General features: G+C 40.8%; 9 protein-coding genes across 11 annotated transcripts in view; 4 read left to right on the plus strand and 5 right to left on the minus strand.

The window, feature by feature from the left end:
* Positions 1-3,043, minus strand: part of LOC306964371 (uncharacterized protein) — a gene marked incomplete at its 3' end in the record, with an annotated part of 3,374 nt that extends 331 nt beyond the window's left edge. The window contains exons 1-3 of the mRNA XM_079558362.1: positions 2,978-3,043; positions 2,443-2,502; positions 4-1,549 (exon numbers count right to left, since the gene is read on the minus strand). Coding sequence (XP_079414488.1) covers positions 4-1,549; positions 2,443-2,497 — 1,601 coding nt within the window. The 5' untranslated portion in view covers positions 2,498-2,502; positions 2,978-3,043. The remainder of the gene's footprint in view (positions 1-3; positions 1,550-2,442; positions 2,503-2,977) is intronic.
* Positions 3,044-3,653: 610 nt separating this feature from the next.
* On the minus strand, positions 3,654-10,431 carry prim1 (DNA primase subunit 1). Its single transcript, XM_079558870.1, has 13 exons — positions 10,227-10,431; positions 9,225-9,382; positions 7,965-8,071; positions 7,814-7,887; positions 7,438-7,574; positions 7,243-7,301; positions 7,047-7,168; positions 5,876-5,955; positions 5,675-5,807; positions 5,524-5,593; positions 4,100-4,203; positions 3,881-3,979; positions 3,654-3,794 (listed from the first exon to the last, which is right to left on the minus strand). The coding sequence occupies exons 1-13, from the start codon at positions 10,333-10,335 to the stop codon at positions 3,775-3,777; spliced, it is 1,272 nt and encodes a 423-aa protein (XP_079414996.1). The 5' UTR covers positions 10,336-10,431; the 3' UTR covers positions 3,654-3,774.
* Positions 10,432-14,533: 4,102 nt separating this feature from the next.
* Positions 14,534-30,847, plus strand: LOC306964736 (rho-related GTP-binding protein Rho6-like). Its single transcript, XM_079558855.1, has 5 exons — positions 14,534-14,729; positions 15,164-15,251; positions 24,699-24,808; positions 27,356-27,490; positions 29,338-30,847. Exons 1-5 carry the CDS (start codon positions 14,610-14,612, stop codon positions 29,581-29,583), a joined length of 699 nt encoding a protein of 232 aa, XP_079414981.1. The 5' UTR covers positions 14,534-14,609; the 3' UTR covers positions 29,584-30,847.
* A 10,837-nt stretch (positions 30,848-41,684) lies between these two features.
* On the plus strand, positions 41,685-55,866 carry ddx23 (DEAD (Asp-Glu-Ala-Asp) box polypeptide 23). The gene is made up of 17 exons (XM_079558805.1): positions 41,685-41,828; positions 42,762-42,928; positions 43,180-43,296; positions 44,262-44,352; positions 44,441-44,506; positions 44,611-44,749; positions 44,820-44,953; positions 46,362-46,474; positions 46,560-46,703; positions 47,868-48,093; positions 49,431-49,576; positions 49,661-49,838; positions 52,005-52,247; positions 52,322-52,473; positions 52,549-52,657; positions 52,736-52,910; positions 55,496-55,866. The coding sequence occupies exons 2-17, from the start codon at positions 42,762-42,764 to the stop codon at positions 55,717-55,719; spliced, it is 2,424 nt and encodes an 807-aa protein (XP_079414931.1). The 5' UTR covers positions 41,685-41,828; the 3' UTR covers positions 55,720-55,866.
* Positions 55,867-59,380: 3,514 nt separating this feature from the next.
* Positions 59,381-97,192, minus strand: cacnb3a (calcium channel, voltage-dependent, beta 3a). Of its 2 annotated transcripts, XM_079558820.1 has the most exons (15): positions 97,034-97,192; positions 93,834-93,926; positions 68,662-68,781; positions 68,450-68,572; positions 68,263-68,378; positions 67,253-67,332; positions 67,142-67,161; positions 66,947-67,024; positions 66,778-66,836; positions 66,611-66,711; positions 66,362-66,513; positions 65,498-65,593; positions 65,248-65,418; positions 62,893-62,938; positions 60,681-60,820 (listed from the first exon to the last, which is right to left on the minus strand). In XM_079558820.1, exons 1-14 carry the CDS (start codon positions 97,106-97,108, stop codon positions 62,909-62,911), a joined length of 1,314 nt encoding a protein of 437 aa, XP_079414946.1. In that variant the 5' UTR covers positions 97,109-97,192; the 3' UTR covers positions 60,681-60,820; positions 62,893-62,908. The 2 variants fall into 2 exon arrangements, with proteins under 2 accessions (XP_079414945.1, XP_079414946.1); XM_079558819.1 differs by lacking the exon at positions 62,893-62,938 and having other exon boundaries at positions 59,381-60,820.
* Positions 97,193-104,018: 6,826 nt separating this feature from the next.
* On the plus strand, positions 104,019-182,393 carry LOC306964692 (adenylate cyclase type 6-like). The gene is made up of 24 exons (XM_079558794.1): positions 104,019-104,259; positions 110,965-111,187; positions 112,890-113,814; positions 153,003-153,152; positions 156,467-156,588; positions 160,275-160,386; positions 160,452-160,579; positions 162,755-162,913; positions 162,982-163,123; positions 164,585-164,713; positions 164,798-164,826; positions 165,038-165,185; positions 167,109-167,206; positions 167,277-167,364; positions 167,450-167,566; positions 169,278-169,436; positions 170,626-170,801; positions 173,422-173,448; positions 173,542-173,571; positions 173,648-173,780; positions 175,396-175,659; positions 178,341-178,545; positions 178,634-178,758; positions 182,202-182,393. Exons 2-24 carry the CDS (start codon positions 111,168-111,170, stop codon positions 182,328-182,330), a joined length of 3,615 nt encoding a protein of 1,204 aa, XP_079414920.1. The 5' UTR covers positions 104,019-104,259; positions 110,965-111,167; the 3' UTR covers positions 182,331-182,393.
* Positions 182,394-187,027: 4,634 nt separating this feature from the next.
* Positions 187,028-190,213, minus strand: spmip11 (sperm microtubule inner protein 11). Its single transcript, XM_079558726.1, has 4 exons — positions 190,069-190,213; positions 189,265-189,429; positions 189,064-189,187; positions 187,028-187,194 (listed from the first exon to the last, which is right to left on the minus strand). The coding sequence occupies exons 1-4, from the start codon at positions 190,151-190,153 to the stop codon at positions 187,146-187,148; spliced, it is 423 nt and encodes a 140-aa protein (XP_079414852.1). The 5' UTR covers positions 190,154-190,213; the 3' UTR covers positions 187,028-187,145.
* Positions 190,214-191,696: 1,483 nt separating this feature from the next.
* Positions 191,697-198,747, plus strand: g6pd (glucose-6-phosphate dehydrogenase). Of its 2 annotated transcripts, none has more exons than XM_079558823.1 (13): positions 191,697-191,741; positions 192,730-192,851; positions 193,969-194,006; positions 194,107-194,215; positions 194,325-194,542; positions 194,691-194,849; positions 195,603-195,728; positions 196,879-196,972; positions 197,101-197,287; positions 197,523-197,758; positions 197,856-197,932; positions 198,331-198,423; positions 198,514-198,747. In XM_079558823.1, the coding sequence occupies exons 1-13, from the start codon at positions 191,720-191,722 to the stop codon at positions 198,602-198,604; spliced, it is 1,572 nt and encodes a 523-aa protein (XP_079414949.1). In that variant the 5' UTR covers positions 191,697-191,719; the 3' UTR covers positions 198,605-198,747. The 2 variants fall into 2 exon arrangements, with proteins under 2 accessions (XP_079414949.1, XP_079414950.1); XM_079558824.1 differs by lacking the exon at positions 191,697-191,741 and adding an exon at positions 191,804-191,939.
* A 5,081-nt stretch (positions 198,748-203,828) lies between these two features.
* LOC306964956 (glycerol-3-phosphate dehydrogenase [NAD(+)], cytoplasmic) lies at positions 203,829-213,022 on the minus strand. Its single transcript, XM_079559132.1, has 8 exons — positions 212,880-213,022; positions 211,628-211,805; positions 210,025-210,165; positions 209,244-209,382; positions 207,625-207,737; positions 206,723-206,959; positions 205,141-205,247; positions 203,829-204,442 (listed from the first exon to the last, which is right to left on the minus strand). The coding sequence occupies exons 1-8, from the start codon at positions 212,921-212,923 to the stop codon at positions 204,346-204,348; spliced, it is 1,056 nt and encodes a 351-aa protein (XP_079415258.1). The 5' UTR covers positions 212,924-213,022; the 3' UTR covers positions 203,829-204,345.
* Positions 213,023-213,557: the final 535 nt, after the last annotated feature.

Below are 213,557 nucleotides of genomic sequence, written 5' to 3' on the forward strand. Positions count from 1 at the left end.
GGCTCCACCTTGACAGGAGCTTTAGCCGCTGCAGGAGTGGGCTTGGGGGCAGCTGCAGGGGTGGGTTTGGGAGAGGGGGCAGGCTCAGGGGTTGTGGCTACCTCAGGCTGAACCGCAACGGGTTTAGCAACTGCTTCAGCAAAAGTCAGTTTACGAGGAGCAGGCTCAGGCTCAGCCTCAGAGACAATTGGCTTGACAGCTGAAGCACCCTTGTCAGCAGGTTTGGGCTCAACCGGTGATTTCACCACTTTCACAGGGAGTGGCTTAGGCTCCACATCAGCTTTTGGTTCTTCCTTCACTGGGACAGGTTTGACCACAGCAGGCTGTTCAGGCACTTCGGCAGGTTTCTCAGCTGGAGCAGAAACTGCAGGAGCCGGAGCAGCGACTGGCGCAGGGGCAGCAGGGGGTGTGGGTGTAGCCGGGGCATGTTCCACAGCAGCCGGGGCAGGCTTCACAGGAGCCGGGGCATGTTCCACAGCAGCAGGGGCAGGCTTCACAGGAGCCAGGGCATGTTCCACAGCAGCAGGGGCATGTTCCACAGCAGCAGGGGCAGGCTTCACAGGAGCCGGGGCATGTTCCACAGCAGCCGGAGCAGGTTTCACAGGAGCCGGGGCATGTTCCACAGGAGCCGGGGCAGGCTTCACAGCAACAGCAGCCGGGGCAACCACAGGAGCCACAAGGATAGGTTTGTCAGCAGGAGGTGCAGCCAGAGATGGGGCGGCAGGAGTCACCAGGACAGGTGCAGCTTTGGGGGATGATGCCTGAACAGCGTCAACTCTCTTAGTGGGCTGTTTAACGGGTATGGGCTCAGACTCTGTAGCTTTAGCAGCCTCGAATCCAACAATTGGTGCCATTTTAACCTTTTCGATTGGGACAGATTTTGGCTGAACATCTGGCAGAGGCTTTGCAGGTTCCCCACTAGACTTGGGTGGAGATGTAGCACATTTTGAATGATCTACAGCAGGAGGCAGTACAGGAGCTTGAAGAGGCTTGTGTGGGGGAATAAGTGGAGGCATTTCATCATCAATAGCTTTTGCTGGAGACTTCAATTCAACTGACTTGGGAGGACTGGTTGCCAGTGTATCAGCAAATGAGATGGGAGCTGCAACTGCTGGCTTTGACGTCACCTTGAAGGCAGGTGGGGGAAGAACACTTTTCACTGCAGTTGGAGAGACTTTCTCAAATGGCTCAGGTTTAGCCTCGACAGGACCTTTAGTGGATGGAGATTTGCTCATAGGAGAGGGCATAAACTCCTTTTTAGCCATGACTTGTTTACCAGCCTTCACAACTTTTGGACCTGAGCTCTGTGCCGCAGAGGGACTGCCAGGAGATGTTGCAAGAGGAGACAGAGCGGGAGAGTGTGGAGTGGAAGTGAAAGATTTAGGAGAAGTGGGGGAGGCAGAAGAGGTGGACATAGAGGAGCGCTTCCTTCTGCCCGGGACAGCCTTTGGGGCAGAGGCACCCTGGGTACTCTTAGCATCTTTGCCCTTTGGTTTAGCGGCACCAGCAGCTGCTTGCTGTGGCTGAGGGGCAGCTGGCGCAGGAGTGGCTGAATAGAAAAATATACTTTAACGTTGCAACGGGGCCGGTCTGATTCATGCGGGTTAGAGGCTCCCATACCATGGCCATCTTCAGGGTTAAGTCACACCAGCCATCACCATTTCACAGCAGTTCACACAAGTAAAATGCATGAAGTGACAAGATATTTTTATTAATGAAAATAAATATTGTGGGCTGATAATGCAAGGACTGATTACACAGACTCAAGCACTCGCATTTAAGTTTCAAATCCATTTGAAGATCATTTTAAACATTGTAAAACATAAGTCCACACATAAAGTGTATAGCGCTCAGAGCATTCATTGGTCACAAAGTCTCAAAACACTTTTGTATTGTATCAATAGTTTTTCCTTGATATGTAGAATCAGTGAGACATGCAGATGTGTAGCTGCATGGCTGAAAAGTCTTGAGAAACTTGTTTTAGGAGTATGCACATGGATACATCCAGTTATATCTGTTAAGGGCCATTGTCACTGAAATTAGAATGTGATCCCCAGACACGTAAATATCCATGCTAACAAACCATGACATGTCATTGGTTAATAAAAAAGCATAACTTCATTTTAATTCAGCTTAAACAGTGTTTCAAACCCAATACACAAACCATGCTTTGCTGGCAAATACTGCTGTCACAGCAGTTCACACAGGGGCCCATTTAAAGTGCTGAATCGTGGTTCTAGATTGCCCTTTATGGCCAAACCAACCAAGACAAGTCCCGGGGACCAAAACACACCTGTCAAATCACATCAACAACCTGACAACACAAGTGTGCAAATACCAATGACAAACTCTTACTACAGTGAACCAGTATCGGCTACAGACACAGAACCCACTCTGTCAACTCAAACCAATACACATGCTTACAAACTTGCACATACGTACCAGTCTCTGCTTGAGGCTGCTCCACTGGGACAGTTTCTGTGGCTTCGCCAGGCATGGTTGCTGCTGACAAATAGAAAACACATTGATCTATTACTTTTATCCCATGGTGTAATTTCAAAGAAGCCTGCGTGGGTCATGTTGGCTAAATGTGTTATTGTACTGAAGGCTAGCATTAGCATGAAGCATTATCGTGATCACATAGCAGGGCAGGACAGGATTTAAGTTCCCCTTTAGCCCTTTCACAATACAGAGGATGGCGATCTACCACAAACTTGCAATTCGTGAAACCTGTTAGTGTTTTGGGATCACAACACACTGCGTTTAGGGCTAGTCGCGTGTCCCCCCATTTTGAACCGGCTACCTGACTCAACGGCCCAACTTTAACAGACACTTTCTTAACAACAAAGCTTCAAAATCTACAAAATAACCGATGCATCAAGATGCCAACCCTTAACGGAAAAGCACCGAACCTGTCTCATATGAAACGGGGGCTAAATTTGGCCAGATGAAGCTGGATTTTAACAGAGATACTCACCGTCTTGGGTCGTTATATCCAAGATGGCTGTAAGAGAGAACTTCTGACCCCGGCTTCGCGTCCATATCCGGTTTGAAGAGTTGTGTTTTACTTCCGGGGAATTTAAAGGGAAACCGGCCTTTATTTTGTAGTACAATGTTAATTTTACGCACACTGAAATTACTGTCAAAATTTAATCATAAACATGTTTTCATTGAGTTAATTTGTTTTTAATGTGGGCCATGTAGCCTGTTTGAAGTCTACAAGTATTGAAATACTGAAGACTTGTTTGTTGATATCTGTGTACTTAATATTCAGAATGCACTTCTGGTTTAATCCTGGTGAAGTCAAGCCCATACACTTACAGAATACATTTTTCCTCAAAAGAGAAACTATACCTTATGAAAGAAAAGAAAACAATTATAAATCCTTCATTTGAAGGGACTAGTTACTTTAGAATATATCGCGTAATGGGTGTACTGTACTGTATACATTTATCCCACACATGGAAACAGTCTTCTTCAGGGACACAAACTCAACCCTTTAAATGAAAATCCAAACAATTTGCATGTTCACATTTCATGGTAATTATTAGATAAGTGTAATAAATCAGTAAGTTTCCTATATCCCTTATGTTTTGTCTTGTCTCTCTATAAACGACAGAATCCCATTAATATCAAAACATTTATTTTAAACAGTTCATGACAATATTTAATGTTGACGGACAGGTAATTATAAACATGTGTAAATATAGAAAACCAGTTTAGTAAAATACAAATGTTTTTGGTGAGCACATTGGTGCTTCTCTCTGACAACTTTTAGAAGTCTTTCTGAAGATCTAAAAAGAGAAACAAGAGATGAAAGACGAACATTAATTGCAATTTGTGAGTTTTGAGAGACAAGGCCTTTCTTTTACCAACTCACCACTCTTTTTAAGAAGTTCTCCTTTCCACGAGCGGGCAACGCCATCTAAAAACTGGTCGAAATACTTTACATACTTTCCAAGGCTTGTTCTTTTGTAGTCTGTAAAAAAGAAGAAAAAAAGTCAAACTACAGCATAAAAACATGGGACACTTTATCAAAATAGGTTGTGGTTGATTAATTAGCAGCCCTAACCCTCACTCATCTTTCCCACTAAAGTACCTCTGATCTTTCGTCTCTCCGCTGTATCTTTTTCATTTTCCTTGTCGTCGGCTTTCTCATCCTCCTCTCCAGGTTTGGGTTGATCCAGCTCTTCACAGATCAGGCTACACAAAAATACATCCAAGTCAAGCTTTTGCATATCCAGCCGGGATCAGCTACCGTGAGTGCTGCACAAGACATTTTCTCGCAAAACCAATAAGATCTTGAACTGAATGATTTATAGATATTTCCTATAATGAAACCATGATCTAAAGCAGGGGTGTCAAACATACGGCAGATGATTTAATCTGGCCCCTGTCCTGTAGAGCATAAATTCCAGAGTATGTAAAAAAAAGTCCATTCCTGTGTGGAGTTATGATTTTTTAAAGAGGGGGTATTATGCTTTTTTCAATCACATAGCACCAGTTTATAGCACACTACAATGATGACCAAACCTTCTGTTGGTCTGTAACTGCAGTAAATTAAAATAACTGCCTTGTATAAAATGTCTCTCTCAAAATGGCTGTAGCGAATGTCTTGAAATAGGCCTCTGTCTCTTTAAGATCCTCTGACCCTTTCCGACACGCCCCCTCCACACGCTGTCTGTGGCATCAGTGGGGAGGGGGTTCTGCTGAGGAGCAGTGGTTGGCTACTCGGCTGGTGACGAAAGCTCGGAGGCGTCTCCAGGAGGTGGGGGCGTTCCTTGGAGGACTCAGGCAAACCTATCCCTAAAATGGCCGCCATCAGAGTTTTTACAGATTACTCAAAAATACGTGAATGTGCCAAGGCAACACTTCAGGCATGTTTTTAATGAGGGAATGACATAATAACATGATGTAAAGCTTGAAAAAGTCGATTCTGCATAATATCCCCCCTTTAAAGAAAAAACAGAATGCTCATTCTAGCCACCAGAGGGCAGCTTAAATTTAAAAATAGGAAAGAGTTCCACACGTGTCCAGCAGAGGCCACTGACATAATAAGAGCTCAGGATATGAACAACACATTATATAGCCACTTGGTAAATGGACAGTCTGCCTCAGGACAGCAGTGGCTTCAATAACAGCTTACCACCACCGAGTGTGGAGTGAATGAATAATGACTACTATGTAGTACTTTGAGAAACTGGTGACACAGGCTTGTAAAGTGCAATACAAGTGTAAGCCGTTGTCATTAATGAAGCTACAGTTAAGTTGGGGCTTTAACCAAATCACAGCTTATTATTATTCATTTATTGTCAAAATTTTCTCTATCATATGCGGCCCGCGACCCGCCGTGAGAGCTTAGTTTCGGCCCACGACTCAAAATGAGTTTGACACCCCTGATCTAAGGAGATGGAGCACAGGCCACCGCTGGAATGATATACAGTATATTTAAAATCAAAATGTTCTGGTCTCATGTTTCTCATGATGTGTAAGTCAGCAGAAAGCAAAAATAGTTTCTCTTACCTTATCGTAGGCACGGCAAATGGATCAAATTTTTCCAGTTCCCTCAAGTCAATGGGAACAGAAATGCGCCCTGAAAAAGGTGAAAAGTTACAAAGTGTGTCATCAGTCACTAGTTTTATATACAGTAATGTCGTATATGTTTTTTACCAACCTGTTTTCGGGTGAACACTGAACGGACTCTTTAGTAAATGGTTGACTCCTTTACTGACGTTCACATCAAGACGTGGATAGCAATACTGCAGCATTATTTCTTTCTCAAAGTAATGGCCCTTCTTGGCAGTAGCCTAAATAAGAGTTTTTATACAAATTTAGTGCTTTATGATGAGTAACACAAGAATGACCTTCTGTTTACCTGTTTCCTCGTGGCATGGTCTCTGATCAGTTTCCAGCGACTTTCAGGTTTCTTCTCATTTTGAAAGTCCTGCTGTAGGTCTTTTCTGACATGTATGAACCAAGTTAAGGGACATATTAAAGACTTTGATACATATTGTACATCATTGAGTGAGCTAAACTAGTATGGGACATGACAGTGACATTCCATCTTTGATCACGGAAGAAAATATCGACATCTGCGCTGTAGAGTTGAAGTGCTCCTAAGGTGTTATTACGCCTCAATAATAATAAATAATGCATTGGTTTTATATAGCGCTTTTCTGGACACTCAAAGACGCTTTACATTGCACTATTCGTTCACCCGATACTCGGTGGTGGTAAGCTACTATTGTAGCCACAGATGCCCTGGGGTAGACTGATGGAAGCAAGGTAACCAGTCTGCGCCATCGTCATCATGCACCACTCACTCACTCACACACACGACATTCGCTAGGCTTCCTGGTGTTTCCCAAATGGTCTCCCATCCAAGTCCTGCCAGGCCCTTCCCTGCTTAGCTTCCAAGGTCTGATGGGATTGGGCAGAGCAAAGGCGGTCTGGCCTTACAATATAGTACGCCTTTTTATTCGCTGAGAAAATCGACATGTTTAATTTTGTGTTACTAGACTTGGATTGTGTAACTTCACATATCTGTATTTAAATAGGGAAAACATGGAACAACTTGGTAGCTACTAACTTCACCTCAGTTTGGAGCTTTACCTACGCTGGGAGAGGCTAAATGCTAACAACAGTTGCGTGACTGAGCTAACGCACAAAGGCCAGACAGCTACGCATCAACTTGTATAAGCTAAGGTAAGAACATATCTCTGTATGTAAAAACGGTGGCCTATTCCTTTAAAGGGGCTAGATGCAAGTTAGTCATTTTATGCTCACTACTGCCACCTCAGGTCTTATGCATAACTGCAGCTTCTATATTAAGCTCGTGCATGATGGCGCTTCGGACCCGAATTGACACAATTTTGAGTGACAGTGCAGGATTTTAGAGGCAGTTGTGGTGGATAAGTCTGGGCTCATTCTACACATTAGGACATGGCTGGAACATGCAGGGGGATGAAAATACTTAGTTTTGACATTTTTAAACCCTGTATAGTCCCTTTAAGACTGCCTGTATTATCAGTTTCATATTATATTATGTGAAAGGATATCTTCAGGCACAAGAGCCAGAACTTTGTCCAACGTTTCCTTGTGCCCCAGAATGTCCTGCTCCTGAAGCGCATACCTGGTAAAGTACCTCTCCACCAGTATAAGAGACTCCCTGGTGAGGAATGGACAAGTTTAATTATGAAATCAACCCAGAGGAAAAAACTGTGAACTTGTGCAGAGACCAACCTAATGAAAGGATGAATTGGATCTGATAGAGTCACCTTTTTCACAGTTTCTTCACCACCCTGTACATACACAATGTTGGAAAATCAAATTTAAATGCAGTTCCTCAAGTATTATATTTGCGAGGTATAAAGCCTCAACACGGTATAATGCAACGGGACAAAACTGGATTTCCCCTCTTTGGGTAAGTTGGACTACCTTGACCAGGCTCAGGTACTCGGCCACAGCAGAACGAGCCGCCACTGACAGCTTCCGAGCAGCTTCGTCACAAACCCAGCAATGAATCCCTCTCCGTCCAGAGTAAACCCACAGCAGGTGCTGGAAACCAAAGTCCTCTGGAAATATCACAACATTTATTTTTTACTATACTATGCATTTATTTGTTTTTTTGTTAAAATTGCATGTTTATCTATTCAATTAGTTAATGAAAGAGGTACACAGACTCTGAAGCCAGACAAAGTACTATAAAAAGAAGAAGTGTTAAAAAGAAAGTAAAAGTAAAAGCAGGTTTTGGTCAATTAGCAGAAAGATCATTACTTGCTGCACTGATTAAAAAATGTAATATTTTTCACACCTCGAAGAGCTCGATCCAAGATACGGATGGCAATGGTCATTAAGGTCCAGCACTTTGAGCAAATGTCCGCAGCACTGAAATGAAATAAAGGCATGAGATACATTTTACACTGTGAATCAATGGAGTGAAAACTGTCCTTATGTTTAATTACCTGCAGCAGCTTCGTACATCGTCATAGTCCGTCATATCAATGTCAAACACCAGCTCCTTCTCCAGAGCCTGGAAACTCCCCAACTTCACTGTGTTGTGCTGATTTGGCTGTAGATTACAACACATTTATATACCCTATACCAGGGGTAGGCAACGTCAGGCCCGGGGGCCAAATTCGGCCCTCCAGTGCAGAACCTCTGGCCCTCAAGGTGATTTTGAGAAATACTATTATGCAAATAAGGGATCAATACCAGTTAGAGTACTCTAATATGTGACAAATAGTGTCTTTTTATATTGTATTTTTTACATCCCACTTGGTCATATATAATGTAAAACAGTGATTCTCAACTGGTGGGTCGGGAAGTTTTCAATATTTTCCATCTGAAGCTACACGGAAACACACTGGAGTCTGTTAAAATTAATAATATTGGGTTGTTTTCAGGGCTGGACTGGCCATCGGGAGAACCGGGAGTTTTCCCGGTGGGCCGACATACTTTTAGGCCAGTTGGGCCAGTCAGATCGAGAGATAAGCCCCGTAATACTTTGCACCGGCCCACAATTAGCACCAAAAGCTATAGATGCAATTACACAATTCCGTCACTAGAGGGACGGGACGCATTATATACCCTTCTGGTGGGGCTTTCTTGAGTTATGGTTCCCAGATAATCTCGCATAATGAGCAATGGGTCTCTGGAACATAACACTCATGCTTGAATTCAGCAGAAACAACATGCAGCGGTTGTCCTCGATTCGTAGTTCATACTGTTTTAGTTCAAGGGCTCATTGTTTTTCTCATCACGTCAACTATTGCTTTGAATATGATTTTTTTTTTTTTGAGGGCCAGTCTTGACCCACAAGTCCCGGGCCGATTTTTTCTGCCAGTCCAGCCCTGGTTGTTTTGATCTTTATTTCGGTCTTAAAAGCAAATCTACGGCTTCTTCAATAAAACATGTGTGTTAAATACAATATTTTATGCAATATATGACAAATTACAGTTTTATTTGTATCGTAGCTTGTCATTAAGGTAATGGCGGGTCTCGGAGCCGGACCACGTTAGAACCACTGATGGAAAACATTGGCATTTGCAGAAAATGGTTCTTAACTTTAGGCAACAATGGTGAGGTTCGGCCCTTGGTGTTTTGGCGATGATGAAAATCGACCCTCCGTGATGCAAACTTGCCCACCCCTGCCCTATACTTATACTCCATATGATGTCACATGTTATTGAATGAAAATGGCATAACTTTGCAGAAATAATTACCCTGTGACTGTACACGGCCCCAATGTCGATCTTATACGGGTTCATCTTTTGCATCTCCTTCTCCAGCTCGCTCTGATTCGTGAAGGACTGGTAGCGAACGTAGATGTCGTCTTTGAGAGTAAAAGAGAACTCTCGATTCTGGAAATAATTCTTTTGCACTGGGGACAAGGAGGAGGCACATATTTATTTTTACATTTATCACAATTAAGACAGATTAAGGTGTGAAAATGTACAGATAGAGACAGTATTTGTAAATAAAGAGTTTATTCTTTTATGCCAGTATAATGAATTTGTGTTACTGTATTTAATACGACTGTCAGATACGGTTATCAAATGGACTGATACATTATAAGTCAGCTTTGAATCAATCAGTCAATCTTGCATCCCTACTCTTGAAATGGAGGTACTTGGGTTTTTATAGCTCTGGACAATAAAAACACCACTATCAACAGATTCCCTCTGTTGATGTCGGCTCTCAATTTGCCTCCCCTTTAAAATCATAATTTGCTATCAACTGAAGCACTCCACAGGGGGTTTACAGAAATTTGGATAAAGGAGGGGACAAGGTTAATAAATAAATAAATAAATACAAAAATATAGAAATAAATAAATAAATACAAAAATATAGAAATAAATATAGAAATAAATAAATAGAGAAATAAATAGAGAAATAAATAAATAGATACAAAAATAAATAGAGAAATAGAGAAATAAATAAATAAAATGCATAAATAAAAAAATATATATATAAATAAATAAATACAGAAATAAATGCACTTATTCTCATAATTGCATGCATTTCTTCTGCAAATGTTATCTTTTTTACATTTATTTATTCATTTCTGTATATATTTATTGTTTTGGCAGCCACGGTCCTCCATTACAAGGAGCCTGAAACCTAATGATGCCAAATATACTTTGTCACATCTGGCCAACCAATTTTAGCGACATATACAGACACCTGAACTATTTACACGCAGCATAGACTTTCAGGATACTCACCGCCTCCATAGTTTAGCCAGCGATAATACTGGGCGAAGGGGAACAGGCGCCGATAGTACAGCGGTAACAGGTCCGGAAGAGAAGCGGGGTCATAATCTAAGTTCGACATTGCTTTAGTGTGAGCGAAATGGCGACTATATCAAACGATGTAGAACAATAATAAAGTGTGACAGTCTGAAAGCTGGTGTGTTTTGCTACAACGCGGGAAAAGACACAAGGAAATATGAGAACCAATGAAAAGCCAGGTCAAGGCGTTACGTCACGAAACCCGGAAGTAGAAAAAAAAAAAACAGATCGGCTTTTTATAGTTATTTTATTTATTTTTAGATGTCCAATGTATACTTTCGTCTGTCAGTAGTTTATGTCTCTATATTTTTCGGCAATTTTCTAAATGTATTTTCCCGAACAACAGCCAAGCTAAAGCGAATAGTTACGATATGAGAGAATTCTGGGAAATATTGTTGGCTGACAGAGACTAGACTCCTAAAAAAAAAAAAAAAAAACTAAAAAGGCGAATTTATCTAAGTAACTGCATAATGTTATATTATACTCAAATGCCACTTTTTAGGAAGGCCAAGCGTTGAAGTCTGGCTATTTTCTAATCCGCCGCTAGAGGGCAGTAGTACACCTAAAGCAAGACATCAAGCCAAAACCCCCAAATTCCATAAGTGCATACAAAAATATATAAAATATGCCATGGGTATATTGCAATATACAATAGTACGGCTATTCTTAAAGGAGCTATAGCTGATATTTTTTCTAGTTATGGAATAAAATTTGTTTGGTCTTCCTTGAGTATATTGTAAAGACATTTGTGGGGAAAACACTGCAGATCTAATTATAAAGCATTTGCATCAATTTCATGAACTTGCAGGCTAGTTTTATAGCATTTGTGTGTAAGTGACCCTGAAAAGTGACCCTGCAAGTTGTGAAATGTGCCTACAAACATGTCCCTGTTAAGAACTGGGATGCTATGAATACGGAATACGGAAAATTGGGGATGAGTTTGTACCTCAGACAACAATTTAGTGGTTTCCTCTTTCATTCTTTAGAAGACAAACATCGCACATCAGTTACCAGAAGCAGGTGCGTAGGAGATGAGGGTAAATCCCAGCGTGCATGAGTAAAAATAATAATAGTTCCCGCACATTGCCGACCTTGCAAAAATATTTTATTAGGATTTGGTCAACGTTTCGGTCCTGAGACTTTCAGGCAAATTGCTCTTTCATTCTTTGAAATGAAAAAAAAAAAAAATCAGGTATAAGGCCTTTAAACGCCTGAAGGTTGCTAACATTAGTGGGAACTTTTCCATAGTCTAATAAGCATTCCCTGTGTCAAAAAGGATGAATTTAATCTAAAGTTTTTGTGCCTTAGTCAAGTTTTACATTCGTGTCTCTTTCTTCTGTTTGCACCACAGACCACATCGTGCTCCACCAACGTCCAGCTCATTGACACCACATAGGCCTGTGTGATCCTTGTTACATGTGTGTTTGATGAAGCCATCTGTCATTCAGCTTTGACAGCTCAGTGCAGATTGTGTTAAAATATGGTGATGGTTCATGCATCCAAACAGCATTATTTATAGAGCAGGCGATGGCTAATGCTGAATCAATCCTTCTATTAACAGGACGCCCTTCTGCACACCACACAAACACACACACACACACACACACACACACACACACACACACACACACACACACACACACACACACACACACACACACACACACACACACACACACACACACACACACACACACACACACACACACACACACTTAATATCCCATATTGCCAGATTGATTTGTAGATTGCTTGCCAGTTTCAGAAAAAAAACTAATTATTATTGGGGGTTTGAAAGCAATAACTGATCTTTCAGGTTTACAGCACTATTTTCTGTAAATAATGAAGAACATTTTTCATCTTGGGATGCTTTTTTGGAATTACCAAAAAATTGTGAAATGAATAAGTCAAATCATTGGCTATCATGGCAGCCTTAAAGTTAGAGCAGCCTAATTCAGTCTTTCTCAAGTCTTTGCTGCAAATTTTCCAGAAGTATCGCCTCATAAAATATTTGACCATTCCAGTATACCACCAAGCAGGGCTGGACTGGCAGAAAAAAATCGGCCCGGGACTTGTGGGTCAAGACCGGCCCTCAAAAAAAAAAAAAAAAGTCATTTTCAAAGCAATAGTTGACGTGATGAGAAAAACAATGAACCCTTGAACTAAAACAGTATGAACTACGAATCGAGGACAATCGCTGCATGTTGTTGCTGCTGAATTCAAGCATGAGTGTTATGTTCCAGAGACCCATTGCTCATTATGTGGGCCGGTGCAAAGTATTACGGGGCTTATCTCTCGATCTGACTGGCCCGAAAGTACGTCGGCCCACCGGGAAAATTCCCGGTTCTCCCGATGGCCAGTCCAGCCCTGCCACCAAGTGAATATCAAGATCAAATCAGGACGAAACTGAATCGGATTTGGACAAAATTATGTCTAAACTGGGTGTAAACCATGTCTAAACCATGAAACCTTGCTGAATGCATAGAATATATAATGTTATATCGGGCCCGGAGGTGCAAAAGGGTGCATTGCAACATTATCTTAAAACGTTTGCAGCCTCAGCTTTAGATGCCTCACATTGTACTTTAATGTGATGATAATGATTTAACCCTCAGTCAGTTTGTGGTGGAGCCGGCGCTGCTGCTGCTTTTCAAACTGATTTGTGCATCAGTAATATTTGTAGAGGAGCTGAGCAGCTCCTTCAGTGGCACAGCGCCCTCAGTGCAAGAGGTCGCAGGTCCTTCATCCGCGCTGCTGTCAGGCTGTACGGCCCTGCAAAACCCTGTGCAGTAACCTCTGTAGAGACACTTTATTCATCTCTATGTCTGTAAACTTTGCACTTCCAACGTTAACATTTAGATATTTTACATTCTGCTCTAATTGTTATTGTTTATATTATTTGTGAGGTTTTATTCATTGTATTATAACAGGGGTAGTGCTTAGTGGAGGGCGGATTTTCTCAATCATCAAAACACCAAGGGTCAGACCTCCAAACTGTTGCCTAAAGTAACTATACAACACAATCTTGTCAAATGTCAGTGTCGTCCATCATATATGACCTAACAGGGTGTTCGGTCCGGAAACCCTTAAGGAATGAACAGTATTCATCTCATTTTTACACTACTTAAACATGTATTTGATATCTGATTTGTGTAACCACTGGTCTGTTGCCTGCGCATATGACAGATCACGGTCACATTTTGCCATATGGCCAAAACAAATAAATGAAATGTTCCCTTCACAAGACTGTCCCACGGTTTAATCTAAATTGCACAACTTTTCTTCTCTTCAATTAAAGGTGATCAAGGGTCCTCCTTATTTTGAACAGATTTTGTTTCCTGCTGCACCACGTGTAAGTGAGTATTGTAAGCTGCCTAGAAATCAAAGTTATGAAACAGCAAGAGGAAAAAGTAGTTTCCCTGGCCTGGAAAGATGAGGAAATCTGGGAAGTTTTTAGGTGTGATTCTTGTCCTATTTTTATCCATGACTGATTTGTGCTCTCCCCTCTCTCTCTATCTCTCCCCTCTCCCTCCTCTCCCAATCTCTCTCTCTCCCTCTATTTCTCTCTCTCCCTCTATGCCCTCTTCCCTCCCTCTCACTCTGTCTCTCCCTCTCTCCCCCTTTCTCTCCCTCTTTCCCCCCCCTCTCTCCCCCTCTCTCTGTCCCCCTCTCTCTCCTCTCCCCCCTCTCTCTCTCTCTCCCTCTCCCTCTCTCTCTCCCCCCTCTCCCTCTCTCTCTCTCTCTCTCTCCCCCTCTCTCTCCCTCTCCCTGTCTCTCTCTCCCCTTCTCTCTGTCCCTCTCTCTTATCTCCCTCTCTCTCTCCCCCTCTCTCTCTCTCTCCCTCTCTCTCTCTCTCTCCCTCTCTCTCTGCCCCTCTCTCTGACTCTCTCTCCATCTCTCTCTCTGTCTCTCCCCCCTCTCTCTCCTCCCCCCCTCTCCCCCACCTTTCTCTCCCTCTCCCTGTCTCTCTCCCCTTCTCTCTGTCCCTCTCTCTCTCCCTCTCTCTCTCCCATTCTCTCTATCCCTCTCTATCCCTCTCTCTCTCTCTCTTCCCCCCCTCTCTCTCTCTTATCCCCCCCCCCCCCCCTCTGCTGCTCTCCCATTGGCTGCTCGACAATATAAAGTTCCGCAGTGCCCGTTCCTCTCTCAGACCTCTCTCCTCATCCAGCGCAGCTCCGCCTCTCTCTCTCTCTCTCTCTCTCTCTCTCTCTCTCTCCGCCGCCTGACCGCGCGAGCACTGCACCATTTACCAACTTTACCTCCAGCTTTTTTTTTGAGCAGCCGCTTCTTTTAAACATTTCGAGCAGCAACAAAAAGATGAAGGAGCGCAGACTCACCCAGCCCTTCGTGGCCAGATGTAAACTGGTTTTGGTCGGGGAAGTCCAATGCGGTAAAACTGCGATGTTACAAGTGCTGGCCAAGGACTATTACCCCGAGGTGCGTAGCCTTTATCGGCCAAAGCGTCAGTTTTTCACGTTGCTGTTATTATTATATATGTTATCATTCTTATTTTATTTCATGTTGTTCACGATTACTGACAATATGTACGTACCTGCTCCTGTTAAATGCATGGTCTCCTTTTATTTTTTTATTTTATTTTTTTATTTATTTTTTTATTTTATTTTTTTATTTATTATTTATTTATTTATAATTATGCATTATTATTATTATTATTATTATTATTATTATTATTATTATTATTATTATTATTATTATTATTATTATTATTATTATTATTAGGCCCAATTTATTGTATATGTTTTTGGTTTTTTTTTTCAATTACAGATAAAAGTAAATGAGTAAATACCTGGTAATGAATGAAATAGACCCGGTGCTTTTTGCTGATCTCTCGTGTCCCTGCTCCTTCGCAGACCTACGTCCCCACGGTGTTCGAGAACTACACTCGCTGTTTAGACCTGGAGGAGCAACGAGTGGAGCTCAGTCTGTGGGACACGTCAGGTGAGCATTGTGCACCCCCTCATCACTACGCCATGTAAAGAAACAAGAAGGGTCAGTTGTTTTTATGCTCAAACGCGTCTGGCAGAGGTGGCCAAAGTACTTGCTCATTCAACTTTTTACTTAAGTGAAAGTACTGAGGTATTTGCTATAGGAAATATGCAGTGAAATCTGTGCCACCGGGAATTGATAGGCCACTGAAATGCCTGATTTGAATTGAATTTGTGAAAAAATACTGACATTTGAAATTGAAATAATTCCAGTTTTCATTAATTTTGGCAAAATGTAAAAAGCGTCTGAAATACTGATCGATTGAACCTGAGAATTGAATTCATTTCGATTCAGCTCAGGATTTCAGTTTTTATCACTAATTCATTTCAGAGTCCGGTATTTCAGTAAAAGTAGAATGTACAAATCTGTTTAAGTACAGTAAGTGTTGGGGACTAATAACTTCCCTGCTTCAAAAACACAAAAAGTCTATGTACGGCAACTCGATGGGGACAAACAAACCATAACTGTTGTGATTCAATGGCCTAGTAAGACAGTACATTCCATAGAGTGCACATTTTAAGGCTTAAAGGAACAGGCCACCGTTTTTACATACTGAGATATGTTCTTACCTTAGCTTTGACGAGTTCTTTAGGACCTGTCTGGTCTTCACCCGTGCCTTCAGTCACGTAAACACAGCGCAGACGGCGTTAGCATTTAGCCTCTCCCTCTCTCCTCTATAGCTCCAAAACAGGTCAAGATAGAAGCTACCAAGCTCTTCCACGTTTTCCCTATTTAAATATGGTTACGTGAAGTGTTCCACTACAAAGTATAATTACACAAAATTAAACAATGTGGATTTTCTAAGCGGATAAAAGGGGGGACTATATTGTAAGGCGTAATTATACCAGGAGTAGTTTGGCATCCGCACAGTAAAGTGAAGATTACTGAGCGGATTTCGAACTACTCCTGGTATTATTACGCCTTACAATATAGTTCCCCCTTTTATCCGCTTAGAAAATCCACATTGTTTAATTTTGTGTAATTATACTTTGTAGTGTAACACTTCACGTAACCATATTTAAATAGGGAAAACGTGGAAGAGCTTGGTAGCTTCTATCTTGACCTGTTTTGGAGCTATAGAGGAGAGAGGGAGAGGCTAAATGCTAACGCCGTCTGCACTGTGTTTACGTGACTGAAGGCACGGGGGAAGATCAGACAGGTCCTAAAGAACTCGTCAAAGCTAAGGTAAGAACATATATCAGTGTGGAAAAACAGTGGCCTATTCCTTTAATAAAGAAATCACATGGACAAATTTGCCTCTTTTTCCCTTTTGGAAAATGTATAAAAATCTCCAAGTTCGAAACTTTCATATGTACAGTATCTTTCAAATGTGAAGTGAAAATAACAAGTTCTAAACCAAAACACTTCTCAAGTAAAGTACACATCCCCAAATACTCTACTTGAGTGCAGTACTTTAGTGTGACTACCTCAGACGTCTGGACATCATTATCGGAAATAGAGTTGAGTATAGGCCTGATGCAGCTAATGGAAAATATGTAGCACCGCTTTCTCTTTCAGTTTCCCTTATACTTGTTAGGTGGCTGGCACGCCTTCATGCTGGCAAGTCCAAATTAGCAACAACATGCCACTAAAAAGGCAATTTCAGCACTGAAATGGAGCGCATCATTTAGTACAAGAGCTTTTCATTGCACCAATTCACCAAAGAAAATGACTTTCGATTCTGAAGATTTGATTCATACCTAGACAAATTTACAGATTCAAAAGTGAAGTTGAGTCGCTTACAAACCATTTAACAGGGTGGGATATGGGAAACAACCACTTCAGGTATGTTTTTTTAAGTGGAAACAACATTTGGCTCAGTTTAGCACACATGATGAGTTTGTGTTTAAAACGTGACTTGGACCCCCTGGGGGAACCCGCCCTCCCTCTCCACACCTCAGTCAGCCCCTGTTCCTGAACCCCCACACCGGCTCCCCATTGTTTGACTCGCCGGTGCTTCTGCTGTTTACACAGACGACATAATCTGTCAATCTCGTTATTATGATTCAATTAAACGGGCTCCGGGCGTGAAACTTGACGAGATTTGTTGGCAGCAGATAAGCACTACAACCGTGTCACAACCGAGAGCAAACGGCTGAGACCAAATGTTAGGGTTATTAGTCGCATAGATGTGCTACGAATATTGTAACACTCCTACTGCTACTCCGGGTGGAAGGACTTACAGTAGCAGGTTAAAGCCGGGTCTGCTGAGAACTTCTGGTCTGGTTCACGGGCTTCATAAGACTCAGTAGAGACAATGAAGACATTATATTACCTATGATGTATATGTGTGTCTAATCATACTGCAGTTGTTGTTGTTTTTTATAGTTCTAAATATATGATTTTGAACACATTCATATGCAGGGGCGGACTGGCCATGTGTCCATTCTGGAAGATCACAGAAGGGCCACTGGCTCTTGGGCCACCAGTCTAAATTTTCTCCTTAACCTCTTCAACCCCCGCCTTAGTGTTAATTTTGACAACATATTTTAATTTAGTTTTAGTCTTAGTCTTTTGACTAAAATGTAATGTAATTTTGGTCAAGATTTAGTCGAAAAAATCTTTTCAATTTTAGTCTAGTTTTAGTCGACTAAAATTGCATGTCAATTTATTCGACCACATTTGAGACTAATTTAGTCGACTTTGCATTTATAATATTCATTAAAATCATATTTAATCTTGTTCCTCTGCTTCATGGAGCTGCTCCACATGAACAAAGCTCAGAGCTGATCCTTTGGCAGTGGATTTACATGATATGAGGCTCTTTCAGACGGTCAATAGAAGTTTGGATGATTTTAGTCTCTCGTTTTCATTTTTATTTAGTCTTATTTTAGTCGACTAAAATATCTGGACATTTTAGTCATAGTTTTAGTCTCATGAGAAACTTTTAATTTAGTTTTAGTCCAATTTTAGTCGACAAAAATATTACTTTGACTAAAATTAAGACTAAATATTTTAGTCGACGAAATTAACACTGCCCCGCCTTAACCGAGCTTTACCCAAATCTAAGAGCTTAAAAGCAAAGCATCAAAATAGCAACAAGTGAGCCAGAAAAGCAACAAAAATGTGACAAAAAAGTAACTAAGACATGACAACAAAGCAACAAAATAAGCAATGAAAAACTGACGAAAACACAACGAAAAGCCACAAAAAAAGTAATGAAAAAACAACAAAAACATGCTGCAACAATGAACAAAAGGGTGCAATCACTTTTGTAGGTCTTAGCTTTCAAATGAGGCATTTTGCTGTTGCTTTCCAGTGGATACGCTTTTTAGATTTGGGTAAAACCGAACTGGAGGAAATGCACTCAGCTAAGACGGGAGGTAAGAGGTTCACATATGTCTTTTATGGAAGTGCTGCATTTACGCTAATTTGGGCCAGGCTGGTCAGAGTCCAGGGCCCTTTTTCAGTCCCAGTCCGCCCCTGTTCATATGGCCGGGTAACGTTTAACAATACCAGTGGGGTATCGGAAAAAATAGTTAAGGTACTACTGGTATCGAAACAAGGAAAGAATCAAAAGCTATAGAAAAACAATGTGCATTTAGGTCCAAGTTTTGATGCTGTTGGTCCAGGGACAGCAGTAAAGCAAGTGACTTGGTTGCTTCAGCTCAAATAAAAGATTTTTTCCCCCAATCCTTTCCCATTGTCTTCCATTTTCCCCATTCTTTCCCTATTTGCCCCATTTTTCCCCCTTATTTTTTGCCCTAATTTCTCTCAATTTCCGGCCATTTCTTCCCAAATTATTCCCTTTTTTTCCACACATTCCTTGACATTGGAGATGAACCTGATCTTCCACACATTATTGTTCTGTTATCTGGTTCTAGTTGACAATATGTTTGTATAGGTATCGGAAAGAGTATCGTTCTGGTATCGCTATCGCAAACCAAGTATCATTAAAGTCCTGACATCGAGAAAAACGCACCTGTAGCCAGCCCTACACATTCACCTCACGGTTTGATAGACCTAATTGTTATTATTGGGAAACAAACAACCATCTCTTAATCATTTCATCGCATTGGTCTCTCAAACCCTCTCTGCATTTTCACAACACTACATTCTTGAGCTGATATCAAATAAATATTTAGCTAATCTCTTGTGACACATTGGCGCTATCAGTGGATTATGTAAACCCCTGCTGCCTGTTGTAGATTGTAATGGCAGAGTTAGAGGAAGTAGCCCGGTGCCAGTTGGCCTGTGGAGGGGTTCCTCACAGAGGGAAGGGGTTGCCTGGTCCATGCAGGGGGCAGAGGAAGGCTCTCTCGCCTCTGACCAGAAGGCACGAGCGAGAGGAGTATAAAGATATGCATGACCTCCACACCGCCTTATGGTGCCTGAAGCGTTTCATAACTTTATGGTTTTCGTTGCAGTGCTTAGAGAGCACATGCATCTGTGTCGGTTCTGAAGGAGACAGTTTCACAAACATAATGTAAAGGCCCTTTAAAGAGACTATACAGAGTTTAAAGAAGTGGTATTATGCTTTTTTCAATCACATAGCACCAGTCTATATCACACTACAATGATGACCAAACCTTCTGTTGGTCTGTAAATGCAGTAAATTAGAATAGCTGCCTTGTATAAAATTGCTCTGATTGGTTACTCGGCTGGTGATGAAAGCTCGGAGGCGTCTCCAGGAGGTGGGGGCGTTCCTAGGAGGACTCAGGCAAACCTATCCCTAAAATGGCTGCCATCAGAGTTTTTTGACTGTAAAAATAATGGACGTCTCCTGCTCACTCCTCCCCGTTTACCACAATGACCACGGCCGTGGGGGAATTCATGGCGGATTTACAGACTCCTCCTCCCCAGCTCTGACGAAGCATGTTCCTAAAAAGGACATACGGGCGGGATCTTCACCGTAGACTCCGCACCTGTGTGACGTGTAGCTCGCGCTGCTCCAATGCTAACAGTCCAAGCTTCATTAAGTACGAGATTTCAAGAATTCTGGTTTCATATATTGTGATTAACCCAGCGTTATCTCAGGAGGAAGATCTAGCCAAGTCTAGTGTTGAAAAAATGTAAACCAGGCGATAAAGTTGTTTTTAAGGTGTCTAAACTCCAATGCTTTTCAATGGGAGCCTAGTGGCGATATGGAGCAATGGCGGCCCCCAGGGTCGTGGTCATAAAGCAGAGCAGCCAGCGGCCATTGGTTTTTACAGATCACTCAAAAATACGTGAATGTGCCAAGGCAACACTTCAGGTTGTTTTTAATGAGGGAATGACATGATAACATGAAAAAGTCGATTTTGCATAATACCCCCCCTTTAAAAAAACCCCATCAAATTAAAGTACTTCAAATATCGGCCTATGTATCAGCTATCGGCCATATCGGTATCGGAACCCAAAAATCCATATCGGTCGGGCCCTAATGTGCGGTTCTACTTTTCCTTATTTAAAACATTCTTTCCTTTGATTTCTTTTTTCAAAATATAACAATAGTTTCCTCAGTGTGTGTAATGATATGACATTAAGTTTTCAAAAAGCAGTCAATCATCTAATAATAATAATAGTCATTAATAAAGACTTTTGCGATTTAGAAGCTTAACAAAGCGCTGCTGTGGCCCAATTGTCATTCCACCTCATACTCGCTGAATCATTTGTAGCCACAGTTATTCTCTGAGTCTGACAACGGCCTCTGTTTAGCCACCGCTGACCCACTCACTCTATCTATTCATACAAAGGCGATGGGTAAAGTGTCTTGCTCTCGGACACACTGACAAAATGAACTGGTTGGGGATGAGCTTAAATCTTCAGGCCACTGTCGCAGCTCCGGTGATGTTTGACCTCATCCAATTTGTCTGGATGACATCGGTGCAGTGGGTCAAACTGTAAACACCCACGGAGAGGAACACAGTACACACACACACACAGACAGTAAACACTGACCAATACTGTGTCCCTGGCTTCACCCACCATGTCTGCTCAAAACCTGCTACCTCACAGCAGCTGGTTCTGTGTGTATAACCTCCACAGAGCGAAAGAATTCATTGGAAGACTCTCTTTCCGTTCGGCTACATCTTCAGGCTAAAAGGGCTCCCGCCACTTAAAAATACATTTCTTTTCAAAGTCTTTCCACTGACTGAGCACCCGTGTGTCCGGCGGGGGGCAGCTCTTGTGTGGGAGGCTGTGGGTGCTGAAGTTATGTGCTCTCTGCCTCCTCTTTCTCGAGCCTTACATCACCCGGGCGCTTCTGCTCCTTCTCCAAAAGCGGTATTGACAGATTCCCGTTGTGTAAGTCGGCCTATTTTTTCAGAATAGCAGGAGCGCACTGAGAAAGAGAATAGAACAGCACTTCTTGATGTTTTTTTTTGTAAAGTGCGACTTGGCGAAGCTTTGAGATTTGGAGAAATGTGTGACGTTATGGGTTTATTTTACATTTGTGAGAAAATGTATTTATTATCCAAGTTACAGGAATTATGCATTTCATTACAGTGTGCACTGCAGAAGCACAATGGGATACACTGAACCAAAGTTAAGGGTGAAAACCACTTAACTCCCACCTGAACCAAGCACATTTTCTCCAGTTCTCCATTACCCATATAAAAGACGAATCAGTGTTAATTTTGACAACATATTTTATTTTAGTCTTAGTCTTTTGACTAAAATGTAACTTAATTTTAGTCGAGATTTAGTCCAAAAAAACTTTTCAATTTTACTCTAGTTTTAGTCGACTAAAATTGCATGTCAATTTAAGACTAATTTAGTCGACTTTACATTTATAATATTCATAATAATCATATTTAATCTTGTTCCTCTGCTTCATGGAGCTGCTCCACATGAACAAAGCTCAGAGCTGATCCTTTGGCAGAGAATTTACATGATCTGAGGCTCTTTCAGACGCTCAATAGAAGTTCGGATGATTTTAGTCTCTCCTTTTCATTTTTATTTAGTCTTATTTTAGTCGACTAAAATATCTGGACATTTTAGTCATAGTTTTAGTCTCATGAGAAACTTTTAATTTAGTTTTAGTCCAATTTTAGTCGGAAAAAATATCACTTTGACTAAAATTAAGACTAAATATTTTAGTCGACGAAATTAACACTGAGACGAATGACGAAAACGAGGTTGAAAACGCAACAAAAAGAGCCACAAAAACAGGCCAGAAAAGCAAAAATAACACAATGGAAAAGCGACTAAAAGTACGACTAAAGAGGGATGCAAAAGCAAAAGAATTGCTACAAAGAAGTGTCAAAAACAAGGACAAAAACAACGAAAAAGCACAGTGACAGTAAACGACAAAAAAAAAACGGAAGAAACTGCCACAAAAAACTATGAAAACATGACAAAAATGCTTCAAAGATGTGACACAAACGCAGTAACAATGCAACAAAAAAAGTTATGACCGGTTTTATAGGTCTTAGCTTTCAAATGAGATGTTTCACTCACTGGCTTATAGGCTGTAAACTCCTTTCAAGCTTCTCAACAGGAGAAAATTCTCTCTGTTAAAGGCCCTATACCTGATTTTTTCATTTCAAACAATGAAAGAGGGAGCCACTAAATTGAAATGTCGGTGGGGGTACAAACTCATCCCTAATATTCCTTACACATCTGTAGCATCCCAATCCTTCACAGGGGCAGGTTTACAGGCACATTTCACAACTGGCAGGGTCACTTTTCAGGGTCACTTTCACAAGAATGCCAGAAAACGATCCTGCAAGTTCATGAAATTGATACAATGCTTTATAATTAGATCTACAGTTTTTAGATCTAGTGTTTTTCCCCACTCATTCCATAATGAGAAGGGGCTAGATGCAAGTTTGCCATTTTATACTCACTACTGCCATGTCAGGTCATACGTGTAACTGCAGCTTCTATATTAAGCTCGTGCATGACGGCACTTTGGACCCGAATTAACAACTTTTTGAGTTACAGTCCATGATTTTAGAGGCAGTTGTGGTGAACAGGTCTGGGCTCATTCTACACATTAGGACATGGCTGGAACATGTACACTGCAAAAAGTATTTAACTAGATCAGTATAAACATCTCAATTTGAGCATAATAATTCAAATTTTAGTTGTTTTGACTAGTTAAGAAGTTGTTGGGCATTTGTCCTAGATTATTTCACTTGTTCTGAGATGTTTCTGACTTGTTTCGATACATTTCGTCCTTATTTCAGGTAATTTTCTTTGCCAGTGGGGTAAGAAAATTGTTCTTATCTCATTGGCAATTTTACTTTCTTATTTCAAGCGAGATTTACCCTAGAACTGGTCTGAAATGTCCTCAAACAAGCAAAGTAAACTTGGTCCGATCAGGAAAAGTGTCTAAATGAGTGAAAACCGCTCAAAACAAGATACATTTCCTCAATTCAAGTAATTTAAGCCAATGCTTGATATTTACTTTTTGCTGTGTAGGGGGAGGAAAATACAGAATTTTAACATTTTTAAACTATGTATAGTCCCTTTAAGGCGGATGGTAATTCAAACTTCCTATATATATTCTACTAAGGACTGGCATTTCAAGTTTTCCTTTAAGTTAAGTTTAAACGCCTGAACAAAGCATTATATAACACCAAAAATGCAGACTTTTGGGACTCAGACACCTGGCAAGCTTTGTCCATTATGACATATATGACCCTCCTGCATTAATATACATTTATAAAGCAAAGGTGGAGGTCATAATTTATTCCCAGGAGGCAATAGCAGGAAGTACATTCTTATTGTTGGGGTGTGGGGATGATTATCTGGCAGGAGGAAAACAATAAGAAGCGGACATCCTTATTCTCCTTTTAGCTCTTCCTCTGAGAGCAATATCGAGCATTGGGAGGAAAAAGCACTTCCTTGATGTCACACAACAATTAAACAGATAGGCTGCCACTAATACAGTTTGATAAAGTGTGTCAGCTTAACTTCACGGGAATGCAGTCCGGAAAGTTTAGTTAATTCTTGCATAACGGGGGAACTTTAAACCCTGGTAACTCAGCGTGCGTGTTCGTGAGAGGGCGTCAGGCGCTGTTTGCTCTCTTATCACTTTGGCATGGATCTATTTGGGAAGCCAAGTGTTACATCAGACCAGACTTACTTTTAGCTTTTTTTGTTGTTGTTGGTTTTTTAACACCCCTCGTTCGCACAACACGGCCACTTTTTAAGAGCTGCGTGAGAAGTCTGAAGGGGTTACTCACTCCATCCGTCCGCGCTCGCGAAAGTTCTTTTGTGTAACAGAAAATAAACTTTATTTCTCATTTTCGAGTCGAGGGTCTGTTTAAATGGAGTCAGTGTTGTCCTATTTCTCGACTTCTTTTCAATGAAGTGATTTGAGTCATCTTCTGTACTCAGTAGAGGGGAAAAGGGGTCATCTTCTGAGTACAGACGATGACTCAAAGACCTTCATTGAACACGGACAACTCCGGTACGACTGGGAGCTCACACAGACATCTTTTTCTTGACTGTGCTTTTGTGTTTCTGCAGGTTCTCCGTACTACGACAACGTTCGGCCTCTGTGCTACAGTGATTCAGACGCGGTGCTCCTGTGTTTTGACATCAGCCGGCCGGACATAGTAGACAGTGCACTCAAGAAGGTATTTTATTCATTAATCCACATGAATAATGTCCGTTTGCTCAAAGGCCTTATATGGAATGGTTCTTATGTTCTCTTTATGTATCTTCAATGAAGGTTCTTGAGTCATCTTCTATAGTTGAAGTGTAGAATGTTTCGCCTCTCATCCAAAAGGCTTCGTCAGCAACAGTAAAGTTTCAGCTCAGCCCGCAGACTATGTATATATAGACCACTGGGAGGAGATTATCTTGTCCCTTCTCTCTATTAACAGCTATTCTCACCTGTAGGTAAACATCTTTGCAGTTCTGAGTCCTAATGGCTGGATCTGAACGGCCCTACTCTCAGCTAATAGGTCATAATGGAGCGCAGGGGCCAATGCAACTCTATGGGAGAATTTTTTTTTGTAAGAAATCTCCAGAATGAAAATCAACAATGAATTTTCCTCTCCAGTATTTGACAGTGATTGGATTCACAAACCTGACATATTATTTGTATGTCTGAAAGTGAACTTTGAGACGGTGGAGTTTGACGCAGTTTTTGTTTCATGTGGATTCTCCCAGTAATGACTGAGATATTAAAGGGGGGGTATTATGCAAAATCATCTTTTTCAAGCTTTACATCATGTTATTATGTCATTCCCTCATTAAAAACATGCCTGAAGTGTTGCCTTGGCACATTCACGTATTTTTGAGTCATCTGTAAAAACTCTGATGGCGGCCATTTTAGGGATAGGTTTGCCTGAGTCCTCCTAGGAACGCCCCCACCTCCTGGAGACGCCTCAAAAGCTTTCGTCACCAGCCGAGTAACCAACCACTGCTCCTCAGCAGAACCCCCTCCCCACTGATGCCACAGACAGCGTGTGGAGGGGGCGTGTCGGAAAGGCTCAGAGGTTCTTAAAGAGACAGAGGCCTATTTCAAGACATTCACTACAGCCATTTTGAGAGAGACATTTTATACAAGGCAGTTATTCTAATTTACTGCATTTACAGACCAACAGAAGGTTTGGTCATCATTGTAGTGTGATATAGACTGGTGCTATGTGATTGAAAAAAGCATAATACCCCCTCTTTAAACAAAAACTAAGGTAGAAAAATCTGCAGTTCACCAGTTACCACAGTTACTACTAGTTGCCCTCCAGCTCAGTTTTACATTATAGGGTCTGTTGTGATGTCATGTGAACGCAAACCTATTACCTGCTTATTGATCTGGTCTGCGGGCTGAGCTGAAACTTTAGTTCCCTGACAAAGCCTTTTGGATGAGAGGGGGAACGTTCTACACTTCAACTACAGAAGATGACTCAAGAACCTTCACTGAAGATGGACCACTCCTGTACGACTGAGAGCCCACACAGACATTCTCTTTATGTATTGAATTGTATTTGTGATGTGACAGTACATTAACGCATTTAGTACATGTAAGGATCACAAACCACATGAAAAGTTTCCATATCCACAGGAATCACAATCACACTGAGACACAAAGTACTCTCCAGTGTTGTACGGGACACAACACTATCAAAATAGAGAACGGAGTTTCATATTTATAGTGCTTTTCGCAGACACGAGTCACCCAAAGTGCAATTGGACAATTGTTCACTCCGTTCTCGGTGGTGGTAACACTCACCCAAGCCACTTGTTAATCCCACATGGTGTCCCATCCTACGACCAACCAGGCCCATCCCAGCTCACGAGATCAGGCACTGTCAACGCAGTGTGGCCAAAATAGAAGTCAAAACAGCACCTACATCAGGGGGCGGCAAGTTTGCATTGTCGAGGGCTGATTTTCATCTTTGCCAAAACACCCAAGGGCCGAACCTCAACATTGTAGCCAAAAGTAAAAAACTATTCTCTACAAATACCATTGTTTTACATCAGTGGTTCCCAAGTGTCACCATTACCCTCGGATGATGAGCCGAGGACCCAAATAAAACTGCAATTTGTCATATATCGTATAAAATATTGTATTTTCAACACAAGCTTTTGTTGAACAAGCAGTAGATAACCTATTAAGACTGAAATTATGTTCAAAACTACCCAGTAACATTCATTTTAGCACACAGTTAGTGTTTCCATGCAGTTTCAGATGGAAATTATTGAATAAATGTTCCTTATAGACTCGCAACCCACTGAAAATGGTTCTGTGACCCACTTTTGGGTCCCGACCCACCAGTTGAGAATCACTGTTTAACATTATATATGACCAAGCGGGATGTTCTGACAGGTCAATTGTAAAATACTGACTATTTCTCTCATTTTTAGACTACTTTAACAGGTATTTGATCTCTTATTTGCACAATAATTTTTCACATAATCATCTTGGGGGCCAGAGGGCCGAATTTGGCCCCCGGGCCTGAGGTTGCCTACCCTTGACCTACATTGTATTAAAATATACTAAATGTATGTAGTAGTAGGTAGTTGAAGCTAATATAGGTTGTAAATACACTGTAGGTCACACAAACAGCATAAGAACCGGGTGCCGATAGTTAGAAGATGTGCAAACTGAACTGGAAATAACAGCTTTTATATATAAAGTTGGATCGGACTGACATTTTGTTTTGTTTTTATTATAGTGGAAAGCTGAGATCCACGACTTTTGCCCCAACACACGCATCCTCCTGATCGGCTGCAAGACTGACCTACGGACAGATGTTTGCACCCGCATCGAACTGTCCAACCAGAAACAAGCTCCCATCTCCTATGAACAGGTGACCACCAGCACCACCAGCACCACCACACCGTCAGTTACAAACCACGTGATAGTCCTTTTTTAACCCTGGTTCAGTACCTGGTGCAGACTCAATTTGGACATTGTTTGGTCTCAACTTAGATCTAGTTCGGTAGTCCTTCGATTTGGACTTGGTTTGTGTTGTTTCAAGTCCTGGTTTAGACATGGTTCAGACTTGGATTAGATGAGAAAATAGAAGCAACTCACACCAGAAGTAGTCTCAGAGGTGCAGATGTTGAGGAAAATCTTCAGAAATAAAAAAAACAGCGTCGCACACTGAAGCAGCCGATGTCCAATTTATAATCAAGGATGATAACGTTTCGGCATCGCCTTCATCAGATCATTCTTTTTTTCATCTTTGAACCACAGTATGTGCTCAAACATGGTTCCTCCTTAATTGATTCCACTTGATAACGAACTTCATGAACCTTGGATTTGTCCAGGCTCCATCCTGGTTGTTTCATAGTTCTCTCACATAGAGATGGGCAATATATTGTCTACGAGACAGTATTGAAATTGCTGTTTGGAAGATATGCAAATTTACAATATTGAGTTTATCTCCAATGTCAAGCCATGTGGGAGAAAAAAAGACTAATGGGGGGAAATTGAGAAAAAGAAAAGAGTTAAAGGGATATTTCAGGATTTTTGACATAGTTATTCAGACTGTTGTTGATTTCTAGAGATTTTTTTAATTGTAATTCATGCATTTCTTATATTTGAAGAGTTATGTGGCGCTAGGCTAGTGCATGTCTATGGTATCAGCTAGCCTGCATTAAAAACAGTGTGACCCGCTCCACAGAGCACCTGAGGCAAATCACTTATAACGCCAGACTAACCATATAAATGTCTGTGTCGATAGAATAATTTTTGGAATATAACTGACCTTGCATCACATGAATGATCGCATTTTGAGGGACTATTTTCTAGCGGATCACTCCGCCGCTGCGTAGCTTATACAACCACAAAGCTGATGCTTTATATAAGGTATTTTAACCCCTTAACTCCCACCTGAACCGAGCACATTTTCTTCAGTTTGGCTTTACCCCAGTCCAAAAGCTTCTGGAAAAAAGCTGTGAAAATAGCAACAAAACTGAGACGAAAACAATGATGGAAATGTGACAAAAAAGTGAGGAAAAAATGGACAAAAAAATTACAAAAATGTGATAAAAAATGACGAAAATGTGACAAAAAATAAAATAAAAAAATGAAAAAAATGTGATTAAAATTTGACCAAAAAAAAGAGAAAAAAAGAAGAAAAAATACTAAAATGTGAGAAAAATGACCAAAAAAAGTTACAAAAGTGAGTTGAATACCCAACAAAAAATGATGGAAAAAAATCTAATAACGTGAGGAAAAAGATCCTCTCGGTTCAGGCGGAAGTTAAGAGGTTAAATGCAAAATGGTTCAAATTACTCTATGGACACAGACATTTATATGATTAGTCTGGCGTTATAAGTGATTTGCCTCAGGTGCACTGTGGAGCGGGTCAGACTGTTTTTAATGCAGGCTAGCTGATACCATAGACATGCACTAGCCTTGCACTAGCCTAGCGCCACTTAACTCTTCAAATATAAGAACTGCATGAATTACAAAAGAAAAAAATATCTCCAGAAATCAACTACACTCTGGATAACTAGGAAATGAGGCCCTATGTCAAAGATCCTGCAATATCCCTTTAAAGTCTTTTTTTTCCCCTGCCCAGACTAAACACGGAGAACATTGAACATTGTCAGAGCAGGGACCTGAGTAATGGATCGTAGACTTGTTTAAAGACTAGTATATAAGTACAATATTTCTTTTCTAACATGACTCGTTTGTGCTTCCCAGGGCACCTCTTTGGCCAAGCAGCTGGGAGCGGAGACCTACCTGGAGTGCTCCGCCTTCACGTCGGAGAAAAGCATCCACAGTGTTTTTCGCACCGCGGCCCTGGCCTGCATGAACAAACTGCAGCCCGCCACCAAGCCCAGCCCGGTGCGCCGCCTCTCCAAAAGACTGCTGCACCTGCCCAACAAGAACGAGCTCCTCTCCTCGTCTTTCAGCAAGGAGCGCTCCAAAAGCTGCTCCATCATGTGAGCCACGGGAACTGTACGGGACTTTTGGGAAGGCAATCACACTGCTGCAATCGAATTCTGTACTAAGATGCATATTTATTGTACAGACGCAAAGAGAGAGTGTATAATCTTGAACATAGCCCTGAAAAATATTGCCCAGAAGCTCTTCAAATTCTGTAATCATTGCTGTGCCTAAATAACCGACCTTACGCTATCCCTATAGGGGTGGTTTTAAGCAGTGCATTTGACACTCGCCAAGCTAAATAGCATTTCATTTTCTTGTGTCTTTCTATCTGCATAATAATGTCAATGAAATGCCAAACCAGACGATGATAAAGGGGCAGATAAACATGGCTTTAGGGTATGTTAAAAAAAGAAAAAAGATTGTTTTGTAAGAAGCTGGGGAAGGGGGATGGAGCGAGGAGTGATTTGGCAGCCTCAGCGTCGGTTTGCAGGCGGTGGGAGGAGGATGAACAAAGCGCATCCGACGGAGCGGCACAGTGAGTCAGCAGAGTCACATGAGCGGAGTCTGTGTCAACCGCGACCAGACAAAAGGAAAACATGGAGATATTCATATCTGCGCCGGACTTTAATGTAGTGAACTAAAGACACGCGGTTTAAGCGTATGTTATAATGATTTAAATATGGCTGCCTCGTAGACTTTACTACACATGTTATGAGCTTACACTGAAGATGTGAAGGGGATTGTCTGGAGAGTAGTATTCAGTTTTATGCCTCAGTTGGTTACTTTAGCGCTACTCCCCCTTACATATCGACATGTCTTCAGTCGAGCACATAGACATGTTATTTTCTAGTCCTTGCTGATGTTTGTCCTTCGCTGAGTCTTTACAGCTCGGCGAATAGAGGGTTGAGGATTTGAAGGTCTGAGTTCTTTGGATGCACAGAACACTGGAATTTGACGTGTTGCTAAGCAACGGCGGAGCCGGGGCAGCTCCAGTCTGACGATGCTCTGGAAGGGACTGACACTGGCCCCACTAAAGGCGAGGGCAGGACAGTGTCTTTGGAGTTTCAGTATTTGAACCACAGCCAAGAGGGGGCTGTTTGATGCAAAGTTGCATCTAAAACGATCATACCATTATAATGTGTCACATTGTTCAGACTTTTCTTCTGGCTCTTTCCTCAGTTTTCTCCTTGTATTTAAGTGAATTTACTGTACAGACTGTGTCTCTCCTTTTTGTATTAACTGCACCAGAAGAATGTTCCTGTAGTTTGTACAGTTGATTACGTTCAGTATTGTCAATGTCATGCTCTTTAAGTTGATCCTATTTAAATAAATATGTTAAGTTAAACTTCCTGTGTTCATTCGTCTGTTTTACTATAACCTACTTTAGTCACTTCCTCATGTGCGCTGGACTGTTTAGAAACCAGATGATACGAGAAATCATTGCATTCAAGGTTAACATTCTTGGCTGTTCTTTAATATCTGTTTTGTCTGGTTGAGATAATGTTAATGCTTATTTGTAGGTCAGACGTGCCTCAGTTCCTCCAGAGGCAATGGCAGAGGTCCTGAATGTGTCTGAGCCTTGGACCCATAATTATGAGCTGACAGTGGCCGTATGTGTCTGTGTATGATGCGTCAGTGAAGCATGAAAAAGCCTGAGGTCCCAACAATTCATCTTACTGCATATTTAGAAATGTAAACCAAATACACTTGTGACCTAGATATCACAATCACGCCATACTCAAGTCTCAACAATAATTCTCTTTATCATATGAACTGCAATTTCTTTAGTCTAATATTTTATTTGGTTCTTTACATTAAGACAATAGGTTTGGTGGATGTTAACTCTACCTTGGGTTTAATTTATCTGTCAAAATGGTAAAAGCGGAGAACGAAGAATGACAAATCTTGGTTCCATTTCATTGCAGCCAGTCTTTATCTTTTGAAACGGTCCAGATGGGGATGGCCTGTATTTAGCACAACAAAAGCTTTTGATTCCAGTATAGTATAAGCGTTGATGGAAGCAGCATCTCACTTGTTGGATCAGGACATTTGAGCCGGGAAAACACGGCCCACATGTGCTGCACTAAACTATAGGACTAAACTAAATCTAACCCAGGACTAAACCACTTTTCCCTCACAGCAAGAGGGTCCCATGACCAGTTTTTGCATCATACAGAGCCTTTTCCCATCGTTCCTGACATGACGGCGCTAAAGGATGGATCAAGTGCATTGGACATTTCCATATGTGACAATAAAGTACACCAATATTTCACCTTCGAAAGCTATTCAAAACTTCTTTTTCTCATTATTTTTGTGTATTGTTTGTTAAAATCTGAGGCTGTTGCTTCTGACCAATGCTAACTTAAAGGAACAGGCCACCGTCTTTCCATACTGAGATATGTTCTTACCTGAGCTTAAACGAGTTGATACGTACCTGTCTGGTCTTTTTGCGTGCCCTCAGTCATGCAAAACAACCTAAGATGTTGTTAGTATTTGGCCTCTCCCAATGTATTCCTATAGCTCCAAACGGGGGTGAAGCTACCACGCTCTTCCACGGGCACACAGACATCAACTTGTCTAAGCTCAGGTAAGAACATATCTCAGTATGGAAAAATCGTGGCCTGTTCCTTTAAAGGCAATATACTTGATTTTTATTCTGGTAGTGGAGTGAAATCTGTTTTGTCCTCCTTTGTTATATTGTAAACCTAGACATTTGTGGGAAAAAACGTGTGCATCTTATTATAAAGCAAACCAGCCAGTTTTCTTTTCAAGCATTTCTGAGACAGTGACCCTGAAAAGTGACCCTGCAAGTTGTGAAACGTGCCTATGAACTCGTCCCTGTGACGAATGAGATGCGAAGTATGTTGGGCTTTATATGTCATTGTACAGTGGGCCAACCTGACCGCGTGTTTTTGGAGGTCGGGGAAACCGCAGTACTGCCTCTAGTGGTCCTCTGAAACGGTGCACCGTCTCCTGGGTTTGTCCCTGTTTCAGAACGTGGCACAGCTCCCTCCCCATCTTCTCTTTGTTTGTCCATATTTGTCCGCCTCCTGTGAAGCCTCCACTGTGCTGCAGGTGTGGCGGGCCTTTGGTGCCACCTCAGTGTTTCAAAAGAACACATTTGTAGGTCTCAAATGTCTTTTGCTCATAGCCAGGGGCGGACTGGGACTGAAAAACAGCCCTGGACTCTGACCAGCCTGGCCCAAATTAGCGTAGCCTAATTGTGCACTTCCACAAATACATATTTTAACCTTTTACCTCCCGCCTTAACATTAACGAGTGCATTTTCCCCAGTTCGGCTTTTCATTATTATTATTTTTTATTGGTATCATCGAAAGAACGGGAAAGGTGGTCGTAGAAACAGAAGCAAAATCATGAATATAAATAATAAATAATAATGGTCCCAAAATTTAACCTTGTGGCACACCATACTCCACGGAATTCCTTTTAGATTCATGTTTTTTTATACTGGGCTTTACCCAAATCTAAAAGCTTTTCGACTGGAGAGCAACAATGTAACGCCTCATTTGAAAGCTAAGACCTACAAAAGTGATGGAAACTTTTCGTCATGTCGTCAGATTTTTGTCACATTTTTGTTATTTTTTGTCTGTGTTTTTGTCCGTGTTTTTGTTGACTTTTCATCCTCTTTTTCTCGCTATTTTGATGCTTTTCTTTTTAGCTTTTAGATTTGGGTAAAGCTCGGTTGAGGCCGGACTGGTGGCCCTTCTGTGCTCTTCCAGAATGGACATATTGCCAGTCCGCCCCTGCTCATAGCTGTTTGTTTACTTGTCTCTGCAGAACCTCACAAATCACAGCAACAATGTACAAAAGCATCCAGTAAAAAACAATGTGGAGCAGAAACTATACAAATGCAGTTCACAGAAAAAAACGCCAAGAAAGAGGGAAGCCTACTGTATGTTTGGAACGTTAAGAATGAGTTTGGACCACGTTCATTGTTAGTGATAGACGGCACTGCACATTTTGCTTCGTTACATAACCAGCCTTCATATCTGCTCTGGAATGCATCAGCTTTGTCTTTCACTGAGCTGAATCTTATCAGGTTCATACTTCCCTCTCTCTGCCCAGAAAACATGATAGGAAGTGATTTTATGTCTCCGCAGAGAAGGCATTTATCCCTGAGCTATGAAGTATTATAAAGTTCATTGTGCTTTGGTCTTCAATGTCTTTCTCATAAAACTGTGTTACGACTGTACAGTGATTGGTTTTTAATACATTTTTTGATTAACATGAGAAAATATGTTTACGACAATCACCTTCACTTATATCTGTGATTCTGGATTTCTCCCTTTTTTGTACAGGATCGTTTTAGAACAGACTCTCATCAATCCTTATTAAATAGATAAAAAAATCTGTGCGTGTGTGCCATCTGAATGCCCCATGGGGAGGAGCGAGACCCGGCGCACATCGGCTCATTTGCCACATGAGCAGATCATCCGTCAGTCGTGGCACATTGAGAGGCACATAACAACACATAGGACGGACCTATCAGACCTCTCCCTTCACTGCGGGGGGAGGCGGAGGGGGAGGAGGAGGGCCGAGCTACAGGGGTGTGTGGACCTATGCTGCCTGGATACTGATGAGAGGACTGATCTGGCTGTGTAAAGTATGAGCTCCGACACAACCCCCCCCCCCTCCGACAGCCGTACTGTGCCTTCAGGCTGTAGACCCAAAGCAGGGCTGTTAGTCTGAGGCGCAGCTGTGGAGAAGTTGTGTCAGTGTGTCAGGAGAGCGCCGGCCGCGATGTCTAAATGATGGTATTACTCTGATGTTTTTGTGGTTCGACCGCAAACCATGAAATACTTTACATTACAAGTGTTCATGTTAAAAGCTGTAAAATCAAATCAAAAACTTTAATTAAAATACATACATATATCTAAAAAACTGTACATTACAAAAGAGCAGGATGCAGTGGCTCCCGCTGGTGCAGACTGTTGTTGTGTCCCTGGGCAAGGCACTTCACCCACATTGTCTGTGTGTGAGTGGTTGGTGGTGGTCGGAAGGGCCCAAAAAGTGTAAAAAAATGGGTTACTAATGTAGCCTGTACGACGGCAAAGCAAACATGTTGGCCTTCAGGCGCAAAGCAAAGCCAATCGGGCAGAAAGCGCAAAAGTAACACTGCGCAAATGAATGATAAGTAGCCTATCTTTGCCCAATTTGTAGTGGCTTCTCGTGGTTATATGGCGTATACCTGCGTAGCACGTAGACGACACCACATCTGTGTCTGGGGGGGCACAAGCATCTTGGGGGACGGGCACGGCCCCCTATGGCCCGCCCATAGTGACAGGTATGACCTCACTCCTGTAGTTAATATTTGGAACAAATACAGCACACACAAGCCAAGTAAACCATATCAAAACAAAACATGACCCTCCTTTAAAGCAGTGGTTCTCAAGTGTTATGGCTTCTGGACCCACCATTACCCAAGGATGACAAGCTGCGACCCAAATAAAAATGTAATTTGATACATATCATCGGAAATATTGTATTTTCCACATAATAACATCAATTCGAACAGACTCCGGTCGTGTTGCAATGCAGATTTAGATGGAAAACATTGAAAAAACTGTTCTCTGGAAATGGTTCCATGACCCACTTTTGAGAATCACTGCTTTAATGTATGTCCTTTGAATCCAGAGGCAGGTGGTCCAGAAGGGATTGGCAAGTTCTGAAAAAATGTTGTAAAAAACATTTATGAGGCGCTGAGGCACTCCACAAAATCATAAAACTCATAGGTCTCTCTGTTCTTAGTGAAATACCCTGTCCACGTGTCCACTGCAGCAGCACTCATTGCCATGCAAAGGTTTACTGTCAGAAATTATTTATGAAAATGTTAATATAAAAACCGTATTACACCAAAAATATGTCAATTTTTCATTTTCCTTCCTGGGTCTTGAGGAAAATGTCACATTAATATTAAACATGACTGTATTTGCATGCAGCCAAATCTGCAGCACCAAACCAGAGGATTATTTGGTTAAACATAAACATTTGCAACATATGCAAATCTCGCTTTGAAGCCATATTTATACAATGGTAGAAAGATTATGTGCGACAGCGTGTTATGATCGGTTCTCCACACATGGCTTTGTACATGGGAATCGTGTTATGAATGTGAGTCAGTCTGTGTTGTCCATAATAAACAGTTCATCACAAATGTAACGGTTCATCGTGTTCTACCGCACATGATCTCTCCTGGTGCACGGCTCCAAGCAAGAGGTACAGCACACAAACATGTTTATTCCTAGTCCTGTGAAGCTAGTTTCAAATATGTATCATACAACTTTCAACCAAGATATAACAATGTTTCCTTGTCAAAATCATACCACAACTTTAATAATCCAGTTCACTAGAGCTATCTCTTCTCATTCTGAAGTGCTCCAATTTGTACTTTCTGGATTTGTAGAAGGAACAATGAACCATCCTCCATGTTTTTAAAGCCCCCAGTCCATCAGTAGACCCGTTATGAGCAGTTCTGCGTTCACATGTGTTCATCAGGACCGCAAGGGGCTTGTTTGAATGACGTTAGCAGAGAGCGAAAGCGTGTTTTCAGTTTATTACACGCCATTCTCACTACAGCCTGCAGAGGGCACTCCAGGCCTTCCTTCCTTCATTCCTTCCTTCCTTCCTTCTTTCGCTCCTTGCTTCCTTCGTTCATTCGTTCCGTCCTTCATTCATTTGTTCCTTCTTTCCTTCGTTTGTTCCTTCCTTCCTTCATTCGTTCCTTCCTTCCTTCGTTTCTTCCTTCCTTTGTTCATTCGTTCCTTCCTTCCTTCTTTTGTTCCTTCCTTCCTTCGTTTCTTCCTTCCTTCGTTCATTCGTTCCTTCCTTCCTTCTTTTGTTCCTTCCTTCCTTCTTTTGTTCCATCCATCCATCCTTTGTTTCTTCCTTCCTTCGTTCCTTCCTTCCTTCCTTCCTTCCTTCCTTCGTTTCTTCCTTCCTTCCTTCCTTCAATCGTTTCTTCCCTCCTTCGTTAAAGTTGATCCTAATCCGTGATTGACTGTTTCCACAAACTCAGAAATCAGACTTTTATGGAAAAACATTCCTTTTTAATGTGAAGAAATTGCATCAAAATGAATGTTGGTTTAACCTTGCTGTCAGGGAAGACGCTAAACTTTATGACATTTTTGTATCATGTGGATATAAGCCAAATACAGGCCAGAGATTTTAACCATTAACCAAAACAAAGCTTTTGCATTGGGAATCCGACAATACATTCTTACCTGCCTCACCACCGAAAATTTTAAGTAAAGGCCCATTTGGATGCCATAACATCGCCGTACGAACCGGATACTCCTCAGAATTTTAAGTCGAGCCCTCATTCCTCCACAGAGTTGGTTAACCTTGGACAGATCTGCCTCCCTCTTTGTGCCAGCCCTGCCCCGTTTGGCACTCGGGGCGCAGGAGGCACTGCTGTGGAGGCTGTAATCATACACAACACGCCTGGCACTGGGCTCTGGGGGAGGGGTGGGGCATTTCTAAAAGTGTAAAAGTGAAAAAAATCTAATAAAATCATTGCATCAATCCAGTTACGCTTGGGGTGTTGTGTGGAAATGGCAGTAATGCATTATAAAAAGATAATCAAGGAATCTTAAAGGGGGGGTGTTATGCGAAATCGACTTTTTCAAGCTTTACATCATGTTATTATGTCATTCCCTCATTAAAAAGTGTTGCCTTGGCACATTCACGTATTTTTGAGTAATCTGTAAAAACTCTGATGGCGGCCATTTTAGGGATAGGTTTGCCTGAGTCCTCCTAGGAACGCCCCCACCTCCTGGAGACGCCTCCGAGCTTTCGTCACCAGCCGAGTAACCAACCACTGCTCCTCAGCAGAACCCCCTCCCCACTGATGCCACAGACAGCGTGTGGAGGGGGCGTGTCGGAAAGAGTCAGAGGTTCTTAAAGAGACAGAGGCCTATTTCAAGACATTCACTACAGCCATTTTGAGAGAGCAATTTTATACAAGGCAGTTATTCTAATTTACTGCATTTACAGACCAACAGAAGGTTTGGTCATCATTGTAGTGTGATATAGACTGGTGCTATAGACGGCGTCTCGTAATAGAAGGGGGCGTGGCTTCACCGAGGGGGAAAATAGAATCTAAAGAGAAACACAATTTTTCACTCTTTTTAGACATTTTCTGGTGGAATATGAACTTATTTATCACAAATAACTAAAGTCAAGTGTAAATCGGCCCCATATGGATATTTTCTCACAGCAGATTGTTCAGTAGAAGTGAAAAAACTGCAGTTGTAGCTAGCGCTAGCTAACCGTTAGCATTAGCCCGATGCTAACATGTAGCATCATGTTAGCAATTTTCATTATTTATGTATTTATGGGCTGTTGAACCACTTCGCTCCTCTCCATGTCTTTGTATCTTTATTTAGTAGAAAACTATATTCATAATTCAGCATTTGTTAAAGTAGTTTTTGAATAATTAGAGAAAGTTTAGATTTTTTCAAAATTGTTTTCCCCCCTTAACTGTTTTCAAACATGACCATATATGGGCGATTCCACAGATGCCGTCTGTATCTATGTGATTGAAAAAAGCCTAATACCCCCTCTTTAATGTAAAATAATGCATTTTATTGTTACAGAAAAGCCAACTAAGCTTTGATTCATTTGTAACAACAAAGGCAATACTGAATAAATGAATATTACATAACGAAACATCTATTGTGTTAAATGTGGAAAACAATCATTGCAGTTTTTCTTTTTTTTTTTACTATCATACAGTCAGTATCTCCTTTATATCACAACAAACATAGTACAGTGATATTGAATTGATAAATAAATCTGTGCGATTTTGATCTGGTTACATCCACAATGGAAATCTGTGTGTGACATTCTGTTCTTCGTGATAACTGCGCAACGTTAGACAAAGATAGAGGAAGAAGTTTCCAGATAATAAAGAATACTTTATCAAGAGATACTTTTAACTTATTTATTCTTTCTGTCGATTACGTCATCTGACAAAGTGTGAATAAACGGTGAGGAGAGCCACAAGCCGCCTCAGACTCCAAAGAAATTTCTCCAACAAATACTGTAAATCCTCCTCTCACGCTTCCTTGTTTGGAAGCCAAGGGGTCACGTCTAATAAACTATCCACGTGACCTCATCTATTTGCGTCTGTGTCAGTTTTTCCTGGTTAAAATGAATCCTCATGTGAATTACCAAGTTATCAAAACTGGCCAGGGTCCACTCACCATTTGGTAAGTTACAGAGTTACACAACGCCGCAGTGAGCAGCTTCTGGCTAAAACAAACAGATCCACTGACCTCGTTCTGTTAAGTATTTACAGAAACCCCCCACTGCATTTTCACTTTTACTCATAGATGGAAAAGCTCGTGACTCTGGATGTTTCATAGGGGAATATTACAGAACTATCATTATGTCAATGTTTTCTTTCAATTTCAATTCTCCCACATAACAAAACATACAATTACACAGCATGTCCACAGATTTGAAAAGGATTAAATAATTTGCTATGAACTGAATTGTCCATGGATGAAGATATAAATTCTACAATAAAATACATATTTACTTTCACTTCTTCTAAGGACAATAGAGTTTCAACAAACCTATTCAACTTAATATAGGCGTTTTTTCCCCCCATTGATTCTTTTCTTTGTTTCAAAATACAATTTCTGTCAAAAAAGTAAAGTAGACCAACAGATAGTGTAATTGAATCTTTCTTCTCTTTTTTTCAAATACCAAAATTGTAAGGCAGTGGACGCCTCATGTTTGAGATATATGTTTTCTAGACCCACCTTCTGTTTCTCTCCTCTTTGTATTTTTCATGCCATCCACTTTGATCTCGCTGAAATGGTTTCACCTTCAGAAGGGCTCCATAAATCTCTCTTGATCTCCCTGTGGATAAAAACACAAGAGCAGAATAAGAAACAGCACTGGGCTGGTCTCGAGTCAAAAAACACTATCTTACGTTCTGAGAGGGGATGCACATACTTTCTCTTTCATAAGTGATCACACTAGACGTACTAAGGCAGTCTTTTGTCAATAACATGTAAGGTGTAACTGAAAAGTGTCTTGCCAAGAGACACAAAGGCAGTACTATTTGGTGATATTCCAACTGACAACCCACTATTTGGTTGTGGAGTGTTATAAAGTATAAATAGTAATATATCAATGGCATGTGTGTATTTACCAATATAAAAAAGTAAAGTGAATTTAACCTCTTAACCCCCACCTGAACCGAGCACATTTTCTCCAGATTGGCTTTACCCAAATCTGAAAGCTTCTTGGAAAAATAGCCACAAAAACAAGAAGAAAACGAGGACACAAAAGAGTAAAACCCTCCCACAAAAGAGCAAGTGACACAAGAGCAACAAAAATGTCATAAAAACGCAAAAAAAAGAGTTACAAAAAAGCCACACAAAAGCAAGAAAAGAGGAGCATAAAAGTGACAAAATGAGATGACAAAGACCTTGAAAAAAGTGACAACAATAACATCACAAGAAAAAGATCCATTTAGATCAGTTTTGTAGGTCTTAGCGTTCAAATGAGGCGCTACACTGGCCTAATAGGCTGTAAGCTCTACAAGAAACTTTTAGATTTGGGCAATGCCACACTGGAGAAATTGCGCTTGGTTAAAGGAATAGGCCACCGTTTTTACATACTAAGATATGTTCTTAGCTCACTTTAGTCGAGTTAATATATCCCCGTCTGGTCTTTGTCCGCGCGCTCTGTCACGCAAACGGAGCACATACGCAGCCTCTCCCACATGTCACATAGCTCCGAAAAAGCTCACGATAGAAGCTACCAAGCTCTTCCACGTGTTCCCTATTTAAATAAAGTTACGTGAAGTGTTTTCATGCGAAGTATATTTACCCAGAAATGTAGCATGTCGATTTTATAAGCAGATAAAAAGGGGGACTATATTGTGAGGCGTAATGATACGAGGAGCACAGCGTCCGCGTAGTAACTCCTAAAGACTTCCCCCGCTCACTTCCGTCAATAACCTTTAGGAGTTACTGCGCGGACGTTTTACTTCTCGTATCATTACGCCTCACAATATAGTCCCCCTTTTTATCTGCTCATAAAATCGACATGCTACATTTCTGGGTAAATATACTTCGCATGAAAACACTTCACGTAACTTTATTTAAATAGGGAACACGTGGAAGAGCTTGGTAGCTTCTATCGTGAGCTTTTTCGGAGCTATGTGACATGTGGGAGAGGCTGCGTATGTGCTCCGTTTGCGTGACAGAGCGCACGGACAAAGACCAGACGGGGATATATTAACACGTCTAAAGTGAGGTAAGAACATATCTTAGTATGTAAAAACGGTGGCCTATTCCTTTAAGGCGGATGCGCCTGAACATACAGGCGCTCGCCATATAATTAGAATATCATGGAAAAAGTTAATTTATTTCTGTTATTCAACTTAAAATGTGAAACTAATATATGATATACACTCATTACATGCAAAGTTACATTATGTCAAGCTTTTGTTTGTTATCATTTTTGATGATTATATACACATATACAAATTCCGTATATATTTTATGAGATTTAATTAGGGGTTTTTACAAGCTGAGCCATAATCACCAAAATTATAACTAAAAAATGAGTTCGGGAAATTCCACTGTTACCATGGAGATCCGCCATCTTTGCAGCTCCTAGCATACATTTCGCTAAAACAGTATAAAAAGTGGAGAAAAAAGCTGTGGAACAACTCCGTTTGCTGCTTATATATCTAACACATTGTGGTGTTCAAGTGTTAATGTGAACAATAACTCCAGTATTTTAACTTTTAAAATCTCCATTGGTTTACAATTGCTGCTAATCCCATAATGCTTAGTGATATGGCATCACATTCATCTCACTTTGCATATAAAGAGTCGATCATATATATTAGTTTCACATTTTTTAGTTGAATAACATGACGAACACCTGAACATTGGCTGCACAAAAACGTACTTTTTACCATCTGCTCGTGACTGACCTCTAGTGTTTAATATTGTTCAAAGCAGCGCGGAGATTTTCTTTTTATACAGGCACAGGCGCCACAGGAGCCAAACAGCGAGGTCCTAAAAAATATCGCAAAGCATGCTGGGAAATTTAGTTTGTAAGAAGACCTCAGTTTATGCATGTCCGGCACTACGTACTACACTTCCCACAAGCCCCTGCGCGCCGCGGACAGTATGCGATCTTCATGAATCGTAAACACATCGCATGAAGAAAGTGATTGAACTGAGACAATAAAGAAAGGATTGAGTTTTCTAACTTTAACAGACCTCGCATACATTTGCAGTTTGAAAAATGTAAGTTGCATTTGTTGGTTTGTCTTGAATCATTGCAGGTTTTAAATAGGGAAGCTAGCCGCGTTGCTAACATGTAAGCTAACATCACATTGCATTCATTTTGTCCGCTGTTACATTGTAATATTTGCGTTGTTGTTTGACTGTCAAAAGCCTTATCAGTATGTCAAGTCCGTTATAAGTAATATTTGATAACACTTAGTTTAATATGACGTAAAGAAGATCAATAATTAACCAATACAGGTATTATTTGTGTTGAGCTCGTGCATATTTGTGTATTAAACTTCTATGGAGTTTAACAGACGTGATAAACTATGGCATTATTGTTCACTCTTGGTGTGAAGAATGTGCCCCTCTTTTCTTATTTACATTTTGCACCAGTGTTAATTTCGTCGACTAAAATATTTAGTCTTAATTTTAGTCAAAGTGATATTTTTTCCTACTAAAATTGGACTAAAACTAAATTAAAAGTTTCTCATGAGACTAAAACTATGACTAAAATGTCCAGATATTTTAGTCGACTAAAATAAGACAAAAAAAAATGAAAAGGAGAGACTAAAATCATCCAAACTTCTATTGACCGTCTGAAAGAGCCTCATGTCATTTAAATTCACTGCCAAAGGATCAGCTCTGAGCTTTGTTCATGTGGAGCAGCTCCATGAAGCAGAGGAACAAGATTAAATATGATTATAATGAATATTATAAATGTAAAGTCGACTAAATTAGTCTTAATTTTAGTTGACTAAATTGACATGCAATTTTAGTCGACTAAAACTAGACTAAAATTGAAAAGTTTTTTTTGACTAAATCTCGACTAAAATTAAATTACATTTTAGTCAAAAGACTAAAACTAAAACAAACATATGTTGTCAAAATTAACACTGTTTTGCAAGATAACGGTAAACTGATGCTTATGTATTTTTCTTTTCTTTGTAGATGGCAGCAGATTCAAATGACAGAAAAGAGGCCGAGTCCTCCACGTCCAAAGATCGTGAGAGGAAACCACGCAGTCGGTCCAGAGATCGGGACCGAGATAGAAAAATGTCACCGACACGAAAGAGGCATCGGTCACGTGAGCGCAACCGGTCCAAATCTGCAGAGAGGTCTGTTTTACAATGTCACTCTCCTTGATGTCTCAGCTGTTCTGTCTGTTCCGTCTGACCCTGTCCTCTGCATCCTCTTTCTTTTATCTTTCTTTATTTCACTACATCCATTAATCTCCTTTGGTCTTCCTCCCACCTGTTCGGCATCCTTCTTCCACTCCTCTTCTGTTAGGGACCGCTCCAAACCATCCTGTACATTTTTGTTTCCCAGTTTTGTAACGTGATCTGATCTGTAACATTTGCGTTTCCAGAGATCGGCGCATGAAAGACAAAGACCGGGACAAGGATCGTGACCGCGACAAGGACCGAGACAGAGCTCGCAATGACAGAGAAAGAGACAGACGAGACAAAAATCGCAAAAAGTCCAGGTATGATGTGATTTATGTTTGGTACTGGTTTCAGATTCGGCTGTAGAATGGGATGATGCTCCTTTCTCAAAAGTTCGTACTGTTGTATTATTCACCACTGCTCCAAATTCTCAAGTTAGTGTGATAAGAACCAGTGGATGTTTTAACAGCTGATATTTTAAATGTTCAATACACAATGTATGATTCAGCGGTTTGAAATATACTGATGCTGCAGTATATTAACCTCTTAACTCCCGCCTGAACCGACAGCATTTTCTCCAGTTCAGCTTTACCCAAATCCTGTAGGCTTGTGTAACGCCTCATATGAAAGCTAAGACCTACAAAACTAAATTGATCTCACGTCATCAGATTTTTTTTCATCACTTTTTTTGTTGGGCAGTCATCTCATTTTTGTCAAATTTTCGTGACTTTCTTGTCACTTTTTCCTCAAATTATTCGCATTTTTTTGTCAAATTCTTATCACTTTTTCGTCAAATTTTTCTCACTTTTTTGTCAAATTTTTGTCCTTTTTTATCATTTTTTTGTACATTTTTTGTCACTTTATCGTCAATTTTTTCTCACTTTTTTCACATTTTCATCCTTGTTTTCGTCGCAGTTTTGTTGCTATTTTCACATCTTTTTTCCAGAAGCTTTTGGATTGGGGTAAAGCTGGTGAAAATGTGCTCGGTTCAGGTGGGAGTTAAGGGGTTAATTATGCATTAGTAGTGGCCAGCTTGTTCTACAGCTCCCCTATTTACTCTTTCAGTGTTTTTTTGGCCCTATCTTTCTCTATGGTGCCTTTAAATAACATAGAGAAACCATAAAGTGCATTTTTTTTTTTTTTTACAAATTATTGGCTGTTTCAAACAACAACAATTCTCACAAAAATCCACTTTAGTGTCAAGATCCACTATATTTAATCTGCACAGTAGTGATGCTTAAAATGATGGAGACTTGTTTTTGTACAACTTTGTTTCTATTTGCAGGAGTCTGTCCCCGAGATCAAAAGACCTCAAACTCAAGAAGGAAAAAGAGATAAAAAATGAGGAAGAAGAAGAGGATGCTAAAAAGAAGAAGGTTGATTGATTCAAGGATATTAGGCTCAGTAACTGCATAAATAATACTTCTCTTGGACACATTGTGAATCTGTTGTTTGTATATTCAGGTTCAACCGCTTTCTTTGGAAGAGCTTCTGGCAAAGAAAAAGGCAGAAGAAGAAGCAGAAGCAAAGGTAAATTAAAAAGTCCCATTTACTATTTAAGGTTGCACTTTTTTAATGTACTTATATCACTGTATCTTCAATGTTTCTACTATTGATGATTTCTGCTTGTACAGCCCAAGTTCTTGTCAAAAGCTGAACGCGAGGCCGAGGCAATAAAGCGTCGAGAGCAACAGACGGAAGAGAGAAAAAAGATGATCGATGATGAAAGAAAGAAGAGGAGGGTGTTTCAGGACATGGGGCGGAAAATGCTCGGTGTGTGTGGCCTGTTTTTCATCAGCTCTGTTTGATAATGTGTTTTTACTAACCACAATGTGTTCAACAGAGGATCCTCAGGAAAGAGAGCGGCGTGAGCGAAGGGAACGCATGGAGAGGGAGAACAACGGGAATGAGGAGGATGACGGACGACAGAAGCTCAGAGAGGAAAAGGATAAGGGCAAAGAACTGGTTGCCATTAAGGTATTGATATTGATAATGTGCTTAGATCACACGTAATAGTACGACAGTGTGGGATGAGATATTTGTGCAAAATTTAGGTAGTCATACAGATCATATTGAAAACTAGTTCCTGGTCTGCAGGAGAGTAGGGAAAGGTGTCTTTCTAAGGGGTATAACAACAGTCCGCAACATTGGTTGTACGTTTGAACCACTAAACTGGGTTACTAGGGGGGCATTTCTACAAACTGAGCTACTTCTGGATCGATATTTATGTGCTTTTAACCTTTTAACTCCCACTTGAATTGAGGCTTTAGGTTTGGCTTTACCCAAATCTTAAAGCTTCTTGAAACAAAGTGTCAAAATAGCAACGAAAACGAGGATGAAAATACAACAGAAAAAGCCACCAAAAAAAGCAACAACAGATAGGGCTGTGCAATTAATCAAAATTCGATTACGATTTCGATTATTACACTAGACGATCACAAAAATAGCATAATCAAGAACAAACGATTATTAAGGATGCCCTCCCGCTCGTCCATCCAAAGCGCAAAAAGTCCGTCATGCGCGGTTTGTGTGAGGCGTCTGATCAGCTGAAACACCAGCGCAGCCTGACAGAACTGAGAATAACATCGTACTAATGTTTTTTATACCTAACTCTTGAGATAACGCCACTGTTAAGAGCTCACCTTGTGCTGAAAGGAGAACAGCTGTTTAGAAGCCTCGATGCCTTTGCTCAGGCACTGGTTTTGTTTAGTAGAAAAGTCTAAAACTCTTCTTCAGGAGCAGATCAACGGAGCTCAAAGCAAACTCTTATTACTTCATGCCACTAAGATGATTCTTTCTATTCCCTTCGCATTTCACGAGCTAAAGGCTCAAGCTTTGGTTTGACATAAAAACATTAGCGCTGTGTGATGATGTCATCAAGCAGCGCAGCTCTGTTGGACAGGTGTGAGGGCTGGCCAGCAGGGGGCAGGTATCCCTCTAGGATTAGTTTAGAAACGTGAGCATATAAAAAAAAATGCTTTTATTGTCCAAAGAAAATGTAGTCCATAGTTGTTTTTTAAAATAATAATAAAAATGAATAAATAAAATAAAGTTTTTTTTTTTTTAAGGCAACAAATAATCGTTTGAATAATCGTGATTATTATTTTTTCTATTATCGAGCGGCCCTAACAACAGAGAAACAAAAAAACGTGCCGGAAAAGCAACAATAGCACAATAAAAAAGCAAAAACACAACTAAAGAGTGACAAAAACATCGCAAAATACAACAAGAAAGCAAAGAAAAAACGGGGTGAAGAAAGCAACGAAAAACTACATAATCAAGACAAAAACAAGGAACAAAAAAGTTACAATTTTTGATTTGGGTGAAGCTGAACTGGAGAAAATGAGCTGAGTAAGAAGCTGCATTTCTTACTCATTATTTACAGGAGCGTTATCTCGGTGGAATGAAAAAACGCCGGAGAACGCGCCACTTAAACGACAGAAAGTTTGTCTTTGAATGGGACGCTTCAGAGGACACATCCGTGGATTACAACCCAATGTGAGGGAACTGTTCAAATACAAGGACACTCCAGGTAATGCTGCTTAAGTTGATGTATTTCTGATACAAATATAATTTCCCACAGTTATAAAGAGAAGCATCAGGTGCAGTTGTACGGACGCGGCTTCATCGCTGGCATTGACTTGAAGCAACAGAAAAGAGATCAGTCCCGTTTCTATGGCGATCTGATGGAAAACAGGCGCACGATCGAGGAGAAGGAGCAAGAAGAGTAAGCTTGATCACTGATTTACTTATTTACATATTGTCAGGTCAGCACACACTACACGTAAACGATTTTATATAGAATGGGGGGTCCACACTACACAACTGGATTCAGTGCGATTTTCGAACGTCTGGGGGTTCACACTTACGACTGAGAATCGTAAGAGCGAACACACTACACGATTCTGACAAACAGCTGATGTTTTATAAGACAGCGCGTCTGTCCTCTCTACGGCTTCGAAAACTGACCCCAAATCCGCAAAGACAGGCCTGTGTTTGTGAGCGTGGGAAAACGTGTGTGTCCCGATTGGTCAACGGTGTCAACAATGTCACAACACCGCAGCGCTAGGCTAATGCTACTACGAAGCCTTCAACTTGGCTATAGTTCTGTCAAATGGAGATAAAAGTTGGCGACAGGAAGAAGCGGGACGTATTTCAGTGGATTTAATAAGAAAAGGAGAAGGGCGTCAACCTCAGGATGGAGGAGAAAGCGGAGGAGACGGAGGAGAAAGCGGGGAGAGGCTAGCCGCCGTTGGGGGCGAGGTGAAGCTAAACAGTTCGTCTCCAAACTCAGTAAGTGCCGCTAAACTCTGTTCGTGGTTGAAATGTACCTGGAAAAGGTGGTTGTCGTGAACTTTTGGTGATATAAAGTTGTGCTGTTTCGTGTGTGGGGCTGTGGCCATGAAATGAGTTGTTTGTGCCGCTGGTTTAACAGAGAAGTGGATAAAAAGGAGGCACGGCGGTGTTTTTTTGTCTTTATATCACTCTGTCATTCACATTTGGGACGGTAAAATCACCCACGTTTCTCTTGTGCGTCCAAAATCGGGCTTAAAAATCAAACATTTTTGATTTCCTACGACTGACGTCTAGTTGCGTCTTTCTGTCCCCCACACTACACGATTCCCCCACTACACGACCCGACTCCGTGTGACCGCCTTCGACTGGACGCAACTCGATTAGACTCGGCACGACTGAGAATTAGAGCGAAATCGGGCATAAAAGTCGTGTAGTGTTTGCTGAACTTAACTCAATGTGTGAACAGTGTTGGCGAAATCCACTATTTTGTTTGAAGTAGCTAACAACAACTACAGAGTATCAATCGCCACGACAACGGGAAAAGTAGTAGCTGCGGAACAAGTGCTCAACGCTAAACTTGTGTCCGTTTTTGCAGGACAAGGTTGAAGAAAATGCGCAAGAAGGAAGCCAAGCAGCGCTGGGACGACAGACACTGGTCACAGAAGAAGCTGGACGAGATGACGGACAGAGACTGGCGTATCTTCAGAGAGGACTACAGCATCACGACCAAAGGAGGCAAGATCCCCAACCCCATCCGCACCTGGAAGGAGTACGCCCTGCCCGCGCACATACTGGAGGTCATCGACAAATGCGGATATAAGGTTAGGACTCGAGAAATTCATGAGTGATTTATTAGTTTATGAAGAGTTAATTCACCTTTCAGTATTTTTGTGCTGCGTCTTCCTTTACTGTGGGTTCAAAAGTTCAAATCCACTTCGCGACTGTTTTTTGCACTATTCTTATTAAGGGTGTGGCAATATGGCAATTTTTTGTGTGTGGATATATTGCGATATTTTGCTGGACGATACGATACTATTTATTCTGATTTCGATACTTTTGATGACGTCATGCATAGAGGCCAACCATGATCAAGAATTCAGTCAGAATTCAGGCAGCCCCACAATTCTACCACTTTGACCAAACACTGTCACACAAATACAGTATATTACTTTTAAAATAGTTTATGTGTGTAAAGATGAATTTGGAGTTTATTTATTCCTTTTGAAACAGGACTGTGGTTTCTACTTTATTCAAATGTAAATGAAGTAGGGCTGTGCAATTAATCGAAATTCGATTACAATTTCGATTACAACAGTAAACGATTACAAAATTAGCATAATCGCAAAAAAACGATTATAATTGTTTTATTTATTTATTTATTTTCTTTATTTTTTTTTTATTTTTTATTTTTTTCTCTTTCCTTTTCTTTTCTTTTCTTTTTTTTGCTAAGCAGACTTGCGTTATTTCATGGCGCTCTGATTATTTTCCCTTCGCTTTTCCCGTGCCACGGCTCATGCTTTTGTCTGACATAAAAACAAACGGCGCTGTGTGATGATGTCATCAGGCCGCACTGCTCAGTTTACTTGTGCAGGTGTGAGGGCTGGCCAGCAGGGGGCAGGTGTGAAACAGGGACCTCTCTTTAATCAAGGCGTACTTGAAATCGTTTGTACTTTTATGACTGTCCAGAAAACTTAAAATATCATCATAGTGTTTTGATTAATAAATAAATAAAATAAAGATAGACTTTTTTTTAAAGGCAACAAATAATCGTTTGAATAATCGTGATTTCAATTATGACAAAAAGAATCGTGATTATTATTATTTCAATAATCGAGCAGCCCTAAAATGAAGTGATGTCACTAACAGATCAATAGACCCAGTGAGTAAGTCAGGGTTATTCATATATTTCAGAAAAAGGGTACAAAGCACATGGAAACAAATATATATGATGAATATGTAGTTAAAATAAAGGTTAGAAATGGCATGTTTCAAAAAATCGGGATGTTTTGTAGATTATTTTTGCACAATATATCGATAATCGTGAGCCGTGTATCATATCGAACCGTGAGGTACCCAGAGGTTCCCACCCTAATTCATATTCACATGACTGTGTACATTTACTACAATGAAACTAATACACTGTTGCTCTGAAACCCAGGATCCAACTCCTATCCAGAGGCAGGCCATTCCCATCGGACTCCAGAACAGAGACATCATCGGTGTGGCTGAGACTGGCAGCGGTAAAACGGCTGCTTTCCTCATCCCACTGCTCGTTTGGATCACAACTCTCCCCAAAATCGACAGGTTAAAAATCCCAGCATTTTGATTAATGTGTTCTTTCTTATTCATCACACTTTACGTCATTATCCTTTCTATGTGTTTCTGTAGGATTGAGGACTCTGATCAAGGTCCTTATGCCGTTATTCTGGCCCCCACTCGTGAGTTGGCTCAGCAGATCGAAGAGGAGACCATCAAGTTCGGGAAACCTCTGGGAATCCGCACCGTGGCAGTTATCGGTGGTATCTCCAGGGAGGACCAGGGCTTCCGCCTCAGGATGGGCTGTGAGGTGAGACTTCGTAGTAGATCTGTGGCGGGTGTGGTGGGTCAGATAAGTTGTTTATAGTTTTGTTTAATATAATAGGCTGAATTTGTGGTCGGAGATACGTAAGAAGGTAAACCACCGTGCCACTATGTCAGAATGAAGATGTCTGGATTTTCATTTTGGATATTTCTGATGAAAATCACCATCTAAGAGAGGGACGTCAGTTTTAGGGCTCTCAAAATGTCGCACCACTGCAAAGGTCCTAGGCTCAGTCAGGTGTGGCCTTTTCCTGTTCTCCCCATGTCAGCATAGGTTTCCCCATGTCAACATAGGTTTCCCCTACCACTTAAACATATACAATAGCGCCCCCCTCTGGCTTGTAGACACCCTGAAAGAGAACCTGAATTTTGTAAGACTTTTTTATTTTTTATTTGCCTTTTACCTTTTTACTTGCACAATTGGTTTATCATCTTGATACACTTGACCATGAATCTATAGCTTAAAGGAACAGGCCACCGTTTTTACATGCTGAGATATGTTCTTACCTTAGCTTTGACGAGTTCTTTAGGACCTGTCTGATCTTCACCCGTGTCTTCAATCACGTAAACACAGCGCAGACGGCGTTAGCATTTAGCCTCTCCCTCTCTCCACTATAGCTCCAAAACAGGTCAAGATAGAAGCCACCAAGCTCTTCCACGTTTTCCCTATTTAAATATGGTTACGTGAAGTGTTCCACTACAAAGTATAATTACACAAAATTAAACAATGTGGATTTTCTAAGCGGATAAAAGGGGGAACTATATTGTAAGGCGTAATAATACCAGGAGTAATTTGGCATCCGCACAGTAAAGTGAAGATTACTGCACAGATTTCGAACTACTCCTGCTATTATACAATATAGTTCCCCCTTTTATCCACTTAGAAAATCCACATTGTTTAATTTTGTGTAATTATACTTTGTAGTGAAACACTTCACGTAACCATATTTAAATAGGGAAAACGTGGAAGAGCTTGGTAGCTTCTATCTTGACCTGTTTTGGAGCTATAGAGGAGAGAGGGAGAGGCTAAATGCTAACGCCGTCTGCGCTGTGTTTACGTGACTGAAGGCACGGGGGAAGATCAGACAGGTCCTAAAGAACTCGTCAAAGCTCAGGTAAGAACATATCTCAGTATGTAAAAACGGTGGCCTATTCCTTTAACCGAGATTAGAGTAGTCATCTGGTGTAATGTAGCCTTTCTTCTATGGTGTCAGGGAAGGGAGTTACCAGCACTGGAGAACTGAACTAATGCTTAGAGCAAGTAAAAGCTAGTTAATTATACATTTATGAACTACTGGAATGATTGTTTTCCTCCGGGGAGGAGGTTGAAGCAGCTGGACCTGATATCTTCCCCACGTAGTCAACATTCCCCGGTCAAGGCCAAGTCACGGAGCTAAACCAGATACGGACTGAGGCGGCGCAATTACATTTATAAACACATTACTTTCAAGGACTATGCAAATAAGTGCACCCCCCCTAACCACGCCCCAATCCTTCTGCGTCTGTGTTCATGACCTTGTCTCAGCTCCCCCTGCCCTCCAGTCGACTACCCAAGAAAAAATTCCAACACATGACCTCGTGCACTGTGTATTACCCATGTCTTGATGTTTTTATGTACCGTCTGTACCGCCTTAACTTTACCCTGATACTTGTTTCACATATCTTCTTTTATAAGGCCTTGTGTGCGAAATGCGCTGTTTAAAAAACTTGCTTTGCCTTGTCAGCACTTTGTCCTGTACTTCCTGGATCATTGCGTCATCATTAAAGCACGAAACTGTCCTCCGCATTTTTAAAACCTATGATCCAACATTATATCGGTTCTGAGCCGTTCTGTGCTCAGTGTGTCCATCAGGCCGTGCTGAAGCTGGAAACAGTGCTGTAATATCAAAACTGAAAGTAGTTTAATGGGTTATTCCTACAGCTGCCAGCAGGAGGAGCCCCAGTCAAAGTCTTCTCAAGCTCTAGGCCTGTATTTCATTACCATTTAAAAGGATTAGGCGTAAAAAATATGTTTAAAGTCTATTTTTAAGCCTCATATGCCTCCTGTCCGTTTGTCCCAGGACGTATATCCCTATAGACACAATTATGTTTATCTTAGACCAAATACAACTCAACCGCCTGAATATTTTCTCCGTTTCCCTCCTGTCTCCAGATTGTGATCGCCACGCCGGGTCGTCTCATCGACGTGTTGGAGAATCGTTACCTCGTCCTGAGCCGGTGCACGTATGTGGTCCTGGATGAGGCCGACAGGATGATTGACATGGGCTTCGAACCCGACGTCCAGAAAATCCTGGAGTACATCCCGGTGACCAATCAGAAACCAGACACCGACGAAGCAGAGGACCCCGAAAAGATGATGCTGAACTTCGAGTCGGGGAAACACAAGTACAGACAGGTAAGAGTTTCCCGTTTGGCTGGGCAGTCGTCGTTATAGTTGAACTGATTGTGGATCGCATTTGTGTCTCGCAGACGGTCATGTTCACCGCCACCATGCCTCCCGCTGTGGAGAGGCTGGCGAGGAGCTACCTGCGGCGCCCTGCAGTGGTTTACATCGGGTCTGCAGGAAAACCCCACGAAAGGGTGGAACAAAAGGTCTTGCTCATGGGAGAGGGAGAGAAAAGGTAATGAATAAAGCTAAACAAAAATCATCTCAGCATCTGGAAGCTCTTTTAAACTGTGCTTCATTTACGTTACAGAAAGAAGTTGTTGGAAGTTTTGTCGCGTGGTTTCGAGCCTCCAATCATCATTTTCGTCAACCAAAAGAAAGGTTGCGATGTGCTGGCGAAGTCTCTGGAGAAGATGGGGGTAAGACATTTTCTTCAACGTTGTGTTTATTTCTAAAGGAGAAGTTTGTAATGACCCATTTCGTATTTCCTAACCTAGTACAACGCGTGTACGTTGCACGGCGGCAAAGGCCAGGAGCAGAGAGAGTTTGCTCTGTCCAATCTCAAAGCCGGAGCCAAAGACATCCTGGTGGCCACTGACGTCGCCGGTCGAGGTATCGATATCCATGACGTGTCGATGGTCCTCAACTACGACATGGCCAAGAATATCGAAGGTAAGTGTCATTGTTTCACATTCACGACAACAAATATTTACCGTAATATTAATAATACATTTAATTTACAGAGTATTTTTTATATAAATATCTGAAAGTGCAACAAATTACAAAAAATATTACTATTTAAAATGGGATTTAAAAAGTCTTAAGCCCCTTCCTTAAAGACTCCAGGGCTTGTGGAGGGTGTCCCACAATGTAGGAGCAGCTGCTTGAAACCTTCTCTCTCACATTGTCCACCGATTTACACTTAAAGGAATAGGCCACCGTTTTTACATACTAAGATATGTTCTTAGCTCACTTTAGTCGAGTTAATATATCCCCGTCTGGTCTTTGTCCGCGCGCTCTGTCACGCAAACGGAGCACATACGCAGCCTCTCCCACATGTCACATAGCTCCGAAAAAGCTCACGATAGAAGCTACCAAGCTCTTCCACGTGTTCCCTATTTAAATAAAGTTACGTGAAGTGTTTTCATGCGAAGTATATTTACCCAGAAATGTAGCATGTCGATTTTATAAGCAGATAAAAAGGGGGACTATATTGTGAGGCGTAATGATACGAGGAGCACAGCGTCCGCGTAGTAACTCCTAAAGACTTCCCCCGCTCACTTCCGTCAATAACCTTTAGGAGTTACTGCGCGGACGTTTTACTCCTCGTATCATTACGCCTCACAATATAGTCCCCCTTTTTATCTGCTCATAAAATCGACATGCTACATTTCTGGGTAAATATACTTCGCATGAAAACACTTCACGTAACTTTATTTAAATAGGGAACACGTGGAAGAGCTTGGTAGCTTCTATCGTGAGCTTTTTCGGAGCTATGTGACATGTGGGAGAGGCTGCGTATGTGCTCCGTTTGCGTGACAGAGCGCACGGACAAAGACCAGACGGGGATATATTAACACGTCTAAAGTGAGGTAAGAACATATCTTAGTATGTAAAAACGGTGGCCTATTCCTTTAAATTAGTAACTAGTAATTTGAGTCACTCAAAATGACATCCACATTTACAATGGGAAAATCATTAGCAACAACAAAGAAGAAGTTTGCTACTTGCCTATTTCTGCTATTGGGGTTAGACACCAAAATGACTTGTCTAGGATCAATAATAAAGGATTAATGGGCATTAATAAGGATCTCGCCACCCTCTTAGACGCCATCTTGAAAATTAGACCTTTCCAGTGGTCAGAGTTTGGTGGACTTTTAGTATGTTAAAGGAATAGGCCACCGTTTTTACATACTGAGATATGTTCTTACCTTAGCTTTGACGGGTTCTTTAGGACCTGTCTGATCTTCACCCGTGCCTTCAGTCACGTAAACACAGCGCAGACGGCGTTAGCATTTAGCCTCTCCCCCTCTCCTCTATAGCTCCAAAACAGGTCAAGATAGAAGCTACCAAGCTCTTCCACGTTTTCCCTATTTAAATATGGTTACGTGAAGTGTTCCACTACAAAGTATAATTACACAAAATTAAACAATGTGGATTTTCTAAGCGGATAAAAGGGGGAACTATATTGTAAATCCGCGCAGTAATCTTCACTTTACCAGGTGGTAATGTTGCAAATTCACAGGTACAAAGAAAATCAAATAAAAGATACTAATAATAAATGGTCCAACATCGTGATGACTGGTTGCCAGATCTTGAAATAAGCTGCATATCGTATCCAATTTTCTCCAGATGTAGCACATTTCCCAAATCTTTTAGCCACATTTCAACGTCAGGCCCCAAGATGATTTTGAGAAATATTATTTTGCAGATAAGAGAGCAAATACCTGTTAAAGTTGTCTCAAAATGTGAGAAATAGTGTCAGTATTATAAAAATGTCCTGTCAGAACATCCCGCTTGGTCATATATAATGTTGAACAGTGATTCTCTACTGGTGGGTCGAGACCCAAAAGTGGGTCACAAAACCATTTTGAGTGGGTCTCGAGTCTATAAGGAACTTTTCTTCAATATTTTCCATCTGAATCTGCATGGAAACACTAACTGTGTCTGTTATAATGAATGTTATTGGGTTGGTTTGATCATTATTTCAGTGTTAAAGGGTTACAGGTACTGCTTGTTCAACAAAGACGTGTGTGGAAAATACATTATTTTATACGATATACAGTTTTATTTGGGTCCTCGGCTTGTCATCCGAGGGTAATGGTGGGTCCCAAAGCCCTGCCACTTGGGAACCACTGATGTAAAACACTGGTGTTTGCAGAAAATCGTTCTTTACTTTAGGCTACAACGTTAAGGTCCGGCCCTTGGGTGTTTAGGCAATGATGCAAATCGGCCTCCGCGACACAAGCTTGCCTACCCCTGTTCCCCCTGTACACATTCATATCACTTGTACCTCATATTTATTTCCAAATCAGCCACACCAAACAAAACTAAATGGAGTACATGGAACTGTTCGACCAATAACCTTATTGAGGAAGTCAAAACTACTTCACCAAAACGGCTGTAATTTATGGCAGTGAACAAAAAGATGTGATAATGTTCCCCGATAGACATTTGACACATGTATCAGAAACATTTGGATAAATCTAATGTCTGACCATTGTTCCAAATCTAACATTTCTGTGCGACCTCTGCAGATTACATCCATCGTATCGGTCGTACTGGTCGTGCCGGTAAGAGCGGTGTTGCCATGACGTTCCTCACCAAAGAAGACGCCGCTGTTTTCTACGACCTCAAACAGGCCATTCTGGAGAGTCCCGTGTCCACCTGCCCCCCGGAGCTCACCAACCACCCGGACGCCCAACACAAGCCCGGCACCATCCTCACCAAGAAGAGGCGAGAAGAGACGATATTCGCCTGATTCCCTTTGTCATTCTTTTTATTTCATTTTTACAGTGTGGAAAGGTCACTTATGTTGCCAGCGGCGTCTGCTGTTGTGACAAACAGGACTTGATATCAACAAACTAAATGCAACTTGAAATCAGTGTTGGCTTAAAATAAAAAGTAGAGGAACTAGACACTGATTACGTTTCAGTCTAGCACAAAGAATTACTTGATCAGTGGCTTATTCGATAATAACAAACCAATGGAGATGTTAAAGAGCTCAAATACAGGAGTTACTGTCCACATAAAAGCATTTGGACAAAGTGGTCGCTGAATCAGTTGTTCCACAGCTCTGAACCTCATTTTGGCTCATGTAAACTGAAATTAACTTTGCCCACAACAAACATGGCGGCTTCAGTCTAACTTTTAATGGCAAAGTTATCTCAATATCTCTCTGTTTAAATCTACGGTAAGATATCTGTTTAGTATTGATATTTCACTGGTTTCAAGTCCCTGTGGTTTTGTTGCCACAGCTGTTAGTTTGCAAAACAGGCTCACGTCAAGTCCCGCTGTTTGTCATTCGAAGACTTGTTTGACTTGTAACAGGGAAACCTTTTCACAACAGCAGTGGTTTAATGTGTAGCCTCATTTTAAAATATACAATATGTACTTGTAAATGCAAGAGACTTACCTTTTGTAAATTTTCTGTGTCCGTGAAGTCGCCCTGAAATCGTGATGATTTTTTTTAGTTTGAGACCAATATAGAATCAAACATCTTTGTAATATTGGTGAATGCAGTAAAAAAGAAAAAAAAGCTTTGATTTGTCAGAGTTCATTTGTTTCCATTCTCACGGTATCGAGTAACTCTGAAAGAGGTATTTTGCTGGTGAATAACAAACACAAAAGACCCAAACAATTAAAAGTACATAAAATGTTATTTATTTTGTCATATTTTACTGAGCAGTGTAAATCTATTCTCAAATAGAAAGCATTCTATACAGCATCAGGCAGAAAACGTCTCACTTTTTACACATTTCTCTTTTGCTAAACAGAGGGAAGAGGCGTGTCGTCACGCAGCACGCTGTGGTCCGGTGGATACAGGTCATATTTAGTGCAGTTATTGCATTACAAAGCAACCATCCAAAACAAAGTAGTGCAATAGTTTTCTTTTTTCTAACTCACACAAAGGAAGTCCAGATGGTCTAAGGCGTTAAAGTCTTTTAATGTTCAGCTTTGTATTGCATAAAGAATAATACATGAAATTAAATCAGAACCTTTGTAAAAATTGTGCTTCATAAATTGAAAAACCTCAACTGTTTTTACCAGTTGGTGAATTGGTCCACGTCGAAAAACATAATCTACTAAAATATCGTGAAAGAGCGTTTTGGCTAAACTACGACATGCAGGGCTTCAGTCATTTTAATCTATTACCAAATGAAAAAAGTGCAGAGCTCTGGGACCATTTTCTGTGTGATTTTGAAAGTGCATCACTGCATGTTTCTGTTTGTCCACCTGTTCTTACGTGTTGAGGTTTATAGGTAAATTAATGCAATAATAATAAGAATTGGGGGTGATTTGCTGCAAGTGAATAGCCCCAAAGACAAGACTATTTCACTACAAGACAACAAGGAATCAGGATCAATGCAATACTAAAATACTTAAAAGAAACAACCAAGTTTCATGCAACACTTGCATAGAGTTAATCTTTTTATCTTTTTTTAAATCATGCTTTTTTTTTTTTCAAAATATATTCAACACTAAATAGAGATACCTTTGTGACATGGAAGCAGTAAACCAGTAAATCCTAAAGTTTTCAACCTCGTAGTTCCAAAAGCAGACTGCCTTCACTGTTCATAAACCAATGGAGTGAGGACCGGTTTGACACAGGTGCTACTGGAGGCCTGTTTAAGACCACCACAAGGGGGCGCAGCACGTGTTTACTTTCTTTCTTTCTTTTTTTTTTTTTTTTTACATGAAATGCCCAGTTATGACATGAAAGGGACACCTGAGGATCTGCCTTAGTAAAACTAAACCAATACTCTATAAATAATTACATATGAGGGTGGCAGTAGTGCAATGGTCTCTAAGCAGTGGTGGAAGAAGTACTCGAAAGTAAAAGTACACGAGCAAAGCATTGAACAATCCACTTTCAAATGTAAAAAGTATGGCACACAAATCTGAAACACTGTGGCACTCAGTTCATTATTCTGGTGTTTTTGATTAGATGTGAGCTCTCAGTCGTACAGGACTTTCTTAAGTCGTCATCTGTACTGGGTTGTTTTGATGTTGAGGATGATGCTCATTATACCAGGGGTTCCCAAACTTTTCGGGCCACGACCCCCAATGTCACTCGGCCAACAACTTGAGACCACTTACATTTTATTTAAAAAAAAAATTGTTTCCATCTATTGTCACCCATTTTGGCGGGGAAACTACTACTTTACCCCTCTTTTGTGTAAATTGTATTATCCTGTAAATACCCCATATTATGGCCCCCAAAAATCCTTTAGGTTTTTAGGATAGCAGAGCTGTTAAGTCTCCCGTTTTGTCCCAGACACCGTATTTTATCCCTTGGCTTGGTTGGGGCGGTGGCAGCAGGTGTCGAAAAATGTCCTTTATTTTCAAATCCAAAACTTGACAGCTGTGACCGGTATGTCTTGAAATAATCACTTTGGGAACCACTGTTCTACATACAATAGGAGCTACATAAGTTGTGAGTATATTTTTAGAATAAAGATGAGTGATACCACCTTCAACAAGGTAAAACTACTAGACAGGTATATGTGCACCCTGCTGCTAAAAGGTCACTAGTAGCCGACAAAGCCTTGTTAAGTTAGAGGCAAAATGCCCATGACACTAAAACTATATACTTATTACTTCATTTAATTTTCATTTAATTTAAAGGAATAGGCCACCGTTTTTACATACTAAGATATGTTCTTAGCTCACTTTAGTCGAGTTAATATATCCCCGTCTGGTCTTTGTCCGCGCGCTCTGTCACGCAAACGGAGCACATACGCAGCCTCTCCCACATGTCACATAGCTCCGAAAAAGCTCACGATAGAAGCTACCAAGCTCTTCCACGTGTTCCCTATTTAAATAAAGTTACGTGAAGTGTTTTCATGCGAAGTATATTTACCCAGAAATGTAGCATGTCGATTTTATAAGCAGATAAAAAGGGGGACTATATTGTGAGGCGTAATGATACGAGGAGCACAGCGTCCGCGTAGTAACTCCTAAAGACTTCCCCCGCTCACTTCCGTCAATAACCTTTAGGAGTTACTGCGCGGACGTTTTACTCCTCGTATCATTACGCCTCACAATATAGTCCCCCTTTTTATCTGCTCATAAAATCGACATGCTACATTTCTGGGTAAATATACTTCGCATGAAAACACTTCACGTAACTTTATTTAAATAGGGAACACGTGGAAGAGCTTGGTAGCTTCTATCGTGAGCTTTTTCGGAGCTATGTGACATGTGGGAGAGGCTGCGTATGTGCTCCGTTTGCGTGACAGAGCGCACGGACAAAGACCAGACGGGGATATATTAACACGTCTAAAGTGAGGTAAGAACATATCTTAGTATGTAAAAACGGTGGCCTATTCCTTTAATTTAAGAAATGTGTCTATTGTCTTCTGATTAGAACTATTTTTAAATCCACTTGATGCATCTACAGAAAGGTAAACACAAGTTAAAAGTATTCATTGTAAACTGAAGTAAAGCCATAAGCTCTAAAAAATTGTACTAAAATACTTATACTTCGTTACTTTCCACCACTGTGTCTAAGCATTTGTTTGGGAATCAGACGGTTCAAGCCGTCCTGGTTGTGACAGGTAGGGCATCCCGTGTAGAAAGTCTGCCAAATCGCCCGGGTGATTGCTATAGCAACCCTGGACAAAAACAGAGCCAAATGACATAAAGAATAATCACAAAGAAAGATAGATATTTGAAGTATGGTTCAGTTCAGTGTGAAACCGTGATGCTACAGTCAGTAACATGCTACAGTCGGATCGCAGGGCAGTCAGTCGTGGTTGGAGGTGCAAAGGCATGCAAGCTTACATTCTCTGAAGCCTCAAAGACGAGCCGCGTGTGCTTGATATACAGTAGGCTATGTGACGTCAATGGTAATAAATGTAAACAAGCGGTTTGTTCGAGAGAGACACTCCCGTCTTACGTGTGGGAGTACATTCTTGTGTGCCCATTTCAGGTTCAGAGGTGTTCGATTGTGCAACAGCAAAGACAGAGGTGACGCTGTACCGCAGCTTCACCACAGCCAGAGGGCGCTCCATGAACTGTGCGCATTCACCGTGTCCGAGGAATGACCATAGAAAGTATCAAACAGATGAAGTAGCAATGGAACAGACCAAGTTACCCATTCAATATGTACATTTGTAATGCATTCCTATTTCCCGTAAGTGGATTTAACAGTTAACATTCCTACAAATATCTGTAAGATCATTCAGTTCCTGCTCTGGCATTAATGTGCAAATTGTTCTAAAATAATCATATTTGTTCATGCATTAGTAAAGTTAAAAGTCTTAGGAGTTAAGGCCAGTATCTGAGACATCCTACAACAGAGAAACTTAGGCAAAGCAGCTAAAGTTACTATGACCCTTTCCAAAGCAGAGGTGTAGCCCTGTTGAATTCATCACATTCTGAATGACTCGCACAGGCCACTACATTCCTGCAATTTAGAAACACTGGGAGGTTTGGACATTTGGGGCAGAAGACGGGAAGTCAAAGTCGGTGGCCGCTGGCTAACTTCGTCGGGAGGGCTTACAGAGGTGTCAGTAGTTGTCTCGGGGCCAGGCGCGGCTGCGTGGGCGGGGGTTTCTCTGGCCGTCCCGCTGGAGCAGCCGGTCCTGGGCCTCGTGTCCGTTGGCGTTGTGGTCGCCCGCTGTGTGGCCGCGGTGAGGGGGGTAGTCCCTGTAAGTGCGAGCGTGGCAGGGCGAGCCGTACTCCTCCTCCTCCTCCTGCCCCCCGTGGCCCCTCTCGCTGCGGGACAGCGAGTCGCTGGCCTCGTCCGACGGCATCAGACTGTCCTGCTCCAGCGGGGAGTGGGCCTCCTCCGCGCCCTCCTCATCTCCCTCCAGCTCCTCCGCCTCACAGGGCTGCGGCGGGACACTGCTCTGGTTCTGCAGGTGAAGGCGAGGGACGTGGTTATTTAGGAGAAACCTAATGTCACAAAGACACAACGGCTGCATCTGTTCATTATGTATCAGTCGGTGTACATAACACAGATGGACGTCTTTCCGTCGGAAAAAAACACTGAACAGACACAGAACTCACATAGAACAAACGAGAGATTTAGGGTTTGGGAAATTCAACTGCAGCAGAAAAGGGAAATAAACTTCGTAAAGGTTCATTGTGTCTACTTGAGTTATAGTATCACTTTTTAGGTTCGTTTTGTCAGACACTAAGGTTAGAGATGTTAAAGATCTTTTACCTTTACATGTTTCAGCGCCATCTGCAGGCCGTCATCAGAAGTATCACCGGCGTGCGGTGACGTGTCACTTATCAGCTGTTCTTACTTCCGAGGCGTGACCAGTCTGACGGTTCCAACAGGTCCGACAGACTGGTCACGCCCCCTGCCACCAGGAGGCGGGGCCAGTCTGACGGTCCCAACAGGTCCGACAGACTGGTCACGCCCCCTGACGGTCCCAACAGGTCCGACAGACTGGTCACGCCCCCTGACGGTTCCAACAGGTCCGACAGACTGGTCACGCCCCCTGACGGTCCCAACAGGTCTGACAGACTGGCCACGCCCCCCTGACGGTCCCAACAGGTCCGACAGACTGGTCACGCCCCCCTGACGGTCCCAACAGGTCCGACAGACTGGTCACGCCCCCCTGACGGTCCCAACAGGTCCGACAGACTGGCCACGCCCCCTGACGGTCCCAACAGGTCCGACAGACTGGTCACGCCCCCTGACGGTTCCAACAGGTCCGACAGACTGGTCACGCCCCTGACGGTCCCAACAGGTCCGACAGACTGGTCCCGCCCCCTGACGGTCCCAACAGGTCCGACAGACTGGTCACGCCCCCTGACGGTCCCAACAGGTCCGACAGACTGGTCACGCCCCCTGCCGCCCGGTGGATTCAGGGCGACAGGGGGCGTGGTCATTGGAGGAGGGTGTCCCAGGTGTGGTACAGGAGAAACGCTCCTTCTTCGTCCCGGTTGATGGTGTCGTTCCTCCGTTTCCTGATTTCTATGGCTTCTTTTTATCCAGCGTTTGAATTTATTGGTTTCCGATCCAATGACCCGAGCCTCGTCCCAGTCCATGATGTGGTTGTTTCTTTTGCAGTTGGTCCGAAATAGCCGATTTTAAATTCTCCTGTTCTGCCTTTTCTTTTTTTGTCCGTGGGAGTCGTCCCCTTGTTTCTTTTTTCGCATTCTGTTTGGTGTTCCTTTTTTCTTATGTGGAAAGGTCGTCCTGTTTCTCCTATGTATGATTTGTTGCATGATTTGCATGGCATTTCGTAAATGTTTCGTAAAAATTCTGATGACGGCCTGCAGATGGCGGCTGAAACATGTAAAGGTAAAAGATCTTTAACATCTCTAACCTTAGTGTCTGACAAAACGAACCTAAAAAGTGCAGATACTAGAAAAGGGAAATGCAAGGATACAGATGAAAACGTGTATTGCAAACTAACCTGAAGCACATTATCAAACTATTCCAAACAAGGTACAATGATAAGTAGACGACGACTGCAGCTCTGTCGGTGAAATATACTTCAATGTCCTTGTGCACTAGATCTGTGTATCCCCACTAAAAAAAATCCATTATGTTCGTCACTTTGCATAACTCCGGCCAGGCACACGCGTCTTACAAGATTCACTGTTTTATAAAGCTGCTGAAGCTCGACCGTCATTCTCGTTCAAGGCACTTTCATATAAACTGAGTTTAATATTGATGTAGCATGCTGTGAAAAGGTGCATCACCAACAAAAACAAACCAGAGCAGTTTGTTCTTTTTTGCTGCACTGTGCAAAAAAGTAAATCAATACATTTCTATTTGGAAATGTGAAACAGAAGCTTTGTGAAGCGCTTGTAAAATGCAATAAAAGAAACAAAAACATGTCACTTTGGGGAAAACAATGCAAAATGCTGTTTTTGACCAATGCTGTAAACAAATGTGTTTGGGTGGGAGGTTGGTATAGTATAAAGGAAGAGTGTAAAACATACATAGATAAACCCTACTACTCACCCCAAACTTTACGCGATCATTCAATTAATTCCTGTGTTTCAGAAAACTGCAAAAATGTCAGTCATGGATGAGTGAGGACAGACAAACAACTGGACACAAATCAAAACACAAGGTGAGAATGGAGAGAGCTGGCAAAGACACTGACAATGTACAGCATTTCAAACAATATTCTTCCTATAAATGTAGTAAATGTTTATTGCAGTGTGGCTGAGCTGAAGTCTTCATGTCATGTTTATGCTCTGTGTCCACTAATTACATTTGGACAAAACATTTCACAAATTTCAGACCAGTAGTGCTTGTGAAATTGAACCAAATTAATATTGCATAATATAATGGGATATTATTTTGTAGATCAGTTTTCTGTTTGCACTTAAGCTTTCCTTTTAATACATAAAATTAAACCATTGCTGAGCGTTCTCCATCATTCATGGGCTTTTCATTAAAGTGAAGACGGGACGAGACAATATGTTATTATCTTATTACAGCTGTCACAATAATTACTATATCGACGAATCGTTCAATAAATGACAAATAAACAATACGTCACGGCGGCACGGTAGCACAGCGGTTAGTGCTTGTGCTTCACAGCTAGAAGGTCCTGGGTTTGATTCCCAGGCGGGGCCGTTCTATGTGGAGTTTGCATGTTCTCCTCGTGTCGGCGTAGGCTTCTTTAACCTTAACTTTATTGTGGGGTTTAAGATAAGGTACTTTACTGTCATTTTTGTTTCTATGGCATTCGAAGGTCTTCAATAATATCGTTTAAATCGCAATATTTTCCTGGCTAAATATATTGAACTTCAAGTTCTGTTCTCATGTCAGGTCTACTATATGTCTAACGGTCAGGGTTTGGCCCAGCAGATCACTGGACTTTGGCATAACATGTAGATTATGTTTAGTTTATGAAGCGTCTGTGGACTGACCTGTAGATTATGTTTAGTTTATGAAGTGTCTGTGGACTGACCTGTAGATTATGCTTAGTTTATGAATCGTCTGTGGACTGACCTGTAGATTATGCTTAGTTTATGAATCGTCTGTGGACTGACCTGTAGATTATGTTTAGTTTATGAAGCGTCTGTGGACTGACCTGTAGATTATGTTTAGTTTATGTAGTGTCTGTGGACTGACCTGTAGATTATGTTTAGTTTATGAAGCGTCTGTGGACTGACCTGTAGGTTATGTTTAGTTTATGAAGCGTCTGTGGACTGACCTGTAGGTTATGTTTAGTTTATGAAGCGTCTGTGGACTGACTTGTAGATTATGCTTAGTTTATGAATCGTCTGTGGACTGACCTGTAGGTTATGTTTAGTTTATGAAGCGTCTGTGGACTGACTTGTAGATTATGCTTAGTTTATGAATCGTCTGTGGACTGACCTGTAGGTTATGTTTAGTTTATGAAGCGTCTGTGGACTGACCTGTAGATTATGTTTAGTTTATGAAGCGTCTGTGGACTGACCTGTAGGTTATGTTTAGTTTATGAAGCGTCTGTGGACTGACCTGTAGGTTATGTTTAGTTTATGAAGCGTCTGTGGACTGACCTGTTTGTTATGTTTAGTTTATGAAGCGTCTGTGGACTGACCTGTAGATTATGTTTAGTTTATGTAGTGTCTGTGGACTGACCTGTAGATTATGTTTAGTTTATGAAGTGTCTGTGGACTGACCTGTAGATTATGTTTAGTTTATGAAGCGTCTGTGGACTGACCTGTAGATTATGTTTAGATTATGAAGCGTCTGTGGACTGACCTGTAGATTATGTTTAGTTTATGAAGCGTATGTGGACTGACCTGTAGATTATGTTTAGTTTATGAAGTGTCTGTGGACTGACCTGTAGATTATGTTTAGTTTATGTAGTGTCTGTGGACTGACCTGTAGATTATGTTTAGTTTATGAAGTGTCTGTGGACTGACCTGTAGATTATGTTTAGTTTATGAAGCGTCTGTGGACTGACCTGTAGATTATGTTTAGATTATGAAGCGTCTGTGGACTGACCTGTAGATTATGTTTAGTTTATGAAGCGTATGTGGACTGACCTGTAGATTATGTTTAGTTTATGAATCGTCTGTGGACTGACCTGTAGATTATGTTTAGATTATGAAGCGTCTGTGGACTGACCTGTATATTATGTTTAGTTTATGAAGCGTCTGTGGACTGACCTGTAGATTATGTTTAGTTTATGAATCGTCTGTGGACTGACCTGTAGATTATGTTTAGTTTATGAAGCGTCTGTGGACTGACCTGCTTGTTATGTTTAGATTATGAAGCGTCTGTGGACTGACCTGTATATTATGTTTAGTTTATGAAGCGTCTGTGGACTGACCTGTAGATTATGTTTAGTTTATGAATCGTCTGTGGACTGACCTGAAGGCTGGAGAGGACGGAGGGCGGGGTCATCAGGGTCTGCTCTAAAAGGGGGTTCAGGGGGGTGGAGCCGGGGAGGTGAGTGGCGCGCCAGTACACCTCCAAATACTCAGCCAAATGCTCACAGGCGTCCTCCAGCTGGTTCTCATCCAGAATGACATCAAACATATCCTGCTCGAGCAAAGGAAAGTCAAACCATTGAACGTTCTCTCCATGTGTCGACGCTGAAGCGCTGAAGTGCCGCACTCACCGGGGGGCACTGAGTGAGTTTGTCTGCAGCCATCATCTGCACATTCAGGTGCTTGCTCTGAGACTTCCCCCTGGATTTGACCAGCCTCTGAAGCACCTGCAACAAAAGTCGTGTCAGTCATTGAGAAAACATCAATTACAGATTAAAGGAATAGGCCACCGTTTTTACATACTGAGATATGTTCTTACCTTAGCTTTGACGAGTTCTTTAGGACCTGTCTGATCTTCACCCGTGCCTTCAATCACATAAACACAGCGCAGACGGCGTTAGCATTTAGCCTCTCCCTCTCTCCACTATAGCTCCAAAACTGGTCAAGATAGAAGCTACCAAGCTCTTCCACGTTTTCCCTATTTAAATATGGTTAAAATATAATTACACAAAATTAAACAATGTGGATTTTCTAAGCGGATAAAAGGGGGGACTATATTGTAAGGCGTAATAATACCAGGAGTAATTTGGCATCCACACAGTAAAGTGAAGATTACTGCGCGGATTTCGAACTACTCCTGGTATTATTACGCCTTACAATATAGTTCCCCCTTTTATCCGCTTAGAAAATCCACATTGTTTAATTTTGTGTAATTATACTTTGTAGTGGAACACTTCACGTAACCATATTTAAATAGGGAAAACGTGAAAGAGCTTGGTAGCTTCTGTCTTGACCTGTTTTGGAGCTATAGAGGAGAGAGGGAGAGGCTAAATGCTAACGCCGTCTGCGCTGTGTTTACGTGACTGAAGGCACGGGTGAAGATCAGACAGGTCCTAAAGAACTCGTCAAAGCTAAGGTAAGAACATATCTCAGTATGTAAAAACGGTGGCCTATTCCTTTAAATATATTTTAAATTTTTAGTTTTTTTGTGGCACCTTTGGAGACGAAACCTTAACATAGACGATAATAGGAGCTAAGGAGGTTTTAGCGAGTTGTGCCGGGTGGTTGATCGTATCCGCGTCCAGAACAACTAGCTGCAATGTTTTGGCAAGTTCAAATATCCTCTCGATCTCACTCTGCACTTCAGCTGCACCGAGAGGAAGAGCAAATGCGTTAGTGCGTCTCTCCATATCTTTCTGCATGCAATCTAATGACCCCTCACACAAGCAACAAAAAATATCTACCCAGACTGGAGCGAGTGTTGGACCTTTCCATTATCGGTCTTTTGTTTAAGACAGATCTTTTGGCTAAAGACAAGTCTGCAGTCACCCGGGTGATCGAGATCCTACAGACAACACACAGAAATGTAACTTTGCAATATGCATGATTTAGAACTCACTTAAGTGCTTACCTGCCCTCAAATCTATGTTTTAGGAAGTCAAATAGGGCTTTCTGCATCATGTCAGTCACCTACGTTATAAATAACAAAATGAATGTCAGCACGGTTACACCTTGTGCCATGGTTGCCAACATCATAGCCACTACACAACGTGATGATGATGAATTGAGGAGAGTCTGACCTCGTAGCCCTTCAGCGATGGTCCCACGAGAACCACGGGCCTCATGGAAGGCACCACATCGTACGGCGGGACGTGCTCCTGCCCAAAATAGAGAGACGAAGGAGACAAACAGGACAAGGGTAAGGACAAACTGCAGTTCTGCTTCAGTAAGCAAAACCATGTTGCATCTCAATCCGTTTTTTTGGACAGACCTACCTGTTTTTGCTTCAGTTTGGCTTGTGAAAACAATACAGAATAATTTACCACAGATATGTAATGGCACAATGGTAAAAGTGGTACTTAATAGGAGAGACGTGCGATACTTACAGTCACCTGCAGATGGCGGTGTGGTCCTCCAATTACCAGTCACCATGTCCCCTAAACTAGAAGAGTTGCCCCCCGACTTTCTGCAAAACAAGACACAAGAATGTCATTGCCCTGGCTGTACAAACCGTCTCTCTAGATCTGTGTCCAAACTAGGGCCCGTGGATCCAAGCAACTTTTAAAGGCCCTCAGGATCAGACAAAATTGACACAGTCTGATGGTGACAATTTATTTTTCAATGATTAGGAAAAAGTTTGAACACTTCTGCTTTAACTGTAAATATAAAGAATAAGGACTAAGTTAAAAGGTCTTCACTGGGACTACTGTAAATGCAGAGCTTGAGCTGCAAAGTCTAAAACAGAGGATGAGCTCAGGGAAAAAGATGATTAACCCCTTAACTCCCACCTGAACCGAGCACATTTTCTCCAGTTTGGCTTTACCCCAGTCCAAAAGCTTCTGGACAAAAGGTGTGAAAATAGCGACAAAACTGAGACGAAAACAATAATGAAAATGTCACAAAAATGTCACAAGAAAATGACAAAAATGTGACCAAAAAATGACAAAAATGTGACAAAAATGTGATAAAATTTTGACTAGAAAATTACAAAAAATTGACGAAAAATGACAAAAATGTGATAAAAAATTGACAAAAAATGGACCAAAAAATGACCAAAAAAATTACAAAAATGAGATAAAAAATTGATAAAAAATGGATCGAAAAATGACCCAAAAAAAGTGACAAAAAGGTTACAAAAATGAGTTGAATCCCCTACAAAAAAATGATGGAAAAATCTCTCGGTTCAGGCGGGAGTTAAGAGGTTAAACTAGATCTCAAGCAGACAGAAGAACTGAGCAAAGACTAAAATCAGACTAAACCATGTCTACTGAACCAAGTAAAAAAAAACACAACCATTGCAGAGGGATTACTCCAGTACTTAGTCAGTGCTATAACGATGATTCTTAAATTCTACTTACGAAAGGTCATTACAGTCGTTTTTATTTCCTGGCCTCACCTCTGTTTCTGCTCCTGTTTCAGCCTCATGGCCTCGAGTCGTAAAGGGCTCGGGATGAAGGCGATGTCCGCTCCCTCCTTCACCAAACGCCCGATCCACCAGTCATTATTGTACTTCTGTGGAGTTCAGCACGGCACAGTTGAATAAATCTGTCTGGTTTAGACTAAGCACAGCCTTCATCACTCACCTCTTTAATGTGCAGAAAGTCTTTGGCATCGAAATTAACTGCGGCTCCTTGGACGGGACAGTCCTCATCCAGAGCTCCACAGTAACTCACATTGGTCTTCACTGCAAACGCTACAGGTTTCGACTGAGGTAGACAGAAGAGAAAAGAGAAATAACTAGCATCTAAAAACACATAACAGGTTATTATGTCGGTGCATTTCAAAGAAAAGAAACCTTAGCTCTGTCGAGCTGCAGCTGTGCCTGGCGCTCGGCTTCGCGCCGATACGCCTCGCGGTCCTCCTCTGCTGACAGGTCTGAGTCTGAGGGTCTACTGGTGTACGAATCAGCCGAGCCCTGCACACAAACACGTACACAGTAGGATAATGTAAGAAGCAACAATAACTGCTGTAACTCGGTGTTTACAAAATACAGTGAAATACAGTGATTTAACAACTAAAGCTAAAGTTCTAAACAGGTGGACCTTTTTAATTAATCATTTGTCTTTGCCCAAAATCATTATTGATAAATTCACTGCCTGACCAACAAAACTTCACACACTAATATTTCATTGGACTACTTTTAGTTTTGATTACAACACATATTCTCCGTGACCTTGTTTAAATAAGCTTCTGCAATGTAAAAAGTTAAGTTAGTTTATTGACGATGGGAGAATGTGACCACCTTCCCCAGCACATCCCAAAGATTCTCCATCCATCCATCCATCCATTTTCTTCCGCTTTATCCGGGGCCGGGTCGCGGGGGCAGCAGTCTCAGCAGAGATGCCCAAACTTCCCGATCCACACACACCTCCTCCAGCTGTTCTGACCCCGAGGCCACACCAGGCCAGCTCGGAGACATAGTCCCACCAGCGTGTCCTGGGTCTTCCACGAGGCCTTGTCCCACTAGGACATGCCTGGAACACCTCCTGGGGGAGGCGACCAGGAGGCATCCGGAACAGATGCCCGAGCCACCTCAGCTGCTCCTTTCGACGTGAAGGAGCAGCGACTCTACTCCGAGCTCCTCCCGGGTAACTGAGCTCCTCACCCGTCCAAAGATTCTCAATGGGGTTAAAAACTCGACTCTGGGGCGTCCAATCCATCTCATGCTCCAGAAGCACTTTTTCACAATGTGAGCCCGATGAATCCTGACATTGCCATCTTGAAATCTGTCCGTGCCATCAGGGAAGAAGAAATCCATAGATGGAATAATAACCTGGTTATTCAGGATGTTCAGCTGATCTCATTCTTCGGGCTCATTGTGTTGATCAGAACAGTGAGGTAAATCCGACTTTCTGTCTTTGGTCTCTCTGATCTCTGTCTGTAATCGAATGTATTTTAACAGTGTGTTTTCCGAGAAGGCTTACACTGACAGAAACATAGAAGGCCACATTGTTTTTGTCGTCATTGAATTTTGCTTTCAGCGATGTTACTAAGCAAGAACGAATCAATTTTCAACTGTTATTCATTAGAAAGTTATTCAAAAGTGATCTATGCTCAAATTCCGGAGCGTCAATTATCATAAGGTTTCTTTCTCGCATCAGTCCTCACAGCAAATGTGACACCATGACAAGTGTGTTATTAAATGCCTCTCTTTTCATAGGAACGTTCACATATGGCTCAAAACAATGCGCTCCTCTCCCACAGCAGCCTCTTCTGCAACACCAAATATAGCACAAAGGAGAAACCGCTTCCTCTTCTCCTCGGCCTGGCCCCAATCCATTCCATCAACCCCCACAGTGCAGCGCGTATACATCCTTTCCCTGTTTATTCTCCAAGGACAGATCCTCATTAGTAAAATATATGCTGGCCGTCATCTTTCACTGTAAAGAGGGACACGTTCAGGGGCTGCCGTTGGCTCCGAGCGCGGCAGATAAAGCAAACAACACCTTTACAATCGGCAGATAGGGATGTCGCAATTAGAAAGTAGGTTGCACTCACGTGGCATTGTGATGCATTCTAAAGAGGCTGTGGTTTACAGTGATGAGGCAGTGGGAGACAGAATGAGCCTTTAGCTGGTTAATATCTTTGTAATTACTGGGCCTATTTACAAGAAACAAATACTGGCACAAACTTCAATGTTTTCTCAGTCAGTGTGTTTGCACTAAAATGTGGAGGCATTATGAAGCCACACTGTTATGATCATTGGACGTAATAATACCAGGAGTAGTTCGAAATCTGCGCAGTAATCTTCACTTTACTGCGCAGATGCCAAATTGCCCCTGGCCCCTGGTATTATTACGCCTTACAATATAGTTCCCCCTTTTATCCGCTTAGAAAATCTACATTGTTTAATTTTGTGTATTATACTTTGTAGTGGAACACTTCACGTAACCATATTTAAATAGGGAAAACGTGGAAGAGCTTGGTAGCTTCTATCTTGACCTGTTTTGGAGCTATAGAGGAGAGAGGGAGAGGCTAAATGCTAACGCCGTCTGCGCTGTGTTTACGTGACTGAAGGCACGGGTGAAGATCAGACAGGTCCTAAAGAACTCGTCAAAGCTAAGGTAAGAACATATCTCAGTATGTAAAAACGGTGGCCTATTCCTTTAAGATAAGATAAGATAAGATAAGATGAGATAGCCTTTATTGATCTCACAATGGAGAAATTTACAAAAAATAAACAAAAACGATTGTCGACGATGGTGCAGATTGACAGCCTCACTTCCATCAGTTTACCCCAGGGCAGCTATGGCTACAATAGGAGCTTACCACCACCAAGTATGGAATGAATGAATAATGCAATGTAAAGCGTCTTAGAGTATCCAGAAAAGCACTATATAAAATCAGTTCATTATCATCATTGGGTTCAGCAACACGATGAGCCCAAAGAATGAGATCAGCCGACGACCTGAACATCCTGAATGGCCAGGTTTTTCCACCAAAGGGTTTCTTCTTCCCTGATGGCGCGGGCATATTCCAAGATGACAGTGCCAGGATTCATCGAGCGCTCATTGTGAAAGAGTGGTTCACACATAGATTGGCCACAGAGTCCAGATCTTAACTCCATTGAGAATCCTTGGGATGTGCTGGAGAACGCTTGGCGCAGTGGTCGCACCCTCCCATCAACAATACAAGATCTTATTGAAAAAATTAATACAACTCTGGATATTTTGACATTGCTTCATATTCTTTATCCACTCCAGAGCAGCTGTGGCGACATATAGCTTCCTGCATCACATGGGGAGTGAGTGAGTCATACGTGAAATACCACTTTGATGCATTGTTAACAAGATAAATAATCATTTCACTTGTCAGCTCCAAAGCTATCAATAGACGAAGCCTCAGTCAGTCAGCGAGCTAGTTTTTTCCCCTTTACGATGCTCTCTCCCGGGGACAAAAACTGTACTACAAGGTTAGGCCGAGGAGCGTTACGGGAGGATTTATGTTTTTGCAGGTAAAGCAAAAATCCTCATAAACCAAAACAGCAGATTGTACATTTTTTCACATGCTGAGCCTTTTCTCCACCAGAGTGCACTCAGTGAGCTCCGGTCATCGATCTTCCCGGCATAAACACAGGAGCTCTTGAGGACCAATTAGAAGCAGCTTAACGAGAATAGCTCCCCAACATCTTTTCATACCTTATGCATGAAACAAGGCCCACATCTCGCAGTATAGTGTGTATTTTTAGGCCTATGCTTGAGCAGAATAAAGCTGGAGGAAACCATACCATGCAGGGGCGGACTGGGACTGAAAAACAGCCCTGGACTCTGACCAGCCTGGCCCAAATTAGCGTAAATGTGACACTTACCACCCGCCTTAACGGAGCGCATTTTCTCCAGTTCGGCTTTACCCAAATCGAAAAGCTTCTCGGCTGGAGAGCAACAATGTAACGCCTCATTTGAAAGCTGAGACCTGCAAGAGTGATTGCAACTTTTTGTCAAGTCGCCGCATTTTTTGTCATAGTTCTGTTGTTTCTTCATTACTTTTTGTGGCTTTTTGTTGTGTTTTTGTCACTTTTTTGGTCACATTTTTTTGTTATGGTTCTGTGACATTTTTGTGGCCTTTTCGTTGCTTTGTTGTTGTGTTTTTGTTGACTTTTCATCACATTTTTTGTCACTTTTTTTGATGCTTTTCCGGCACATTTTTGTTTTGTTTTCATCCTCTTTTTTGTCGCTATTTTTTTCTTTTTAGCTTTTAGATTTGGGTAAAGCTCTGTTAAAGAGGGGGTATTATGCTTTTTTCAGTCACATAGCACCAGTCTATATCACACTACAATGATGAGCAAACCTTCTGGTCTGTAAATGCAGTAAATTAGAATAACTGCCTTGTATAAAATTACTCTCTCAAAATGGCTGTAGTGAATGTCTTGAAATAGGCCTCTGTCTCTTTAAGAACCTCTGAGCCTTTCTGACACGCCCCCTCCACACGCTGTCTGTGGCATCAGTGGGGAGGGGGTTCTGCTGAGGAGCAGTGGTTGGTTACTCGGCTGGTGACGAAAGCTCGGAGGCGTCTCCAGGAGGTGGGGGCGTTCCTAGGAGGACTCAGGCAAACCTATCCCTAAAATGGCCGCCATCAGAGTCTTTACAGATTACTCAAAAATACGTGAATGTGCCAAGGCAACACTTCAGCCATGTTTTTAATGAGGGAATGACATAATAACATGATGTAAAGCTTGAAAAAGTCTATTTTGCATAATACCCCCCCTTTAAGGCGGGACTGGTGGCCCTTCTGTGCTCTTCCAGAATGGACATATGGCCAGTCCGCCCCTGATACCATGACTGTAGAAGACTGCCCTGATGAAGGCGTTGTATACAGTGTGCCTCGGATCTCTTGCTCTCCAGCCTTCCACAGTCAGGGTATCGTCTCAGCAAGCTTTTTCTGCCGGCCTACTCCTCCAGAGCACTTGTATTTTTTCTACAGTTTTCTTACTCAACAGCCAATTGATGCATTTTTCAGTAGATTCTTCTTTACGTTGGCCGCAACAACAACTACACTACAACAACTACACTACAACAACAACTACTACTTTTTATCCCTCTATGCTGCTACAACAACAAAAAGCTTTTTTTTGTGGCAACCTGCAGTGTTTATGAACCCCCTTCCAGATGTTGATAGTAAGGAGCCAAGAGGAGAAGCTGGAGGATTCGCCTAATCCTTAAAAGTTTTTACAATTGATAAGGCACTGTCCCTGACACATGGCACACATTTTCCCACAAACACAGCAGAGTGAATCAACAGTGAAATGAAACTGCGTAAAGACATTAGGGATGCAGCGATCCGATGCTGGTATCAGATATCGGAGCCGATACCAGGAAAAAAAAGATATTGGGTATTGGCTACAATTATCCGAAACTGAACCGACACCAGTTTTGTCCATAGACATAATATTAATCGACTCCATCTCTTCACTCCTCCCCGTTTGCCATAATAACTACATTTGAGGGGGAAACAATGGCCGCTGGCTTTTTGACGACAACACTAGGGGCCGACATTGGTCCACCCTTGCTGTAGTACCTCCATATCGCCGCTAGTCTCCCATTGAAAGGCATTGGACTTTAGACACGTGAACAACAACTTCAGAGCCTGGTCCCTAGTTTTCTTAAACTTCCTACACCTAGATATTCCTCCTGTGATTACGCTGGGTTACAATTAAGGAGTCCAGGCCGTTTTTTGTAAGAATTCTTTTTTTAAATCTCGTTTTAATGAGGGCCGGACTATTAGCATTGGAGCAGGGCAAACTGCACGTCCCGAAAGAGCCAAGTCTACAGTGAAGATCCCGCCCTTATGCCCTTTTTAGGCACAGGCTTCATCAGAACTGGGGAGGGGGAGCCTGTAAACCTGCCATGATTTCCCCCTCGAGCGTAGTCACTGTGGCAAACGGGGAGGAGTGAGCAGGAGACGTCTATTCTTTTTAACGGTCTATGGGGGGAAATCATGGCGGATTTACAGACTCCTCCTACCCTGCTGTGACGGAGCATGTTCCCACAAAGGGCATAAGGGCGGGATCTTCTCCATAGACTCGGCCCTCGCGTTCGGCTATAGCCTCGCCCGTGCCATTAGCTCTAACGCTAACGGCCTGGCAATCAAAGTCCGGCCCTCATTAGTATACAGGATTTCTAAAATGTTCCTTTCGAAAACCAGCCTGGTTTCTTTAATCTTAACTAACCCAGCGTTATCACAGGAGCAATATCTAGCAAAGATATTAGCTTAAAACGTGCAATGCTAACTAATGGAAAACTAGCTTGTTTTGCCGCCCACATATGGAGGAACTGCAATAATGTCGGACAATGGTGGCCGAGAAACCAGCGGCCATTGGTTTTGTCTCTCACCGAATATGGCATGCTGTGTGTCATTTTGAAAGGAAGAACCCGGAGAATTCAATTATCCTCCGCAAACACATTTTGGATCGCAGCACAAAATGCAAACTCTAACTACAACTAATCAAGACTGTAAAGAAGTAAATAAAATCAGTGTGAGTTGTTCATATTAATGTGACCTAAAGAGCCATCATATATTTAATGTAGAAAAGTCCGGTTATTCTTGATTAATGTTTTTCCATTACAGTTTATTCATAGATAGTCTACGATTGATAATATCTTGTTTGCAAGGGAAAATGAGACTTTATTGATCTCACACTGGAGAAAAGAGGACACATTTTTTCATTCACAGTAACTACTTTTAAAGGGGGGGTATTATGCAAAATCGACTTTTTCAAGCTTTACATCATGTTATTATGTCATTCCCTCATTAAAAACATGCCTGAAGTGTTGCCTTGGCACATTCACAGCAGCCATTTTAGGGATAGGTTTGCCTGAGTCCTCCTAGGAACGCCCCCACCTCCTGGAGACGCCTCCGAGCTTTCGTCACCAGCCGAGTAACCAACCACTGCTCCTCAGCAGAACCCCCTCCCCACTGATGCCACAGACAGCGTGTGGAGGGGGCGTGTCGGAAAGGGTCAGAGGTTCTTAAAGAGACAGGGGCCTATTTCAAGACATTCACTACAGCCATTTTGAGAGAGCAATTTTATACAAGGCAGTTATTCTAATTTACTGCATTTACAGACCAACAGAAGGTTTGGTCATCATTGTAGTGTGATATAGACTGGTGCTATGTGACTGAAAAAAGCATAACACCCCCTCTTTAAGAAAGTCTCTTGGTATCGGTTAATATCAGATATCGGCAAATACTCAATCCCCCAGTGTCGGTATCGCAAAAAAAAAAAAAGAGAGAGCAAGGTGTTAGGAGCTGTGTGCAAAACATAAATTGTATTCAAGACACTCTGAGACGTAGAGATATAAGTTCAGTTGGTGACAAAAAATGCTGAGTACTTCCTAGACCAGCCATTCCCAAAGTCCGGGACATCGCGGACCCCTTATTGATCAGAAAATCTCTCGGGGCCCCCAAATCCTAATAGTTTACTCCATTCAAAGGAATTTTTTATAATTTTATAACTAAAATGACATAAAAAGTCATCATCAGTAATGACAGTAGGCTAAATACTGGTTTTAAATGGTGCATTTGTCTAGATAAATGCATTTTTCCTATCAAAATGAACTTTTTTCATTGCACTTGTTTTGCCCCCCCCCTTGTAGTGCCTCTGACACCCCCAAGATGGCCCCTGACCCCACTTTGGGAACCACTGTCCTAGACCATGATGCTCTTTTTGCTGTGTAGTGTAGCCATCAAGATAAAATCACCGTTAAACGTATTTCCCGTGAGTCTCTTGCACTCTAAACATGGGATTACTGCCTCGTGGGTCAGCGGGGACGAGAGCGATAGAGAGATTCATATGGCTGTAAGCGTGCCGTGTGCTTTACTCCAGGGGAGATGAGATTGTAACATAATAAAATGCTGTGCAGGAGCAGAGAGACCTAAATATGGAGATGTCACAGGTGCAGGAGCGCTATATGGGACACACCGCTAGTTGAAACCCAGGGCTGAACACCAGGCTGATTAGGAGGACAGCTCTATAAAAGCAGAAAGTTCTTGCTGCAACTGGCTGGGCAGAATAGAAAAGCATGTAGTGGAAAAAATGTACTGGCAGGCAAGTGGGGGAACCATTATTGTCACATTTCTCCAGATTAAAATAAAAAATAAAGGGCAATTCTTCATTAGCTGCACTGAAACTAGACCTGAATGACTTGGGGGAAATTTGCAAGAGGGTTTAATGTTTATATTGTTTATCAACAGAAACATCCCCTGCTTGATAAAGAGAGGATTTACATCTAATGCTGGGGAAACATTTTGTCACATGGATGTTTGAATATCGAAAGCTTGACTTTGCGTTTTTATGGTGTTGGGGCAAAAAGCCGCAAAACCACTCCTCTGTTAACAATCCTTCAGTCCACCGCTGCAGGTCGAGTCGGGACTGTGTCTTTATAGTTTGGTTTCACAGGACATTGTTCCGCGTAGTGCTGTGGTGGTGAACTGAGATGGAGCTTTTCACAGTGTCTTCACTTCTCACTGTATATTAGTCACACGTCGCAGACACGTGATCACTGAAGGATCCACAGGTCGGCTGGGGCATCAATACATTTTATTCGATGCTGGTACTTAAACGGGCTAGATGCAAGTAGGCCATTTTATACTCACTACTGCCACCTCAGGTCAGAGGTATAACTGCAGTCTCTATATTAAGCTTGTGCATGACGGCACTTCGGACCCGAAGTAACAACTTTTTGAGTGCAGGATTTTAGAGGCAGTTGCGGTGAATAGGTCTGAGCTCATTCTACACCTTAGGACGGGGATCGGTCCATAATGTATAGTCCCTTTAAACGATACAGGGTTTACGATACAGATACTTGCACAAACTTTTCTTCGATATGTATACTAAAATATTTGTCATCAAGATACCATATAATCAAGACCATAAACAGAACAATGTTGATTTATTCCATAAAAAGATTATTTCTATAAAATGTCTCATTTTCTCATTCTCTCAAAACTTGGTCTTTAAAAGATATAATATCTTGTTTTGTACCTGCTTTTGATTTATTTATTTAATTTAATTATTTTTCAATGCCAGAAGTACCTTAAAGGAACAGGCCACCCTTTTTCAATACTGAGATGTTCTTACCTGAGCTTAGACGAGTTCATATGTACCTGTGTGGTCTTGTGTGCCCTCAGTCACGCAAAAAGACCAAAGATGTTGTTAGCATTTGGCCCCGCACTGTATATTCCTATAGCTCCAAACGGGGGTGAAGTTGGAAGCTACCACACTCTTCCCATGGACAGGTACGTATCAACTCGTCTAAGCTCAGGTAAGAACATCTCAGTGGCCTGTTCCTTTAAAAAACTTTTTTGATGCACACATTTTTCTCCACTTTGGCTTTAGGCCAGTGTAATGGCTCATCTGAAAACTAAGACCTACAAAACTGATAGTTTTCCTCACGTTGTTGCCGTCACTTTTTCCCGTTCTTTTTCATCAAATTTTTGCCACTGTTTTGTATATTTTTGTGGCTTTTTTGTCACTTTTTCATTGCTTTTTGGTGCTCTTTTGTGAAGTTTTCATAGTTTTTAATATAACAGTGGCCTGTTTCTTTAATAGAAAGAGAATTAAGCAGAATTTAGGTTTAGGAAAGTTGAGAATCATTTCAAAAACGTTATTAATTTGTAACTATGTATTAATAGTTTATTGAATGAAAAATTTAAAGATATAATGTTTATTTCAGCATTTTGACGGTTTTGTAATGTTCCCATTGAACGTTTTTTCATTCATCGGGAATGTTCCGCCCCTTTGCAACCCTAAGTGTGAATCAGGAACATAAACTGAAATGCAATTGCAATGCTTAGATATTTCCCCAATAGTAATGAGAGCTCTAAATAATCGATGCAGGAACTGGCTCCTCCCCCATCCGAGCGAGGAACATCATCTAAAAACCATCAATACCAGCGTCCATCTCGGCCATGTCTTATTTTTCAGCGCTAATGTGCCGCTGTCTGGGGGGCTACATTTAATTATGTTCTTCCAGCTCTGCGTGTGTGATTACTCCGGCGCTGATGGCCCCGCTCTCCACAGGGAGGGGCCGGCCGCCGCTAACTGTGTCATCCAGCGCGCCCCGGCCCCCAGAGGCGCCGCCAGCAGCGCAGGGACAGCACATTTTACAGTCGTTTTTTACGGCATGTGTTACGCCGGATTTGCATTTCAGATTCAATCGCCGGGGTTTGTCCGGGGAAAGATGTTGATGAATGTGAGGCTCTTCCAGCTGTTCCATGAGGCCAAATGCGACGGGGGGTGATTGATCAAAGCATAAGTTGACAATGATTATTACATGATGCAGCAGTAGGATGCAGTTTTTTTGGATCCTATTTTTTATCATCAAACACATTGCTCAAAGTTATAAGATTTTAAAGTACAATGCTTTTACAGTAAACTCGAGCCGACAGTGGCGCAGTCAGTCCAACCATGAGCTTTATATTGTATACTATACATCTGGTACATAGACCAGAGGTTCTTAACCTCTTACCACCCGCCTAAACCGAATGCATGCTGCCCTCTTTGGCTATAGGTCTGTGTAACACCCTCATTTGTTGTTGCTGTGTTGTGTCACCTTTCTTGTCACATTTTTGGTTGAGTTTTTCTCACATTTATTATACATTTTTGGTCACTTGTTGGTTGAATTTTTGTCACATCTTTGTTGAATTTTTGTCACTTTTTGGTTGATTTTTTGTCACTTTTTTTTTCAATTTTTTGTCACATTTTGGTTTAGTTTTCTCACATTTTTTTTTTTACATTTTTGGTCACTTGTTGTTTAAGTTTTCGTCAAATATTTGTTCAGATTTTGTCATTTTTTTTAATTGCGTTTACATCCTTGTTTTCTTCTCCTTTTTTGTGGCTGCTTTAGTGCTTTTTCCCAGAAGCTTTTTGATTAGGGTAAAGCAAAACTGGAGAAAATGGGATCCGTTCAGGTGGGAGTTAAGAGGTTAAAGGAGCAGGCCACCGTTTTTTCATACTGAGACATGTTACCTGAGCTTAGACGAGTTGATACGTACCTGTCTGGTCCAAAGATGTTGTTAGCATTTGGCCTCTCCCAACATATTCCAATAGCTCCAAACGCGGGTGAAGCTAGAAGCGACCAAGCTCTTCCACGGGCACAAGACCAGACAGGTACGCATCAACTCGTCTAAGCTCAGGTAAGAACATATCACAGTATGGAAGAACAGAGGCCTGTTCCTTTAACTTTTCACACCAAGTACCACCTCATAAAATATTTGACCGTTCATCAAAATGTTACAAAATGTGACAAAATAATTACAAAAATGAAACAAAAAATTACAAAAATGGACGAAAAAATGACAAAAAATTGACAAAAAATGTGACCAATATGTGATAAAAAATTGACGAAAAAATTACAAAAATGTGACAAAAAAATGACAAAAATGTGACAAAAAAATGACAAAAATATGACAAAAATGTGATAAAAAATTGCAAAAAATGCTTACATCAGTTTCCCATCGCTTTTTTGTTGCTTTTTCATCGCTCTTTAGTCATGTTTTTGTTGCCTATTTATTGCATCATTGTCGGTTTTCCGCCATATTTTTTCATCCTCTTTTTCGTTGCTATTTAGACGCTTTTTTCAAGAAGCTTTTAGATTTAGGTAAAGCCAACCTGGAGAAAATGTGCTTGGTTCAGGTGAGGGTTAAGAGGTTAATCTGATAATAAAAAGTTCACCTGTCGACACCCTCAAAAACGGGTCACAGCCTCTAATATTACGGTTTTGCACCTGCTGCGTTGTTTTAATAAGCTTTAATAATCATTCTTACCTGACAAACTGCAGTAAACCCCAGATCCACACTTGTTCCACACAAGCAGTATATTGTTTTACTTTAAATCAAATTAGCTATAATCAAATGTGCATGACCAAGCTCCCAGCGTATAGGCTATATGCACAGTTTCCCCACGTGACGTCTTCCTGGACAGTCAGTCAGACGCTGGACTTCCTGTCAGCGATCGTTTACATTCACAATTAGCAGGTCCCCACACAAATATAGAGAAGCTCAGGATCTGGTTAAGGACAACGAGTTACTGATGGAGTCACAGCAACGTGTTACAAACATCATGTTCACTGTGAATCCAGCACCCAAAGGAAACGCCAGCTGTCGTAAGGGGCGGAGCTTTTATCTTAGAGCTAAAGGCTAGCGTTAAAAAATGATAAAATAACAAGTAAATATTATTTAAACTACTAACAGGACGATTCTTTTTTGCGCAGGCTCGTTCAAAACTTTGCGCTAGTTTTATTTTTTATTTTGTGTTAGCCGCGTTAGCCTCAAGACAAAAACATCCACCGTTATGAACACGGAGGTTTCCTGAACCAGTCACATCTTGGGCCAGATCTTGTGGCGGTGCACGGGGCGGCGCAGGCTCTTGGCGAATTATTTTCCGAGTGGCGGAGCTATATGTGCCATTCGCCTCCACCACCTTTATTTACCCCATCGTGAGCTAAACCATGGCGCGGATCTGCCCGCGCTTGCCGTGAACGCGAAGCAAAACAAAAGCACATGTTCACCCCACACAACCACACAACCACTCTCCTGGACGCGGAGTCGATCTGGTTGGAGGAAAATCTGTGTCTCCACCCACTTAAATGCGCTAAGTCTGGAGTGGCAAGATCACAAAGTGCTCCTACTGCGCGCAAAATGTCACGCTAGCGTCTCCGTTTTGATGCACAAGATCGGGCCCCTTAACTTTTACTCGCTGTCCTTTACCAAATCTTAAGCTATCACTTCATTTCTGTGGGACCTGCTCATTTTTAATGGGAAGAGATAACGGACAGGAAGGACAGCGTCTGGCTGACTGTCCAGGCGGAAATCACGTGGGGTCACTGTACATAGAGCCCATTCTCCGTGTAATTCCATCTCCAATTACACACACTGCATTATATAGCATTCCCTATTTCATTGGATAAAAGCCGTAATTAATATGAATTTAATCAAAATAGGAATCTCTACTTTGGTCAATCTCAATAATTGTCATACGAAGAGTGCCTCGTTTTGGAGTTTGGGACAATGAAAGATTTTTATGAACCAGCTACATGTATTTTCATTCATAAATAAATAATCATCCGGCCCTTTAAAATAATATTACATTTTTTATCATGAAAACACACAAACAAGCAATGATCTTAGTCACTTCATGTGAGCCGTTTAAGATCTGTGTGATGCGCACAAGGAGAGAGCGCTGTATTATTTATTGAACGGGAAAAAAAATGCAAACAGCAGCAAACTGAAAATCTAGCAGCTGAATGTCCAGTTTTCAGAAAGTGCTCGACTAACTCTGCGCTCGTAATTCAGTGTCAGCAAGTTATGCACAACTCCGCTCAATTTTCATCTCAACATCCAAACTGAGGGCAGGTGTGCGCTGAGTTGATCAGTCACAAGCAGGAAGTAGAACAATAAGGGGCACATGATTATGATTTTCCAGGTTCAATTAATTGTGCCCGTTATGTCATCCATGAGCCTTAAAGGGACTATACGGAGTTTAAAAATGTTTAAAGTGAGTATTATCCTCCCCCACATGTTCCAGCCATGTCCTGTTCACCACAACTGCCTCTAAAATCCTGCACTGTCACTCAAAAAGTTGTTACTTCGGGTCCGAATTGCCGTCATGCACGAGCTTAATATAATACCTGCAATTACACGTATGACCTGAGGTGGCAGTATTGAGTATAATGGCCATCTAGCCCCTTTAACATTAGAAAAAAGACTGAAATATAAACTGCTAAACTCATACAAGAATCATGTTTATGAGCATATTTGTGTGAAAGGTCTAAAGCAGGGGTTCCCACACTTTTCAGGCCGGGACCCCCAAATGTACCATGCAAACAATCTGGGACCCCACTGTAAAAACAAATTCATAAAATGGATAATATTAAAATTTAAAAAAATCATTTTGTGATATATTTGCATTGTTTACTGTTATTTGATTTTGTTCACAGATATATTCAGTATTCAATAAAGAATTATATTAAAGGGACTACATCTGATTTGGAACCCTTTTAGTCAAAACGTGATGAAATGGGTGTTTTTACGGAGTAAACACCTTTTAGTCACATATTGACTCTTTGGGTTTACCAAACACAACATCAGCAAATCATAATACGGCGCAAACTACACATTATAGGGCTGCAACTAATGATAATGTTGTAATGGATTAATCTATCTATATCTATATAATGTGATTTTGCATTTTCTTCTTTCGTAAGGCGCATTGAGTTGCCTTGTGTACGAAATGCGCAATGTAAATAAAGCTGCCTTGCCTATTGCCTATAGTGTTGATGGAATAAGCTTAAAGCGGGGGTGTCCAAACTTTTTTCATGGGGGGCCTTTTATCGAAGCGTACACGGGGTGAAGGGCCATAGATTGGTGGTTAGTGCTACGAAACCTTCGACTACTACTTCATGCCAGCTCTGTCACACAATAAAATGCTAGTTCTTAGGTTAGAATTGTGTAGAATTGTTACATTTCAAATGTATACCGATTCAGCAAGAAGGCAGAGGGCCACCAAAAATTGGTCTGAGGGCCGCATTTGGCCCCCGGGCCGCACTTTGGACACCCCTGGCTTAAAGTAAATTTGAGGCTCTCAGCGCTTATTCTGCTTGTGATTGGACGAGACACAAACAGATATTCATGACACTTACAATGTACAAAACACTACAGACCCTAAGTTTAAAAACAAAGTAGGTTTTCCTCAAAAATACTACATTTTCATGTCATTTCTGCTCTTTTTGAGTCTGTGTAAACCAAAAAATGAAAGATATAATTGTTGAATATTTTAATAATCGATTAGCTGATTAGTTGGTTCAGCCCGACTTCACGTACCAGGCTGATTTTTTCACTTTTACAAAATACTTTTATGCGGCAAAAATAATTTTACCCAACAAAAAAACAAAAAAATGTCAGGAATAGCTCCTTTAACCCCTTAACTCCCACCTGAACCGAGCACATTTTCTCCAGCTTGGCTTTACCCCAATCCAAAAGCTTCTGGAAAAAAGTGAGAAAACTTTGACAAAAAAAAAAGACAAAAATGTGACAAAAATGTGACAAAAAAAGACCAAAAAATGACCAAAAAATGACCAAAAAAAAGATTTAAAAAATGACAAAATGTGACAAAAAAAGACAAAAAATGGACAAAAAATGGACAAAAAAATGACAAAAATGTGACAATTTTTTTTTTTTTTTAAATGACAAAAAAAAGATTTTAAAAATGACAAATTGTGACAAAAAAGAAAAAAAAATGACAAAAAAAGACAAAAAATGACGAAAATGTGACAAAAAAAGACAAAAAAATGGACAAAAAAATGACAAAAAATGTGACCAAAAAAAAGATTAAAAAAATGACAAAAAAGTGAGTTGAAAAAAATGAGTTGAATACCCCCCCTAAAAAAAAGGTTGGAAAAAAAATCTGATGACAGGAGGAAAAAGATCCATTTAGATGAGCTTTGCAGATCTTAGCTTGAGGTGTTACACTGGCCTACAGGATTTGGGTAAAGCTGAACTGGAGAAAATGCCCTCGGTTCAGGCGGGAGCTAACAGGTTAAATATCAACACTATTCCTCTTTTATATCTTGAAATCATCTTGGGACCCCGAGCTCAGTGTCTGTGACCCCCTTGGGGATCCAACCCCAATGAAGTCTGGATACTTAGATCTCCGCAGAGGGCAACACCAAAACAACTGCAGCCACAAGCTTCTCTCAAACTGCGCTTTTGCCATAATTTCCATCAATCACTACGCCCTATAGTCAAAACACAGAGAGCGAGCGCTGTGAGACCGAGATCTGAAAACGGGATCTTGTAAACGCAAAGGAGAGAGTGTGACATAGAGAGAACATGCGTGTGTGTTGAATCCACTTACTCAGTGAATTGGATGCTGCCGTCTCGCCCCGTGCGCTACATGCTGGATGCAAGACCTGCTTCGTCGTGTCCCATCCCTCACCGGAGGAGCAGCAGACGCCCCTCGCTGCCGCTACTACCCCTGCCCCTACTCATCCCGTCCCGCTACGCGACAATACCCAGCGATAACAAGCCCGAATCGATGCCGCTGATAAAAAAAAGAAGTCCACCGTATAAAGAAGCCGCCTCATCACATCACGTACTCGGATGTAGCAATACCGCCTTAAAAAAACAAACGTCCCCTATCTCTCTTTCTCTCCCTCTTTTCCTCTTTCTCTGCTTCCTCAAAAAGCACGCCCTATACAGCCGAAACATACATCTCTAGACTTATAGCAGCGTAGTGCTTATTGTATCCTGCTGCAGAAATGAGTCATACTCCACTGCTCCTCGATAGACACCCCACCCTATCACACCAGCTATCAACTCTGTGGGCTCCGAAATGGGGGGGGTGGGGGGGGGGGAGAGACACTTGTCACAATAGAGCTGCATGCGGAGGGTGAAAATGAAGTAGGGCGATTGCGATTAGATGTGGGATTTTTGCTCTCAGTGCACACTTAAAACATTCAGGTTTGAGAGAAAACTGAAGATTGTACCGAGGTCTAAACTATACAGCACCCCTCGGAGACTGGGTGCTCTGTTGTTTTGCAAAGACTATTGTATCGCCTAAAGCAGTGGGTCTCAAACTGTGGGACGAGCACCACTTGTAGGACTTGGGCTTCTTTAGCTCGTACTCAGGGTAAACCGCAATTTACTCATTTCAGTTTTCATCACATTTAAGTAGTGATGGGTTTCGTTGCGTTTTATTCGATACACTTGGCTTACGATACAGATACCTGAACGATACCGATACTAAAAATATGTGTCTTCATGTCATGTTTATTCCAAAGACTCCAATCATTTCTAAACACAAACTGTAGATAGACTTTTGCGCAGACGGGGGACACTGTGGGGCATCTTCTGCTTCATACCTGGCGCAGTATGTAGCTGGACAGACTCCCGTGGGGATGTTATGCACCCTGCAGACCGTACCAGACTGGAATATTTCCTCTACTGCAGGTGTGTGTGGGGGGTGTTGGAGGCGCATGTGCTGGGGTTTTGATCACGTTGACGAAGAACCTGATTTGTGGGCTAATTTGCATCCGTTGTCCCACAGTCGCACTCTCAAGCACACTCTCTCTCTAGCAGTCAATGGAACAAAGACTAAGGACATGCTGGTCAGTGCCAGGAGAGAGTCGAGCACCCCCTGCCCTCCCCCGCCTGAAGTCGGTGGTCAGGCAGTAAGCAGAGTCACCACCTTCAAACTGCTTGGTGTCCAGATATCATCTGACCTCTCCTGGGATGCTCATGTGCGGTACATGCTTTCTAAAACATGCCCCAGGACATACTATCTGAGTGTGGCCAGGAAAGCTGGACTTCCCTCGGATGTCCTCAAAATGATCTATCTGACTTTCATCAGACCTGTTCTAGAGTGTGCCAGTCTTGTGTGGGGCGGCCTCTCTAAGAACCTGTCAGGGGAACTAGAGCAGGTGCAGAAAAGGTGCTGCAGGATTATTGGTATACCACCATCCTCCATCCAATCTCTGAGTGAGAGGCGGGACATGGCCACACTGCAGACCCTCCAGAGTCTCCTGAATACAGTTCCTCTCCTCTGGCTCTGCACACCTTCATAACTCAGGCCCCCACCATTGGAGACCAGCTCAGGCACCGAAGACCATATGCAGCCAAGAAGAGCAACACAAAAAAACATGAAATGTCTTTTATTCCTCCAGCATTAACGTTGTTTTACGAATCTGTTTTATAGATGTTTTTATTCCTTTTTTTTGTATATTGCTGTTTTTATTCTATTGTAATTGACACAATTCAGGTTAAACATTTTGTTCTTTCCTGCAATGTCAAATTTAATAATAAATAATTTAATAATAAACCTAAACTCTCATTCATCCAGGCCTATTGTACATGTTTTTAGTGGTAGGGGAAACCGGAGTACCTGGAGGAAACCTACACAGAAGGAGAACAAGCAAACTCCCCACAGAAAAGGCACTGGCCAGGTGGGAATCGAACCCAGCCATTCGGGAGCTGGACAGTGTTTAACAGTGAGAGATATAGTTTGTCCTGCGAGCACTTAATAAGATGCTGTTATTATTGTAAAGAAGAGGAAGAAGTAAGCGTCCTTGTAGCACGCACTATTCATAATACACCGCACCTCAGCCAACCCCTTTTTTCTCTAAGCGACGCCCTCAGGCAGACAAGATTTATACCTGGATGTAATTTAGTCCCGATGTAGGCTCATTCTAGACCATTTTTAGACTTGCTTTATCCCTGATTTGATCTTGAATTATTAAAGGGGCTAGATGCAAGTTGGCCATTTTATGCTCACTACTGCCACCTCAGGTCATACATTTAGCCGCACCTTCTATATTAAAGGGGGGGTATTATGCAAAATCTACTTTTTCAAGCTTTACATCATGTTATTATGTCATTCCCTCATTAAAAACATGCCTGAAGTGTTGCCTTGGCACATTCACGTATTTTTGAGTCATCTGTAAAAACTCTGATGGCGGCCATTTTAGGGATAGGTTTGCCTGAGTCCTCCTAGGAACGCCCCCACCTCCTGGAGACGCCTCCGAGCTTTCGTCACCAGCCGAGTAACCAACCACTGCTCCTCAGCAGAACCCCACTGATGCCACAGACAGCGTGTGGAGGGGGCGTGTCTGAAAGGGATAGAGGTTCTTAAAGAGACAGAGGCCTATTTCAAGACATTCACTACAGCCATTTTGAGAGAGCAATTTTATACAAGGCAGTTATTCTAATTTACTGCATTTACAGACCAACAGAAGGTTTGGTCATCATTGTAGTGTGTAATAGACTGGTGCTATGTGACTGAAAAAAGCATAATACCCCCTCTTTAAGTTATGGTATGAAAGATTTGAGAACCACCAAAATAACAGCAGAATTCAAATTGCAATTTCGATTTGATTCAGATTAACTGAGCAACCCTAAGATGCAGCATCTAATTGGTTAATGATTATCTGAGCTACAGTGTATATTTCAGATAAGGACAAAAAGTATAAACTGCTATATTTATTTGTCAAACTGATTTGAAAGGGTTGTTTGAATTAAGGATGTTTCTTCTCTCTACATCAACACAACCATCGACCGACTATCTCCAAACAATATAGTTTAAAGGGACTATACAGAGTTTACAAATGTTAAAACTAAGTATTTTCCTTCCCCTACATGTTCCAGCCATGTCCTAATGTGTAGAATGAGCTCACACATACAGTATTTACCACAACTGCCACTAAAATCCTGCACTGTCACTCAAAAAGCTGTTAATGCACGAGCTTAATATAGAAGCTACAGTTACACGTATGACCTGAGGTGGCAGTAGTGAGCATAAAATGGCTAACTTGCATCTAGTCCCTTTAAGGTGGAGTAAAAGCCCTATTTTCTGTAGCTCAGCATTCATACTCTCCGTTTTAAAATGTGAAATAAAGTCCATGTAAATAAAAAGACAGTAATGCACGAGATGCTGTGGGCTGGTCAGGATTTCTAATTGTCATGGAGCGCCCTCTGCAGGGAGTAATGAGAATGACATGAGAAAAACTGTGAATACACGCTTTCAGTTTCACACAACGGCATTCTAGCATAACACTTTGACCACAAAACGGGTTCAGCGGTGGATAATGGGCTTCAAAAACATGGAGGACAGTTTTGTGTTCCCTCTATGACGTAGCAAAAAGACAAGTGAACAGGATCAGAACTGCTTGAAGTCGAGTTTGCATGATACGCCTTCTGACAGGGTAAAAACAAGAATGAGCTACGACTATGGTACAAAGCGCTGGAATAAAACAGCTGTATTTCCTGGTTCTAGTCAAGACCCGCTCGATGTTACAATGTACAACACAAACGCTAAACAAACCTGAATTAACCCAAGATTAAACCACCTCCAAGACCAGGACTAAAATGCTTTTCAACATGATGGACCTCAGTATTTCTCAACTTCATTGTAAGGCCCTGAACGGCGCACCGCCTTAGGGCCTCCATAATGAATATTTAAGGAGGTGAAATATTGTTGTGAAATGTGTGGACTGTCGTTGGGCCTGAGATCGGGATAACTAATGCGTTCTCTCTGCGGAAGGTGTGGGCTCAGCTCTTTCCTTTCGCCCGGTGACGCCTCCCGTTTCAGCCTCCAGCTACGATCCCGGTGCACACACAGAGAAACCGAGCGGCTTTTGAGAATCTACCTAGAAATAATACATGATAGAACAAAAACGCTGCCTTTGCAACACATGCTAAACCAGTGGAGTAGCAGCATTGTTTCATTGTAATCGCAATGGTGTAGTTTCCCAATCTATAAAGTCATTACTCCGCATGCAACACGCCACGCGATATCTAAGTCATTATTAACTCGGCAATCTGTCTCATTTCAGCGTAATTTCACTGGACAACGACTCCGACTCTTAGTAACGGTAAAATCAATGCGGTGGATCTATAAAGCTGCTTCCACAACACCCAAAGCGCTTTACATTGCATTAGTGGCTCACCCCTCACCTATATCTGTAGCTACAGCTGCCCTGAGGCTAAGCAATGGAAAACGGTCTGACAATCTGTGCCAACGGATTGTCGGAGACCACCGCACACTGCAAAAAGTGAATATCAAGCATTGTCTTAAATGACTTGAATTGAGGAAATGTATCTTGTTTTGAGCGGTTTTCAGTCATTTAGACACTTTTCCTGATTGGACCAAGTTTACTTTGCTTGTTTGAGGACATTTCACACCAGTAAATCTCGCTTGAAATAAGAAAGTAAAATTGCCAATGAGATAAGACCAATTTTCTTACCCCATTGGCAAAGAAAATGACCTGAAATAAGAACGAAATGTATTGAAACGAGTCAGAAACATCTCAGGGCAAGTGAAATAATCTAGGACAAATGCCCAACAACTTCTTAACTAGTCAAAACAACTAAAATTTGGATTATTATGCTCAAATTGAGATGTTTATCTGATCTAGTTATTTACTTTTTGCAGTGCACAATCACACAAACAAACAGGACACCTTCAATGTATTGGATCAAACCGTCCAGCTTGGAGTTTGTGGGTGAACATGAATCACTGAACTTCTGAGGCTCAACAGTGACATCACATTTTAGTCTCACTGAGAATCTCTTTTTGATTTTGATAGGGGAAACCGGGCACCCAGAGGAAACCTAAGCATTCACAGGAAGAACAAACAGAAAGGCCCCACCAGGTCTGGCAAGTTTTTTTTGTTGCTTTATCTGTCATTATATACGAACTGTACAGCACAACGAAATTTGTCCTCTGCATTTAACCCATCCCTCTACACCACTGGGAGACCTGTGGGGAGCAGTGGGCAGTGCTGGGCCCGGGGACCCATCTCCCTAATGTGGAGCCAGGCTGGTGGTCAGAAACACCTTGCTGGAGGACTCACCTATTGCGCATGTTTTTTGCGGTAGGGGAAACCGGAGTACCCGGAGGAAACCTACGCTGGCACGGGGAGAACATGCAAACTCCACACAGAAAGGCCCCAGACCTTGTAACTGTGAAGCAAGAGCGCTAACCTGCTCCATTTGAGTCCAGTTTTGATGCCTGTTGGGTCCGGGGTCAGCATTAAAGGAAGTTACTCATAGCAGTGTTAATTTCGTCGACTAAAATATTTAGTCTCAATTTTAGTCAAAGTGATATTTTTGACGACTAAAATTGGACTAAAACTAAATTAAAAGTTTCTCATGAGACTAAAACTATGACTCAAATGTCCAGATATTTGAGTCGACTAAAATAAGACTAAATAAAAATGAAAAGAGACTAAAATCATCCAAACTTCTATTGACCGTCTGAAAGAGCCTCAGATCATGTAAATTCACTGCCAAATGAACAGGTTTGTGTTATATTCAAGTGGAGCAGCTCCATGAAGTCGAGGACCTTGATTTAATATGATTATAATGAATATTATCAATGCAAAGTCGACTAAATTAGTCTTAAATTTAGTCGACTAAATTGACATGCAATTTTAGTCGACTAAAACTAGACTAAAATTGAAACTTTTTTTTTGACTAAATCTCGACTAAAATTAAATTACATTTTAGTCAAAAGACTAAGACTAAAATAAAATATGTTGTCAAAATTAACACTGACTTATAGGGCTGGGCAATTCATGGAAATTTAATCTAAATCTCTGTTTTGGTCAACCTCAATAATCGTCATGGCACTTTATAATCGTCAGGTTTATGGCCATGTCTCTGGTTTTGGTGTTTGGATGAGACAATTGAAGGTTTCTGTGTTTAATGAAAATGGAGGAAAGCACTTTGTTTTTGTTTGAGCTGAGCTTTGTACAGCTCAAATAAATGATACACATGGGGCAACAGTGCAGTGTTAATTTCGTCGACTAAAATATTTAGTCTTAATTTTAGTCAAAGTGTTATTTTTGATGATTAAAATTGGACTAAAACTAAATTAAAAGTTTTTCATGAGACTAAAACTATGACTAAAATGTCCAGATATTTTAGTCGACTAAAATGAGACTAAATAAAAATGAAAAGGAGAGACTAAAATCATCCAAACTTCTATTGACCGTCTGAAAGAGCCTCAGATCATGTTAATTCTCTGCCAAAGGATCAGCTCTGAGCTTTGTTCATGTGGAGCAGCTCCATGAAGTCGAGGACCTTGATTTAATATGATTATAATGAATATTATCAATGCAAAGTCGACTAATTTAGTCTTAAATTTAGTCGACTAAATTGACATGCAATTTTAGTCGACTAAAACTAGACTAAAATTGAAATGTTTTTTTTTTACTAAATCTCGACTAAAATTAAATTACATTTTAGTCAAAAGACTAAAACTAAAATAAAATATGTTGTCAAAATTAACACTGGAGCTGAGCTTTGTACAGCTCAAATAAATGATACACATGGGGCAACAGTGGCGCAGGTGGTAGAGCGAGTCGTCTCATGACTGGAAGGTCTGGGGTTGGAAATCCCAACTCCGGCATGTGCACACTGCCGTTGTGTCCTTGGGCAACACGCTTCACCCCCCCTTGCCTCCAGTGTCTGCGTGCATAGTTGTATGAAAGAGAGTGAACGGGTGACTGGTTCCTTTCCTGTAAAGCACTTTGGGCCAAATGAAGTTAGAAAAGTGCTATATAAGTTGAGTAGGGCTGAAACAACTAATCAATTACTAAAATAGTTGTCAACTATTTCAGTAATCGATTAATCGTTTTCTAGTAAACACAGACTAAAATAGAGCAAAAAAGACATGAAAATTATGTATTTTGGATGAAAACCTACTTTGTTTTTAAAGTGAGGGTCTGCAGTGTTTTGTACATTGTAAATTTCATAAATATCTGTCTTTGTCTCATCCAGTCAGAAAGTCCAGCTTTTCTGGACACTCAAAGACGCTTTACATTGCATTATTCATTCACTCACCCGGTGGTGGTAAGCTACTATTGTACCCACAGCTGCCCTGGGGTAGACTGACGGAAGCGAGGCAACCAGTCTGCGCCATCGGCCCCTCCGACCACCACCACTCACTCACTCACAACATTCGCTAGGCTTCCTGGTGTTACTAAACGGTCTCCCATCCAAGTACCGACCAGGCCCTTCCCTGCTTAGTTTCCAAGGTCTGACGGGATTGGGCATCGCAAAGGCGGTGTGACCACAACCACATTTACTTTAAGTTTACTCCATCAACATGTCCTCAAGCCGTGCCACTTTAGCTCTATGTGACAAAATAAAATAAAAAATACAATTTCCATGCACCTTTCACAGCCAAGCGATTAATCGATTAATCGTAAAAAATAATCGGTAGATTAATCGACTACCAAAATAATCGTTAGCTGCAGCCCTAAAGTTGAGTCCATTTACCATTTTACCATTTACATCGTTCGTATCGTTCAGGTGTTGGTACTGAAAACCAAGTATCGTTAAAATACCGGTAGAGGGAAAATGCCCAATCCAGTGTGATTGTGTGATTATTAGCTCAATTTGAAGCGCAGATTAAATGATCTGGGCACGTTGACGACTCCAGAGGCTTCTCCCATTCAGTCGAACACAAAGGGGGGCGACTGGTTTGCTGCGCTGATTATGCGGCTAGACTTTAAATCAAGCAATAGTTAAGAATAGAAACTCTAAAAAAGAAAGCGATGGTCTGATTGCACAAGCCTGACCCAGAAATGCTCATTTATAAACTATGCTGTTGATGATAACGCTGTAGCAGAAACCCTGATCCAGGCGCGGCGCTGCCCTCTGCTGGGCTGCAGAGGAGCCGCAGCACCGAGGACGGCTCTCAGTGAAATCCTCAAGTTCAAATTTCAAACTGTATCAGACAAAACTCGACGTATGTCCATGAAGAAGCAGAAATTCCAAATAAAATCAAGTCAAGCGACGATGGACGACAAGCTACCATTCTCAGTATCGCATTTGGAATTTAGTTTAGTTTAGTTTAGTTCACTTAAACATGAGCATTAACATTTCAGAGAAGAGTTAAGTTTCAGAACATGTTTGCAGATAAACCACAGTGTTTTATACATGACAGGCCCCCATAGAGACAAGATAGTTTGATGAATGGCATTATCTTGAATTACTAATGACAGCTTTGTGCTAATTTTTTGCGATCTCGATTTAAGGCGAGACGCTGCAGGTGAATATGGAAAAAATGTATATTTACAGATATCAATTTGAAACTTTTGCTGTAGATCACTGGCATGAATGTAAGAAAAAAATACATGGCAAGTTTTCTGTCATTTTATCTTTTCATACAAGAACAAGGTGTTTTATGCAACGAAATCTGAATAATGGATAGAGCTACATTCAAATGTATGGTTTCATTTTATTGATAAATGAGTTACCAAGACGTTTTCACAGGGGATTTTGGATTTCTTAATAAGCTGTTTTTTAGTGGAAAATTTTGTAAAAATGTAATTTTCGCCTTATTTTTTGACATTCAAAACTCAATAAATGGGGTTAGGGATTAAATAATAACAAATCCCTATGAAAAAATCTTCCAAATATTGTTCAGTCCAAGGCTGGAAAATTTGAAGTCTTTAGGTCCGACTGACGTGGACATAGTGTCGCCACAATGACAGAAAAATGTGTTTTGAGAAAAAGGCCCTTGAAATTGCGTTCTCCCATATAAGTCTATGGGGGAACATTGAATCAGCGCAATATTTAAACATGTTATTGTGAAGATTAGGTATATTTTCTGTTTCTGGGTGAAAGCTTATATGTTCAGAGACCAATTTGGCCTAAAACCTGAAAAAATTTAGTTTTGCCTGTAGTGTCTCCCCTTAAGAGTCATTCATTGTGTTGCCGTGTGTATTCCAAGGCGACAATTATTCCCATTCGCACAAGAGACACCTCGGGGATCTAGACCTCAATGTCTTCCATGTAAAGACTAATAATAAACCGACTAAATCGAGCCTAAACCAGGTCCAAAAGAAGGATCTCAAAACTCCAAGTACACAGATTGAGCCAGGAACTGAGCTTACACTAGTCTCAACCAACAACAAATGCATCAACAGGAAAAAGCCTCAGCATTTTTGACTGAGTGCGGATTATTACCTGTCTCTTGATGAAGCTGGAGGTTGTGTCGGACGACGTGCTGCCATCCGAGCGTTTGAAGCGGCTTTTCCTTTTAGGCAGCTTCCTGGGCAGCTGTGGAGAGAAGAAGCAAAACATGTAAGACAACAGAATCTCAAAGTTTTCGGGTCTTTTAATGTGTAAAGCCCGCTAACCCTGAAGTATAGATCTACAAACATGATCTTGAATACATTTTTGTATCCATGGATTAGTTCATTAGTTAATATGTCGGTCTCCTCTCAAATATGAATGTTACTGTGCCTGTTTTATGTTGATTCTGACACATAAATCTCTCATCTAATTGCATAATAAATGTCAGAGTAATCGCAGATACATTTACAGAATCAAACTATGATGGATTTCCAGGTAGCGCCGTCACTTCTTTTCCATTCAACTGCCCCCCTTTGTCATTACAGGCTAGCGCATTTTCTCCAGTACCGCTTTACCCAAATCTAGAAGCTTCCGGACCGGAGTTTGCAGCCTATAGGCCAGAGTAACGCCTCATTTGAAAGCTAAGACCTACAAAACTGATCGTGATTTCCTCATTGTTTTGGCCACTTTTTCCGTCTGATGTTTTGTCGCTTTTTCTTGGCTTTCCTGTTGAGTTTTTGTTGCTTTTTCATCACTCTCCATCTAAAGAACACAGCCAGAGTCCGCCCCATTCTCTCTCGGGCCAACGCAGAGACGCTCATGCATGCTTTTATCACCAGTCGTATCGACTACATGCCCTGCTTTCTGGTCTTCCCAAAAAGAGGATCTCAGGTCTACAACTTTTACAAAATTCGGCAGCTCGTGTCCTGACGAAGGCCAGGAGGCGGGACCACATTACACCGGTTTTAGAATCGCTGCATTGGCTCCCCGTGTGTTTCAGGATCGATTTTAAAGTTCTTTTAATGGTTTTTAAATGTCTTAATGGTCTTGGTCCTTCTTATCTTTCAGAAGTGCTTTTACCTTACGAACCTTCACGGCCCCTTCGCTCCTCCTCAGGGGTCTCCTAGTTATTCCTAAAGTCAACAAAAACACTCATGGCGAGGCGTCTTTCCAATATTACGGCCCTCACCTCTGGAACCACCTGAGGAGGAGCTCAGGGCTGAGGAGGAGCTCAGACCTGAGGAGGAGCTCAGACCTGAGGAGGAGCTCAGACCTGAGGAGGAGCTCAGGGCTGAGGAGGAGCTCAGGGCTGAGGAGGAGCTCAGGGCTGAGGAGGAGCTCAGACCTGAGGAGGAGCTCAGGGCTGAGGAGGAGCTTAGACATGAGGAGGAGCTCAGACATGACGAGGAGCTCAGACATGAGGAGGAGCTCAGACCTGAGGAGGAGCTCAGACCCTGAGGAGGAGCTCAGACCTAAGGAGGAGCTCAGACATGAGTAGGAGCTCAGACATGAGGAGGAGCTCAGGGCTGAGGACGAGCTCAGACCTGAGGACGAGCTCAGACCTGAGGAGGAGCTCAGACCTGAGGAGGAGCTCAGACCTGAGGAGGAGCTCAGGGCTGAGGAGGAGCTCAGGGCTGAGGAGGAGCTCAGACCTGAGAAGGAGCTCAGACCTGAGGAGGAGCTCAGACCTGAGGAGGAGCTCAGACCTGAGGAGGAGGAGGAGCTCAGACCTGAGGAGGAGCTCAGGGCTGAGGAGGAGCTCAGACCTGAGGACGAGCTCAGACCTGAGGACGAGCTCAGACCTGAGGAGGAGCTCAGGGCCAGAGAACGTTCATGTTTTTAAGAGCAGCTCAAGACCCACCTTTTAAACTCAGCTTTTAACTGACTAATCTATTTATTTAATCCTAATATATAAAATGTATATATGGGAGGTTGTGCAGGCGCATTGTTTTAAATGTTGTAATCTGTAAAGCACTTTGTGATACCTTTCGGTATGAAAAGCGCTTTATAAATAAAGTTTGATTGATTGATTGACTCTTCAGTTGTGTTTTAGTTGCTTTTTTTGTCTTACTGGTGCTTTTCTGGCATGTTTTTGTTGTTGCTCTTTTGCCGTGTTTTTGTCTCGTTTTGGAAGTGTTTTTGTTGTGTTCTTGTCTTTTTTAATTGCTCTTTTTGTCTTATTTTTGGCAGGTTTTTTTTGCTTTTCTCGTTGCTTTTCTCGTTGTGTTTTTGTCACTTTTTCCATCTAATTTTTGTCACTTTTTTACGGCTTTTTCGCTGCATTTTCATTACGTCTTTATCGCTTTTTTATCGTGTTATTGTTGCTTTTCCGGCACCTTTTTTGCTTTCAGATTTGGGTAAAGCCTCGGTATAAATCTGATCCAGAACCATTTTAGCCTCGTGTTTAATTTTAGACCAGCTTCACTCCTGCGTGGGCGACGGTGGTTCAAGTCCTGGCTCCCGCTGGTGCACACAGTCACTGTGTCCTTGGGCAAGACACTTCACCCACCTCGCCTGTGTACGACTGCGGCGAGTGAGCCGTCGTGGGGGGGGGGGACCGATGGCGCAGATTAGCCGCTTCCCGTCTGTCAACCCCAGGGCAACTGTGGCCACATTACTAGCCTGAAGAGAGTGAGTAATGATGTGGTGTATTGAGGGGGATTGTCCAGCTTATACAAGTACAAGCCACTAATATTTGTAGTATCACACATCTGCTTAATAAACACAGCCAGGGTAAGTGATCACAGGGCTATGATGAGCAGAAAATGTCCTGACAAGCACTTTTAATTATAGGCACAGTAAAACGCTGTGGCTACAGGTGGGCCTAGTCTGCATCCGCTAGTACAGTAGCTTAAAAAAAAAAAAGAGTCAACACTGTGTCATCACTCAAAGCTCCTGCTGCTTGTCCATGCAGTACAGCCGCAGCATGAGATGTATTGAAATAAATAATTAAAAAAAAAAACAGAACCGCTCATAAAACGCCGACATTTGACAGTAGAGCGCCCGGGCTTTGTGATTATGTGGATAACGCAGCCACTCATTCACACACATACACAAAAAAACGGTGACTCTAGCGTCTCATCCTCGCATCCACCTGCTGAGGCCGAGCCATAAATCTGCAGTTTTCGGTGGATGGCAGGCGGAGGTTTCAAAAAGTGAAGCCCAAAACGCGACGAAACGCCTCGATTCCCCCCCACAACAAGTAGCGATCGACACGAGGGGGGCCCCAATCACCGCGGGTTCCCTTTTGTCTTTGCGCGTTTTGGAGATTTAGAAATAAGGGGGGAGAAAGTATATAAGCCGGGACTTACCTGGAAATAATGCGAGCCGGTCTCCACAGCCGACAGAGGGTCTACGGGCGACTTGGACATGTTGACTTGCACCATGTATCGGGAGCGCACGGAGGCATCGGGAACGAGGAGGAACACACGGGAGATGCCTCATACATTTAGCTATATGCAGTAATCCTGAGGACGAGAACAGACTGGGGGGGGAAAAATGAATGTAAAAAGGCTGCTGCTCCCGGGTGAAGAGCGTCGAGAGTCCGCGCGTCGGGGAAGATGTAAAGGGAGCGGGGGGAAAAACACGGGAGCTGCTGCTGATGAGAGGAGACGGTATAGGAGACTGGAGCGTCATCGACTCCAGCGTAGGCCCGTACTAACTAAGCATACGGCGGGGGTGTGATCAGAGCTGCAGGCAGGGACAGGACTGTGCTTTGGATTCGGCTTGTGATGATGATGATGATGATGATGATGATGATGACCGTGTTTTTGGCGCTGTTTCCACACATGAGGTGAACATGATTGGTTTCTTATTTAGTGTTTTCTTATTTAAGAAACAAGCAAAACCACGGATGGATGATACAAGTTGTACACTGCAAAAAGTGGATTCTAAGCAAGTAAAAAATGCCTTACTTCTAGTGTTAATTTTGATAACATATTTTATTTCAGTTTTAGTCTTTTGACTAAAATGTAACTTAATTTTAGTCGAGATTTAGTCAAAAAAAACTTTTCAATTTTAGTCTAGTTTTAGTCGACTTTGCCATCCATCCATTTTCTTCCGCTTTATCCGGGGCCGGGTCGCGGGGGCAGCAGTCTCAGCAGAGATGCCCAAACTTCCCGGTCCACACACACCTCCTCCAGCTGTTCTGACCCCGAGGCCACACCAGGCCAGCTCGGAGACATAGTCCCACCACCGTGTCCTGGGTCTTCCACGAGGCCTTGTCCCACTAGGACATGCCTGGAACACCTCCCGCGGGAGGCGACCAGGAGGCATCCGGAACAGATGCCCGAGCCACCTCAGCTGCTCCTTTCGACGTGAAGGAGCAGCGACTCTACTCCGAGCTCCTCCCGGGTAACTGAGCTCCTCACCCGATCTCGAAGGGTGCGCCCAGCCACCCTGCGAAGGAAACTCATTTCGGCCGCTTGTATTTGCGATCTTGTCCTTTCGGTCATGACCCAAATCTCATGACCATAGGTGAGGGTGGGAACGTAGATCGATCGGTAAATCGAGAGCTTTGCCCCGACTCAGCTCCCTCTTCACCACGACAGACCGATACAGCGACCGCATCACTGCTGACGCCGCACCGATCCGTCTGTCGATCTCACACTCCATCCGTCCCTCACTCGTGAACAAGACCCCGAGATACTTGAACTAATCCACTTGAGGTTTTAGTCGACTTTGCATTGATAATATTCATCATAATCATATTTAATCTTGTTCCTCTGCTTCATGGAGCTGCTCCAACATGAACAAAGCTCAGAGCTGATTCTTTGGCAGTGATTGTAAATGATCTGAGGCTCTTTCAGACGGTCAATAGAAGTTTGGATGATTTTAGTCTCTCCTTTTCATTTTTTGATTGATTGAATGTTTTATTTCGAGCTACACAAAACAGACACAAAAGCGAGAAAAAACAATAATAATAATTACAAAAAAATCAAACAAACAGCATTCTAGCTCGAAAAGGAGTGGGAAGAAGACAAGCTTATTAACTCCCACCCCCTATTCACTTCAATAATTATGTGGTTGCAATAATAACATATGGTTACATATTTACAGCAAATGCAACAATGCATTAAGTGTATAATTTTATTTTATTTTTTATTTATTTTTTCCTTATGCCTTATTTATTACCATGTTAGTATCACTGTTATTCATTATAATCATCATCATCACCATCACAACCCATGTAGCATTACTTGTGTCAATGTGCATGAATAATACATAACACACTCTGCATTTGTTCATGAAAGGTATTATATTGACTGATTGGTGCTCATGATAACATATTTTCATTTTTATTTAGTCTTATTTTAGTCGACTAAAATATCTGGACATTTTAGTCATAGTTTTAGTCTCATGAGAAACTTTTGATTTAGTTTTAGTCCAATTTTAGTCGACAAAAATAACACTTTGACTATAATTAAGACTAAATATTTTAGTCGACGAAATTAACACTGATTAAAATCTAGCCATTTCTTGTTCAGATATATTTGCTAAAAACATGCTAGTTTTTCTTGTAACAAGAAAGAAAAACTTTTTGAATCTTCTTCAGCTTTAGACAAAGAATATTTTTTCTTATTTTAGGACAAAACTAAGATCACAACAGCTCTTAATTTAAGAACTGATTCTCACAGGTAGATAATACATTCTTTAAAGTGGGCGGCACAGCGGTTACACTGCAAAAAGTATTTAACTAGATCAGTATAAACATCTCAATTTGAGCACAATAATCCAAATTTTAGCTGTTTTGACTAGTTAAGAAGTTCTTGGGCATTTGTCCTAGATTATTTCACTTGTTCTGAGATGTTTCAGACTCGTTTCGATACATTTCGTCCTTATTTCAGGTCATTTTCTTTGCCAATGGGGAAAGAAAATTGGTCTTATCTCATTGGCAATTTTACTTTCTTATTTCAAGCAAGATTTACCCTAGAACTGGTCTGAAATGTCCTCAAACAAGCAAAGTAAACTTGGTCCGATCAGGAAAAGTGTCTAAATGAGTGAAAACCGCTCAAAACAAGATACATTTCCTCAATTCAAGTCATTTAAGCCAACGCTTGATATTCACTTTTTGTAATGTAGATCCTCTGCTTCACAGCCCAAAGGTCCTGGGTTCGATTCCCACCAGGACGGGGCCTTTCTGTGTGGAGCATGTTCTCCCTGTGTCTGCGTACGTTTCCCCTACCACTAAAAACATGTACAATAGGTGAATCCTCCAGCAGGTGATTCTGAGCATCATGGAGGTGGGTCCCCGGGCGTGGGCAGTGTTTTCCTTAAATATTTATATATTTATTAAGAACATTTTGCTCAAAAATGTGTGTAATTTAGAACATTTTACTTAAATCAAGCAACATTTAAGTAAAATACCCACAATATAAATAAGAATGTTTTCCTTAAATTATTCCATTCTGAGGACATTTTTCTTAATTCTAGCTATTTAATTGCTTAAATTTAGTGTTTCTTTCTTGTTTTATGATGAGAAAAATATTCTAGAAATACAAAAAAAATGCTTACCCCATTGGCAGAAAAAGTATTTTTTAAAGATTTTTTTTCCTTGTTTTTAGTAGGGTACTTTTTGCAGTGTAGCATTGTCTTGTTTGGTCTGGATGGCAAACAATGAAGTGTCCCACTGTTCTGGCGACAAGAGAATGTTTCAACTTTTTGATCACCTTTTTTTGGTCTTAGTTTCCTTTTAGTTGAAGGCTTCTGCAGATTCGTTTTCATCGTGGTGACAGCACAGCAACAGGAGCCAGATCAGTGCAGGGGCGGACTGGCCACGTGTCCATTCTGGAAGAGCACAGAAGGGCCACCAGTCCCGCCTCAACCGAGCTTTACCCAAATCTAAAAGCTAAAAAGAAAAGCATCAAAATAGCGAGAAAAAGAGGATGAAAAGTCAACAAAAACATGAGAAAAAAACGGGGGGAAAAAACTACAAAAAACGTGAGAAAAACACAACAAAAAATGATTAAAAAAACGACAAAAATATGACAAAAATGTGGCGACATGACGAAAAGTTTCCATCACTTTTGTAGGTCTTAGCTTTCAAATGAGGCGTTACATTGTTGCTCTCCAGTCGAGAAGCTTTTAGATTTGGGTAAAGCCCAGTATAAAAAAACATGAATCTAAAAGGAATTCTGTGGAGTATGGTGTACCACAAGGTTCAATTTTGGGCCCATTATTATTTATTATTTATATTAGTGATTTTGCTTCTGTTTCTACGACCACCTTTCCCGTTCTTTTTGCTGATGATACCGGTCAAAAAAATAATAATAAAAAGCCAAACTGGGGAAAATGCACTCGTTAATGTTAAGGCGGGTGGTAAAAGGTTAAAATATGTATTTGTGGAAGTGCACAATTACGCTTATTTGGGCCAGGGGAAAGAGTGGTTCAGGGAGCACACCGCCTTTGCTTAGCTTCCAAGATCCCGTCAGGTCTTGGAAGCTAAGCAGGGAAGGGCCTGGCTGGTACTTGGATGGGATAAGCCATTATTATCGTTTCCACTCATGGATCGGCCACAGAGTCCAAATCTTAACCCCATTGAGAATCTTTGGGATGTGCTGGAGAAGGCTTTGCACAGTGGTCACTCTCTCCCATCATCAATAAGGATCTTGGTGAAATGTTGATGCAACACTCGATCTTTTGACATGACAGAAGCTTGTTGAAACAACGCCACAGCGATTGTGCTGTAACCAAAGCTAAATGTGGTTCAATTAGAGAGAGAACTTCTTCTGGTCAGGCAGTACTTGAGTGGAATTTGAAACAAACAAATCGCTTTAGAATTGCTGTATCGGGCAAGCATAAAATGATTGAAAAATACTGATGTTTAAAGAGGGGGTATTATGCTTTTTTCAATCACATAGCACCAGTCTATATCACACTACAATGATGACGAAACCTTCTGTTTGTCTGTAAATGCTGTAAATTAGAATAACTGCCTTGTATAAAATGTCTCTCTCAAAATGGCTGTAGTGAATGTCTTGAAATAGGCCTCTGTCTCTTTAAGAACCTCTGAGCCTTTCCGACACGCCCCCTCCACACGCTGTCTGTGGCATCAGTGGGGAGGGGGTTCTGCTGAGGAGCAGTGGTTGGTTACTCGGCTGGTGACGATAGCTCGGAGGCGTCTCCAGGAGGTGGGGGCGTTCCTAGGAGGACTCAGGCAAACCTATCCCTAAAATGGCCGCCATCAGAGTTTTTACAGATTACTCAAAAATACGTGAATGTGCCAAGGCAACACTTCAGGCATGTTTTTAATGAGGGAATGACATAATAACATGATGGAAAGCTTGAAAAAGTCGATTTTGCATAATACCCCCTCTTTAAGAAGAATCAAGCCCAAAAATCAGAAAGTTAGATTGACTGACTTTTTCTGTCACATGAAGCTTTATCACTTACAGATTTCACGGTGGAAAGACCAACTAAATACTAAACTATCTGAAGTAAATAATTTACTTCATGTAGGTTAAGTAATACTATAGAATTAAATCACTCAGCTAGTACAGCTAGTTCAAGAACTTACTGACGTGTACATGTGCTTGAGCACAGATTGCACAACGCCATACTACAACGTCTTCAGTCATTTTGCAAGACCAGCCGGCCATTATTTAAATGAAATGTCCATTTGGAGAATCAAGCATTTCCAAAAAGCTGACATGCTCTGGCTTTCTGTATTGTTGTTTTTATATATGAAGAGGCTGTAAAATCACACAGAAGACCATCGGTGAGAATCAATAATTTGCCAAAATGAATACAATTTTATGAAAGTAAAGTCTAACCTTTTTCCCTAATGTGTTCTTTGCTAATCCATCCCTCATTTAAAATATTCACTTGACACTTTTTCCATCTAATTTTTGTCACTTTTTTACGGCTTTTTTGCTGCATTTTCATCAAGTCTTGATCGCTTTTTTGTTGTGTTATTGTTGTTGTTTTTTTGGCACCTTTTTGTCGCTTTTTTTTGACACTCTTTTGCTTTTAGATTTGGGTAAAGCCTCGGTATAAATCTGATCTTGAACCATTTTAGACTTGGGTTTAATTTTAGACGAGCTTCACTCCTGTGTGGGCGACGGTGGTTAAAGTCCTGGCTCCCGCTGGTGCACACAGTCACTGTGTCCTTGGGCAAGACACTTCCCTTCACCCAGGGGCGGACTGGGACTGAAAAACAGCCCTGGACTCTGACCAGCCTGGCCCAAATTAACGTAACTGTGCACTTCCACAAATACATATTTTAATCTTTTACCGCCCGCCTTAACATTAACGAGTGCATTTTCCCCAGTTCGGCTTTTTATTATTCTTTTTTTGATCAGTATCACCAGCAAAAAGAACGGGAAAGGTGGTCGTAGAAACAGAAGCAAAATCATTAATATAAATTAATAGAACATTTTATGAAAGTAAAGTCTAACCTTTTTCCCTAATGTGTTCTTTGCTAATCCATCCCTCATTTAAACACTTAGACACTTTTGAAAACAAAATTTGAGCCCAAAAACCGGTTTGGGGGCCAGAGTTTCCACAAGATGGCAGTGTATCTGTCTATTTGTCAAATATGGAAATATTTTATCAAAATCCATAATAACATTTAAAACAGATATTGTATTATTAACACAGAATGTACATTTGTAATTTCTTTAAATTACTCACATACTTACTTACTTGCGCAACAACGTCCTACGCATTTATCCACAGTTGTTTCAGATCAACATACAGGCCCTATAGTTTCATTAAGTCAGCTCAGTCATTGTGCATTTAAAAAAAAGAAGAAGAAAAAAAAGTCATAATTGAAGTTGTTAGAGGCTACAATTGTCGTTCTTAGTATCTGTGCTCTGCTGTATTTGATGACAAGCGCCCTTCACTGTAGCTTCGTGTCTGGTCCACGAGGGGGAGTGCCGAGTTTACAAAAGCTCATAAGAAAGTGGTGCGTAAAGCTGGAAGCATCGCCAAAGCAAGAAGCATCAAGAGGCACAATGTTTCCTTCAAAATAAGACCAGGCAAGACCCTACACGAGACCCTCACGGCTGGGGCAGACAAAATGCATAATGCTGTGACTCTGACGCCAACTGTTCTGACCGTGTCTAATAAGGACAAGCAAAATGAAGAAAACTTTTATAGCTACCATTGATCATCGTTATCATATTTTGTTATGTTTCTCTTGGCGCATGTTGAGGCCGTTCATTTGGAATATTTTGAGGTGTGCACCGATAAATACCCTGCTATGTAACACAGGCCTATTGGTGTGTCATTAAACTCAATCAAACCGAATTAAACACGCCGCGCTTTTATTTTGAAAGGACAAAAGAAACGTGGTTGTGGTCTGATCTTTCCGTTTTGACTGTGGTGCTTGGAGCAGAGAGGGTCAGGGGGAGGAGAGGCTTGGGAGTGGAGCGAGAAGACGACAGGAGGAGACCCACGGGGTGACCACTGAGCGCAGATCATCCCCCGGACAGCTTCCACGCTCCTCCGCCCCGGACACCCCGAGACGCGCGCATTAAAGCCTCTGTCCGCCGCGCTGCCGTCGGGCCAATCGGGAAAAAAAACAACATGAACACGGGTGAGTCCCAGCCTCTCTGACTCAAGTGCTGCTGCACACTGCAGGCCGACGCTGATCATGTTGTATGTGCCTGTCACGCTGAGCTTACGCTGTTGCACGGAGCTGTACGCGCCGCTGCCGCTCTCCCGTTAGCGCGCGCGGCGGCGGCGGCTCCAGTCGGTGTGACAGAGGGAGCGGGCAACAGCTTCTGCCAGGCCTCCTGTAACTCACGCCGGTGCCGCTGCTCCTGTAGAGGAGGATACGGCCAGGACGTGTTTTCCACAACATCAGTGTTTCCAAAGGATGCGCTCAGTGCGTAAATGTCGCTTTCTCAGCTGACAGTGTGAACGGACTGCACGATTTCGAGGCACGAGCGCTCAACTGCAATCCACATCAGCCTCAAACCTCCTCCGTGACATAACTTTGGGCTCTACGTCTTTTCCCACAACACACTGTAGCCCAGTTTTACGCGCACTGCGTCTATGCACATGAGCCGTTTCATCCCATGCTCGGACTCTCCTCCAGGAATGTGAAGCCCCTTATATATATATATATATCATTTGTGTTTATTTTGCCCAGTCACATGTTTGCCAGTTCTCCCATCCTCTCTTTGGTGCAGAATGCAGGATGGGAATAAACGCGCAGTGAAACGCTGACAGCGGTTTACTGCGCGCGTTGACTCCGGCCACACTGGACGCAGAACGGCTTCATGGTCCCAGCTATGGTTGTCACATAGGCCACGGTGTTATGTAACAGGGAGCCTACGCTGTTTGAATGCGGGCCCTTCTCACGGCCTGCGCGCGGCATTTTTCTTTTTCTTTTTTCTTTTTTTTTTACACCAGAGCGCAAACAGCACATGATGCGAAAGGCGCGCACATCCATCGCGTGCGTGTGATTACATTTGCCCCGTTATTTCCACATGTGCGCGCGTAGGATGACAACAGCCGCGCGGACAAGGGGGGGGGGACGCTGCGTCTTCACCTACAGCGCCGTGTTGACTGTGTGTGAGTTGAGAGTGTAGCTGCGGCGTTGGTCCGATTGAAAATGCCCCCCCCCCCCCCAGGAATAGTCAGTCACCACCTTCTCCGTTACCCATTTAGCTGCACCGCACTCCTCCCCTCTCGTGCGGGGGGAAACCAGAGCGAGCACCATCCCAGCCAGCGCTTGGGTGTACAAGCTGCTCGACCTTGTGCGGGGGGGGAGTGAGGGACGCAGCCGGGGAGGAGGCGGTGGGGACGGGGTGAGGAGAGAGGAGAGGAGAGGGAGGCGGGGTCTGGTTCTCCTTGTCGAGGGGAGAAGAGAGGGATTTTCGGATGCGTGCTGGAGAGAGGACGGGCGAGATCCAGCGAGGAAAGGCTATTTTTTGCCCGCGCCAGCCCAGCGTGCCTCTCTCCGGTGGAACTGCCGGTCGAGGAGGCGGCTGCCCGAGCTTGCTTGCGTTGCCTCTGGTGTCTGCAAAAGGCTCAGTGAAATCAGATTGTTGCACTTAGTCACGCGTTTAGGGACATTTCGGCAGCGCGCACGGGCCAAAACCAACAGACTCCGTCCAATATTACATCATGACGCGCTGTAAGGAGATTATAGAGGATATAAATAGCATGTTTGAAAATGCCACAGACCCACAGCTGTAGCTATAAAAATATCCTTGGACACTGATCATTAGGTGGATGTGTGGGATAAAACCCGCATGGCCATTACGCCCTGGAACAGCACTGCCTTAAGCATACCAGCAATACTTTACATCGAGCAGCGCACGGGCCAGGAAATGTGACAATACACAGGCTTACGGATTCCCTTGTGTCTGAGGAACTGCTGCAAACTTCCTTCCACCAAAACATGTTGCTTTTTTGTTGACAACTTGTTGACTTTTTTACAAATAAAGCCCATTGTTGACCTGTAATTGTCACCAAAACCTGCACAAGTGTTCTGAGCTCACAATGGGCACATTCACTTGTTACATCCAGCTCAGGGTGAGCAGAATAGACAGGAAATGTGCAAACAATGAAATAGTAAGTAGAGGTGTCTTATATACAATGACTACTTAAGGGGGGCAAAAAGTAGAAACAGTAAAAAATAAATAAACAGACTATAATTTATAAAAAATAAGATAAGATAAGATAAACTTTTATTGATCTCACAAAGGAGAAATTCACTTGTTACAGTCGGCGTTACTGTCAGTATTAGAAAATCATTTTAGAAAGTATTTGTTATGAAGTATATTAGGACAGTGAACATACAAAGCAGGAGGAGAAATGTTTGTGGGAAAAATATGTAGTGTTAAATCTGCAATGTTTCAGAGGGCGTCTCAGAAAAAGTATTCTGACTTGACATTTCTCAAATACAAGGAATAATCTAGATCAGTGCTCAAGATTGAGTTTTAAAAACACAACTTGGACACGCTTGTTATTGTGCCTTCAAAAGTGGCACACTGCAAATGTGTTTATTTTACAATACCAGCCATTGGCCTGTATATGCTGATATCTCCTGAACCGAAAGTTGGAACTCAGGGGAACTGAGAAACATTGTGGTAAAAATCACAAGATGGTAGATATCTGAGGCTATTTTAGATATTTTATGTTACAAACTTTTGCTTATAATTTCGGAAACACTAGAGACTAGCCGTTTTTGTTTTTTTTTGGAATCTGCGGATTTTTGTCTTTCAAACAAGCTCCCTCTGAAGTACATACTTGAATGTCCTGAATGAATCAGCCTCATAAAGCACCCACAGTTCAACACTGCTGTCAATAATTAGGTTATGGTCAATATTCCGGTTTCTAAAACATTTGGAATAACCTGTTTACATGCGTGAGCGAGTTACTCCTGTATCCCGATCCAAACCGTGACGCACAGAGAACATCATGACACAAATCTGCCCTCGATGCTTTTTACTGTCAATATTCATGTCTTTCACCTTTTTCTTTAGCTTATTGGCCGGTGCAAACCACTTGTGTCTCAGGATGCTAATTTCACCCATATATAATGATATGTTTAGTTATTTTTTGTGTGTTTTTTTATTTTATTGAACAGATATGTAATTGCAGTAAGAATAAAAGTATAACCATACAGACATGCTTCTTGTACACTGCAAAAAGTAAATATCAAGCATTGGCTTAAATGACTTGAATTGAGGAAATGCATCCTGTTTTTGTCTGTTTTCACTCATTTAGACACTTTTCCTGATCGGACCTAGTTTACTTTGCTTGTTTGAGGACATTTCAGACCAGTTCTAGGGTAAATCTCGCTTGAAATAAGAAAGTAAAGTTGCCAATGAGATAAGACAAATTTCCTTACAACATTGGAAAGAAAGTTACCTGAAATAAGGACGAAATGTATTGAAACGAGTCAGAAACATCTCAGAACAAGTGAAATAATCTAGGACAAATGCCCAACAACTTCTTACCTAGTCATAACAACTAAAATTTGGATTATTATGCTCAAATTGAGATTTTTATACTGATCTAGTTCATTACTTTTTGCAGTGTATACAAATACTTCCTGTACTCAAAAGACCAAAATTCCTTGAGGATAAAACATGCGCAGACACAAATGTATGTTCCTTTCGATGGGGATATTCCGATGCCACATGTAAACGTAGTCAATGACACATGTTGCATTTTGGAAGCATCATACACAAGATTATAAGCTATTAATTTGGAAAAAACTAAAATATTGGCCAAAAATATCGGCGGTGCTTATCGGCATTGGCCAAACAAAATCCCCCAAAACTGGCATCGTCCTTAGAAAAACCCACATTGGTCGACCTCCACTTCTGTCCAAGATTTTATCTTAAGATCTCAGCAAGTTTCTCCACCATTAGGGCGACAGTGGCTCCATAGCACGGGTCGTAAACCTGCAGCTTTGGCATTGTACCTGTCCAAATAAGTTTGAATGGTGCACTTTTTAAAGTGTTTTAGCCAAAGCACTGAATGTATTTTCTTTCTTGTGTTAAATTATCTTGATAACGGTCCAGGTTGTACTGCACCAGTGAAATAAAAAGTATCTTCAAAGGCTAAGTCGCGCTCGGCCATTTTCATCTTTTAAAAGTAGCTCACAGTGGGAAAAAAGCCTGAGTTAGAGTCTTTGTGTCCACCTTTCCCATGAATGAAAGGGTGTGTAACTTAGCTAATCACTACGCTAAAAACCTACGGCCAACCTAACCCAACATTAAAATAGTAAAGTAAATAAGTGCAAAAGATTAAAGCCTAATATCCTCAAGGGCACAGGGAACAAACTAAATATAGTCCAATCATTTTGTTACCTGGTTTCAGATTCTCTCATAAATCTGTACTTTGATATTATACTTTTTGAGACAAAAGAGCAGAAGTGACTGAAGTTCCTCAGCCTTTGCCCACACTGCTCCAGGGCTCCAGTTCCAGAGCTGTCATGGTGTATGTATAACGGAGCTATCTTCATAATTGTCCTGACAGTCTCCTGTTGTTTGTGGCATTTATCTGTATTTATTGCCGATCTCCCATCATTGATTGTGGTATTTAACAAAGCCTGGGAGCAGTCACTCTGTTATCTTACTGTCAAATGTCTGAGCCAGTAGAGATTTCTTTAGCAAAAGGGTTCAATGAAAACAGCAGCGAATTTGATACAAAAAGTGCAAGAAAGAGTAAATATCTCTGTGTCTTTCCAACAAATTAAACCTGCTTAATTCTTCTACAAGCAAATGTTCTGAAATGAATATGATTTTGTGAACTCTAAAGCCCAGATTAATGGAAAGAGAAGCATCAGGCATCGGTTCTAAATATTGTGCCAAATGTCAATCCAATGTGTGCAAAATGCCACGCAGTAGAAAATTCCCGACGTAAAGCTGTGTTGCCTTTTAGTATATTGCCAAAGGAATTTAATCACACGACACGACAAGCCAAATCTGCTCTGTGGGCTTTAGCCTCATGTGAAATACAAATGTTTCTTTGATGAATCAGCATTAGAATTGGAACCAGTAAAAACAATATTTGATTTACCTATGGATAAGATTATAAAAATGACTTGAAGCTGAATGTATTAATGGAAAACCCCTTGAGATGCAGCATCTCGTTTTCAAGGGCGACCATGACTTAAAAAAGCTTGAAATATTGGGATTTGAGCTGATTGGTAGCAGGTTTGGACTGTTGCCGAAGGAACAGGCATGTTTTTTCTTACCTTTGACATTGTGTGTGTTTTTACTTTATTTCAAAAGCGGAGGTAAATTTGTGCTTGTTATGCAATCTTATTTCAAGACAGTTCAAACCTACTCAAAATCAGCAAGAATTCTCTTAATTCAAGCACTTTTTAAGCAGTTAATCTAAGGTATGACGCCATTTTTTTCCAGTGCACTTAATATCTGGAGACACAAATAGGTAACATTTGTGAAAGATACAAGTAACTCTTTCCCCGACACAAGTCACCCAAGGCGCTTCACAAGGGACCCTTTCCATTCCCTTAATTCTCGGTAGTGGTAGACTATGTATAGCTAGCCTGGCATCCAGACTAATCTCCGATGTTTATTAATTAATAAACAGGAGACTAGTCTGGCGACCCTGTCGTAGAAAAGCTACTGCTTGAGGTGGGACTAATGTGGGATAACCGAAGCGCAGCAGCCAATGAGAACATAGCGGATGTGACGACAGAAACAGCGACTAGAAAGTTGTATCATTCGGACATTAACAATGGCGCTCCTGCCACACGGAGTTCAGTAAATGACTTCTATCGTTTATGTCAGAGAAACGTAAGAATACAAGCAAACCGGAGCATTACGTGAAGTGGCTGCTTGTGTTGAAAAACTACAGAACAAAGGCGCAACAACGTGACGCCCGTTCAGGGAGCTGCTCTGATTGGTCGGTAGGCTCCATATCGCTGCGTCACTTCCTTTGAAAGCGCGCAATGGAGTGTTGCCAGACCCTCTTCTGTAAAGAAGCGGAGTCTGGTTGGCGAGACTAATGTATAGCCACAGCTGCCCTGGGGAAGACCAGGTCCATACATTCATAGCTTCCAAGGTCAGACGATATCAGGCATTCTCAAGGTGGTATGGCTGTATGAAAAAATATTCTACATCATCATGCATTTACTTAGTGAGCTACTTTACTTAAAGCTGCATTATGCAACTTTTTATGTTAAAATAGCATAGTATAGTAAGTATGTATTTGTGTGTATTTGTGTTTATTTGTGTGTATTTGACCTTTCAGTGACCCAGCGACTTATATTTCGCCTTTATTTTCCATCACAGTGACCTCTATGATGCTCCAGGATCAATTGTTGTTAGAGTTTCTGGTAGGTTTTCACTGCTGACGGACCCTCAAACCAGAAAACCTACAAAACAAGTGATCCTGAAGAGTTGTAGAAAGTTAAGGCACCATAAAAAACACCCAAAAGGTCAATTACACACAAATGTCAAGTTTTGCTCAAAAAATGTCAAAGAGCTAAACACGCTTTGATGGTACGTGAAAATATGTGACTTCAGAGGATATTTCAACGCAAATAAAGAAAATAACTTGTTCTTTACTGTATATTTACCTAATTGTTTGCTGTCTGTGTTCAACATGTTCAGATGAAAAATAAAACTCATTTGGTCAATATGGTTTTCTATAATGCAGTGTGAATGAAGGCTTTCACTGTCACGTTTTTATTTTTTTTCTGTTAATGCTTTCAGGAGTCATGACAAACATGCTAAAATCTTCCCCCATAATTATCCCATAAAACCGACTTAGTGACATTTTTTTCTTTCCTTCGTGTCGTTCCCAGTCGCTGCATCAGTCCCAGAGTCCGGCCCGGCAGGAGACGTGGCGGGTTCCTTTCACCCTGACGTCTGAGCGCTCCGGTCTGAACATCTGTGGCCCGCTCCACGCTGCTGTCCCGCGGCGTGACCTCAAAACCCTCCTCTGTCTGCAAAACCCGCACCCACTGGGATAAATGAGTGACCCGAGTGGAACCAACAGGTCTGGGACATGTACCAGAACCGAAACAGGTAAAGTTAAAGGGATAGTGTCACGTCATGATGTAGTTTGGACCTTTTGGACCTTGTGGCGTAGTAGATTGAATCCACAAGTGTCCATAAAACCATAAATTGAAACTGCATTTATCTTGGCATCATGGTTTTTTCGCACGCATCGAAAAATGGTAGCTTGTATCTTGTTTTTATCATGGGTGAGTCCCCCTGCTGCCAACGGAGGGCGCTATAAACATCATACGAGATCCTTAAAAGAGCAGGGCTTCATATTGTCTATATTATGCTTATACACTGGTATTGGACTCTTCACTTCATAAAACATTTAGAGCTTGATGTTTATTAGATTTTTTAGAGCTTTTTACTCAAGGTCGACCAATGTGGGTTTTCCTTAGCTTTGATTAGTCGCCGTTAGCACTAGCATGTTAGCTGCGGCATTTTGCACGGCGATCAAAAATCCGAAGGGCAAAAACTAGCTCAGTGTTTGTGCTGGTTCTCTGCTTCAAAATGACATGCAGCACGTCCATATTGACTGAGGTTTAGTGAAACTTGTAGCTAACTCATTTTCATCGTGATGTTTCTCTGTGCCCTGAGGCAGACTCGTTTTAAAGTCCTGACTTCGCTCCCTTCCAATGCAAATAACAGTCACTTTCAGTCCTGGAGATATCGATATCTGTGTTAGATCGGCCGATAGCCAACATTGTCAAATCCCCAAATATCAGTCGACCTCTACTTTTTAACCTTTTTACAAAGTTTTTCTCTCATCAAAAACAGACCTAATTATGTTTCAAGCCACTAGCTCGTCCTCAAGTAATCTGTGGCTCTTCACTAGTGGCAACAGTTCCCAAAAAGCTCCTCCTGAGGTCCTAGAGAGGTAGAAATATTCCCCATGTTAGGAATTTGTCTCATACTCGTGTAAAAGAAAACTCACGTGCAGGAAGTAAACAAACGGGAACCCGGGCCGATGGGGGACGCTGCGGAGGAGCTGATCCGAGCGTAACTTTGACACAGATTTAGCCACTTTTCAAACCTCCAGTGACTATTTGTAGAAACAGGGAAAGCAACAAATGTTGTGTTAATAAAGTCACCATCGCGTCTTCAAAGCACGTCCAGCTGCTCCGTGTGCAGGTCAGTCCCACGCCTCAAAATCAGCGCGAGCGTCTCGTCTTCTCTCGGGTCAGTCTCATGATCGATCACAAACACAAACGCTCCGTCTAAACTCGCCTTTTACACAAGATAACAACAAATAATCCGGTCCGCGGTAAAAGCGAAACAGAAACCTGCAGTGACATTGATGTCAATGCTCCGCTAACAGCAACGACTTCCTGTTGTCCCGACAAAATAAAAGGCCGTTTGGAGAGGGTTTGAAATGTTAATTAATAAATGAACCTAATATTTTAGGTGCAAATGGACACAAATCTCGTTTTTCTTCATTTTCCTGGTCGCCCGTTTTGCTCAAATAGAAATAAAGGCCTGTCTCTAATTGTGGCCTGGTTCCAATAAAGGCCTGGTCCTAGATGCCCTTGAGTAAATAAAGGCCCCGGCCTATATTAGAGCATTGATGGTATGTTTTTTTTCTCTCTTTATTGCAACAGCTACACAGCAAAGGAGAGCCAGAGGAGCTCTGTGCGAGGGGCTTACGGTAGCTCACAGGGAGTTTGATTAAGGGTCTGAATGAACTTTGTACACGGTGAATTAACAGCACCTTTCTGATCCCACGCAGAATGTCCTGGTTCAGTGGATTCCTAGTCGCCAGAGTTGATGACCGGAAAACAGCGTGGGGGGAGCGCAATGGCAAGAAGTCCAAACGGAAGGGCGGCTCGTCTCTCTGCAACCCGCGTTACATGAGCTGTCTGCGGGACCCCGATGCCATGGAGTCCCCCCCCTCGTCGGCCCCCCTCCACCAGCACCACCACCACCGGGGAGTGGGGGCGGGCGCCATGGGAGGGAGCAGCTTCGGCGTCCGCTGCGGCTGGCAAGAGGACCACTACGGCAAGCGGTCGGCGGAAGGCGTGGGGCTGAAGTCGGTGGACTTGGGGTTCGAGGACGGCGAGCTGAAGGGGCGCAAAGGCGGCTGCAACGGAGACACGGGAGACGAGGGCGCGAACGGCGGGGGCATCGTCACGGCCGCCGACTGCTGGCTGCGAGTGGTCCGCGTGTTTCAATCCAAAAAGTTCCAATCCCGGAAGCTGGAGCGGCTTTACCAGCGCTACTTCTTCAGACTGAACCAGAGCTCCTTGACGATGCTCATGGGGGTCTTGGTGATCGTTTGCGGCATCATGCTAACCTTCCACTGTGTCCACGCCCCGCCCCACGTGGCCTACTCCTCCGCGCTGTCCGTGGCCATGGCGCTCTTTCTGGCGCTGATGATTGTGTGCAACCGTAACGGATTTCACCAGGACTACATGTGGATGGTCAGTTACCTGGTCATCGGCGTCTTGCTGCTGGTGCAGGTGTTCGGCGTCCTCATGGTGGCGCCGCGGAGTGCGTCCGAGGGCATCTGGTGGTCTGTGTTTTTTATCTACATCATCTACACGCTGCTGCCTGTGCGGATGAGAGCGGCCGTGCTGAGCGGAGCCCTGCTGTCCGTCATTCATGTGGTCAGCACCTGGCACATCAACCAGGAAGACAAATTCCTCTGGAAACAGGTACGCATATCTCTCTGCGATGGCTTTGGTGCTGAGCGAAAGCCAGGAACACAATAAAGCAGTGGTTCTCAAACTTTTCACACTAAATACCACCTCAAGATTAGAAGGTCTAAAAAGGCTCTTAACACAGGGGTAGGGCCGATTTTCATCATTGCCAAAACACCAAGGGCCAAACCTCACCATTGTAGCTTAAAGTTAAAGGAATAGGCCACCGTTTTTACATAGTGAGATATGTTCTTACCTTAGCTTTGACGAGTTCTTTAGGACCTGTCTGATCTTCACTTTACTGCGCAGTAATCTTCACTGTACTGTGCGGATGCCAAATTACTCCTGGTATTATTACGCCTTACAATATAGTTCCCCTTTTATCTGCTTAGAAAATCCACATTGTTTAATTTTGTGTACTTATACTTTGTAGTGGAACACTTCACGTAACCATATTTAAATAGGGAAAACGTGGAAGAGCTTGGTAGCTTCTATCTTGACCTGTTTTGGAGCTATAGAGGAGAGAGGGAGAGGCTAAATGCTAACGCCGTCTGCGCTGTGTTTACGTGACTGAAGGCACGGGGGAAGATCAGACAGGTCCTAAAGAACTCGTCAAAGCTAAGGTAAGAACATATCTCAGTATGTAAAAACGGTGGCCTATTCCTTTAAGAACCATTTTCTGCAAATACCAATGTTTTGCATCAGTCGTTCTAAAGTGGTCCGGCTCCGAGACCCGCCATTACCTTAATGACAAGCTGTGACCCAAAAAACTGTAATTTGTCATATATCGTATAAAATATTGTATTTTCTACTTATGTTTTTAATGAACAAGCCGTAGATTTGCTTTTAAGACTGAAATTATGATCAAAACCCAATAATATTAATTTTAACAGACTCCAATGTGTTTCCGTGTAGTTTCAGATGGAAAATATTGAAACAAAAGTTCCCTGCAGGCTCGCGACCCACGTTTGAGTCCCGGCCCACCAGTTGAGAATCACTGTTTTACATTATATATGACCAAGTGGGATGTTCTGCAAGGACATTTAAAAAATACACTATAAGAAGACACTATTTCTCGCATTTTTAGAGTGCTTTAACAGGTACTTGATCCCTTATTTACATAATCATATTTCTCAAAATCATATTGGGGGCCAGAAGTTCTGTGCTGGAGGGCCGGATTTGGCCCCCGGGCCTGACGTTGCCTACCCCTGTCTTAAAGGGACTATACAGAGTTTAAAAATGTTAAAATTAAGTGTTTTCCTCCCCCTACATGTTCCAGCCATGCCCTAATGTGTAGAATGAGCCCAGACCTGTTCGCCCCAGCTGCCTCTAAAATCCTGCACTGTCACTCAAAAACTTAATAGAATGTGCAGTTACGCGGAAGACCTGAGGTGGCAGTAGTGAGTATAAAAATGACCAACTTGCATCTAGTCTCTTTAAACACACTCAAGTAGAAGGAAGCGTAGAAATGTCTAAACTGGAAGTAAACCATGACTAAAACAGAAAAAAAATAAACCCTAATGAGACCATAAATGAATTAATTTCTTACTAAAATGATCAAAAGTGTAAAATAGCAGATGACCCTGAGCACCACTGGAAGAAGCCCAAGAACCACCACAGTCTGAAAACCACTGCACTGCGAAAAGTAATCGAGAAATAAGCAACGTTTTCTAGAATTAAGTTTGTTTCCTTGATTTGACCAGCTCCAGAAGATGCCAGTTGGTCATATTTATATACTCGCTACTGCCACCTCAGGTCTTACGCGCAACTGCAAGTTCTATATTAAGCTCGTGCATGACGGCGCTTCAGACCTGAATGAACAGCTTTTTGAGTGACAGTGCCGGATTTTAGAGGCAGTTGTGGTTGCTGGATCATGTAGGGGGAGGAAAATACATAGTTTTAACATTTTTTATCTTCTTAAACTCCCTTTAAATGCAGAAAAAAAAGAAAAAAAAACGTATTGACTTTTTGCATTACTTAAATTACTTGACATTTGTGCCTGTTTCCAAGTCTGCGTGCGATCATGTTTAGACTTTTTCGTGTGTCTCTTTTTGGAAATCTTTTTGAAGTCCTGAAGTAGTGTGTTCCACGGCTAAAGGCCCGATACCTGATTTTTATTTATTTATTGCAAACAATGAACGTAGAAACGTATTTGTTGCATCCCAATTCTTCACAGGGACCAGTTTATCGGCACATTTCACCACTTTCAGGGTCACTTTTCAGGGTCACTTTCACAGACGCACAGTGTTTTTCCCAAGAATGTCTGAGTTTTTTTCATTCTATTATTTAAACAATTGAACTAGTAATTTTAAGCTTGGATCTCTCATTTCTAAAATATACATGAGAACAGCATGTGTAGTACAAGAACTGTGTGAGAAGTGAAGATTGCTCTGCAGTTTTCACAGGAATTTCTCGGAAAAGATACAAGTTTGCCTTTTTGCAGCAGTGTTGTTCCCTTAAAACCTTGGATGAGTTTCTTTTGTCCCAGCTCATTTGGCAGAGACTGAAGCTCGATTTGCTGCTGACCAGACTCCGCTTATAAACGCTGTGGTCACTTTCTGGTGTCACTGTACTGTGTATTTACTGCAGTACAGAGTGTTGTTTGTGTCAAGGACCAGTGGGACTGCGGAAGGTCAGTGTCTGAGTGGGACGTCCCGAGTGTGGCTGTGGGGACGCTGGGAAAAAGCCCTGGTTTAAACATTAAAGCAGGAACAGTGAACACTAATGCAGTTGGGGTTTGTTCATTACAGTCGCATTCTTATAAATAAACTGATAAATAAATGGGTAACATTTCATGGTCGGCAGATATATCGGGCTAATATTTGGGTATTTTGCAATATCGGCCGATCTAATGCCGATAAAAGGCCGATATCTCTGGAACTGAACGTGAGAGACTTCTCAACTAAAGGCTTAAAATGAGTCCTACGAGTTGTGGGAGATGTTTTTTGTTTTGGAATCTTCTGATTCTTTTACACGAGCTCCCTCTAAAGTACCTACTAAACATGAAAAATCAGCCCTATGCCTTCAATGAAGCGCCCCCTGCTGTCACAGTTCAATACTGACACATTTTTATAGTTCAGAGTAGGGGTCCCCAACTGGTGGACCCGGGTCCAGATCCGGACCTCCAGAGGCTTGAGTCTGGACCCCAAGGCCTTTCCATCCTCTCTATATACTTAAAGCAGTACTAAGTAGCTCATGCCCCTAGAGGCCATAAGCGCCACTGCAGGTGTCATAGCGTGTTGCGTTTTTTTTAACTCATTAATTGTCCCTGAGAGAAAATACTACGCTGACAGAAAAGAGAATTTGAGAGAGGGATATTGTTCATCCAATTACACAATGGAGATATTTTTTTCACTCAAAGTTGGCTGTAAATACTGTTTAAGTGGTGCTAGCCCGCAGTTAGCTTTGCCCGTTAGCCTGTTAGCTTCTTTGTGATTCCATTAGTGTGTATTGGTGGCTCCTACCCGGAGGCAGCGAAGTTACAATTGTGGTTTTCTGGCCGGAGACACCAGGGGGAGATGAAAGACCCCCCAATCATCCCACTAACACTTGTATTAGCCCAGAGGTACTACGGAAATGATTTATTAAGGTAAACAAGTTACTTAGTACTTAATATTTCAGGCTGAATTAGCTATTATTTTAACAATATTAATAACATTGAAATAAAATGGCAAAAGGATCATTGATCAGCTCTGCTATTTAAACAGACAAACTGTGCTCATGTTATACATTTTTAAGAGCAATTACTGCATATGTTCGGACCCTGGACATATATGGAAAGCTACGAAAGTAAAGTTTGCAATGTCACAAAAGGTCGACCGATGAGGTTTGTTCCAAGCCCAATGCCAATTTGGGTTTTTTTTAGTAACTGATGCCGAACTAAATCTGCTCGAGGTCCGCAAACTAAACAAAATCCTTGTTATAATGTTTGTTGGTCACAAAATGCTGCTAAAACAAAAAACTAAATAAATTGTCTTCGTTGGAGCCTATCATGTAAAAAGACTCCTGTAGTTCAGACCAGTGGTTCTTGTAAGGACAAGTTTTCCATTCAACCAACACAGAAAAATTATCTCCCATGTGAACCACTCTCTAAAATTAACTCGTGACCCTCAGATTTAGAATTGGTTTAGATTAGGGCTGCACAACAAATTAACCTTATCGCAATATTAGGCGCCTTGGCTTAAAACCACATTTTTTCCCATAATTTTTTGTTGGGTAGTCAACTCATTTTTGTTACTTTTTTTTTAATTTTTTGTCACATTTTTGTCACATTTTTTGTAATTTTTTCGTATTTTTTTTCGTAATTTTTTCGTAATTTTTTCGTCATTTTTTCGTCATTTTTTCGTCATATTTTTGTCACATTTGTCATTTTTTGGTCAATTTTTTGGTCATTTTTTGGTCATTTTTTGGTCATTTTTTGGTCATTTTTTTGTCATTTTTTGGTCACATTTGTCAATTTTTTGTAATGTTTTGGTCAATTTTTTGGTCAATTTTTTATCACATTATTGTCACATTTTGTCACTTTTTCGTCAATTTTTTGTCGTTTTTTTGTCACATTTTATCCCATGTCATTTTTTTCTCACATTTGTTATTTTTTTTTGTCATTTTCTGTCTCATTTTCTGTCACATTTTTGTCGTTTTTTCGTCAATTTTTACTCAATTTTTTGTCATTTTTTTGTCACATTTTGTCAATTTTTTGTCATTTTTTTGTCACATTTTTATCACATTCTTGTCACATTTCGTCACTTTTTTGTCAATGTTTTCTCACTTTTTTGTCACATTTCCATCATTGTTTTCGTCTCAGTTTTGTTACTATTTTCACACCTTTTTTCCAGAAGCTTTTGGACTGGGGTAAAGCCAAACTGGAGAAAATGTGCTCGGTTCAGGTGGGAGTTAAGAGGTTAAACATGTGTCGAAGTTCAGTTTTAGTCATGGTTTTCCTATTTTTTTGTTCAATTTCATCCATGTTTGATCCTTGTTTTGACAGAATTTGATTAAAAACATAACATCAAAAACACAATTTACAAATCTAATCTCAAATGAAACAGAGAATAATGAGTGTTGCGCTGCCTGTTCTCCTCAACGGGACACTTTGTACAGGGGGGGGGGGGTGACAGCAGCGGGGAGGCGTGTGCTGTTTCCCGGTGTGTTTTATAACTTGAGTTCTCCTTCGGGACACATGTGGAAATGGGAAGAGCATTAGTCGAAAACAATTGGGGGATATCAGTCTGTGTGTTCTGTGGGTGCAGCTGCAGATTTGAGGCGTCTCGTGTTCAGCGCTAATTATTTCAGGCGATGGTGTAGTTAGGCTGAGGAAATAGGGCTGAACGGCTGGGGAAAAGATATTAGTACCGGTTTTTGTAACACGTATTGTAATTAAGATTTGCCTGGAGCTGCTGCATTTGACAAAAAATGACATGTATAGCTACAGAAGGCATCTCTGGAATCACCCATGTATGATAGGGATGGGCGATACCACATTTTTTGGAATCGATACGATACCGATACTTTTGGGGTCACTTTTGTCGATACTGATACTGGTCATTTCATATGGGTGAATGTATTTCAATCAATATACATTTCTAAAACTGGTTATTTTATATGATTAACTGGTCAATTAAAATTATATTACTTTAACCGGTTAATTAAACAATACTAATGTGAAATTAAATACATAAACAGAATTTTAAATTGATACTTAAATGACAAACAGAACCTAAACCAGAATGATATGCCTGGCTCAGTTCAATCCTTTGCTGTTGTGACTGTTTTGGCTCAGAACAAAGAAATAAATCATCCTTTTGTGTTGATAATTGCTGCCCCGCCTTCTTTTTTCATTATGCAAATTAGCATCGATACTTTTTGCCCAATATCGATACTTAAAAAGTAGCCGTTTGCCATCGATATATCGATACTTTGGCATCGATCCGCCCATCCCTAATGTATGAAGCAGTCATAGGGGGAAAACAAAGAAAAGAAAAATCTAAACTTTTTCATAATCACTCCAAACGCTGAATTATGAATGTAGTTTTCTACTAAATAAAGATAAAAAGACATGGAGAGGAGAGAAGTAGTTCAACAGGCCATAAATACATAAATAACGAAGAATGCTAACATGAAGCTTCATTATAGCATCGTGCTACATGCTAACGCTAGCTATGACTGCGGTTTTTTCGCTTCTACCGAACAACCTGCTGTGAAAATACAATCATATGGACCCGATTTAGACATGACTTTGAATTAATATTCCACCAAAATACAACAAAACAAGCGGCAAAAAATGTGACAAAAAAGCAACAAAAATGCGACGAAAAAGTGACAACAATGTGAGGAAAAGTATTAGCTTTCAAGGCGGTACACTGGCCTATAGGCTGTAAGCTCCAGTCGAGAAGTTTTTAGATTTGGGTAAAGCCGAACTGAAGAAAATGGTGGGAGGTTAAGAGGTTAACTAAAAACAATATAACAAGTGGAGAAAAAGCTACCTGTTAAGTCACACTGTGGTATCCAAGGCTTGTTGCACGGCATGGCTATGCTAGTTCCTCTGATCTGAAGTTGTGAGCGCCAGTACTTCCTGTCTGTATTCTTTTCCTGGAATAATAATCATATTGTCTAAAGATTATGTTGTGGGCAGTGAGTTCCCGGTAGATGATCATTTACTGTGTGTTCAGATCTTGATGCAGGATGTAACAAGTTCAGATCGGAGACACCTGTGATCATAAAGGATTGATAGTTTGTCTTGAAGCTAAAGGCTAACATGCTATACAAAAATTGAATAAAAGGCACTATTTCAAATTGTATAATGCATGAAATTAATGTTAGCCTTTAGCTTCAAGACAACCTCACTGATCCTTATAAACATAAAAGTCTCCTCTACGGAAAAATTTACACCATAAGTGATCGTCCACCACAGAATCTTTAGGAAATATGATGATTCGAATGGGTCTAAGCTAATCTTAATGGAAAGTAGTACGAACAGGAAGTACTAGCACCCACAACTTCAGCTCAGAGGAACTAGCGTAGCCACATTGTGCGCAGTGGTGGAGTTTACATGTTCTCCCCATGTCGGTTTCCTCCGGTTTCTTCGACCACTTAAAACATGTACAAGGTGTGTATGTTAGAGTGAGTGGTGGTCGGAGGCCCTGACGCTTTCCGCCAGGGCAACCCAAGCCAGATGTTGTGACAAACGTAGGTTGAGTATGGAGTGAAATTGTCCCATTTAAAGCACTGTGTGACCAAGTCTTAAAGGAATAGGCCACCGTTTTTACATACTGAGATATGTTCTTACCTTAGCTTTGACGAGTTCTTTAGGACTTGTCTGGTCTTCACCCGTGCCTTCAGTCACGTAAACACAGCGCAGACGGCGTTAGCATTTAGCCTCTCCCTCTCTCCTCTATAGCTCCAAAACAGGTCAAGATAGAAGCTACCAAGCTCTTCCACGTTTTCCCTATTTAAATATGGTTACGTAAAGTGTTCCACTACAAAGTATAATTACACAAAATTAAACAATGTGGATTTTCTAAGCGGATAAAAGGGGGAACTATATTGTAAGGCGTAATAATACCAGGAGTAGTTTGGCATCCGCACAGTAAAGTAAAGATTACTGTGTGGATTTCAAACTACTCCTGGTATTATAACGCCTTCCCCCTTTTATCCGCTTAGAAAATCCACATTGTTTAATTTTGTGTAATTATTCTTTGTAGTGGAACACTTCACGTAACCATATTTAAATAGGGAAAACGTGGAAGAGCTTGGTAGCTTCTATCTTGACCTGTTTTGGAGCTATAGTGGAGAGAGGGAGAGGCTAAATGCTAACGCCGTCTGCGCTGTGTTTACGTGACTGAAGGCACGGGGGAAGATCAGACAGGTCCTAAAGAACTCGTCAAAGCTAAGGTAAGAACATATCTCAGTATGTAAAAACGGTGGCCTGTTCCTTTAAAGGCGCTATACAAACAGTCCTTTCAAAATCTCCATTAGTTTATTATTGCTACAAATCCCATGATGCTTAGCGATATGACATCACAATCCTGACCTCTATGAAAGCTGTGGGAACAAATTATTATCTTGTCGAGTAAACTTCATTCTGGCAACATACAGTGGGAGGAAAAAGTGAGTACACTGTTTGGAATTTCTTAGATTTCTCCCTAAATTTTTCATAAAGTGTGGTCTGATCTTTATTTAAATAATTAGAATGAGTAAACAGTGTCTGCTTAAACTAATACCACCCAAACATTTACATTTTATCAGTTTGACTGGCCATCCAGACGTTTCCTGTAGTTGCAGATTACGTGCGGCCACTCCTTGGAAGTGAAGCAACAGCGCTGAACTGTCTCCCTTTATAGACAATTTTTCTAACTGTGGATTAATCGAGACTTTAAGAGATGGTTCTCTAACCTTTTCCAGCTTTATACAAATCAACAATTCTTAATCGTGGGTCCTCAGAGAGCTCTTTTTAAGCGAGGCATGGTGCACATTAAACAATGCTTCTCAACAATTCTTAACCCCTTAACTCCCACCTGAACTGAGCACATTTTCTCCAGTTTGGCTTTACCCCAATCCAAAAGCTTCTGGAAAAAAGCTGTGAAAATAGCAACAAAACTTAGACAGAAACAATGATGAAAATGTGACAAAAAAGTGAGAAAAAATTGACAAAAAAGTGATGAAAAATGGATGAAAAAGTGGCAAAAATGTCGCAAAAATGTCACAAGAACTTGACAAAAATTGACGAAAAAATGACAAAAAAAATGACAAAAAATGACAAAAAAAATTACAAAAATGTGACCAAAAAATGACAGAAATGTGACAAAATGTGACAAATAAATAACAAAAAAATTGATAAAAATTTACAAAAATGTGATTAAAAAAAAATGACAAAAAAGTTACAAAAATGAGTTGAATAGCCAACAAAAAAATGATGGAAAAAGATCCTCTCGGTTCAGGCAGGAGGCAGGAGCCACACCTCAGTGATTGGACTTCAGGTTAGCTCACACCTGACTCTAAATGTTTGCATAAATTTGTCTAATTAGCTCTTGGAGCATCCTTCCTCAGGGGTTGTACTCACTTATTCCACGCTGTCCTGTGAATGTTTACATGTTTTGCCCAAAAAGATATGATCAAATGTAAATGTTTGGATCAGACCACATTTTATGAGAAATTTAGGCAGAAATGTAAGAAATTCCACACGTCGTACTCACTTTTTCTTCCCACTGTATAGATCTACATTGTAAACACGACATTTGTGAAAGAAAAACAGACCCCGTGCAGTCGAGGCTCTGGCCCTGGTGCTGGAAGTAAAAATCACAATTCAAAATAGCCATAGACCTTTCAAAAAAAATAAAATAAATTCACCCAACACTTTCTAAACCGAGAAGCCAAAACAAAGCACTGGGGCTGAGTGGCGTAAACACAGTCACCATTGTGCCCCCCCCCCCCGAATGTGTTTGATCTCATAGGCCCCCACACTGTTTACCATCCTCACATGAATGAGCGTCATGGGATCGCTGCAGTCGGGCTGTGCTGTTTATTCCTGAGGTCATTTGTGTTCCGTGAAACATACCTACAGTGTCATCAATCACGGCTCGTGCTCCTCAACGGCATTTCCTCTTTCACCAATAACTTATTAACTTTGCTGGGGTTTCCTGGAAGGATCTGAATGCATCATTAGGGCTGGATGTTTGTACTGTTGTCGAAGCTGAAGGTGATCCGCCTGGACAGCCACTCGAAGTCTCTGCTGTGATTTTTAAAGAAAGAAGCTGTGTGTCTTGGATAAAGGATGATGTTAACTACTGTCAAATGGGGCTGTGCAATAATCACATTACAATCGAACTGTGATCAAAGCTTTGGTCAGTCACAATCATTGGCTCTTAAATTGGCAGGTCTGCAGCTGATGATGAGGCCGTAACAGCTCACTGTTTTGGAGTCTGGACATTAAAAGTTATTTTGTGTTATATGGTGCTAGAATGGATGACGGTATCACACTGAGGTTTACAGGAGCATCTTTTTCATCTAACTATATTAGTAAAAGCCATATTTATGTCTTCTTTGATAATAAAAAATAGACTGGATTCGGAAATTGAGATATGTATATGAGAAATAAGGGCTAAACTGGCAATTTTAATCTGCTACACTGCCCAGTTAAGCCATTCATCTTGTGTAGATAAGTACTAGGAATCAATCATTTGGGGGAAATACAGGATATAGTTTTAAAATTAGGATTCAGCTTCCTGTACATGTTTAAAAAATGTCCAGACGCATCAACAGAGGAAACTGAAATACCGGCTGGTAGAATCTCATAAATTTGACGACATAGGTCTTTACAATAGGGTTATAAATAATAATTGGTGTGTTTCGATTCTAATGTGATTGCTCTTGCCTCTTGTAATGGAATATTGAAAGAAAGAATCAAAGAGTACGTCTTCCAGCGCATTTCTGAACAGAGCCGATCAGATGCGTGTTTCCGGGACAGCGTATCTTTGGTTTGCGCTTGAATCAGTTTTGAAGTGATAACAGTTTGCTCCAGTGACCTGTTTGTTGTGGACGTGCTTCACATTGAGGTCATACACTTTCTGTTGCATCACAGCCTTATCTCGGTCTGCGTCAGTGCAACAGGCTCACCCCCTTTCACCGCGTTCTCAGTATATAAAACACTCACGCATGCACAAGTCTAACAGGCAACATTGTGTATAAGGAAACAAATCCAGCTTCGAAGTTTTGTTGCAATGACCTGGTGGAAACAAACTACAAAGACCATGATCCTTTGCTCCAGAACGGTAATAGATACAGACGGCATCTCTGGATTGGCCCATGTATGGTCATGTGTGAAAACAGTTAAGGGGGGAAACAATTTGGAGAAAAATCTAAACTTTATTTAATCAAAAACTACTTTAACAAATGCTGAATTATGAATATAGTTTTCTACTAAATAAAGATACAAAGACATGGAGAGGAGCAAAGTGGTTCAACAGCCCATAAATACATAAACAACGGAGAATGCTAACTTGATGCTTCATGTTACCATCGGGCTAATGCTAACAGTTAGCTAGCGCTAGCTACAACTGCTGTTTTTTCCACTTCTACTGAACAATCTGCTGTGAGAAAATATCCATATGGGCCCGATTTAGGCTTGACTTTATTTACCGTAAATTCTCTAATACTGGCCTGTATCCCATTAGCGGGCGGGTCTCTGACAGAGGCCGGGTCTCCGACAGAGGCCGGGTCTCCGACAGAGGCCGGGTCTCCGACAGAGGCCGGGTCTCCGACAGAGGCCGGGTCTCCGACAGAGGCCGGGTCTCCGACAGAGGCCGGGTTCGCAGCTGTCGGAGGCAAATTAAAGCCGGTCTCTAAAACAGGCCGGGGCTTTTATTAGAAACTATAGCTGTAGAAATATTCCCCATGTTAGGAATTTGTCTCATACTCGTGTAAGTGAAAACTCACGTGCAGGAAGTAAACAAACAGGAACCCGGGCCGATGGAGACGCTGCGGAGGAGCTGATCCGAGCGTAACTTTGACACAGATTTAGCCACTTTTCAAACCTCCTGTGATGATATTTGGAAACAGGGCAACAAATGTTGTGTGACCCTCCAGGGTTTTAATAAAGTCACCATCGCGTTTTCAAAGCACGTCCAGCTGCTCCGTGTGCAGGTCAGTCCCACGCCTCAAAATAACTCCTCCCATCAGCGCGAGCGTCTCGTCTTCTCTCGGGTCAGTCTCATGATCGATCACAAACACAAACGCTCCGTCTAAACTCGCCTTTTACACAAGATAACAACAAATAATCCGGTCCGTGGTAAAAACGAAACAGAAACCTGCAGTGACATTGATGTCAAAGCTCCGCTAACAGCAACGAAACACTTCCTGTTGTCCCGACAAACTAAAAGGCGTCAATGTTCCAGCCGCTGGGAGAGGGTTTGAAATGTTAATTAATAAATGAACCTAATATTTTAGGTTCAAATGGACACAAATCTCGTTTTTCTTCGTTTTCCTGGTCGTGCGTTTTGCTCAAATAGAAATAAAGGCCTGTCTCTAATTGTGGCCTGGTTCCAATAAAGGCCTGGTCCTAGATGCCCTTGAGTAAATAAAGGCCCCGGCCTATATTACAGCATTTACGGTATGTTTGATAAATACGTTCATTTTCCACCAGAAAATGGCTAAAAAGAGGGAAAATTGTGTTTCTCTAAAGATTCTGTTTCCCCCTCGGCGAAGCCGCGGCCCCTTCTATGACGAGATGCCGTCTGTATCTATAGCCACATAATCATACACAAAAACTACGATCTTTGCGCTACAAAAACTAAATATCAAGCAGGGTTTAAATGACTTGAATTGAGAATATTAATCATATTTTGAGCGGTTTTCACTCATTTAGACTTTTTTAGTGATCAGACCAAGATGACTTTGCTAGTTTTAAGACATTTCTCACTGGTCCTGAGCATAGGCGCCGATCCCGTGGGTGCTGCGGGGCTCGAGGACCCTCTCAAATATTTGGGCATCCTGGCAAATTTGCCCTATTTACACAGATATACCCTGTAAATTTTGTACCACACTCCATCAAATTACTTAATGAGAACAACTAATTTTTTGTGCCTGTGCTAGGCCGGGCCACAGTGGGTGTCTGTCTTTTTGTAATGTGTCTATTTTCTTGTATTTATGTTTCCAGCTGACTCTCCTCCAAGTCCAATTCTCCCTCGGGAGACTAACAATAAATTAATCTGAATCTGAAATCACAAGCCGTCACATCCTGTTCTATAAATATGTGGTCTGGGAAGGTCCATTACATTAATGTGTTGCTCTGCTTGTTCAGGTCCATAGGTAAAGTGCCTGGTTTGAGAGGTCGATTCTGACCCCGTCTTTATTTATTTTTGACTGACCACCCACTGGGAAAAACATAAATCAGCGCCTATGGTTTTGAGGTAATCTCCCTTGAAACAAGAAAGTAAAACTGCCAAAACGAGTCAGATTATTTTTCTTGTTTCAAACGGCCAACAAATCAAAACTACTTAAATTCAAATTATTATGCTCAATTTGAGGCATTATAAGTAACCTAGATATACGTTTTTTTGAGTGTGTTCCTTAATATTGCGATAAGGATATTATTGTTATAGTTTATTTCAACACCGTACGTTCCAGTAAATCCAAACAATATTATTTTTTCCATCAAACTGAGTCAAAATAAGACTTACAAAATACAAAAGCAAGAATACAATGAAATCAAAATTAACTAAATTATTCAAATCATCTTTTACTTTACCTTAAGGGGTTCATTCATCGAGCAAAACAAGTAGCACGTGCAAAAATGGATCAGCAGCGGATTCATTTACATGTCAGATGTGTGGCCCTAGCAGTGAAATACAGGCAACATCATATTGTAAATTACAGTCTGTTGACACAACATGCTCACAGAAAGCTTTATGCTATTTTCCAGCTTGCTTTCACTATTTAGCACCTGTCTTGACTAACGTTTTTAGTTACTATGAATATGCTTTAGGGGGCGTGAGCAAAAAATGTGTTTTTCTTAGTTTGATGAAAGACCTCAAACGATTTTGTGATATTGTGGCTTCTTGGATATGAATAGTGCGTCACCAAATATTGCAATAACAATGATTTCTTTACATATTGCAGCTCAAACGTCTTGGTAAGCTGTGCAGAGATAATACCGTTGTGAGCAATTAGGATATTGTAATACTACTGCTAATGAATTACATTTAGAATTACATACACAATGCTATATATACAATTGTTTTTCACAGCACGAGCCAAGGCCAGATCAGGACAGCGTGTGTTGTCCTCTCCCCTTGTCCAGTCTCAGTGTTTGGTGTTCATTAGATAAGATAAGGAGGCAAGCTAAGAACGCCCAGGCGCTCAGAGAGTTTAAGTCCACTTGTGCGTGTGGCTTGTAATCAAATATACCTTCTTTCATAAAATGTCGTATAAGCGTATCAGCATTAGGACAGCATTGTAAGTTCAGCAAAATAAAAGAAAACGTTTTGTTTACTTGTTTAGAAAGTATATTTACTGTTTATAGCGGCCCAGTGGAAAGATGAGCGTACAGGTGGTTTTCCTTCCCTTTTTATCTTTTATTTTTCGTACCTTCCATTTCCACCGTAAAAGCTAAAATTGTACAAACAGCAGCAATTAGATTACAGGTTTTTACAATACAAACAATATTCAACAATAATACAAAACAAACCTTTTTTCCCCTTCCAACTAGGCGCTATGAACCGCGGTAGGCTTCACACCCGCCATGATACATTTAAAAACAGGAAATGACGATACCGGATGAAAGCCTCCAAAATAAAGCTCTGGGTCCATAACACTGTTTATTTTTTATGTTTGTTGTTGGACTGCCTTTAGTTGTACTTACAGCACACTTCTGCCGTGGCATTGTTTCAACGAGCTTCTGCAATGTCAAGAGATCCAGCGCGTCATTCATTTTTCACTGAGACCCTTGTTCAAAGGGAATGCCTATCCCTTTGAACAAGGGCAGGCATAAATAAGCATTGCTTCAGCCTATTCCTTTTTTGATTGAATATTTTGCTATTGTTCCTGTTTGGAAATTGTATTGATTTAAATGCATCAATCAACCCAAATAAACCATTCAGATCTTGTATTGATGATGGGAGAGTGTGACCACTGCACAAAGCCTTTTCCAGCACATCCCAAGGATTCTCAAAGGGGTTAAAGGAATAGGCCACCGTTTTTATTCCTTTAAGATCTGGACGCGGCTGATCCATGTGTGAAAATGATGTCTCATGCTCCCTGAACCGCTCTTTCACAATGTGAGTCAGATGAATCCTAGCATCGTCATCTTGGAATATGCCCCTTGCCATCAGGGAAGAGGAAACTCATTGATGGAATAACCTGGTCATTCAGGTCGTCAGCTGATCGCATTCTTTGGGCACATGTTGCTGAACCTAGACCTGACCAACTGCAGCAACTCCAGATCAGAACAGTTAAAGGGGGCGACTTTTTGTGGTCTTGCATGTACATTACAAAAATATTTTCATTTATGCTGTAATGCAATGAATGCTCCAACATCCAGGTGCAAAGGAGTCTGATTAAACAATACAGCTGGACATGTCTTGTTTGACAAATTTCCCTACGGGGACTATGACGTACCCTTGACCTTCACCTTAATGCTTTGATATTCATCCAAATCTCTTCTCAAGGGCCCAACTTTATTAACTGGCTTTCCCCTGAAGTGTCGGCCATCTATAGTGAAATGTCCAGCAATTTTTCAGTCAATAGGTTGATTTGATTTGATACAATAGATTCAGTCTTATCAATATCAGCTTGTCTGTGGTTGATAAAACATGCAAACAATGTTGTTAAAATGTAGCAAAAAAAAGCTTGACAACTTTCAAAATGTCACCTGTTTCATGCCCTATTCCTGATGTTTTTTCTGTGTACAAGCAGTGAATACATTTTAAATTATTCTGGGCCAAACTCATTCCTAAAAAAAAAAACATTTCTGACATTCAAATTCTTCCCAGGGATGAGCGTGTTTCACAATTTTCAGGGAGCAATACTGTCATGGTGATGTCAACAACAACAAGTTACTAGCTTTTTCCACTGTCAATAACAAGGATTTATACTTAGATGAATAGCGCATGATTGTGTTTTAGGAATATACTGGAATACAAATGCATTCCAGCCAAATAAATTAGGTATTGTTCCTTTAATAAAGCTTCTTTATAGACTCAACATGAATAGAAGTATCCAGTTACTGTTCCCTCTGGCTAAAGCTCAGGGCGCACTGACACTGGTGTGGAAGCTTCAGGTCAATGATCATTTGCCACAGAATTAGACACCGAGCGCGAGAAAACGAGAGGAAAAAAGCAATCGGATATTCTGTCCACACGGCTCCGCTGCCCTCTTGATAAATAATTTGTATGTTTAGCGCCGCAGCAGCATTTGAACAAGGGCGCCTGTCACTGAAGCGCACAGGGCGGACGGGCCTGTCACTGACGGAGATCCCCTGGTCACACAAAAGACGGCGCGCTTCAAAATAGGACTGAAGATTAAGTCTAAAAGGAATCAGTTTGATTGCAAGGGAGCCAGGTTTTCCACTGGGACAAAAATGGGGATTTGTGTGAGGAGCCAAATAGTGATGGTTTTTGTGTTTGACGCACACATTGCCAAAAGTCATTATGTTTTAGGTAGGATATTAAACAACAGTGCCGCTTTGGGTGTTTCACTGGTGAACAAAATGGGAGATCTGGGACACAAGTTGTATAAAACTGGGACAAATCAATGGTTTTGTATAACAAGTGCTTTCTTTGCCATTGTAAGTTTAAGTTTAATGGTTTTGTATAGCCCAATATCACAACAGAAGTCGCCTCACAGCTGCACCAAACATTAAGGCAATAAAACAGAGCAATAAATATGACAATTTAAAGTTCAGGTGAATCCAGGCAAATATAATGTCCAATAGGAGGTAGCGACGAGCGGCGTGGGCGTCCCCCATCCTTAGACTCTCCAGCACGGCAAGGAAAAACTCAAAAACACGGCAGGAGAAAAGAGAAACCTTGGGGAGAACCACAGAAGGAGAGATCCACTCCCATGGACGGACAGGCTATAGAGACCCAGGGCCGAAGGATCCCTCAGCAGACGGGCCAAGATTGCAGACCGTCCATTTTTGGTCAAATTTTTATCAAATTTGTGTCATTTTTTGTCACATTTTTGTCATTTTTTTCATCAATTTTTTATCACATTTTTGTCATTTATTTGTCATTTTTTGTCAATTTTTTAATCAATTTTTTGTCATTTTTTTGTCACATTTTTGTCATTTTTTGTCATTTTTTTGTCACATTTTTGTCATTTGTTCGTCAGTTTTTTGTCCATTTCTTATGACATTTTTGCCACTGTTTCATCAATTTTTCGTCACTTTTTCGTCACATTTCCATCATTGTTTTCGTCTCAGTTTTGTTGCTATTTTCACTGCTTTTTTTCCAGATGCTTTTGGACTGGGATAAAGCGAAACTGGAGAAAATGTGCTCGGTTCAGGTGGGAGTTAAGGGGTTAAAGGCTCAGTACCTGTTTTTTTTTTTTTACACTGTTGCTGTTTATGTTCTGAGATGTAAAATAATAGTATCTCTTTGCTACATTCTGCAATTTTATCATATTTTTTCCCCGTTCAGCCCAATCATACCTGTGCATTATACGCTTCCATTGCTGGAGTTTGCACCAATGGGAGCGCGGGAAAAGGGGGAGGGTGGGTGTGTGCGAGGGCTAAGCATCACTTCTGAGAAAAGATGAGCCGAATAAACAGCATGGCTAAGTGTCTCCCTTAGCGCTCGTGCTCGCCAGGTCCAGCGGCGGCAGCGGCAGCAGCGGTTGCCATGGAAACAACTACGACTCCAAACAGACAGACCTAGTTCCAGCCTCTCTCCCCCTTTCGCGTGTACCTATACCCACTTGAAGTAAAGGCTGCAAACGAACATTCCTCTGAATCATTTTGTGATTTGATATTAGAAATTTCAATTCGTTGTTTTTTTTGGTTTGTAAAAGTTTGGAATTCAACAATGAGAAGTCGGTGAAACAGACAAGCAAATGTTACGTCGTCGTCCAACATCAGGTGCATGTTTTGGCGTGCCCAAGCCTTGACAATAATCATTAGTTTTTATCACTTTGAATAATTTATTATTGCTTATTCTCCTGTTTTCATAAATGCTGAAAAAGACAAGCAAATGTAATATCATTGTCCAACATCAGGTGGATCATTTTTTAGTATTTGTTTTATTGCTTTAACCTCTTAACTCCCGCCTGAACCGAGAGCATTTTCTCCAGTTCAGCTTTACCCAAATCCTGTAGGCCAGTGTAACGCCTCATTTGAAAGCTGAGATCTACAAAACTCATCTAAATGGATCTTTTTTCTCACATCATCAGATTTTTTTTCCATCTTTTTGGGGGGGGGGTATTCAACTCATTTTTGTAACTTTTTTGTCATTTTTGTCCATTTTTTTGTCAATTTCTTTGTCAATTTTTTTTGTCTTTTTTTTGTCTTTTTTTTTGTCTTTTTTTTGTCTTTGTTTCTCATTTTTTGTCACATTTTTTCGTCACTTTTTTCGTCACTTTTTTGTCAAAGTTTTCTCACTTTTTTGTCACATCTTCATCATTGTTTTCGTCTCAGTTCTGTCGCTATTTTCACACCTTTTTTCCAGAAGCTTTTGGACTGGGGTAAAGCCAAACTGGAGAAAATAATGAATAAATAATAATTATATTTGACACAGTTGGTCATTTTCTCAATGTAGTATTTGTAAGAGATTTGGATTTAGTCAAGCTGAACACATAAGAGCCTACAGTTTGATCATCTATCCTAGACCGTTTCCATAAATGGTAAAAGATTTATTTTGTATGTGTTTGCATCAATTATCGCAAACACTTATTTACACACAAAAAAATGACATTGCAAGTTTATACATGATTTCTTGAACAACTGACTTTGTGGAATTTAACATTTGCATATTCTGAATAACTATTTAATATTTTCCATAATATTGATTTTAGCCTGGGCTTGTTTATGCCATATAGTCTAGCACCATATCATTTGCAATTAGGTCGTATTATATTTAAAACTTTGAGAAGTCTCCAAACATGTTCTAAAATGCATGTGATTATTGTGTTCGTTTAACCCCTTAACTCCCACCTGAACCGAGCACATTTTCTCCAGTTTGGCTTTACCCCAGTCCAATAGTTTCTGGAAAAAAGCTGTGAAAATAGCAACAAAACAAGACGAAAACAATGATGGAAATGTGACAAAAAAGTGAGAAAAACTTGACAAAAAATGACGAAAAATTGATGAAAAAGTGACAAAAATTTCACAAAAAATTCACAAGAAATTGACAAAAAAATGACAAAAATGTGACAAAAAAATTACAAAAATGTGATAAAAATTTGAACAAAAAAATGACAAAAAATTGACATAAAAAATTGACATAAAAAATTACCAAAATTTGACAAAAAATGACAAAAAAATGTGACAAAAAAATTACAAAAATGTGATAAAAATTTGACCAAAAAATTACAAAAAAATGGACAAAAAATTACAAAAAAATGACCAAAAAAAGACAAAAAATGAGACAAAAATGTGACAAAAATGTGATAAAAAATTGACATAAAAAATTACCAAAATTTCACAAAAAATTACAAAAAATTAACCAACAAATGACAAAAAAATGTGACAAAATGTGACAAACAAATTACAAAATGTGATAAAAACTTGACCAAAAAATTACAAAAAAATTGACGGAAAAATTACAAAAAAGTGACAAATATGAGTTGAATACCCAACAAAAAAATGATGGAAAAAATTTTTGATGACGTGAGGAAAAAGATCCTCTCGGTTCAGGCGGGAGTTAAGAGGTTGAGTGTTCATGCTCCTGAATCTTGATTTTCAAACGTCAATCGCAAATCTAATCGCATCACTTGTCACAAAAATCGCAGGGCACTGTGTTTTTCCAATGTCATTTAGCTCCTAATCGACCACGCATAACCCACCTCTTTGCAAATGACAGAAAAAGTAGACATATTTCTTCTCAGCTCTGTCAGGTCTTGATATAAAACCCACTTCTGCTGCCTCTGAATCTGGTTGTCAGTGGAACATTTTCCTTTTCACACCGGCGCTGCAGAAGTCACACCTCGGCCGTTGCCAACAGCGACATGTTTGGTGTGGTTTTCAGTGTGCGGACCCCCAGCGCGGGTCAGCCCGCATTTAAAGCATCCCGACTGAGGATATTCAACAGGTTTAAGCCCATAGCAGGACTGCGTGAATATTCGCAAACAAACCAAAATCATTATTGGAATAGTCACAATCATAGAAATAAAAAGGAGAAGTGGCGTTCGATCCTAACTGTTAGCAAGGGGGACTTTTCAGAGTCCGTTAGCCTGCTCCATGTATTTCTCCTATAGCTGTTAGCATTAGCCATCAATCATCGCAAATTATGAATGATCCAGATGTTTTCAGCTGTTGTCAACCCATCGACCACATTTAGGTGAGCGCAAAGCCTCGTTAGAAATCATTAATGTATGAACAGACCTTTGAAGAATTTAATTTAGATGCCAATTAGCGTCTGAGCTAAATGCTAACTCAAATTCAGTCAAGTTTTTGCTTTCTGTGGGGTCGGACACACATCCAGTGGCCACTAAACTTGATGTTAATGACAAAGTAACCACAGAAATTATACAAATGCCATGAAAAGGACAAAATATACCTCCCCATACGTTAGTGTTACGCCTGTCTTGCCTATTCTTTTGTATGGGGAAAGAATGTCAATTTATTTTGGATCTGGGATGTGCGCAGAACAGGCTGAGAGCTAAAGCATTTCTGTCATTTCTATGGTCGCAAATCGTAAAAGTTCTTTAGGTGCTTCCAATTTGAACAACAAAATTGGTTTAATTCTATTTAACACTTAGCTATTTCTTTTCTTTTAAATGTTGAAGTTCCTGGAAGTGTCAAAAACTGAGTCTTAAAGGGGCTCAATGCAAGTTGGCCATTTCATACTCACTACTGCCACCTCAGGTCATACGTGTAACTGCAGCTTCTATATTAAGCTCGTGCATGGCGGCACTTCAGACCCGACGTAACAACTTTTTGAGCGACTGCAGGATTTTAGAGGCAGTTGTGGTGAACAGGTCTGGGCTCATTCTACACATTAGGACATTGCTGAAACATGTAGGGGGAGGAAAATGCATCATTTTCACATTTTTAAACTCTGTATAGTCCCTTTAATTTAAAAAAAATGATGCAAATCTAAATCTTAATCTCATGATACTATACAAAACAGTCTGCCTTCCCATAGTGACTGCTTTACTTTGCTGCAGATGTCCTATCACTGCAAAGTAAAGAAGTGCTAGTCAAAAATCATTATTCAGCTAGTCATTTCTAGCACACCATTAAAGGGGCTCTGCCTGTTTTTGTTTTTTTGCTACATTTGAACAAGAGATCATTTTGTGGCATCTACAGCATCTTATGAACTATTTCTATGAACTTTTTCTCTAATTTAGTGACCTTAAACCAGCAAATAGCACCGATGCTAATAATGACAAATAGCCTGATAAATATTGTAAACATCACTGAGCCCTTGTTTCTATTGAAAAATGTAAAGCGTATTTACATGATCGGGATGTTGAGAATGCGGTGGGAATGTTATAGATGAGTTGAATGTTATAGATGAGTTGAATGTTATAGATGACCATAATTAATCATTTGAAAATGCACATTTGGATTCAGGGCAACGTAAAGCAACGTATGGCCTGGTTTGCCCGATCAACTTAGAACCTTCCTTAGCGGCTAATCCTCCCGCTGTTGGTGCTCCTGGCATGAACCGAGGCTCAGATCTCGGAGAAGGGTCACTTGGCCGAGGGGACGGTTGCCATGCCTCAGAGAGAGGGTGATCGAGGGTGCAGCGTGGACAGGCGGGGCAGTACTTGTGCTCCTGCTCTGCTCAGATAAGGCCACTCAGAGCCACTGTGTGTGGGGCGACGCGGGGCTGAGTACACAAGCAGCAGATGCCCGACTCTGCGCATATTGACACAGTCCCCCACAAAGAGTGAAGGACAGTGAGCAGCGGTTTCAGCTACAGTGCATATGTGGAGCACGCTGGTTTTTGCTGGAGGGTTCAATGTTTAAAGGTAGAAATTTAATTGGCCCTGCACCCACCAACCCTATTTTTTGTATCCATATTCAGAGGTGGGCATTGTTTTTCTTTTTGTTAGTTGTGTGACAAAAAACACCCGTTACCATATTGGATCATGTTTCAAAGGCAAATAACGTCAAACTGAACCTGAATAAATACACAAAGCTGCGCCTTTATCCTGCCTTTACGGACACAGAGGAAACAGGAATTACTATAACAAATTTAGCTTCATCTTAAAGCATAAAATAGCTTACGAAGTATTTTGCTGAAAGTGATAACGGATGGTTAGAAACGGCTAGACTTACAGGTCTAGCAATGCGGCTAAAAGATGGCCTTTCAGTGTGTATGGAACAGTGTTCATTTCGTCAACTAAAATATTTAGTCTTAATTTTAGTCAAAGTGATATTTTTGACGCCTAAAATTGGACTAAAACTAAATTAAAAGTTGTTCATGAGACTAAAACTATGACTAAAAGATATTTTAGTCGACTAAAATAAGACTAAATAAAAATGAAAAGGAGAGACTAAAATCATCCAAACTTCTATTGACAGTCTGAAAGCGCCTCATATCATGTAAATTCTCTGCCAAAGGATCAGCTCTGAGCTTTGTTCGTGTGGGAGAAGCTCCATGAAGCAGAGGAACAAGATTAAATATGATTATAATGAATATTACAAATGCATAGTCGACTAAATTAGTCTTATGCAAAATGGTATTTTTCAAGCTTTACATCATGTTATTATGTCATTCCCTCATTAAAAACATGCCTGAAGTGTTGCCTTGGCACATTCACGTATTTTTGAGTAATCTGTAAAAACTCTGACGGCGGCCATTTTAGGGATAGGTTTGCCTGAGTCCTCCTAGGAACGCCCCCACCTCCTGGAGACGCCTCCGAGCTTTCGTCACCAGCCGAGTAACCAACCACAGAACCCCCTCCCCACTGATGCCACAGACAGCGTGTGGAGGGGGCGTGTCTGAAAGGGTCAGAGGTTCTTAAAGAGACAGAGGCCTATTTCAAGACATTCACTACAGCCATTTTGAGAGAGCAACTTTATACAAGGCAGTTATTCTAATTTACTGCATTTACAGACCAACAGAAGGTTTGGTCATCATTGTAGTGAGCTATAGACTGGTGCTATGTGATTGAAAAAAGCATAATACCCCCTCTTTAAATTTACTTGCAATTTTAGTCGACTAAAACTAGACTAAAATTGAGACGATTTATTTGACTAAATCTCGACTAAAATTAAATTCCATTTTAGTCAAAAGACTAAGACCAAAACTAAATAAAAATATGTTGTCAAAATTAACATTGGTATGGAAGTGCTGCTGGCCAAAAGGGAATTTGGTTTAAATATGTATTTTAAAATTTTAGAGATAGATATTGATCAGTTTCTTGGCGCCGACTGTCCTGCGTTACCATGGAGATCAGCTACTATACGTCACTTTCAATAACCAGATGGTACTGATGTACTTGTATTGTCACTTTTGAAGTAACTATACTTCTTGGAATACTTCTTGGCTAACAAATGTGAGCATTTGTAGGAACAGGCTCAGATCGCATGCCATGACGTTTGTTAAGTGTGACGTCACGACTTCCGCTTCCGGGTCCGAGCAGACCTGCAAATGTGTGAGAGAAAAAAACATAAAAAACTCTTAAAAACATTTAAAATATATATATATTTCATTATAATACAGGAAATTTATGGGATAAAACTAATAAGGGAAGACGGCAAGGAAGTCTTCCTTTATTAGACGGCCCCACTTCGTCTAATACAGGAAGTGGGGTATTGGGGTATCGCTTGGTTTTCTTCAATGATGAGAATATCTGATTAAAGTCTTATTAAAGGCGTATATTACATTTAATTTATTGGATGAAATTGTACGTGGTGTGGCTTTAAGAGATTTCATTTTAGGATCCTAACATTTACCCAAGCACAAGGACTTTTAAGATTGGAGCCGGTATTTTTTAATTAAACTCACTAATTCATCGGGATTCACTTGCACTTTACTCCCCGGTGCTTATCAGTAAAAATCTCTTTGCACTGAACTGAAGCGAGTCGCTCATAAAAAGCTGATGTGAAATTAATAATGGGGTTATTGTTCGGCCTGCGGTTTGTGCGGCTCGATTGTTACAGCCTGTGATGAACGCAGATAAAAGTAATGGAGGCTGTAGCTCCAGAGGTGACACAGAGCGTTCTGACCCGCCGACCCAGGAGAGAGCCTCTGATCCGGGGGAGAGGAGAAGGGGAGGGGGGTGGTTTGGTTGAGACGACGGACTCATTGGTTATCCCTATTTTAAATGCTTCTATACTTGTCAAAAAACGGCAACAATGTAAACTATCAGTTTTGTAGGTCTTAGCTTTCAAAAAGAGACGTTGCTCTGGCCTATAGGCTGTAAATTCCAGTCGAGAGCTGGAACTGGAGAAAATGTGCTCGGTTAAGGCGGAGGGTTTTGTGCATGTTTTTCCTTACATTATTATAAATAAAATAAAATAATGTTTCACAGAACAGGATCCCGTGTTGTTCGTTAAGTGAGTTCGGGGGTCGCGGCCTGAAAAGTTTGCTCTAGACCAGTGGTTCCCAAAGTGGGGTTCGAGACATTGAAGTGGGGGTCGCAAGATGATTTCAAGACATTTTCTTTTTTCAATTTATGACATTGAATTTGTGTTATTTGTTATACGAATTTTGATTGAAAACAGAATATTTTCATGAAATTAACCCACATATAAAAATATATCATCCAAACTCACTCAAACGAATTCTACAGTTTTGCACTTTATTATAAAATCATTTTATTATTTTAAATGCTAATTACGTTTTACAATGGGATAGTGAGCCTGAAAAGTTTGCACTCTAGACCAGTGGTTCCCAAAGTGGGGGTCGACCCCTCGGGGGGTCGCAAGACCTTCGGTGGGGCCGGTCCCCAGAGTGTAAAATAGCATATCATTTGTTGTAAAAGAGCATATCATTTGTTAAATCTATTCAAATATTCCAACAGTTTAAATACATATGAACTAGGGCTGGGCGATATATATTGATATATTTTGCATATATCGATATAGTTCACATTTCCGCTGTAATAATTGCTTCAGGCAAAACTGAGCACTTTATTTTATATCTCTGTATATATATTCTATTTATTTGATAGGGACAATGCATATTGATGAACAGTTGCACATGAGCACTGTAAATATGCCAGATTATAGCGGGGATGCTAGTTTCCATGTGTAGTCCCGAGGCAGGCAGCAATATATAAATGCTGCCCTCAGAAAAAGATATACCTATATTACTTTATAGGCTATTATTATTTAAGATGTTCTTTTATTTAAATGTGCACCTTACGGAGCTTTGTTATACAGTGTTTATGTTTACATTTTATAGTGAGTTTTTAATAAAACTACTCGTATTTGGCTTTGACTTTGACTTATCCCTAAATATATCGGGATGTGACTTTTGGTCCATATCGTCCAGCCCTAATATGAACTTGATTTTAAAATGTTTTTTTCTGCCTTAAAGAGGCAATAACTTTATACAATGGGGGTCCCAAGTTGTTTAGGTGTAAATGTTGGGGGTCCCAGCCAAAAACATATGGGAACGTGTTCTAGACAACCATATGTTTAAGTTGTGCAGAAATGTAAAAATCTGTTTCTACACAGAAATGACAAGAATGTGATTTGAGTCACACTGTGCTCTTAAAATGACTGTTATCTGGTTGATTGTTAACAGTTTGGCCTATTTGATGTTTATTCAACAAATATTTCTGAGTTTACATTATATTTTCCAAGTCTACGTCGTATTTGGGTTGCGACTTGCCATCCCAGGCTGACTGTGGACGCTGCACCAGTTGAGAACCCCTGCTCCGGACCATCATCTGTGTGTTTTTGTTGTGCAGAAATGCATAAATCTGCTTCTGCACAGACATGGCATCAGTGTAAAATGACCGGAAATGTGATTTGAGCAACATTGTGCTCGCAGCTGATCGTTCTGAGAGGGATGTGAGAGGGATGTGAGAGGGAGGATGAGGGAAAGCAGAAGGATCAGTAAAATGATAGAGGCAGAACTGGTCTGTGTAAACTGTTTAATAGCATTAGTCCCCATGTGAGCTGTCAAATCGAGATCGATATCCACAAGATTTATAGAACTTAAAGGCACATTTTAATCAAATCTAAATCACTTGTACGGTGGCTGAGTGCACTCGCCAATGTCGGGCCTTTCTGTGTTGAGTTTACGCTTTCTCCTCTCGTCTTGTTTCCTCTGGGTGCAGCAGTTTCTCCCATTAAATATGTTATTGTTCCTGCAAAAAAATCTACAAGGAGTAGATCATAGTCATCAGTTGTCAGATAAATAATAACATTTTACCCCAAATCAGCCCTGGCTTTTCATCAAGAACCCTGGTGAGCTGTAAAACACTGCCCAAAAACGTCAGAGCAGTCAAGGACAGACGTTAGTTACTGTAATTTGATGTGGTGCAGAGTTGTAGCTGATTCACCAGTTGCTAAAAAAGAAAAAAAAGTTGAGTCACCGTGACAAATCAGTGGCAAAAAGTGAGAATTAGAGCAATTAGAGCAGAGTCCTGGAATCCACGTCATCATGAGAGAACAATAATGGGGGAAAACCAATTGTTTCACTGCGCACATCTGCCAACGTGTCCCATTACAGTTTGCAGTTTGACAACACGCTCCTCATCCCGGAGGCTCGGCGTTTCACTTCGTTACTGCTCCTATCGTTCTCTTTTGAAGCTACTGTCGAGAGTTGACTTCACATTTCGAACAGCGCAGTGTTGACTTGTTGGTGCAAAGGAACATTGGGCATTTTACACATATCTACCTACTGTGCCTCATATTTAAGGGGCAAACATCGTTTTCCGCATAGTGAACGGACTTCGCCATCCACCACGTGACAAAGGAAGCGCCGATCCGTGGCAAAAAGAGGCAAAAGTGGGCGGAGTAAGGTGAAGACCGATATCTGAATGAATTTATATGATATTGGAGCTCGGTAAAAGACACCCAGCCCTTAGATACTAGATGGCATTGGGAAAAAATTGTTTCGTTCACTAGCAAGGACCACGCCACAACAAAGTGCAATCAAGATTTTTTTCACAAGGTTATAGTGTAGAGGTGGGTGGGGGCTCCGTCTCGGATGAACCCAGCTATTCGGGACCCCCCTCTAAGCAGGAGAATCATTGCTGAAATGGAACAGACATGAAGGGAGGGAGGAAGGGGTCAACAGTTTCAAACAAACTGAGATGACGAGGCTTGGCTTGGCATATAATGGCTCGTGAGTAGTTAGAGGCGTGGTTAAAGAGGGGGTATTATGCTTTTTTCAATCACATAGCACCAGTCTATATCACACTACAATGATGACCAAACCTTCTGTTGGTCTGTAAATGCAGTAAATTAGAATAACTGCCTTGTATAAAATTGCTCTCTCAAAATGGCTGTAGCAAATGTCTTAAAATAGGCCTCTTGCTGCGTCCGAAACGAGCAGATTGGTAAGAGCTCTTACGCCAAACCGGATGTGCGTCAGCGTCCGCCATGGCAAGTTGCTTCCGAATTGGTAAGTCAGTTAGGAAGTACTTAGGAAAAGGAGCCTCGATGCTAGCTATCATAGCCACTTTAGCATAGGGACCTCTGGTGCTAACTAACCGGTGATTAGGAGCTATGTGCCATCCCATAAGCCACTGAGCCAAGTCAGTGCTTGATTGGCAGAAGCTGCACAAACGGCTGAAAGGCCTGGAGTCTCCCCATTGGCTGGATTCCCCCATACACACTAATGCAAAAATTTCAAACTCCCGTATAAAAAAACTGGAAAACTGCAGAAGGCCAATTTTTTCTCAAAACCCACAAGTTGCATAAGCTGAACATGCACAAAGTGCAGAAATTGCATAAAATGCAGAAAAAAGTGCAGAAAAGCATGGATTTGCGGCAGCCCCATTATAAGTCAATGGGAAAAATCTCCGACATTTTGGCCGATTGCGGAAAAACCGTAAGTTGCAGAAGTCCCAAAAGTAATAGCACCCTTCTCCTCAACATGCGGAACGTTTTGATGTATAACTTGCATAAATTGCACAAAGCATGAAGGTGCTGAAAGCTCTAGAAAATCGGGAAAAAGATGGAAGAGGAATAATAATAAAGAACATGAAAACCAATAATTGACTGCGGAAGAATTCCGCAGTCAATCAATTAAGATTCTGCACAAGCCAAACTTTATAAAAGTGACAAAATCCATGTTGTCGTCCCCACAGCTCAGTCACATGTCAGTGTTAAAGAGGAAACTCAGGAAACAGATTAAATGCTTTTGTTTTCATTTAGTAGAAACTTAAGCCACATGGATCATTTGCATAATGTAGCTTTATGAAACAGCTGTTGAAATAAAATAAGACTAAAGGGAAATGTTTGGATCATTTGGATTCATTTTTCTCCTTAAACGTCTTTGTTTGGACACTATGTTGTTGTTGGACACTATACACTAGGGGGCGACATGCACTTTTGTTTGGCCTGCTCCACCAATAACTTTAAAGAAGAAGAAAAACAGCTGTTGGTGATGTCACTTCCCTTTCCCCTGTTTAAGGACGGACGGATTGTTCAAATGCTGCTGAAGCTCTAGTTCACTAACTGCATAGATCTAACAGTCGACCCATGAAAGGTTAAGGAGCTAGTTGCTAGTGTTAGAGCTTAGAGGCTACAATTTGATGGTTTCAGACGCAGCCTCTGTCTCTTTAAGAACCTCTGACCCTTTCCGACACGCCCCCTCCACACCAGGGGCGGACCGGGACTAAAAAATGGCCTTGGACTCTGACCAGCCCGGCCCAAATTAGTGTAAACACACGTGTCCACAAAGACATATTTTGACATAAATTTATAATAGGCCTAATTTTTGCTGTGTCACCAATGAACAACAGAGCTGTTAAACAAATAGAATAGAGATTTTTTTTTTTTTTTTGCTTCGCTTGGCAATTGCAAGGCCAGGTAGCAACATCCCCTTACAGGCTGATGGACCTCAAGCCAGCAGCCCTTCTGTGCTCCTCCAGAATGGACCTATGGCCAGTCCGCCCCTGCTCCACACGCTGTCTGTGGCATCAGTGGGGAGGGGGTTCTGCTGAGGAGCAGTGGTCGGTTACTCGGCTGGTGACGAAAGCTCGGAGGCGTCTCCAGGAGGTGGGGGCGTTCCTAGGAGGACTCCGGCAAACCTATCCCTAAAATGGCCGCCATCAGAGTTTTTACAGATTACTCCAAAATACGTGAATGTGCCAAGGCAACACTTCAGGCATGTTTTTAATGAGGGAATGACATAATAACATGATGTAAGGCTTGAAAAAGTCGATTCTACATAATACCCCCCTTTAAGCAAGAGTTGTTGGTGTGCAAAGTGTGATTGGTTGAGGCGTAGCTCCCGAACCTAGTCAATAAATATTGACTCCATGTATTGGGAAAGAAATGCCATCAAAAACAGGTAAAAGCGGTCTCTCGTGAAAGTACCAGTATGTTCTGCCATTATCCCAAGTCATGAATGTGAAACGTCATACATATATCAACAATCAACTTAACCCTGACCCTGCCCTAGCTGTACAGTAGGGACTATACTAAGTACTTTGATCCCCCTACATGTTCCAGCCATGTCCTAATGTGCCTGATCCGGCCTGTTTTATGGTAAAATAACTTATATAGCGCTTTTTTACCTTCATTTGGCCCAAAGTGCTTTACAGTAAGGAACCAGTCACCCACTCACATTCATACTCATATGTATGCAGGCACTGGAGGCAATGTGGGTGAAGTGTCTTGCCCAAGAACATTTGCATTTGTATTTGTGTATATTTACATACTAGCATTTCTGCTCACAGTGATTGTAACGCTGAAACTTCACATTGCGAAAGAAACCGGTTTGTTGGTTCTCGTTCGCCCACTTTTGTCAAACCTCATCCTCGTAATCACCCAATGTTTCGCGATGGCAGGAAATTTTCCGAGTTCATTGGCCATTGATCCGTCCCCCGGTTCGGTTTAAGCCGTGTCGGGAGGATTTGGAAGGCAGGGTACACGGGCCTGTGTGTTCGTGTTGTTTGCGTGTCCTGCCTGGGTCACGGCGCCGCTTACATAATGCCATTTTGATATCGAGGGATTAGGCCAAGGTCCCCTCCGCAGACTGCACGGCTGCAGCCACCGCGTCCTGCGCTTTCAGGAGAATAATAAACAAGATCCGATTCAGATCACTGCGGGATGTTGATATCAGTGAGGCCGGTGTAATCTGAGGTGAAACAAGTACACAGGATACGCATCCGAGGAAGCTTAAGGTTGGATAAAAGGTGTCGTTTTGCAATTAATCGCACTCTCATTAATAGTCTATAAACTAGCAATCCGCAAATACTGCAATTATGTGTATTTGTCCTTTCATCAGGCCTGGACTAAGAGAGAATCATGAGTAAAGCGGGTGTAAAAAGAGTTTAAGATAGGTCTAAACCAGAAAAAACACACAACTTAACCCTTCTTGACATGAGAGCTTACAACCTACAGGCCAATGTAGCGCCTCAGTTGAAAGCTAAGGCCTGCAAAACTCACCTAAGCCTCTTCCTTGTTCTTGTTGTCGAGTTTTAGTTGGTTTTGTTTGGCCATATTTTGTTTTTAGTGTAATGTAACTGTGATGAAGCCACGAAAACGGGACGAAACTGCAACAAAAACACGACGAAACCTCTGATTGTTATAGTCAATTATAGTCGAGACGTCATCGCCTGAAAACAGGAACACCACAGTAATTTGTTCTAGAAATCTACTGTTTTGTCATCCAGAGTTTCTAGACACTCGATCATACATGCGCCTCTATATGTTGACAAAAGACAAAATAACACACCTTTTTTGTGTGTACGTGTGTAGGTGAGTATACATGTAGGTATGTATACCGGTACGTACATATTACATTTTTAATTCTATTTTTGAAGACGTATATATGCGCATTTATATTAGGGCCGGGACTTTTTTCAATTAATTACGATTAATTAATTACATAAGGTTTAGTGCGATTAAAAATATTAAACGAAATTAATCGCACTTAACTTTTGACACCTGCAGACGTTGCTTAGGCACAAACAACACGTAAAGCCTTGTTTATTCACACGGTTAAGTGCGACATAAACCTATTAAAAAGATAATTCTCCAAAAAGTGTTGCTGTTCACACAGGCCTCACATCTGCACTTCAGATGAGTTCAAATGCAGGAAAATACAGAGAAGCATCTCAAATATAGTACCTCTTATATCTAATTAGTTTCTGCCCGGATCGACTACAAAATCCTGCTACTCACCCATAAATGCATTACTGGTCATGCTCCACAATACCTGCAAGAACTCATATCACGGAAACCCTGCAACCGCACCCTCAGGTCATCCAGTAGCCTCCACCTCCATGTTCCTTCAACCAAACGCCGACCCATGCGGGACAGAGCCTTCTGTTCTGCTGCACCAAGGCTTTGGAACAGCCTCCCCTTGTAGTTGAGGGAAACAAAAAACCTGGATTTTTTTAAAGCTAAATTGAAAACTTTCCTTTTTAAAGGAATAGGCCACCGTTTTTACATACTGAGATATGTTCTTACCTGAGCTTTGATGAGTTCTTTAGGACCTGTCTGATCTTCCCCCGTGCCTTCAGTCACGTAAACACAGCGCAGACGGCGTTAGCATTTAGCCTCTCCCTCTCTCCTCTATAGCTCCAAAACAGGTCAAGATAGAAGCTACCAAGCTCTTCCACGTTTTCCCTATTTAAATATGGTTACGTGAAGTGTTCCACTACAAAGTATAATTACACAAAATTAAACAATGTGGATTTTCTAAGCGGATAAAAGGGGGAACTATATTGTAAGGAGTAATAATACCAGGAGTAGTTCGGAATCCGCACAGTAATCTTCATTTTACTGCGCGGATGCCAAATTACTCCTGGTATTACGTACATACTACGTAACCATATTTAAATAGGGAAAACGCGGAAGAGCTTGGTAGCTTCTATCTTGACCTGTTTTGGAGCTATAGTGGAGAGAGGGAGAGGCTAAATGCTAACGCCGTCTGCGCTGTGTTTACGTGACTGAAGGCACGGGGGAAGATCAGACAGGTACTAAAGAACTCGTCAAAGCTAAGGTAAGAACATATCTCAGTATGTAAAAACGGTGGCCTATTCCTTTAAGAAAGCTTATAATTGTTGATGTTTTTTAATGTGTGTGTTGTCTTGTAGCACTCTGGGATTCTCTGAATGAAAAGTGCGTTACAAATAAAATGTATTATTATTATTATTATTATTATTATTATTATTATTATTATTATTATTATTATTATTATTATTATTATTATTATTATTATTATTATTATCTAACACTGTCCTTGTTCTAAGTCTTAGTGTAATCCCCGTTTCGACCTGGTTAAGTCCTTGTCTCACCCTCGTTTAGTTCTAGTTTAGTCGTGATTTAGACCCAATTCAGTTCTTTCATTTGTAAATATTTTCTGAGATGAGACACAGATAAAGTCCCGGAGAGACGGGGAGTGGGATTTAAGGTTTGACTGTGGAGCTTTTGCTTGAACAGGGAGAGTGTAATGTAAACGTCAGGACGGGACTGGAGCCGTCTGCCTCATGTCACTGTCCCTCTTCTCTCTGTCTCTCTCTCTCTCTCTCTCTCTCATCCTCTTCATAATATTTTTTGTCTTGAGCAGCTTCCAACCACTCATTTCCTTCCTACGCTCAACATCTGTCAGTCCACACACTTATGTATCTATTGTTGTCTATTATGCAGCCTTTTCTATTTTGGGCACCACTTGTCTGCCTTAAATACTTGTTGTTATTGTCTGTGGAAGTTCTGCATGCTTGTATTTGTTAAGAAGTACTTCATCTCTATCACAATGGAATCAAAGGCATCCTGATGTACACATGAAGCTGCTCTGATACGTGCAGTTCATATTCCAGTCTTAAAATTCTGTTTTTTATAAAAGATGGATTTACATGGTTCACTTTTGTATTAAACCTCTGTTCACCAATATTCTGTTTTCAATCAGATATAGTGTCAGTATTTTTCATTTCTGTGTCTTGAAATCATCCCGGGACCCACAGGAACCGAATACATTTTCTCCAGTTTGGCTTTACCTCAATCTGAAAGCTTATTGACTGGAGATCAACAGAGTAATGCCTCAGTTGAAAGCTAAGACCTAGAAAAGTGATAGTAAGTTTTTAGTTTATCACATTTTTGAAGCTCGTTCTTGAGTCATCTTCTGTACTCTCTACTTGAAGACTCGAACGTTTCGCCTCTCATCCAGAAGGCTTCAAGGTTCAGCTCAGCCCAGATAAAGACCACAAGGAGGAAGTTGTGTTGTAGCTTCTCTGCTGCATGTCCTGCTTCAAGGGCCTTCTGCTTCAAGAATCTAGGGATCCATCCGTTCTGTCTGCATCTCGGTGGTTTCTCCCGTCTGCTTATTTCCTGGTGGTCTTCTCCGGTCTGCGCACCAAAAGAAGGAGCTGAACCTTGGTTCGCTGACAAAGCCTTTTGGATGAGAGGCGAAACGTTCGAGACTTGAACTACAGAGAACAGAAGGTGACTCAAGAGCCTTCATTGAAGATGGACAACTCCTGTACGACTGAGAGCCTACACAGACTTTTTCAGTTATGTCACTTTTTTGTCATGTTTTCGTTTCTTTTTTGTTGTGTTTTGTTGCGTTTTCATCCTCGTTTTCGTCACTGTTTTTATGCTGTTTTTTTTAAGCTTTTAGATTTGTGTAAAGCCAAAAATTAGAAAGTGTGCTTGGTTCAGGTGGGGGTTAAGATGTTACCGCCTTTGCTCTGCCCGATCCCGTCAGACCTTGGAAGCTAAGCAGGGAAACCGTTTGGGAAAACACCAGGAAGCCTGGTAATTGTTGTGAGTGAGTGAGTGAGTGAGTGAGTGAGTGAGTGGTTGGTGGTGGTCGGAGGGGCTGATGGCGCAGACTGGTAGCCTCACTTCCGTCAGTCTACCCCAGGGCAGCAGTGGCTACAATAGTAGCTTACTACCACCGAGTATGTAATGCAATGTAAAGAGTCTTCCAGAAAAGCGCTATATAAAACCAATGCATTGTTATTACCAAATGCCTTGCGACCCCTGGAGTAGGGCTGAACGATATGGACAAATTTTCATATATTGATATTCATGCCAGATATCCCGATATCGATACGATATAACTATGGGTTAAGTGAAAACTAAGCATTTTTCAGAAAAATATAATTATAATACAAAAGGGTGCATTTTTATTGATGAAAATCCTTATCGTTTATATATTGCTTTTTCGATTGTAATATTTCGAATGTTCATATCTCGATATCGATACGATATATCTTTCAGCCCTACCCTGAAGGGTCCCTTCCCCTACTTTGAGACTCACTGAGCTATTCCACATCGGATCGCAGGTGGGATTGAGAAACCTTACAGTAGTTCAGCCTCTGTATGGCTCTAATGTCATGTGTATATTTTCAGACAGCAGTGACACTTATGGACAGCACTTCAGCTAAACCTAAGACTCGCAAATGCTGAATTAACAGGAGTTTCGTCTCCATGTTGCATTGCATTGTGGGATTGTTTAAACTCGTTATTCCTGTTTCAGTGTCATATGCAAACTGCTGCCTGTGCGGGGTTTTAGGGACAGGTTTTTTGCTCATTGGACTCATTGACCCACAGTGCACTTACTGTTCTGACCACAAGAGGGCAGTGGAAATCAATGCAGTTTCTGTGAAAGACAGTAAAGACACTACTGTCGCTGTAAAGCTGTAATATGTCATTATCTCATTCCTTCAAACTGCATTTAAGTATTTTCTACTCTGTCAAGCTTTATGATTTTGTTGCCTGACTATTTAATGGCTTGTACTTAAAAGCCTTGATGCACAATGTTGTAGAAATTGGAACAGTTTCTCGGGGAAATTTTGTATATAGTTTTCAAATCAAGAATTTTTTTCAAACATATCCATGGAAAGTAAATTTTGACAGAAAACTGAAACCGAATACAAGAGTTGCATGCATTTTAGAACAGATTTTGTAAGTTTTATATAAAGAAACTGGATATTTTTGATGTTTACAGAAACTAAAAGCAACTGTGCAGTTTGTTATTTTGATACGCTCTTTGATTGTCCTTTATTCTTACTGAGGTTTAGTCTTTCCTTTCCGGCGTTGTCTCTGGAGATAAGAGCTTCACTTGTCTGTAAACACAAGCAGCTGCTTCGTGGAAGTCGTCGATGGCAGGCCGTAAAATATTCCCGTGATGAGAGTCAGGACTTTCAGGACACCAAAGGTCATCACTGACAGCAGCGCACGCACTAAACAAAGCTCTCTGAAAGGTTACTTAAAGATAATTTCTTGTCTTTGGAAGGGAACATGCCGAAACCTACTGATGCCAAGTTAACCATAGGGATTATAGAAGTAAAAATATAATAATGAACTTATATGTAAAGCACTTTTTATATCATGGGACAAAAAGTGAATGCCCAGGGTTTTACTAGAGTTCAGGATCAAATCTTACTAATTAAACGGTATGGTCAAAAATCAGTTATATTGGTTAAAGGCAACAAGGAAACAAAAAGCCATATATTATACATTCTTCATTGGTTTAGCAAAACTAACTGATGACTGAACAAGCTGGTCAGGAGAGCCAGCTTTGTCCTGGGCTTCCCCCTGGACTCTGTGGAGAAGGTTCGGGACAGGAGGGTGTTAGCCAAGCTCACCTCCGTCATGGAAAACACCTCCCACCCACTGCATGGGACTGTAGAGGAGCTGAGCAGCTCTTTCAGTGGCTGATTGAGACAGCCTCAAGGAGCACTACCGCAGGGCCTTCATCCCCACTGCTGTCAGACTGCACAACAAGACTGCAAAGTAACATGTGCAATAACCCCTTTGCAGAACACACGCAATAATCCCTGTATTTACATCACCACTTGCACTATGATGTAAACCTGCACTGCTAATACTGTCTGTTTACTTAATTATTTACTGTTTATACTTTTGTCCCCACAAAGTCCTTGGTAGTCATTGTACATATGATACCACTATTTTACTATTTAATTGTTTTTTGTTTATTTCTCTCACATCTGCCTTGCACACCCTGAGTGTTTCTAAGAGCTGCATAGCTTCATTGTGAGATCAATAAAGGCTATCTTATCTTATCTTATCTTATCTTAACTTATCTTTTAGCCTAGATCACGATTTATATTGATCACACTTCACAGACACTTATGGGGTTCGTTACTAAGCGTTTGTTCATGTGCAAAATAGGGCTGTGCAATTAATCGAAATTCGATTACGATTTCGATTACAACAGTAAACGATTACAAAATTAGCATAATTGCAAAAAATCGATTATATATATATTTTTTTTTTCTATTTTTTTTTTTGCAAAGCAGACTTGCGTTATTTCACGGCACTGGGATTATTTTCCCTTCGCTTTTCACGTGCCACGGCTCATGCTTTTGTCTGACATAAAAACAAACAGCGCTGTGTGATGATGTCATCAGGCCGCGCTGCTCAGTTTACTTGCGCAGGTGTGAGGGCTGGCCAGCAGGGGGCAGGTGTGAAACAGGGACCTCTCTTTAATCAAGGCGTACTTGAAATCATTTGTACTTTTATGACTGTCCAGAAAACATAAAATATCATCGTAGTGTTTTGATTAATAAATAAATAAAATGAAGATAGCCTTTTTTTAAATGCAACACATAATCGTTTGAATAATCGTGATTTCAATTATGACAAAAATAATCGTGATTATTATTTTTTCAATAATCGAGCAGCCCTAGTGCAAAATGTGTAACACGTGTTTAAAGTGGATAAGCAGCAGAGTCATTCTCACTCTTATTCTTATATTCACATATAAGGTCTGGGCTCTAAAACCCACAAAACAGCGATATTCTACTTTCTAGCTCGCACACGCTATTGACCACCTGACATGATTAATGCATGATACATGTATTTTAATTTTGCCCAAAGAATGTATCCTTTTATGGAGTGAAATGTAAATGTGAATGCCACAGAGATGCCTTTTCTGTTTGTGCACCACATTATTTAGTAAGATATTAAGTGGAAACTAAATTAATTTTGTTTATGTTAATGTGTGATTGTAACTCAAATATCCTGAATGTCTAAGTAAAGTAGTTCACTGAGGCAAAAAGGTCGACACCCCTGACATACAAATTGCACCTCGGACAGTTAGATGAACACATGTCGCAACTGTTCTGATGAACTTCCCTTTAAAGGAAGCTTGTTCTGTTACATCGGTTCAGGACAATGCGAACCCGACTGGGAACAGTGTCTGGAAATAGATTTATTGTTGTTGCTAATTGTGCGAAAAGCCACTATGTTCATCATGTGACCTCTGAACCTTCCAACCCCTGGTACCTTTTAATTCCCCTCAGGCTACTCCCTATGTTCGAACATCTTCTGAATATGAGGTGGAAGATTCTGTGCTTTATGCATCACCGTATCACGTATTTCTGATGCTTTTAACATGATAAAGATGGGATTTGCTGGTGCACAATATTCAGCTTTACTAACGAGTCCAGTAACTGCTTAATCTCTTAACCCTCACCATAACCAACCACATTTTCTCCAGTTCAGCTTTACCCAAATCCAAAAGCTTCTCGACTGGAGAGTTTGCAGCCTATAGGCCAGTGTAACGCCTCATTTGAAAGCTAAGACCAAACGTATCTAAATTTTTTCCTTGCGTTGTCGTCACATTTTTTAACGTGTTTTTGCCGCTTTTTCGTCACTTTATTCTCACTTTTTTGTCACTGTTTGCTGACTTTTTGTTGCTTTTCTGTCACTTATTTGTTGCTTTTTTGTTGCATTTTCATCCTCATTTACGGTTAAGAGTGATTTCCTCATATTTCCGCACTATAGCTCAGATAGGGAAGAATGGTGATTATGATTTTATGCTTTTACTTTGGGCTACTGTTGAGAGATTCAGCCCCTGGGGGAGAAAATTGACCACAATGCAAAGCTCCCCCCCCATGTGATAATACCTGGCAACACACACGCAAAATCTTGTACTTCTATCATAGTGAGGACACTCATAGACATATTGTATTACCCAGACCCTAACCCCTAACCCTAGCCTTAGTCCTAATCCTAATCTAAACCCAATTCTAACCCTAATTCTCAAACCACATCTTGACCATCAAACAGTCCTTCAAAAAAGTGTCCTCGCTTTACAAAAAGGTCATCACTCTGTTGGTTAAAAACTCAAACTTGTCCTCACAATGTTGTATGTACAAGAAAACACACACGCGCACACACAGACATGCACAATATTGTACTTCTATCTTAGTTAGGACACACATAGACATATTGTATTACCCAGACCCTAACCCCTAACCCTAGACTTAGTCCTAACCCTAATCTAAACCCAATTCTAACCCTAAAACCACATCTTGATCCTCAAACAGTCCTTCAAAAAAGTGAGGACCATCCAAAATGTCCTCGCTTTACAAAAATGTCATCACTGTTGGTTAAAAACTCAAACTGGTCCTCACAATGTTGTATGTACAAGAACACACACACACACACACACACACACACACACACACACACACACACACACACACACACACACACACACACACACACACACAGACACGCACAATCTTGTACTTCTATCTTAGTGAGGACACTCATAGACATAATGTATGAATGTATTACCCAGACCCTAAGGGGGTCCCTAATCCTAACCATAATCCTAGCCCTAACCCTAATCTAAACCAAATTCTTTTTTTTCTCCAATATTTTATTTTTTTATTTTTCAAATTAAACAGACAAACAAACAGATGCAGTTATTGCCAGTTGTTTATAGTCATATTTAGTACAGCAGTAGGAGGAAAGGTCGCTATTTCAGGAACACAATTGGTTTACTGTATTTTAGTTTTTTCAAAATGACTTACAAATGGGTTCCAAGAACGGAGAAGCGTGTCCATTTGACTAGTGCGGAGTTTTTCCATTTGTATTATGGATAACATGTCAGTGACCCATACCTGAAAGGAAGGCGGAATGGATCTATACCCAATTCTAACCCTAACCCTAAAACCACATCTTGATCCTCAAACAGTCCTTCAAATAAGTGAGGACCACCCAAAATGTCCTCGCTTTACAAAAATGTCCACACACACACACACACACACACACACACACACACACACACACACACACACACACACACACACACACACACACACACACACACACACACACACACACACACACACACACACACACACACACACACAAAAGACTGTCAAACGCCTCCTACAACATGTTTTAATAATGGTGTGTGGATGTACAGTATACGACGAGTGTGTCCTGCTGCACGTACAAGGGGGGATGCCTCAACTCTCCTGAGAGAAGTGGATGGAAGAAATGTGCAACAATGACGTTCAGTTCATGACACTAACAAAACGGAAAAGAGCATATGTTTGTGGTTATTAGTCTCTTGGCAGGAAAGCACAGAGAATTGAAATAACGCTGATTGTGTTCAAAGCGTATGGAGTCATTTTGTATATCTGTTTTCATTCTGCGTCCCTCTAATAGATGTCTCTGCTCGTCTTCTCTCGTCTTGTAGGTGAGCGCCAATGTCCTGATCTTCCTTTGCACGAACATCATTGGGATCTGCACACATTACCCCGCCGAGGTGTCCCAGCGGCAGGCCTTCCAGGAGACCAGGGGCTACATCCAGGCCCGGCTACATCTGCAGCGCGAGAACCAGCAGCAGGTAAATGGAAAGAACTCGCTAAACAGATACAAGACTAAAGACAGATTGTTAGGGCAAGCAGTAGGTCGCGTTCTATAGGGTGACCACCTTTTCTCGCTTTTGGTTGCACTGCGTAGCCATTTTACCCCCGGCTCACATTAAATCCGTTTAAGGTCCGGTACGGCATCCGCGAACTTAGAAAGTCATTCAAACCAATGTTGCTCCGCGAAGTCCGGGTCCGGCTACCGAGGCCATCCGGCGTCAACGGAAAGAATCCACAAGAAGTCTATTTTTGCCGGACGCCGGAGCCCCAGCAGATCAAGCTGACGGAAAAACACGAGCCACACAGGAAGTCAGGTCTAGTTTGATCTAAGATCCGGTGTATTTCAAAATAAAATCAGTCTGCTCGCTACTTATTTGGTCTCGTTTACCACCTGTACACGAGCGTAACGTCATAAATGTAAACATCTCTCCATTACCAGTGACACGGGGGCAGTAGTGTGTTAAAGCATCCACTACACTGGGGAGAGTCGTTGTACTGGCAAATGTGGCTTTTGTTTACAAAAACTACGTATACACGGGGCTAATCATCACGTGAACTCGCTTAAAGAGGGCAACCCGCGCGCACTTCTGTTCTCGCAAGTGCCGTTTCTGTGCCTGATGCATCGTCTGGCGCCGGAGCCGGCGGAGCCACAGTGTCAGCCGGACTCACTGTGAGTGGTAGTTTGGGGCAAACACGGACTGGATCAGGACCGAACCCGGACCGAACCCGGACCGAACCCGGACCGAACCCAGACCGAACCCGGACCGAACCCGGACCGAACCCGGACCGAACCCGGACCGTAGTTAATGTGAGCCTGGGGTGAGATCTCTGTTACCCCGTCCCACCTATTTAGATCATGTCCCCCTTTTTCAATGAAGATAGATCTACACAGAGATTGATGAATTATCCACCAGTCATTGAAGGAATTGTGCCAAAATCAAGGACTTAAATGTCACTGAAAAGCATTACAGTTGTTTCGAGTAGGCACTACATCGACATTTCTTGATCTTTTATTTCATGGATTCATAAAGAAATACAAAAAGTAAGGTCCAAAGCACAACTCAACTGTATGCTTTGATGAAATCTTCAGTATTCACTTTACTTTTACGTTTTACACAATTATTTTGCCCAAATTGTTGAATATTCAACATTTTCTCCATTCTTCATCTTAATCTAATGTTTCCACTTTTGTAGAAATGTCACATTTTCATTGCTTTTTTGTTGTTAAATGGGTCACAGATTTTTTCCCTGCGTTTCTGACTTTCAGATATTGTATTTGGGCATTAAAATTGACTCGTCACTAAATACTAAATATTAATCATCCTCATCTCCGTCACTAACCCCGTGTGGCTCGTGTTAATGTCTGTGGGGACGTTTACTGTCGCTGCTCTGTTGCTCATGAGCTCAGGACAAATCACCCTGTGGGACAAAACACTTAATTTGATTAAAATGCAGTCTTCGGTGTGGGAATTTTGAAGCCGACTTTTAAATGTCAATATGCAGTTTGAGCAATGACGATAAAGGTACATATAGACAGACGGAACAACTATATATATATATATACTATATATATTTTATAGTTTTAATATCTTTTCTGAAGGAATGGATGAGCTTCAGATGTGACCAAAGATAAGATACAATCCACGCCGCATTAATAGTCATGAAATGATTTCTGCCTAAATGAAGGCCTTAAATGAAGGAATAAAAAAAGCCTTGAATTGAGTTCCATCACACACAGTCAGGAAGTCACATCATCTGAATTTGGAGCAACATTACCACCTCTACTACAGCATAAACGGTTTCCATACTGAGATATGTTCTTACCTGAGCTTAGACGAGTTGATACGTACCTGTCTGGTCTTTGTGACCTTGGAAGAGCGTGGTCGCTTTTAGCTTCACCCTGTTTGGAGCTATAGGAATATACTGGGATTGGCCAAATGCTAACAACATCTTTGGTCGTTGTGCATGACTGAGGGCACGCACAAAGACCAGACAGGTACGCATCAACTCGTCTAAGCTCATGTAAGAACATATCTCAGTAGGGAACAACGGTGGCCTGTTCCTTTAAGACAACGCAGCAGCTGTAATGAATTGCCTTTCCTGAGCCCAGGCATTCGGGTCATAGGAATTCGGATAGGATAGGTCTTTATTGTCAAAATTAATCACAACGAAATTCATTTTGTGAGCACTCCCTTGCATAACAGCATGAAAAACATAAAGCATCAATAAAAAAAATCTGTGTAAACATCATAAAAGTCATTTCAAGTGCTGACCACTGATTAACTCACTGGCCTCATGGCATGAATTATACGCTTTAATAAACTTATGAAAACACGGATGCAATAAAGAACGCACCGGATTACAAACACGTTTTAAAGGGGATTTTATCATGATTTGATTGCTGGACAGACACTCCAAACCACACATATTGAGATGATATCCAGGAGAGGCAGGAGGGAGGAAAGCGGCCAGGTTTGTGTTAAGTGTCAGAGAAATGAAGACGAGTAAAACTATTTTTAAGAGTCCAAATAAAAGCTCGATTCGTCTGGTTAGCTGTGTACATATACGTTTGTCAAATACATAAATAATGGTTTCTGGTAATAGTATTGGGACCCACCATCCCCCTTTGATGTCAAGCTGTGACCCAAATAAGAATTTAATCGGTTATATTTAGCAAAATACAGTATTGTCCCAAAGATTATTGTTGTTTTAAGCATTGCATAAACCTGTAAAGCTGAAATCGTGATCAAAACAACGCGGCATTAGTCATTTTAACAGACTCACAAGTGTTTTTGTACATTTTCTGCAGATAAATACTTTGAGAAAGGCCAGTGACCGTGTGTAAATGGTTATACGACCCGCCTTTGTTCCCTGAGAAAGCTGAGAACTACGGGTCTAAAATACATTTCACTGCAGTTTTGGCTGAAATAAATTTAAAAAAAATTGCTCAGAAATTGCCCGTTCTATCCAATTTACTTTAAACACAGAGATTTCTCCTCATTCCTCTGTTTGATTAGGATGTTTGCAAGTCTTGAAGGAACTATGGGCAGATCTTTTGCCTTTGTGGCTTTGAAAATGTGGCATTAAAAAGGAAAGAAGAAAAAATGTCACAAAAATGCACCAGGCTACTTGTGAAATTTCCCTCTTTCAAAACTCTGCATTTTTGCGCCGCCGAGAGAAAAGGAGCGAGCTGAGTCAGGACTCTTGACATATCGGGGCGGGGGACGGTGATATTATGAATGACACGATCTGCATTTGCTGCTTTTTTTTTTTCCCCCGGCGTGTTTTCCAGGAACGGCTGCTGCTCTCCGTGTTGCCTAGGCACGTCGCCATGGAGATGAAGGCTGACATCAATGCCAAGAAGGAAGACATGATGTTCCACAAGATCTACATCCAGAAGCACGACAACGTCAGGTCAGGCGCGAAACCGGTACCAGTAAATAAAAAAGGGCAATAACAGCGACTCAAGATTATTTACAATGTTATGTTTTTTTGATGAGTCGACTTGTAGAGTTCATGTGACATGTTTGGCCCAAGATTTTGCAAAACAACATCAAACAAACACATAGTTTTCCCTGGTTTGGCATTTTTATCATGTTTATTTTTGCTTCATTATTGGAAATGGGCACCGAATGTGACCTAAGAGGAGAATTACATCCTGCAGCTGTCACTAGGCAACCATATACTGTACCATATACATGGGCAAGTCATATTTTATGCTCAGAAATGGACAATTGGCTATAAGGAGAGAGTGTTAACAAACTAAAGACAATGCAAGGAAATCAATGCATATTCATGTTTGATTTAAATGGGGGGTTTTATGCAAAAGCGACTTTTTCAAGCTTTACATCATGTTATTATGTCATTCCCTCATTAGAAACATGCCTGAAGTGTTGCCGTGGCACATTCACGTATTTTTGAGTAATCTGTAAAAACTCTGATGGCGGCCATTTTAGGGATAGGTTTGCCTGAGTCCTCCTAGGAACGCCCCCACCTCCTGGAGACGCCTCCGAGCTTTCGTCACCAGCCGAGTAACCGACCACTGCTCCTCAGCAGAACCCCCTCCCCACTGATGCCACAGACAGCGTGTGGAGGGGGCGTGTCGGAAAGGCTCAGAGGTTCTTAAAGAGACAGAGGCCTATTTCAAGACATTCACTACAGCCATTTTGAGAGAGACATTTTATACAAGGCAGTTATTATAATTTACTGCATTTACAGACCAACAGAAGGTTTGGTCATCATTGTAGTGTGATATAAACTGGTGCTATGTGATTGAAAAAGCATTTTAAAAAAAACCTCTTTAAGGAGGAAAACACAATGCTGTTCCATTGCTTGAAGAAAATCCAGTATAGTGCCTTCTCAACTCTGATTCTCCATTATTATATGTAAATTATGTTTTAGAAATAAACAGGCTATACTCTTGAGTTTTTCCCCAGATATTTCTGACTGGGTTTAATCATTTCTCATGTTGAAACAGCATTACTTCCATACAAGTAAACAAACGTGTTCTTCTAAAAGTAAATGTAAGTAATTGCTCCTGCACACAGCTCTATGTTCATATGTTTTCACGCAGCTCACGTTTGCACAGTTCTGCGTGTTCACAGTCGGTGCAGTGCGAGTGGTTTGGCAAAGTGAGGCTAATTAACACTAGTGAGGGAATACTTACTCACCAAGTGCAAGGAGCAGATAATCCCCAAAGATGGAGAGCTTCGGCACGATTTTCAATTACAGAAGTGAGCAAAACAACAGCGGCTCCTGTGCTGACGGACTCTGTGGCACAGAGCGCTCAAAGACTGGGCTCCGGAGGCTCCGCCAAAATGTGCAAAAGCCCCATCAGCGCAGTGTGATCCGGAGGAAACGATCTCACATGGAGTGTTGTTGTGCCCGTGCGATTGGTCGTTCACTCAACTTGCTCAAGCACATGTTTTTGATGTGCCTATGGGCAAGACACTATACTCATATGATGGACTCAAATCACAGGGAATAGACTTTAACCCCTTAACCCTCACCTTAACCAAGCACATTTTGTCCAGTGTGGAATTGCCCTAATCAAAAGGCAAAAAAGTGGCAAAAAAGGGCGACAAAAACGTACCGGAAAAGCAACAACAACAACACAATAAAGAAAGAGACTAAAGAGTGATGAAAAAGCAACAAAAAAGTGACAAAAATGAGATGACGAAAATGCAACAAAAACACTTCCAGAGTGACAAAAACGTGCTGGAAAAGCAACAATAATAAAAAAAAAAAGCAACAAAAACGCATGACAAGAGAGCGATGAAAAAGCAGCGAGTACTCAACAAGAAATCCACGAAAGATCATCAAAGAGGTGACAAAAATGCTTGAAAAAATGTCAAAAACACGATCAAAAATCACGACAGAAAAGTTATAATCAGTTTTGTGGGTCTTAGTTTTCAAATGGCCTATAGGCTGTAAGCTCTAAAGCAGGGGTAGGCAAGTTTGTCATGGAGGGCCGATTTTCTTCATTGCCAAAACACCAAGGGCCGAAACTCACAAATGTAGCACCTTTTTTCTACAAATATAAGTTTTGCACATAATATATGACCTAATGGGGTGTTTTGCTGGGAAATGTGAAAATATTGACAGTATTTTTTATCATTTTAAAGTCCTTTTCATGTATTTGGTCGCTGATTTATGAATAAATGTTTCTTCAAAATTCTCTTGGAGGGCCAAAGGTTTTATGCTGGAAGGCCGGATTTGGCTCCCGGGCCTGCCGTTGCCTACCCCTGATCTAAAGGCAGGAAGCTTTTAGACTTGGGTAAAGCCTAACTGGAGAAAAAGTGCTCAGTTAAGGCGGGGGTTAAGAAGTTAAAGGGATATTTCATGATTTTTGACATAGGGCCTCATTGCCTAGTTATCCAGAGTGTTGCTGATTTCTGGAGATATTTTTTTTTTGTAATTCATGCAGTTCTTATATTTGAAGAGTTTGTGGCGTTAGGCTAGTGCAAGGCTAGCGCATTTCTATGGTATCAGCTAGCCTGCATTAAAAACAGTGTGACCCGCTCCACAGAGCACCTGAGGCAAATCACTTATAACGCCAGACTAACCATATAAATGTGTCGATAGAATAATTTTTGCATCACATGAATGATCGCATTTTGAGGGACTATTTTCTAGCAGATCACTCCGCCGTTGTGTAGCTTATACAACCACAAAGCTGATGCTGCTCAAATATAAGGTATTTTAAATGCAAAATGGTTAAAGAGGAGGTATTGTGCTTTTTTCAATCACATAGCACCAGTCTATATCACACTATACAATGATGACGAAACCTTCTGTTGGTCTGTAAATGCAGTAAATTAGAATAACTGCCTTGTATACAATTGCTCTCTCAAAATGGCTGTAGTGAATGTCTTGAAATAGGCCTCTGTCTCTTTAAGAACCTCTGACCCTTTCCGACACGCCCCCTCCACACGCTGTCTGTGGCATCAGTGGGGAGGGGGTTCTGCTGAGGAGCAGTGGTTGGTTACTCGGCTGGTGACGTAAGCTCGTAGGCGTCTCCAGGAGGTGGGGGCGTTCCTAGGAGGACTCAGGCAAACCTATCCCTAAAATGGCCGCCATCAGAGTTTTTACAGATTACTCAAAAATACATGAATGTGCCAAGGCAACACTTCAGGTATGTTTTTAATGAGGGAGTGACATAATAACGTGATGCAAAGCTTGAAAAAGTCGATTTTGCATAATACCCCCCCTTTAAAAGTACTCTATCAACACAGACATTTATATGGTTAGTCTGGCGTTATAAGTGATTTGCCTCAGGTGCTCTGTGGAGCGGGTCAGACTGTTTTAATGCAGGTTAGCTGATACCATAGAAATGCGCTAGCCTTTTATTAGCCTAGCGCCACATACCTCTCCAAACAGAAGAATTGCATAAATTACAAAAAAAATATCTCCAGAAATCAACAACACTCTGGATGACTAGGAAATGAGGCCCTATGTCAAAAATCTTGAAATATCCCTTTAACTCTATATTGTACAGTCCTATTTAGCACAAATCCAAATACTGTAGTAAATGTTGTGCGTCTAATTATCACAGACAATATTGGTGTTATAAATGTGGATGTTGTTCTGTTTGTTTGCAGTATCCTGTTTGCAGACATCGAGGGCTTCACCAGTCTGGCCTCTCAGTGCACGGCTCAGGAGCTGGTCATGACGCTCAACGAACTCTTTGCCCGCTTCGATAAACTAGCATCCGTAAGTAGCATCACGTAACTGAATCTGAACGCAGCCCCTCAGCTCACTCTTCTCGTGTCTCTCAGGAGAACCACTGTCTGCGTATTAAAATCCTGGGCGATTGTTACTACTGTGTGTCTGGGCTTCCGGAGCCGCGGGCGGACCACGCTCACTGCTGCGTGGAGATGGGCGTGGACATGATCGAGGCCATCTCGTGAGTACATGTTTCAGTGCCGAGTTTTAGAAATAACCTTTGAAACTGTTAACCATGTGACAATCTGCACTTGTACTTATACTTGAGTAACTTTTTGAAGTAGGTTTTTACTTGCAGTAGTTTTATCTCACGGCACATTTTACTTCTTCATTAGTAATATTGTGTTGAAGTAACTGTACTGAGTAAGTAATCTTTTTTGTCATTTTTTTAAATCAATTTTTTGTCACATTTATTGTCATTTTTTTAAATCATTTTTTGTCTCCTTTTTGTCACATTTTTTGTCACATTTTTAGTCACATTTTTTTAATCAATTTTTTGTCTTTTTTTGTCACATTTTTGTCACTTTTTTGTCTTTTTTGAATCCATTTTTTGTCTTTTTTGTCAATTATTTGTCTTTTTTTGTCATTTTTTGTCACATTTTTGTCATTTTTTCGTAACTTTTTTGTCAAGGTTTTCCCACTTTTTTGTCACATCTTCATCATTGTTTTTATCTCAGTTCTGTCTCTATTTTCACACCTTTTTTCCAGAAGCTTTTGGCTTGGGGTAAAGCCAAACTGGAGAAAATGTGCTCGGTTCAGGCAGTTAAGGGGTTAAGCTCGTGCATGACGGCAATTCGGACAGTAACAACTTTCTGAGTGTCAGTGCAGGATTTTAGAGGCAGTTGTGGTGAACAGGTCTGGGCTCATTCTACACATCAGGACATGCCTGAAACATGTAGGGGGAGGAAAATACATCATTTTAACATTTTTAATCTCTATATAGTCCCTTTAAACCTTCTCAGTTGGAGAGCAACACTGTAAGGTCTCATTTGAAAGCTGAGTCTTACAAAAGTGATTATTTATTTTTTATTTATTAGTTTATTTGGTCGGGACAGCGCATGTTAATGAACATACATGGGTCTCATGCATGTAAACAAGCCACACGGGCTTGTAGCCTAGTCCCCCATGCGCACTCTCAAAAACGCTCCCATTCATCCTGGCCTATTGTACATGTTTTTAGTGGTAGGGGAAACCGGAGGAAACCTACGCAGACATGGGGAGAACATGTAAACTCACAGAAAGGCCTCGTCCAGGTGTGAGGCACAAGCACTAACCGCTAACATGCCGCCGGTTATAACTTTATTATAACTTTTTTTTGTCACGTTGTCACTGCATTTTGTCACATTTTTTGAGCTTTTTTTGTTGTTGCATTTTTTGTTGCGTTTGTGTCATATTTGTGTCATGTTTTTGTTTCTTTTTCATAGCTTTTTTCATAGATATAGAATAGTCTGAGTCTTACTTTTATTTGTTTTTCCAGCACGTTTTTTGATGCTCTTTTGCGGCTTTTTGTTGCGTTTTAGTCACGTTTTTTTTTTTACTTTTTGGTTTTGTCATGTTTTTATCACTTTTTTGGGCTTTTTCTGTTGCTTTTTCATCGATTTTTTGCATTGTTTATTTGTCACATTTTCGTCACTTTTTGCTGTGTTTTCATTCTTGTTTCCGTCAGTATTTTGATGCCTTTTTTTTTTAAGCTTTTGGATTTGGAAAAAATGCGCTGGGTTCAGGCGGAGGGAGGGTAAGAGCAGTGTTAATTTCGTCGACTAAAATATTTAGTCTTAATTTTAGTCAAAGTGATATTTTTGACGACTAAAATTGGACTAAAACTAAATTAAAAGTTTTTCATGAGACTAAAACTATGCCTAAAATGTCCAGATATTTTAGTCGACTAAAATGAGACTAAATAAAAATGAAAAGGAGAGACTAAAATCATCCAAACTTCTATTGAGCGTCTGAAAGAGCCTCAGATCATGTAAATTCTCTGCCAAAGGATCAGCTCTGAGCTTTATTCATGTGGAGCATGAGATTAAATATGATTATAATGAATATTATCAATGCAAAGTCGACTAAATTCGTCTTAAATTTAGTCGACTAAAACTAGACTAAAACTGAATTACATTTTCGTCAAGACAAAAAGTAAATTAAATTAAATTAAAATATGTTGTCAAAATGAACACTGGGTAAGAGGTTTAAACCTGATTCAGCCCAAGTTTAGACCTGATTTAGTCCCATTATTGACTGGGTGTGATTCTGTGATTTAGGTTTATGCTTTTCTCTTCTGTCATTATAAGTGCTAAAATGTGAACCAGCTCCCACCAGGTGAGTAAGGCTTTAAAGTGACATCATGTGTTGTCTACAGTCTTGTTCGGGAGGTGACGGGGGTGAACGTGAACATGCGCGTGGGCATTCACAGCGGCCGTGTGCACTGTGGGGTCCTGGGGCTCCGGAAGTGGCAGTTCGACGTGTGGTCCAACGACGTCACTCTGGCCAATCACATGGAGGCGGGAGGCAAAGCGGGGTAAGGACATGTTTGGGGAATCACCGTGTTTTTAGAAGCGAGCGCTGAACGTGTCTGTGTGTGCTCAGGCGGATCCACATCACTAAAGCCACTCTGCAGTATCTGAACGGGGACTACGAGGTGGAGCCGGGGTTTGGCGGAGAGAGAAACGCCTATCTGAAGGAGAACAGCATCGAGACCTTCCTGGTGCTCGGCTGCAGCGAGAAACGGGTCAGTGCAACACAAAGAGCGCCCTGAAAATGATCATTTCAAGAACAGATTGACCTCATTCTTCTCACTTGATATGATGATGCATTGTTTGGTTTTGAGAGAAAGCCGGAGACCCAAGATGACCTTATAGGGCTGTGTCTGGTTTCATGATAGTGCTAACAATTAGTGGTCTACCGATATGGTTTTTTCTAAGGCCGATGCCGATTTTTGAGGATTTTTATTGGCCGATGCCGATATGTTCGGCCGATGTTTTTTACAGATTTTTCCAAATGTCTGGTCTATGATCCTGTAACAACATAAATACTTGGCCACTCCAGCAGTGGCCGATTTTATTTCATTACTTCAGGTGATTCAATCATCCTGCTGTTAGCATTGGCATACTGTTGCTAACCACAGCATTTTGCGCGGCGATCACAAATACAATGCCGGGGGTTAAAATGCGATTAAATTCTGCAGGTTCTGTGCTTCAAAAGGATATGAAGCATGTCCATATTGACTGAGGTTTAGTGAAAATTTTCATTGTGATGTTTCTCTGTTCCCCTGAAGTCTCTATCAGGGGATATAGTAAAATCCCCAAATATTGGCCCAATACATCGGTCGACCTCTACTAAAAATAGCTCCACTGACCGCACATATGCATATATATTATAGTCAGACAAACTCTGTCCGATTCCTTTGATTTCCACTGTGCTACAATGAAGTAATGAACCCAAACCAGAGAAGAGTGGTTTTGTTTCGGAGCGATTCAAGATACTCTGATAAAGATTACGTCTTTCTGTGCTCCATACTTTCTACATATGGAAATGTTTAGGACATTTATATGTGAGAGAAAACTTTTAAAATTTAACAGAAGAATTCTGAATTCTTCAGATACTGCGCTATTAGTGACATCGTAAATCGACAACATCAAATCCACGAGAGGACAGACCCAGAAGTCCTCATCCCTGTATCCAGCCCATCAATCAATATACTGCAATCTATTTTATATCAATAGTGCAGTGCAGTGGTTTTTAGCTGTTGGGACCCAGATTCAGATTAGAAAAGAGGTGCAAGTAGCTCAAAGTGCAAACATTCACACGTAAAACATAAACAGTCTAAATAATGGGTCACCAAAGCATTTTCTGTGGGTTGCGAGCTTTTCCCAGTGAACTTTCAATATCCTACACTAAATAAGTATTGAAACTCATGCAGCATTCTCTCATTTACATTTCAGATTTGAGGTCCTAAAACTGTAATAAAGGCAATTTCAAATGGTGAATTAGATGCTACAAACAAACTTAGCGTACTGAAGCTGATTTCTATAGTAAAGTCAATCATCTGAAAAACAAAATTGGGATAAAAGTGAATGCAAGATTTTGCTTTTGTTCTTGGCTAAACAACTGACATGTAGACATGTTGTTTCTGGGTTTTCTTCCACACTAACCATAACATGCGTGGTTGCATTTGATTGTTTGCGAGCAGAAAGAGGAGAAGGCGATGATGGCGAAGATGCAGCGGACGAGAGCCAACTCGAACGAGGGCCTGATGCCGCGCTGGGTCCCGGACCGGGCTTTCTCCAGGACCAAAGACTCCAAAGTCTTCAGGCAGATGGTGAGGGGCCGGACCACAGTGGTTTCTCCCGTGACGGTGAATGAACTGTTCTAATCACAGACGTGTCCTGTGTCTTCTCTGCAGGGAATAGACGAGACCTCCAGTAAAGACAAGTGAGTTTGCACAGACACTCTGCACTGTTGTTTAATGCTACTAGGATTTTCTTCTGCTACAAAAGAGGGGCCACATGCTCTTAATATTTGGACAAACTGCAGCAACCATAACAGTTAGTTATATCCAGGTGGACACTTTCTTTTTTTGGCTGTGTAATGTTGCCCTGGTTGTGTCTCTTGCGTTTATAATAAATCTTCTTCTTGTCTGTAGCCGTGGCGTTCAGGAGGCCATGAACCCGGAGGACGAGGTGGATGAGTTTCTGGGACGGGCCATAGACGCTCGGAGCATCGACCAGCTCCGGAAAGACCACGTGAAGAAGTTCCTCCTCACCTTCCAGACCTCCTCTTTAGAGAAAAAGGTCTGTGGAAATCAAGACATCGTCCAAAGCTCATTGTGTCTGAACGTTTTTAGCGACGATGTAGCTTCAAAATCGATATAGCGTCGAATTAAATGCATACATGTGCTGGACCCAGTTCCTCTTGTTCTGAAACATCGGCAGAAGGAGGAAGTCGAGCTTAAACTGTCAAACACATCTCCATTCTTTTATATATTTTTGTACATTTGACAATCAGTCCTTGAAGCTGCGTTTATCGTCACGGCAACACCAGCAAATGCCAAGGTGAAGGTTATTCCTTTGAGACGCAAACAGCGCACAGGAATCCAAATTTCATCTTTTTACAATATTCTCTGTGGAGAAAATTTGATTTTTTTTTGTTTCCAAACCTATATTAGAGGGAGCAAATAAATTAGATGCTTTGTTGTGTCCAAACACATTTCTAACTTCCAAATTCTTCATAAGGATGAGTTTCTAAGCATATTTCACAACCTACAGGGTCATTTTTCAGCATCACCGGCACAGAAAAGTTCATGAAATTGATACAAATGCTTCATGATTAGATGAGCAGTATTTTTGTTTGGCCACAAATTACAATTTACAATATACTGAAGGAAACAAAATTAGAAAACATTAGTAGAGCAAAATTAATTTCGTTCCACTTATGTAAAAAAAAAATTGCTCCAGTTCAGCTTTACCCAAATCTAAAAGCTTACAGCCTATAGGCCAGTGTAGGTGTCGGTGAAAGACCTACATAACTCATTTAAACAGATCTTTTTCGTAACTTATTTGTCACTTTTTCCATCACATTTTCGGCACTTTTTTGTCACGTTTTTGTCAATTATTGTCACCTTTTTCCATTATATTTTTGTCACTTTTCCGTCACAGTTTTGTCACTTTTTCCATCATAATTTTGTCACTTTTTTTGTCACTTTTTCGTCACATTTTTATAAATTATTGTCACCTTTTTGTCACTTTTTCCATCATATTTTTGTCACTTTTCCATCATAGTTTTGTCACTTTTTCCATCACAGTTTTGTCACTTTTTCGTCACTTTTTTGTCACTTTTTCCATCACATTTTTGTCACTTTTTCCATCATAATTTTGTCACTTTTCCGTCACATTTTTGTCACTTTTCCATCACAGTTTTGTCACTTTTTCCATCATAATTTTGTCACTTTTCCGTCACATTTTCAGCACTTTTTTGTCACATTTTTGTCACTTTTTTCCATCACATTTTTGTCACTTTTTCCATCATATTTTTGTCACTTTTCCATCACAATTTTGTCACTTTTTCGTCACATTTTTGTCACTTTTTCCATCACATTTTTGTCACTTTTTCATCACATTTTTGTCACTTTTTCCATCACAGTTTTGTCAATTTTTCTCACATTTTTGTCACTTTTTCCATCACAGTTTTGTCCCTTTTTCGTCACATTTTTGTCACTTATTTGTTTCTTTTTCCATCACATTTTTGTCAATTTTTCTCACATTTTTGTCAATTTTTCTCACATTTTTGTCACATTTTTCCCACTTTTCCGCCATTTTTTGTCACTTTACTGTTATTCCTTGTTTGCTTTTTTCACATTTTTGCCACTTTTTTGCCACGGTTTTGTCTGACTTTTTTCAATATCGTGTTGCAAGTTTTTTTCAAGAAGCTTTCAGATTTGGGTAAAGCCAAACTGGAGAAAATGTGCTTTGCTCCGGCGGGGGTTCGGAGGTTAACTGTCCTCATTATAATTAAAGCCACTCTGCGGAACATTCTGGGTTTTGTGCTGCTACATCACAAGGTGCAAGTCAGGTCTGAGGAGAGATTTTGCCTTATATATATATTAGGATTATACTTTATTGTTTTGCAGTGGGTGGAAAGTGTATCTTTTCATTGTCTTTTCTATGACACTCCAATGCCTTTTCCATTTCTATTGAAAGTTGTTGTTCTTTTTCCAGTATTCCAAAAAAGTGGACGATCGTTTCGGGGGCTACGTTGCCTGTACTTTACTCGTATTCTGCTTCATATCGTTCATACAAATAGTCGTCTTTCCTCAGTAAGTACAAAAACTGCTGATACTATCTCAGTATTTTGTGAAGAAACTAAATAAGTGTGTCATTTTACAGCACCCCGGTCATGCTGGGAATCTACATCAGTATCTTCATCGTCCTCGCCAACATCCTCTTCATCTGTGCCATATATTCCTGCATAAAGGTATCTTAGGAATACTTCATGTGATACGAGGCTCTGCTCTTTCTCTGCGTTTGGGTTATTTTTTTTCCTCTCCTCTTTCGCGCAGCTCTTTCCGTCCCCGATGCAGACGGTTTCGAAAAAGATTGTCCAGTCCCGCATGAACAGCACCCTGGTGGGAGTGTTCAGCATCCTGCTCGTTTTCATTTCTGCCTTTGTCAACATGGTAAACGTCAACGACACAAACACAGCCATGAACTAAATCAACACGTACGACGCTTAAAGGAATAGGCCACCGTTTTTACATACGGAGATATGTTCTTACCTTAGCTTTGACGAGTTCTTTAGGACCTGTCTGATCTTCCCCCGTGCCTTCAGTCACGTAAACGCAGCGCAGACGGCGTTAGCATTTAGCCTCTCCCTCTCTCCTCTATAGCTCCAAAACAGGTCAAGATAGAAGCTACCAAGCTCTTCCACGTTTTCCCTATTTAAATATGGTTACGTGAAGTGTTCCACTACAAAGTATAATTACACAAAATTAAACAATGTGGATTGTCTAAGCGGATAAAAGGGGGAACTATATTGTAAGGCGTAATAATACCGGGAGTAGTTTGGCATCCGCACAGTAAAGTGAAGATTACTGCGCAGATTTTCTGTTTTGGAGCTATAGTGGAGAGAGGGAGAGGCTAAATGCTAACGCCGTCTGCGCTGTGTTTATGTGACTGAAGGCACGGGTGAAGATCAGACAGGTCCTAAAGAACTCGTCAAAGCTAAGGTAAGAACATATCTCAGTATGTAAAAACGGTGGCCTATTCCTTTAAACATGCCAAAGTGTCACACAATACCGATACCGATACTTTAATCATACTTGGTTTTCGTTACCAATACCTGAAAGATACTTTTTACGATACCTATGCTAAATTATTTGTCGTATAGAACCATAAAACAGATTAATAATGCTAATTTATTCCATTTCCCCAAATATTCCATATTTTATTACATTTTCTCCCCCTAAATTGATATGTTATGTTTGTTTTTTTGTGTCAATTGTAGCACTTTGAGATGTGTTTTTCATATATTAAGTGCAATACAAATAAAATGTATTATTATTATTATTATTATTATTATGATAAATTTCCCATTTTTTTTCCAATTTCATTGACATGTTTTATTCCCCAAATTTTATTTTATTGTTTCAATTTTGCTCCGAATTTTACCAGTTTTATAACACTTTTTACCCAAAATTTTTAAAATATTTTCCCCCAGTTTCCCCCAATTTTTCCACATGTTTTTTCTCAATTTTCCTATGTGTTTTTTTTTTCTCAAGTTCGCCCTCAATTTTTTTTCCCAATTTCTTTTTTTTTTTTAACCTTTTTTTGTTTTTTTAATTTTTCCCCTTTTTAAAAAAAAAAATCCAACTTGTGCTTCACTTTTTTTTAAATTTCTTTTAAGTTTTGATGACCAACCACATTAAAACTTGAATATAAAGGTTCTACATTTCTTTTTGGTAACTGCTTTCGATACTTTTATTTCTTCGATACCAGTTGTAACTAAACCTTTTTTTTTTAAATTCTGAACTGGTATTTTTTATCAGTACGCAGCCCTACGCAAAACTTACTTCTTTTTTTTTAGCTTTTAACCATGTTGTAACATTGCTCCCTCGTCAAAAAAAACCTGGTGCAGTATTTTACTACAAAAAAAACGTTGGTTGTTTCTTCCTCTACTGTTAAAGCGCTCCCACTGTAGTTATCCTGCGTAAATAGATCAAATCCAATTGTTGCCTCCGCATTTTTAAAGCCCATAGCCATACATTTGTCAGCCTGCCGTTGGGCACAATGTCACTGCACAGGTTTACAAGCCACAGTTACGCTTTGTAGTTGGACAGAGGCAGGAAAAACTGTCTTCCTGGTTGAATTTACTCTATGTCGTCTTTGCAGTTTGCCTGCGACACCAAAAGCTTGACGGAGTGTGTGGCCGAGAGCCTGAACTTCTCGGCCTCGATGGTGACGCCGTGTTTGATACGGAGCCTGAATGTGTCGGCTGAGGGCGGGCTGGAGATCTGCCCCAACCAGGGCCCCTCCTGCCCTTTCCCCGAGGTGAGACTAAAGCGCTTTGTGTCAATTACAAATACATATCTTTGTAATGAAGCAGGATGTAGGATGTAGATGTGAAGTCAAGGCAAGAAAGCAAATAGAATCAATAAAAACATCAACATAAAATTAATCAATTACAGCAAAAGGCAAGAGTGCAGATAAAATACTTTCAGTCATATGCATGGGCTAAAAGAACTGTTTTCAGCTCGAGTCCTGACAAGAACCAGGAAATACGACCATATTAGTCCAGTGCTCCGGTCTCTGCACTGGCTTCCTGTCACTCAGAGAATAGACTTTAAAACAGCTCTGCTCGTGTACAAGTCTTTTCATGGTTTAGCACCAAAGTACATCTCTGACATGTTACAGCCGCATGAACCATCTCAGGCCCTGAGAACCTCAGGGAGGGGCCTCCTGGTGGTTCCCAGAGTCAATAATAAACACGGTGAGGCTGTGTTTCAGTTTCATGCAGCTAAAATCTGGAACAGTCTTCATGAGGATGTGAGACAGGCCTCAACTCTGACAATGTTCATATCCAGGCTGAAAACAGTTCTTTTTGCCCGTGCATATGACAACTGAAAGTATTTTATCTACACTCTTGCCTTTTACTGTAATTGATTAATTTTATGTTGATATCCAGAGGAGAAGGAGCGACAAAGCAGAGGTTAGGCAACTTTGTGTGAACGAGCAAGAAAAATAGTGCTCAAGACAGAGTGAAATAGTGCTCAAGACAGAGCGAATCTAAACAAGACTTAAAAATGCAGAAAAGTATTTTATCTGCACTCTTGCCTCTTACTGTAATTGATTAATTCTATGTTGATGTTTTTATTGATTGTATTTGTTTTCTTATATTTATGCAACTGTGAAGCACTTTGAATTGCCTTGTGTATGAATCGTGCCCTACAAATAAACTTGCCTTGCCTAAAACACTGGAAATAGAAAAATTCCACTTAAAATATGAATATGAATAATTTGCTTGATTCAGAATTACAAAATGTCTTGAAATGATTCCAGACACTAGCAGTTAGTTAAATGTCATCCTGTTCTGAATCTATGGGCAAAAAAAATCCATCCACAATGAAAAATGATATTCATAAAGTCATAAAACGTGTTCAAACATTCCAAATATTATGTGTGTGTTGATCATAAATGTTTTCTTTCTGGATGAAGTTGTAACCCTGTACCTCTCCTCCAGTATTTCAGCTACAGTGTGCTGCTGACGCTGCTGGCCTGCTCCGTGTTCCTGCAGATCAGTAGCATTGGGAAGCTGGCTCTGATGCTGCTCATCCAGCTCACCTTCCTGCTGCTCATGGAGTGGCCACAGGTGGCGCTGTTCGACAACGCAGACCTCTTTGTCACCTCTAACGCCATGTAAGTACTTTCTGTAGTGTAAGTACTTTCTGTAGTGAGGGAGGCAGCTAATAAGTGACGTCACAGAGGCCTCAGAACAGAGGCAGCTTTGGGACCTCTCTTCGATGCTTCAAGCCGCCACTCAAATAATGTGAATTTATTTTTGACTCAAGTAAGAGTAAAGAAGTACTTGGAGAAAATGTTACTGGAATAGTGTGACTATTGAGTAACTGTTTGAGTGAAAAAGTCTGATTTATGTTTCAGTAGTGATATGAATTATGAGAAACAAAGCATGAAATAATGTGAAAATTCAATAATACCATAAAAAAAACATAGAAAAAGAAATAAAGAATTGAAGAATTTGGTAAAACAAAACAGAAAATGCATCTGTTTTACTCATAGAAATGAAGATTTATCACTTAACCTCTTAACTCCCGCCTGAACCGAGAGGATCTTTTTCCTCACGTCATCAGATTTTTTTTTTCCATCATTTTTTTGTTGGGTGTTCAACTCATTTTTGTAGCTTTTTTGACATTTTTATTGTCATTTTTTGTCACATTTTTTGTATTTTTTTTTGTCAATTTTTAATCAAATTTTTGTCCTTTTATTTCGTCAATTTTTTATCATATTTTTGTCACATTTTGTCACATTTTGTCATTTTTTTGGTCATTTTTTTGTCTTTTTTTCCGTACATTTTTTTTTTATCACATTTTTGTCACATTTTTGTCATTTTTTGTCATCTTTTAAATACATTTTTTGTCATTTTTTGGTCACATTTTGTCAAATTTTTGTCATTTTTTTGTTACATTTTTATCACATTTTTGTCATTTTTTGTCACTTTTTTGTCAATGTTTTCTCACTTTTTTGTCACATTTCCATAATTGTTTTCGTCTCAGTTTTGTTGCTTTTTTCACAGCTTTTTTCCAGAAGCTTTTGGATTGGGGTAAAGCCAAACTGGAGAAAATGTGCTCGGTTGAGGTGGGAGTTAAGGGGTTAAAGGTCACTCAAAGTGGCACGAGTTACTATTTTTGTTACTCAAGTAAGAGGACATATTCTTCATTTTAATATTACTCAAATAGAAGTAAAAAGTACTGGATGAAAAAATACTTTAAAAAGTACAGTTACTTAAAAATGTTACTTAAAGCCACACCGCGTAGAAATTTTACTTATTAATAAAATTGAAATACTAGCATTTATTTTCTGATAAATCATTTCATCATTGGACAAACACCTCATATATGTACAAACAAAACTGTGTTTTTGCTGTGAGCGGCTCGGCTCTCCTAAGACATGACTGTAACTTTACCAGGAGTGGGTACGTCTCCGGTTCGTCTCCATGGAGATGTGACTAAAGTCAGTAGAATTTGAGATTAAAAGGTCCTCATCCAAATCCATTCAATGATTATTCCCTGCAGCTATAGTATTTTCTGTGTAGGAGCATGTTTTGCACTGATGGCAACAGTATAGTCCAAAATGTTACGCAGTGTCCCTTTAAGTACATGTACTTGAGTAGCTGAGTACTACACACCTCTGGTTAAAAGCATGTTGCATCTTGTCCCTCTAATTTTACATGATGTAAATAATGTTCAAGATACATTTTTGTCAATGGCCCGTCTCCCACTTTTGGGTCCCGACCCACCGGTTGAGAACCACTCAATGGGTCAATATAGGGCCAACCGAGGGTTATGGGAGTCAGTGCTTTGGTTTTTGGAGAGTTAGGGATGTTCAGATTATTATAATCACTTTTTCTCACTAATAATACAGTTTTGAAATACATCTACGCTCCACATGTTTTACTCTGATTGATTATTATTCAACAATGTTAAAGGAATAGGCCACGGTTTTTACATACTGAGATATGTTCTTACCTTAGCTTTGACGAGTTCTTTAGGACCTGTCTGATCTTCCCCCGTGCCTTCAATCACGTAAACACAGCGCAGACGGCGTTAGCATTTAGCCTCTCCCTCTCTCCTCTATAGCTCCAAAACAGTTCAAGATAGAAGCTACCAAGCTCTTCCACGTTTTCCCTATTTAAATATGGTTACGTGAAGTGTTCCACTACAAAGTATAATTACACAAAATTAAACAATGTGGATTTTCTAAGCGGATAAAAGGGGGGACTTTATTGTCAGGCGTAATAATACCAAGAGTAGTTTGGCATCCACACAGTAAAGTGAAGATTACTGCGCGGATTTAGAACTACTCCTCTATCTTGACCTGTTTTGGAGCTATAGTGGAGAGAGGGAGAGGCTAAATGCTAACGCCGTCTGCTGTATTTACGTGATTGAAGGCACGGGGGAAGACCAGACAGGTCCTAAAGAACTCGGCAAAGCTAAGGTAAGAACATATCTCAGTATGTAAAAACGGTGGCCTAATCCTTTAAAAGTAAAATATTGCACTAGCCTCATTCCTAATGAGCACCCGTGGACCTCATTTTTACCAAAACACAGAAAGTGGATCTGATGCACTCACCTACATCTATTCATTGTTTAAGAATTTATTATATTTCATTGTGAGGTAAATGATCCTGATGCTCATACATCTGTAATAAGACGATAATGAAAATAAGAGTGAATACAAATCAAGTGATTAAAAACTGAATGTATGTCAGGGACTCACTATGTCGTCTTATTTCTTGCAGTGATTTAAATGAAACTTATTCTCAGTGGTAAGAAAACACTTCTATTCCTGTCATCATCTGTCATCCAAGTACAACGAACAGCAACTTAATTCTGTTTTTTCTTCCGTTTCCCCCTTGTAGGTTCAGTTTCAATGAAACTACAAACCAGTGGTAAGTTCCGTGTTCCTTTACTCTCTCGTGCCTCTCAGCGGTTCCTTCTCTGACCCGGATGTGACTGTTTCTGCAGCCCGTATGTTGTGACCAAAGTGTCGCTGAGGGTAATGACCCCTGTGATCCTCACTGTGTTCGTCCTGGCGCTGTATCTTCACGCGCAGCAGGTCGAGTCCACCGCGCGCCTCGACTTTCTCTGGAAACTACAGGTACATGCAGTGTCCACAAGAGGGCGCCATGTCCCAATGAGTTTTCTCACAAGCAACAGTGACAGTATTTACTGGCAGGGGTAGACAAGTTTTCTTAACGGAGGGCCAATTTTTTTCATTGTAAAATGACCGAGGGCCAAAGTAAAGCACTACACTGGAAAAAAATACCATCTTAAATGAGATAAGTGACTTAAAATTGCTTGAATAATGGTTATTTTTATGTTGAATTTGAGTCTGTTTGACTAATCTAAGATAAAGATACAAATGCTAATGCCAATGGAACAAGCATGAAATCCACTTTAAAATCAGACAAATTAACTTTTACTTTTAAAAAGATTTGTTTTTCACTTGAAATTATACAATATAATCTGAGTTAAAGGAATAGACCACCGTTTTTACATACTGAGATATGTTCTTACCTTAGCTTTGACGAGTTCTTTAGGACCTGTCTGATCTTCACCCGTGCCTTCAGTCACGTAAACACAGCGCAGACGGCGTTAGCATTTAGCCTCTCCCTCTCTCCACTATAGCTCCAAAACAGGTCAAGATAGAAGCTACCAAGCTCTTCCACGTTTTCCCTATTTAAATATGGTTACATGAAGTGTTCCACTACATCCGCACAGTAAAGTGAAGATTACTGCGCGGATTTCGAACTACTCCTGGTATTATTACGCCTTACAATATAGTCCCCCCTTTTATCCGCTTAGAAAATCCACATTGTTTAATTTTGTGTAATTATACTTTGTAGTGTAACACTTCATGTAACCATATTTAAATAGGGAAAACGTGGAAGAGCTTGGTAGCTTCTATCTTGACCTGTTTTGGAGCTATAGTGGAGAGAGGGAGAGGCTAAATGCTAACGCCGTCTGCGCTGTGTTTACGTGACTGAAGGCAAGGGTGAAGATCAGACAGGTCCTAAAGAACTCGTCAAAGCTAAGGTAAGAACATATCTCAGCATGTAAAAACGGTGGCCTATTCCTTTAATAGAATAGTGACTTGTTCCATTGGCGATAAGATGTTTTATCTGATCTAAGACTAGACAAAAACTACTGAAACTTTAGATTGAATCTCTTAATTCAAGTAGGTTTCTGTCATTTCTTCTATAATTTATTATTATAATAGATAGAGTATATATAGAGTTGTACATGATTTGACCTAATTGGGTGCATTGACAGTATTTCTCTCATCTAACCTTAAAAATGTTAAAGTACTTTCTGATTTGTGTGTTTCTCAAAGTCACCTCGAGGGCCAGAGGTTCTGTGCTGGAGGGCCGGATTTGGCCCCTGGGCCTGACCTTGCCTAACCCTGATTTAGAGGAAGACAAACATTTTGATTAGATTGCTTCTTACTCATGAATCAAAAAGTTCCAAAAAACATTATTTAAATACCTGATTACATTATAGGCGCACACTTTTATTTTACAATTTGACACAGCAACAGAAATTAATCCTTGGGGCAAAAGTGAGGTTAAGATGTTGTTAATTCTGCTCCTTGTTATTATTGTTTTGTCTTTTTGGGGGACTACTTGTGCTAACCGCAAACTATAAAGACTCCCATCCAAAAGTCACAGCATTAAAATTGGCGTGTCATTTAAATATGTCTGAATTTGTCACAGGCTACAGAGGAGAAGGAGGAGATGGAGGAGCTTCAGGCCTACAATCGCCGGCTGCTCCACAACATTCTGCCTAAAGACGTGGCGGCTCACTTTCTGGCTCGCGAGCGGCGCAACGACGAGCTGTATTACCAGAGCTGCGAGTGCGTGGCCGTCATGTTCGCCTCCATCAGTAACTTCTCCGAGTTCTACGTGGAGCTGGAGGCCAACAACGAGGGGGTGGAGTGTCTGCGGCTGCTCAACGAAATCATCGCAGACTTCGACGAGGTACAGTTTGTATTTGTTTTGTATTTACATCTACGTAATGACCAAAGTACCTGCATCACCAAGCTCAGACAGGAATCAAATGCATTTCACAACATGTTTTAAATGGTCGAAACCACAGGACCCTTTGGAAAACATATAATTTTATTGTATTAGTTTCCATATTTACATTTCTTCCGAGGTTAAAGGAATAGGCCACCGTTTTTACATACTGAGATATGTTCTTACCTTAGCTTTGACGAGTTCTTTAGGACCTGTCTGATCTTCCCCCGTGCCTTCAGTCACGTAAACACAGCGCAGACGGCGTTAGCATTTAGCCTCTCCCTCTCTCCTCTATAGCTCCAAAACAGGTCAAGATAGAAGCTACCGAGCTCTTCCACGTTTTCCCTATTTAAATATGGTTACGTGAAGTGTTCCACTACAACGTATAATTACACAAAATTAAACAATGTGGATTTTCTAAGCGGATAAAAGGGGGACCTATATTGTAAGGCGTAATAATACCAGGAGTAGTTCAAAATCCGCGCAGTAATCTTCACTTTACTGTGCGGATGCCAAATTACTAGAACTAAGAACATATCTCAGTATGTAAAAACGGTGGCCTATTCCTTTAAGTTTTACTTGTGTCGCTGTAGGGACATTTTTCCTTCAATACCTTTGGGTATTCTGTGCACCCATTATGTGCAGTGGGCGACCACAGTACCACAGTGCGGCACCCAAGGACCCAGCTCTATGCATGTTTATAGTGGAAGGGGAAAGCGTAGCACCCGGAGGAAACCTACACAGGCACGGAGAGAACATGCAAACTCCACACGAAAAGACCTCATCTGCCTGGGATTGAACCTGTGACATTCTTGTGCACTTTTAGGACTTTTTTTGTATAGCGCCTTGGTCACAAAGTGCTTTACGTAGCTCAGTTTACATTCACTCCACACACAGTGGTGATAATCTAGGATGTACAGTAGTACATGCATCAAACATTGAGGAGATCCAGAGAAGAGGCATTACTTTTGACGGTCAATTAATTCAGTTCAACACAATAATATGCATTGTGTGCTTTATGAATTGATTAAATTCCTCCTTTTTTTTTTCTTTTTTGAACATTCTTTTTATTGAACATTTTTTAACAGTCCAGTACAGTACAGATATATATTTTATATAAAACATGTTTTACAGGCAGATCCAAAACGTAAATCAACACAAAAATTAAAAAATTAAATGTGCTTTGAGTTTCCAAGTTGTTTTTGCCAAACTTTTCTACAAATGCTCCATATTGAACTTTAATACCGAATCTCAGCCTTTTCAAAGTAACAATATCCAATACCATCACTCCCCACATTTGTATTGAGGGTGGCTCATGCCCAACCCTATCATCAGTAGAAACTGTAACTGTAGGTAAACATAATAGTGGACTGGGCTGTACAGACTGTTGAAATACTACACTAACCTCATACTACTTTCCAAAACTGTTGTATTTTTCCACACTCCTAAAGACAGTGGAATCTAGTTCCAAGAATGGTCTTACATTTTGGGCAGATAGAAGAAGGCCCGGGTGTACACCAACTGTACAGTAAATATGGCGGCAGGGGAAACTGAAGCTACAAACGTAGTTTACCACCACCGAGTATGGAGTGAATGTGCAATTGTCTCATGTAAAGCACTTTGTGACCATGTCTGTGAAAGGCGCTATATAAATAAAGATCTTCTTCTTCTACATATGTGGTGATATACACCATCCATCCATCCATCCATTTTCTTCCGCTTTATCCGGGGCCGGGTCGCGGGGGCAGCAGTCTCGGCAGAGATGCCCAAACTTCCCGATCCACACACACCTCCTCCAGCTGTTCTGGGGGGACCCCGAGGCGACACCACATAGTCCCACCAGCGAGTCCTGGGTCTTCCAAGAGGCCTTGTGATATATATACATTTAGTAAAATATTGTACAATCTATTACAGATTGATATTTTTGAGGGTAGAAGCAAGATTTTTTTTCCAAGGACTCAATGTCAATAGTTGTTTTCAGGAGATTTGTCAGTGCCGTATTAAGGTGTTGAAGCTTTGAGTAAAATTTTGAAATAAAATGACTTTGTTTTGCACAGCTTTTTTCTAACAAATTAAACTCCTCTGGCAAGTTAAGAGTACACTGCAAAAAGTAGATATAAAGCATTGTCTTAAATGACTTGAATTGAGGAAATGTATCTTGTTTTGAGCGTTTTTCGCTAATTTAGACATTTTTCCTGATCGGAGCAAGTTTACTTTGCGTGTTTGAGGACATTTCAAACTGGTTCTATGGTAAATCTCGCTTGAAATAAGAAAGTAAAATTGCCAATGAGATAAGACCAATTTTCTTACCCCATTGGCAAAGAAAATGACCTGAAATAAGAACGAAATGTATTGAAACGAGTCAGAAACATCTCAGAACAAGTGAAATAATCTCGGAAAAATGCCCAAGAACAACTAGTCAAAACAACTACAACAACAAAATTTGGATCATATGCTCAAATTGAGATGTTTATACTAATCTAGTTATTTACTTTTTGCAGTTTATTCACTTTGGTATATACATAATGTTTAATCTAAATTCCTACTTTTTAAAAAATCTATCTGGGTTGGTCCAGATTTAGTTTTCTGAAAATCGTGGAGAACCACCGCACCACAGTAAGCCAGCGTCGTGTTGTTTCCAGATCATCAGTGAAGAGAAGTACCGGCAGCTGGAGAAGATCAAGACCATTGGTTCGACGTATATGGCCGCCTCAGGTCTGAACGACTCCACCTACGACCGAGAGGGCCGCAGCCACATCACCGCGCTCGCCGACTACGCCATGAGGCTGAGGGAGCAGATGAAGTACATCAACGAGCATTCCTTCAACAACTTTCAAATGAAGATAGGTGAGACGTTACGGCCCTAAAGGACAACGCGAGTGCACCTTTTGAAATAGTGAGGGCAGTTTATTGATTTTTGCTTTAATCCTCTTAGGTCTGAACATTGGGCCTGTTGTAGCAGGAGTCATCGGGGCTCGGAAACCTCAGTACGACATCTGGGGAAACACAGTAAATGTGGCCAGTCGCATGGACAGCACAGGGGTCCCCGACTGCATACAGGTATCACAACTTTACCATGCATCAGTGTTGTTTTTGCCGTCACAGGAGTTTTTCCCCAGTTAAAGCAACACTAAGTAACTATTTTACCTTAATAAAAACCTTAACCCTTTCTTGTCTAGGGCCCTTTTCCCCAAAATGCTATACATGTGTTTATTTGGGTTTAACTCAGCGTCTACAAGGGGTAGATGGCTAATCTTGGTACCAAAATAAACTTTATCCTTGGGACTTTTGGTTTCAGTGAACAAGAATTTTAAAAAAAAATACAGTTTGTAAGTAAAAAAGTGATTGAAACAGAAAAATCAAAATTCCGCCTGAATGAAAAGCACATATTTGCACCTAAAAATGCTCTTTCTCTTTCTGTGCTGTCGCAAATAAGAACAGAAATGGAAATAATCAATATAATGTGTGCTCCCTGTAGTCAACAAAATACCAGTAGGTCAAAACACTAAAGTTATACATGCTTTATAAAAAAAAGAAGTCCAGGTGGAATCTAACTGTGCCAAATTGTGCCAAGTTAAAAAAATATATATATAAATAAAGTATATATAAAGTATTTTAGTCATAGGGACATATTGGGTTACAAAATTGTATTCCCTGTCTAAAAATGAACACTATTTTTTCCAAAAACATTACACAATAGCATTTATTTGTCACTGACCAAAATATGTACAACGAATTATGACAAATTGACATATTGTGGCTGTTTGAGTTAGGATCTGTTGATTTGAAATTGGAGGGGATGAATGTGTTGCTGAGAGTCCACTGAACACGGAGAGGTGAAAAATATGACAACAAGTGTTAATGATATGAGTGGAAGGTCTTTCATCTCCCCCGGTGTCTCTGGCCAGAAAACCACACTTGCAACTTGACTGCCACCGGACCGGAGCCACCAATACACACTAATAGAGTTCGGGAATGTGATGTGTCATATCGCTAAGCATTATGGGATTAGCAGCGATTGCAAACTAATGGAGATTTTAAAAGTTAAAACACTGGAGTTATTGTTCACATTAAAACACTTGGGACGCCACAGTGTGTGTTGTATTTACCAGCAGTAACTCACGACTATTTTCTCCACTTTTTATGCTGTTTTTAGCTAATGTAAGTCAATGGAGAGGTATGCTAACAACTGCAAAGATGGCGGATCTCCATGGTAACTGTGGAATTTCCCGAACTCTATTGCCAATTCCTGACTCTGACTTTATGCAACAAAATATGCTAACCATAAATGAAGACAAGAATGATAACCACCGAAAGTGAAGGAAGGTGAAATAAAAAAAAAAAATCCATTGTGTATTTGGATGTTACACCTGCAGTTGGGCTTATGGCCTCTAGACGGCGCTGTTGATGAAACAAAATGTCAAAGAGATGATCAGAGGAGGAGCGGCCGCTTTTGGGAAGTCCCTTTGTGGTGTAATCTGACAGTTACAAGCTGAGCCCAGCCTGTCAGCCTACATCCCCATTTCTAATACTTTTTATGATGAAACTGGCTAAAACTTGACTCAAGCCTTTTGAGTTTACGTCTGACTGAAACGTGACTAAAACTAAAAGTATTTTCATCCAAAAGACTAAGAGTAAAACTAATAGGGCTGCCAAAAACAACACTGCCATACAAGTCACTAAATACATTATGTGAAATGACTATGGATGATCAAATGAGATCATTTTACCCAAACAGTTTCTTATTAAACCTCTGTGTGAACTTCATGTCCTTCCAGTCACTGCTGTCAACTCTCTCTTAAAGTAATGTGTAACTGTCTTCAGGTACAGTTACCCTTTCATTTGAGGATATTTCTTTCAGTCACTTGCCTAAAATCAGAGGGTACTTCACAGTACTCAATCATCAAATTTCAGTTTCATAATAATAAAATTAAAAGAGCAAAAATCTGTGAAAAGTTCCAACTAAAGAGTGAATAAGACAATAGATAGACGTGTAAGTGCATCAAGGTCCACTTTGTATGTTTTAAAATGTTTAAAAGTGTGGTCCATGGGTGCTTTGGAAAAATAAGTTCAAAGTAATTCTTAAAAAAACATTTATGTACCTTGTTGTGTAATAGCAATCAAAAAAAGGGTGTCCGAGGCACTCCGTGTACAAAAAAAGTTGTGAATAAGTAAAAGAGTGAATAAGTTTCTAGCGGACGGTGTAACAAGTTTAGCCGACATATTATTAATAATAGGCCGCATTTACGTATGGATATAATGCATATCATTGTGGAAAGTATTCTTAGTATTCAGACCACAGTGCTCTGAATGGACAGAGAATACCGTACAAAATACATTTTAGTATTCTGTTGTCAGAAACAAAATACGATTTTGAAGTATTCTCCACAACACAGAACACAGCTGTACAAATGCATGACATGCATGAAATGGTTTGAAACATGTCGCAGTCTTTTACAATCTCTCATTATACATTATAATTTTGAATGTGCCAGACCCTGCCTCATCGACAGACTTTTTTTTAATAGATATTTAAAGGGTGACTATACAGGGTTTAAAAATGGTAAAATTAAGTATTTTCCTCCGCCTACATCAGGGGTGTCAAACATACGACCCACGGGGTGATTTAATCCAGCCCCTGAGCATAAATTCCAGAGTAGGTAAAAAAACTAAGTAAGTCTCTAGCCCATTCCTGTGCGGAGTTATGAATTTTTACCATAATACCATAAATAACCATAATGCTCATTCTAGCCACAAGGGGGCATTAAATTTAAAAAAAGGATAGAGTTCCACACGTGTCCAGCAGAGGGCACTGACATAGTAAGAACTTAGGACATAAACGACACATTATATAGTCACTTGGTAAATGGACAGTCTGCCCCAGGGCGGCTGTGGCTTCAACAACAGCTTACCACCACCGAGTGTGGAGTGAATAAATAATGACTATGTAGAACTTTGAGGAACTTGTAACACAGGCTTGTTAACTGCAATACAAGTGTAAGCCGTTTTTATTAATGAAGCTACAGTCCAGTTGCGGCTTTGACCAAATCACAGCTTATTATTATTCATTTATTGGAAAAAACGTCTCTATTTTATGCGGCCCACGACCCACCGTGGGAGCTGAATTTCGGCCCGCGACCCAAAATAAGTTTAACATATTCCAGCAATGTCCTAATGTGTAGAATGAGCTCAGACCTGTTCACCACAACATCCTCTAAAATCCAGCACTTTCACTCAAAAAGGTTTGAAGTTAATTCAGGTCACAAGTGCCGTCATGCACGAGTTTAATATAGAAGCTGCAGTTACACGCAAGACCTGAGGTGGCAGTAGTGAGTATAAAAATGACCAAGTTGCATCCAGTCCCTTTTGGAGCTTACTTTCAAGTCTGTCCCGTCATGTCTTGTCCCACTTTTTTAACTATTCGAGGCACCCTCCAAAATGAGACATCCTATAACTCTGCCGTAGAGCGACTCAGAAATAAAAAGTTCTCCGTTTGCCCCCAGGTGACGACGGACTTGTACCAGGTGCTGGCGGGCATGGGCTACGTGCTGGAGTGCCGAGGGGTCGTAAAGGTCAAGGGCAAAGGGGAGATGACCACCTACTTCTTGAACGACGGACCTCCCAACAGTTAGCAGCCTGTGGCCCCCGAGCAGTCTGTGAAATCTCTGCTGTGAAGGACTCAGTCTGAGCGAAAACAGCCACAGGGAGCGCTGCGCTTGAATCCGGAGGACGGACGGACGGACAGACCAACTCTGAAAAAAAACAAACTCTGAAAGTGTTCTTGAAGAGACTAATGTTCTCAGCCACTTTGGCACCTCATACATGCGGAAGGACAGCGGTTTTCTCATGTCTAGCCTCTCTCTCAGGCTTCTTGAAAGATGCAAAGTCTGTTTATTTAAAAACAACGCCTTTTAGCCTGTGTCAAAAGAAGATTTAAAGCTGTACATAAGGCTACTTTTTATTTCACCTAGTTATTTTTTCAGATATTTTTTTGGTCTCACATGAATTATAAAGAGGTACTTATATTTAATTTGTCACTTTATTTATTTTGATCTTAATGTTTTTGTGCAAAAGGTCCTTTATGAAAAGTGTGGGTAGATGCGTGCACAAAATATCCAGTTGACTACACGATTTAAAAGTGTACATACATGCATTTATTTGTGTGTATGAGTAGAGTATGTAAAAACTGAGGAGGAGTATATCGACCAAAGACTAAAGTATTACTAAAGGCGAGAAAGACGTGCTTGATATATGTTCTTTGGGGCAGCAGGATCAGCCGCCGCGAGCTGCTAGTGAACTTAGCTGCTTGTTTTCAATAAAGATAAATAATAATTTATTTTGTCAGGTAACGTCGAGGTGAGTGCGGAGGCTTCGATTCTAAGCATTGCCTTTTTGTTAAACGATGGCGCAGTGATTTTTTTGTATTTCCAATTCGATTCGTCTTCATCCTTATCCCGGATTGGTTCCCTCGAGCTTGGGCGGCCATTTTGAAGCTGGTCTTTCGATTGTAAAATCACGACGACAGCTCCTTCCTGTTCAAGCAAAAAAAAAAATGTCCCCGTGCAAAAATAATGGATACACAATGACAAAAGGGTAAAAAAAAATGATAGTAATAATGACAATAATAGGCAATTTCTTTACAGTATATAGAAGCGTTTAATAATGACGAGAGGTATGTTTTTTTTGAATACTGTGCTTTGTAAACCTGAAGGGGCATACTATTTTCACTGTGACATTTCTATGATACGACAGAACTGCTTTTCTTGCCAAACATCGCCGCTTTGGAGCATGTCCGATTGTGATGATGACCTGTTCTCTTTCTGTTTGTTGAAGAGTATTTTGTATCGCCTCCGTACCCATCATTTGTATATGCTTAATGTTGTTATGATTCTACTGATTCCGATTAATTATTATTATTACTATACGTATTCTTGCAATGACTCCATTCCGATGAAAAAGGATCAAAAAAAAGACCAGCACGATTTTTTCGATGTTTAAAAATGCCAGTTTCAGAGGCTCACCGGTACCGACTGATCAACTGCACAATGTTTTGTTTTGTTTTTTAGCTGGCATTAGACGACGTATAACAATATCATGAGTTGCCTTTTGGCTGGAGGTAAACAAATGCAGTCACTGTGCATTTTTTTTTTTTTTTTTCGTTTTCAGCCTCTTCTGCAGTATTAGAGACCTCCAACATTTGGGGCGACGCCGTTAAAACCTCTCAGTGGTTCATATCGGAGCTCAACAGTGATCCCTCCTTTTCAAAAAACCCGCTCTGGTTCTGGAAGTTCATTTTTATTAGATCCCCCCTCCCCCCCATATATTTTTGAAAACTAATCAATGGAAAATGATACAATTAGGAGTTGGAGGCTGATCAGCTAATGAAACACCAGTACCTAAATCTAGTTCTCAATTGGCTTGAACTAAATTGGATTAAATTAGGTTTCAACTGGGTGTAAAATCATGTCTAAACAAACACCGAAATGCATTACTTATAAATGAAATAATCATTCAAAATGAATCATGTCTAGAAAAAAATGAAACACTCCCAAGTATCACTTAAATAGAATATGTATATAATAGGGTTGGGCCATATCGTATTGTATATATCGTTATCGCAATATCATTTTTTGTATCACAATTTATGTTATGCTCCGCGACATCAGAGCAGCATAAACGCTGACTGTGTAGGACACAGGGGCAGGTGCTTAAAAAGTAAAATGAAATTAAGGATGTAAATTGCTTGAGTAGATCATATTTGAGAGGAAATTAGAATGAAATACCTTTGCATTAATCTTCTTAAGAGGCGAAAGGCTGGAAGTAATTTATCATCAAATATATTGTTATTGTAATATTTCTTTTTTTATCGCCCTGCCTAGTATCTAGCACTATATAATAATTGGAAACAATTACAAAAAGATTTCTTATTATCAGCAGTATTTCATTCATTTGAAATAATCCACCCTCAGTAGAAACCACAAAGCTGATGAACCTCTTTTGTGCCTTTAAATGTTTCAAAGTCTTGAAATTGATGGGAAATTGACTCCCAAAACTAGAGCAGGTTTTGAGGTGAGCAGGACTGTAAGAGCTCGGTGTAATATTATCAAATACCCAATACTATTAAAAGTACTTGTTTTTGACCCACTCAGTCTTTTAGCAAATAATGTAAGCACTAATTGCTGAGTTTGATTGCCTTACGTTATAACAAACCATAGAACACTAAACAGGATCTGTGCCTGCGCGTGCTGTCCAGGGTGCTGAAGGTCATGGGAAGGAGAAGTAAGGAGGGCTCGTCAAGAGGAGTTTTAATTCTCAATGCTCTCGCGCTCTTACATCAGTCTTTAAAGGACGACAAACGTGACGTGGGATTTTGTACATTTAACAGCAACAGTTGATCATGTTTGTACCAAAGCAAGCTCACTCGGTCTCGTGCAATAGGTTGCGTCCACGGATTTCTAGATTTCAGGAGAAGGGTAGAGGCCTATTTAACTCTGTAGGTGCAATTCACTATTGAAATACACACATTTTTAACCGTGATCATTATTTGATGGAAATACGACCACAAACCTGCCAAATAAATCATAGAAGGTCCATAATATTTAACATACCACTCTTTTGACTCTACTCTGAGAAAATTATCTCGCCTAAATAAGTTATAAGAGCGTCTTTAAATGACACAATCATTTTAGTTTTGTGTTGATTAATCTATACATGCTTTTCACTCATGTGACTTTTGTTGTTATGGTGGCCATTTTGAACACCGAAGTAAAATTATGCAGTACTATAGCTCTATTCAGGATATAAAAGAAAGATTCCTGATTGACAGTGGCATTTTTCCTTACCCGTAGTTATTGCTCACGAAGATAACAGTAAAAACACGGCCCCAGAGAGGCACGTTTATCTGAAGAAACCAGTGAGTCAGTGTTGAAAGGCTCAAGATGTTAGCATGCTACCGGTTAGCATTTAGCTTCAACAGCTCAGCTCTGACCTCTCCAAGAGAAAGGATACAACATGCTGTTACTGTAGTATTTCATCAGTGTTCATAGATGTGAGCTGCACATGTGTTTATCGTGTTGAAGCCATTGCTAACCGGTAGCATGCTAACGTCTTGAGCAGCTTAAACACTGACTCAGACTGAGACTTTTGCGGCTTATATCACAAAAACGTGCGTCTCTGGGGCCGTGTTTTTACTGTTATCTCCTTGAGCATTGATTACGAGTATAAAAATGCCACTGTCAATCAGTCGTCTTTCATTTTCATCCTGAGTAGAGATATTGTTGCATGTTGTAGTACTGCATAATGCTACTTCGGTATTCAAAATGGCCACCGGAACTATACATGATGTCATTGGAAACACATGTATAGGAACCTTTACTGGAGTAAATGCACTTGAGTACTTTTTACTTATATTTTCTATTTGCAATATTATTTAGTAGTAGCTCTACTTCAGTAAAACATTTGATCGTAGTCATGGTAACAGATGAAAATTGATCATTCCCTTTCAACAATCAAATAATTTTTATTTATTAGATTCATTGCATTTGATGGTGTATTTCTGAGTAATATTCCAAGTTACATTCTGTTTTGTTTTACATAATCACTAACTCACAAATGGGATCATTCATGCTCGAATACTCGTTACTCAAGTCATATTTTCACCAAGTTCTTATTGACTTTTACTCAAGCAATCATATAAAGAATATTATGTGAACGCAACCTATTGGTCCCGCCTTAAGCGAAGATATTTGGACAAAGTGGGCGCACCAAAAGACAATAGTAAAACTTCCATTATAAATAACAGCAACAGCGAGAGAGTTTCACCGAAGCAAAGGTTTTATAGGACGGACTTTGGTTTATAAAATGTGCATTGTATGTATTCTATTTCTATTGGCTGTCCATACACTTGTGTTGATTGTTAACTTTCGGGATGTTTTAGGGGAAACAGAGACATACTACTGAACCAGTGTTTTGCTCAGGCCTGATGAATCCTTCTGTATTTTATGTTTAATAATTTGTATTTTACTGAGTTGGAGGAGTGGAAAGGGGAGTGTTTTGCAAAAATAAAGGACGGGAAGAGGGGAGGTCTATGACAGAGAAAAATAACATTTCCCCTTGAAGAAAAAAATAAAAATAATAATGTTTTTTTCCTGCGTGTTATTCATCATTTTTGTGAACACATCTTGGATACACAATACAAGCACCACATTAGAGGCTATTTGTCTGTAAATAAGCAATGATTTTGCTTTAAACTATGAGAAGACGATAGAACCATATCAGAACTATTCCAGAAAGATACATATTACCAGGACTAAACCAAATCTTGACAAACTCCTGAGCTCCGACAGAATCACATACACCACACCTGGAGAAGAATCACTGGGCTAATTCAAAGTCATGATAATCCAGTCTGTTTAGTGTCAAACTTGCAGCACAATGTCCTCGAAGCATCAAAACAGGGTGAACTCCGGGTCTGACCTTGTCATTTCTGCCACAAATCTGTGAATACAGAGAAGAAAATATGTTGAAATATGAATACAGCTCAAACAAGTTCAAGGTTCATTAGTTTAGTTTATTTATTTAGAAAAAACAGGGACAGTGCACAATAAACATTAACCTCAAAGGGAGAGATGCATTGTACCAGGTTATAGCTCAAGTGCTAATTTCCACCCGTAGTCCCTGGGCAGGCTGATGTTATAGTAAAATACATAAAAACATCCTGCATACATGGATAACGGCATTTACATTGACCAAGTTCATAATAGTAAAAGCAAATCTTCACATACACAACCATCAGATAAAACACACACACATACATCCGGTCACATGTGGGTGCAAGTTTGATTTGACAAGAGCCATTTCTTTGCCAGGCGTGAGAACATGTAAGAGTTTGTGCTTGTTTTCAGCTCTGTTGGCAACTTATTCCACTGACGAGCGGCCACACAAGAAAAAGCAGAGTTTCCAAATGCTGTCTTTCGTTTCGGGATCCTGCATTCGCCTCGCACTGGAGATCTAGTGGTTCGAGCTGTTGTTTCAGAGCCCAGAGAGATGAACTTTTTTAGTGGAGGAGCAAGCGGTGTCATAGAGGATCTTATACATCAAACACAGACTTGTGTGGATTATCGAATTTTCAAAGCTGAGAAATTTGTGCTTTACGAGGATATGACAGTGATGGAATCGTCTGCCTTTCTTATCATGAATCTTTAGAGAACTTTTATATAATGACTCATGTGGCCTCAGGGCAGATTTACAAGCTTGTGACCAACTTGTCATACAGTAAAGAAAATGTGGAACAATCATTGCATTTAGGTAGGCTGCTGAGGCCTCGATTGTAAGGGAATTTAAGGTTCAAAGAGTCTTCATTATTCTAAAGGGCAAGTTCAGCAATAGATGGATCAATGTCAAAAATATCAATAATATCTTTCCATTCAAGTGGGTTAGTTTTAATAATTGATTCTTCTACTTTTTTTAACTTCTTACCCACCAAACCCACGCAAACAGAGCGCATTTTGGCTTAAAAAAAAAAGTAGCTTTTCGGAGCTCACAGCCTATATGCCAGTGCATAGCTTCATTTGAAAGCTAACTTTTTTTGTTGCTTTGTTACATTTTTGAAGCATTTTGTCATGTTTTCATAGTTTTTTGGGGGGTTTCATCACTTTTTGTCACTTCTTTGTTGGGTTTTCATCTTATTTTTTGCTGCTTTTCCATTGTGTTATTGTTGCTTTTCTGTCCCATTTTTGTCGCTCTTTTGCCGCCTTTTAGTCACTTTTTGGTTGCATTTTCATCCTCATTTCCGTCGCAATTTTGACACTTGTTTTTAAAAAGCTTTTAGATTAAAGTAAAGCCAACCTGGGGAAAATCTGCTCGGTTCAGGTGGGGGTTAAGAGGTTAAGCTATAATGTATCTGAACTTTTACTTAAAGGCCCTATACCTGATTTTGACAATGAAAGAGGGGGCCACAAAATCTAAATGTCTGTTGTGTCCAAGTTCATTCCTAGCTTTTGTAACACATCTGTAGCAGCCCAATTCTTCACAGGGACAAGTTTATCAGCACATTTCACAACCTGCAGCGTCACTTTTCACGGTTGCTGTGCCAGAAATGCTGAAAAACTTGCTTGTAAGTTCATAAATTGTTCGCAATGCTTTACAACAAGGGGCACATTGTTTTTTTCCCACAAATGTTTTGAGTTTACAATATAGCAAATTTCATTCCATTATAAAAAATAAAAAAATAAATGTATAGTGCCTTTAAATTATAAATAGTTCGATCAAAAAGATACTAGATCAATGTTTGCAGTAGTGAATTTAAACAAAACGTCACTGGTATCATGCTTTACTATCACTTTCTCAGTCAGGACAATAACTTACGTTGTCATTTCACTATTCTTCATTGGAAAACGTTTCACTTGTCTCCACGGTTCAGCTCTCTGGGACAGCAGCCAGCCATACTGCTGGTTATCAGTCACGGGCATCAAATACAACTCATTGGGCGCTGAAGAGAAGAGCACGTTTGTATGAGTGTGGTTAGAAGTTACACACATACAGTATTGATTGTAATAGGCTACTTACCCCTGGGCGTTTGAACATGTCTGATCATCTCCTGGTATCTAGAGTGGCTTCCTTTGTGGATCTCAGAGCTGAAGGGAGGAGGTTTCGGAAGAGTGGTGCTCTCTTGTGGAGGTGATCCGCGCTGCTGCTCTGGAGTCACAGAGGGATTTTCTGTGGACATTAGTGCTGAATAAAGAACATTTGCACACGGCCATAAAGAGGGAATTAGTTACAGGTTATTATTCACTCAATACTAAAACCTAGAACATGTACAATGTGCCAGGATGAATGAGAGTCTGTTTGTGAGGGTGAGTGTGAGACAACCATGAGCACAAGTGATAGAAATATGGACACATCTACAATCTGGCATGGCACGTTTACATGCATGAGTCCAATGTGATTTGATTAACATGCACTGTCCTTACCAAATAAAAACATACATTGAAAAAAATAATGAAATAAATAAATACAGTGTTTTTTTTTTGTTATTGTTAAAGATACTAAAAGTGCTGAGGTACTACAGGCCAACTCAATGCAACTTAAAGGTAAAATAAACTAACACCACAAACGATACATTTCCAACAGATTTTAAGTAGCCATTAAATAACAATAATACGACTAGACTTTAACCCTAAATGTGACCACGTTTTAATTCTAAACAAATACAAGACAAGTGAGGCTACACATCTCACCAAAAAAATGAACGAATAATAAATAAATAAATAAAAGTCAGCCTATCACTCATCTGGGCTGAGCTAACAGATTAGCATCTCCTATGCTAGTTATTTGCCTCATGGCTCTCACCATAAACATCAAAGTTCTTACCCCGAAAACGTCCATTGTGACGGTCTATAAGTTTATCTCCGATAGGATTTTGGTATCCAAGATGAGTTAACCCGAAGAAAGCCATGTGGAGCTAAAGGGTTTGGACTTTTTCATCCAAGTCAACAAAAAACTGCATTTATTTATCGCAACTGAACTTCAGTTTGGACGTCGCCACGGTAACAGGCCCCGCCCACAGCTGGTCCTGTGCGTTTTTGTTTCACACGGGGAAGAAATTCATATTGGTTTGACAAACATTTCTTAAATTACAATAAACATTTAAATCTCCTACAGTATCTAGGAAATTCGTCTAAATATAGAAATGTTATTGACTGAAGTCGATTACTTGTCAATAGTGTATGACCCATGTCAACATGTTTACATAGGCCTATCTGCTATCCAGTTGGGCCTGTGTATCCTCCTCATTGTGGTGGCAGTAGAGTGTACAGTCTCTGTGTGTTGTACTGTTTTTCAAACAAAGACTACAAGCCTCTCCTTTGTCTGAAATAACAGTTACAACACTCAGTTTCTGCAACATTTTCCTCCTTCCTCTTCTTTGTGGTTTACCTTTCATTACAATGCAACCACTATGTACAGGCCTATACTGCTGTCACAAAACTCATAAATTAAACTTCATTGATTTGATTTACAATTATAAGGTTACACAAAGGGGATTGACAGACTGTCAATCTAGGTTCTCCACTCAATCCCTATCCCAGCAAATCAGCAAATAGGTGTGGCAAAGAGGCAGCAGTGGCAGGCTAGAGCTATGTAAATAATGCTGATACCAGCTTACTGTTTTGGACAATGGGATAAATATGTTTTGTATTTTACCGTGGACATTTCTAATGTGCATTTCATTTGGCATTGAGTTCTCCTCTTGACTGAATGTTGGCCTTGGTCTTTCTTCACCCTACATGAACCTCTGGCATGACAATAAAAAAGATAGTCTTCTACATCAGTGGTTCTCAAACTGTGCTACATAGGCCTCTTCAGGTGGTGCTCATAGTAATCTGCAATTTCAGACTGATTCATTTTGTTTAGAGATCTTTTATTAGCCTATGTCTAAACTGGGTACAACATGTCTAAACTAGAAAATCACCAGGCTCAATGCACGCAGTAAGTTTTTAAGTTAGGTGTCTTTCAGGTTTTCACATGCTGTAGGTGTGGCGCTACTTACTTGAAAAAAATATTATTTTTTAGCATTTTGATTCATTTTTCTTCATGTACAATACCCCACCAAAGTTTGGTAACACATTTTTATGGATGTTTTTTCTTTAATTTCAAGACTATTTACATCGTAGAGTCTCACTGAAGACATTCATTAATCAGTGAACGCACATACGGTATTGTTTTAAAGAAAAAGGTGAAAGCAATTCTTCAAAAATGTCGCCTTACTGCTCTGTCATATTCTCAATGGGCTTCATGATAAAGGCATCAATGGTTTTCATGTCACAAACTGTTCAATGAGACTCTCACAATGTAAATAGTGTTGAAAATCAAGACACGCCGATACATAAAAGCCTTTCCACACCTTTGACGGGTCCTGTATTTCATTTTAATGTGTATTTCCAGGTTTACCTTGCGCGTGGGCGTGGCCTGTTGCCCTGAAGCCACGCCCCCCGCGCCGCCGGTTGCGTCACTGAATCGGGAGATGGGAAGTCGAGCCAGCGCTGGTGAGTTTCTGCAAACCAATAAAACCTCACAAAACTGCTTTCAACGGGGAAGTAGGCTGGACCCGCAACATCGCAGCACATTTATAAACACCCATGGCGTCAGCTTTGACCATTTCCCCTCCGATGGTGTGAAATCTTCTGCCTATATCGTAGCCGTTGCGTTTTTTATCACCGGATTATCTATTCGCTTACGAAAACGTGAGTAGCCTGTTGTTATTTTAGCATGTGGCTAGTTTCGATGCTAATGTGCAGCGACCACAAGTTTTCGCCTGTCGATTTTTGTCAAGTCATGTTTTGTGAAACCTCGCACTGTGGCGTGTTTCTGTGAGCGCATGAGTCTGGAAATTGCTTTTAATTTTTTTCTGCCAAAGTCTCAGCCACACACCTTAATCTTTACTATTTAGCAAGCAGCTCTCGCATCTTTATCTTGTAGCCTGTGCTGTTGTCGTTGGTGAGGTACTATGTAGCTATTTTAGTTTGTTGTTTAGTTGGTTTAGTTGCTTTTGTCCATTGTGGATTAGAATTACCCAGGTAAATACGGGATTGAAGTAATGTCATTAGCTTTGAGCTTTCTTGAGGCTTACTATTTCTGGATGTTGTGGTGGTGACTGGAGAGCTTGTGTGCGTACTATATGATGCATCACTGAGTTTCCTACAGAGATATGCACATGTATTACTTGTTTATAACTACATAATCACAGTTTTCTGAAATCTAGGTTGAAAAATGACACGGTGCAATTGACTTCCTGTTTAAGATGTATTTTTTTTTAAAGCTCATACTATCAGTAAATCTACTTGGCAATGTCCCAATGTATTTCTCTAATGTTGCTTTAGATAAAAAAGTAAGTAAAAAAGTAAGTAAAGAAGTAACTTTATTACTTTTAGAATGAGTAATCCACACACAATCAGTAGATTACTGGTCTGGAGTAATCCCAACAGCACTGGTTATAGTCATTAAGTATGTAAACATGCTGGTTGTGTTTTTCAGAGAAGATGACTAGCCTGCCCCTGTCTCGCTCGGAGGTGTTTGGGGAGCTGAGGAAAGAGCTTCACGATGACAAGGAGTTCCATGAGTCCGACGCCCACGTCTTCATCATCATGGGAGCCTCCGTGAGTTCACAAGAAATGTTAGGAGTTATGGAAACGTATTACATAAGGGACAATATCCTGTCAATATAAGAAAAGCACATTAGTATGAACATTTGCAGACCCATAAGTTTAATCATCGGTTAGTATAGTATAAAAAAAACACGCAATTTTGTTGCATAAACAAAAAGCAGAAGCATCGCTGCATTTATGCCTGACTGTTTACAGATTCAGCAAACATGAAAGTATTATGATTGAAAAGTCACAGTAAATATTGTACTGTACTATAGTATCGTTTCAGCACAAACGCTAATTGTTTGATTATAGAGTGGATATCCTATGGGAAAACACAGAATTGCATCTGATATGATTAGGACATGGCCAAACTGGTTTTACTTCCTGCTCTGCTTGGTTTACTGCAATCTTAACACAATGAGTGACTGTTGCGTCTTCCTTCCTTGTTTGGGTTACTTGACCATATACAATTTGAAGCTATATCAAATAAATCCAAAACTTTCCTATATTAACCACAGCTGCTAACTTTAGAAGCATTTAGTTTTAGTTGATAAGAGACTGTTGTTGAATTTTGCAATGTCACCGAGAGTCAGCATTTCCCTTTCAATGAAGGGCTTTACTGTGGCCCTGAATCACCAGTTCTTTTGGCACAGCTATGTGGTTTACCCTGTGGCACTGTCACAAGTTAATGCTATTAATTACCATTGCTTTACAATTTTCACAGTTATACAAACACGATAATTGAACTAGTTTTGATAGGGATATCAGCTTCAAATGTAATCTTGATTGATTGCATTTGGTGAGCTGTTGTCCAGAGGAAGGTGCACACCTTAATTGCAAAACATGTGCAATACATACTGCTCATGCAGTTGAAAGTTCACACTGGCCTGTTTGCTCAGAGTCTGTGTCTTTGTTTCACAGTGCTGGTTGGCATTGACCGCTGGGATTAGATTGTGTCACTGCAGTTTGCCGAGTCGAGAGACCTTTGTGTGTTTAAAGATACAGCCATTCATTGCCCTCAGCAAACACCCATTACACTGTATTATTTGATTTCATGTATTTGATTTTGTTGCATGATTGCGTTCAAAAACTCATTTGCTTTTCATATTCTCTGTTTGCCCTTCAGGGAGATTTGGCAAAGAAGAAAATATACCCAACGCTCTGGTGAGAATATGCTAATACCTGTTATGATGTTGTTATAAATGTTATTGATTGCCAACTTGAGCTTTGTTTTAATCCAATTGTTTTCTTTACTTTCTTCTAGGTGGCTGTTCAGGGATGGCCTCCTCCCGGAGCAGACACACTTTGTGGGCTATGCTCGCTCCCAGTTGACAGTTGATGCGCTCAGAACGGCCTGCATGCCTTATTTGAAGGTAGAGTTTGAACAACATAATTCATCCAAAGTTTCTTGACTTCATGGAAAGTAATACTGCACAGTATCAGATAATCAGAACATACATATATCGCTTTGTGCTTTTTCAGGTCACAGACTCGGAAGCCGAAAGGTTAGACGCGTTTTTCAAAAGAAACACTTACATTAGCGGGAAATATGATGAAGACAGTTCCTTCTCCGCTCTGAACACACACCTCCTGTCTCTCCCTGGAGGAGCAGAGGCCAATCGCCTGTTCTATCTGGCTCTGCCTCCCACTGTGTACCACGATGTGACCAGGAACATCAAACACCAGTGTATGAGCCCCAAGTAAGTTTGTCAGTGAACTTTAACCAGAGATTGATCTGTAAATCATTGCAGCATCAAAGATAGAGGGTTACTGGACATTACTGGAGCCATTGTTCATTTCTTAGCATAAATTTCACACTTCCACGTTAACTTTCTCTTTCTCGTTTAGGGGCTGGAACAGGATCATTGTAGAGAAGCCGTTTGGACGAGACCTACAGAGCTCAGAGGAGCTGTCCACTCACCTGTCCTCCCTGTTCACAGAAGAACAGATCTACCGCATAGATCACTATTTGGGCAAAGAGATGGTGCAAAACCTCATGGTGCTCAGGTGAGATATACACGTTTATGAGCTCAAAGATTCATAGAGCAGGTTTATGGGAGAAGAGAATGACTCACTTATCACATTTACTTACATTCTTACATCCTTTGTTTCCTGGCAGTGGTCTGTAGAGTAGCCAAAAATAGAGTAATGTTCCTTTTAAATAATTTTACTCAAGGAGAAGTAAAAGGTGAAAGGTATTCCAATAATGAATCAAGTATGAGCTGAAAAGTATGTGGTGTAAAAACTATAGTGCCGACTCCTGAGTAAATGTTTGAGAGCACAAACTTATTTTGTGTCAACGTAACAAACAAATCACAAGATAATGCGATAAAAAAAAACTGATATTTCCAAGGAGCGTGTTCTAAAACAAAGAAAGCATTTTTTTTAAAATCAAGTGTCAGAAATAGAAACTGTATTTCTTTTTTCTCATGTTGACTTGATGAAGCTTATGAAGTTATGGTATTGAGTTGATCACGAAATGGTTCTTCAAAAATAATCTTACTAATATGTACAATTACTTCACAAAGGTGCTCAAGCACATGTACTTGTGCAAGTGTAACTGATTACTGCCCACCTCTACTGCCTTGTTTAAACAGTGATTGTGTTGAGGACAAATGCCTAATAAATGCTCCCTGGTTTGTTTGCTTACTAACACCATGCGCCATTTCCAAACAAAGAGAGGAATTAATGTTTATTCATGTTGTCCCAGACAGCTGTTGCTCATGGGCTGAGTTTTTGATCATGTGACGCCATTTGCAGGTTTGGGAACCGTATATTTGGCCCGATCTGGAACAGGGACAGTGTGGCCTGTGTCGTCCTCACGTTCAAAGAGCCTTTCGGGACACAAGGCCGAGGAGGATACTTTGATGATTTTGGCATCATTAGGTGAGGACCAGTCAGCACATTTTTCATGTTGTGCTTCATTCTACTTATGAGCCGAGCAGTGTTCATTTTGATAACATATTTTATTTTAGTTTTAGTCTTAGTCTTTTGACTAAAATGTAATTTAATTTTAGTCGAGATTTAGTCAAAAAAAAGTTTCAATTTTAGTCTAGTTTTAGTCGACTAAAATTGCATGTCAATTTAGTCGACTAAATTTAAGACTAATTTAGTAATCAAGGTCCTCGACTTCAGGGAGCTGCTTCCACATGAACAAAGCACAAACCTGTTCATTTGGCAGTGAATTTAAATGATCTGAGGCTCTTTCAGACGGTCAATAGAAGTTTGGATGATTTTAGTCTCTCCTTTTTTCATTTTTATTTAGTCTTATTTTAGTCGACTAAAACATCTGGACATTTAAGTCATAGTTTTAGTCTCATGAAAAACTTTTAATTTAGTTTTAGTCCAATTTTAGTCGTCAAAAATATCACTTTGACTAAAATTAAGACTAAATATTTTAGTCGACGAAATTAACACTGGAGCCGAGACCCTGATTTCAATCTTACATTACAATATATTACAATCATTGCTCTTGGTAACTACATTTATCTGTTTAATCTTAATCCAAGTATAGAAATCCAACAGTATCTAGAAAACATATTTTAGATTCATTTTATGGTATTTACACCGTTTTTTTCATGGGGTGAACTCAAAGACATAAGACTTTTTCTGTGAACACAATAGACACATTTCTCCCAAATATTCACAGATTTGGGGGGTTTGCAAATGACACTCACACCAAATACTGACGGTTTTCTGACCCCGCCCACCCGAAAGCAAAACTGTAGACAGCCTAGGACACACTTGTGCAATATTCATGCAGTCTAACCAGCATCTTGATATTCCACTCCTGTGAGGGGGGGATGGATTCTTTTGATAAGCGCTCACTAACAACAATTTAGACAGATTTGTGAACAATAATTGTGTTTATCTATAAAGTTTCATGTCTTTGAGTTCACCTCATGAAAAATTAGAGCAAAAACAAAAGTGCTGCGTTTAAAATTGTGTCCAGTGTATTTTCCTAACATGCACAGCACACACGACGCACTGTTTCTGTTCAATTTTGTTGAAACACCTGTTGCTTTGTCGCGGTCAGGGATGTGATGCAGAACCACTTGCTGCAGATGCTCTCCCTGGTTGCCATGGAGAAGCCCGCGTCCACCAGCTCGGACGACGTGAGGGACGAGAAGGTCTGTCCTGAATAAATGTTACTAGTGTTTTCAATTGGAAAAGATCTAGATTAAATTCAGCAAAGACATTTCTAAAAAACGTACACATTCGGTGGGAGTAGTTTCTTATCCCAGTGTCTGTGCCGCAGGTGAAAGTGCTGAAGTCCATCGTCCCAGTGACCATGTCGGATGTAGTGCTGGGTCAGTACGTGGGGGATCCCGAAGGAGAGGGAGACGCTAAACTGGGGTATCTGGACGATCCCACTGTCCCCAAAGGATCCACCCAGGCCACCTTTGCTACAGCTGTGCTTTATGTGCACAACGAGCGCTGGGACGGTACATGTTCATGCCTTTCATTTGCAGTTTAGACCGCATTTTCGCCCAATTTTTAACACAATTATATTTAGGATAGGATTTTATTTTGTTGCTATCAGCTTCACACTATAGCCAGCAGAGGGCGACAGACATTATTGAAGTATCCTGTGTAATGTTATGTTTTCCATACGGAGTTTTCCAAAGTGTAAGGCCTGGTCCAAGTTGTAGAATTGATTTGCTGCTTTCCTTCTGCCAGGTGTGCCATTCATCCTGCGCTGTGGAAAAGCCCTGAACGAGAGGAAAGCTGAGGTGCGGCTGCAGTTCACCGATGTTCCCGGGGACATATTCGATAATCAGTGCCGCCGAAACGAGCTCGTGGTCCGAGTGCAGCCGAACGAGGCCGTGTACGCCAAAATGATGAGCAAAAAGCCCGGAGGCTACTTCCACCCCGAGGAGACCGAGCTCGACCTGACGTACAAGAGCAGATACAAGGTACGGGGACGATGAATATATATGATGTGTAATTACAGGAGAAACCCATCTGTATAACTAACCTTTGATACCGAAAACTTCTCTATTTCTTGTTTAGGATGTGAAGCTCCCAGACGCTTATGAACGTCTCATTCTTGACGTTTTCTGTGGAAGTCAGATGCACTTTGTTCGTAGGTCAGTCACTGCTTTTTTGGTTAAGTCTCGAAGTAATTGTTGTTTCTTTAAGTCATTTTCACAGTGGTATTTTATTGCCCAGATTGTCCTGAAAGATCGTTGCACCATATTACTATTCAAGATGTTTGTAGCTACTTTAAGTTCATATGCCAAGTTTCTAGGAGCTAAAATTTCTAAAACGACGATCTATACTTACCACTGACTGTAGTTCAATAAATTAAGCAAAAAATATGTTAAAACTTGTCACATGTGTTGGGAATGTGTTTTTTCCTGTCTGGCTATTTTCTACCACTAGAGGGCATTGTTTCTCCACACTGAATGGTTTGAGTATTTGAGTAATACCATGTTAACAATTGTTTCTGCTTTTTTTTTCTTCTCTCTCTCTCTCTCTCTTACAGCGATGAATTAAGGGAAGCATGGAGGATCTTCACGCCTCTCCTCCATCAAATCGAAAAAGAGAAGCCCAAACCTATTCCATACAAATACGGAAGGTACAGAACCCTAAATCTCCCATTCGCTTTACGATATTAATAAGTGAGATTCACCTTCTGATGGTGATTATGTTCCTCTTTGCCTTGCAGCCGGGGACCAGCAGAAGCGGATGAATTGTCGAAAAGAGTCGGGTTTCGTTACGAAGGCACATACAAATGGGTCAACCCTCACAAGCTGTAGCGGCGCGAGGCCGGAGTGTCGTTAGATTGTAGGATGTGGGCAGTGCGGGGCGTGAGCTGTGCCATCTCCCTTTTACTAAAGTGTTTTGGAATAAATGACGCGTCCCCCGCTGTGCACCACCACAGCAGCAACACCGATACAAAACTATTTAAAATATCGCGCTTCTCACATTTTGAGACGCTTCCTTTTACTGAGATGTTTTCAGTTTGTGAGTTTATTATTGACTTGTTTATTTTTATACCACTCCCGTCGAGCGGTGGAAGAACGTTCGAAGATCGACCAAAAGAGAGGGATCAAAACATCAAACATCAAAAACGTCATTATTTTTTGGGAGGGAACAGGACCACTTCTGTACCAAAGATGGTATAAGCACATATTCAATATAGAATACTTGAGAATCGAAAAAGCACAAGTGACATTTTGGTAACAGTGGTTCTCAACTGGTTCTGGCATCACTGACTGATTGATAGTTTTTGAAGTTAAGTATCAGATCAGTGCTTGAATCAAGAGGATTATATAATGTAATTGCTGGGTTGCAGGTTCTAGAATATGATGATGTCACTGGATCCAACAGGGGGCAGGAGCCAGTTTTTCCTATTAACTGCGTTACACTTCCACAAGTCGTAGCTAAAAAGAAAATGTATGGATTAGAAAAATGATCATTAATATCAGTCACTGGGTCCATTATCTCACCAAAAATTTCCTCAAAGACAAAGTAATTTTTCCTCTATATAATGGTATAGGCTTTTAGAATAGATACAGACGGCATCTCGTCATAGAAGGGGGCGTGGCTTCGCCGAGGGGGAAAATAGAATCTTTAGAGAAACATAATTTTCCACTCTTTTTTTTTGCCATTTTCTGGTGGAATATGAGCTTATTTATCACACATGAAGAAAGTCAAGTCTAAATCGGGCCCATATGGATATTTTCTCACAGCAGATTGTTCAGTAGAAGTGAAAAAACGGCAGTTGTAGCCAGCGCTAGCTAACTGTTAGCATTAGCCCGATGCTATCATGTAGCATCAAGTTAGCATTCTCCGTTATTTATGTATTTATGGGCTGTTGAACCACTTTGCCCCGCTCCATGTCTTTGTATCTTTATTTAGTAGAAACTATATTGATAATTCAGCATTTGTTAAAGTAGTTTTTGAATAATTAGAGAAAGTTTAGATTTTTCTCCAGATTGTTTTACCCCTTAACTGTTTTCAAACATGACCATATATGGGCGATTCCCGAGATGCCATCTGTAGCTATGCTGTCGCCTGCAACCCAGCAATACAGAAACCATGTACTACAGGAGGATCAAAGTCACTGCAAATAGTCAGTTGTACTGTGCACCAGGACATAATGTACAGGTGCCAGTGTAGAAATGGCCTAAAAACGGGTGCAGTTTCACAACATTAACAGTAAACTCCGCTTCTGGGTTGTTTGCTATTTAAATTCATCTTTCTTAACCATATTTACTATAAATATCATCTGACAGTGAACAGATGATAAGGATGTAGGTCTTCATCATTATTATTTTTGGCTACTACTCTGTCACTGATTTAAAAAACAATATTATAACCACACTAATTTACTATAGGGCAAGGATCTCGACTGTAGACATGTTGTAAAGCTAATTGAAATTCACCACAGATTCACGATTCGAATAAAATGGCCCAAATCTAAACTTGTTAAAATTGTCAAATAAGACAGACACAGCTTTTGTAACTAATCAGTTCTGATTCTGAACAGATCCTTTGACAGTTATTCAAAACTGTCAACAGATGGGAATTTGTTCTTTATCAAAATGAGTTGGGAAGTTTTTTTTTGTTATATACTATAACTGATTCATAGTATATAACTCTGCTTAGCCCAAAATGCAACTTGCGCCCTTTGGATTCTCATTCCTGAAAATACGGAGGATCGAACATCATGATGCTTTAGCTGCAGTTATTAATAACATTACACACATTTTATTTTAGCTTCACTTTCTTCCCCCGCGACCGAGCTCACATTGGCTTTAAGTATGAATGAGGACGGTGTTGAGCTTTTATGGGATGGGGCAGCTAGTTTCTTTTTAAGAGTTCAAACTGGTATAGTCTTAATGTAAGTAAGATAAGCTTTACTTTCTTTATAGCAGCCACAAGATCCATTCCGTCGTCTTATGTTTACATTTGTGCTAAAGATAGACTTACCTACCTTCCAGATTATAGCAGCAACAGCGGAACAATGTCTGTAACAACACACTGAGTGCTGTGTTGGTATTTTGTCTTACACATTTCCACGACTTGTAATAAACTGGTATGGCTTTACTTTTTTGTGAATTACTTCCAACTAGAGTGATAAACCTACACCTGCCATTGCAATTCTCCATCATTTCATCTTCGGAGACTTGATCTGAGCTAATTATACATAGGGCTGGGCGATATTTAAGATATATCGATATACTTTTGAATGAGATATGGAGTTAGACCATATCGTGTATATTGATATAGTTCAAATTTGCTGTGGCAATATCGTGACCGTTCTTCAATCTTTAAATGAAGGAGGACACCCTGTCTGTCTTCTAATGACAGCACTACTGTTTATCAAAGTAAAAAAAAATAACATGTTTATTGAGTTGACAGTGTTTTTCTTGTGCAACTGGTTGAGACAGATATGCTATTAAAGGGGCTAGATGCAAGTTGGCAATTTATACTCACTACTGCCACCTCAGGTCATATGTGTAACTGCACCTTATATATTAAGCTCGTGCATGACAGCGTAACAACTTTTTGAGTGACGGTGCAGGATTTTAGAGGCTGTTGTGTTGAATAGGTCTGAGCTCATTCTACACCTTAGGACAGTGGTTCTCTGCGACCCCCATTATAACAGTTCATTAGGATTGTGACCCCCGCCTGGGTCAGACCATGGGAAAAACAGGGACATTAACCTATATAATTCTAAAAAAAACAAAGACAAAACAATGGCTAAAATAAAATGAATCAAATTTAGAACAAATAATGGCACCCTAGTATAATATAAGCATGCATGCTACAATACCATAATAATAGTATTAAAATATACATTTGTATCTATATGCTTTGGTGACCCCCCAAATTTGTCTCGCGACCCCCTTTGGGGATCCCGACCCCCAGGTTGAGAACCCCTGCCTTAGGACATGGCTGGAACATGTGGGAGGAAAATACATAATTTTAACATTTGTAAACCCTGTATAGTCCCTTTAAGTTAACAAAAAGAAACAGGTAGTAAAGCTGATGCTTAAAAAAAATCATCTTAAACTGAGCACTAGATTTTGTTTTCTCTTTACATATAAAGGTTTCCAATTTCTAGTGAGTTTTCAGTAAAACTACCAATTGGCTTTATCTTTGACTCAACATTTCATTTCACAGCTCTCACTTTGTGGAAAAATATCAGGATATATATTGTCTATCGATATTCAACCTAAATATATCGGGATATGACTTTTGTTCCATATTTCCCAGCCCTAATTATACATCTTACGGCAACACGATTTGTGATTGTTGCGTCTTTTTTCAACCAGTAAGAGTGCACTATAACGGCATCCTCTTTAACCTTACATATTAGGCAAGTGTTGAAAAAATGACAGCAGCAGCAAGGCTCAGAAACCTGGATTAATTTATTCACAGATGCATGAATCACCAACACATATGGAAATGACCGCTAGACACAGAGCAAAATGACAAAGTGGACGGACACTGGCTGCCAAATCTCTGACAATACAAACTTTATGGCTGTGACCCAACAACCATGCACACTAGAAGGCACTTGCATTTCTTTTCATCTTAAGCTGTGCGTTTTGTCGACATACAGTACAGTACACAGTTTTAAATGATTCACAGTGAAATTTAAGACTCAAGAGCGTCAACATACAATGAGGTAACTATGAGTAATGTCTATAGGCTTTTCATGCACCCGCGGGCGGGACGATGGCGTTCGACTTCCTTTGACAAATGCCCTTATTTTGAATGCATAATATTCAGTGTAATGTTTTATAACTAAGGAATGATGCTGACACTTTGAATAAGTTTGATGTCTTCCACTTACACTGACAAGTATGAACATCTGCTTAAAGCCACACTACGTAACATTTTGGATTATACTGTTGCAATACAAAACATGCTCCTAATGACTAACTAGACTCAGAAAATACCAGTTTTTGAAGTAGTAATGACAGAATGGATTTTGGATGCGGATCTAACCCAGGGGTGTCCAAACTGTTTTCGCTGAGGGCCACATACAGAAATTTATACAAACAACTGGGCCGCACTCAGTCGAGGTCAGATATATAACTTCACCTCTATTGTATTAAATTCAGCAAATGAAATGAAATGTTAAGTATGTTTCCTACAGATTTCAAGGGGACTGTGGTGGGAGAGAGCGCCACCTAGATGCGTTTTCCTGCATTCTGGTGCATTTTAAGCAATAAATAATAACTATTATGGGCTATTATGCTGCTAGGAGAATAATAATTTCTGGTTAATTTACACAGGGTACAGCTTATTTTTAGAACAAACTAATGTATTAGTGGGAAACCCTGATGCTTTTTAATTGAACATGCTTAAAGTATGCTCAATTAAAATTGTCTCATGTAAAGCGCTTTGTGACTATGTCTGTGAAAGGCGTTATATAAATAAAGATCTTCTTCTAAAAAAAAAAAAAACGGCCTTCATCACAGCTTTCTGTTAATGGATTTTCATTTATTTCATATATATTCAATGAAAGCAATTATATTTTTAGAATTTGACATGGGCCTATTAAAAGTGGGCCGTAGTTTGGACACCCCTGATCTAACCTTTTTAAATCTCATATTTTGCTGCCTTTAGTCTACATCTCCATGGAGACGAGCTGGAGACTGAGAATAAAAAATAATAAAATAAATGCAATTTTTGAATACATTGGGTGAAATGTTACGCAGTGTGGCTTTAAATGAATCGACATGTTTGGAGAACAAAAAAAAAGCTTGTCTTGGGTTAGGTTGTGGAACGTTTTAGAATATTTCAAGCAATTTTTTTTGTCACTGGAGTTAGAAAATTGAATGCAAGTCAGAAGATGTTACGCCACAGGTAGGGATGGTTATCATTAAACATATCAGACAAAAAAATAAGTCACAACAGGGAACAAAACGTTTCAAAGATCAGTGGTTCTATCAAAGAAAATTCACAAAAAAACTGAAAAACTAGTGATTTGCTCAAATTAATTGTATTTATAGAATATAGGAGCATTAGTATTCTGGTTCAAGATTATGATGCATAGGCAAATATACCGGTTTAGGTTCCAGTACTGTAAACCAGATAGTTACCAAACCGTAGAAAGTGAACCGTACCGAACCCGCCCCACTAGCTCAAATTGTTTAATATATTAAGAAATGTATTGAAACCAATTAAAAAATCTTATTCAACTATGCTGAATTCAAGTCATTTTTCTAAAGCAGATTTTCCTTTTTGCACTGAAAATGGGGTCACGCATTTTTTGTTAAAACGTTGAACTTACAATATTAGGCACCGACATAAGCATTTATTTGACATGCTAAAATCCTTCACGAATTGGTTCAAGAACTGAAAAGAGCACTTGACATGAAATGTTTCAGAGTCTGACCATGAACTTGCTGGAGGAAACGGAACAAATTTGCGGCGTGACAATAACGCCGCTCCCCTCCGGCTCATGACGAGAGAGATGAGAGATAAAAAATAAAATAAAAGTGTCACTCTTCCCTCTGTAGGCACGCGGCGGGTGTTACATGTGCTCCGGATGGTTTTGCAAACAGCTTATGAACTCCGCGACTGGGTGGCCCTGATAGCAGATCTGATAGACGGCATTAAACAGAGGGAACCTGGAGAGATAAGAGGAAAGCAATGTCAGGCTTTTTATAGAGCACAAACACACTCAGTCGCCAGGGAAGGCAAGGAGTATGTTTGTATAACTGGATGTAGTATAACATAAGTAAAGCAACAACAAAAAAGATTCCATGCACACGCTCTGTCTGAACTTCACTGTGTATTAAAGAGGGAGTGCACCAGTCTATATCACACTACAATGATGACGAAACCTTCTGTTGGTTTGTAAATGCAGTAAATTAGAATAACTGCCTTGTATAAAATTGCTCTCTAAAACTGGCTGTAGTGAATGTCTTGAAATAGGCCTCTGTCTCTTTAAGAACCTCTGAGCCTTTCCGACACGCCCCCTCCACACGCTGTCTGTGGCATCAGTGGGGAGGGGGTTCTGCTAAGGAGCAGTGGTTGGTTACTCGGCTGGTGACGAAAGCTCGGAGGCGTCTCCAGGAGGTGGGGGCGTTCCTAGGAGGACTCAGGCAAACCTATCCCTAAAATGGCTGCCATCAGAGTTTTGACAGATTACTCAAAAATACGTGAATGTGCCAAGGCAACACTTCAGGCATGTTTTTAATGAGGGAATGACATAATAACATGATGTAAAGCTTGAAAAGTTGATTTTGCATAATACCCCCCCTTTAAGAGTTGCAGAAGCTCAAGTTAGCCACGTCCAAAAACATCCTGCTAAGTTTTTACTCACTTGTCGATCAGGTTTTTGTGCTTCAAGATGAGATAAACTTCGGCAGCTGTTGCTGGTCCCTGGAGCTTCTGACCATTGAGCATTTCTTTCTCCAGTTCTTCGATGGACTGAAATACAAATACACCTTTAGTTATGTATAGCCACCAGGTGTGACAATATATACATTTTGAGATATATTTCATTAATTATATTGCATATTAACCTCAACCCCCGCCTTAAAGGGGCTAGATGCAAGTTGGTCATTTTTATACTCACTACTGCCACCTCAGGTCTTATGCGTAACTGCAAGTTCTATATTAAGCTTGTGCATGTCGGCGCTTGGGACCCGAATTAACAACTTTTTGAGTGGCAGTGCAGGATTTTAGAGGCAGTTGTGGTGAACAGGTCTGGGCTCATTCTACACATAAGGACATGGCTGGAACATGTAGGGGGAGGAAAATACTTAGTTTGAACATTTTTAAACTCTGTATAGTCCCTTTAACCAAGCGCATTTTCTCCAGTTCAGTTTTACCCAAATCTAAAAGCTTCTCGACTGGAGCTTCCAGCCTACAGGCCAGTGGAACTGTCAGTGTGACCAGTGTAGGTTTTTTTAGTTGTGGTTTTGTCGTTTTTTTATTGTGCTACTTTTGGTTTTACAGCACATTTTTGTTGCTCTTTTATTGCTCCTTTTTTTTTTTTTTACTTTTTTGTTGCATATTCATCCTCATTTTCGTCGCTATTTTGATGCTTTGTTCAAGAAGCTTTAAGATTTGGGTAATGCCGAACTGGAGAAAATGTGCTCAGTTCAGGTGGGGGTAAAGAGGTTAATCGCCAGCCAATAATGGTCAAGACGTCAGTCACAACAGTAGAGGGCAGCACTACAATGTTAAACATTTGGATCAAACACAATATATTACTTTTAATTATAGCTTTTATTTAACTTGTATTCATTTTGGACTATTGTCTTGAGTATCTAATTTGATCATTTATGAAGGAGAAAGGGGAACAATGCACACGAAAAGCAATGTTAATCATATAAACTATGGAGTATGTAATTGTTTAGAAAGCAACAATGTTAAAAAAGAAGGCCTCGTGGAAGGCCCAGGACACGCTGGTGGGACAGGCCGTCTCCGAGCTGGCCTGGTGTCGCCTCGGGGTCCCCCCAGAACAGCTGGAGGAGGTGTGTGTGGATCGGGAAGTCTGGGCATCTCTGCTGAGACTGCTGCCCCCGCGACCCGACCCCGGATAAAGCGGAAGAAAATGGATGGATGGATGGATGGATGGATGGAATGTTAAAAAAGGTTAAAAAAAATGCATATGCTTCTTTATAATTGTACTATTGTTTTGTTATTTTGTGCAATATATCAATTATCGCAGTATCGGTATATCTTGAGGTTATCGTGAGTCATGTATCATGAATTGTATCGAATTGTGAAGTACCCAGAGGTTCCCGCCCCAATAGCCGCAGATGAACATGTACACAATTCGCTTTCCTGATGAAATAAATGAGAGGGGAACCTGTTGTATATGTTGAGTATATGTTGCCTGTATTTGCAACAGATTTACTGGACGCGGTGCAAAACAACAAAGATTTAGGCATCACCTTCCCCGTCTTGACGAAGGCCTCTGCCACTTTTCGGTTGCGTCCTCCGTAGCACGTGGTGATGAGGTCGGCCACACCGCAGCTCTCCAGGAAGGTTGCGGAGGACACGGGCCCCGCGGTGCAGAAAATACGAGCGAACGCGATCATCTCCATCAGCCCCAACCGGATCACCGCCGCCTTTGTGTTATCCCCAAAACCCAGGCCGTCGCAGAAACCGGCCCCCACTGCTACAATGTTCTGAAAGAGACAGTGATTTGATTCAGAAACGTACCATATTTTCCGGACAATAAGTTGTACTTTGTTTCATAGTTTGGCTGGGGGTGCGACTTACATATCAAAATATATAATTTCACATTTGTTAATTTCACACTGACAGCCGCTAGAGGGCAGTGTGGGCTTGTGTACCAGTATCTGCTACTCCTGTATGGTTGTACAATGACAAATAAAGCACTTACTTATTACTGTGCCACTGAAAATTAAAAAAAACTGTAAAGTTTGGAGTGAGCGAGAAACTTGTGAGGGACTGGTGAATAGCAGAGGTTACTCTGACTGCAATGAAGAAAACAACAAAAGCTAATTGTGGGCTAAAAGCTAGAAGAAAGAGTTTGCAAATGGGTGCTTTAACAACGCGCTGCCATCAGAGGCTTGTCAACAGTACAGTTACGCCTCCATGCCCTAGTTGTTGCCAAGGCTGGTGCGATTTATACTCAGGAGCAACTTATATATGTTTTTTTCTTCTTCATTATGCATTTTTTAGTTGGTGCAACTTACTGAATATTCCGGAGCGACTTATGGTCCGGAAAATACGGTAAATGCCTCTAGTGAGTGTTATTATTAATTGATTATTAGATCGGGAAAGTACATGCCGGATTGTAGCTATAATAAAACTCACGCTTGTGTACCTTTAAAGCACCACAAATTTCCACCACGTCATGTTCCTCAACAACTGTGACCCGGAAGTTGCTGGTCTGCATGAGCTCCTTCAGCAGAGCCCCATGGTTTTTGTTCTTGCATCCTGTAAAAAAAAATCATTTTGATTTGATTTTAGTTACAACAAAGAAAGATGCAGACAGGTATATTATACATATAATTTACAGAAATATTCAAAACATCAGAAGCATTAGTGCAGTTCTGCTCAAAGGGAGTAGGAGGAAGTTAATAATAACTTATGAGATCCTACCCCTCGATTCAATAGACTTAAACAACTTAAACCACTGCTCACCATCAACAGAGGAAATTCCAATCTATGGAATTATCTTGGTAGCAAATTAGCAAACGTGCACCTTTATTATCTGGGAAAACACATATCTTTATGAAACTATATGATTACAAATCAGTGACAGGGCGTTGGTCACCATTTTATTGCGGCTCAAGGAGGCTGATAATCACAAGTCGTTGTGCTTGTCACAAAAATGTAGTTCAGGGTTTACACAGGCCGCTGTTGAAGCAAGTCAAATTTAATGCTTTTTAATTCCATTTTAAAGTCAAAATACCGTATTCTTAAAGTCACAAATGCAAATCTCTGCCGACTTCATTTGCAAACAAATCCATCAAACAGATGAATTAAGGGAAATGTTGATATTCAAAAGCAAATTGGACTCAACGGGACACTTTGTAGCATTATGAAATGAGCAATTTCAGCCAGCTTTAGAGTGTTATGGAGTAAATGCAGTAAAAATGTCATTATTTTCCAAGAAAGTTTGACTTATGCCAGTCGAAACCAAATTTTATGATATTCAAGGCCTTAAATTTGTCACAATTCATTTTAATGCCCCACAACCCTGTAGTTATGGTTGGATTGGGCAATCTACATCACACAGTGGGAAAATTGCTTTACCTGACAACTACATCCTGTTTAAGTTATTTATCTCATTAAAACTAGAGAGTGTTGAAAGGTTTAGGCAGCAAACCCTTCCTTAATCATTCAAGCATTCAAGCAGCCAGGTTAAAAATCCCTTGTTTTAATTACCACACGATCCTTAGAGCATGTACCTAATTTCTGATAGCTGTGACCCTCACTCGTTTATAGCTCCCTCAAACCCTTCTGCACATTCTGATTCTTCTCATGAAGGCCTTCATACATGTTTACAACTTTAACCACTTAAAACTGCCACTTTAGGGTTAGGATTAAGGTTAGGGTAGACAGTTATTTGCATCCAAATCTCAAAGCATGTTGACCTGCGAGCTTGCAGCCTATATGCCAATGTGATACCTAATTTGAAAGCCAAGACCTTCTAGTTTCCACAAATATGTCTGTTATCTGTGTGAGTGAAAAAACAACTTATATTACATTTGCCGTTCTTACCTAACCTTAACTAATCCTCTGATCAGGGGGGGTTAAGACTGAGGCAGCATTCAACACGACTAACAAATCACAGCGTTTCATGTCTTCAAGGTAAAATGTTTGCTTAGATGCAGTGGATTCACTTCATCCCAAATCACTGCTTTTACAACATAAGCTACAGGAGGACCTTTTTTAAACTATACAACAAAGAAAACACAACATGTTCTCGACACTAACCAATGGTGGTCTCGCAGAACTTCTCGTCAGCGACCTCGTTGGCGATGTTGGCCCCCATGAGCACACTCATGGTGATGCCCAGGTTCTCCTGAATCACGTCAGAGATCAGTTTGAGTCCATCGGGCCCTTCATCCACCCCCTGCAAAAACAAACCCTCGGCGTTAGTCCAGGGGCTCTGTTTGGTGCCAAAGTCCAAACTGATTTCTGTCGTTCCGCTGCTCGCTGAACATTACGTAATTGTGATGTAACACAGTGGCAATATTGTGATTAGAACTGGAACAACTACCCTGATGATTAAAGTGAATTGTTTTACATAAGCTCTTCAAAAACATGAACTGAACTGTATTCTCAAAACAGATTTTTTTTTACAAATTCTAAAACTTGCCATGTGCTGTGAGACAAACTACTGTTACCAACACACAGAGACTTTAACTCAGAAAGAGGAACAACTACATTATAATTTGATGACAAAACGTTTCTGTGGTCAACACCAAGACATTGAAGAGGCTTGGTTTGTTTTAACTACATTTAGCTTTGTAATAAAATACTGAAATGCTTGCACCTTTTGTTAGCAAATTCACAGAACCGTAAAATTGCAGTGGGTGCTTTTACAAAAGGCTGTATATGAATGTAAGAAGAAGAAATTACTGTTATCAAACAATGAGTCTCTACACTCTACAGTACTTTGAGCCATCACAGTGTCATATGAATGTAATATGAGGTTTATGCCATGATAATACTGTGTTGTGCGATTAATCATCAAATCACTTAAAAATGGCACCTTGATCAGAGATATCCCGAGGGCTTCTGACTTGATCTTGCCCTTTATGGTCTCACAAACTCTCCCAATAAACTGGTGAGGAATGACGAAAATCAAAATGTCTGCGTCTCTGGAGGCGTCGACCAGGTCTGGGACTGCGAGCTGCAAAAGGACAAAACGACAGAGCTTTAATGAATTGGGATTCGAACATAGAAGAAAAAAAGAAATGAGAAGGACAGTCAGAAGAGTTGAGAAAAGGAAATACATATGTCGGTGCTTTTCAAACTTTTCTACTCAAGTACCACATTGGAAGTTATTCAGTACACTGAGAGAATAATGAGAAATAAAAGTTATTATTAGAAGTTGCAGTGGGGGGATCCTTATACATTTCTTTTACAGCTCATTTCACATTATTAAATCTAACACAATTTCTGAGCATTCATTTCTTGAGAAATAGGCTGAGAAAATAGAGACACAGTCAACATAACTTAAAGAGGGGGTATTATGCCTTTTTCAATCACATAGCACCAGTCTATATCACACTACAATGATGAGCAAACCTTCTGTTGGTCTGTAAATGCAGTAAATTAGAATAACTGCCTTGTATAAAATTGCTCTCTCAAAATGGCTGTAGTGAACGTCTTGAAATAGGCCTCTGTCTCTTTAAGAACCTCTGAGCCTTTCGGACACGCCCCCTCCACACGCTGTCTGTGGCATCAGTGGGGAGGGGGTTCTGCTGAGGAGCAGTGGTTGGTTACTCGGCTGGTGACGAAAGCTCGGAGGCGTCTCCAGGAGGTGGGGGCGTTCCTAGGAGGACTCAGGCAAACCTATCCCTAAAATGGCCGCCATCAGAGTTTTTACAGATTACACAAAAATATGTGAATGTGCCAAGGCAACACTTCAGGCATGTTTTTAATGAGGGAATGACATAATAACATGATGTAAAGCTTGAAAAGTCAATTTTGCATAATACCCCCCCTTTAAAGGGACTATACAGAGTTTAAAAAGTAAAAAGTATTTTCCTCCCCCTACATGTTCCAGCAATGTCCTAATGTGTAGAATGACCTCCGACCTGTTCACCACAACTCCCTCTAAAATCCTGCACTGTCACTCAAAAAGTTGTTACTTCGGGTCGAAGTGCCGTCATGCACGAGCTTAATATAGAAGCTGCAGTTACACGTAAGACCTGAGGTGGCAGTAGTGAGCATAAAATGACCAACTTGCATCTAGTCTCTTTAAGCAATAACTTTACCCACCCAGTTGGCTCTTACACATCCAATGGATCCCCGATTTAAGATTTAAGATTTATTAAGTGTAAACTTGGACTAAACCCTGGCCAAAGCTATTTCTGACTTTCCTAAAGCTTTGTTAACATCTTTTACAGGGATGAGTTTGCACGTTTCAAGACTTTCATGCAGCAACATCTAAACAACAACTAACCTGCAAGTTCACAATAGATAAAAAGGCTTTACTGTAATTATATAATTAGTCGATCCAATACAGGACTAAATCAAAACCATGACTCAGTCCCAGTGAACCAGAGCACGAGGACCCGGTCTTGACTGTTTGGGTTATTATCATGATCAAATCAACACAATATCTTGGCCAACATCTAAGTCCTCACCACATTCTCCGGCAGCTTGTGTCCGGGGAGGTATTTCACATTCACGTGGTCAGTGTTGATGATTTCCGTCAGCTTTCGTCCGTCCACCATCTCCTCAAACACCCACATCTTCACCGTGCTGTCAAACTTTGGGTTCCGGGCGGCATTAGCACCTACTATTTTGGCAATTGCAGAACCCCTGTGAAATGGCAACACATTAAAACTGCTGAACTTCGACACACAAATGTATATTATAAAGACAGTTACATAACAATTAGCTACATTTTAGATGAATGCAAATGAGTTCACCTAGGGCCGCAACTAACGATTATTTTGGTAATCGATTACTCTACCGATTATTCCTAGGATTAATCGATTAATCGCCTGGCTGTGAATGGTATATGAAAATTGTACTCTTTCATTTTTTTTAATCACATAAAGCTAAAGTGGCATCATTTGAGGACGTGTTGATGGAGTAAACTTAAAGTGAGTGTTTTTGGAGGCTCTTTCTGCTTTATGATTGGATGAGAAACAGACCGCCACTTATGAAATTTCCAATGTACAAAACACTTAAGACCCTAACTTGGAAAAACAAAGTAGGTTTCCATCAAGTCTGTGTTTGCTAGAAAACGATTAATCGATTAGCAAAATAGTTGACAACTATTTCAATAATCGATTAGTTGTGGATTAATCGATTAGTTGTTTCAGCCCTAAGTTCACCACGTGATAGTGCTTTGGTGACCACAGGAGTCTTGATCAGTGATAAAGGCAATAGTTCAAGGTGCAGTAAAGCAGACAGTTAATCATAGGCTTTATCTAACAACGTAAATATACAAATATTGGAGGATTGTATGGTCCTGCATCATTGTAATATTGTAGTAAGGTTTCCACTTGCACCACTGTTATAATAAGGCCTATACATTTAGTTTTCCGCCTGTAAAGTCAGCTGATCACATGTTATTCATGCGTAGAGTCATGGATACGTCACCGCTGCAGCTCGCGCAGGACGGCCACCAAAACAAGTGTTTCTCTCACTTGTCAATGAACAAACAGCCACAAAAGTAGCATGAGATATCCACATCCAAATGATCCACGGCAACGAGCTGATAGCTATAACTATTATAAGGGAAAGCACATGTATTTGTAGCCCAACAGGCTATTTCCCCCCACATTATGCTAGTGAGTTCCCGCTGCGTTGCAAGGTGCCTCTGTTTTCTTTGGCTCTCGACATGTCAACAAACATTTACACATGTATAATAACACTGTAACTTGCCAGTTTCCAGAGCCCACGACGCAGACTTTCTGTGGAGCTGCCATGGCGAAGAGGTGCCGCGCTGTGGGGTACGGGGAGCGGGGGAGCAGCAGGAGTTATGCAATGAACGGCGCGGAGCGAGAGCGCAGCACCGGCTCTTATTGGCCCATGTGAGGGGAAACCTGTCCCGCCCACCGCTGCACAGCCAACTCATGCAGCCAACTCATGCAGCCAACTCTAGCCATTCATTCACGGCCAAGAGCTAAACGAGGCTTACTGGGGCAGAGGTGTCCGTGCAAAGTCTGCAGGGTGCAGACATGACAGGAACTAGACACATCAAGTTTGATAATGCTGTGCCTATAGGGCTTCTCTGTTGGCATGTTCACTTATAGCAGTGGTTCTCAACCTTTTGGAGCCGCGACCCCCAACAGTTAAAGGGGTTCGTGACCCCTGCCCTGGTCACACCATGAGAAATAGGCACATTAGTCTACATAATTCTTAAAAAAACAAAGCAAAAAACAAATGGCTAAAGTAAAATCCATCAAATTACATACAAATAATGGCACTCTGGTAAAATAGCACACACATGCTACAATAAAATATTAGATTATACACTAATAAAAATATGTATATTTTATCTACATGATCTGGTGACACCCTCAATTTGTCTAGCGACCCCCTTGGTGGTCCCGACCCCCA

This window comes from Gobius niger (assembly GCF_951799975.1).
Source record: "Gobius niger genome assembly, chromosome: 6".
NCBI classification, from domain to species: domain Eukaryota; kingdom Metazoa; phylum Chordata; class Actinopteri; order Gobiiformes; family Gobiidae; genus Gobius; species Gobius niger.

What these genes read in the sequence shown, in the direction of transcription:
- prim1 (XM_079558870.1), bottom strand. Translation starts at nt 10,335, where the DNA reads ATGTCGAACTTAGATTATGACCCCGCTTCTCTTCCGGACCTGTTACCG. An exon ending in CTTGGATCGAGCTCTTCGAG is followed by an intron (nt 7,575 to 7,813) that starts GTGTGAAAAATA and finishes TGATATTTCCAG; the next exon opens with AGGACTTTGGTTTCCAGCAC. An exon ending in GCCTGAAGATATCCTTTCAC is followed by an intron (nt 5,956 to 7,046) that starts ATAATATAATAT and finishes ATGTCAGAAAAG; the next exon opens with ACCTACAGCAGGACTTTCAA.
- LOC306964736 (XM_079558855.1), top strand. Translation starts at nt 14,610, where the DNA reads ATGAAGGAGCGCAGACTCACCCAGCCCTTCGTGGCCAGATGTAAACTG. An exon ending in CCAAGGACTATTACCCCGAG is followed by an intron (nt 14,730 to 15,163) that starts GTGCGTAGCCTT and finishes GCTCCTTCGCAG; the next exon opens with ACCTACGTCCCCACGGTGTT. An exon ending in CAGTCTGTGGGACACGTCAG is followed by an intron (nt 15,252 to 24,698) that starts GTGAGCATTGTG and finishes GTGTTTCTGCAG; the next exon opens with GTTCTCCGTACTACGACAAC.
- ddx23 (XM_079558805.1), top strand. Translation starts at nt 42,762, where the DNA reads ATGGCAGCAGATTCAAATGACAGAAAAGAGGCCGAGTCCTCCACGTCC. An exon ending in TCGACAAATGCGGATATAAG is followed by an intron (nt 48,094 to 49,430) that starts GTTAGGACTCGA and finishes TCTGAAACCCAG; the next exon opens with GATCCAACTCCTATCCAGAG. An exon ending in GCCTCAGGATGGGCTGTGAG is followed by an intron (nt 49,839 to 52,004) that starts GTGAGACTTCGT and finishes TCCTGTCTCCAG; the next exon opens with ATTGTGATCGCCACGCCGGG.
- cacnb3a (XM_079558819.1), bottom strand. Translation starts at nt 97,108, where the DNA reads ATGGTGCAAGTCAACATGTCCAAGTCGCCCGTAGACCCTCTGTCGGCT. An exon ending in ACTTTCTGCACATTAAAGAG is followed by an intron (nt 68,379 to 68,449) that starts GTGAGTGATGAA and finishes TGAACTCCACAG; the next exon opens with AAGTACAATAATGACTGGTG. An exon ending in CCAAACTGAAGCAAAAACAG is followed by an intron (nt 67,025 to 67,141) that starts GTAGGTCTGTCC and finishes TATTTTGGGCAG; the next exon opens with GAGCACGTCCCGCCGTACGA.
- LOC306964692 (XM_079558794.1), top strand. Translation starts at nt 111,168, where the DNA reads ATGTACCAGAACCGAAACAG. An exon ending in CCTCCTCTTTAGAGAAAAAG is followed by an intron (nt 165,186 to 167,108) that starts GTCTGTGGAAAT and finishes TTCTTTTTCCAG; the next exon opens with TATTCCAAAAAAGTGGACGA. An exon ending in GGGTCCCCGACTGCATACAG is followed by an intron (nt 178,759 to 182,201) that starts GTATCACAACTT and finishes GTTTGCCCCCAG; the next exon opens with GTGACGACGGACTTGTACCA.
- spmip11 (XM_079558726.1), bottom strand. Translation starts at nt 190,153, where the DNA reads ATGGCTTTCTTCGGGTTAACTCATCTTGGATACCAAAATCCTATCGGA. An exon ending in TCACAATGGACGTTTTCGGG is followed by an intron (nt 189,430 to 190,068) that starts GTAAGAACTTTG and finishes TTCTTTATTCAG; the next exon opens with CACTAATGTCCACAGAAAAT. An exon ending in ACATGTTCAAACGCCCAGGG is followed by an intron (nt 189,188 to 189,264) that starts GTAAGTAGCCTA and finishes TCTTCTCTTCAG; the next exon opens with CGCCCAATGAGTTGTATTTG.
- g6pd (XM_079558823.1), top strand. Translation starts at nt 191,720, where the DNA reads ATGGGAAGTCGAGCCAGCGCTG. An exon ending in TCATCATCATGGGAGCCTCC is followed by an intron (nt 192,852 to 193,968) that starts GTGAGTTCACAA and finishes TTTGCCCTTCAG; the next exon opens with GGAGATTTGGCAAAGAAGAA. An exon ending in CCTGCATGCCTTATTTGAAG is followed by an intron (nt 194,216 to 194,324) that starts GTAGAGTTTGAA and finishes GTGCTTTTTCAG; the next exon opens with GTCACAGACTCGGAAGCCGA.
- LOC306964956 (XM_079559132.1), bottom strand. Translation starts at nt 212,923, where the DNA reads ATGGCAGCTCCACAGAAAGTCTGCGTCGTGGGCTCTGGAAACTG. An exon ending in GTCGTGGGCTCTGGAAACTG is followed by an intron (nt 211,806 to 212,879) that starts GCAAGTTACAGT and finishes GCCATTTCACAG; the next exon opens with GGGTTCTGCAATTGCCAAAA. An exon ending in ACAAGCTGCCGGAGAATGTG is followed by an intron (nt 210,166 to 211,627) that starts GTGAGGACTTAG and finishes GTCCTTTTGCAG; the next exon opens with CTCGCAGTCCCAGACCTGGT.